The following is a 260,731-nucleotide window of genomic DNA, read 5'->3' on the forward strand; positions in this document are numbered from 1 at the left end:
CCATTAGAACAGAGAAAAGGCAAAAAGGGTTGAATTTGGATGGTAAGACAAATAAACATAATTGAATAACCCCAGTGTGAATCTGATCATTGTTGGTCAAACCAGCAGACTTCTATTTGCTTTTGACGAGGGTAACAAAGATTCCCAATTCCAGGCATGAGATGTAGTGCCTATAAAGAGGGAGGGAATATCCAGTAGAGTTGCCATTAGCTTAAATAGAATGAGAGTTCTATGCACCCTAATAAGATGAATAGAGCAGCAGGAGGCTTGCAGCTGATCAGCTTTTCTAATACCACCAAGTGCCATTGAAATAAATGAGCATTAGTCGCAGCAAATGATTCTGGTGTAAATACATTAACTTGCTCTGAAATACAATAAATCCAACTACTGTATATCTGACTAGGGTTTTTCCTTATTCCTTAACTCAAGGCTAACCTGATTAGCACTTCATGCATGCCTCTTCATCTTTCTCGATACTGCTGTTCTGGTAATTACTCACACTACTCACTCACTGTTTCTATCAAGGGGCTGTTCTTTGGGGTTTTACTGAATAGGCTACACATTAATCAATTGCACTTTACAATGATTGCACTTTACAAGTTCACCACAGGGATGAAAGCTGGCAAAACACCAGAGCTTCCTGCCTGCATCTAATGTACAGAGTGAAGACAGAGATTAACTTCATAAGAAAAGATGGTCTGTACTGGGACTTGAAGAGCTGGGATTTTTTAAGCCAAAGAAGTTAATAGATTTCATTAAAGAAATATACTTAATTACTCCCATTATAACCAAGGACAGTAGCAGACATTCATGGGAAGCCACAACAATTATGCTCAGAACTATATGCTCAAGACCTCCTGTATTCTGTGATTCAGAGGTTTCAGCATCTGCCATAGAATTCACTCCTTGCTGCAGATGTGAACCGGTATCTAAATGTTCACTTTAAAAAGAATAAGTTTCCAGCCCTTATGTCACGCTGATAACCTTCCAAATGTGATTGAGCGTAAACAATGCAGTACTGTCTTCCTGAGTCTGCAAACAGCTTGAAACAATAGCCGTAGAACTGCCCCTTCATCTAAGTGGGATGTCAACTCTGAACCCTAAAGAGGTCAGTTTAATTGTTCACAATTAAGTATCAGCATTTCACTGCTGATCATTGTAAAAGAAACATCCAGCTAACTCATTTGTGTTGGATGCAATGGCAAATAATGGGGCAGAGGCTGCAAAATGTTGCTGGTAAGAATTCAACTTCTGCTTCAGAACCTAAAGTCATCTCTGAGGTTTGGTTGACATCTAAAAGTTAGGTCACCCTAGCTACGTCACACGGTGTCACATCCCCTGAGAGATGTAGTTAAGCCAACCTAAGCCCCAGTGTTGACAGCGCTGCAGCATTTATAGCATAGACATACGGTGACTCAAAGAGGGAGGGAAAGAAGAGATGCATCCATACGTCACGAAAGCTAAAATGCTTCCAGAGTGCCAAAACTCAGTGTCCCCTTCGCTGTCCCACATTCTGAAAGCTCCAACTGTCCCCTCCTCAACTGTGGAAACCTCTAATTTCCCCCTCTGCCAACATCAGCTTACACAATTAGGTTTTTGCCATACAAATATCTGCAGCACGTTGAAAATTTAGGGGCAGTATAAACTAAAACAACAATACACTACACACTGTATTAGTTAGTCAGAAGCCTCCATTTCTATACTTACCAAAAGGTGCCACAGAAGCTTGAGTTTGCTACACTAGAGAACCCTAGAAACCAGGGACACTTGCAACATAATTTAGATCTAGTTGCCAGAGAATACATGGGCTTTTCACATGCTACTGCAATATGGTTCTTTTCAAAAATAGAATTATTTAAGCAGTCAGCCTGCGCATTTTGAAGTTAACCCTTTGGAAACAATGGATAGATTATATCAACACTCCTCAATGACTTTCTCTTTCTCTTTTCCTTTTTATTCTGGTCACCACTCTTGTTTCTCTCTCTCCCTTCTGATCTTGGTTTCCCTTTAACACTTCCATATTCACTACATAAGATTTGCACAGCACTTTAACCACATAAAAACTCTATAATTCCTAAGTATTGGTGATATAGATATATATATATATATATTTATATTTTTAAGAGACAGAGATACGTCATCCTACCTTCAATCTTGTGTTCCCATCATAACTCTTTCCTTCTGCTTCTAGGCTCCATAACCACCTCACCCTCCAAACCCTTTGGTCATCTCCACATCTTGTAGTGTTTTTTGAAACTTCAAGGCTCTATACCCTTTTCTCCAGTTCTCTACCCCATAGGTGCATTCAGTGTTTGTTGTGACAATCCAAAAGTCCTGTGAAACTCCCCTCCTGGCTTCCTAGAGAAAAACATGCCATTTTAATCACTCCCTTTATCTTGCCATAAACTAATCTTTCTTCGCTGATGACTGCACTTTACATGACAGTTCTTTCCCCTCCACTGGCTTTTTTCCATAACATACTTCCATGTCAGAGGCACTTCCAAGTCTAAAATAAACCACATTGCCCACCACATTATTTGATTCTCAACCTTTGGTCCATGGACCATTGGTATTGTATGGAGAGTTGGTTGGTCACATAGTGCTGGCCTTTCCTAGTCTCTGAGGCTGACCAGACAACACGTGTGAAAAATCGGGACGGGGGTGAGGGGTATTAGGAGCCTATATAAGAAAAAGACCCAAAAATCTAGACTGTCCCTATAAAATCGGGACATCTGTTCACCCTGTAGTCTCTAGTTATTAGATCAAATTAGTAACAGCTAAACATTCAGCCAAATACTTTCTTAATATTACACTTCCACGTTACACAGGGATGTCAGGCAGTTATGAACGGGAAGTGGAGGTGGTCCACATGACGGTGAATGGGAACAGTGGAGTGCTTGAGGCACTCTCTCTCTGTCAAGTTGTGGTCCACACAAAGACATCGATTGAGAATCCCTGACTCGTAGGGTGTCACTAACGTAATATATTGTACCCAACAGTTCCCAGGATCTGTTAGGAAAATATTCTCTTCATCAGCATGCTCAGAATGCCCTAGCTCAAATCAATACCAAAGCTAGTAAATTTCATTTTCCTTTGTTAATGTTTGTAAGCTCTCTGAAGATATAAAGCACTTTATAAATGCTAAAGTGTTATTTTATTGCAGGCAGACACACAAAACATTGGCATTTGAGTCTTCCGGGGCTTTTCTCTACAGCTGGAAATTCGTAGTAGATTGAATGGTAAGAAATAAAGCTTTTAGTATGAAATAAGACTTACGTGTCTCTCACATCAGTAGCGCCTCCCTCTTCTGAATCCATTCTAGAAGAACTGACAGAATAGGCACTCAGCTACATTTTTGCCCCAGTATCTTCCTGATAATCAGGGATTATAATGTACTTATTTGCCCTACAAAAGTGAGCCATCACTAGAGTTTAGGGCCTGATTCTCTATTGCTCTGTGCCTTGTACAGTCATTTACACCAGTGAAAAGCAGATGTAAAACTCAACCACTCTGATCTGGTAGCATCTTAAACCCACTTGCACTGGTATAAATGACTACACTAGGTACAGAGCAATGGCAAACCAGGCACTTAGTTATTAGTCAGTGTTCACAGTAAGCTGACTGAGACATCACTAGGTCATGTAGTGACTCACCAGCACAGACAGGGTCCTCCTAACTCCCATACCTTCGTTCTAAGCAATAGGGACAAAATTTTCCCTCGGTGGTTTATAAAATTTACACCTAAATACACATTTAAGTAGCTAAACAGAGGTGGGTTTTCAGGGATCTTCAACCAGATCACTTATTTAGGTGCCTGACTGAAGAGACTTGCATTTGAAAATTTTGTTGCAGAGGACTGCAGTTTCATTGTACTGTGTTGGAATCTGCAGTGGTGCCCTATTCCCACCATCATCAAGGCTGTAATTCAAAATCAAGAACCAAATGGCAGAGACTCAAATGCTGTTCACTACATAACTCTCATTTGCTCAAAGCCCACTGAAGTCTTCTGTTGGATGAGGGCCATAGGGAAGGTACTTATGGCACTGGGACGGCCCCCAGTCTGAGCCAAAGAAGTTACATTACAAATACCATGCTGATTAGTTTGGAACCATTTGTCATAGTCATTAAGTTCTAATTGTTCTGCAATCAGCTGAAAATGCTGACTAATGGCGGTTACTACACATCAGCCCAAAGGGACCTACTACATTATTCACTGTATCACCTCACTTCCCCCCCTTTCTTACTTACCGAAGTTCATGCATATGGTATCAACTAACAGAGCTAATCAGCAGAGATTCATCTTCTCTGACAGGGTAGTGTAATTAAAACATCTGTTATATTAAGTGTATAAGAGTAAAAACTTAAGGGTAAGGTAATAGATTTGTTAGTCTCTAAGGTGCCACAAGTACTCCTTTTCTTTTTGCGAATACAGACTAACACGGCTGCTACTCTATAACCTTTTAATATTCAGTTGATTCTCCAATGCTCTAGTAAGTGCAATATTTCAAGTTGTTAGCCTTACCACTCAGGCTGCCATTCTGTCATATCTCAAAAGCTGAGCAGGCCTGAGCCTGAGCAATGCTAAGGATGAGAGATATTCAGGGGCAAATAGAAGTGGGATTTTCTAATGTGCTCTGCACACTAGCCTCAACTCTGTTCCCATTGAAGTCAATATTAAAACTCCCACTGGCTTCAGTGCTGAATGCTTCCGAAATCCCACCTCAGAATGCAGCAGGAAGTGGTAATGGTGATTTCAGGAAGTGGTGTTCTTCTCTCCCCACCTATTCTGAACCAACACCTTTGAGTAGCGTTAGGAGGCACTGTGTTGCTGGAGATGCTCTCTTTCTGAAGGGACAAATATCCTTCAACACTTGTGGTCACTAAAAATCCTGCTACACTTTTCACCAGAGCAAGATGATTGGCACCAGCATCCTGGCTAAATTCCAATTAGGTGAAACTCCCCTGTAGTTTGTACTGAATAGGGGATTCTTCACTTTGTATCCTGAACGGTTGCAATGTGTTGTGTAAAGGTTCCCACCTTCAACAGCAGAAGTGGAAATGTTGCAATGAGTACAGAACTTATCACTGTTTGTAAATGGGTTTAAGAATGTCACGACACTTGGGAACTTTTGATAAAATGTGCTCTATAAATATCTGTTACCAACTTATCTGGTATCACTTTAATCAGGGTCACACAGTTTAACCCCTCCTATACCAATCAATCCATAAGTTTGTTTGCTATTCCACTATTTTAAGTGCCAGAATCATTCATAGCTGATAACCCTTTAATTGGTTTAATGTTTGACAATAAAGCTACATCTTTTAAACTGCCACAGATGGTGGTTTAATTCACAACTCCATCTGCTGTTTTCCTGTTGCCAATGCTCAATAATTTCCCGCTTTATTACTATTTCAATGTTTTCTTTTAACTACAGAACCACATTTCATCCAGGTCTGTCTTTTAAATCCAGAACAAGGTTAATGTATTGCTGTATATAATGATACTTTGTTTTGTATACCAGTAGAAGGAAAAGCAAGGTCGCAGTCTATGGTAAATCTAGCTATTGCTCTCAAATTACACACATCACAGGACACTAAAAAATAAACAGCCTGACAGAGAAGCCAATTCCGTCTTTGCCTCAGAAATGACAGGAAAAACCTTAAGGAAATGGCCAGTGGAACATGACACAGGAGTGCCACAAGTATAGCTCCACAGGAAACCTGACAACTCTCAGTCCTCAGTCTCTTTTCCATCCTCTCTTGATTCTCATTTCACTGAAACTTTGCTAAGTAACTACCAACAGGCTAAAATAACACGAAACCAAAAAAAACCCCACATTACATTTTCATAGCGGTTTAGCATACATAAGCTGAAGAAAACCTTCACTTCATCCATTCAAACATACTGATCAAGGCAATAGGGAGGAGTAGTCTGAACATAAACCTCCAGTTATGGGGCAAGAACTACTGAAAACTAAATAGGGTTAGCCATTCCAAGAGAAATATTTGTTTTAAATGCGAAATAAGGCATCAGTAAACAACACACAAAACCAAAACTAAATACTGCAGCCCTGAAAGCTACATAGGCAGAGACCTTTAGTGTGCTGTTCTAGAGTAAGTGCCCTAAAGTCACTTTTCTGTCCGTTGGCCTTCAACAGAACTCTCAATTGAGCTTCTGTTCTGGGGAGTGACTCTTTAAAAAGGCATTGTTGGGTTCCATGTTTCCTGTTCTTCAGTCAATTCCACATACCTGTAAACTCACCCTGGGATCTGAAAGTCAGACTGGATGTTCTCTGGCTAGCACATCATGTGCCAGCAATGTACATTGCCATGTACATTGGTCAAACTGGACAGTCTCTACGTAAAAGAATAAATGGACACAAATCAGACGTCAAGAATTATAACATTCAAAAACCAGTTGGAGAACACTTCAATCTTAGGTCGATTACAGACCTAAAAGTTGCAATTCTTCAATAAAAAAACTTCAAAAAAAGACTCCAACGAGAGACTGCTGAATTGGAATTAATTTGCAAACTGGATACAATTAACTTAGGCTTGAATAAAGACTGGGAGTGGATGTGTCATTACACAAACTAAAACTATTTCCCCATGTTTATTTCCCCCCCCTCCCCACACTGTTCCTCAGACGTTCTTGTCAACTGCTGGAAATGGCCCACCTTGATTATCACTACAAAAGGTCCCTCCCCCACCCCCCCGCTCTCCTGCTGGTAATAGCTCACCTTAAGTGATCACTCTCGTTACAGTATGTATGGTAATACCCATTGTTTCATGTTCTCTATGTATATAAATCTCCCCACTGTATTTTCCACTGCATGCATCCGATGAAGTGAGCTGTAGCTCACGAAAGCTTATGCTCAAATAAATTGGTTAGTCTCTAAGGTGCCACAAGTCCTCCTTTTCTTTTTGCGAATACAGACTAACACGGCTGCTACTCTGAAACAAAAGATCTTTGGGCCAAATTTAGCCCTCATTCACATCTCTGCAACACAATGGTTTTCAGAGGAGTTGCACTGGTGTACGGGGGTAGAAAAATGGATCAACTACTGGAACTCAAGCCTGATCTACACTTAACAATTAGATCAACCTAGCTATGTCGCTACGGGCTCTGGAAAATGTTGTGCCCTATGCAATGCAGTTAGGTCACCCGAACTCCCGGTGTAGATGGAGTTCTTCTGTTGACCTGGATACTGCCTCTTAGAGAAGCAGATTAAATACATCGATTGAAAAACCTTTTCTGTTTGTAGCATAGCTATACTCAATGATTCTGTTGACATGTGAGCAGCAGCAGAATCCAGTTCACTCTACCAGAGCTTACCACTCTACGGAGTTACAAGGAGTAAAAAGACAGGTTTCAGAGTAACAGCCGTGTTAGTCTGTATTCGCAAAAAGAAAAGGAGTACTTGTGGCACCTTAGAGACTAACCAATTTATTAGAGCATAAGCTTTCGTGAGCTATGAGCTGTAGCTCACGAAAGCTTATGCTCTAATAAATTGGTTAGTCTCTAAGGTGCCACAAGTACTCCTTTTCTTTTTAAGGAGTAAAAAGTAACACAAAAATAAAACACACCCTTACTTCTGACACTAGAGCAAGATCTGACTGAATGTACATGAGGAGCAGATTTGCTGAGCATGAATTTTTACAGTCTTTTTTCTGACATGAACTGCACTTCAAAGAATGTTGTGCATGCACAGGGGAGACCAGGCACCCAGCAGCCAAGTCCTCTCCATGCTTCCGAACCATAGAACGGCTTTGAAAACTGTCCTTTCTAAATTTAGGTTTCCCCTTTCTTCCTTAAGCTTTAATCTCTAGCCACATTGGAACATGTGAATATCAAGAGGCTGGTGATCGTGATGTACAGAATTTCCTTTTCCTCTTTACATTTTGTATAAAAAGTACCAGAAATAGGCAAAAGATGCCCAAGACACAGAGGTGGCAAGACTTTCAAAAATGGGAGCCTAAATTTATGCTCCTCTGTCCATACTTAGACACCTAAATAAGTGTGGACATAGGAGCACAACTTCTGGGGCTTAATTTCAGAAGTCTTGGTCTGAATGTAGAAGTAAAAAGTGAGCACCTTGGGTGAAGCTGCCACACTCCAAACACTGGATATGAATCCTTGCTGCGAACTGTCCTGACACTGGAGCAAGAGGACTGGTCTTTGAAATATCTCCTCTCCCCTGAAGTCCAGATTTTGAACACTTTCTGCTATGAAGCCTATCTGTCCACCAACGTTCCCTTTTCTGAATCACACGCTCACAGAAGCTATGCAGTGTTTCCTAAGCAAAACTATCCTTGAAACTATCACTGGACTATTAGTATAATCTCCTTGTGAATTATGTTGTATCATAGGGAGGCATGGGAAACGCATGACAACCTCCATGCGATCAATTACGGAAAGCGTAGGTCTAAAATATTCTGGTTAGTTCCAACAACTAAGTATCAAACAGGCTAGAGGTCAGCACTTTTGACAAAAAAAAAATCTAGCTTTCATTTTGCCAGTTTTTCTTTCTTTCACCTGTATATTCCAAATTGACCACTGACTATACACATAATAATTCTTGGAAAATTGTGAAGGGTTATGAGAGCATGTAGGCTTCTACAAAATAGAACAGTGTAAGCATGGAATTAAAATGTAAGTATTCGTAACACTGCTTCTTCTGCATGTACATACTAGCCACGTGATCAATGGGATTGATGAGATTCATTAACATATGCTTTATATTTTACCCTTTGTTCGTCCACAAAGCTGTAACACAACAGTACAATAAAAAGGACAATTGACAAAACCAGACACCTAGTTGGCCTAGGTAACCAATCTCCCTCATCTTGAAACTCACTCTGTTTTCCTTCTCAGGTTTCCTTTTTAAAGGTGACTAAAAACATTACAATTGGTTGGTAAACGTGTACGTGATTAGTACTGGATCATTTGCCTAGATTCTAAAGAGGAAATACACATCTTGGCCCATCTGTTTCAGACAGTGCTCTTTTCTTGCACCACATGAGCCACCTAAATCTTCAATAATTCAGCAGTTGCAGGAAGTCTGTACACAACCCCTTTGTGTTACGGCCATTCTTTTGAGTGAAGCATTGGACATCTTCCATGGAGGGTTTTAAATGGCATTGGGAGACAGAGGACCATATATAGATGGTGAATAGCAAATAAGGTCTCTAGCAGGTCTGAGAGCGGTACTCGGGCACAAACCTGTTACATGTGTTTTCCATTGTACTTCTCTATGAACACTTCAGGTCTTAAAGAGGGACTTTCATACTAGAGAAAGCTTAACAGACTAACTTAAATCTTTCACCTTTCTCAAGTTGTTCACAGTGTTTAAACTGGGAAGAAAAAGTGCTTGTTCCCCCATCCCTACAAGTGATGATTTACTCCAACGTTCTCTCCACATGCTGCAGTGAGGGTATGGCATAAATCACCTATCCTCCCATCCATTTCAGAGCTATTCTTCCATAATTCTTACTTATGTTTGCTAGTTACAGTATTTGCATTTAATAAAGATTTTACACCCAACAGCCCATTTTCTCCTGGAGTGAACTCAGAACACTATATTAATGATTGCACAATGTACCAATGATCATGTATTAATAGCACAATGTATTAATGATACCATAAGCAGAGTGATGTCGAAAGCACAGTAATCAGACTTCACTTCAGGTTCTAGAAGGAGAATCTGGGCTGTGAAGGACGGAATTTTTAATGAAACACCCAATAAACAGTTTTCAGTAATGTCAAAACATACAAATACTGACCCAAGTACATTTCTCACCCTGCTAATGCTCTTGTTTTTCAAATTTGCTTCAGTGTGAAAGTCTCTCTTTAAAGCATCCTTAGGGTTTGCTTTTACAAACCATTGTATGAAACCAGTGTTTCATCCATTATGTTTGTACCAGGGATGACATGTTATACACTAAGTCAATAGGTAAATCTTGAAGAATGTCATATTAAAATATTTAAAAAAATATAAAAATTCAGTGACCTGATGGCTCCGCTGGTCATAACCATACAGGCATCAGGATTAAATTCAATCTGGGCTCATGAAGGCTTGGAGCACTGGCTGGGGGATTGATTATAAACCTCAGAATTTCACTTAGACTGCATGTGCATAGCCTCATAGTTACCCTACCATACCAATGCTATCTATGCATACTATACCAATGCTGATTCAAGTATCAACCAAGTAAGGTACCTATATGAGGCAGATTCAGACATACCCCAAAGCCACCTGCTTGATGACCCCTTTTGTGGACCATAGTTCAGACCATTCATTACTACCCTTTGGTTCTGTTTGAAAATCCCAACTCCTAGTATCAAATAGTCAAGAACATCACTGTCTCAGTGAGAGACTCCTAAGCCTCCTGACCAATATTAACTTACACTTTCTCTATGCCACCATTTTAGATTTAATTTGATGTAAGTTAAAAATAAAAATACTCCAACAAACCAAAATTTACTCAGAATTTTCACTTGTATTATGCAGGTTACAATTGTGCAATGGCCAAATATTAGTAAACTCATAGCTAATTGTAAATTAAACTCTGGAAAAATAATGACAGACACTCCAAGACATGTACCATCATTACTGTGCCCCTTCATCCATGGGGACAGTAGGAACAGATAGAAATAAAATAACGGTCTCAAACAACAAATCTAAGCTTATGTTAATATTCTAAATGTCTTTGCCCCAAGTTTTATCTTTTGTAAGATTCAGTTTCACTAGATATGACTGAGATCCCAACGTAAGCTGTGGTTTATGGTAAATGTATACCTAGTGCTGGTGATCCTGCCCAGGCTGGCTTGCTTTCTGGCCACACAGCAAACTACAGATTAGTATATTTTATCCCTCGTCTTGTGAAAGCATATAGTATGAGAGTATTTATGTTTAGAAAACAAACGTACATACTTATGCTCCAAAATTCAACTGTGACTAAGAATTCTCAACTAGATTTCAATGTATTTTTAACAAAATAAATATCCAGCCTTTTCTTTTTGGACATTTTGCTTTTCCACTCTGAATGAGTTTCCGGATATATTCTTGGATTTAAAAAGGCCATGGTTTTACTTTGCAAACATGAAGATGAAGGGACACTTGAAGCTTCAGCACCAGAAAAAAACGAGGAGGAGTGCAGAGAGTAGCTCCATTTGAAAACACAGAGCTCTAACAATTATTGTTCTGGTTTGTTACAAGTAGCTCAGAAATCCTTTTTCCCCCCCCTAAGTAGTCTTACTGTTATTGTCATTAAGGTGATTTCCCGTTCTGGATCACACCTTCAATGTCTCCGATCCTATATAGTTTGTAATCCCGCAAAGCAGCAACACGAGCCACTTCACTAAAAACACTGGAGAGGTTAGAATTCTTGTAATCTCTCATCAAATGTTAATTCAGTCCATCTTGCTGGTAACAGGAAAGCTTTGCCTTCTTCTTTAAGCAAGGTGTCTCACCGTCTACTATTCTTGGTGGGGGTTTTGTGTGCGCGTGTGTGTTTTTTTAGGGTTAGCTTTTGACCTAAAGTTTTATTTTGTTCATTAGATCAAACCAAAGAGGGGCACAGTAATGCTAACAGATTAAGCAGGACAGCCAGCTCTGACAATACCACTTTGGCCTCCCTCTCCTTGCCTCCACACAAATCTCTCTCTTTCTCCTTCTGTTGCTGCTCTTTTCTGAAGTGTAATCTCTGGCGCTGTGGAAGTTTACTCTGATGACAGAAGAAAAACGTTGCTGATTTCCTTTGAGTCTTGCTTCCATAGGAAGCAGATACCTGGCAGATTTGCAAGAGCATGACAAATCAGCTGTGAAAGTTCTGAACTGTTGTCTGTTTCTGTGAGAGTCGCAGGAGCTCCTCTCTAATTGCTTTTATGAGAGATGCCGAGGAGTGACCAGTTTGGAGGTCCTCATTGGAACTGGTGGTGTAGCAGAGCCCCTGTCCCTGAAGGCTGCTGTGTGGAAGATGAGCAGGTGGTGCTGAAGGCTGTCTGGCCGAAGTCCTCTGCATCTGGAATACTGGTGAGGAAGAATATTCTTGATGTCCATACATGTGTGTCTGCAAAATGAAAAAAAAAAAAAGTGATTGTTCCTCCTATTCAAAATAAGATGAGCTTGAGAAAGGAGAAGAAAGAAGAAAGACAAAAGGCAGAGGAGAGAGAGAAAAAGCAGCATGGAGATATGTCTAACCCCTGCTAGTTCCCTACTGCGTGAAAGGGTGATTGTGCTTGTGAGGCACAAAACAAATAAGTTGCTGGCTTGTCCTAAGTTCAGGAATTCTCATTTTCTCTTCTAAGGTTTACAAAAATTTGGCCATTCTCTAATGTCTGATGTATAAATACAGAAAAAGATGGGAGAAAGTCACGAAGGACTGTCTTGTGGATAAGGCACTGGACTGGACTTGGTTTAATTCCTCACTCTGCTATCAACTTCCTGTTGGCCCTTGGGCAAGTCACTTAATCTCTCTGTGCTTCAGTTCCCCATATCTGTAAAACGGGGATACTAGTACTTCCCTTTTCCTACTCATTTCTGTCTTGTCTATTCAGACTGTGCAATCTCCAGGGCAGGAACTGTCACTATGTGTTTGGACTGTGCTGAGACCAACAGGGTCCCATTTAGTAAAAGTAGAACTAGAAGAAAGACTCAGCAAGAAAAATTTCATTTTTCCACTCTCTAGAGTTGTTTGAGCTACACAGTTTCAGAAACATTGCCTTGGTGTAGGCCCAATTGTCCCAAATTAACAAGGAATACACCCAGTTTTTGTTCTCTAGTGCTATTTGCTTAAGAAACAAAAGAGGGTCTTAGTTTAAGTGGGGAAGGAAAAGAGGGGACCCTAGTGAAGAAAACCGTATTCATTAAGCAAAACAATAAATTCTCTGTAGTCTCTTTTAATGGCTCTCAAACTGTGAATGGAGAAATCTGGCAAAGCAGTTGAAACTAGTAATGGACGACAGACAACTAAAGAATAGGCTTGGGATTTTTGTTAAAATGACAATCTTGAAATCACAGTCATCCTCATAATATGTAGGATGCTATCTTGCACAGCTCATGTATAGTGCAGCTGGGTTTTTTTGGGGAAAGGAGCTTTGATAGGAAAATGAAAGGATTTATGCTGGATAAAGTAGGACTTTTTTCTGTTATAAGTGGTATCCCATCTTGCTTGTGAGAAAGAAACAATTCCAGTTATTGGAAATAAATTAATTGCTGCTTTGATTTTTCAAAATAGAGGCATCCCGGCCAAATGCACTAAAATAATTCTTACCTGCAGTCTTTGGTTAGCAGACTTGACAGGTAGTCTAATTCTATATTAAAGAGGGACAGGTTCTATGGTCCCAATTGAAAAAAGCAAACAAACTCCATTTGACACTGAGGTTTTACCAGCAAATTAAGCTATTTTCAGAGTACATTAACATTAGAAGTCACTGTACGATTCAGCTTCTTATCTAGTAAAAAACAGTCAGTCAATAGTATACTGCAAGAATGGTTTCTTGGTGGAAGTAAAAGAGAATGTTTGCTGACTGTGGTTGTTGATTATTTTGGTTTTAAAGTTGCCTAGATGTTTTTTAATATCTTATTAAAAGCACAAGTGGCTACTGTTGGGCTCTAAACAAGTCTGAGGCTATAAAAACGGAGACACACTAGCTCACAATGCCACCAATAAAATGGATTATGACAACCAGTTGAAGATGATCTACCAGTAAAAAGGCACAAGGATTTGTACAAGTAGTTTTAGTCTATTATTTTTTCCTTTTCTTATCAAAACAAAGATGTTTTCTACCGTGCAGATAAGTATCAAAGTAACATGTACTGCTGTTAAGTGTTTACCCTACTTCACTGATGCTTTCTCAGGAGAATTCTTTCCTCCTTCATAATGCGCTCTATTTTGACACAGAAAGAGTACCAGTGATGGCTGTATTTTACTATTTCCTAAAAGAAATATAACAACCTGTTCTGGCTATCCAAATCCCTCTGAAACCAATGGAAAGCTTCCCACTGACTTCAAAGGAGTCTGTATCAAGCCTTCTTGGATTAGCTTAGTGGAAAAGTAGGATGAAGTGTAGTGACCTGCTTGCTGATTTTCTGTCAGGAAGCAAGACTGAAGACTCATATCTTAGCATATTCCAGAGAATATCTTCGAGAGTAAAGACTGTGGAAAGCAGAGGTACGAATACTGTAAGGTAACAGAATCCATCACAGGAACACGAAAGAATCAGAACCCACCTGTGTCAACCAGGGAAGAAAATATTCTAGTTCTAACCTTCCTAACTGTGGAGGATAATGTCAGAAATGTGTGTTCATATGAGAGAGACAGAGTGAGCGAGCGAGAGAGCAGGAAGAATGTTGGTGAAAAGGTCCCAAGCATCCAGGAAACATGACACCTGAGGAACGTAATTGTAACAAAGAAAACTTTTAAAGATGTCATCTTTCCAAAGAGGAGAATTGCAAAGATCTGAACTAGCGAAAGAAATCAGTCTGTGAAGATACAATAGAAAAAAACTTCCTTTCTGTTACAGGAAACTGTCAGATTAGGGCACGGATTTAGCATTTTTTTCTCTTTTTCCATTTAATTACACTTAGTAAGAAGGCGGGAAAGAACAACTGCCCCACTGGAGAGGCACACTAGGCATTCACGTGGGCTCTGTGACAAGCAACAGAACCGATGTTCTGTAGGGTGTGACAAAGTTCCTCCTCTGCCTTGGTGGATCCTGCGCTTATTGGCAGATTTTCTCGCCTCAGAGGTTCACGTCAGCCCTCAGTTTGACCACTTTCATGGCTCAAATCTGCCGTTCACTCAGTTAGCCTCATCACTGGCCAGCGTGGGGAAAGGAAGAAGAACAATCCCTGCAGTCTCTGATGATTCACCTAGTGGATCGGGGAACAGGCCAGAGACCTTCCCCTCTGGTGGAACCCACAGTCCAGTTCAACTCCTCCAGTATCGAGTAGGGAGTTGGAGGGATGAGGAGAACCCAGGCCCGCCCTCTACTCTGGGTTCCAGCCCAGGGCCCTGTGGATTACAGCTGTCTACAGTGGCTCCTGTAACACCTGTGTGACAGCTACAACTCCCTGGGCTACTTCCCCATGGCCTGTTCCCAACACCTTCTTTATTCTCATCACAGGACCTTCCTCCTAATGCCAGATAGTGTTATCCTCCGTCCTCCAGCAGCACGCCCTCTCACTCTCAGGTCCTTGTGCCTCTTGCTCCCAACTCCTTGCACACACCACAAACTGAAGTGAGCTTCTTTTTAAAACCCAGGTGCCTTGATTAGCCTGCCTTAATTGATTCTAGCAGCTTCTTGATTGGCTGCAGGTGTTCTGATCATCCTGTCTGCCTTAATTGTTTCCAGAAAGTTCCTGATTGTTCTGGAACCTTCCCTGTTACCTTACCCAGGCAAAAGGGACCTACTTAACCTGGGGCTAATATATCTGCCTTCTATCACTCTCCTGTAGCCATCTGGCCCAATCCTGTCACAAGGGTTTTAGTCAATGTTTTAATCTGCACAATTTTTTTTTTTTAGCAAACTGAGAAAACCTCATAAGCATCTGCATACAAACTGTAGCAGTCAGAAAGGAAAAAGAGCAGGGAACATAATTAAAATGTTACCACAGTTGACTAAAGAAAAGGATGTTTGCTGAAACCACATTAGAGCGACACGTGCCTATTTGAAATGGTAACAAGAGCTGCTAACTGAAAATAAGGGCAATAAAATCCTTTTAAATGGGTCCAGAAGCTTTGAAATGCTCGCTAACCACTCAGACAACTGATGGGAGAAAATCAAGAGACTGTCTATCAAGGAAAAAATTATTTAATGAAATGTCTGACAATATAGAGATAACATTGGAAGAGTGTATATGACAGGTATGGATGTCTGAAACAAACAACTGTTTACTTAGCATCTTGCAAAATGGGGCTCTGATCCTGACTGGAGTCTGAGCAATTCTGTAATACAAGTAATAAAATAATAAAGATATAATGGTCCATAAGCACTTGAGAAAAAAGCCCTGAAGACCGATAAAACTAAAGTCACTTGAGCTGCCTGGGGAAAGGGCTGAAGGACAAATTATGAGAGCTGTCAAACCAACATGGACCCTGAGATACCACTGGAAGAGGCATGGAACAGAGCCTGTAAGATCTCTCCGCTGAGTGCCGGTCCAGGTGTAAACGAGCATTCGGATGCTTACCTTGACCAGAATGGAATGAGTTACTTGGATACCACATTCCTAAGCATGGAAAAGGGGTACAGATATCTAGCTACATTAGACAAAAAGACCATTTTGGCCTTGTTAGCTATGTTTTGCATAGCATGAAGAGAGTCATATTTACATCCTGTCTGATTTTCAGAGGTGTTGAGCGCTCACAATTCCAACTGAAGTTAATAGGAAGTGCTCTGCATCTTTGAGAATCAGACCCCAATCCTGCTTAATTTTGTTTTTGTTGAGCCTCTCAATATTTTTATTAAATACATCTATTTTAAGACAACATGGAATATGGATCGTGGTGATTGCTAGTGGGGACAAATGCTGGTGGAAGTACACAAAGGGAGGAAATTCTCTTCCTCAGGGAGGGGACGAATTTGAACAGAGGTGACAACTTGAGAGTGGGGCGGACAGCCAGAGCATAAAGGGGTTATCTCCAAAAGGGTACCTCGAGAAAGCTGGCATAGGTCAGTATGGGTAGAGGAATGGTTTAAAGACCAAGTGCATGAAATGCTGGTGACAGATATCCACATCTTTCCTGAGAAAGACAATAGAGTAGCTGAAACATCACAACGCTTATAGTTTAATCAGAAATTTCATCTTCTGGAAGCAGTATTCTGTCAAAGCATGGTGCCTGTCCGGTAGTATAGGTAAACTAACAGATATGTTGTTGACAGGTGAAAGGAAAACACCTTGTCCAGAAATCTCTACTGCTGTACACGACACATCTAATTCTACATTCAGTACCCAGATTCTCTGCCCTTATGAACTGGTGCAGCTCCATAGAAGTAATGGAGCTGTGCCAATGCATGCCAGCAGAGAACCTGGGCCATTTACTTCAGTACTTTCGACCTGCAATTATCTCAAATTAAAGAAGTGCATGGAAAGCAGACTCGACCTCTGCTGGAGCTCTGGGGTAGAAGTGGTGAACTGTAACCAGAACACAGTGGTTAAAGGCCTTGAGTGAGGAAGCGGTTAGGGAAGAGTGAGTGAAAGAGGTTAGAGAAGCGGAGGTGAAAGAATAGCAAGCAAGAGAGGTTAGAAGAGCTAGTGAAGGTTGGAAGAGCAAGCGGAGGTTGTCAGAAAAGCAAGTGAAAGAATCATCGGAAGAAATTCCAAACAGCAACGAAGGCAAAACCTGAACATATCACTGCTTTAGAAACTATATAAATGTGAAACAGTACTCACTGCATCTCTCCTAGCACATTCATCCTCTCCACGATAGTGGGGCCACCCTGGTCCCCCCGGCTGGCCATGCCCTGCTCTGACTGAGGGAATCTCCACTTGTTGGGCTCCGATTCTGCTAGCAATTCCCACCTGAGTGAGGTGCTGTATCTGAGAACCTTAAAAGCAAATATTGGTTTTTCATCTTTATACACAGTAAGTTCGCAGGGCAGATAAATGACAAAAAGCTAACATATAATTTTTTGGGGGAGGCAGGAAGAAAAAGAAGCTTAGTTTTTGTTTAACACACAAATCGGGATCAGCAGACAGAAGAATATCAATGCAGATTAGAGAAGGGAAATGCATTTACTCTGGTGCAGCTCACTCAAAATTTGGTATTTTTCATTACCTTTCATTGATAACAAACATTACACACACATGCACATCAGACACTGAATGTACATCTCAGGTATATGCCAGTCATTAAAACAAAAATTACAGAAAGCCCTTACAATTTTAAATGCTAGTGATCTGGCAGCAAAGAGGAGACATTTGCTATTGCACCAACAGACCAGGAAGACCCTAAGTCTGCACACTGTTCTCTGTTCCATCCCTCACAGCCACAACATGAATGGCTATCCCTATATACGTTTTTTCCTGCTTTCGTTTGTGCTTAAAGATTAAACAGTACTGACATTAACCAACGGGAAGGTCAGTACACAGCTTACTTCCTTTATTAACTCAGCCTGGAACCTAAATCCACTCCCTTCCCACTGCTTTCTGCTGAATGCCAGGACAGCTATCATCATTAATTGCAAGAGAGACATTTAGCAACATGCCAAGTTTACTTTTCCCCAAATTTTCTCTTATGATGGGCCAAAATTTTTCTGTAAATACATTAGAAGCGAAATAACTTTAAAGATCTGCAGATACCTCAGGGTATGTCTACACTACGGAATAAGGTCGAATTTATAGAAGTCGTTTTTTTAGAAATCGGTTTTATATATTCGAGTGTGTGTGTCCCCACAGAAAATGCTCTAAGTGCATTAAGTGCATTAACTCAGCGGAGTGCTTCCACAGTACCGAGGCTAGAGTCGACTTCTGGAGCGTTGCACTGTGGGTAGCTATCCCACAGTTCCTGCAGTCTCCGCTGCCCATTGGAATTCTGGGTTGAGATCCCAATGCCTGATGGGGCTAAAACATTGTCGCAGGTGGTTCTGGGTACATATCGTCAGGCCCCCGTTCCCTCCCTCCCTCCGTGAAAGCAAGGGCAGACAATCGTTTCGCGCCTTTTTTCCTGAGTTACCTGTGCAGACGCCATACCACGGCAAGCATGGAGCCCGCTCAGGTAACCATCTCCCTATGTCTCCTGGGTGCTGGCAGATGCGGTACGGCTTTGCTACACAGTAGCAGCAACCCCTTGCCTTGTGGCAGCAGACGGTACAGTACGACTGGTAGCCATCATCGTCATGTCCGAGGTGCTCCTGGCCACGTCGGCTGGGAGCGCCTGGACAGACATGGGTGCAGGGACTTAATTTAGAGTGACTTGACCAGGTCATTCTCTTTACTCCTGCAGTCAGTCCTATTGAACCGTCTTATGGTGAGCAGGCAGGCGATACGGATTGCTAGCAGTCGTGCTGTACCATCTTCTGCCAGGCAGGCAAGAGATGAGGATGGCTAGCAGTTGTACTGTACCATCTTCTGCCGAGCAGCCATGAGATGTGGATGGCATGCAGTCCTTCTGCACCGTCTGCTGCCAGCCAAAGATGTAAAAGATAGATGGAGTGGATCAAAACAAGAAATAGACCAGATTTGTTTTGTACTCATTTGCTTCCCCCCCTCCCCTGTCTAGGGGACTCATTCCTCTAGGTCACACTGCAGTCACTCACAGAGAAGGTGCAGCGAGGTAAATCTAGCCATGTATCAATCAGAGGCCAGGCTAACCTCCTTGTTCCAATAAGAACGATAACTTAGCTGCACCATTTCTTATTGGAACCCTCCGTGAAGTCCTGCCTGAAATACTCCTTGATGTAAAGACACCCCCTTTGTTGATTTTAGCTCTCTGAAGCCAACCCTGTAAGCTGTGTCGTCAGTCGCCCCTCCCTCCGTCAGAGCAACGGCAGACAATCGTTCCGCGCCTTTTTTCTGTGCGGACGCCATACCAAGGCAAGCATGGAGGCCGCTCAGCTCACTTTGGCAATTAGAAGCACATTAAACACCACACGCATTATCCAGCAGTATATGCAGCACCAGAACCTGGCAAAGCGATACCGGGCGAGGAGGCGACGTCAGCGCGGTCACGTGAGTGATCAGGGCATGGACACAAATTTCTCTGAAAGCATGGGCCCTGCCAATGCATGCATCATGGTGCTAATGGGGCAGGTTCATGCTGTGGAACGCCGATTCTGGGCTCGGGAAACAAGCACAGACTGGTGGGACCGCATAGTGTTCCAGGTCTGGGACGATTCCCAGTGGCTGCGAAACTTTCGCATGCGTAAGGGCACTTTCATGGAACTTTGTGACTTGCTTTCCCCTGCCCTGAGGCGCATGAATACCAAGATGAAAGCAGCCCTCACAGTTGAGAAGCAAGTGGCGATAGCCCTGTGGAAGCTTGCAACGCCAGACAGCTACTGGTCAGTTGGGAATCAATTTGGAGTGGGCAAATCTACTGTGGGGGCTGCTGTGATGCAAGTAGCTCACGCAATCAAAGATCTGCTGATATCAAGGGTAGTGACCCTGGGAAATGTGCAGGCCATAGTGGATGGCTTTGCTGCAATGGGATTCCCTAATTGTGGTGGGGCCATAGACGGAACCCATATCCCTATCTTGGCACCGGAGCACCAAGCCGCCGAGTACATAAACCACAAGGGGTACTTTTCGATAGTGCTGCAAGCTCTGGTGGATCACAAGGGACGTTTCACCAACATCAACGTGGGATGGCCGGGAAAGGTGCATGACGCTCGCATCTTCAGGAACTCTGGTCTGTTTCAAAAGCTGCAGGAAGGGACTTTATTCCCAGACCAGAAAATAACTGTTGGGGATGTTGAAATGCCTATATGTATCCTTGGGGACCCAGCCTACCCCTTAATGCCATGGCTCATGAAGCCGTACACAGGCAGCCTGGACAGTAGTCAGGAGCTGTTCAACTACAGGCTTAGCAAGTGCAGAATGGTGGTAGAATGTGCATTTGGACGTTTAAAGGCGCGCTGGCGCAGTTTACTGACTCGCTTAGACCTCAGCGAAACCAATATTCCCACTGTTATTACTGCTTGCTGTGTGCTCCACAATATCTGTGAGAGTAAGGGGTAGACGTTTATGGCGGGGTGGGAGGTTGAGGCAAATCGCCTGGCTGCTGGTTACGCGCAGCCAGACACCAGGGCAGTTAGAAGAGCACAGGAGGGCGCGGTACGCATCAGAGAAGCTTTGAAAACCAGTTTCATGACTGGCCAGGCTACGGTGTGAAAGTTCTGTTTGTTTCTCCTTGATGAAACCCCCCACCCCTTGGTTCACTCTACTTCCCTGTAAGCTAACCACCCGCCCCTCCTCCCTTCAATCGCCGCTTGCAGAGGCAATAAAGTCATTGTTGCTTCACATTCATGCATTCATTATTCATTCATCACACAAATAGGGGGATGACTACCAAGGTAGCCCAGGAGGGGTGGTGGAGGAGGGAAGGAAAATGCCACACAGCACTTTAAGCACAGCACTTTAAAAGTTTACAACTTTAAAATTTATTGAATGACAGCCTTCTTTTTTTTTGGGCAATCCTCTGTGGTGGAGTGGCTGGTTGGCCGGAGGCCCCCCCACCGCGTTCTTGGGCGTCTGGGTGTAGAGGCTATGGAACTTGGGGAGGAGGGCGGTTGGTTACAGAGGGGCTGCAGTCTGTGCTCCAGCTGCCTTTGCTGTAGCTCAACCATACACTGGAGCATACTGGTTTGGTCCTCCAGCAGCCTCAGCATTGAATCCTGCCTCCTCTCATCACGCTGCCGCCACATTTGAGCTTCAGCCCTCTCTTCAGCCCACCACTTACTCTCTTCAGCCCGCCACCTCTCCTCCCGGTCATTTTGTGCTTTCCTGCACTCTGACATTATTTGCCTCCACGCATTCGTCTGTGCTCTGTCAGTGTGGGAGGACAGCATGAGCTCGGAGAACATTTCATCGCGAGTGCGTTTTTTTTTCTTTCTAAGCTTCACTAGCCTCTGGGAAGGAGAAGATCCTGTGATCATTGAAACACATGCAGCTGGTGGAGAAAAAAAAAGGGACAGCGGTATTTAAAAAGACACATTTTATAAAACAGTGGCTACACTTTTTCAGGGTAATCCTTGCTGTTAACATTACATACATAGCACATGTGCTTTCGTTACAAGGTTGCATTTTGCCTCCCCCCACCGCGTGGCTACCCCCTCAACCCTCCCCCCTCCCTGTGGCTAACAGCGGGGAACATTTCTGTTTAGCCACAGGCAAACAGCCCAGCAGGAATGGGCTCCTCTGAGTGTCCCCTGAAGAAAAGCACTCTATTTCAACCAGGTGACCATGAATTATATCTCACTCTCCTGAGGATAACACAGAGAGATAAAGAACGGATGTTGTTTGAATGCCAGCAAACATACACTGCAATGCTTTGTTCTACAATGATTCCCGAGTACGTGTTACTGGCCTGGAGTGGTAAAGTGTCCTACCATGAAGGACGCAATAAGGCTGCCCTCCCCAGAAACCTTTTGCAAAGGCTTTAGGAGTACATCTAGGAGAACCGCAAATGCCAGGGCAAAGTAATCCTTTCACATGCTTGGTTTTAAACCATGTATAGTATTTTAAAAGGTACACTCACCAGAGGTCCCTTCTCCGCCTGCTGGGTTCAGGAGGCAGCCTTGGGTGGGTTCGGGGGGTACTGGCTCCAGGTCCAGGGTGAGAAACAGTTCCTGGCTGTCAGGAAAACTGGTTTCTCCGCTTGCTTGCTGTGAGCTATCTACAACCTCATCATCATCATCATCTTCTTCGTCCCCAAAACCTGCTTCCATATTGCCTCCATCTCCATTGAAGGAGTCAAACAACACGGCTGGGGTAGTGGTGGCTGAACCCCCTAAAATGGCATGCAGCTCATCATAGAAGCGGCATGTTTGGGGCTCTGACCCGGAGTGGTCGTTCACCTCTCTGGTTTTCTGGTAGGCTTGCCTCAGCTCCTTCAGTTTCACGCGGCACTGCTTCGGGTCCCTGTTATGGCCTCTGTCCTTCATGCCCTGGGAGATTTTGACAAAGGTTTTGGCATTTCGAAAACTGGAACGGAGTTCTGATAGCATGGATTCCTCTCCCCAAACAGCGATCAGATCCCGTACCTCCCGTTCGGTCCATGCTGGAGCTCTTTTGCGATTCTGGGACTCCATCATGGTCACCTGTGCTGATGAGCTCTGCATGGTCACCTGCAGCTTGCCACGCTGGCCAAACAGGAAATGAGATTTAAAAGTTCGCGGTTCTTTTCCTGTCTACCTGGCCAGTGCATCTGAGTTGAGAGTGCTGTCCAGAGCGGTCACAATGGAGCACTCTGGGATAGCTCCCGGAGGCCAATACCATCGAATTGTGTCCACAGTACCCCAAATTCGAGCCGGCAAGGTCGATCTAAGCTCTAATCCACTTGTCAGGGGTGGAGTAAGGAAATCGATTTTAAGAGCCCTTTAAGTCAAAATAAAGGGCTTAATTGTGTGGACGGGTGCAGGTTTACATCGATTTAACGCTGCTAAATTCGACCTAAAGTCCTAGTGTAGACCAGGGCTCATTGAAAACTTTGAAAAACAGGAGCTGTTGATACTTTGTGACTGTTTGTTTTGTGCGGGGGTGGGCACATAGACAAGTTGCCTAACTTGCATGTAATATTTACTTTACTCCTCTTTCCTTAAAATAAATTTTTAAAAAATTATAAAACTGATATTTGGTTGTTCTTGTATCTTAATTGAAGGATAAAAACTGGTTAGAGTTCACCAGAAACAAAAACTCGCAGCTGATCAACCACAGAAACTTAAGGAACAGTTTACATAATATATTAAATCATCTATGAAATAATGAACCCCCTCACCACCATCACTTTGCACAATTATAGGGAGAGGAGAGCTGCAGGTCAAAGTTAATTCTCTGGACTACAACACTGACATGTCTAATTTAGAAATTCTTGAGCACTCCTATATTTTCAGTATTTTAATTCCCTCTCTTTTGGAAGAAAGTTAATAGAGACATTTACATGAGAACAGAATCTTTGTTTCTTAAGAGTTCATCAGCTCCTGCCGCTTAAACCCAATATGAAGTTAGAACCTTGTTTGCTATGGAAATTGTCTCACAGTCAGGAAGATGATTTCATGTGGTACAGATAGACTCTTCAGATACTGTTTTTATGCAAATGTCCCTAGTAAGAAAAAAGAAAAAAAAGATGCAGGATAAATAGGCAAAATTTTGCTGAACAGAATATTTTCTCCAGAAGGCATCAGTTACCGTTTAACTTACCACAAAGGAAATACTGCGGTCACCTGTCAAAAGTCAACATTCACTGAACTCTTTTTGAAATGCTGAAGTTATTTCCTATTCTAAGGCTATCTTTTCACTACAAAAAAAAAGGGTTTTTTTAACCATAGGATAACTAATATACATTAGCTATCCCACTGAAAAATCCTAGTGGCACTGTAGTTTTTACCACGAGGCAGCGAGGCTCAGGTCTGGGTATGATGATGATCTTGCCTTGCAAGCTAGCAGTAAAAACTACAGTGCCCTGTCTCCACTAGGGGATAGCTAGCAATAGTTAGTTGGCAGTGAAAACAAAGCCTAAGTTTGGAGTATACCATCTACGGTGACCAGATGTCCCGATTTTATAGGGCCTGTCCTGATATCAGAGGCTCTCTCTCCCACCCCTATTTTTCACACGTGCTATCAGGTCACCATAGTACCACCTGATGGCAAATGATGACTTTTAGTAGGGACAACTATATATGGAACATATTGGAAAAAGGTGTAATATTCCAGTGCACGTTCAGTATAAACCCAAAGTACCTGCAGTGCTTCCTACTGGTCGTGGCCGTGCCACCGATGGCATTTCTTCTGGGTATAGCCCTCTGGAGGAATACTGAACATCAGATTGTTGCTGGTCTGGGTGCATTAACTCTGCAGGCTGAAGGAAACCCGGGCCAAAACTTTGCCTGTTGGCAGAGCAACATAAGATCACACTGACTGATCTTTCCACAGTGAAAATATTTACACTTGTCCCTTATACTTAACCCTATTATGATCACTCATGCGTATTTTTACCGTAGCTGCTACAAAAAGAATTAAACTTCATTACCATAATCCTCTTTCGTAACATGCACTTCATAAGAATAGGCTTGTACAAAGAATAACACAGGAGTTGGAACACAAGCATTTTCATGGATTGGGGTGGCTTCAATCCACTGAGAAGGGTTTGAAAAAAAAGAAAGATTTACTTTTTCGCTGAGGAAAACCATCATCACTACTACCTCAAAGCAACCACAGAACAGGACAGAGTCAAATTCACTTCTAATGTAAGCAAGTTCATCTAACTTCACTGACTTCAGTCGAAACGCACCTGCGTAATTTAGGGACCCAAAAACCCTACTAACTAATGTTGCTGAGTCAGGGGCTTGGATCTAAATCAACAGGAAGAAAGTGCAAAATGTAACATGTATTTGGCAAACAGAGATACCATTTGGTTTATGGGTACTTCCCTAAGTGTTATCAATATTTGTTGTGTTGAGCTCTAGAAATTTTCAAACATCCTCTGATTATATATGATACATCGCACCATGTCACGTTGTGTCGTGACACAGGTCAAGAGAAGGTATGTTAACATCCCTACTTCCTGCAGTGCGATTATTCAAAGGCAGTCTCCACCAATGGTGATAATCATAACTCCACAATTGTTTGCTTACCAAGGGTAGTCTAAGGTGACTTAGCATTAATAAAATGTGTCAGATTGACAGCACTGGAGAGGAAAGCCTATTCATTGAACTGTTATACCAGTGTGATTCACCCTGAGCTGGAGACATCACATTTAAGGATTAGCTTGATCTCCACTGTCTATCGAATTCTCAATTTCTCTGCTGAGTGTGTCAACATGGTGCCAATCAGTGCTCATTGTGAGAGTGCTCTCTGTGACATGGACTCCCATTTAGCTACACCCTCAATCCTGCAATGAGCTCTGCAGGAACTCATGTGCCCAGATTGAGCATTTTACAGGACTGGGACCCAAGTTTCTATACTATGCTCATCACCCTGGTGTCTGAGTAGCTTTTTCCTAGGAATTGGGCTATTTATTCTCCCCAGATTTTTATTCCACTCATTAACATGACCACCAAACAGTCATCTGATTGTATCTCACTCAAGCCATTGCTGACCTGGGGAGCATTTGAACCAGTGACCTACATAAGAAAGGCTCAGAGGACTGCATGACTCAGAAAGTTGGTAATGGGATGTGGAACCTAATAGAGAGAAACCAGTAATTTAAAATACAATACATTAGTCATTTAGGATACAGCCTAACAAAGAGTTCTGAAGGGTTCAAGAGAAACATTTTTAGTTTGGAACAGCCACTCTCCCCCTATATCCCATGGACTTGTTCCTAATTATCTACTCAGCAACTCCAGAGAAGTGATTTGGAACCAGCTTTCCAAGCATCATGGGACATTAAAATGCATGTCTGAAAGGGGTTTAACGATGCCTATTTGGGGTTGTTATCTGGGGACCAGTAAGAGTGCAACAGTGAGAGAAGCGCCCATATGGTATTTCATGCCTACACCACCAAGCTGGAACCTTATAATCAATAATCTATTAGAATCATTTTAGATGTTTCCTTTCAAAGGAAATATCCTCCCAAGATTACAGCTGAGGGTATTATTTTTGTGCAAAATTATTTTTTGAGGGGGGTATTTCCATTACTGTTGCTCTTTCTGTAGATGAAAGAAGTTCATGTTTAACAGCTCTCCTCAAGCCTCCCATTATAATAAATGATGGTTTTAACTACCCTTTACCACTAGTTAGACATCCATGACAGGTGATGCAAAATGGATACCTGTATCATTACCTAGCTATTGCTGGTCCTAATTTGGATCTGACAGACTTTCCAGTCCTGGTTTCTATTTTCCAGACCAGCCTTCCATCTGGCTTCTCTAGTTTCAATGGAAAGGTTTCACTTCTAGCCAATTTAATTGGAAAAAACCCTTTGCAAATCAATTTTTAGATTTAGACATTCTCAGCATGCTCAAGATCAGTGTATGTCTATTGCATGATGCAACATTCATACCATGATAATGGCTGCCAAGCCCCAGTATCAGCACAGTAAGTAAGTGACCTAACTTAATACGTTTTGCCTTTCTGCCCAGGTTGGTTCCAGCCCATTAAATATGTTGATTGCATTAGTATAGAGAAAAGGGAACAATCTGGTTTCCCGATCACTGTTCCGTGCATTGGCTATTTAAGCCATTGGACTGTGACGTTAATAATGTCGACCTGTAGTGATTTCAAAACACTCCCCTTCCTATTTCTATAGGTTTCTGCATTGTTTCTACCAGTTTCATTATCTTTGTCTTCAGGAAATGAGTGTAACCTTCTTTACTAGAATACAATACATTTCTTCCCTGCTCCGTCACGATGTAAAATGAAGAAGCTGTGGTATTTTATACGGTCTTTAAAGAAACCTTCCTGTGCAGGTCAATGAAGTTGCCGGTTGTTACTTTAACCCTATGGCACTAGCAGGTCCTGGGTTTCCACCACCACCACCACCTGTGGTATTAATGTTTAACTTAAGGAAATTCAACCTGCGGGTACCAAGGGGCTCAGAGCCTTTTGAAAAAGTAATACACAGTGAAGGTACTGCCTTGTTCAAGGATTTGATAACTGGCTACGGAGCCTTTCACTATTAGCCCGCCTCTCTAAATCTGAGACAGGTTGAGAGTGAATGAAAATTGTTAATCATTGATGCCTAGTGGTGATCTACATACAGTGAGTTGGTGATCTCAGTACAGTTTCTAATGTGCTAGTGTCTCAATCACAAAATCATCTTCTCACGTCATGATTGGCCATATCAGCCAAGACCTCAAAGAGCAAATGTGCATGGGGACTAAATTCCCCTCTCCCCTTCTAGAGGTGATCCTTTCAGTCTCAGTCCCATGGGCAGGGAAAAACTGTCCATCCCCATTCTGCAGATAGAGGTTTTCAGTGCCTAGGACTGTCAGCACAGCCCTTCTCCAAGAACTACATTCATTTTAAAATAAATAAAATAAGGAAGTAATACACTATGTATAAATCAGACCCCGACTTTCTCTTGGAGCTTTGTCCTGAGGAGAATTTGTGCTCTGACACATCTGTCTCCAAGGTTAGCAGGTGATCTTCCCTTTACTGGGGTAAGCTTTTGGGACTGTAACTTGCTCCCACTTGATAATGTATATTGAACATTCGTGATTATATGGGAATTAAAGGGAAAGCCAAATAGTAAATTTGGAGTTGGGAGGGAAGGGAGGTATTTATCAGTTGTAAACCTACGAGGAATAATGTTTCCCTTATATAGCTATATAGATTGGGATTTTCTCACCTCCATCTTCATATGAGACTACCACAGCAGGGCCAGGAGAGCCTACGAGATAGATCCCCACTGATTTTATACAGGTGGGCTTGCTACCAGGCCTTCTCTGAGAGGCCCCCTTTGCTCTGGAATTTATTCCCCACTTGGCCCAAAATAAATTGAATCTCTTAATCTATAATGCATGCAGGGAAGACCATTTATTTACAGGGCTTTTCAAGAGGGCAGAGGGAATGGACAAGAGGGAGTCTTTGTGTGGAGTGAAGTACATTTGGTTGCTCTGATTTACTGTTGGTTAATTTAATTTTTTTTATTATTAACATCTGACATTTGAGCATGGGCAGTGTTCCACTATTCATTCAGCATCTGGCACAAACCTTAATCTCCCCTAACTACCACAGTGCTTTTCCATCTAGCTGAGACTGCAAAGTATGAGCTTCCTATAGCCTGCTGCTGCACCATGAGCAGAGCACTGAGAAATACGGAAGGGATCATACAGTTCCTTCCAAACTTCTCTTCAAGCACATGTCCTCAGAATATGGCTAACTTCCCATCTCTGGCATGAGAACTGCAGGGGTGTATCCATCTACTCAGATGAGAGAGTTTAATTACTTGTTTAATTATGGCCCATGGCCAGGATATAAATTCAGAACTTCATATTCTCCTCAATCCACAGTGCATCTCTCACTGACATCAGTGAGAGAGGTTTGCGCAGAGATTAAGTGAAAGATACAGACAGCCTCTATGTAGTAACTAAACTTTTATTTATTAGCTATTTATTCAGCAACTTTTTGACATATTCAGCATCGTTCATTGAGATAATCAGCTCCCCTTTGGGCTGATGCTACTCCTGCCCTGTGTTTTTCTTCCTTCCCCTCCCCCCGGCTTCTCTTAAGTCTTTCGTTCTTCCTTCTGCTCTTCCCTCCCAGGAACTCCCAGCTCCCACCCTCTTTTCTGTTCCATCTATTAAAATGATCAGCAATGGAACAGTTAAGGTTGACAATGACATTTCTTCATCACTGGGCTTTAGAAATGCCACTCCAATGAAATTAACATGTTACACATGTTGATGTCATTGTTTCAGGCTCTCTGCAGACTCTGGCACTCAATGGTATGCTCCATTCACATTTGGAAGGTTATCTTCGCAGCCATGAAGGCTTGAAATTTATTGTTTTTTAATTAAAGCTTGGAATCTACATAATCCAAGTGTGTCATGTTGGCCACATAAATACTTTATGCAGGCTGCATCTGGCCTGTGGGCCATCTGTTTGACACCCTGAGTTTGCACAGTACCTAACAGAGTAGGGTCTCAATCTCAGTAGGGCCTCTTGGAGCTAATGTAATATAAATAATAATTATAATTCCATGAACAGAAAGGTACCTCTGCAGCAGACCCGGCGCTGTTGGAGGAGTCATTCCAAATTCCACGTATCTCTATTGGAAATAAATTAATAAAAATAAAATCAATAAATTGGGAATTTCAGTCAGTGTTTTACAGGTTGAATGAGACCCAATTGCCGGGCCTACATGTGAGCTGACTGCAAGTTTACTGACAGAGATTTACAAACATTTTTTGTTAAGTGGCACAAGAAGACCTGGGAAGTGCAGCTCCAACAGGACAACCAGCTCTTCTATGTTTGCCCATGCTCCTTATGTGGCTTATCCACCTTTTGAAAATGTGTTCTCTGACTTGCAGCTTAAGGCCCCCTACAATGTGTATTTAATATAAATTTTACGAAAAGCTAAGCTATTATTTTACCTTGTGAAGGTGGGGGGAGCCAATGGCACACAGGTAGTGCTAGATCTTAATTTATCCTGCCTAAAATGATTTATTTTGTACAACAGACTTCCAACTCTATTTACAATTTCATACAGGAGCATCAGCTAATGGTTAGAGCAGGGGAGGTGGAATCAGGATGTCATGGTCTCAAATGTCCTGGTGGAAAACTCTGCCTAAATACTTAGAACTTTATCTTTGTGGGCTCTAAATAAGTGCTAAGCTAAAACAGACTTTAGAAAAGAAATGTTATTCATTTAAATACCAAGACTGATCTGTGAAAGATCACAACTGAGTGGACCAGGACAGTGTTCTCTTAAAAGAGAACTCCTATCTGCCTCCAACTGAGAAAAAAAGTTCACAGGATGGTTTAAACAGTGAATCCCCCATTTGGTAACTGTTCACATCACAGATATCCCTGGTTCCAGTAATTGCTCAATATCCGTGATGAACCCTGATCTAAAAGGTGTAACAATAGTGACCATGGCTCAACTGGTCCTAACACCCTGCCCTGAAAAGCCTTTCAAGATGTATCACTCACACTAAATGGGTTGTTTACTGCCTGGGCTGGACCATATGGTGATCCCCAGTGGGGGCATGTGGTTCCCCTCCCTGCTCGAGCAGGAGTGTTGTTTACCGGCTGTCCCGCAGAGACCCCAGGTGATGTGATGGCAGTGGAACTGGCTGCTTGGCTACTGGGAGCCACCAGGGCAAAGGCATCATCCAAGAGAGAGTGCATGGTCTGCCGGGCCTCTTCAATGGATGGCTGTGGAGGGATGTACTGAGAGGCTGGGTGGGGAGGCAAGCCTGGGTACTTCCCGAGATCAAGAGAAGAAGGTGTCTGTGGTTCTGCAGGCAGGTCAGGATCAGACTACAGAGAAGACAGAGAATGGAACCAGGAGTCAGAGAGACTTTTACATACGCAGTTTCAAGTCAGTGACATTTAACTTCTGAATAAGGATTAGAACAAGCTGGAAGCAACAGAGGAGAGAGACCTGGGTGTGTGGATTGACCACAGGATGACTATTAGCCACCAGTGGGACGCAGTTGTGAAAAAGGCAAGGCATTTTCAGTAGAGACAGAGAAGTGTTAATGCCACTGTACGAGACCTCATCTGGAATACTGTGTACAATTTTGGTCACCCATGTTCAAGAAAGATGAACTCAAACCGGAGCAGATGCAGAGAAGGGCTACTAGGATGATCAGGAGAGAACGGACAGCCTATTTTATGAGAGGAGACCAGAAGAGCTTGGATTGTTTATCCTAGCAAAAAAAAAAAGGCTGATCGGGGATATGATTGCTTTCTATAAATACATTGGGGGAGGGGTAAATATCCGGGAGGGGGATGAGCTATTTAAGCTACAGGACAGTGTTGGCAGAACAACAAATGGGTTGAACTGACTCCAAACAAATTCAGGCTGGAAATCAGAAGAAGGCTTCTAACCACCAGAGGGGTGAGGTTCTAGAACTGCCTCCTAATAGGAGTTGTGCCGGCAAACATGAGGAACAGCACAAATTGATCAATGCGACTCTACGACAGCACTGCTGGTGATGGTAGGTGCCAGGGCTCATTTCCGGTTTTTGTCTTATAAAAGCTCATGCTTCAGAGCTTCAGCCAGCCATCTGCAGGAATCAAGAAGGGATTTCCTCCCGCCGCCCCCCATGAGAATTTGGTCGGGGGTTGGTCTCCTTCCTCCAAAGCATCATCCGGGGTGGACACAGCTGTAGATGAGACCCTGGATGGAGTGGGCCAGTGCTCTAAGGTGGCATCAAGCATTCTGTCTCTCAGGTGCTTGCTGGCTGGTTCTTGCTCACCTGTTCAGGGTCTAACTGATTGCCATGTATGGGGTCAGGAAGGAATTTCCCCCAAGGTCAGATTGCAGTGATCTTGGGGGTTTTTCACCTTACTTTGCAGCATGTGGGGGTGGGTCACTTGCCAGGATTATCTGGGTACATCTCACTTAATCATTTCCCTGCCACTGCGGGGGTCTCAGGCACTGGTGCACCTCAGTCCCTCCTATTCTCTCCCCGCAGCATAACAATCTAATCTGGGTGCTGTAACACTTTGGTCTCAATTCGGCTGTTGGGTTTAGTATGTGGGGTGGTGTTGGTGGCCTGTGACATACAGGAGGTCAGACTAGATGATCTGGTGGTGCCTTCTAACCTTAAATCCTATGACCATCGAAACCAAGTTGAGATTTAAGGCATCTGTGTGCATGTCAGCCAAACCGGTCCAGTTCTTCTACCAGAGAGTCATTTTAGTTCAACTGTTTCAGCCAATTTAAGCTTCCTCACTACATTACTAGGTGGGGAACAGCATACCACCTGATAGAGACTGAGCTGCACTAGAATGATGTGGTTTGTAAATGTATATGTATCTGAAATCACATAGTGAATGCTGACTCTTATCTAGAAGATGACAGTCTGAGCTAGCTCTCTCTAAATCACGGGTGGGCAAACTTTTTGGCCGGAGGACCACACCTGGGTATGGAAATTGTATGGCGGGCCATGAATGCTCATGGTTCCCGGCCAATGGGAGCTGTGGGGGTGGCGCTTGGGGCAGGGGCAGCGTGTGGAGCCCTCTGGTGCCCCTATGCATAGGAGCTGGAGCGGGGACATGCCGCTGCTTCTGGGAGCCACGCAGAGCCCCAGCACATGCGGAGCAGGGCAAGCCCCGGACCCTGCTCCCCATCAGGAGCTCGAGGGCCGATTAAAAACGTCTGAAGGGCTGGATGAGGCCCTCGGGCCGTAGTTTGCCCACCCCTGCTCTAAATGAAGTCTTTCTGAACCTTTGCAGCTCTACGGAGCGAGTTGAGTCTTTGTGTAACAACTGACCACGTTAGCTGAAATGTGAAACAATTATGGCTATCCTGAGCAACACAGGACAGGAGCTATTCAACAGCTAAGCGGTTAGCTGTGAGGAAGCTGAACTGAAGTGCATCGTCCTAAAGGGATTCACAACAGTGCCTGATGTAGCCAGCACAATTACTACATACGGTCTTACCTCAGGAGCATATTGCTCCTCAGTAACAGGAAGTTACGCAGCCTTGCAGTAGCAGACTTATTGTGTCAGCTCCTTCTTGCCACTGCATGCCGGCTGCAGTGTCACCTATCAAGCCACACCCCTCTATGTCACTGGGAGTTTAAAACGCTGAGGGCCAACTCTCCACAGGTGCCAAAAGGGCTGAGCTTGCTTTGTGACAAGTCTCAATTAAATAGCTGCGGACTAGAATTCATTCCAATATGGGTGACATTAAAATGATCATGGCGCATGTTTGAACGCCGATGAAGACCACAGAAAGAAACATTATGGTCCTTCACTACATTTTAAAAAATGGAAACTGTTTGAAACTGTCCAGAGGTTTTGAATGTTAGCAGCGTCTGAGTGAAGACTGATTAGTGGCCAGAGTGCGGGTGCACCAGTCCAGAAAGCACAATAAGTGCAGTTTACTACATGATATTATTAAACTTAAAAGTTCTTAGTTACTATTTTTAACATGGAAAGAAAGCTAATTTGCTAGATACTGTATGAAAATTATTTCAGTTATTTCTGCACTGATATCTAAGTTTAAAGAAAAGAAAATCTATCATTGAGGGACCTCAGTTTTTCACTACCTGAAAAACTAGAATAAAATTTCCTATAACATTTGGGATTATTTAATCACTGGTAATGTGGACTAGAATGTACTGAACTGACTGTGCTCAAAGGATCATGTAGCATGCACACGTTTTCATGTGATGGGTCTTTTCCAGGATTTATATTTTAGTTTCTAACGTTGCTCACTGGAGAATCCTTTTCTCATTTCATTTCCTATGATTACTGTTCCTAATGGCCCCATTTTCAATTCTCATTATATAGTTTATTGGGACTGATAAAAATGCTTTTCAGTGCTTCTGTTTTGAAGACCAAGCAACACCAGCATGAGTGGAAAATGACAGGTTTTACTATTTTACCCAAACATTCTGCATAGGAAGTTCTTGACTCACTCAGTTTCATTCAAATGGAATTAGCATATAAAGTAGCCACTCAGAGCATACCAGGAAAATAGGAGATTCACCTAAGTCACAGTTATCGTAAGAACTATCAGTGTATTCCTGTCATCTAAAAGACAAACATACAATATATGCAGAATTATTGACTCCTGGTGGTCTTTTGTATGTCCCATCACTGTCGGTGGTGATTAGCCTGTCCTTCTCAGCATCAATAGGGCTTCCATTTATCTGATGTCTCCGACGCTGCTTGGGAGAACGTTTTGCACGTGAACTAAAAAAAAAAGAGAGAGAAATAAAGACCAAGAGAAAGTTCAGCACCTTTTGTCTTACTAGAAATACAACTAGTTTTTATGGCTGGTTATGGATTGTCCTCAGTTCTTACTGTGGGAGACCGTGTCAAAAGCTTTGCTAAAGTCAAGAAACAATACATCCACTGCTTTCCCTTCATCCACAGAACCAGTAATCTCATCATAAAAGGCGATTAGATTAGTCAGGCATGACCTTCCCTTGGTGAATCCATGCTGGCTGTTCCTGATCACTTTCCTCTCATGCAAGTGCTTCAGGATTGATTCTTTGAGGACCTGCTCCATGATTTTTCCAGGGACTGAGGTGAGGCTGACTGGCCTGTAGTTCCCAGGATCCTCCTTCTTCTCTTTTTTAAAGATTGGCACTACATTAGCCTTTTTCCAGTCATCCGGGACTTCCCCGGTTCGCCACGAGTTTTCAAAGATAATGGCCAATGGCTCTGCAATCACAGCCGCCAATTCCTTCAGCACTCTTGGATGCAACTCGTCCGGCCCCATGGACTTGTGCACGTCCAGCTTTTCTAAATAGTCCCTAACCACCTCTATCTCCACAGAGGGCTGGCCATCTCTTCCCCATTTTGTGATGCCCAGCGCAGCAGTCTGGGAGCTGACCTTGTTAGTGAAAACAGAGGCAAAAAAAGCATTTAGTACATTAGCTTTTTCCACATCCTTTAGCAAAGCTTTTGACACGGTCTCCCACAGTATTCTTGTCAGCAAGTTAAGGAAGTATGGGCTGGATGAATGCACTATAAGGTGGGTAGAAAGCTGGCTAGATTGTCGGGCTCAACGGGTAGTGATCAATGGCTCCATGTCTAGTTGGCAGCCGGTATCAAGTGGAGTGCCCCAAGGGTCGGTCCTGGGGCCGGTTTTGTTCAATATCTTCATAAATGATCTGGAGGATGGTGTGGATTGCACTCTCAGCAAATTTGCGGATGATACTAAACTGGGAGGAGTGGTAGATACGCTGGAGGGGAGGGATAGGATACAGAAGGACCTAGACAAATTGGAGGATTGGGCCAAAAGAAATCTGATGAGGTTTAATAAGGATAAGTGCAGGGTCCTGCACTTAGGACGGAAGAACCCAATGCACAGCTACAGACTAGGGACCGAATGGCTAGGCAGCAGTTCTGCGGAAAAGGACCTAGAGGTGACAGTGGACGAGAAGCTGGATATGAGTCAGCAGTGTGCCCTTGTTGCCAAGAAGGCCAATGGCATTTTGGGATGTATAAGTAGGGGCATAGCGAGCAGATCGAGGGACGTGATCGTTCCCCTCTATTCGACATTGGTGAGGCCTCATCTGGAGTACTGTGTCCAGTTTTGGGCCCCACACTTCAAGAAGGATGTGGATAAATTGGAGAGAGTCCAGCGAAGGGCAACAAAAATGATTAGGGGTCTGGAACACATGAGTTATGAGGAGAGGCTGAGGGAGCTGGGATTGTTTAGCCTGCAGAAGAGAAGAATGAGGGGGGATTTGATAGCTGCTTTCAACTACCTGAAAGGGGGTTCCAAAGAGGATGGCTCTAGACTGTTCTCAATGGTAGCAGATGACAGAACGAGGAGTAATGGTCTCAAGTTGCAGTGGGGGAGGTTTAGATTGGATATTAGGAAAAACTTTTTCACTAAGAGGGTGGTGAAACACTGGAATGCGTTACCTAGGGAGGTGGTAGAATCTCCTTCCTTAGAGGTTTTTAAGGTCAGGCTTGACAAAGCCCTGGCTGGGATGATTTAACTGGGAATTGGTCCTGCTTCAAGCAGGGGGTTGGACTAGATGACCATCTGGGGTCCCTTCCAACCCTGATATTCTATGATTCTATGATTCTTCTGTGCATCCTTTCAGGTATGACCCCCTGCTGCACATGAACATTTTGGAGAGTCCTCAGGCAAGGGACATCTCCTATGAAATATAGTGAAATATCTCAGTCATATGTAATTCTACATGAAAAATGCCAAAAATTATGTCATAAAGGAGGGATTTAAAACAAAAAGAAACGTACATTTGGTCATCCTTTGGCAAAGCATCAACATACTTCTGAGAGTGACCTTGGTGACAAGGATGCTATCGCTACACACAGCCTGTGCGTGAGTGAATGAGTGTACAATTTTGCTTTGGAAGACAATTTTTCTACCTTGGCTGGCACCTAGAATATTTAATAAGTTCATATATTCTTCCAGTCTCCTTCAATCACAGTAGAGAGTATTGATTTACAATTCATATTTTTAGGATTTTTAAGAAATAAAACTACATAAAAAGTAAATCAATACTCCCTAATACAATTGAATGACAGAATCTGATAAGCAGTCAATCCTATTATAGTGCCTGTATGATGGAATGGAATTTTGAGTGCCCAGTTTGAGACACCTAGGATCTGATTTTTCAGTGTTCCTAGCATTATATAGCATTCTGTATGTTCAGAGCAGTCTCACCACTGACTTCAGTTGAAGCTGCAAGTGCTCTGGAATTCTGCAAATCAGACCCCAGGGTCTTAAGTTAGTCACCCAGAAAATGAGGAACTGACCACCAGTGAAAAGTTTGGTTTAACTGACTCATCCATCACCATATAGGAACTCTGTGCTCTACTGGACACAGACTCTACTGCCATTTCCCCCCAGGTCTTGAGACCTTTTGTCCTGTCACCATCCCAGTCTTGTATCTTCCCACCCTAGCTCCTCATTCCTGTCTTGTTTTCCTCAACCAGCAGTCTCCAGTGAGGCTCCACTCAGGCTTCTTATCCCAGTCCCAGTCTCCTTGCTTCACAAATACTAAGTCTCCCTTGTCCCAGTCTCACCCAGTCCATTCCCATTCTTCTTGCCAAGCCAGTCCCAGCTCAGTTTCCCTAACACCCGATATTCCTCATTCCAGACTTGCAGCATTCTAAATGATGGCATTATGGAGCTAACAAAGTAACTGTCAGACTGCAGAACAGAGATTACGCTGAGCTTTAAATTGATGTATGTAAGGGCAGGTCTTCACTACCCGCCGGATCTATTGGGGATCCATTTATCGTGTCTCACCCATCGACTCCGGAACTCCAGCTCGCGAGAGGTGGAAGCGGAGTAGACAGGGGAGCAGCAGCGGTAGACTCGCCGCCGTCCTCATGGCCAGGTAAGTCGACCTAAGATACGCCGACTTCAGCTACACTATTCCCGTAGCTGAAGTTGCGTATCTTAGGTCGACCCCCTACAGTGTAGACCAGGGCTAAGTCAGCTGAAGGAAAGACACAGTGGAGGAAAAGTTTTGTTCGTTCTCCGTGTGAACGTGGTCCAGGCAGGACTGCATTTAGGGAACCTGGAACTCAAGAGAAAGAGCCCCCTGTGTCCATATACCCCACAGAAGACACAGAACAGACACTGTCTTGACATATAAGACCAGGAGGGAAGATCTGTGAGATGGGTTAAGTGCTGTGTGCATCTGGTTACCATGAAGGAATAAGGAAGAAGGGATTTTATTGTCTGGTATTTGCCGAGTTTTAAAGATAAATTTGAACTTTTGTATATTTTATCATTAGTTTTCATGGTCTCTTGACTGCATGTTTTTCTCTGTTTTGATACGAAAATAGTATTCTTTGCCATTTACTTTTTTTTTCTTATTCCTTAGTCTCTGTTAGTGCTCTTAAGTAAATTCAAACGTTGTTTCACCCTGGGTTTACCACCTGTGATACTTAGTACGAATTGTGGTGGTGGTGTGGGGATAGTGTGTGATTAAGTAGTTCTGCTTCAGCCTGCTCCCAAAATTACGTTGCATTTAACAATTACACTAGAGGAATTAGACAGTTTCCATGTGATCTTATGCAGCTACTAAATGAAAAAGAGTGTGCAAAAGTAGCGGCACAAATAATAAACATCTCCTTAAAAATGGCTTTGGTATGTTTGGTTCCGCTATTGAGAAATGTCCATGAGAACCTGTAAAAAAAAAAACGCATGGCCCTCTGAATGCTGTTAAAAAAACCCAACCACCACCCAAAAAACCTCTGGCATGTACTGACTAGACCAAAACACCCAGAATAACCCCAACCCTTTCATCTCTCCAACCCAAAAGTTCTTTAGGGAACAAAATGATTCTAAGCTCTCCAAGTGCAGAAATACAGGCCTAATGCAGTTTGCAAGTCTTGACACTGATTCTAAAGGAGACTGAATCTTCCCCTTGTTCTCAGTCTGTACCTCTTCCTGGGTTCTATAAAAACAGTAGGCACGTTGCCTCCAGGGTCCAAGATCTTGTCAATCTGCATCTGCGCTTTGCGGTATATTCTATGCTGCTCTTTGGAGTCAACAACAATCACATCATCCACAACTGGAAATTCATAGTGGCCTTTGCGCTTGGCTCGAAGACGGATCTTATTGCGGTGATGCTCGATCTCAGACTTATGCCTCAGAGCTGTTTGTATCTTAAAGGAAGAAAAAGAGAAAACCATGAGATACACTTTTGCAAATAGAGCCTATTACTGCTGTGCAATAAAAAGGAGAGCCAGAGCTAAAGCAAGCAATTTGAAATTGGCACACAGGTCCTCCCTCAGTTATCTCGTCCTTTTGCGGGTAATAGACCCATAATCTCCCCAAGTAGATGTGCTATCAGACATGGTATAATCACTAACACAGCAGGTGAAATTAAAGACAAGTGGCAGAGTGTTTATAAAAGGCGTGATGGATAACAAAAAGTCCTGCCAGTTGCCATGAGAAACATTGCTCCATTAAAATTAGATTGCAACCAAGGGTGTACCTGGCATATGTCTGCCTGCACCCATCATAGGAGAGATTTGATAATTATAGCCAAAGTCTGTCTCTGATTCCCTTTTTAAAAAAAACCTCATAATACAAGGGGCAAGAACTTAAGGAGCTGCTTGAGGAGCACAGTTGGAAGAGGGAAGGAGGAGTGGAATGGTCCAGGGCATGGCAATAGGTTCTTCAGGTCACTAGTTTAAACGTAGACCAGTGCTTTTAGAGCTGGTCCAACACCTACTGAAGTCAATGGGACTCTTTCCATTGATTACAGTAGATATTGGATCAGGCACTTAATGGCCACTGTGCTTGTGCTGGAACTGTGTTGAGGTGCACAAAAAGCACGAAAAATAAAACCCACTATAATCTTTTACAAAAGTATAAAAAAGCCATTAGACAAATGTACATAGCAGGATTTTTCCTAGTAGTTAAATTTACATTTCCTGGACTTCCTTGTCTACAGGTATTAGATGTATTAATTTACTTTCCAACATATTATGTAAGGTACTCAACACAAAAGGCGAATTGAGCTTTTAACCTAGAAGCAAGGGGAGGAGACGATCTTCAACCAAGTACAAAATGAGTTACTGAGCAGCAGCTGGGAGAGGCATGCAGAACTAGACCCAGATAGCTGAGTCATCTAGGTGTCACACAAATGTACAGAGCCACCACGCACTACACTATCTTAAAAATACCTCTTTGTTAATTTTGTTGGACTCTGCTACTCGGTCAGACAGTGCTGGGTTCTGAGCGGGAGGGGCTGCGATTGGCTGCATGGCAATCAACTGAATCTTGCTGGGGACCCGTCTACTTGCGTCTGAGGAACGAGACATCCTGTCCACATGCTCAAAGATAGAGGCTGAGGAGTGCTGCTCGTTTCCACTACTGGTCTGTGGAGGGCCTGAATTACCAGAACAAATAAAATAAAAGACAGTGTCATAGCTAGGATCAACTCAGTGAAATGTCTGGCCATACAAGATAACATGAAATGGTGTGCTACAACATTATGCCTTCTTTGCAGCTGCATTTAATTTGCCCTGGAGGTCTTCCATCCGCTGCAGATTTATTGCAGGCAGTTTACTCAGTAGTCTGCAGATTACTAAACTTTTTCATTTTTTCTCCTGACAGTGAACAATCATTCTTTATTTTTTTAAATCAAGTATTTGATATTTTACAAAGATAAAAATCTCAAAGTAGTTTTATCCCACCAAAAGCTATTCAGAATGCTCTAGTACGTACTACAAATTGCTATTGATAACATTACATAAGAAGGCTCAGATTCCACAAATGGAGTTTTACAAGCCAATAAAAGACTTCGAACTACGAAATGCCATACTTTAACAGATAAGTGATAGCGAGTGCAATTTTTCAACTAAACAAAGATTTAAAAATCTGTCCAAAATCTAGTTTTAGAGGTAATTTTTACAAATTTAAGTTTTTTAATAGTCTGTTTTTTCTTACCAACAGAAAGTAAACAGTCTAGCATTAGGTGTTTAGCTGTACAAACAATGCTTTGCTCTGATACGTTGGGAAAATTAATTTCTACAACTACAATCCAAATATACTTAAGAGAGTCATTCTAGGGAACCAATGGACATTTGCTTGATAACAAGCTCATCAAATATCTTGTTACATTTTTGTACTAATTGGTAACATATGCAACTATACCACTTAGTCAGAACCTTTATAATTTTATCCATAACTTTCTTCACGGTGCCTATTCTATAAATGAAAATTTCAGAGAAAATGTCAATCTGAAATATGGTCAATTTAACAAAATTAATTAAAAGTAGTTTCAAGTACTACACCTGCCCCTATGTCCTCCTGCCAGTTTTTGTGGTTCTACAATAACATTTTTCTTTTTGAAAAAAATATGTTCCTCTCCCCACTGCTGCTGCATGAAAGACTCACAAACAAAGGAAGAAACTCACTAAAACTCACTATTCCTACAACAAATTCCATATGAAGGCACTGCTGTGCTTGTGGAAGCCCTAAGAAGTGAGTCAGGAGAACTCCGCATAGGTCCTGGGGGCTGCTCATGTGGAACAATTTGCAGGACTGAGGCCTAAATGACTGATTGTACAAATGAACTAGAGAAATAGACTATACAAAAAAGTTCTGTCAAATGCATTAATGGAACACATGGAAAAAACAAGAGAATTTTATTTTGCCTAATTTTTTTCAGCACCAATAATCATAAGTATTATTTTTAATACAAATACAGAAAGTAGCATATTTTAAGACGATTGTGTCCTTTTAAGCAGAAAAATAAAAGACAAAAATTAATTCCTTCTGTAAATACTAAATGGGGAAAAAAGTCTCTGAAATGATTATATTATTTCAATTGATCCATCACATCTGTAACTTGCTAACCTACAATTAAGAGAGTTAAACATTTTATTTAAATAATATTAAATATTAGAATGAATAGCAAATCTCCAATGGATATCTCATTGAGTTTATCTATGCTATTGACAACAACTTAGATGATTAAAAATAAATAATTTTTATCACCTAATTTACTTTTTACTATCTACGGTGTTTGTTTCCTTTCCTCTTGAACAATTTAAACACACTAATTAGTTTTTCCTGTTCACTGTCCATTCTAGTTACTTTCACTTTCAGCTTCTCACGTATTAAAACAATGCAGTGGCTTGGGTTCCAAGTGCAGCTGAGGAATGCTACTTTGTTAAAACAATTATTTCCCCTAGAACGTAACAAAAGACATTGAGCATTTGTATTGGTTTTAAGAATTTTGCAAAAGCTTGTCTTTTCAAAACCTAAGTTTCTTGTACAAATGTGATCTAAGCTCTCTAATTTTGTCCCCCTAATTTAACACAAAGCAAGTCCAAGTGCAGCTATTCCCTTCAATGGGCATCGTCCAAAGTCCACTGTAGTCAATGGGCAGTAGTAGGTACACTAATGAAGCCACCAACCTATTTTCACATATGACACTGAATAGCCAACTGGTAATTTTTAGTCCCAACAGACCTGGGCTGAATAATAACTGTGAACACGTGAAGGCTCATTATTCAATTATCAACCCCTTTGAGCCATCCAGTCCCATGGAAGTAAAGACTTAAATTTACGAGTCACAATGATATCACTTAGGGCTAGGAGCTATCTAAAAATATATACTACATTAAACTGAACAGCTGACAGAGTTCAAAGCAGCATAAATATTGGCCATTTAAAAGATATTAACTATTCACATTCTGTTCAGGGAAGGAAGCCAAAAGGCAAAGAATAACAGAGATCACTTTAGCATACAATACTTCAGTCAAAATATCACAAATCACATAATTAAACAAAAAGCCTCAATTAGAAAAAATGCACTTGCTACCGGATAAACAAATTATCCTTTAATATAATTTGTGTTGTTGAGAATTCTTTCTGACAGTAAATTGCTCAAAACCAATCTTGGTTTTTAGACTCTGAGGACAAATCGGCTCAAACTTCAGATACAATTAGTTAAGCTTTCTAAGACCTTTCTTCGCATTTGTACCACAAAACTGCCAGTTAAACAAAGGCTGTCAAACACTAGGATACTTACCCACTCTGTTTGCTCCTGACAGCATAAAGGAGAAAGCACAAAAAGATGACACCATAGTTACGAATAATTCAGCAGAAATGGCATTTAGAAAAACATATGATAAAAAGGCCGCTCTGGTGCTGAGTGAGATACATGATTGCCAAGCCTTAGCTGTAGGAAAAGGAGGCTCAGACTGGAGTTTAGCAGCAGTAGACTACACCATTACAGTGGGGTCTGGTCTTGAACATTAAAAATAGTCCCCTTTATCCCTTGACCAGGAGGACCAATTACTGAGGAACGGCTTCTTCAGCCCCAGAATGGCAAAAAGGAAAAAGAGGACACATTTTGCACAGCTGTCCAGCAAATCCTTCCAGATAATTAAGATACAGTTAAAATTAGCTCTCGCTGTAACAACTTATAACACTCCCTAAAGCCTAACATGGAAACTCTGAGGAAGATGCGAAACAAGGTAACAAATAGGGAGTTTCCTAGCAGGAGGAAATGGGATAGTATTGAATGAGATGCAATAGGGTTGGATTCACATAGACTGGAACAAGTAGTAGTCCAACAGTCTTTCATAATATTAACTCCTCATAAAACACTAATATTATACTCATTTATTCAGGCATTAATTCTGGTCCTTACAGCAAACATAAGACATTACAACATACACCCTAGGCCACTAGGATGACATCTTACAAAATAAGAAGGGCACCTCGTGAAAGGTGTATGCAAGGGATCTGTATTGCATTCTAGTTTACTAGGAAGCACACTTTATTTTCTGGCAGCATTTGCCTACTTTGTGTTTTGTTTGCTTACATGTTACAACAGAATGTTCATCCAGGAGGTAAACCAGCCTCATCAAACCAGCCCTTTCAGAATCATTCAGTGTGCTGAGCACTGCGTAGGTAGAAGCATACACTGGGGAAAAACAGGTGCTTTGGAAGGGAACTAGTGATTGATATTATCATAAAGACCTCTTGCATCTTACTCATTATCACCTCTTCTCTGACACAATGGTAAACTGGGAAATGTTTGCTATTAGCTCAAGTATATTGGCATTGCATTCCTCAATAGCCACCTCATGAAAAACTCTGAACACCATTCAACTTTTAGAGAGATCTGCCTGTGGTACTTCCAGTATTCCCTTCTCTCTTGTTTTACTACTACTAAGGACATTTGTACAAAACAGGATTGTAATGTATCTGGACCTCCACACTGGAGCTACTCTGATTGATGAGCTGAGGATCTGGTCCTAAAATCTCCAGTGAGAAGTAAGCAATATGAATAGAAGTGTTAGCTCTTAATCAAAATCCTGTTTTCATGCAAACATTTTAAATACTTTAAAATGCGGGTAAAATGGAATAAAAATATGACAGGGGTGAGGTAAATAACGTGAAGTATTTTCCATGAGATGCCAACAGTCTTTACCAAAACTCGTGCTAATAATAAGGCATCTTGACTTCCTAAATTATACCATGCACAAGCACCACACTGATTTTTAAACTCTTAACTTGCCACCCTATTTTTAAATCTCACTTTTTCAAAGGCACAGTTAAAGGCATATGCCCCCACGGTGTCAAGTCCTGTTGTGATCTCCTTACTCCTGTAATTTCCTGCAAGATTCTACCAACAGAGTCATAATGACGTGATTAGAAACATATTTGCTGGATGAGAGAACAGAGGGTGATTGGTGTTATATCACTTGGATCAGATGCATGCCTGAATGAAAGAAACATGTAGATCTCCAACTGCAACATATGAAAAGAGAAAATAAAGAGAGGGAAAAAATGGAGGAGAACCAAAACAAGAAGATCCAATAGACAAAAATTACTTTTTAGAAAATAGCAGCACTGAAATGTATCTCAGTTGTGCCCTACCAAAACACTGCAGCAAGAGACTGAAGAAAAAAATGTAACAAACCACTCTTTGGAGCTCTGCGTGGTTTGCCCTCATTGGCAGTGGTTGATGGTCTTGCGGTTTCTTCCCCTGTCTCTCTCCCACTGGACTGTTCACTCGCTGTGGAGTCAGCATCTGAAGGGGAAACTCTGCAGCCATAAAAAAAGAAGATATAAAAAAAGATGAATGAAATGTTAGACGGGTTTATAAAGGGCTATAGCCAGCAGGTACAAGGAGATCCCATAAGAACGTATGTTGGTAGGACTTTTAAAGTTCTTTTGAGAAAGAACTTTGACTTATAATACATAACTGATTACCTCTGTCATGAATGTGGGAATTGCAAAATTGTGGCAATGCTGTGCCCCGTGACTTCACTCATACACATGACAGGATTGTTAAGTAACCTGTTTTTACTTTTAAAAAGGTAATCTTAATTGTAACAGAAAGCCCTTCACATTAGCAACTAGCAGGATTACTTTTCAGGCAGAAAAGTCATCTGTTACTTCAAAAGTAATATGACTAAATGTGTAGTTAGTATCACAGTATGAAGTTACCAAGTCCAGCTACTAAAGTAACTCTGAAAGTAAGTCCACACTGATAGTTTTCTAACTATTTACGCCTACACTCAGCCAGGACTATTAATATTTTATTTACTCAATACAGTACAAAACAAAAGAAAGATACAATCCCTTGGTTTCTACACATCGTAGACATAGCTTGTCTATGCAGAAACACATTAGCATTATTGTTATCCCATCCTTCCTCCTCAGCACCTCTGTTTACTTGTTTGTCTTTGATTTAGATTGTAAACTAACTGGGGCAAAGATTGTGTCATCTACATGGCTGTTCAGTATCTAGTAAAATGGGGCCTCCATCTATTTGGGCATTCAGGAGCTGCAGGAATACGAATAACCTACAATTTCTTATATCACTCAATTTAATTAGCTCATGGTAGGTATATATAGAACAATTAAAGGCAATCTTGTGGTTTTCCCCACCAGCCTCTGAATTGCATGCGTATTTCAGCTGACAGCTATTCAAAAAACAGAATACAAAACAATAACGGGACAAAATACACTAGATGCAACTGATTCTAAATTCAGCACTTCAGCAGAGGATTAGCTGATGCGATAGTATGCATATTGGATATATAATCTTGTAAACATTCATAGTCTGTCTGTGCACTAATGCAATGGTTTCATGAAGCGGACTAGTTGGTCCACCAACCTTGCTAAGTGCCAGATTTGGCAGATATTTGATCCAGTTACTAAAGCCTTCAACTAAAGGTCAGCCTTCCCTAGAGAGTGCACACTAAGATAAGTGCTGCTCAGGCAGATGAGTTCATCAAAAGTTCAACCCACCACATGCACTTGTTAGCGTTCCTAACTCAACTTCCCTCACCCTATGCATACTGCCAGTCTATCTATAGAACTCTATACAAATTCTCTTCCTGCAAAAGTAGTATATTGGTTATTCAAATCCCAATACAAAATACTCCTGGAAAAAAGAGAATCACTATAGTATGTACAAATCTTCCTCACTACATAATCTTTTTTATAGACAGAAGAGCCCCACAAACAGGAAAGTGAGAGCTGAGCTCTCTCTGTTTGAGCACCTCTTTGTCAGAACATAAGAATGCCCTTGCTAAGTCAATACCAATGGTCCATTTAGTCCAGCATCCTATCTTCCGACAGTGGCTGGGGGCAGATGGTAGGGAGGGAATGAACAGAACAGGGTATTTATTGAGTGATCCATTCCCTGTTGTCCACTACTCCCAGCTTGGGGCAGGCAGAGGCTTAGGTACACCCAGATCATAGGGTTGCATCCCTGACCATCTTGGTTAAGAACTAATCTAATTCTTTTTTGAACCCAGTTATACTTTTGACCTTCACAACATCCCCTGGCAACAAATTCCACAAGTTGACCATGTGTTGTGTGAAGAACTACTTCCTTATATTTGTTTTAAATCTGCTGCCTATTAATTTCATTGGGAGACCTCTGGTTCTTGTGTTATGTGAAAGGGTAAATAACACTTCCTTATTTACTTTCTCCACCACCATTTATGATTTTATAGACATCTATCATATCCCCCTTGTCTCTTTTCTAAGATGAACAGTCTCACACTTTAATCTCTCCTCTTATGGAAGCTGTTCCAGACCCTTAATCATTTTTGTTGACCTTCTCTGTAGTTTTTCCAATTCTAATAAATCTTTTTTGAGATGGGGTGACTAGAACTGCATGCAGTATTCAAAGATGGATTTATAGGGTGGCATTATGATATTTTTCTGTCTTATTATGTATCCCAGGGATCGGCAACCTTTGGCACGTGGCCCATCAGGGAAATCCGCTGGCGGGCCGGGACGGTTTGTTTACCTGCAGTATCCGCAGGTTCGTCCGATCGCAGTTCCCACTGGCCGCAGTTCGCCGTTCCAGGCCAATGGGGGCTCTAGGAAGCAGCGTGGGCCGAGGGATATGCTGGCCGCTGCTTTCCGCAGCCCCTATTGGCCTGGAACGGTGAACTGTGGCCAGTGGGAGCTGCAATTGGCCGAACCTGCAGACGCTGCAGGTAAACAAACCGTCCCATACCGCCAGCAGATTTCCCTGATAGGCCGCGTGCCAAAGGTTGCTGATCCCTGATCTCTCTCTTTCCTAATGGTTCCTTACATTCTGTTAGCTTTTTTGACTGTCTTTGCACCAGAGAACTATCGCTGGTGACTCCACGATCTCTTTCTTGAGTGGAAACAGCTAATTTAGACCCCATCACTTTGTCTGTATAGTTGGGATTATGTTTTCCAATGTGTATTACTTTTCATTTATCAACACTGAATTTCATCAGCCATTTTGTTGCCCAGTCACCCAGTTTTGTGAGATCCCTTTGTAACTCTTTGCAGTCGCTTTGGACTTACCTGTCTTGAGTAATTTCATATTGTATGCAAACTTTGCCACCTCACTGTTTCCCCGTTTTTCCAAGATCATTTATGTATACGTTGAACAGAACTGGTCCCAGTAAAGATCCTTGGGGGACCCTGCTATTTGCTACTCGACACTACGAAAACTGACTATTTATTCCTACTCTTTGTTTCCCATCTTTTAACTAGTTACTGATTTATGAGAGGACCTTCCCTCTTATTCCATGACTACTTAGTTTCCTTAAGAGCTTTTGATAAGGGACTTTGTTAAATGCATTCTGAATGTCCAAGTACAACATATCCACTGGATCACCCTTTTCCACATTTGTTGATACTTTAAAATAATTCTAATAGATTGGTGAGGCATGATTTCCATTTGCAAAAGCCATGTTGACTCTTCCTTCACATATTGTTTTCATCTATATAGCTAATAATTCTGTTCTTTGCTATAGTTTCAACCAATTTGTCTGATACTGAAATTAGGTTTACTGGTCTGTAATTGCCATGATGGCTTCTGAAGCATTTTTAAAAAGTCAGCATTACATTAACTATCCTCCAAGCATCTGGCACAGAGGCTGATTTAAACCACCAGTTACACACCTCAGTTAGTAATTCTAAAATTTCATATTTGAGTTCCTTCAGAACTCTTGGGTGAATACCATCTAGTACAGGTGACTTACTACTATTTAAGCTATCAATTTGTTCCAAAACCTCCTCTACTGACACTTCAATCTGGGACAGTTCCTTAGATCTGACACCTAAACAGAATGGCTCAGGTGTGGGAATCTCCCTCATATCTTCTGCAGTGAAGACTGATGAAAAGAATTCATTTAGCTTCCCCACAATGGCCCTTCCTTGAGTACTGCATTAGCACTTTGATGGTCGAGTAGCTCCACTGGATTTTTTGGCAGGCTTCCTGCTTCTGATGTACTTAAAAATGCTTTTTGCTGGTAGTTTTCATGTCATCTGTTAGCTGCTCTTCAAATTCTTTCTTGGCTCACCTATTTATACTTTTATACTAGACTTGCCAAAGTTTATGCTCCTTACTATTTTCCTCAATAGGATTTGATTTCCAAATTTTGAAGGATGTCTTTTTGTCTCTAAGCACCTCTCCTATTCTGTTGTTTAGCCAGGGGGGCATTTTTTTGGTCCTCTTGCTGTATTTTTTATTTGGGGGGTTACGTTTAGTTTGAGCCTCTATCATGGTGTTTTTAAAAGTTTCCATGCAGCTTGCAGGCATTTCACTCTTATGACAGTTCCTTTTCATTCCTGTTTACTAATTTCCTCATTTTCCTCATTCTATGCCTTTGTTCTACCTCCCACTCTTCGTCTTTTCTATTTAGATTTTTAGTAAATATGTATTTTATGGTAGCATACAAATGCCTTATTAGGGATTGGGGCTCCATTTTGCTGGGTGCTATTGTAAGATGTTCAGGGCAGGGAATGTCCCTTATTATGCATTTGTACCTTGCATAGCACAAAAGGACCCTGATTTCAGTTGGGGCCTCTAGGTGCTACTTGAATAAATAAATAGTTTATATATCATAAGTCTCTTCCATTTGATCAGCCCATGATGTCAGCCTCCTCTGCCCACTAATTAAATTTTCAAACAAGCACCTTTGTGCTTTCTCCCATGTTGCCCCTCACACTTATAGTAGCTCCCCGTAAACATCAACAAAACTACTTTATTATCCTCCTTCAAAACCCTCCTCTGCCATGATGCCTACAAAAAAACCCTTGACAACAGTCAGGCTCGTGGCGTGCTGAGACCACAGACCTATCATGTTGACCAACACTGGTTTATTGTTCTCTTCTAGCTTCCCACCTGTCTGTATCCATTTGCTATCTCTTTTTTTATGCATAGATTGTAAACTCTTTGGGGCCCAAACCATCTTTTTGTTGTGTCTGTACAGTACCTAGTACAATAGGGTCCTAGTCCATGACTCAGTATTTCAGTAAATACAAATAACAAATATGAATATTCACCATACTGTTTTGTACAGCATTATATTGAATCAGATTCTGTTTTATTCTGTACATACCCACAAAACCAAAGAACTGAAGGAATGATCCATAAAATATAAATCTGTAATGTGTCCGTCTTTCCCTCCCGCAGGGAGAAAATGTTTTAAACGTCTCACTGGCAGCTGCACATCAACATATTATGAAGTGACTCCACAGCTGAGCCTACATGGAGATTGCACTTAAAGCAGGAGGGGAAATGCCCACATTTCAAATTTGGCATAATGATTTTTTAAGTAAAATATTTACTAACTTATCCAGAGGAAACATTTAAAAAAGCTTCTTTTTGAAAATTTACCATGTTTTCCTTTGAGTCCTGCTAAAACCCTCAGACACCACAGAGCTCTCAAACTCCAAACTACTCTCTCTCTTTTCACACACTTACACATTCTGATAATCTCTCTGACACAGGCCACTTTTGAAATTTTAAAATGAAACACATGAACTCATCTCTCTCATTTAGAATAATCTAATTGATCTGAGCCAATATTAGCTGACAGAAGTGACAAATTCCTTCAACTGCTTCTGTTTTCTGGGATGCTGCTAGCCTCGGTCCCTGACTCACTAGCTCTACTCCTTACAAAGCCCATGGGGAGGCAGGGAATATGAGGAATGGGCTCTGGAGAAGCCCATGTGTGGCAGCAAGGGTGTCAGGAGGCCAGAAGAGTGAATGAAGCTCTGAGGTGCATGAGGGATTGAGTGGAGAGGTGTGGCGATTTATAGGGGTGAGTTGGGGTGCAGCGATCTGACACTGAGCAGGGAGACTTAGGTGGGAAGGAAAAGGGGATGCCCATCCTCTGCTTTCTGGCACACCATGCTGCGGAGAACCAGAGGAGTCAAGTGCTTCTGTGCAGAGGCAATGATATACCAGGGGTTCCCCACAGTTCTGCCAGTGCAATGCACTAGGGAGTCCAGGCAGCAGCAGATGAAGAGCCCTTCAAGTGCTGACAAGTCAGTGCAGAGGCAGCGTGCTGCTTAGACCCCCAAAGCACCATCTGTATGCCCCTCATTCTTCCCAGCAAGCCTCTCCACCCAAAATATTCTCTCCACACACACCTCACACTCCCTCTCCACATCCTCACCCACCATCTCTCTTGGTTTCCCCCTGTCATAATGCAGCAGCACTGTGGGCAGCCAAGGTGGGATCAGCAACCATGCTGGGGGACACAGCAAGGGACAAATGGCTGTGTGTGTTGGGGGGCATCAGGGTTGCAAACAGGGATGGTGAAGAAGGGGTGGGAGTGAGCAGAGATGTGAAGGGGAGAGGAGGAAGAACTGGTGGAAAGTGCAGCGGAGAGGAGCTCTGTTCTGCTGAGCCACTTGTGGTTCATCATACCATGGCTCCTCATCTCTGCTTCATTTCTTCCCATCAGGCCCCACCCAGCTCTGGCCCATTTGTCCCACATTTCCCTCTCACAGTCCAAATTTCTGTATGCCCCCACAGCCCAATCAACTGTCATGTCCGGCTACACCCCTGCACACCACTCAGTACTCTCCCGGCAATGCCACACTCCTTTCCCTCACAGACTTCCTCAATGCCCCCCACCCCACCCCCTGCACTCTTCCTAGGCACCCACTTACAGTAATGATACAATCCTACGCCCCACGTCCTCACACAGCCCCGCTCCTCCATATGCACCTCCTACCCATCATCTTCATCCATCACACACCCTGCTAATTCTCAACCACATTCAGCTTTTAAATGCTGATATGCATCAACACTGATAAATGTGGTAAGGGAGTAGGGTATCATCAGCCCAGGGACTTGGGTGTGGAAGCACGGTGAGGAGTGAGGCTGTAGAAGTTATGGGTGCCAAAATTGCGAACACTTGATATAGGTGGTTTCATAAAGCACCAGTGATTTTCATTCAATCAGCACATTTGTGAGCGAGGAAGCCACCCGTCTTCCACAAACTAATATCCAGTCTCTTCTGCAAAGCTGCAACATATCTCAGTGTCCTGCTTTGGTGAGAACGATTCCGACAGCAGCTCTAGTGAAGTTTAGTTATGTGACATACACATATTCAGGAGAATATCAGAGTACCGCATTCCTTCCTCAGTATGCTGCACAAGACAGAGAGAACTGGGCTGGTAGGAGACCTTCCTCATCACAATACTCAAGATAATTAATAGCTCTATGAGAGAGGAAGATGGATGGCTTCAGTCATCACAAATGCCACAGCACTAATATCTCTAACTCACTGTCTCAGCTACACACCCTTTCTCCCCACAGGCCTGATTCTCTCTGGCTCTGGCAATGCAATGAGTAGTGGATGAATGATGATGTCATTCAGCCCTTGCTGACGGTCAGGAAATTCTAAGTGAAAGGTGATATGTTGTTCTCAACTTGCTTAGCTGTGGACCTTTTTGCCTGACATCAGTTTGAGGAGAGTGTTGGACATTTAGCAGATAGGTAACACAGTGATGGGCACAGAAAAGAGTGTTGTCTTTGAGTTTTGGAAGCTTTTGTTGATTTGTGGGAATTTTAGTCTGACTTACATATAATAATTGCAACTAGTATCACTAATAGGATTTCTTAATCACCCATTCCCCTACTAACCACAAGCAATTACAAAATTCAATGCATTAAAAGCAATACACTTAACATTACCCAATAATAGGTAATGCTCTGATTCTGTCCAACCTAAACCCTGCCCAAGATATCCCATTTAACTGAAAATGCTGCAATTAAAAGCCAAAAAAAAAAAAAAAAAAAAAAAAGCAGCCTTGCAATGGCGCCTATAAAGTAGCTAGACATAAGCTCTGATGAACTGCTAGAAAAAGCAGTTCCAAAGTCGAGGATCCTTCACTGAAAATGCTTTGCAGTTTACAATACCACTTTGCATTTAATTAACCATAATCTAGCCAACACTAGTTCTCTTCAGCTGAACTAACCTCCCTCTGTGTCGAACATTCTTTGAAGGCTTTGAAGCGGTCTTTGATTTGGGGCTTGGCACATCTCCATTTTCAGAAGGGGTAGTGTCCTTAATAGGTCCTGGAAGAGGAGCTGACTCATGAATGATCAGGATGTCATCTTTGTTGTGCTGGCCCAGATGCTGCTTAGCAAAATCAAACCCCTTCACACTGGGGGCTTGTAGCTGTAATGAAAGAATAAAGACCAAACAAAAAATATTAGAAGACACAGTGTGAAAGCTTAATGTCAGACTGTTGTTCAGAGTTGTAACCAATGATCTTTAGGATGCTGACCAGAAAACAGGTTCCCAGGGTGAGTGGGAAAGCGCTGTAAAAAGAAAAACTATATCTGCAAACATGTTTTCAGTTTATATATATTTTAAGATACAAAGGCAACAGCTCCAGGGGAGAGAAGGCATTATGTTGCTACCACACAGACAACTAATTCCTTAGATTTAATAATTACAATAATACCCGTCATTTTCATTGGGTTTTCCATCTGAGGATCTCAAAACACTGCACAAACTTTACAGGTGTCTCTCAGTACCTAAGAGATACGGAAGGATTATTGTTCCCATTTTACAGATGAGGAGACTGAGGCATAGAGATACAGAGGACTGTAGAAACTGCCATACCAGATCAGATCCAAGACTATCCTTCCTTACCCATTTGTATAGTATTACTAAATTACAACAGATGACTGTTTTGACTGGGAAGCGGTGCTCTGAAGGACCAATCCTCACCAGGACCACAAAGCCAAAGTGCAGGTGCAATCAGATCACTGTTACTGATGGGATAGTACTGTGCTTTAAGCAACAGCAATCCCGGTGGGAAAGCAGGAAAGGAGTTACAGGGCCTCAGGAAACCACAAGATTAAAAATTCTTTAACTACCTATACTAGGCTTCACTCTGGATGCGGGGAAAAAAGTTTGTCAAGTTCTGCTAATCTAAAGACGTTATGGCCCTCACATCATTATTTAGGTAACACTCCTACAGGATTTAATAGGAATTTTATCTGAATAAGGAGTTCAAAATTGGGCCTTAATAGTCTAAACAACATTTATAAAATAACTAACTTACTTTAATAATATTTGTTTTTGGCTCTTTCAACTTAATCAAATTATGAGAATGAGAAGTTCACCTGCTAATTTTCCAGACCTTGAAATAATCAGAAACTGTTCCATTCTAATTTTGTACACATTTTTTTTTAAAAATTGCTTTTCTTTAGGTCACATTTAATTAAAAAGTCTGGAAGCTGAAAGTAAGAAAAACCTTTGACAATTCCAGTTTGCACAGCAAACACACACATATGATGGCTGCATAACAAACACACCCACCACTCTGTTTGTTCCCAAAATAGGTTTGAAGAGAAACCGAAAGGTGTGTCTGAGTATGCTGACGGGTGCATCTAGTTCTAAATGTTTAAATGAGCCCCCTTTCATTAAGCCTAGCATGTAGTTTCCAACTACAAAAAGGCTGATAAAATGCCAAAACAAGTCTGCCTATGGAACATTTTGAGATGGTCAAAATATTTTCCAAAGGTTCTAGAAGAGCATGTTGAAGAAGTGTGCACTGTCTGCTTGATCCAGCAGATGGTGATAGAAGCCCTACTGTTGAAAAGATTCCTTGACAAGGGCATATATAACACATGCCCAATCATGTCTTTTTGGGTACATTTTGCATAAGAGGAGAAAACTTACTAGTTTACTAGATATTTTGGATTTCCTCAATTTACCCCTCCCACACACACTTCTCCCCTGCAAGGTGAAAGAGGGCAGCATTCAGCATTATGGGCCAGATCCAGAAATGAATAAATCACAGATCTATTGACTTCAACTGAGCTATGTTGATTTATACCAGCTGAGGATCTAGTGCTGTTTCTCCACCTTTGTTGACTTCCGTGCCCACAATCCCAGCCACGTATCTGAACCTCTCCCCCACAACACATCCCCCTCTTCTGCACACAATCTTATTGACTTTAAAATATATATATATAAAAAAGACCAATGTCTGACATGATCTTCCTCTTTTCCCTTTCTCCTCCACTTCCCCACCCCCTTTCATCTTCTTCAACACCCTTTCCTCCAACCCACTCACTTGCTCACTAGACCCCATATACTCCTGGCAACTATCTGCCCTCCCCCCAATCCCTATTCTCACCCACTCCCTACCACTCCTCCACAAGGTCTGACTCTTTTTCTGGTCTGTTCCCCCACGAGCAGAACACCCGCCCTAACCCCAAAAATATGGCTCCATCTTCCTTCTGCCCTTTTTCTTTACATTTATGCAGTGTGCCATTTATAATTGCTATCTCAAGTTTTTCCCCTCCAACTCCATCCTTCCTCCTTCATTCCACCAAAAACACACTCACCTGAGGTCTTTTGCAGCCTCTTCCTAAATCTCAGATCGTCTACTCCATCCCCATCCTCCTTGGCTTCAGTAGTAACAAAAACAGCAGAGACCACACCATCCTTCTTAAACTCTTCTCCTCCCTTGGTTTTCACAACCCCATCCTTTTCTAGTTCTCTTCAATCCTTTCTGATCATTCTTTCAGTGTTTCTTTTGGTATTGGGTGGGGTGGAGTGGAGGAGGAGGAGAGAGAATCTTCTCCCTTTACACTCTGGATGATCTTATCCACTCACGTGGCTTCAACTAGCAATGGCCAATTACTTAAAAATTACCAGTGACTTAGGAAATGTCAGAATTAAGGTTGCCCCTGAAGAGTTAATTCAGACCCTTTGTACATATACAATTTTTAATTATATGATCACATATTATTTTCCCCCAGAACCCCTGCCTCATTCAGTACACAGGATGGACTGTTCTCCAAGGATGAATCAGAACTGTGTAGTGCAAGAGGCTGCTATCTGCCTCCTCTGTTGCAGAAGATAGAAGGTGTCTAGTGAATGAGCCAGGAATGCAGAGAAAGGGAGGCTGTTATCTTCCATGTGGATCTGCCACTAAAGGAGAATGAGATATGCACTTTGCCGGTGGTTTCAGAGTCACTTGCTGACAGCAGAGGAATGGTGACTCAGGAATATCTAGTTCCATTCCTGAGGTTTTGGAGGGGCATGTGGTCTCCTGCCACACACCACTCTGCCCTGTTTCTCCCACGTCTGACCACTCTGGTTCCTCATCAAACATCAGTCCCAATCTTCCTGTTCCCAGTCTCAATCTTCTTGCCCAGTCACTCCCTGTCTCCCCTCCCTAGGGTTCCCATTTCCAGTCTATTCCCTCTGCTGCCCTCCCAGGTCCATCTTTTATCCCTTCTGCATTCCCAGGCAGCAGGTTTCTCTTCCTCGCTGCCTGGGTGCCAGCAGAGGGAGCACTGAGAGCACAGGAGAGATGGGATATCCCTGGTCTCACTTCTGGTGCCTGACCCCATAGCCCTATCCATTGCAAGGAGAGTTGTGCTCAGCCTCTGCAACCTTGGGATAGAGCATGTTCAGTACAGATGGAATCTTCTGATAATTTTGCCCCCAAACTCGTCTAAAAAGCCTAATGTGCAAACTGCAATTTTTCTAAGGTTTACAACTTGGTTGCATTTTTCAACAGAAGACATATCCCTGTCAGAAATTCCACCCTCCTGCCAAATTTTGAGCCCTTGCTCCAAAGCACAGAGGCTCTAGATCTCCTCAACAAAACAGTTCTGACACGGTTTTAGTAATATGTGCAGAACAATGTATTTTTCCTTAATCTCATTCTTTTAAAATAGCAGAACCCTTTTTGTTGAAACTTCCCAAAATGATTCAGCCTGAAACAGACACCAAACATAGGAAATTTCAGCCAAAAGTTTAGCAAAGTTATAAGCACTGAAAACAGGAAGTGTCAGGCAACTTTTACTACAGCTGGCTAGGAGCTACCGGCTCTGCCTACTATATATCTGTATCTATCTATAAAATCTGAAGTTAGTCTGGCTTTACTAAAGGTGGTCCTTCATGCAACTCCTACCATTTGACCTAAGCTGTTCCCAAAACATACTCGCTGCTCAATATTTTTATTAAAAATAGAAAAACTAGTGTATTTTTGGATACAGACACAATGCCCATAGACTCCAATTTTGTAAAAAAAACAAAAACAAAAATCCCCCAAACAAACAAAAAAACCACTTCTACATTTCTATGATCTTCATTCTTTTGACGTCATGATTCTTCTTAAAAATGATACTGGCCAAAATCACATTCTTGGTGACAAGTGTCAAAAGGACATTGCAACACAAGTCCATATTCAGCAAAGCAAGATGGTCATAACACTGAGATGCAGTGGAATAAATAACATCAGCGTAGTTCAAGACTGAAAAGGCCTTGAGGCCTTCCTGTATTTGTTTTCATGTGCGACACAGACTACTTTCATCTTTTTTTTTTTGGTAATAAAAAGTGATAAGCTGTAGCAGGCTTACCTGATTATGCCATCTGTGTTCATCTCTGAATAGAGGTAACCAGAATCCCACGGGTAGATCAGTCATTTTATTCCTCACACACCAGTGATGGAAATTGTGGGGGTAGGAATGGAAGAGACCAAACTATTACACCTCTTTGAAGAAAACACGTTTGTTCTGGTATATCTGTCTGTCCTGGCACTGAAATAAAACCTTTCAGCTTTATTTTATTGCCCTCTCAGCCTGTGCCTAAGACTGCACAAAATCAGTACTTTGAAAATCTCAGGTTAGGTTCTCTTAGGGGGATGCTTAATTTTACGTTGTAAAAAACTCAATTTTTAAAGCCAAGTTTCTAAATGGCAAAACAAAAAGCAGTTACAAAATTCAGTGAACAGTACTGTCACACCTTCAATAAAGAGAATGAGCTAACCCATTGTTAAGGCAGCTGTTGTTCAGTACAAGGTAATATCTATTGAAATTGAGAGTCAAGATGTTTAAAAAACTGGTGCCTCAGGTTAGCCTCTGAAGTCTATATTTAGACACCAAATTCAATGGGAGCTCTTAGGTGACTGACACTTTTGAAAAATTAGACCATTTATTCAGATTATTATTTAATTCATAAATATGGATTTAAAGAGACTAGCATGAGGATTCCATTTTTGAAAATCTTGGCTGAGACATTCAAAAATGTTCATCCAATCAAGGGGGAGAAGACTGGCTGAAAATCATTTGACCCTTTAACATAGACCATGTGTTTGCCAATATACTGTATCCCTAGGTAAAGGCACAACATGAATGAGACCAATTTGTTTTCCAATAATAATGTTTGGACACACATCTGTGAATGGTTAGAATGGAAAACAATATGGAGGAAATTGGTTCTCTCTAAAATAACGTACTCATTTCATAAAGCATCAATCACACATCTCCTACACTTACAGCTACTACTGATGTACTAGTCTACATATTACATTTGAGACATTGTTTTTTCTATTTATTTTTATATGAACAGTATTGCCTTGTTCTTTGAAGAGACATATGCACTGAAGAGAGGTTGCCAAAACATATTGCTAATGAAACAAAGGAACTAAATTTGATCCCAAGAATAATATTTCAGTTCTGGCAGCTAATCTGTGAACAGCACTGGAAACCCTGTAAAAATGTCTTGCTGAATTATGATATAACTAAAATACTAGTGCACACAGTTCTGGAAAACCAACAGAACAAAATAGTGAACATTTACTTTAAAAAAAATTCCCAGTAAAGATATTTTGATATCTATTCATTTAAATCTAGGGAGGAAAAAAAAGCCAACAAACATAGCAATAGCAGACGCTGAAGATCTATTTCAGTGGTCTGACAGCTAAAAGTTATACAACGGTCACAGACTTCCACAATTTCAGATTTACAGCATTAAGCTGTTCTATGTATTCCGAGGATAACACAGCATGGTCAAGTGTGAATTCATTGTATTACTCTCAGAATGCACCAGTAATGCAAACTATTTCTAGCAACTGCTGTGCATACAAAGGTGTACATTTAATTGCACCTTATTTGGTTTTACCATTTCTCTATCCAATTATCCAAATTATTTCTAAAATTACATTTTTTCCAAGTGACCTATTAGCCCATCCTCTCAGCACAGTATTAAGAGACATTTGGAAACATTTACCACTAACTAAAGTTTTGGAACTCCCAAGACACATATTACATTTTAGCATTTAATTCCACTGTGTTTGTATCAGAGTAGCAACCGTGTTACTCTGTATTCGCAAAAAGAAAAGGTGGACTTGTGGCACCTTAGAGACTAACAAATTTATTTGAGCATAAGCTTTCGTGAGCTACAGCTCACTTCATCAGATGCATGCAGTGGAAAATACAGTGGGGAGATTTTATGTGCACAGAGAACATGAAACAATGGGTGTTACCATACACACTGTAACAAGAGTGATCAGGTAAGGTGAGCTATTACCAGCAGGAGAGAAAAAAAACCCTTTTGTAGTGATAATCAAGGTGGGCCATTTCCAGCAGTTGACAAGAACGTCTGAGGAACAGTATGGGGGGAAAGGGAGAAATAAACCTGGGGAAATAGTTTTACTTTGTGTAATGACACATCCACTCCCAGTCTCTATTCAAGCCTAAGTTAATTGTATCCAGTTTGCAAATTAATTCCAATTCAGCAGTCTCTCGTTGGAGTCTGTTTTTGAAGTTTTTTTGTTGAAGAATTGCCACTTTTTGGTCTGTAATCGAGTGACCAGAGAGACTGAAGTGACTGGTTTTTGAATGTTATAATTCTTTACATTTGATTTGTGTCCATTTATTCTTTTACGTAGAGTCTGTCCAGTTTGGCCAATGTACATGGCAGAGGGGCATTGCTGGCACATGATGGCATATATCACATTGGTAGATGTGCAGGTGAATGAGCCTCTGATAGTGTGGCTGATGTGATTAGGCCCTATGATGGTGTCCCCTGAATAGATATGTGCACACAGCTGGCAACAGGCTTTGTTGCAACGACAGGTTCCTGGGTGAGTGGTTCTGTTGTGTGATGTGTGGTTGCTGGTGCGTATTTGCTTCAGTTTTGGGGGCTGTCTGTAAGCAAGGACTGGCCTATCTCCCAGGATCTGTGAGAGTGATGGGTCATCCTTCAGGATAGGTTGTAGATCCCTGATGATGTATTGGAGAGGTTTTAGTTGGGGGCTGAATGTGATGGCTAGTGGCATTCTGTTATTTTCTTTGTTGGGCCTGTCCTGTAGTAGGTAACTTCTGGCTACTCTTCTGGCTCTGTCAATCTGTTTCTTCACTTCAGCAGGTGAGTATTGTAGTTGTAAGAACGCTTGATAGAGATCTTGTAGGTGTTTGTCTCTGTCTGAGGGGTTGGAGCAAATGCGGTTGTATCGTAGAGCTTGGCTGTAGACAATGGATCGTGTGGTGTGGTCTGGATGAAAGCTGGAGACATATAGGTAAGTATGGTGGTCAGTAGGTTTCCGGTATAGGGTGGTGTTTATGTGACCATCGCTTATTAGCACCGTAGTGTCCAGAAAGTGGATCTCTTGTATGGACTGGTCCAGGCTGAGGTGGGATGGAAATTGTTGAAATCATGGTGGAATTCCTCAAGGGCTTCTTTTCCATGGGTCCAGATGATGAAGATGTCATCAGTGTAGCACAAGTAGAGTAGGGACATTAGGGGACAAGAGCTGAGGAACCATTGTTCTAAGTCCACCATAAAAATGTTGGTATATTGTGGGGCCATGCGGGTTCCCATAGCAGTGCCGCTGATTTGAAGGGATACATTGTCCCTAAATGTGAAATAGATATGGGTGAGGACAAAGGCACAAAGTTCAGCCACCAGGTTTGCCGTGACATTATCGGGGATTCTGTTCCTGATGGCTTGTAGTCCATCGTTGTGTGGAATGTTGGTGTAGAGGGCTTCTACATCCATAGTGGCTAGGATGGTGTTTTCTGGAAGATCACCGATGGATTGTAGTTTCCTCAGGAAGTCAGTGGTGTCTCGAAGATAGCAAGGAGTGGTGGTAACGTAGGGCCTGAGGAGGGAGTCTACATAGCCAGACAATCCTGCTGTCAGGGTGCCAATGCCTGAGATGATGGGGCATCCAGGATTTCCAGGTTTATGGATCTTGGGTAGCAGATAGAATACCCCTGGTCGCGGTTCCAGGGGTGTGTCTGTGCGGATTTCTTCTTGTGTTTTTTCAGGGAGTTTCTTAAGCAGATGGTGTAGTTTCTTTTGGTAACCCCGCACTGGGATCAGAGGGTAATGGTTTGTAGAATGTGGTGTTGGAGAGCTGCCGAGCAGCCTCTTGTTCATATTTCGACCTATTCATGACGACAACAGAACCTCCTTTGTCAGACTTTTTGATTATGATGTCAGAGTTGTTTCTGAGGCTGTGGATGGTGTTGTGTTCTGACGGCTGAGGTTATGAGGCAAGTGATGCTGCTTTTCCACAATTTCAGCCTGTGCACGTCGGCGGATGCACTCTATGTAGAAGTCCAGTCTGTTGTTTCGACCTTCAGGAGGAGTCCACTCAGAATCCTTCTTTTTGTAGTGTTGGTAGGAAGGTCTCTGTGGGTGAGTATGTTGTTCAGTGGTGTGTTGGAAATATTCCTTGAGTTGGAAACGTCGAAAATAGGATTCTAGGTCACCACAGAACCGTATCATGTAGGAGGGGTTTATGTTTTTGGAGCAAAAAGTCCTGATGGGTACAATCAACTGCACACACAAATAATAGAATGTAAATGTTTCAACATCTTGGTTGTGTCTACAAATCAGGTAATTAGAAGTCTAAATTGTATCATCTGCAATTTACCACAGGCACATAATTAGCTCCCTTTGAAAAATTTGACCCTGGAATGTCTAATTCACATAGGTGCCAAGATAGGCGCCTATATAAGACAAAGCCCCGAATATCGGGGTATCTGGCCACCCTAAATCCATACTGTGCAAAAACTTACTGAAGGGGGAATCTCTCAAAAAGTTCCACTTCAGGGCTGTACCTCAAGGTTTTTATTATCCTTGAAACTCTCAAACATCCATTCCGAAGTACCTTCTTTATGAAAGCTTCTTTTCAGTGATTCATGTCACCCTCCCCAATCTTTCTGTATTTCCTCTCCAGTTTTAATGTGAACCTCAGTAAACTTCACAAAAACCAAGAACAACTGTATTTTTCTTCCATTGAAGGCATTAATTATGAGTGAGGCTTGATACTGAGCATGGATAAGCTCCTGCAATATCTCGAAGTGGAAAAAAGAGACTTGGAAAACCCATAGCAGCTGCAACAGCATCTACAAAACAGCAGCAATTGCCTAAGTTATAGAACAATTTCACAGGCAACCATCAGTCAGCAACACTCATGAATATTGCCCCCCTCACAGAAGACACAAGTAGAGCAGGTTGAAAGTTTTCAGATGGAACAGATTTTTTCACTTTTTATTGCCATTTCCACACTGTACAAAACAAAACAAAAAACTTTTCATAATGTGGGCACTGGGGGCAGAACACAGCACATTTCATTACATCCCTGAAGTGCCGATAGTCTCTACAAGCAATATGAAAATGTGCTGAAGACCCTTTGAGAGAGTGTAAAGGAGAAGTTCCATTTTAAAATTTTTTATTTTCTTGCTTTTTCGTCTTGCTGTTGAGGTTTTATTGAGCCCAATAAACAAAGGCAGCCCTGAGTTCATAGAAGTAGAAAGTTTATCTTTTATACTTAAACATACTAAAATTGCCCGTGATAAAGCTCTATGCACTCAATACACAATAATTCAAAAATAGAACTCATACCTGGACCAGCCCACAACTATGAAATATGTATATCTACCAATCATCTGATCTGCTACCTTGTCAGGGCCTGTCCAGATGAACCGTTAGTGCGTGGTAAGCTGGGGTTTAAATCTACAGTGCTCCAGTGTGCCTGGCACTAAATGTCCATGTGGACCCTGCCACTGCACACTAAAGGTCCCCAAAAAGAAAAGGAGGACTTGTGGCACCTTAGAAACTAACAAATTTATTTGAGCATAAGCTTTCGTGAGCTACAGCTCACTTCATCGGATGCATGCAGTGGAAAATACAGTGGGGAGATTTTATATACACAAAGAACATGAAACAATGGGTGTTACCATACACACTGTAACCAGAGTGATCAGGTAAGGTGAGCTATTACCAGCAGGAGAGAAAAAAAAACAAAACCCTTTTGTAGTGATAATCAAGGTGGGCCATTTCCAGCAGTTGACAAGAACGTGTGAGAAACAGTGTGTGTGTGTGTGTGTATGTGGGGGGGAAATAAACAGGGGGAAATAGTTTTACTTTGTGTAAAGTTCCCCAGTGTGCTTTGACTTAATAGGTGTCCCTGCTTGAAAAAGTACTCTTTGCAGATATATACAGACACAGTCAGATTCCTGGCAAAGCAGGGAGCATAAGGAATACTCGTCCAGCTGTAGGTGCTGGAGCTAGGGGTGCTCGGGGTGTTGCTGCATCCCTGGGCTTGAAATGGGTTCCATCATATCCAGGGTTTAAAGTTTGCTTCAATGGCTCTCAGCACCCCCACTATACAAATTGTTCAAGTGCCCCTGGTCCCAGCTATCAGCCTTGGTGCACATTAAAGAAGCACCTCTGCCAGCTGGCAACAGTTCCCCCAAGGGACTGCACATTAGCTAGGAACAGCAGAAACACAGTGTGCTCTGGCCATGTCTCCTTCCCCAACCTGACATATCCCATGTTGCGAACTGCAGGCAGGGTTGGGTATGTTCTATGCCCTCTGGCAAAATCCATATCAAGGGAGATGTGGCCCTTCTCTGCTGCCTTTGAGGCACCTGAGGGCACAAATGGAGCAGAGCAAGGCACAGAATTGGTTCTGGTGCCTTGAAAGGTGGAAAGTCACCTCTGGACTTTTAGATGTGGTCTTCTGGTGAAGGTGGAGGAATTGCACATGCCGTTCAGTCAAAGCCATAGCTGTAAAGCCAGTGGATACAAAGTGCCAAATAGCTGTAAGAGAACTTACAAGATCTTGTAAATAAATCAATATACTTATCCAGGACGCCTCTATGGGTGATACTGATTACCTTCAGTCAGAGAAGAACTTTTTCCTGAATAATTGGCAACAGCTGAAATCACCTTGGAACCATAGTGTAGAATTTGGTTTTATCAGCTGGAAGCTTGAACAGCTTAGGCAAATTGACAAGCAAAGTAAAATGGGCATCCAGAGCAGATCAGGTTTCATTAATCAATTTTTGGATGATCAGAAGGAGAGAAATAGTGCTTAACCTAGTGGCTTTACCGGTAATAAACAGAACTGCTCTGATTACTTCATAATCTACCAATTTAAGGAGGGTCCAAACAATTCTAGTTTTGATACTGGTTTCTCATCTAAACCCTTGCACCAAATGTAATGTAATATAGCTTTGTAAAGCCTAATTTTAGTGCTATGGGGCTGGGAAGAATCAGATTTGTTGTTCACGATCAGCACAGGGGCAGGATCGTTTCCTTTGTCCATGGCTCAGCACTGGGGGGAAAGGAGCAAAACGCTACTGGGAAGCTCTTCTGGGAACAAATTCTGTAAGTAGTTAAAGACCGATCATGTGCAACATTTAATATAGGCTCAGCAAAGCATTAGAAAATGTATTATCGGGGTAATCTTGCAGGCTTTCTAGACAAGTCTGAAGCAAGACTTGAACAAAAAATTCAAGATTTTTGACTTTCTAGTGACTAAAATGGAAAGTACAATGGAAACAGCGAAGGAAAGGACAAACTGAGTATAGAGTCCAGATATTTCCAAAACAAAGTAGATACTACCTAAGCTGTTTCTGGTCTGTGGGTCAAAGAGACTGCTTCTCTTATCTCTGCTTGAGACAAAAGAAAACGGAGGATTTGGAGGATTCAAGAGTGCACTGAGGTTACAGATTCCTCTCTTGGGACACAGATTTAATAGACACTTTTCATACATGCTAGTGGTGAAAGTCACCTCACTGCAGAGATGCCTTGCACAAAGACATCAACATTGGGGTTAATTTAACCTAAATTATCAACCACCCTTTAAGTCCCTCCAGTGCCTTCATAGCTGATCATTGCCTACCTACTTCAATTTTAATCCTCTTGAGGAAGGGACTGTGTCTTCCTTCATTTATTATATAGCACAGACCTTCGCATATTATCAGTGCTTAACAAATAAATAATAATACTATTTATCACTGTTAAGTTTATTTTTAAACACTTCCTCCAAACAAAACAACCCCCCGCAACCCTATCAAAAGTATTATCCTTCACTACATGCCAAATCTCAAATTAATTTTCAACTCCTATTCAGGATTAAGTATTATTCCAATCAAACGCTGAATTAAATATTACCACAGCCAGGGTAAAATGAAAGTTCATGTAAGGTTTCACTTGTTGACCTTGATTCTGCAACTGAATCTACAATGGCAAGATAAGTGGGAGCTGCTATTGATTTATTCTTGCTGCTTTACAAAGTGCAGCCACTTTCTACTTCTCTCACCTTTTCCAAGACTTTTAGAGAGGAAACTGTTTGACTGAACATGAGGTGACAGTACGCTGAACATAACTGTAGTAATACTGTACTAATGTCCCTGGCAAGAGAAAGCAGGAGTTTAGCCCGAACAAGTATTTCAGACACACTGCCATGTCCTCCTCAGTTTTGTTCAGTAAGTACAAAGAAAAAGGAGGATGCCATACTAGTTTTGTCTTTGTACTAATGTGTTTTTTATGAAAATACAGCTTTAGGCAGTTTAGCATAAAAAATACACTATCAAATTCCTCACCATAAGAACGGCCATACTGGGTCAGACCAAAGGTCCATCCAGCCCAGTATTCTGTCTACCGACAGTGGCCAATGCCAGGTGCCCCAGAGGGAGTGAACCTAACAGGTAATGATCTAGTGATCTCTCTCCTGCCATCCATCTCCACTCTCTGACGAACAGAGGCTAGGGACACCATTCCTTACCCATCCTGGCTAATAGCCATTAATGGACTTAACCTCCATGAATTTATCCAGTTCTCTTTTAAACCCTGTTATAGTCCTAGCCTTCAAAACCTCCTCAGGTAAGGAGTTCCACAGGTTGACTGTGCGCTGAGTGAAGAAGAACTTCCTTTTATTTGTTTTAAACCTGCTACCCATTAATTTTATTTGGTGGCCCCTAGTTCTTATATTATGAGAACATAACTTTTCCTTATTCACTTTCTCCACACCACTCATGATTTTATGTACCTCTATCATATCCCCTCTTAGTCTCCTCTTTTCCATGCTGAAAAGTCCTAGCCTCTTTAATCTCTCCCCATATGGGACCCGTTCCAAACCCCGAATCATTTTAGTTGCCCTTTTCTGAACCTTTTCTAATACCATATATATCTTTTCTGAGATGAGGGGACCACATCTGTACACAGGATTCAAGATGTGGGCGTACCATGGCTTTATAAAAGGGCAATAAGATATTCTCCATCTTATTCTCTATCCCTTTTTTAATGATTCCGAACATCCCATTTCCTTTTTTGACCGCCACCGCACAGTATGTGGACGTCTTCAGAGAACTATCCACAATGACTCCAAGATCTTTCTCCTGATTAGTTGTAGTTAAATTAACCCACATCATAATATATGTATAGTTGGGGTTATTTTTTTCCAATGTGCATTGCTTTACATTTATGCACGTGAAATTTCATTTGCCATTTTGTTGCCCAATCACTTAGTTTTGTGAGATCTTTCTGAAGTTCTTCACAGTCTGCTTTGCTCTTAACTATCTTGAGCAGTTTAGTACCATCTGCAAACTTTGCCACCTTGCTGTTTATCCCTTTCTCCAGATCATTTATGGATAAGTTGAATAGGATTGGTCCTAGGACTGACCCTTGGGGAACACCACTAGTTACCGCCTCCATTCTGAAAATTTACCATTTATTCCTACCCTTTGTTTCCTGTCTTTTAACCAGTTCTCAATCCATGAAAGGATCTTCCCTCTTACCCATGACAACTTAATTTACGTAAGAGCCTTTGGTGAGCCATCCATGGCCTAGCCCTCCATGACTTTAGCTATAATACCCGAAGCTCTGATCTTGTTCAATCTCAAGCCCCAGGCCTGCATCAGGACCTACTAAGCAGGGACCCCAGAGCCCATGTTGAGACCTGCTCACTTGCAGGGGGCAGCACACAGATGCAAGGGTTTGCTCTAGAAGATCCCAGTGCAGGACTGGGGTTGACATATGGTTTGCTTTGCTTAATGCTTGGGTGGAATACCTCCAAAAACCACTTTGGGCTTCCAGAGAAAGTGAGGTTTGCGATTCACCAGGCAGCATGCTTCCCTGTGAATCAGTACTGAGTCAAAGCAAAGTGGTTGTTTTGGGTGGGGGTTTTTGCTTTTTTGTTTTTTTTACATTTCCAAACCTTTCCCCACTTCTGGGAAACACAGCAAGGCCAGACAATGCCTTGCCCCACATAAACTTGTGGAGGGAAATGTTGCACATACCACATAAAAATTTGTGGCTGAATACTCAGGCTACATCTATGCTGCAAGTAGGGGTGTAATCTTCAGCTCATGTAGACACACCCATGCTATCTTTAATTTAGGTAGTTCACTAAAAATAGCGATGAGAACACTGCAGCACAGGCTACCTCATGCCTACCAATGCCTGTATCTACCCGGGGGACCAGGTGGGATTATACAACCTGCACTGAAGCTTGTGGCACCAGGGCATCACTGTTATTTGTAGTTAACTAGCTAGATTAAAGATAGTGCAGGTACATCTACAAAAGCTACACATTAAACCTCTGGTTGCAATGTAGACAGAGCTTTAAGTTGTTAACCAACTGCATATTTCTATCAATATTGAGTGAGCTCAGTATATCAGCTCCAAAAAACAAAAGATTCTCTCTCCAGGAAGTTAAAGGAAGAGTTCTGTCAGCACAGAGAACTGAAATGACCAAAGTCTGATATATTCCACTCAGTAGAGCACACACACATCTCTGTATACATACACACACACAGCCATACAGAACTGCACAGCAACGAAAATGTCCAAGAACAGACCCATTACACAGCCCAGGTTATAAGATTTCATTATATGCATGTACTATGTTATTTGTGATAAGACAAATTGTACACGATTGGTGGGAGGGATAAAAGGTTTTAGCTGCCATTTCCGGAAGCTAAATCTACTTGTAAAGGCAAGTTAGAAAGTTAAGAGGACAAAATACATGCTTTTTGCAATATACTTGCAAAACACTTAGTAAATTTGTAATAGCCTATGTCGAAGGAGCCTTAAGATAAGTCTTGACTTCCAGGAATTAATGGGACAATTGGGCAGTGGAACAGTTTGGCTTATGAGGTATTCAAAAGACACAGAGACGATCCAGACAAAGTTAGAGAATTTCTTGCATCTAGAAGGAATAATACAGCATCTTTCTCACAAGGAATAAAGGTAAGAAGATGGATTAAAATGATGCAGGCAAGTTTCTTTCAACCTCGTCACCTAGGTTTCCCCAACGGGAAGACAGATCCTAGGGGTGTGACACAGCATTAGATAATACAACAAGCAAAGGAAAAGCAATGGGAACCACTGAGTTTTTGGGATTTATATTATTGTGTAATTCATAGCAGTTCCACTTTTTTTTTTCCAGATTGCAGGAAGCCTCTGCCATGGTGCGTCTCACCTTCTCCTCTAACGACACCATATATTTCCTAGACTGTTGCATTCACAAGTGCTCAGGTTACCTTAACTACTCCCAACACATCTTCCCATCCCCTTTTACCTTCTGTCGCTGCTGGATATTGCTCACGGTGTCTGGCTGAAACTCCAACTTGTCTGTTCGGCAGAGCTTCCAGTATAAAATAATAATGATAAGCAGCACCACAGCCACTGGGACTGCCACACCAACAATAATCCACAGATTGTTATTCTGAGACTCGGACGATGACTCTTTCACTTTATCCACAGCTGCGGAGTTAGAAGGGGGTAGTGGGGAGACAAGAATTTTATACAGTTATATTTTTTTTTTTATCTGTTGACACTTTAGGGGATATTCATTTCTATACTCTCATAATTGTTAGCAAAGAGCTACATTTATAGGAAACAGACTGCCGTATAGGCAAGGTGATAAACGTATTACTTAATGTACATCTTGGCCAGGAAACACAAGTGTGGAGCAAATGATCAATTGTCTTAAAGCCTACTTTCAATTCTGGAGACCTGTGCTTAAGTTGCAAGTGAAAATGGGTTTCCATCACAGCCTTTGACATGATTAGTCCTCTCTGTTCAGGAGGAGCCATAAATTGAGTTGACATGGAACAGTGTGGGAGAACTTTTAGCATTCTTGCTTGTACACTGACTTTGTAAAAGGGACACAGTCAATTTGAAATCCAGTCACCTACAAAAAACAGGTTAAACAGTATTTTCACATACAGTATTACACCTAGCCCTGAGTTCTGCAATCATATTTTCCCAGTTTATTTACTAAATGTTTTTCTTTCCCGTTATTATGTGCAAATCCCTACTAACAAAGGAGGAAACTAATTATACAAGGGGACACAAGGAAACTGACTATGCACAAAGTAAACAAACTGGAAATAGAGAAAATTAATTCTAGTCAATTTCATTTACAGTAATTATAGATACTACTTGAAACAATAGCAGGTAAAATATTTTCAGTCAGAATTGTAATTTTTAAAGGGGCACTTTCAAACTAAAATTAATATTTCTGTGTGAATTTATTTTTGTGTATTATTCTTACAAGTAACTCTAGTTGGTACAACTGGACGAGATTAGAGGAAAATAATTATCAGATTTTTTCCCTTTTGTTTACTTTGCACATTTGATACCACTTGGAGTATAGTCGGTTTCACTGTTTTTATCAGTTTATTAAGTTTTCCTTTGGTTTCTGTGGGCTTTTGACAGCAACAGGAGAGACAAAAACATAAAAATAACATATATGCTTTTTATTTGTGATTTATGATCTTCAAACTTTTTAAAATTAATTATTTGGAAATGAAATTTCATTTAAAATGATAAAAGAGAACACACTTAAAAACACACTTGGATGTACACAGCCATTAGCATCTTCCCTGTAGCGGGAAAACACCATAGCAGCCCAACACCATCGCATTTTACTTCAGAAATGGGGACTACACAAAAATGAGGAAGATAGTGAAGCATAAATTAAAAGGTACAGTGTCAAAAGTGAAATCCCTGCAAGCTGCATAGAAACTTTTTAAAGACACCATAATAGAGGCTCAACTTAAATGTATACCCCAAATTAGAAAACATAGTAAGAAAATCAAAAAAATGCCCCCATGGCTAAAAAACAAAGTAAAAGAAGCAGTGAGAGACAAAACGGCATGCTTTAAAAAGTGGAAGTTAAATGCTAGTGAGGAAAATAGGAAGGAGCATAAAAGCCAAAAAAGAATTTGAAGAACAGCCTAGCCAAAGAATCAAAAAGTAATAGCAATTTTTTTTTAAGTACATCAGAAGCAGGAAGCCTGCTAAACAACCAGTGGGGCCACTGGATGACTGAGATGCTAAAGGACTCACTCAGGACGATAAGGCCATTGCAGAGGAACTACATTAATTAATTCTTTGCATCGGTCTTCACTGTTGAGGATGTGAGGGAGTTTCCCAAACCTGAGCCATTCTTTTTTAGGTGACAAATCTGAGGAACTGTCCCAGATTGAGGTGACATTAGAGCAAGTTTTGGAACAAACTGATAAACAGTAATAAGTCACCAGGACCAGATGGTATTCATCCAAGAGTTCTGAAGGAACTCATATGTGAAATTCCAGAACTACTAACTGTAGTTTGTAACCGATTGTTTAAAACTGCTTCTGTACCAAATGACTGGACGATAGCTAATGTGACACCAATTTTTAAAAAGGGCTCCAGAATCCTGGCAATTACAGGCCAGTAAACCTGACTTCAGTACTGGGCAAACTGGTTGGAACTATAGTAAAGAACAAATTTATTGGGGAAGAGTCAACATGTTTTTTGTAAACGAAAATCGTGGTTCGCCAATCTACTAGAATTCTTCGAGGGGGGCAACAAGCATGCAGACAAGGGGGATCCAGTAGATATAGTGTACTCAGACTTTCAGAAAGCCTTTGACAAGGTCCCTCACCAAAGGCTCTTAAGCAAAGTAAGCTGCCATGGGATAAGAGGAAAGATCCTCTCATGGATCGGTAACTGGTTAAAAGATAGGAAACAAAGGGTAGGAATAAATGGTCAGTTTTCAGACTGGAGAGGGTAAGTAATGGTGTTCCCCAGTGGTCTGTACAGGGCCCAGTCCTATTCAACATATTCATAAATGATCTGGAAAAAAAGGTAAACAGAGAGGTGGGCAAATTTGCAGATGATACAAAACTACTCAAGATAGTTAAATCCCAAGCAGACAGAGAAGAGCTACAAAAGGATCTCACAAAAACTGGCTGACTGGGCAAGAAAATGGCAGATTAAATACAATGTTGATAAATGCAAAGTAATGCACATTGGAAAACATAATCCCAACTATACATATAAAACGATGGGGTCTAAATTAGCAGTTACCACTCAAGGAAGAGATCTTGGAGTCCTTGTGGATAGTTCTTTAAAAACATCCACTCAATGTACAGCAGCAGTCAAAAAAGTGAACCAAATGTTGAGAATAATTAAGAAAGGAATAGATAATAGGATAGAACATATCATATTGCCTCTATATAAATCCATGGTACCCCCACATCTTGAATACTGCGTGCAGATGTGGTTGCCTCATCTCAAAAAACATATATTAGAATTGGAAAAGGTTCAGAAAATGGCAACAAAAATGATGAGGGCTGTGGAACGGCTTCCATATGAGGAGAGATTAATAAAACTGGGACTTTTCAGCTTGTAAGAGAGACTACTAAGGGGGGGATATGATAGAGGTCTATAAAATCATGACCGATGTGGAGAAAGTAAATAAGGAAGTGTTATTTACTCCGTCTCATAACACAAGAGCTTGGGGTCATCAAATGAAATGAATAGGCAGCAGGTTTAAAAGAAACAAAAGAAAGTATTTTTTCACATAACACACAGTCAATCTGTAGAACTCCTTGCCAGAAGATGTTGTGAAGGCCAAGACTATAACAGGGTTAAAAAAAGAACTAGATAAGTTCACAGAGGATAGGTCCATCAATGGTTATTAGCCAGGATGGACAGGGATGATATCCCTAGTCTCTTTGCCAGAAACTGGGAATGGGTGACAGGGAATGGATCACTTGATGATTACCTGTTCTCTTCATTCCCTCTGGGGCACCTGGCATTGGCCACTGTCAGAAGACAGCATACGGGGCTAGACGGACCTTTGGTTTGACCCCGTATGGCCGTTCTTATGTTCTTAAATAACATCCCAAAACTGGTTTATCCTTACAACTTCGTGAATATTTCCCAAACAAATATTACACTACATTAGTAAATATAGAGCATAAGCTTAAAAGGTAACTGAGCTACCTAAACTACTAAACTAGAGGGAAAATAATATTTTAAAATCATGCGTGAACCAATCATTAATATTTTCATAATAACTACCTCACTGGGCATATACATTTTTTCCATAAAAATCTTTCTGCAAGTGACTTTGTAGATCAGACATATGCTGTATTATATCTGACTATTCTAGCTATTGCTACCAAAGCAAAAAGACTTTGTGCTTTCGTGTCACTCACTTCTCATCTACATACAGCAAAGTCTTGTGTACCAGTAGGAGTACTCAGGGCAAACAACCTAACTAGTTTTAAATGGAGTTTGCTAAATTTATGAACTGGATTATGAGACGTGGTTGCTTGAGATAGGAGGTGACTGGACTGCATGATCCAGGAGACCTCTTCCAGTCCTGTGTCCTATGTTTCTATGTGTTGCCTACACTGAAAAAAAAATGAAGTTAATTATGGATTTAAATCTAGTCAGAGATATTATATTGTTTATATTACAAATGTTATAGATTTTAAACCTTCCCCCCACACCAGGGTGCACAGTTTAGAGTAATTCTTATATGGCACCTTAGCTTCACTTGGCTGTAAATATTTTCCATTTCACATTCCCGCCTCACAACTCTCATTGAGTTGGCATGCTAGGGATCTCCTATACTAATGTTCATGCACATCTAGTTAATGAAATCTTATTAACAGGTAATGACAAGATCAAACTACAGACACATCACTAATAGATCAGTAAATAAAGATGAGATCTATGACATTCAATCAAGGAAAAGAAGCCACAAGTTATGCCTCCCAGCTGTTATGATCCAAACAACCCCTTCCCCACAGTAACTGCATCTTTCACTCACAAGGAAAAAGTGGCTCTCTTTTTTTGCTTTTTTGGGGGGTAGGGAGTTGTAAAAAGAGTAATATTTAAATTGTGTAGACTTGCATATTTCACATAGATGGAATATTCCATCCCACAAGTATACTTTTTCCCCATTACCCTCCATTTTTTGTAAATTCACGGGTGAGAGCCTCACCCCTGCTCCAGCTCCTTCACGGTGCTTAAAGGGGCTGGAGCAGCACAAAGGGCCTCAAAAGTCCCGTTTCTGGCTGGTGGACACAGAACAGGCATCGCACAGACAGTTCTAATGCATTACAGACATGATATAATACGTATTACAGTTTGCTTTGGGCAAGTCTCCAGATTTCCATAACTAGGGTCATGTTTCTCCTTTCTTTTCAGTGGTACAGTGATGCAGAGTTGGTGGGACTTACGTTGTGCAACTGCGCCTTGAATGCGGTATCCAAGAATGATAGCGGCTCTCTGGATGTCAACTCTGTTAATCAGATCTGAAGACTTTACAGCGCTGAGCCTCTCTCCAGTTTGATCTTCCACAAAATAGATCAGTTCTACAGGGTTATCAGCACCCACTAGCCGTGACACATTGACAATCTGAAGAGATACAGGAATGTTTTAAACTTCAAATAAAATTTTTTTTTCCTCCAAGGTTCTCCCATATTTCATCTTTTAACCCTTTCCTCACACACTTCTATGCTTATGGGTTTGCACTCAAAAAGAAAGGCAATGAGAACAGCTTTACCTAGGGAGAATCAGTGCTTCTCTTTGAATTGCCACTGTCACTAACCCCTGATGATGCAAGAGCAAAAGGCCCCAAATTAGATCACGGTGAGAAAACATGTTGCCGCTAAGGTGAAATCTTAATATCCATCAGACCAGGCACGCCAGAACACATGGTACCCCACTAAATGCTCACTGCGAAACCTGGAAATGGACAGTATACAGAGAAACCCAGCAGAAAGACATGTTGTGTAAACAACTCCAAGACTGTGAGAGTACTAAAGAGACAATATAAGACCTAATTCTACACTACTTCTAAGCATGCAAATATCCCTGATTTTAGCAGCACTCTAGTTAATACTGAGGAAGTGAGGACATCAAAAACTGACTGTTAGGTGTTTATCATTAATCCATAATAATTTGCTCCCAAAGTAAAACTCAAGACATCACCTCATAAGTAATAATAACGGAATAATAATCACAATTCATTATTAAGAGAAAACTCCATCTATTCCAGTGGATGATTACATCAATGCAGTGTTAAATCAGTGCCCTTAATTACACAGGCCAACATTCAAGTGCTGCAGGAAAGGGAAAAATCTATAGACATGACTGCCTGGTGGCTGAGGAGGCAATTATTTACGGTGAACTAACCCTTTGCAAAACACAACCGCTCAAGCACAAAGCTGAAGTTCTTGGCTTGAACAACTTTGGTATCGCTGTAACACAGATTTCTGGGTGTGGGATGGGAGTAGGAGTGACTTCTAGCGATTCAGATTTGTGCCAAATAAAGAAGTTAATTCCCAGCTAAATTTTACCATGCAGTTGGAAAGTGATGTCAGGAATTTGTAATACTTTATGAGTTCGTGGGTTTGATTTCCCTTATGGTTTGATTTCACTTGCCCTTCCCAAAGCACCTATTTTGGCTTCACTTTATTGTTTTTGACTTCATTTACTTGACTTAGACCCAAACTGTGTTGATGTTACCCATATGTATAGGAAGGCTTTCTATTTGCTCCAAATGAATCATTTTGCTTGTTCACAACTAGAGCACCGAACCTTCCTACAAGAAGCCAAGAATTTACAAGACACACTAAGAAGCCATTCCTTCAGTGCAACTTTAATGCCATTAATCAAAAATATGTGTTCTCTGAGGCAGCCCTGTAGACACCTTCTCATGAATGAACATTTAAATTGTAGATGAGAACCCTCAATACTCTGTTCTTGTAAAATTAAATCTAATACACTTTAACCGTTTTTAGATTAACCATTTATATGGTGCATTCAGTTTAAAAGTAGGTGAAATAAATGCTGGGAATGATTCTATGGAAGGCTGAACCAAGGTAATGCGATATGGAAAGAATCATAACAGTAGGGCAATGGTATTGTTCTCTCACAGAATTATCTTCTAATAAGGAATTCATTCAACTGATGATTTCGAGTCCCATTCCTCCAACCATTTGTGCACATGTTTAAAGTTAAGCACATGCATCAGTGTTTGCAGGATCAGGGCTTATGAAAGCAAAGCCAACTACTCTCCCCTCCCCAGTTTCCAACACTCAAATTGTTATTAGGGAGTGCAGTGCAATATTCCAGTTCACACCAGTTGTATTAGCTGTAACATTCCATCTCAGAACATCAAGTTTATGATGAAATAATTGACAGATCCTTTATCGTAACAGTGTTATTGGACTCTGATGCAATTATATCATGAATATACACTTTAGATTTCACACACTGACACACAAACAAGACAAATTTCTTTTCAGTACAAAGATTGGAAAAAGATGGGAGGATCTCACCCTCCCACTCTCCTTCAACCCTTCTGCCAGCTGAGGAGCTGTCTATAACTCAGTGGTTCTCAACCTATTTACCACTGTGAGCTGCATATGCAGTTCTCTATGTGTTACGTGGGCTGCAACCACACAATATAAAATGTCATTGCCCATGATATATAACACTGGAAGGGTGAGGGGGGGGGGATTAACCTGGAAAAAGAATGTATGGTGGGGGTGGCTCTTTGATAATTCCAGCTGAAATAAATGTTCATGCAGTTGGTAGGGCAGCACTTAAAAGTGCACCCCTTTGTGACCCGATTCCACTTTTAATTCTTTTTTGCCAGGACTGTGACCCCGTGCGACTCTGCCTACTTTAAGCCTTGCCTGAGCTGGGCCAACGAAACAGCTCATGGTCAGCAGTATATCCTCCTCCGGGCCACTGCGCTGCAGTCCAGGGGGCAGCGAGCCTGGCGTGTGGCACACAGCAGCTCTGTGCCCTGGGCGCCTCTCACCTGGAGCTCATCTGAGGTGGAAGCAGAGCAGGCTGCCCAGCTGCTGTCTCTGTGCATGGGTGAGCGGGCACTGACCTCCAGCTGGCGGTAGTGACTATGGCGGGTTGCTCCAAGCCCAGCTCAGTGCAGTAGGAGTCCCATGTGGGGCTCAACACCAGGATGCTGTCCAGGCCAGAGAGGATCACTGCTGTGGAAGGCACTAGAGCCCTGTAGCAGAGATTGCACAGGAGGGGGAGAGGGCTCCTCCCCACCTGGCCTGTTGCAGCTGCCCAGTCAGGAACATGTCCCTCCACGGCTGCTCCCAGACAGTCAGCGGCAGGGGTAATCCCATCCACTGAGCCAAGGGACACCCTAGCTGGGAAGTCACCCACAGGACAAATTTCCACCCTGCACCAGCTGTTGCTTGCAAATAATGGTGCAAAATTTTAATATAATGACTTACAGGGCTGTGTGCTAAAGGCCCCGGGCGCCGGGTTCCCCTGTGGGCTCTGGGCTGCCAGCGGCTGCAGGCTGCCACCGGGGTCTGGGCCGCCGCCTGATCCCACATGATGGGGTCCGGGCCGCCGCCTGATCCCACATGATGGGGTCCAGGGTCAGAGTCCCTGCCCAGCTCTCTGCTTCTGGCCCCACTCTGTGGAGGGGGCTCTGGGCAGAGGGCACTGGGTATAGGGGTTTGTGGGGGGAGGTGGCACTGTGGTTCTCAACCTGTGGCCCAGGTAACACTTTGTGGGCTGCATATGTGGCCCACAATGATAAATAGGTTGAGAACCACTGCACTAGGAGCTCATGTTCAGCTAGATTATCCACCATAACCCCAAATCTTCCCAGGATAGAGATGCCCATCCCTCAGTATGGCCTACATACTTTGTTTCCAGATGTATACACTTAAATTTAGCCATAAACACATATTGGTGCTTATGCCCAGTTTAGAAAGTAATCTAGTTTGCTCTGAATCAGTGACCCATCCTCTTCATTATATACCACACCCTCAATTTTTGGGTCATCCGCACACTTTATCAAGTCAACATCTGTAAAATGGGGTAATTAACACCCACTTTTGCAAAACTCTGGATTTCTCTACACTTACATAGCAGTTTACATCTAAAGTATTATTTTAGATATATTTCATAGTACAAGACATAGACCACAGTGTGTATTATATATATATAAAGTTTACGTGTAGTAGGTCTCATACTATTTTCCCAGTGAGGTCTTCTGTACAATTTCATATTATTTTTGTTTTATAATTTATAAAGTGCTTTAAGGTGCTAAAGACAGCACAAATGCACAGAAATCCAGTTTTCCCATCAAATGGAGATGCCTTCCATGTGTTAAGAAGCAAGAGCCAGTATTTTATATCTGTGCTTTGAGGGTGGAGGAGAAGGAAGAGGAAGCATATGAAAAAAGCAAGAATTTCAATCCTTAAAAAACAAAACCAAAAAAACCCCTCGTCAGTGCAATTCACTCCGTTTCTGCTTGCATAAATCACATCTTTTCTGTTAATATTAGACATGTGCTTTAACCTCTACAGACTAAAAGCTTAACTATGTTGCAGTGTCAGTAAAAATTAATTTAAAAAAATGTTTCCAAAGGAGTACCATAGGTCAGTGAATAGTGTTGCCTTGGTAACCAATTCCAGTCCATAAATTACAGTAGGAAAATCTACGTAGTGGAGCAACTCAGAAAGCATTTGCACTGTGTCAGTAAGCCAAAAGATCCTATAATCAGTTGCCAATTTATTAGTAAACAGCAGGATTACTTCTTTTTGAGAAATATGTACATCCCACAGGAAAAAAGAACAAAAAGAGATTCTGCTCTATCAAAAATAGGATTTAAACATTAATGCAATTAAGTCAAGCTATGCCAGGGTCTGGATTACTTAGCAGACATTACAGCATGAACCATATGTTCAATGAGCAACACACACACACACACACACACAAAGTCTACCTTAGGTTTGAGTAAGATGTTGCATAAACCTGCAAAACCAGGAAATACACTGGTGCAGCTTTAATGATGGCAGCTGTGTCCTTAAGCAATCTTGCTGGGTCTACATGTCACAGTATTTGTGACTAATATCAAGGATTCATCCAATGTGGCATTTAGGCTCTGATTCTGCAATTGTCATGTTGGGAGGGACTAGTAACTAAATCTATATGAGGCGCCAGCTACAAGGTCTGTCCCTGTAGCAGCTATCCCAGCCAGCAAACCACCTCTATTTTGCTAGCTGGAAATCTGGTTTGCCACAACAAAACGGGTTTGTCCAACAGCCATAGGCAGAGGGGAGCCTGAGGACTTAATCTCTATCTGAGGACATTACTGGAAGCCTAAGGTACATGGAAACACTACAGTTCCCTTCAGAGATCCACCCCAAACACCACTGCCAGGAACACCCTCATGTGCTGGATGGGTCCCTCAAGCTCTCTGCTGCCAGTACAGGTCTGGTGAACTACCTCTGGTTCATCAAACCAGGCCTTGTCTACACTACGGGGGTAATTTGACAGAAGTTATGCAACTCCAGCTTTGTGAATAATGTAGCTGGAGACAAGGTAGCTTAGGTCGACTTACTGCGGGGTCTACACTGTGCTGCATCGACAGGAGATGCTCTCCCGTCGACTTACCTTACACTTCTCATTCTGGCGGAGTACCGGAGTCGATAGGAGAGCGATCTGTGGTCGATTTAGCGGATCTTCACTAGACTGGCTAAATCGACCTCTGGCGCATCGATCGCAGCATCGTCAATCCCCAGTAAGTTTAGACGTGCCCCCAGCAAACTAACAGGTGGTTCACCAGCTAGGGCAGCTGCTGGAGTAGCAAAAGTTAACAAAAGAATTCCAACAAAAAGGTCAGACAGTGGAAATTCTTAAAGTTTCCATTTAAAAATAATAAAAATCCCAAATAACCTCAATCTTTACTAACAGATTATGTGCTGTCAATTTGGGAAGGGTACACTGATCATACAAAAGAAGACACTGCTCTCAGTGAAAAGCTGAACCCCCCTTTGATATCAAGGTTGTTACCACACTTATATAATAATTATTTTCTCATATAGATTCTTAGATAACTAAATATTAGCCATATGAGTTATTTAATTTCTGTAGTTTTCCTTTAACTGAGAACTTCACTGCTTCACTGCTTTCGTCACGTTGTGCCACAACCTTAATTGCCATTCTTTTCTAGGATTCACCTTTTTGTTCTCTACACCATTCAAAAGGAATATAGATAATTTCCATCTAACATAAATTAAGTATTATTTTAATATGAGCTTCTGGTGGTGTTTTTTTAAAACAGTACTTAACAGCCTCATTCCTCATAAAAGTGCATAAGAGCTGACATGACAGACTACTCATAAAAATGTCAAGTGCCTTTAAGTCTGCATGATGTAATGTAACCTACAGAGTATGCCTTGCATTTGCAAGAAGAAGCTATAAAAGGTGAAATTCTCTGTGAAACATTTGAACGAACACACAAACATAGATGGGATTGTGTTGTGTATAATAAGCAACTGTAAGGCTGTAAATCCTGTGTGTAGCTATGGCTTTAGGTGTTTATCTAACAGAGCGTGCCACCCTATGAGCAATGCAGATGAGAGAATGGGAAAAGAAAAGATGAGCCCTTTGGGTACCGTCAGTCCAAACCTCTTATTTTTATGAAAGGTTCAAAAGCGTTTAGATTTAAAGAAGTGATTTTACCCAGTTATGATTTTCAATAAACATATTTATTAAGGAAAAAAATGTGCCCCCCACCACGGTGCCAGTTCTACTTTCACAGCATAGGAAAGGAAAACAATTACTGTGATAGCATTTATCAACAATTGCCTCCTTTTCAATTGTTTTCAATTGAACAAGCTCTTCAATTTTCACAGCGCTCAGTGGTGTCGTGATTTAATACAAAGTACCTTTCACTTCAGGAAACCTTAGTTCTAAACTGGCTTGTCACAAGTGACATGAATGTGTGGTCTCAGTTTAGTCTCCAGTGGACAAATGTCCTTTTAACTAAAACAACACACAGTTTGGTACAACTGGCAGTCTGCGCCCTTATTTCACTTCATTGTGGGTTGGTATTAGAACAGAGCTATCAGAAAAGACATTACATCATGCACCACATGCTGCTAGCCTGCAGTATAAGAGAAAGGTTGAAAATAACATGCATAGACTGGAAATTTTGTTATTTGTGTCATGGTGTCCTCTGGATGCACGCGCGCACACACACACACACTTCTCCAAACCAGTTCACAATCTTGTTCAGAGAAACCTGCAGAATCTGCTGCAGCAAAATTAAAAGGTTTATTGCGGTTGAGAATTGATTTCTATGCCTCCTATCCCCTGCTGAGGTGGGAGAGGTGATGTTCTATGTTACAACAATTTGTAACAGGCTCCAAGGAGCTATTGTGCAGCCAATGGACCACTGAAATGCCACAACACTCCAGCCACCCACCCTGGTCTCAGACATGTGTCACACTATGCCAGGGCTGGGCATGATGGCACAGGACTAGCTCTGCACCACCTGGAGTCCCTTACACCAAAAGAATCCTCATATAATGGTGCAGAGTAGCTTTATTGGGGTCAGGAATCTGGGCTCAAACCTACACTTCTGCTACCTCACCCTCAATAATTACAGGCCAAACCCATAGAATCATAGAATATCAGGGTTGGAAGGGACCTCAGGAGGTCATCTAGTCCAACCCCCTGCTCAAAGCAGGACCAAGCCCCAACTAAATCATCCCAGCCAGGGCTTTGTCAAGCCTGACCTTAAAAACTTCTAAGGAAGGAGATTCCACCACCTCCCTAGGTAACCCAGTGCTTCACCACCCTCCTAGTGAAAAAGTTTTTCCTGATATCCAGCCTAAACCTCCCCCAAATAGCACCACTGTACACACTAAAACTCTGCTGCTCTAGCAGATCCTGTTAGCGAGTGGCTGCAAGAGGCAGGACAAGGAGCATGTGCAGTAGTTCTATGTCCCGAACACTGAGAGAATAACAGTTCTTATGAAAAGATGGTTACCCCCTTAATAAAACAGCTGCTGATCCCCCAAAAGTCAAGGTTACCCTATTACTACATTAACTACCTATCTGCAAAGGGCAGCCCAACTGAAAAGAACTTCATCACTTTTGGTGGGAACACTGCAAAGTTTCACAGTCTAACATGTGGTTCTGAGGGCTGGGGAGGGAAGAACACAAGTCCTGTTTAGGCGACGAGTTGCAGATTGTAAATAGTGCACTGTACTAGTTACTCTTTTGCCTATAGAAGAAAAAATACTGCAGGTAGGGAGAGAAACGTTTATGTTCACGTTTACACTCAGTTACATGCAAGCTAAAAGTAAGTGCTCCAGAATTTTCAGTCACGTAGTACAGACACTGTAACTCCATGCTCACCCTAGGATTGTAAATTCAAACGTGGGTGAAGACACATGAAGGGTTGTGTTTGTGGGGGCACAAGATTCTTCCCTGTTGTCTTCTAAGTGGGCACTGGCAAACAATGGAGCGTAAAAAAGAAAAATTGCAAACGTGTGGTCACTTTCTGATAGCTAATAACTTGATCCCGGAGATAAAGTAGGTAATTGTCAGCCAACACAAGCACAAGGGACTCCATGTACCAGATCACAGGAGTCACTTATGCGCCAAAAGGACTGTTGGTAGTATTATACATAAAGCACACAAAACTTCACTGTGAAGAGGATAGGGTTGCTACATACACTGCATACCTGACATTAGCCCACAAAAGCAAGGATATGAGAAGTTAAGCCACTTGGCAATATATACCCTCTCCTCCTTTATCTACAGGCATGTGTCTTAACATTATCACAACTACCATACACCACAACCTGAACTCTTCCCCCTTCAACCGTCTCTTCTCCATACACCCATTCACCAAATTACCCTCACCTAACACAATTAGCTATGGCGGTTTGGTGTAGTGCTGTGTTGTGCTGGGAGAGTATGGTATAGTTTGGTAAAAAGGAGTGATGAAAGGCTGGTATCCCTAGGGAATTAAGCAAAGGTTATGGGGTGCAGTACTAGGTTGTACTGCCTCACCACTGGGGGAATCCTCAGCTGCTGCCCAGTTAAGGAAGCTTGATAGCTCCTTTGTACCAATGAAGCAGTAAAAAGGAACAGTTATTGGTGACTAAGGCCATGTCTGCAATAGGGCCTTAGGGCAGATGCTTCCTACATCAGTGGAGGGGTTTTTCCATCAGTGTAGATAATCCACCTCTCCGAGAGGTGGTAGCTAGGTCAACCAAAGAATTCTTCCATTGGCCTAGCTATATCTACACCAGGGTTAGGTCAACCTAACTTACAACACTCAGGACACAAAATTTTTCACAGCCCTAAGCACAGGTGCTGGAACTATGGGTGCTGCTGCTGCACCCTGTGGACTGAAGTGGTTTCCATGATCTACAGGGTTTACAGCTTGATTCAATTGCCCTCAGCACCCCCACTAGACAAATTACTCCAGGGCCGCTGGCCCTAAGCAACGTAGCTAGGTTGATCTAATTTTTAAGTGTAGACCAGGCCTAAGACCTGGCCCATAGAATACAGCACAAGTACAGCCACTTCTGAGAGTAAAGCTCTGTGTTCTCTCCCAGTGAAATACAATGCTATCGCTAGAAAGAAAAGGAGGACTTGTGGCACCTCAGAGACTAACCAATTTATTTGAGCATAAGCTTTCGTGAGCTACAGCCGATGAAGTGAGCTGTAGCTCACCAAAGCTTATGCACAAATAAATTGGTTAGTCTCTAAGGTGCCACAAGTACTCCTTTTCTTTTTGCGAATACAGACTAACACGGCTGTTACTCTGAAACCATCGCTAGAAAGGGATCTCTCTTAAAACCTGTGCATGTAAAAACGCAGAACTGGCGGTTTATTACCTAAAGGATAAAACAGTAACTTTTTCCATGCAGCCTAACTGTATGTATTTTCAATATGATCGCATCTTTGTGGGTAAGACATAAGGTTTATTTTATTTCAAGAGGCAGAGGGATAAACATGTGCAATGGGGAGAATAAAAAATCTGAAACAGGGCTCTGTATTCACAGTGAATCATAGCGGCGCAAAAGAAATAAAATACAAACTACTCATAGAACAGATGCTTCTTTGAGCCCCAAACCCCTCAAACATCTGGAAATTAAAACAGGAGGGGACACTGCAGGGTTATACTGAAGGAAGATGACAGGTCTGAACTGCCTGGATGGCAACTCTTAGGTCAACTGTTGATGGATTAGCTGGCAAAGTTATTTTTAAACAACTTTCCCATTAAAAAGGTAGACTGGGTTTCAGTTTGTTGATCTGGCTGATAAAGGACCATCTGTGACAGCCAGAAATCTAAGGAAAGGTTAAGTTTTCAAACCTTTGCAGCCAAAAGGTGGCTTTCACCCACATGAACACCACCAGCCACAATGAAGGTACAGTCTGAGAACCACCAACACCCAGACATCACAGCATGGGAGGGGCTGTTATGGATGCCAAACATGGTGCTGGTGCAGTTAATTCTTCTTTCACTACAACTTCTATGACTGAGAATATCAGACCAAACAGGCAGTTAAAAAGTGTAATATGTTATTTTGTTTGACAAGATCCCTTAGCTGCATAGCATAAGTGCCAGCCAGCACTCAGACGCATTATCCTATTTCATATTTATATACTGTTACAAAACACAACAGAGTACCTAGAAGCGTTTTAAGAGCTGTATGGCCCCCCCCAAAGGAGGGGGCAGCCTTTGATCCATAAAAGCTTTGTCCCTCTCTTTGCAAGACACCTCAACTAAATCAGGAACTCAGTCAGTTCTTAAAATAGGCTGCTTTTAAGAGCTGTTTCTGAGGATTGTTTTTAAAATCACAATACTTACTTTATAACCATTTAACACTCCCATTGTTTTCACTGTTATCACAGTCATTAGTTCAAAAGGCAGCAGGGCAGCTAAAAGAATGTTAGTTGCACAACATGATTTATGCATCAGTCACATATGGCAGCTGGACTAGAGGCTTTCATTTCATCTCTTCTTCCTTCAAGTGCTAGGTATTATTTACTGTTTGAACAGTTTATTCCCCTTTACACATACACACACACAAGCACAGGTCCAGCCTCTGACCTATTAGTACCTGCACAACGTTGCTGCCGGCAAACGTGGCTCGTTTCCATATTCGCCCTCCGGTCAAAGCCTCATTTAACAGCTGAGCCAATTTCCGCTCCATCCCAGCCTGAAACACTTCCTCCTGAATTCGCTGGTTGACAACACCCAAGAGAACTACATTAAAAAAAAAATCAACCCAAGAACAAACAAATTAGTAAGAAGCATTAGTGTCTTTTATGCAACTTCAATTGCAGGCCTTGAATCATTCTCTAGAGCCCTCTGCTGGCATAGCATTGAAATATTCATACAGGAATCCCTCCCAGCTCAGCGGGAGATTGCAAGTTGCAATGCAAGACCTTGGAAGAAGGGGTATTAAAAGAAAAAACCGCTGAGGTGATTCCTGGAACTTCACAGGGGCTAGACTGGTCCAGAACAAATGCAGTCATGGGACAGCCCTGCCTCCAAAAAAGCTAAATATATGAAAAATATATATAATGATATATATCAAAACACAAGCAGCAGAGAGTAAAGAATTCAAAAAGTTATAACCAATTCCGATTTACCTGCTTTCAATGTTAACCATACTTTGAGTTCACCAGTCACAGAGTCAGGGGTAGGCAGGGATAGGGGATATAAACAGGAAGATAAAAATAGGACAGAAATAGCAGAACAGGTAGGAAACAGAAAGGAGAAGAGTGTATCGTCACCTGTTTCAGACAGCCCCGAGCCTAAGCCTATGAGAGCAGTGGTGCACAGAAACTGGTTAGCACGAGTGGCTTGGACAACCCAGGAGGCAAGTGCTGTAGACACTCCAACCATTAGAGCCACCACGGCAGTTCAGTTAAAGGGGTTACACTAATCATCGTCATTAATGCATACCACATTTAGCAATTCCATCAGTAGTTACTGGGCACAGAAGCCCTTTTTTGGTTCAGACAGGTTCTAACCTCTATGGGGCCATGCACTCCCCTGAAAGGAACCCACAGGTTCTAAAGTCTTTAGGGCTTGTCCATGCTGGGCAGCTGCCTTTCTACTTTGGACCTCACCCTTTTGAATCTGGTCTCCAGCAGGCTGGAATTCCAAGCCCGCACCTGCTACAGTCCTTTAGCTGAGACTTCCTTCCCCAGGCCCCGAACCGCCACTGTGGCAGCCTCTAGCCATAACTGTGTTCCCCAGAGACTTCCTCGCAGCATTCCCATTTCAGGCTGCTTTTCCTTGGCCTTTTCTTACTGAACACCCCCATCCCCTGATCTCACATACACAAAGATGCGAGGTTCCTTAACTCAGCCTCCCCTCCGCCCCCTCCTCCTGCTCTTTTCTCAGCATCTCCTCTCTTTCTGCCTCTCTACAGGAAAGCTCCTTTCTTGGTGTGGGCCACATTCCAGGAGCATCTCTTGCTCCCTTCAGGGTCAGAGGAACCACTGCTTCACTCTCCCACTTTCTAAGATGGCTTCCATCACTTGTTCCACCCCCATGATTTGACTGACTAATGGAAACTGACTCAGCCACATAAAAGAGTGTTAGTTTTTGATCAGTCCCAAAGCTGGAGCAGCTCTTTCACTGGCTGGTGAAACAGTAATAGCCTGGCCCTTTAGCGGTCCATGAATGTATAGAAAAGCAGCTGACTCTGTGACTAGCACTACCCTAGTGTACTTCTCAATCACAGGTGCATGGAAAAGAATTTACCTGCTTGTGAAATTTCTATCATAGGAGGATGCTGGACTGACACTCTCAGCAACAAATTAATTTATCAAAAATATCCTTCACAACAGAGCTGGTTGAAACATTTTTTGGATGAAAATTTTCATACAAAATTTTCATTTTGGTCAAATTTTAGTTTTTTCTTGGTTGAAAAAATGGATCAAAAGCTCAGAAGAGTCTGACCAAAAAATTCAGTTTTCAGAAAAGTTTATATATTTTTGGCTAAAATTCTCATTTTTTAATTTGGTTTTCAGTACAAATGTTTGTGTTTCAGTTTTGAATTCTTTTTAAGCCTAAATGATTTTCAAATGCTTTTTTTTTTTTTTAAGCTTTTTGTTCTAGTTTCTCCATTGGGGGAAAAAAAAAGTCATAGGAAGTTTTAGATACTCTCTCCCCCTCGCCCGCCAAAAAGAAATTTTCCACACAAAATAAGTGGTATCTTTCAACTGGCTCTAATCACAAATGAAGTATCTCAGAATTAAACAGCAATATAAATGATCAGTGATCAAGAACAATTAAATGCAGGAAACTTGACAATATAATTTTTTCACCTTCTTTTAAATTCATATAGATTGAGAATTACAAATAATAGCAGCAAGTGTATTCCACACCAGAAGGACATAGTTACAGAAAGCACTAACTTTCACTGTTTTATGATTATATTCAGGGCAAATTAGGTCAGCTGACTTGGATGAGAGCAATTTGCAGGAAATTAATTTGGGGGGAAAAACAAAATAGGATGGAGCTGCATCATTACAGTCCCTAAAACGGTTTAAATTGTATGGCATCTATTTGTATTCTGTTGCATAGCCGTGTGTGCTTTGGTGAAAGGTGCCATGAATAAATCAAGTGTTAAAAGTTTAAAAAAAAAACATAGCTTAAAAAAAATAAAATAAAGCAATGTCCAACTTAAATGGCAGTTAGTGTATACAGCACCCTCTGCACACCGGAGCTGTGTTACTGCACTTTGAATAAACTGCATTCTAAATATAAAACAATTTTTGAGCCAATAAACAAGGAATTGCAATAGTTCATTCTACACAAGTGCATTTCCCAGCAGTTCCAGGTTATTCATTCTTTTGCTTTGGAGTTTATTCAGACCTAAATATAGTTATTACCTCAAACCGTAAGCAATCTCAAAAGTTATTAATGTGTTATCTAGGACCCGGCTAACAAAAATGGTCTCACAGCTATCTACCCTTATATAGTCTACATACCTGTTCTCACCCAAGAAGATTTCATCAATTGAGACACATTGAGTTGAGGGTAATGAAAGGCTGGGGGGAAAAAACATCTGTAAGAACTGTATACTCAACAGCACAAAAACAAGAAAAGAGGCTGTTTCATAATTCACATTAAGTCAGTGAACATCTTATTTGCTGATATAACTCTTAGTGCTATACATAAGTGACAGAAAGACATTGCTCTTGATATATATTTTCTGGTTCATACGTCTGAACGTAAAGCATCTGACTAAAGTGGTCAGATTAATTACCTGAAATGTTTAACATACCACCCCGACAGCTTTGCTTCTAGAAATATTAAGCAAAGCCTGTTTGGCTAATTTGTCTTTAATGTAAGATGAGATTTTTGTTTGCTAAGATCAGGCTGTACACTGGATGACCCTAGGTCAGGGTTTCTCAAACTTCATTGCACTGCAACCCCCTTCTGACAACAAAAACTATTACATGACCCTGGGAAGAGGGCCTGAAGCCTGAGCCCCACCACCCTGTACGGTGGGGGGGTCAAAGCCAAGGCCCTGCCACCCTGGGGAGGGGCCAAAGCTTGAGGGCTTCGCTCTGGGCTGGGAGGTTGTAACCTGAGCCCTGCCGCCTGGGGCTGAAGCCAAAGCCTGACCCCTGCCACCCAAGGATGAAGAAGCCCTTGGGCTTCAGCTTCAGCCCTTGGTGGTGGGGCTTGGACTTTGGCTTCAGCCCTGGCCTCAAGAAGTCTAACACCAGCCCTGGCAACCCCATTAAAATGGGGTCGGGACCCACTGTTTGAGAACCGCCACTCTAGGTGAGTCATTCATGGCTTTTTGAGGAAGAAAGCATCTAATTCTTTGTGACTGCAACTAGGTAGAAAAGTTAAGACTTAAGTATAAAAGAGAAAATTGAATGTACCTATTTTGTATTCTAAGCCATAATAAAATAAAATATGCATTAACCATTGTGAAGCTCAAACTGGATTTATGAAAATCATAAATGAATTCCATGACAAATCCCATGGCATTATGGTTTTATTTTGTTCAATAGCCCAAGTTTTGTCAAAATGACCAGCCTCCTGGAAACGCTAAGCTTCAGAGGTAAAATCCAGGCCTCACTGAAGTTAATGAAAAAACTCCCATCAATGCCTGTGGGACCAGGATTTCACCCCAGATTCCCACTGGAGCAAAGTAAAGAGGCACTGATGAATAGATAAAGACAGAGGCTGGGACTAGTTTTCCTGAAAAGAGATTGAAACTTCATGAAAGGAATGGGGGTGGGGGTGGGGGGAGAAGGCATAGTTTTGTCAAAGTTTTCCCTGAATCATCCAAAGTTCTTAAAGTGCTTAACAAAGATAACTTGTTTAAAACACATTTTAAGGATGGGGAGAGTGAGGCACACAAAATTAAACTGACTTGGCCTAAGGTCACAAGGCGAGTCAAAACCAAAAATCAAGGTACCCTGACTTCCAGTTCTGTGTTTTAACCACTACACTATAATTAGTTCAACTGCTGCTATTGTAGGCACTCAAAGAAACAAAAAAATTATTAACGTTCTAATTTACTCAGTGTGTCTTATTGGCAAGCTACCTAGCTAAGGCCTCTCCCTCTGTGTATAAGGTTGTTCACATAAATATGTTATCTTCCAGAATCTGCTGATTTTTACTATTAAAACCCTGATCACTCTTTTCTCCCCTAATGCAAAAGCAGAAGGGCCTCCAGATATATAGAACCTTTTCTTTAAAGCTCGGGTTTTTGACACCGCACTTTCCTTCTGTACAGTGAAGGAATTTACTCTTTATTCTCTTCTTGTTTAAATTAAATGCCACTGTGCCCAAAAACTGACTTCCAATTCAACATTTTCTGATACCCTTATTCCAGTTTAGTAGCACCCTGCTTCACGGATCGTGCTATTGAGACTTCAATAGGGCCACTACTGTGAAATACAGGAGTGGCCCATGTGCATAAGGGTATCAGAATATGGCCATTTATGTATTTGAATTAAGTATTACATAACAAATGTCGAAAAATGCCACTTACAATGTACAAACAGCAAGCACCCCGCTTTTTACATTTCTGTATTATATAACAATATATATTGCTGCAGGGTTCTTCTAAACCAAAGGATGAGAGGGTCTGGCTCAGTATAGCTAGAAGGCTGGAGATTGAGGTAAATAAGTGCCTTACCATAGGAAACCAATCTAAAAATATCATCCCGCAAAAAAAATATGTGTAAACTGCAGCTGCACTGGTGTTTTCCAAAGCCCAGGAAAAGCAAGATCACAAGATAATTAACCATCTGCCAATGGCAATAAAATTTCGAACTGTTAAGAGTGTTTAATTACTTTCTTTTTTTTAAACAAGGTAACAGTTGTGCTTTGACACTCAATATGATATACCCTTTTTTTCTAATTAGTGCTTGAAAATGATTTAATGTATGCAAATTCCTGTATGCCTAACAAACCTCATACAGAACTAGAAACTTAAAAAAAAAATCCTTGAGCATCTGATCTTGATGGTACAATGGGAGAAGTGCTCTAATCTTTCAGCCATGCAGTCCTGGGCTGAAAACCTGGTAAAGAGTGCAGGAAAGTATTGGGAATATGTACACGGTACAGCTGAGCTCTGTCCAACTCGCCGCTATGTTTCATGCTCAGAAGGAGTTCCACGTTGATAATGTTCCCATTGCTACGAAGCCTTTGTAGATGCCACTTGGTTTTTTTTGGCATGATCTAGGTAATGAATTGTAAAATGCAAAACCAGAATATAGTACACTTAAGTGCAATGAAATATGGGCTGGTATTTAAATGCACCTGACACCCATAAGGAGTACTGAATAACCCAAATGTAATTTCTGTTCTTTGTACACACTCCCTCCCTCATACCAGAGGCTCTGTGTGCAACCTTTTCTCCATACTATGGTCTCCCAATCTCCCCCTCTCAGGGCTTTGTGTGCACCTCCATTCACCCTTTCCCCTCTCTAGTCAGCACTGGATTCTACTATTCTAATTAAAAATTGTATTTCTTTTAGAATCCAATAACCATCATGATTTTAATGGTTTCCTACAGGAGATTTGTTTAAGAGCTCCAGAAAAACTTTGTTCCATTGCCTTTTCACTTTCCTTCAGTTTTTAATGATACTTTGTATTGATTAGCAACATGTTACTGAACAAGAAATGTCTCAGGTTAGAAACCATGATTTGGGGAACATTTACATAGAAAGAACTGAAGTCATAAACCACACGTTATATAGACTATTTTTAAACTATTCCTAAAACGATTCTTCACTCTTTAACCGCTCCCTTAAGCCATCCAATAGAGTGATCTGTCTCCAAACAAAATAAATCGCCCAATATATGGGGTTCTGGAAGTTATCAGCCATGCTCTTTATGAAAATAGTTAGGCAGAGAAACCAATAGTCTTATGAAAACGTCCACCGTTCTGCAGAAATGTGGAGGATTCAATAATCAAAAATGGACGAAATGTGGAGAATTCAAAGAAGTGACCTGACACATCTCATTGATTCATATTACTGCACCACTGGGCTATTTATCAGGAGTCCAGTAAGTTTATAAACCAGAACTGAACTGGAAAGGGGAAATTAAAAACAGTTCTTTAATCAAAACAGGCTTTTCTTGAACTTTTTTGTACCGGGGAGGAGGGGTTGGAATAATCGACTCACTTGAATTCAAAAGCCAATCTGTTCACTGAAACCTACCAGCCATGAAGACCACATGTTGTTTCATCTGGTACTGTATTGTATCATATTGTCCTGTACCTTTTCATGCAGCTAAGCCTGCACTCTCTTTGGAACACGAAGCCTTTCATTTGACACAGTGTATCTTTTACAGAACATACAGCACTATCAGTGTTGCCCACTTTCATGATTTTATGGCAAATCCTGTGATATTTGTTGTTCAGAGTCCCAGCTGCTGGAATCATGCGAATGCATAAGAATCTCAGTGCTCGCACTCAAAACAGGAAGTATATTTCTGCAGAATAAAGCGATCCCTAAAGGTTCAGAAGCCACAAAGCAAAGAAAAAGAGCCCAGAGTTTATTATTTTAAAAAGAAACTCATGATTTTTGGAGGGGGTGGGGTGGGGGGTTGATTCATGATTTTTGGATGCCTTGGGACTGGCAACAGAGCACTATGATAATGATAACACTATAATTGTCTTCGTAGCAGTCCACCATGCTCAAGATCCTTGTCAGTCCAGATTATAAAACATACTCTTATTAATTATTTGTATTGCAGTAGCACCCTAGAAAGCCTTGATTAGGTTGTAGTAAAATCTCTGCCTGAATCAGCTTCTAATCTGAGAAACTAAATGTAAACACATGAGCAAGGGAAAAACAAATGGACAGATGGGAGGGGAGATGAAATAACAGACAGGATATTTTAGTAGAGATAAGATGTTAAAATTGCCTAGCACTCTTTAGTACCTTGAAAGAAAAGAGAAAAAAAGAAAAAAGCTGGCAGCTCCCACCCTTGGCCATTCCCACTGCCATTATTCTTGCACAGACCCCTCCACTGTGCAACAGGTACCTTTATTAAAAATAAGAAAGTTACAAAATATCCCGAAGTACCTTACAACCAAACCATGTACTGCATTAGGACTATCCCGCAAGCGTTCGGATTCTGTTTAAGCTTTATGAACAGTCTCCAGTAAAAGGTTTTTATACAGAAGATGATCTAAAATAGACAAAGACTGGGCATAACAAATTTCTTTTTCCAGACACAGTTACTAATATTCAGGCTGTCAAAAGTTTCATTTAATCACGCCCAACAGTTTGAGTTATAATATAAGATTAGCTTTTCCTTAGTTTGAACCAACATCAACTTGCTTGTAACTAAACTCACCTGGAATTTGCAAATCAATCCTTTACTTGCACACTATTTTAAACACATTTATACATAAAAAAAAACATATACACAGACAAGACTGATTGAAAAAAAAACACTGGGAAAAATCTTTGGAATGCATTAAACCACTCTTCATAGTGTAATACTGAAAGTGGTGGGCCAAATAACTAAGAAGCAAATGGCACAGAAAAGTATGCTAGGCAATATGAGAAACTGAGATGTAAATGCACTTTCCAGAATTAATGAAAAGCTAAATACCCATCAATTTTGCAGCAAAGATGAAGGATTTTGTATAATTTGCCGAATGCATAAGCCGTTTTCTGACAAGGGCGGACCTCTTACAAGAAGGGATATCCCGGGTCAGACCAATAGTCCATCTAGCCCAGTATCCCGTCTTCTGACAGTGGCCATTAGTAGGTGTTTCAGAAGGAATGAACAGAAGAGGCAATCATCAAGGGATCCATCCCCTGTCACTCATTCCCAGCTTCTGGCAAACAGAGGCTAGGGACACTTCAAAGCTGGGTTTTGCTTCCCTGCCCATCCTGGCTAATAGCCATTGATGGACCTATCCTCCATGAACGTATCTAGTTCTTTTTTGAACCCTGTTATAGTCCTGGCCTTCACAACATCCTCCAGCAAAGAGTTCCAGTGTGAAGAAATATTTTCTTTTAAACCTGCTGCCTATTCATTTCATTTGGTGACCCCTAGTTCTTGTGTTATGCGAAGGAGTAAATAACACTTCCTTATTTACTTTCCCCACATCAGTTATGATTTTATAGACCTCTATCATATCCCCCCCCTTAGCCATCTCCTTTCCAAGCTGGAAACTCCTGTATAAGGAGAGATTAATAAGACTAGAAGCTGTTCCATACCCCTAATCATTTTTCTTGCCCTTTTCTGTACCTTTTCCAGTTCCTATACATTTTTTTGGAGACGGGGCAACCACATCTGCACGCAGTATTCAAGATGCGGACGTACCATGGATTTATCTAGAGGCAATATGACATTTTCTATCCTATTATCTATCCCTTTCTCAATTATTCCCAACATTTGGTTCACTGTTTTGACTGCTGCTGTACATTGAGTGGACGTTTTCAAAGAACTATCCACAATGACTCCAAGATCTCTTTCTTGAGTGGTAACTGCTAATTTAGACCCCATCATTTTATATGTATAGTTGGGATTATGTTTTCCAATGTGCATTACTTTGCATTTATCAACATTGTATTTCATCTGCCATTTTGTTGCCCAGTCACCCAGTGTTGTGAGATCCCTTTGTAACTCTTCACAGTCTGCTTTGGACTTAACTATCTTGAGCAGTTTTGTTTCATCTGCAGATTTTGCCACCTCATTATTTCCCATTCTTCCAAATAATTTATGAATATCTTGAACAGTACTGCTCCCAGTGCAGACCCCTGGGGGACACCACTGTTTACCTCTCTCCATTCTGAAAATGGACTATTGACTTCTACCCTTTGTTTCCTGTCTTTCAATCAGTAACTGATCCATGAGAGGACCTTCCCTCTTATCCCATGACAGCTTACTTTGCTTAAGAGCCTGTGGTGAAGGACCTTGTCAAAGGCTTTCTGAAAGTCCAAGTACACTACGTGCACTGGATCACCCTTGTCCACATGCTTGTTGACTCCCTCTAAGAATTCTAGTAGATTGGTGAGGCACAATTTCTCTTTACAAAAACTATGTTGACGCTTCCCTGATATACCATGTTCATCTATGTGTCTGATAATTCTGTTCTTTGCTATAGTTTCAACCAATTTGCCTGGTATTGGAGTTAGACTTACTGGCCTGAAATTGCCAGGTTTGACTCTAGAGACTTTTTAAAAAAATTTCTATCCACCAGTCATCTGATACAGAGGCAGATTTAAGCAATACATTACATACCACAGTTAGCAGTTCTGCAATTTCATATTTGAGTTCCTTCAGAACTCTTGGGTGAATACCATCTGGTCCTGGTGACTTACTACTGTTTAATTTATCAGTGTGTTGTTTCAAAAACTCCTCTAATGACACCTCAATCCAGGACAATTCCCTCAGGTATGTCACCTAAACAGAACGGCTCAGGTTTGGGAAGCTCCCTCAAATCCTCAGCCGTGAAGACCAATGCAAAGAATTAACTTAGTTTCTATGCAACGGCCTTATCATCCTTGAATTATCCTTTAGCATCTCCATTACCTAGTGGCCCCACTGGTTGTTTAGCAGGCTTCCTGCTTCTGAAGTATTTAAAAATTTTTTTGCTGTTACTTTTTGAGCCTTTGGCTAGCTATTCTTTAACTTTTTTTTGGCCTTCCAAATTATATTTTTACACTTCACTGGCCAGAGTTCATTCTCCTTTCTAACTTCCACTTTTTAAAGGATGCCTTTTTGTCTCTCACTGCTTCGTTTACTTTGTTGTTTAGCCACAGTGGCACTTTTTTGATCCTCTTACTATGTTTTTTTAATTCAGGGTAAACATTTAAATTGAGCCTCTATTATGGTGTCGTTAAAAAGTTTCCATGCCGCTTGCAGGGATTTCACTTTTGGCACTGTACCTTTTAATTTCTGTTTAACTAACTTCCTCATTTTAGTGTAGTCTCCTTTTCTGAAATTAAATGTTACTGTGGTAGGCTGCTTTGGTTTCCCCCCTGACAGGGATGTTAAATTTTATTGTGTTATGGTCACTAATATCAAGCAGTTCAGCTATATTCACCTCTTGGATTAGATCCTGTGCTCCACTCAGGACTAAATCAAGAATTGCCTCTCCTCTTTTGGGTTCCAGGACTAGCTGCTGTAAGTAGCAGTCATTTAAGGTGTCAGGAAACTATCTCTGCATCCCATCCTGAGGTGACATGTACCTAGTCAATATGGGGATAGCTGAAATCCCCCAATATTATTGAATTTTTTATTTTTAAAACCTCTCTAATCTCCCTGAGCATTTCACAGTCACTATCACCATCCCTGTCAGGTGGTTGGTAATAGATCCCTACTGCTATATTCTTATTATTCAAGCATGGAATTACTATCCATCAAGATTCTATGGTACTGTTTAGTTCATTTAAGATTTTTACTTCATTTGACTCTACGCTTACTTTCACATATAGTGCCACTCCCCGACCAGGACAGCCTGTTCTGTCCTTCTGATATATTTTGTACTCTGGTATTAGCGTGTCCCATTGATTATTCTCATTCCACCAAGTTTCTGTGTAGCCTATTATATCAACATCCTCATTTATCAAGGCACTCCAGTTCACCCATCTTCATGTTTACACTTCTAGCATTTGTATATAAGTACTTTAAAAACTGTCACTTTTTAACTGTCTGCCATTACATGATGTAATTGAATGGGACTCTTTTTCATTTAACTGTTTCTCATCAGATCCTACCTGTATTTTATCATCTTCCATCCTCTCCTCCTTACTAGGGTATAGAGAATCTCCATTAATAGATCCTCCCCTAAGGGATATCTCTGTCCACACCACGTGCTCTTCTGCACCTGTCAGCTTTCCCCCTTAGTTTAAAAACTGCTCTACGACCTTTTTAATTTTATGTGCCAGCAATCCGGTTCCATTTTGGTTTAGGTGGAGCCCATCCTTCCTGTATAGGCTCCCCCTTTCCCAAAAGGTTTCTCAGTTCCTAATAAATCTAAACCCCTCCTCCCGGCCCCATCATCTCATCCAAGCACTGAGACCCTGCAGTTCTGCCTGACTGGCCCTGCATGTGGAACTGGAAGCATTTCAGAGAATGTTACCATCGAGATCCTGGACTACAATCTCTTACCTAGCAGCCAAATTTGGCCTCCAGGACATCTCTCCTATCCTTCCCTATGCCACTGGTACCCACATGTAGCACGACCACCGGCTCCTCCCCTGCACTACACAAAAGTCTATCTTGAGAGATCCGCAACCTTCGCACCAGGCAGGCAAGTCACCATGCAGGTGTCTCAGTCATCGTAAACCCAGCTATCCGTTTCTAATGATCAAATCCCCCAATACTATTACCTGTCTCTTCCTAATAACTGGAGTTCCCTCCCCCAAAGAGGTATCCTTAGTGCGAGAGGATACCATGACATCATCTGGAAGGAGAGTCCCAACTATGGGATAGTTTCCCTCTGCTCCAGTTTGATGTTTTCCTTCCCTGAGACTTTCATCCTCCACAACAGTACAGAGGCTGTCTGACCAGGGATAGGACCATTCTACTGTGTCCCAGAAAGTCTCATTTATGTACCTCTCTATCTCCCTTATCTCCTCCAGTTCAGCCACTCTAATCTCCAAAGCCCGTACAAGGTCTCTGAGGGCCAGGAGCTCCTTGCACCGAATGCACACAAATGACACCCACCCATAAGGCAGGTAATCCTCCATGGCAGATATACAGGTCAGATATAGAGCAATCACTTTGTGAAAAGTGTTCACCCACAGGTGATACGGTGTTTTTGTCTTATCATTTTTCTGAGAGAGTTCATTCAAGAGTATAGCGACTGCCTTGTTTAGTGGGTTTAAGATCTTTAGATCTGACTTCCTGCAAGTATATGACTGCTCTGCTGATCAAGTGAAATGCATGAAAGCAGAAAGACTTGGTCCCCATTACCAGAATGCAGTGTAAAAGGCAACAGGAGTAGTTTTCCATCTTAACACCGCTTACAAACTCTTTAAGCATGATCTCAGTTTTAACAATTTAGAAATACTCTGCAAGTTTCATAGATTCATAGATTCATAGATATTTAGGTCAGAAGGGACCATTATGATCATCTAGTCTGACCTCCTGCACAATGCAGGCCACAGAATTTCACCCACCACTCCTAAAAAAGACCTCACACCTATATCTGTGCTATTGAAGTCCTCAAATTGTAGTTTGAAGACCTCAAGGAGCAGAGAATCCTCCAGCAAGTGACCCGTGCCCCATGCTACAGAGGAAGGCGAAAAACCTCCAGGGCCTTCCAATCTGCCCTGGAGGAAAATTCCTTCCCGACCCCAAATATGGCGATCAGCTAAACCCTGAGCATATGGGCAAGATTCATCAGCCAGATACTACAGAAAATTCTTTCCCGGGTAACTTGGATCTTACCCCATCTAAAAACCCATCACAGGCCATTGGGCCTATTTACCATGAATATTTAATTACCAAAACCATGTTATCCCATCATACCATCTCCTCCATAAACTTATCGAGTTTAATCTTAAAGCAAGATAGATCTTTTGCCCCCACTACTTCCCTCGGAAGGCTATTCCAAAACTTCACTCCTCTGATGGTTAGAAACCTTCGTCTAATTTCTAATCTAAATTTCCTAGTGGCCAGTTTATATCCATTTGTTCTTGTGTCCACATTGGTATTGAGTTTAAATAATTCCTCTCCCTCTCTGGTATTTATCCCTCTGATATATTTATAGAGAGCAATCATATCTCCCCTCAACCTTCTTTTAGTTAGGCTAAACAAGCCAAGCTCCCTGAGTCTCCTTTCATAAGACAAGTTTTCCATTCCTCGGATCATCCTAGTAGCCCTTCTCTGTACCTGTTCCAGTTTGAATTCATCCTTCTTAAACATGGGAGACCAGAACTGCACACAGTATTCCAGGTGAGGTCTCACCAGTGCCTTATATAACGGTACTAAAACCTCCTTATCCCTACTGGAAATACCTCTCCTGATGCATCCCAAGACGACATTAGCTTTTTTCACAGCCATATCACATTGGCAGCTCATAGTCAACCTATGATCAACCAATACTCCAAGGTCCTTTTCCTCCTCCGTTACTTCTAGTTGATGCGTCCCTAGCTTATAACTAAAATTCTTGTTATTAATCCCTAAATGCATGACCTTACACTTCTCACTATTAAATTTCATCCTATTCCTATTACTCCAGTTTACAAGGTCATCCAGATCCTCCTGTAGGGTATCCCTGTCCTTCTCTAAATTAGCAATACCTCCCAGCTTTGTATCATCTGCAAACTTTATTAGCACACTCCCACTTTTTGTGCCCAGGTCAGTAATAAAAAGATTAAATAAGATTGGTCCCAAAACTGATCCTTGAGGAACTCCACTGGTAACCTCCCTCCAACTTGACAGTTCACCTTTCAGTAGGACCCGTTGTAGTCTCCCCTTTAACCAATTCCCTATCCACCTTTCAATTTTCCTATTGATGCCCATCTTATCCAATTTAACTAATAATTCCCCATGTGGCACAGTATCAAACGCCTTACTAAAATCTAAATAAATTAGATCCACTGCGTTTCCTTTATCTAAAAAATCTGTTACTCTCTCAAAGAAGGAAATCAGGTTGGTTTGGCACGATCTACCTTTTGTAAAACCATGTTGTATTTTGTCCCATTTACCATTGACTTCAATGTCCTTAACTACCTTCTCCTTCAAAATTTTTTCCAAGACCTTGCATACTACAGATGTCAAACTAACAGGCCTATAATTACTTGGATCACTTTTTTTCCCTTTCTTAAAAATAGGAACTATGTTAGCAATTCTCCAATCATATGGTACAACCCCTGAATTTACAGATTCATTAAAAATTCTTGCTAATGGGCTTGCAATTTCTTGTGCCAATTCTTTTAATATTCTTGGATGAAGATTATCTGGGCCCCCCGATTTAGCCCCATTAAGCTGTTTGAGTTTCGCTTCTACCTCAGATATGGTGATGTCTACCTCCATATCCTCATTCCCATTTATCATGCTACCATTATCCCTAAGATCCTCTTTAGTCTTATTAAAGACTGAGGCAAAGTATTTGTTTAGATATTGGGCCATGCCTAGATTATCCTTGACCTCCACTCCATCCTCAGTTTTTAGCGGTCCCACTTCTTCTTTCTTTGTTTTTTTCCTATTTATATGACTATAGAACCTTTTACTATTGGTTTTAATTCCCTTTGCAAGGTCCAACTCTACTTGACTTTTAGCCTGTCTCACTTTATCCCTACATATTCTGACCTCAATAAGGTAGCTTTCCTTACTGATCCCTCCCTTCTTCCACTCCCTATATGCTTTCTGCTTTTTCTTAATTACCTCTCTAAGATGCTTGCTCATCCAGCTTGGTCTACAACTCCTGCCTATGAATTTTTTCCCCTTTCTTGGGATGCAGGCTTCCGATAGCTTCTGCAGCTTTAATTTAAAATAATCCCAGGCCTCCTCTACCTTTAAACCCATAAATTCTTCAGTCCAATCCACTTCCCTAACTAATTTCCTTAATTTTTGAAAGTCAGCCCTTTTGAAATCAAAAACCCTAGTTGCAGATTTATTTTTGTTAATCCTTCCATTCAATTTGAACTGAATTAGCTCATGATCACTTGAGCCAAGATTATCCCCTACAACCATTTCCTCTATGAGATCCTCATTACTCGCCAAGACCAGATCTAAAATGGCATCCCCTCTAGTCGGTTCAGCAACTACTTGTTGAAGGAATCCATCAGCTATCGCATCTAGGAAAATCTGAGCCCTATTATTATTACTAGCACTCATCCTCCAGTCTATATCTGGGAAGTTAAAGTCTCCCATGATCACACAGTTTCCATTAGTATTTACTTTATTAAAAACATTAAAAAGGGCTCTATCCATATCCAAATTAGATCCCGGTGGTCTATAGCACACCCCAAGCACTATCCTAGGGGAGGCTCTAATAGTTTTCTTCCCCAATTTAATTATTGCCCAGACAGACTCAGTCATATCCATTTCATCGCTTCTTATTTCTTTACATTCTATCTCATCATTGATATACAGTGCTACTCCACCACCTTTACCTTTATTTCGGTCTTTCCTAAACAGCACATACCCTTCAATACCTGTAGCCCAATCATGACTACTATTCCACCAGGTCTCTGTTATACCTATAATATCTGGTTTCACTTCCTGCACCAGTAACTCTAGTTCCTCCATTTTGTTACCTAGGCTCCTTGCATTAGTGTACAAACATCTTAATTTTTGCTGTTTGGCCTCACTCACATTCTGTACCCTATTAGGCACGGTTATTTTACTACCAGTATAACCTATTAGACTTGTATCTACACTGCCCTTCCTCCTACCTACAGCTGTATCCACTCTTACTTCATTTTCTTTCCACTCTATGCTAAATTCTGGCGTGGAGATTACCTGGACATCTCCCAACCATCTCCCCCAAATTCCTAGTTTAAAGCTCTCTTAATCAGTTGTGCCAGCCTCCATCCTAGAAGTCTATTTCCTTCCCTACTCAGATGAAGTCCATCCCGAGAGAACTGTCCTCTATCCATGAATGCCTCCCAATGGCCATACATCCCAAAGCCCTCCTTATAGCACCACTGCCTAAGCCATCTATTGATAGTCATAATCTTGTCACACCTTTGTTGCCCTTCTCTAGGAACAGGCAAAATCCCACTAAAGATCACCTGAGCCTCAATTTCCTTAAGCGTCCTCCCCAGCCTAACATAGTCTCCCTTAATACTTTCCAGTGAGAATCTAGCCGTATCATTTGTTCCCACATGAAGGATAATTAGGGGATTCTTTCCCGCTCCCTTTAGAATCCTTTTTAACCTCAGGTCTACATCCCGTATCTTAGCACCTGGAAGACAGCACACCCTCCTATTTTCTGGATCAGCTCTGGTTACAGGCCTATCTATTCTTCTCAATAAAGAGTCCCCAATCACATAGACCTGCCTTTTCCTAGTGACGGTGCTATTCTCCAGTCTATCCCCTGTTCCCTCTGGCTGCAAGTTTTTTCCATTCCCATTCTCCCTTGTAATCCTTTTTAACCCATCCTGTATCCTCCTGGGGCTCATATTTGGTGTAATCTCCATTAACTCTTCCCCTTTTCCTATAGGACTAACCGCTCTTCTCTTCTTCCTTGCCCTGTCACCTTCAGTGACTACCTGCTGAGCCCCTTCTTCATTTTCCAACTCTGCAAACCTATTCTGAAGCTCTATTTCTCCTTCACTAGCCCGTCTTTTCCTCTGCCTAGTTCTTTTAGTCACATGCTTCCACTGACCACTTTCCTCACCCAGTCTCCCCTCAAAATTCCCTAGTCCTGCTTCCATCTGCAAGTCTGAGCTTTTCCCTTCAGATACCTCATGTCTTTGCTCCATAATCTGCTCAAACCCCTTCCTAAACTCTACCAGACTTTCCACCTGCATCTCCAAACCTCTGATCTTTTCCTCCATCAGCTCTATCAGACGGCATTTCATGCAGACAAAACTCTTACCAGGTGCCCCCTCCAGGATCATGTACATACCACAGCTTCCACATCCAGTCATCTTCATTGTGTCATCTGCTGCATGGGTCACTCCCACTGCCACCTCTGAATCTGTCATAGCCTTCCCACCTAAATCCTGTTAATCTGGGAAACACAAACCACACCAAAACACCACCACCCACAGCAAAACCAAACCCCACACAAGCACCACAAGACAAACTCCGCTTTCAAACTCCCACTCAAACTCCCCTGTTTACAGCTCTGTTTGCTAGCTCCTGTGCTGCTGCAGCTGTCTGTGCTGCTGCCTGACTGGCTGCTACCTTTATAGGACCCCTAGTCAGTGAAGCCCCGCCCCCTAATCAGGGCTCAGCTTCTCTTCCAGCACAAAGCCCCTACAAGCCTCTACACATACAAATACTACCAATACAAAGCCAAACAATCACAAATACCTTCTCCTCCAACAGAACTCCCACTCAAACTCCCCTGTTTACAGCTCTGTTTGCTAGCTCCTGTGCTGCTGCAGCTGTCTGTGCTGCTGCCTGACTGGCTGCTACCTTTATAGGACCCCTAGTCAGTGAAGCCCCGCCCCCTAATCAGGGCTCAGCTTCTCTTCCAGCACAAAGCCCCTACAAGCCTCTACACATACAAATACTACCAATACAAAGCCAAACAATCACAAATACCTTCTCCTCCAACAGAACTCCCACTCAAACTCCCCTGTTTACAGCTCTGTTTGCTAGCTCCTGTGCTGCTGCAGCTGTCTGTGCTGCTGCCTGACTGGCTGCTACCTTTATAGGACCCCTAGTCAGTGAAGCCCCGCCCCCTAATCAGGGCTCAGCTTCTCTTCCAGCACAAAGCCCCTACAAGCCTCTACACATACAAATACTACCAATACAAAGCCAAACAATCACAAATACCTTCTCCTCCAACAGAACTCCCACTCAAACTCCCCTGTTTACAGCTCTGTTTGCTAGCTCCTGTGCTGCTGCAGCTGTCTGTGCTGCTGCCTGACTGGCTGCTACCTTTATAGGACCCCTAGTCAGTGAAGCCCCGCCCCCTAATCAGGGCTCAGCTTCTCTTCCAGCACAAAGCCCCTACAAGCCTCTACACATACAAATACTACCAATACAAAGCCAAACAATCACAAATACCTTCTCCTCCAACAGAACTCCCACTCAAACTCCCCTGTTTACAGCTCTGTTTGCTAGCTCCTGTGCTGCTGCAGCTGTCTGTGCTGCTGCCTGACTGGCTGCTACCTTTATAGGACCCCTAGTCAGTGAAGCCCCGCCCCCTAATCAGGGCTCAGCTTCTCTTCCAGCACAAAGCCCCTACAAGCCTCTACACATACAAATACTACCAATACAAAGCCAAACAATCACAAATACCTTCTCCTCCAACAGAACTCCCACTCAAACTCCCCTGTTTACAGCTCTGTTTGCTAGCTCCTGTGCTGCTGCAGCTGTCTGTGCTGCTGCCTGACTGGCTGCTACCTTTATAGGACCCCTAGTCAGTGAAGCCCCGCCCCCTAATCAGGGCTCAGCTTCTCTTCCAGCACAAAGCCCCTACAAGCCTCTACACATACAAATACTACCAATACAAAGCCAAACAATCACAAATACCTTCTCCTCCAACAGAACTCCCACTCAAACTCCCCTGTTTACAGCTCTGTTTGCTAGCTCCTGTGCTGCTGCAGCTGTCTGTGCTGCTGCCTGACTGGCTGCTACCTTTATAGGACCCCTAGTCAGTGAAGCCCCGCCCCCTAATCAGGGCTCAGCTTCTCTTCCAGCACAAAGCCCCTACAAGCCTCTACACATACAAATACTACCAATACAAAGCCAAACAATCACAAATACCTTCTCCTCCAACAGAACTCCCACTCAAACTCCCCTGTTTACAGCTCTGTTTGCTAGCTCCTGTGCTGCTGCAGCTGTCTGTGCTGCTGCCTGACTGGCTGCTACCTTTATAGGACCCCTAGTCAGTGAAGCCCCGCCCCCTAATCAGGGCTCAGCTTCTCTTCCAGCACAAAGCCCCTACAAGCCTCTACACATACAAATACTACCAATACAAAGCCAAACAATCACAAATACCTTCTCCTCCAACAGAACTCCCACTCAAACTCCCCTGTTTACAGCTCTGTTTGCTAGCTCCTGTGCTGCTGCAGCTGTCTGTGCTGCTGCCTGACTGGCTGCTACCTTTATAGGACCCCTAGTCAGTGAAGCCCCGCCCCCTAATCAGGGCTCAGCTTCTCTTCCAGCACAAAGCCCCTACAAGCCTCTACACATACAAATACTACCAATACAAAGCCAAACAATCACAAATACCTTCTCCTCCAACAGAACTCCCACTCAAACTCCCCTGTTTACAGCTCTGTTTGCTAGCTCCTGTGCTGCTGCAGCTGTCTGTGCTGCTGCCTGACTGGCTGCTACCTTTATAGGACCCCTAGTCAGTGAAGCCCCGCCCCCTAATCAGGGCTCAGCTTCTCTTCCAGCACAAAGCCCCTACAAGCCTCTACACATACAAATACTACCAATACAAAGCCAAACAATCACAAATACCTTCTCCTCCAACAGAACTCCCACTCAAACTCCCCTGTTTACAGCTCTGTTTGCTAGCTCCTGTGCTGCTGCAGCTGTCTGTGCTGCTGCCTGACTGGCTGCTACCTTTATAGGACCCCTAGTCAGTGAAGCCCCGCCCCCTAATCAGGGCTCAGCTTCTCTTCCAGCACAAAGCCCCTACAAGCCTCTACACATACAAATACTACCAATACAAAGCCAAACAATCACAAATACCTTCTCCTCCAACAGAACTCCCACTCAAACTCCCCTGTTTACAGCTCTGTTTGCTAGCTCCTGTGCTGCTGCAGCTGTCTGTGCTGCTGCCTGACTGGCTGCTACCTTTATAGGACCCCTAGTCAGTGAAGCCCCGCCCCCTAATCAGGGCTCAGCTTCTCTTCCAGCACAAAGCCCCTACAAGCCTCTACACATACAAATACTACCAATACAAAGCCAAACAATCACAAATACCTTCTCCTCCAACAGAACTCCCACTCAAACTCCCCTGTTTACAGCTCTGTTTGCTAGCTCCTGTGCTGCTGCAGCTGTCTGTGCTGCTGCCTGACTGGCTGCTACCTTTATAGGACCCCTAGTCAGTGAAGCCCCGCCCCCTAATCAGGGCTCAGCTTCTCTTCCAGCACAAAGCCCCTACAAGCCTCTACACATACAAATACTACCAATACAAAGCCAAACAATCACAAATACCTTCTCCTCCAACAGAACTCCCACTCAAACTCCCCTGTTTACAGCTCTGTTTGCTAGCTCCTGTGCTGCTGCAGCTGTCTGTGCTGCTGCCTGACTGGCTGCTACCTTTATAGGACCCCTAGTCAGTGAAGCCCCGCCCCCTAATCAGGGCTCAGCTTCTCTTCCAGCACAAAGCCCCTACAAGCCTCTACACATACAAATACTACCAATACAAAGCCAAACAATCACAAATACCTTCTCCTCCAACAGAACTCCCACTCAAACTCCCCTGTTTACAGCTCTGTTTGCTAGCTCCTGTGCTGCTGCAGCTGTCTGTGCTGCTGCCTGACTGGCTGCTACCTTTATAGGACCCCTAGTCAGTGAAGCCCCGCCCCCTAATCAGGGCTCAGCTTCTCTTCCAGCACAAAGCCCCTACAAGCCTCTACACATACAAATACTACCAATACAAAGCCAAACAATCACAAATACCTTCTCCTCCAACAGAACTCCCACTCAAACTCCCCTGTTTACAGCTCTGTTTGCTAGCTCCTGTGCTGCTGCAGCTGTCTGTGCTGCTGCCTGACTGGCTGCTACCTTTATAGGACCCCTAGTCAGTGAAGCCCCGCCCCCTAATCAGGGCTCAGCTTCTCTTCCAGCACAAAGCCCCTACAAGCCTCTACACATACAAATACTACCAATACAAAGCCAAACAATCACAAATACCTTCTCCTCCAACAGAACTCCCACTCAAACTCCCCTGTTTACAGCTCTGTTTGCTAGCTCCTGTGCTGCTGCAGCTGTCTGGGACAGTTATAGGACAAAAATTGGTCTTAACCTTTGATCAAACTATATTAACACTTCCAATTTGAAAACTTTATACAGGCAACTGGAAAGTCTCTTAGGTATGTCTACACTGAAGTTAGACACCCACGGCTGACCAGAGCTAGCTGACTCAGGCTCGTGGGGCTCGGGCAAATGGGTTGTTTAATTGTGGTGTAGACACCTGAGCTCTGGGACCCTCCCCACCTAGTAGGGTCCTAGAGGCCAGGCTCCAGCCCAATCCCGAGCATCTACACCACAATTAAACAGCCCCTTATCCTGTATCAGCTGACGTGAGCCAGCTGCAGATTTTTAACTGCAGTGTAGGCATACGGCTGAGGGAAATTGCTCAGAAATGCACGCAAGCTAGGTTTATTGTTGTACTTGCTAAGGGATCCACTGTAAGGCCCATAGCTGAGAAAGAATCAGAGGGCATCAGATTTGTGCAGGGTGAAAAGCCTTGGAGTCTCTTTGCTGACACAGCAGACTTGGAACATGGGACAGTTAATGATATCACCCAAAGAATAAAAACAGCTTTAGGAGACATGAGGATCAAATCAAAACCAGTTGCCCTGTTTGGATAGAACTGCGGTGAATATGAGCTGTTCAAATCCTGGACCGGCCAAGTTTAGACAAGATATTCCTCATGTTGCTGTGCACAGCATCACCCACATCCTTGATCCTCTTATATTCTGGACTCAAAGCTGATTATTTTAAAAAGTCTGAATTTATTTTTAAAGACATCTTCAAATTTGACTACTCCAGTCCCCAAAAGACACTGACAAATGCAACCCCTTATTGCGGCCTTTGAAGCAAATGTGCTATTCAGCAGTATACATCAAACACAGTGAATTGCTAGTTAGGTCAGATCACTAGTGATATAAAAATATCAATTGGCTGTCCCCTACTTGGAACACACTCCAGAAATGGAGTCAGGGGCTGATGCAGCTCAAGTTAGAGCCACTCTTAAAGAGCTCAAGATAGGCAAATTTGTGATCACATTGAATTTTATGATTTACTTAACACCGTGACTAAGTCTCTCTTCCTGTGCAAGAGGGGAAAAATCTCGATGTCTGAGCCTTTGCACAGGCTACAGAACTCAATGCTGGAATTCACAGCAATGGAAGGTATCTTGGCCCTTGTGTCACAAATCCTTAGGAACGGCAAATGTGCAGGGGTAAATTCTTCTGTGCTTGAGACAAAGCTGCAGAAAAATCTGATCTGAATGCTTGAATCTGCCATTGTATGTAGGGATACCAGATTTAACAGGTTAAAGCAATGATCATGCACATGGTTTTATTGTTCTGACTCTACACAGTGACCAAGTGAAAAAAAGAGAACAATCTTCTGGACCACTTTACACAGGTACTCAGTGAGGAAGAAATGGAGAATGTCCTATATCAATATTTCTCAACATTTCTGCTTTGGACTTAAAAAAATAAAATTGTGCACCTTAAGCACGGGGCTCAGAGCTTCAGCAGTCCTACCTGGGGCTCGGGGCTTCATCCCAAGCGGGGCTGAAACATGTAAATTAGCTTTGTGGGGCCCCAGGCAATTGCCCTGCTTCCTACCCCCTAATGCTGGCCCTGCTTGCGACCCACCCTAAAATTCTCCCACAACCCCCAGGTTCCCAGGTCAAGAAACACTGCCCTGCATCATTTGCATTATTATTTTTTATTTGAATTACAGTAGCACCTAGCAGCCCCAATCAGGAAGCAGTCCCATTGTGCTAGGCATTGTACACACACACGTACACACACAAAAGGTACATCTATACAGCAAAAAAGACTCGCAACAGGGAGTCTCAGAGCCCAGGGCAACTGACTTGGGTTCTGAAACTCTCTGTCACAGGGTATGTTTCTTGGGTAGACATACCCTATCAGACAGTCCCTGCCCCACAGAGCTGACAAGGTGGTCTTTAAAATTACACGTACATACCATAAAATCCAAAACAAAGGATAGCACACTTGGATGTTTTATAAGGTTTTTAACCACAAGGCACCGTGCCTTTCAGGATGTATTGCTCTAGGTAAAAAGAAAAGGAGTACTTGTGGCACCTTAGAGACTAACCAATTTATCTGAGCATAAGCTTTTGTGAGCTACAGCTCACTTCATCGGATGCATACTATGGAAAGTTTAGAAGATCTTATTATATACACACAAAGCATGAAAAAATACTTCCTCCCACCCCACTCTCCTGCTGGTAATAGCTTATCTAAAGTGATCACTCTCCTTACCATGTGTATGATAATCAAGTTGGGCCATTTCCAGCACAAATCCAGGTTCTCTCACCCCCTCCCCACCCCCCACAAACTCACTCTCCTGCTGGTAATAGCTTATCCAAAGTGACCACTCTCCTTACATTGTGTATGATAATCAAGGTGGGCCATTTCCAGCACAAATCCAGGGTTTAACAAGAACGTCTGGAGGGGGGGGGGGGGTGTAGGAAAAAACAAGGGGAAATAGGCTACCTCGCATAATGACTTTGTGGCTTAGTCATTATGCAAGGTAGCCTATTTCCCCTTGTTTTTTCCTCCCCCCCCCGACGTTCTTGTTAAACCCTGGATTTGTGCTGGAAATGGCCCACCTTGATTATCATACACAATGTAAGGAGAGTGGTCACTTTGGATAAGCTATTACCAGCAGGAGAGTGAGTTTGTGGGGGGGGAGGGGGTGAGAAAACCTGGATTTGTGCTGGAAATGGCCCAACTTGATTATCATACACATGGTAAGGAGAGTGATCACTTTAGATAAGCTATTACCAGCAGGAGAGTGGGGTGGGAGGAAGTATTTTTTCATGCTTTGTGTGTATATAATAAGATCTTCTAAACTTTCCATAGTATGCATCCGATGAAGTGAGCTGTAGCTCACGAAAGCTTATGCTCAGATAAATTGGTTAGTCTCTAAGGTGCCACAAGTACTCCTTTTCTTTTTGCGAATACAGACTAACACGGCTGTTACTCTGAAATCTGCTCTAGGTAGAAATTCTGTTCTCATTTCATTGTTCTGTAGCACTGAAGCAGCAGGACATGGGTTTTCAATAAAGAAATTAATCAAAACAAACCAGCCCACTAATATATTGTGAAGGATTTGATGCAAATACAAATGAATGGCCCAAGTACAGAAGCTTACCAGCCCCTATTCGCTACAAGCTTGACGCAGGGCCAGAAACAAAACATATTCATGGACACAGTGACAATGAGTATGTAACAGCAGACCGGACTGATGGAGAACTAATCTAGGATTATTCTGTATGATCAGATATAGTTTTCAAGCTAGAAAGACATAGTCCATAACATTACGTAGCTCAATTTGAAATAAATTATGACATTCTCTCTGTCCTTCCTGACAATCACAGACTTGTTGGGGTACTAGCATTTCAAAATTTGGGTTAAAAGGCATACAAAACTAAGAGCTATAGGACTAAGTGAGAGTAAATCATACTAAAACCAAGCAAATGAGTGAGGAGAAATGCCTTCAGACAATTAAGGAAGCAACAATTATTCACTTTAATTTATTTGAGAGATTGTCTCCTATTCTGGGCTGTGGTCTCAATCTCATTTTATTCTCTCACAAACAAAACAGAAGTCTTAGCTGCCTGTGGACAAGTGTTCTGATTCTGCCGCCTCCTCCTCCCCTCCCATTGCAAATTACAGATTGAACCAATACTAGAGTCAGTGATTAAGTTCAGCTACTGTTGCACAGGGACAGCTTATGTGATCAGAGGCACTGTTATACAGATTTGCATAGAAAGACCAAATTAGAAGCTATGGAAATTAACTAATGTTAACACTTACATAGAACATTACTATGAAACTGCAGAGAACACCACACAAAACCAATTTTCTGCCGCCTTAGTGATATGACGTACTCACGTTCAGCAATTTGCTGCACAGGAAAGCCCAAGTAGAAACTGAACTCCACCACAGACAGGTTCCTCAGCAGCTCACTGATTTCAGATCCATTCAAGAATCCATATGTATCCTGAATGGCAAAGACAATGTTCACAGGGCCCTGCCGAAATGCCACACGAGGCTTGCTCAGAGTTATATTCAGTATCTGAAAAGACAAAACTGGACAAGTCAGAAACAGCAAAAACACCAGCACTTCTGTTCCCTCCTTACCCCATTTTTTTTAATAATAATAATAATATAAAGTGGGATGCTTTACAAGAGAGCTGAGTAACATCCATTTCAGACTCATTCTGCCACACTGTCTCAGCAAGGACACTGTTTCCCTTCCAAGATTTATTCTTTAAACTGGGTTACAGTCCATGCTGATGAGAAAGGTGCTATCCAGAAAACGACTGAAGAAAACATCCAGAGAAAAGTCAAATGCAGAGTCAGCAAAACAAAAGCTATCAACAAAAGAAGCCTGTGTGGATACCTTACCTATCTGGAACAGATAGGAAAAGACCCCCAACATAAGGTAAATGAACACTGTGCAAAGAGAGCTGTCCTGTCAAAATCCACTATGCCCTGCACTTCCAGAGCCAAAGATGGGTGAAAAAAAAGTGCAATCAGATCTCAAAATGTGCTTCCATAGGTCTTTCCCTGGAACTTCACCTAGCAGCTACGTTCACAAACAGATCACATGCATCAAAAGCAGACAGGCTAGTGTGTTTAAAGTTAATTTTGGTACGGGAAAAGTACAGGTATTACAAGCTGTTTCATAAAAGTTTTATTATGACATCTTATATTGCCATTTTTATTAACCCAAGTATTTCTATTTACTTAATATCTATATTGTATAATATTTTGCATATATTCTTCACTTTAAAGACATATACTTAAACACAAAGAAGTTATTTTATTTTTATGGTGATTAGATACTATTTACATTGTTTATGAGTTTATACAGCACAATTTTTATTGATTTTAGTTTTAGAACAAAGTTAGAATAAATAAACTTTCAGGAAAAAAAAGCAGCATGTCTTATTAATTAGATTTAGAGTTTATATCCAATGAGTTTTAAGCCCCTTTATTGAGTACAATATCGAATAAAGACTTCTCAATTTCCAAATCTAAAGCTCAGGTAATCGCTACTAAGGGCACATGGCACTGGTGGAAACACTAATGAACCGTGGAACCCAAAAACCTTAAAATCTATTAGTTATCCTCAGTATAAACCCACCATTAGATTACCCACTCAAAATGTGTGATGCAGAGTACGGTGAACTTCCTTTTTCTCAGTGCATGCTAGCATTCTTACCTTCACTGTGAAGTTGAAGATATCCTGGTGATGTTTTCTCACCTCCATGAATGCCATTGTCAGCCCTTTTTCAATGCGCTGGCTGAAGTTACAGAAGCCAGTATCAACGTTTTGAGGCACAAACTGAAGCACTGGAGGTAAAGGGTATGTGTTAGTCCCACTGAGTGCAGTGCAGTTATTTGCACTGAAGGGAGAGAGTGGGGAAGCAGTGAACCCTCTCCCTCCATAAATGAATCCGTTTTCCATTAAATCCCGACTGCACTCTTGGCAGCTGAAAGTCCAAACAGTGTAGCTCAAGAAATTAATTACGGCAGAAACTGTTCTGCATTGATGCAGAAGGTTTTCTTGTCAGTAAAATCTGATGTGACAATAAGGCTCACTTGCTGTCAAGAGATTCTGCAGCCAAAAAATAAAATAAAATCCACCTCCTATTACAGGCGACTGAAAGATTCCCAGCTATACACAAATTGTCTCTAATACTGAGTCAGTCGTCTGAAGCTCTGGAATCCCTGAATTATCCAAGGTTTTTTTTATGAAAATCTTTAAAAAGAAGACGACCAGAAGCATCCTTCTTTGTAGGCTGATGGTGAAATCTAGTATTCAGTTTGGTTGAAAGACTCCAACTTTGGTATACCAGGCAGACACCTTTCACCAGCACTTAATAAGCATACATACATTATATATAATGTGTGCATACATGCGCACACCAATTAAGCACTGGTGAAAGGTGCCAGAGCGACAGCACTCGAAAGTGAAATTCTTAAATATATAATAAGAAGTTCACTCTCTAGTGCTGTCATTCTGGCACCCTTCACCAGTGCTTAATTAGCATGCACGTGGCTAGTGAAAGCTGTCAGACTGACAGCACCAGTCTCCTACATCATGAATATAAATCAATCTGAATATGAAAAGGTCTTTTTAAAATTAAATTATAAGCAAAATAAAACTAAACATTTTAAACAAAATAAACTTTAAATTCAAAAATAATTTTCAGATATACATGAATAAATAATTAAATATGCCTTACTATTAAAAGCAAAATACTGGAGAACAGAATACCTTTCTCTTTTATGTATCTGCCAAGACCCTTATTCAGGGTTCTGTATTTCCCCTGCAACAGTCTGCAAATGGTAAGTGGCCAGTGAGGATGAAGAAACATCTGGAGTTTTGCAGCATGATAAAATTGTTAACTCTTAAAACTTGGTAAAAAAATGCAAACTCCCTACACTGACTGTCAGAGACATCATCAGCTATAACAAAAAGTAGGGAGTAGAATAGAACATTGCATTCACCTCTTGCCAATTAAAAGTTTTTCAACTAATTAAATAAACAACAGTAATAGCAATGTTTTGAATGTATGTAGCATTTTCCATCCAAAGATCTCAAAGCACTTTGTTAATATTCATGAATTAAGCCTCACAAAAATAAAGCCTAGATCTTTTGATTCCCAATCTTGTATATTAAATCACAAGACCATCCTTCTTCCCAGATCAAAGTCTGTATCAATACTACATTATTTCTCCCCCTCTCTACAGTGTGAAGCACAGAAACAAGAACTCACCTGTGTGAACTTGGAACCTGGGATCTGGCATGGTGAAAGAAGGCTGCAGTGACAGGATGACAGGGGCCTGACCACGTAGAAGGCTGCTGTTCATAAGGACATTTATGACAGCTATTGCTGTGTAAACAAAAGGACCCGATGTCACCAAGAACGAGAATTTTGGGGAAATTTTATAAACCTATGGAAAAGAAATTAAATAAAATTATCAGCATCAATATTGGCAACAATACCGCACATCTCTATTTCTCTGTCCATCTAATGATCTTGAAACACTTGGATAAATTAAGCAACGTATCCCTGACAGGTAGAAAAATAATTATCTTAATTTTACAGCTGAGGAAAGAGAAGCACACAAAGTCAGAGAGCTGGGAATAGAGTCTTTATCTGGAGACTCCAACTCCAGTGGAGTGACCACAAGAGCATCTTCCCTTTGCTAAGTTTACCCAATTAGAAGTTGTACAGTACAGTGGTTCTCAATCAGGCTTATGTGTATCCCTGGAGGTATGAAAAGGTCTTCCAGGGGGTACATCAACTCATCTAGATATTCACCTAGTTTTATAACAGGCTACATACTAACGAAGTCAGTACAAACTAAAATTTCATACAATGACTTGTTCATACTGCTCTATATGCTGTACACTGAAATGGAAGTACAATATTTCTATTCCAATCAATTTATTTTACAATTATATGGTAAAAATGAGAAAGTCAGCAATTTGTCAGTAATAGTGCGCTGTGACACTTTTGTATTTTTAGGTCCGATCTTGTAAGCAAGCAGTTTTTAAGTGAGGTGAAACTTGGGGGCACACAAGACAAATCATGCTCCTGAAAGGGGTACAAGTAGTCCAGAAAGGTTGAGAGCCACTGGTTCAGAACATTCACCTTTGCTTTTGCAAAAAGTACTGCAGGAATTTAAATGGCCACAAAGTGGTCAGGACTTCGGTTTTATGGATCATCTCTAGCAGCACAGTATCTCATCCTCTACACGATATTGGAGGGCACTACAGATTCCATACCAATAACTGGTGACTTACTGAATCACCAGCATGGCTTCTTGCATACTGGACACACATATGGTAGTGTATACATCCCATTGACTCTGTGTGTGTGTTATGCAGGAAGCAATATACACACAATATAGTTTATAGATATAATACAATTTTGTATGTATACCTATACATACACTTTTTTTTTCAGAAGACACTCCTCCCCCTTATTTCAGCACAGCTACCAACAGAAGCTTCCCACAATTCATATATCCCCTGCTATTCCTTTCAGAAGATAATTCTAGAGTTGAGCAGTCTATTCTGAAGATCTCTAGCCATCACATAACAGATGAGGATCTAAATAGAGGATTTACTATAAAACCAAGTGAAGGTTTCAAAGCAGGCGCTTTTGTATATCCTTACAATATTATATAAAACAAAAACAAGGTGAAGGATTTGAGTATTTTACAGTATTTCTTTCTCTAACAGGAAGTCTCCCCTAACCCAGTCAACACACCTACTTCCTGGCTGTTTCTTCACACTCCAGTTCCCTCCATCTACCACACATGCTCACATTGTGACACACTTTCTACACAAAAAGCCAAGACCAGAGCCCTAAGACTTCAGATACACTTCCACATCTTTACAGAGGGAGACACCAGCTCTCTCCAGACCTTGCCCGAATGATGGGATACCCTGAAGAATTTGCAGCTGAGGATCAGCCTTGTGGAAGAGCACAAAGTGCTACCAAATCCTAGCTTACATGTCTCTTATTGACATCTCTATGGCAGCACAAATTAATAGAAATTAATTTTCAGAGGACACAACAGAAAGCCTTTTCTTTTTTGAAAAACAAAATGAGCAAGATGTATTAAAAAAAAATTAAAAAAAACTGCAAGAAACAACCTCAAGTATCAAGGAAAAAAATACGGTCTCAAGAAAAATATATACAGATTTCCCTATATTCCTTGTAATTAGACGCCAAAAGCGTGCTACTGTCAGATTTTATTATAAATGGATCCAGACCTGTAGCATTCAAATTAGTTCAATATAAACAGTTCAATATAAACAGATATTTCAAGCCTTTTTGCCTGAAGTTTACCCTTTTATCTCAAGAAGAAATGTTTTCAGCAGCTTCAGTTTGTGAAATGGGGAAGAAATGCCAGAGAAATGTTGTCTAGTACCCACAAAAGACAACAAGCAAGAAAAAAAGAGGAAACAGTGTTTCAATCCTTCAGCTGCAATTATTTGGTGTTTGCTAAAGTAAAACATGCAGAAGGAGAACAGCCCAGCATAGCACGAACTGATATTGATGTACTCTAATCGGACACTTCAGTGGTAAGAGAAGAAAAAAACTGTTATCCCCTAAACTCCCTCAAATTTTGCATAAAGTATTTAGCCTGAACAGTCAATACACACCAAATGAGTCCATTTTTGTGCTTCATCATGACAGGAGGTGGACAGTAAATCCAAAAGAAACTTAATTTGAAAGATTTTGAGAAGTGTGAGCTGGAGAAAGGTAGTGAGAGGAGAACTATTACAGGCCCAAGACAAAAGTCTAAGTAGTATGCTTCACCACCACCACCGTACCAAGTGTCTGATAATAAGAAGTATCCCTAGAAAGCACTTTATTTCCCAAAGGTTTACCAAGGCCGGTAGGTGTTAAAAGTGAAATTCAGAGCGTTTTATTTTTTGAATTATTGTGTGCGCGAGGATGTGCAGCTTAAGATCCTAAAGGCAACATTTTCAAACCATATTTTGGCACCTAAACAAAAACAGCCTAAATTTCAGAAATGACAAGCACCCACAGATCTCACTGAAATTAATGGGAGCCACAAGAGCACCTCCAAAAAACAAGGCCACTTTTATTTAGATGCCTATCATTTAAGAGCCTAGCTTTAGATAGGCAGGTTTGAAAATCTTGGTCTAAATCACTAACAGGATTAGGAGAAGTCTTAAAACATAAATAAATACTATAATGACCTGACTAATGTGTATTTGTATACTGCCTTCCATAGGATAGAATCAGAACTGATCAACTAGTCTCATAAGCCCCATGCAGCACAGAGTTGACAGATTCTCCTGAATTCAGACTGCAAAAGTTGAAAGAAAGCATTTTCAATTCCTGTTTAACATTAATATTTGTTCATATTTCAGCGGAGCAGCAGTTACATCAAATTGCAAATATTTTATTTTTGTAAAGGATACCTTGCTACTATGCTAAATTTAACAGAACTGCCTCCTATTTTACTGTGCTGTAAAAATGAAACATCTGTAAGCTATAATAGGAGATGTAAAAAAAGAAAAATTAAAAACAAAATGTACTAATTTACCTCAAGTTGTACTTTACGTAAACCAGTTCATGACACTGTTGCCAAAAAAAAAAAAAAGCTAAGCACCAAGGAAGAATCTGTTTAGAGAGCTGCATGATTGCAGTCATTAATACATTTTACTATATTGGACAGCTGTTAATTTTAAAGCCTAACAACCTTGGCAGTATTCCATTACTGACATGAAATTATATTCTGGTAGGGTAGGGAAGCAAGAATACTTCAGCTTTCTGGAGTACGAAACAGCTACCCCCAGTGCATCACTAAGAGAAAACACATACGATAGTACTCTTCTAGTTCAACATAAGCATGAGTTATTTTACAGAGCTGTTCTCTGCCTTTGATGAGAAAGAATTTGCAAACGATGAACCAAGGCTCAGAAGACTAGCTGCATTATTTATAAGAAGAGCGGACTCCCAGCAGCCTTAGGGTCAATATATCCTGTCAAGAGGCCTGCATGGCAATAGTGGACATAAAAGGAATGAGTTTGAAAGAGAAAAATTTCATAAAGGGACAGGATATCAGATGTTTGCTCCAGTCACTTTACAAATATTTAGTAATATGTCTGGTTTTATTGCAGTTGACATCACCACGTCAGCAGAAGTTTCTCATATTACTGAAACATACAGGGCTAGTTCTCAGCTGGTGTAAATCAGTGTACGTCCACGGAAGTGAACCTTTGACTTCAATACAGCCATGCAGACTTGCACCAAATGAGGATATGGCCCATAGTTTGGAATCACTGGATTTGTCTAAATGGAGAAGAGAAAGGACATTTCATTTCAAAATGGTTTATTCTGAAGATCTACTGTAGAAGCACCTATTCTAAGCTACACAGACTATTCATATACATAAAATGTAAAGGATATAAATAAATAATAGTACTTGCCAGTCATAACAATTCACAATTTGCAAAAATAAATAATACAATTAAAGAGCTTACCGGAAGCCTAGATAGCCACCCTTAACAAACCATCCCATATCCCTTTAATCCACATCACTATCCTCCTTCAAAAAGCCCAGGAAGGTAGAGGAGCCTTGTAAAACCAATTGCTTAGGCGAACAGAGGGATTTGAATCCAGGACCCTGACAGTTAAAATGATGAACTTCTGCCACTTAAACCAGAGGACTAAATAATGTAGCAGAAACTCATAAACCACTTATGTGGACCAGCTACAAGATGTGGACAAAGATCCACAGTCTTAGGATAGGTCTTCACTTCAGAGTTAATTCAAGTTACAACATTTGAGTTTCTCCACTTGAGCTAGCCTAGCTTGGGTGACAGCAACCACACTGTAAAGGTACCTCTAGCTATACTAGAAGTATTGCATGCACACAGGTGCTGTAATGAACCAAGTGAGGTGTTAGGTCTTCCAGGGAGCACATCGCTTAGTTCTTAGTGCTACACTGGTGTCTCTCTTTTGTGGTGTACTATGGGAAAAGTTGTCTGTCCTTCCTGGGCGCATGGACAGAAGTAGTCTTAGACTGTCAACTCGCTACAGGACACAACTTCTGGTTGTGTGTACCTAGCCTATGTTTCCGTGAAGACCTGGGTCACACTCAGAATGATGACATGTACCAAATGTTGGCATTCATGTGGACAAATAAAGGACAGGAGACGTGAAGCCCAGAGTCTTTTGGCAGCAGTTTGTTGCTCTCGGAAGGTGGAAACATGCTTTACTAAGGAGAACACACAGGCTGCATGCAGGCAGGATGAAGGGACAAAGGCAGCTCATGCAGACTGTCATAGCTGAGAACTCGCTCTGTGCTGACCAGCTGTTCCAAAGCACCAAGTGGCAGGACTGCAATGTAACACAGACCTGGGATGAACAGCAGCAGAAACAGAACTTTCACCACTTTCCTGGAGTTGTGTGAAGAGCTTTCCCCAGCACTTTAAAGACAGGATACGCAGATGAGACAGACCGTACTAGTACAGAAGTGTATTGTTATTGCTATCTGGAAGCTGGCTACCCCAGACTGATGCAGGTCAGTGGCTAATCAGTTTGGCATCAGGATGTCAACCATCAGTGCTGTGGTGATGGAGATCTGCAAAGCAATTATAGCTTTAATGAATTATAGTTTGGTGAAGATTGGAAATGTTCATGAAATAACAGCAGTCTTCGAACAAACTGACAACCTGAACTGTGCTGGCACCATTGGTGGTAGAAATGTGCCCATTACCTGCATGCTCCACAAGAACCGCATGACTACATAAACCAGAAAGGATACTGCTCCATTGTTCAGCAGTCACTGGCTGACCACAGAGGGAGGTTCACAGGCAACTTCATGGGATGCACTGTCAGGGAGCATGATGCCAGTGCATTCTGGAGATTCTGCCTATCTGAAATTTGACAAGCGGGGACTTTATTCCCATCCAGTGGGATATCAATAGGATGTCTGTCTCCTCTGTTACTTTGGGAAACCAGCTTATCCTGTATTGCCCTGGCTCATGAAGCCCTGCCCGGATAAGAGGACATCTGGCAGAAGGTTCAATTATACCATGTGCGGCTGCAGGATGGTGGTGCATTTGGCTGACTGAAGGTTAGATAATGTTGCCTACAAAACCATTTAGACTGCAGCTTCTAAAATGCCATTCATGTCATTGGGGCATGCTGTGTTCTGCACAACAGATGTAAGGTTAAGAGGGAATACTGTGGACAAGACTTGGGCAATGATTGTGCTGCTTTACAAATCCGATACAGGCAGCCAGAAAGTGCATCAGCTAAGGTTGGGCCTGGAAGAGCTAGGGAAGTAACGGACTCCTTGGCTTGGAAGGGGAAAATAAGATAATGAAAGCATTTACTGTAATGGACTGCACCTATATGAGAATGATGTGCTTGTATATATATTGTCAAGCTGTGAGAGTATTAAAGTCATAGAAGTGTAGGACTGGACAGGACCTCACGAGGTCATCTAGTCCAGTCCCCTGCACTCAAGGCAGTTTAATAGAGTTCCTCTCAGTCTTGTTCTCAAAGTACTTACACACCAAGTGACTATACAACAAAAGATTTTATTGAAAGAGAGTAACACTGTCACTGCAGCTGTCAGAAGGTCGTCAAGTGCACAGGGGGTGCAATACCACGTCACCTGTAATGAAAACGCACATCGTCAGAGTTCTTGCCATCACTCTACTGTGCCTGCACAGGGCGGAGTGCACAGGGTACAGCTGACCATGTGCCCTCCCTCCCATCCATGGACTGGGTTACCCCTTCTGTAGAGGGCACTGGCTGCAGGATATGTTAGTGTGGAGGGGAGGCAACAGCAGGAGGCTGACCTGGACAGGGTCCAGACCCAAGTTGTACTGAAACCTGCTGCCATCAGTCCCAGCATGTGCTCAGACAGATCCCTCTACTCCTCATGGTGCAGTCATGGGTGATGTAATCTGCAGTCATCTTCTTCCTCTCTAGCATCCCCTCAGCTGCAGCCTGGTTCTGCCTGTCGTGTTCTATCATCTCCCTTGGAGCTCAAGGAGGCAGTCTCATCTACAGACAAAGTCCCTGTGCATCTCTATCAGCTGGTTATCCTTTATCCTTTTCCTTCAGAGGTTCTGGACCCTCATGCTGACTGCCAGTGGTCTCCTAGGTGGATGTCTCACCTGCACTGGGGCAGATGGCCCTGAAAAACAATGCATTATTCTTCTGCCCAGAACGGGAAAAAAGAAAAGTTTCTTCCCTTTAACTTCACAGCGAGGGAAAAGTCACAACTTTTATCTCCTTGGCATTCATTGTCCTCCGTTTTTAAATTTCTCTACTCTGAAACTGCCCAGCTCCAGCATTCCCTCCCCTGCCCCCAACAATGGCAAATGCTTTATACAGTCACACAATTTTTTTTTATAATTTCATTTTTAAAAAGGGGGTTGGGGACTTGGGTGTGCAAGGGACAGGCCTGGGACGACAGAACATTAATACCATGACAGTACTGTTATTTCAAGTTGTGCTGGCAATGGAAGAGGTGAACCTGCCTGATATCCCTGTACAGGTGTTCCAGGATGCTGGGAGATAACCACCCATCTATGCTAGGAAGCTATTTCATCATCTGGTGAGTGATGGGCAAACAGATGACTGGGGACTAGTGAACTAATCTGGGACAGTATAAACAGGATGCTAAAATAGAGGCAGTAACACAGAACCATCACAGATGTGCCTTTGCAACCTGGCAGCCAAACCACAGACCAGTATTTCCAAGAGACTTCGGAAGTGTTCTGGATTTAATACTACCAAAGACCATGCAATGGATTTATTTCCTAGGCTAGTGGGTTTTTTTTTTTTGTTTTTTTTATATAAAGTTTTGGCTGCTCCAAAAACATAATGCTAGTGTGAGAAAACACACGTTGCTGTACACGCATTCTGCAGCCATGCTTGTCTCACCCCCATTGCTGCGTTTGCTACCATTGCTCGGCTTGTATTAATAGCCATGGCTTTGCACACCTGGAGGGGTGTGCACCACAAAAAAAAAAAATCACTGCTTGCATGTTTAAAATTTTGTTCCCCCATGCAGAATTCATCTTGGACTGTATGTGCCCAGTAGGATGGCATTTCTCCTCTTATCCCTCAAGTGTACCTGAAACCAGTATAGTATAAAAGCCTGCCCTCCAGCACCCAACACCCCCCACTACAGTAATAGAGATTGGTACTAAACAGGCAACAACAGCCCCCTTATGTTGTCATATCCCCCCTAGCCAAAACAAGGGCAAGTCACTCACTCCCTTACCCAACTGAGGTGATGCTGGTTCCTCTGCTGCATTCCCCCCAGTCTGTTTCTCCATCTCCTCCCCAAACAGGTCCTGGGAGTACTGAATGAGGTCAGACTGGCTGTGCGTGGACGTGGCAAACATCTGCTCTGCCTCTGCTGAGACTGCTGTGGCTAGTGCTGACCCTGGCTTCAGTTCCTCCCCTGAGTCCACACACAGGCCCTTGAGGTGTCCGGGGTGTACGCGGGCTCCATGTTTGGGACACTACTGAGCACCCAGTGCAGCTCCTCAGAGGATGGGGACATTCTAGGGGAGTCATCAGACTAGGACTTGTGGTTCTTTGCCTGGCAGTACAAGTTCTTCATGAATTTTATCTTCTCTAGTCCAGTGAATCCCGTCCTCAATGAGCTTACTGGAGGTAGCATTGTAAGACTTTTGATTTCTGGTCCTGGACCTGAAGCCATTCTGACTGGCCTCACACCACAGGTCCACAAGAACATTGGTGTCAGACTCAGGCCAGCTAGATGCATGCTGGGAGGATGCTCTACCAGATGCCATCTGATCTGAAAAGTGCAACAGGTGCAGAAAGCTGCGTGCTAAGGCAGTGTCTGAAAACCAAGGCAGGCTATTTATACTGACTGGAGATAACTTTCAGTCCTGAACTAAGGACCAGGTAGGTAAACACAACAAAAGTCCCAAGGTGAATTCTGGGACAGCATTAGAGACCTTTCAGTACTCATGCAGCCTCTAGCTGCAACCAAGCTGCATGCATTAGCTTGAGCATCAGCAGCACTCATTCTTCAACCAATACCCCAACAGGCCATCTAGCTTGAGTTTAAAACACCACTGTGCTTGAGCTCGAGATTTGTGAGAGTAGACAGGAACAACACTTAAGTTATAACTCAAGATGACTTTGCAGGAAAGACAAATCTTTCAGATGGGTCGCACTTGCAATACGCCTTGACGGTCAACACATCTGAGCTTTGTTCAATCAAGGGAGGCTTCGCTAGATTGTATAAATCTATACAGTTGTAGGGCTAGTAACTCTTTAAACAATGTTTATAAGGAAAGCATGAAGGCTTGGGGAGTTAATATTATCCCAGATTCAAATAATAACTAACTCCCTTTGTGACCCTGGGGCAACCTGCTGGATCTTCTTGTGCCTCAAACTATGTCTTCATTGCAGTTAAATTGATATCTACACTCAGATTAGCCTAGCTCAAGTGAGACACAGAGTTGTGTTAACTTGAGCTTTAGCTTACCCCTCCTCCTCCCGAACAGGGCAGACACCTCAAGTTACAAGCACCACTACATTCAAGTTAAGGATTTGTGTATGTGGACAGGAATCGAGTTAGGGGCAATATATGAGTTATAACTCAAGTTACTTAGGCAGTTAAGACAAGCCATCAGCCACCCAGGAAAGCTGGGAAAATTAAAAAAGGAATCTTGCACAGAATGAGATGTTGCATCTGTGCTGAGCTATTATGGTCAAATTAACAGAAAGCTGGAGAAAAGCTCTTTGTTTATAAAACTTGGTTTGTTGAATGGACAACACTGAGTATAAACAGAAGATGTTTTGAATATTCTTCAAAATATTCACTAGAGTCAACAATAATAGTTAAGAATGAAAGAAAGCTAAGCCTGTAATTCTTAAGGTAGACAGAAATACACCCAAAATGCTAAACTGAACTGGCCCCAAAGAATTACTATTAGCATTACTATGTTAGTTACCCTTAGTCTCAAAATACAACATCCCAGAACAAAGATACTATTAAACCCTATGCTACTGTTGACAATCAAATTACGGAAATTAACCCTCACCTGAAAACCTATGTAAAAAATAGCATGACATTTACAAACTATTGTTTATTTATCCATATTTTATTTTACTTGGGGTGAATTAGCTTTCATCTTATCCAAGCCTCTTGCGTTCTTAAAATTGAGATGGAAATCTCATGAGAACACAGTATCAGCACTGTTCTATTTAGAACCCAGAGGGTTAACAGGAAGCGTAAGTGAAAAATCACTGGACAGGGAGAAAAAGTTAACTAAACTTTTTGAAGCCTTAAAGCACATTCAACTTAAATCTGGTGCAAAGTTTAGGGGTAATTTTCTTGTTTTCACCCATCCTAAATAGCACTAAGTTGCATGACACTGCTAAGCAATTCCCAGCCCATTCAGACACAGCACAGACTTTAGACTGTTATTGACCAGCTGGATTACTCCGTGACATTTATTGAACTGCCTTATTTGCAATAATGCATCAATAATTTTTGACAGTGGCACTTCCCATAATATAGCTTGTTTTTTGCAAAAGGCCTTGCATTTTATGTGCAACATCTTCAAACTAAAAGAATGAACTTCCAAAGAATGTAAAGGATCTCTTTTTGAAGAAGAAAGTTACACAGTATATACTAAAATTCTGAAAACCTTACGCACAGTACATTTCATCCTTTTGTAATATGAAGTTGATTCATGCTTCCTAATTTTAATTCAGATCATTCCACACAGCTACATGTAATAAACTGTAAATTAAACTTTGCTTAGTCTTTAAGGGCCAGATTCTTCCACCATTACATAACAACGGTAATTATTTCAAATTTTAGAGTATCTGATTATTCAGAGACTAAAGTCAGCATTTTGTTTGCCACCCAAAAAACTACTTCTAGGGTCTGTCAAAAAAAATTTTTTTAAAAGGGGTACTTTTAACTGAATGCGCCTTTAATGTAAGTTCCAACTTACACTGATTTTTTTAAGACTTGGGAACCATGTTGAAACATTATATAAAGATGACAAGAAGTAATTCTTCTGTTCTACTCCATGCTGACTAGACCTCAACTGGAGCATTGTGTCCAGTTCTGGGCAACACACATTTCAGGAAAAATGTGAAAAATTGGAGAAAGTCCAGACAAGAGCAACAAAAATGATTAAACGTCTAGAAAATATGAACTATGAGGCAAGACTGAAAAAATTGGGTTTGTTTAGTCTGGAAAAGAGAAGACTGAGAGGGGACATGATAACAGTTTTCAAGTACATAAAAGATTGTTACAAGAAAGAGAGAGAAGAATTGTTCTTTTTAACCTCTGAGGATAGGACAAGAAGCAATGAGCTTAAATTACAGCAAGGGATGGACTTTAGGAAAAACTTCCTAACTATGAGGGTAGTTAAGCACTAGAATAAATTGCCAAGGGATGTTATGGAATCTCCATCATTGTTTAACCTGCTCTTAAAAATCTCCAAACACCTGTCAGGGATGGTCTAAATATCACTTAATCCTGCCATGAGTGCAGGGGACTACTGGACGAGATGACTTTTCGAGGTTCTATGATTCCCAGACTTGATTTGCACCCCAACCTGGAGGGTGGTCTAAGCCTTTAAAACAAACAAAAAACAAAAACACAAAACTTCAACATCACAGAGGAAGGAAGGGAAAACACTACTGAATATCCCAGACGTACCTATCTATAGACTTAAAAATGACATTTAACAACTGAAAATTATTTCCTCGGTTCTTCAATCTACCAAGTCTTGAGTTCAGGATTCCATATTTCCCCCGCAAGCACTGATATCACTAAAACCTAAATGAGCACAAGCTATGGAAAAGGCTCCCTGCTTTGTTTTAAATGCTTGGGATGTCATCAGCTGGCACTGGAGAAAGACAGAGCCCTGAACTGATATTTTAGACGGTATAAGCTTTTCAATTCACCTTTCGATATTAATCTATGCAGGGGTTAAAGTGGGGGAGCTCTCAACACAGCAGCCAATAAAGAGGGTGAGCTGTGGGGGAGCACTGCTAAACCAAGCCAGAGAGGAAGGCATGCTACCCTAAATCTGTCACATTATAAAAATATAAGTAACAATTCATGTTACACTTGCACTAAAAATGCAAGAAAAGATGTTTTATGTATACAGTATTCCTGTTCAACCGCAAACAAAATTCCGTTGTGCTTTAGAAGCACCAGGTTTTTGTGTTTTTAATCATTATTTTATATAGGAAAATTAAAAACGAAAACAAACATCCCACGCTATAGCATTACACTAAGCAAAGAAAGCACACATTTGGTACCACTTACCTCCAGTTCTACTGATCGCCTGAACTGAACTCTCAGCACTTCTTTGATGGAATTACTGACATTTTCTAGCACAGCTTTGCGGGCCAGCACTGGAAATTAACGAGAGTCAGTAAGTATATTTTAGCTTCATCTATGGTGCTTTGGTTCTTTGTTGCGTTTTCAATTGTGTGACGCATGACAAAGCAGATAATGAGGTCAAGTGTGTTGAAGGCGTAAGACACAGGGATAAGGTGCAGATAGAAGTATAATTATACCCTGAAAAGGTAACTCTGTAAATAGCTTCATGGATTCTGTGGTTATTTTCTCTCAACTTTTTCCATATCAAATTAGTTCATTTGCTAGTAAAAACAATTTACTCTTACTTTGTAAGAGACGGACTAGAAATTCAAACTGGCTCTGAAAGTCAAACTGCGTTCTTTTTTACTTGAGCACTTGTAATAAAGATTCTGCTGTTGTAATACAGTTAACAATTCTGTAGATGATGCATAAGCCAGAACAGAATGCAAATCACTGTCCAATAACTGTGTTGGCTATACACTACTAATAGGCATTTAAAAAAACCAGTTATTTTTATTAAAAAAAAAAGTAAGCAAACACTGCCCTGATTACACTTGGAGGCAAGACTGTTGAATAAGAAACTACCTTAAAAACACTCACAGGTGCATTGCTAACCATAACCACACTTTAAATTATAACAGTGATTATTGAAAGCAACTGTAAAATGGCATCTCGGTGTTTTGTACTTATTCTCCATCAAATATTTGCATAGTAAAACTGCTCTGTTTACAAGTCCCCTCCACATCCCAAAAAAGGCTCTTTCTTAACACTAGAACAGCCAACTCACCCTCGTAGCTGGGAAAAATTAAACTCTGTTCTTTCTGTTTTATACATCAAACGCACACATTCTGACCATAAAACTTAAATGGAAAATTTTTGTTGATTGACATTAAATATGGCTCCTTCACAACTGTAGTATATTAGCTCGGCAGGAACAAGGCAACTTTCTTTTTAAGCGTACAAAGTCATGTTTCTGATCATAACCACACCACGTCCAACTAAAATAATCCAAATACAGGAACATAGCTCATTTTCACATGGTAAAATAAAATGTTAAAGATATTTAGAAAAACTGACTTTAGTTTCACATGTTCTAAAGTTTATTTTAAATTATGGCATTTATAAACACTCCCAATACCTTCAAAGGGAAACTTATTCCACCATGCTATTAAAAGATTCTGCATAACAGTGCTATAAGAATACTATAAATTTAACACCAAAATTATAAAGGAGCTGCAATTAAGCCTACATGTATGCATGGTCAATTTTAAAGCACCATTTGCACTCCACTTGTCCACAAGGAATAGGTTTTCTGCAGCTAAATTTTATAATTTGTATGAGCAAGGGATAGAAACCAGGCTATATGCATGGAAATATAGGCTGAGTTTTGAAAATCTGGCCCTTCATAACAACTACAAGTAATCTACATTCGTGCTGTGTTTCTTTCAAATGTTTATTGAGCACCCATACATGTGTAATGTAAATGATAAGATTTGCATTAGAAGGTGACGTTCATTAGTGATTTGGGGAGGGGGTGGGCGGGACGAGAAGAACGGGGAATATTTTTGAAACAATTTTAAAGAAAAAAATTGAAATAAAGTTAGCAATATCTTACCAGCCATGACTAAGTAAGTATCGGGAACCGTGATGTCACAAACATATGGTTGTCGGGTTGTGGTCATGGCAGAGGTCATAATTATAGCTTCAGATGGAGTTGTGGCCACTACAGCAGTAGAAGGGGATGAGGAAGTACTTGAGTTGCTCTCAGTAGTTGTACGATGGCCAACTATACTACTAATGGTGGTAGTAGTGGAACTAGTAGCACTTGTTCTCTTGGTAAGTTCAGTTACACTAGTTTTTGTTTGTGTGCCAAATTCAGTGGAAGTGTTTATGGAGGGAGGCAGCTGTGTAGGTACAAATGATGCGACCACAGAAATGGACTCTGTAGGTGAAGCTGTAATGCTGTTCACATCTGTGTGCAACAACAGTGTATATGGATTTGTTATAACATGTGCTGTACTAGCAGTTGCCTTGGAAAGAGATGTTAAAAGTAACGTGTGGTTAGCAGTAGCACCAGTATCCTCATCTGAAGCTGTTAAAGTTGAGAGAAGGGACGAAGATACACTTAAGACAGGAGTTGTCTGAAATGTGGTAAACCATGAGGTCAAGTGTGTTTCATCAACCAAGATATTGCTGGTGAGAATAGATTCTGAGTCAGAAATGGACAGCACCAGTGTAGGAACTGCTGATTCAAGGGAGAAGAGTGAAGACTCTAACTGAGAGGTAGCTTCTGCGAAAATTGAGGTAAATGAAACTTCAGAACCCATTAGCAAGACTGATGTTCCTTCTAGTAACATGGAAGAGTAAGAGTAAAAACTTGATGATATCACTTCAGGATTGTGTGTGTTTGGAACAGAAAATGTATTTGAATAAAGGTATGAAGTCTGCCAGGGAGAAACGTCTATGCTTGTGCTGTCAATGGCAGGAAACTCAGTTGAATCCCAACTAGAGGAATCATCAAAAACTACTGATGTCCCCAGCAGTGTAGGGAAGACCTGAGGTAATAGTGTTGATAAATCACTTGGCATTCTTGAATAAAAGGTCGATACAGCAGATGATAAAGATGACCAGCTACTAGTTTCAGAGAGAAATGGTGTTGATAAAAGGTTGGATGAAAAATCTGAAATATTTACAGATGATCTGTCTGTTGAAACACTTGCAGGTGTTTTGTCAAGCAAAAGTACAGATTCTGAGGGCATAAATTCAGGTGATTCCAGCAGGCCTGTATGTTTGATTGTAACTGATGGTACATTCTCACTTGTGGTAAACATGGATTCAAGGAGAACGCTGGTGATAATAGAAGGTCTTGCTTTAACACCAGATGTTAAAGTAACAGTTTCAGTAATAGGGAAGGAGAATTGAACAGAAGTGATATCCAATGATATTCCCTCAGAGGGCTGTCTGTAGGAAGGAAATATTGTTGTACTCGTTATGTTAAGACCAACGTCCACACTGTTTGAAAAAGACAAGTTTGACTCAGAGACTTCTATAAGTCTTGAAGAAAATGAAACAATAGGTCTTGATGGAAAAGTAGTATCAAAGATTTCAGGAGTTGACTCCTCCAGTTCATACAAGTCAGTAACTACAGTTGTACGTGGAGTAATGCCTTTTTCCTCAGAGGCTGTGAATGACAATGTTTCAATATAATCACCCGAACCCACATCATGTTCTGTGTGTCCTGCTGAAAAGCCTTGTTCTGGTGGAACTGAGGCAAAGCCACAGTTCGAACATGAAGCATATGGTCTAGTGAAAGGCACTGGGCTTATGAACTCACTGAAGAGCTCAACTTGACTTGGTATTTCTAAATTGCCAGGCAAATTTGGTGTTGTACTGGAGGATTTATGGGAAAATACATGTGTAAACAAGTCATCAGTAACAAAAGTATTAGAGTCAGTGGATCCAGCAGCTAAGTGAACTGGGAAAGACACATATGGAAGACTAACTGAAAACAAAGCAGGCTCCATGCCAGTTACCAAAACAGGTGCTGCCGTAGAAATGTTTGCAACAGAATAGGTCCTTAGATCCAAAGTTTCTGTTGCATCGCTATTCACATCAGGGTAAGCTTCAGTGTATTGATCAGCACTTTTTGCCAAAGCATCTGGTGTAATTTGGCTATCCTCATTCAGTTGTCTCATAAGAACAGAGGATCCTTTTGAAGTAGTATCAAAAGGCAAAAACAGTGAGGAGTCTGAACTAGATGCATAGCTTCCATCTACATTTTCCACCAGTCCAACCACCACCTCTGATGTAGTGGAACTTAAATAAATATCTGTATTTGCAGGGTCCAATAGCAAGTCTCTGCTTGTAGTCGGAATTATACCATCTGGAGCAAAAGGCTTCAATTGTGTGAAAGCACGACTGTGGCCAGAGGCAGCACGTGATGTTGTCATTTGTTGTGCTTTCATTTCATCATATGGCAACAAAAGGAGAGATAATGAAGGTGTTAGCAACACAGTTTCTAAGGTTTCTCTTGGTGGCTCTACTGAACTATACTCCACTGTAATAGACTTTAGTGAAGGAGTCCACTGTTCATTCAGAAAGGAGCTCATCAATCCATGGTCACTTAAAAATGCTTCATTGCTAGTTACTGTGGCATCTCCTACTGGCATAGTTCTTCCTTCTTCACTTCTCCTCATTCTATCTTGGTCAAATAAAGTCATATCAAAGGGAGTGGTAAGTGATGACAAAACCACATGAAGAAAATTATTTTCCTGGGGTTCTACTGTGCTTTGAGTTAAGGCCTTGTGTGTCATGCTGCTCACTGTACTTTGATGTAGTTCAGATCCCACTGAGACTAAGGAAAGATTTTGCTGCTCCAAGGATAAACCATCTGAAAAATAAAAGAAAAAATTTGATCAGTTTTAATGTAATCAAATGCACAAACACTAAGACTGCAATCAGGAAACCCTAAAAATGGTGGTTAATAGGCAACATACTCAGAATTCTGAGATAATAATCGTAAAAAGTGACAACCAAGACAGACAAAACTTCTGAATGACAGTATAGACTGTCAACACAAATGTTAAATTTTATTACAGTAATAAATTCCATGGGGGCAAGTAGCTTAACGTTAAAGTCTTCCCAATCCACACCTGACTCAGCATAGCAATGGTCTAGCTAAACCCACCAAACTGATAGGATCTTTAAAGAGACAGGGTGGGTGAGATATCTGTTATTGGACAAACTTCTGTCGGTGAAAGAGACAAGCTTTTGAGCTACACGTAGCTCTTCTTCAGGTCTGTGTAGCTCGAAAGCTTGTTTCTCTCATGGACAGAAGTTGGTTCAATAAAAGATATTACCTCACCCACCTTGCCTCTCTAATAACCTGGGACCAGCAGGGCTAAAAAAACACTGCAAACAGGAACTTTAAAGGCAGTAGCTTTGTTTTCAACTGTCTTTTTCATATACTATAATACGCTCCAGCTAACATCCTAAGTATATAAAAATGAGTAAAAAGGCATAATACAGAGTAAAATTCTTCTGCTTTTTAAAATTAGTACTACTGAATTTCCATGAGTTCTTATTACGCTCACCAGTAAAGTGAAGACACAGTGCACAGTGAAATAGTTATGTAGTCCATGCAGGATTCTAACACCACACCAATCAAGATATAACGGGCCAAGTTCTCAAAAACAGACTCTAAAGTTATGCCTACTGCCACCTGGACATGCATACTTGGGCAGACATCCAAGCACAGTACTAAATTTACAAACACATTGCTGTTTATGCATGGAAATATGAGGCTCAATAGTCCAATGTAGGGGTGTACTATTATGTTTGTTGACTAGCAAATTGACACATGCAAAAATTGCACTTTTCACTCACAGGGAGTTCTTTGGTCATAGGATCATAGAAAAGAAGGGCTGAAAGGGACCTCGAGAGGTCATCTAGTCCCCGGATATAACTTTTTTCAGTCAGTTCTCCCCACCCATCCACCCATGAACAGTAGGTGGCAATCCCACTCCCTCTGCCTGCTACAGGCACCATCCACAGAAAATTATTATAGCTGTCCTATGCAGAGCACTTCATTTGGTCATTGAGGCCAGTTGTGTCTGGCAGAGAGCAGCCAAGTTTTCTCATCTCTTCACACTCAGGCTGCTGGAGCAATCTTGTAAAATGGAATCTCTCAGAAGGATCTGAAATCTCTCAAAAGGATCCACTTTTAGTCACAAAATTTTTTACAGAATTACTAAATTAGCCACAGGTTCTTTAAAAACATTTTTCTGCCTGTGGAGCCTGGATTTACAGCAATGAATGGTCCACGAGACCTTTATGTGATGAGGCAATTTCCTATATCAGTAAGTGTTGATATATATATATAGCCCAATACTGGTTTTATTCATTATTGTACGTCTCCCTGTTATATTATAGGAACTTGATGCAGTGTTAAGTGTCAGCAGTCAGCACAGACACAGATATTACAGCCCCTGAGTAGAAAATCCTGTAGTTCCCTTTACAGCGTAGCACAATGTAGCAAACACACCAACGTTTTTGGTGCACTATTGTACAAAACCTAATATACTTTCGCATTGTCCTCATTTTAGGGACCAAGGGATGATGCTGGAGATCTTGCCCAAAGCACAGAGAACCAAAAAGACTTGGTAAAGTTGCTGTCAAGGTTAACATTCATTTGAATGCCAATGGGACAGTAGGCACCGCTAAGAGATGCCCTGCTCATGGCTCCTTGGCATGACTTTAACTGAGAGTCCTTTCTCTGGGAATAGAGCTGCTTCATGAGGTCATGTGTAAAGCTGATGTGTGGTATTCTGCTATTTAAACAACTGACAATATTTTAAAGGACTTACATTCATGTTAATTATGCTGGACCAAGGGGTATGTCTGCACTCAATGTCACTAGAGTTTATTAATTGCAAAATTACGTCATTTGCTTCTAGCAAGATATGAACCTATATTAATGCTGCCATGTGGTCCTCTCCTAGTCTCTGAGCAGTATACTGTGACCATTTCATTTGATCATTACTCTGCACTTGCAAGCCATTGATAGAGTAATTATTACTCTATTATTTCATTTGGAATACAATTTTACTGTTCCCATCTACCAGAATCCAAGTGGCAATGGCTGGATTTGAGCACCTATGAGAAAAGCTAAAAGCCAACTGTCAGAATACCCTCATTACTTGCTTTCTCTTAGCATGTCACTTTCCCGTTTCATGGTGGTGTTCTTGGGGTGTGATGGAGCCCTATGTGACAGCTGTTTCAGAAACTGTGTGCTTGTGTGAATCAGGAAGGAAGATTGTGGCTTGAAGACTCCATGTGGGTTTCAGGATCCAAATACTGACCCTGCAGCCAAATGTAAGAGAGCTACCTCCGGACACGTCACATATAAAATCTGCTGTCTGATCACCCTGCTGTCCCATCCAACCCCACTGCTGTCATGGTAGTGTTCGTGGGATGCTACTGGCACACCACTGCAGTGGTGCATGTGACAAGAGAAAATATACACAGGGCAGTTTAGTCACAGAAAAGAAACTAAACAGTTAAGAAATATAATTAGATATCATCATATACAATGCAGTGATATAAAACAAAAAGTGCTCTTTAGAAGTACAGTAAGTTGTCCAACTGGAGCTGTGTCCTGCTAGAAGATCCCTTTCATTCAATAACCTGTGGCAAGTCTTTGCAAAGGTGGTTCATACGTCTGTTACACTGTCAGACTGCCAACACCACCTCCTTCCAAAAATGATGCTGTGACAAGCTGCTCCTTTTTGATCAGTCTGGCAAATGCCCCAATATAATTTTTCAACTGGTGGCACATTAATGTGATTAGTTTCATATCTGGTGATCTGAAAAACGCCAACAGATTAGAATTAGTATGCAGGACACTACCAGTAAAGGATGTGTGCTATAGTAAAATTTTATTTTATGGAACTCATGCACAGTATCTTGCAGCATATGCACTACTCACTCAGGAAAAATCTGAACAGAGTTTATCTCCTGAGCCTCAATACAGGCAGAAGCAGTTACGTGGCCTTGGGTCACTACAGGAACAGAAAACAGAGTGACCATAAAGCATGGACAAAGTATAAAATCACTGTATTACAGTAAACAATCTTTTGATCGTACCTTCCTTGGAAAAAAATATGTGCAAGACTAATACCCATACATAATCACAATTGTATCCCTGATAATTTTCTGCTCAAATAATTTTCATTCCATTATCCCTGTGAACCCAGTGTATAGTGCAGCGTACCATATCATTATGAATTTTACAAAAGATTTTCATTCACTTGCATAGTGATTGGAATGATTGTGAAAAAAGTGCCTTCCAATATGAAGGCCAACACCTTGTCTGCTAATTGCTCCCCAGACACAAAGCTTCAGCAGGTGCTTTGGGTACAGTTCAGGGTCACAAACTCCAGGGTGCATTGCTCCATCATCAGAAGCCTCCCTGACATTGATCCATCTTTTGACCTGGTTTTTGTGCTTCTTCTTAATCACCTCGAGTGTGCAGACAGTGACTAGAGAATAAAGTGACAGACGAATGACTGAACATTGTAAACATATATAACTTCTAAATGTAGTACACACACAGGCACACAATAAGATTTACTGAGTGTTTCCATAACACTGTCCTCCTTTCTCACTTTGTTCTCTGTGCACTTGCTTACGGCAATGCCAAACTTTTCTCGAACACTCAAAGACTTTAGGGGATGCAGTTCTTTGTTTGTGACTTATAATTTCATCTGCATCAGCAAGACAGATGTATTAGGCTTCTTTACCACAACAACCACAGTAACTATAAAAATGTATACACTATTTATATCTATTATGACATGCAAGTGTTACTACAATCTACTTACTGTGTGCAATTATGAGCTGATCTCTTCACATGTCCTGGGAACACTGGTCCAAATCTATATCGGCTGATATTTATGGCCATTCCAGGGACAATGGAATCACTTTCAGTGGTGCTTGCACTACCTCTGGGCATCATCCAGAGATTCATAGTGAGAACTTTGTGGATTTTTAGCATTATGATAGTGATAGAAGAATGAATACTAAGCAAATTCTGCTGGAAGCAATTGACAGTTGTTGCATGACATTGTGTTGTAAAAACAGTTGCAGTACTGCAAGACATCTAATGAGCACGCAGGCTGGCAATACACGCTTATATGTACAAATATAAGAAGGTGGGTAATGTTGCTCTGAATCCAGGCTGTGACTTTGCAACAGACATTTCTTGAGAGGAGATTTCCATTAGTTCTTATTCAAACCACACAAAGGGTTAACAATAAAAGCAAGCAAGACCTTTGCCATGCTCTGGTGTCCTTTACTGGCCTAAAAGAAAAGGAGGACTTGTGGCACCTTAGAGACTAACCAATTTATTAGAGCACAAGTCCTCCTTTTCTTTTTGCGAATACAGACTAACACGGCTGTTACTCTGAAACCTGTTTACTGGCCTAGAGAGCCACCTGACGGAGGTCATGAAAGCTCCTGTAAGATGCTGGGAAGGATACTGAAGTTTTACTGAGATACAAATGCTTTGGAGAAGTTACTAACAGAGAAAGGATAAAAGTGTAGGGCGATTAGACAAATAGAATGTCTAATAGTCTCACTTCAATAGCTTGCAAACCTTTAGAACAAATCTTGCAGGAAAGAATAACTACATCCATGGAGGTAAACAGAAAATGGGATGTAATGCAACATGGGTTTACCAAAGGTAGATTGTACCAGACTAACCTGATTTTCTTTTTTGCGAAGATAACGGATTTTTTAAATAAGGGAAATTCAGTAGATCTAATATACCTGGAGTACACGAAAGCATTTGACACAGCACTATATGGGAAATCATTAGTTAAATTAGAAAATATGGGAATTAGTTCAATAATTGTAAGGTGGGTAACTAACTAGCCAAAGGGAAGAACGCAATGGGTGGTGCTGAAAGGTGAGTTATCGGACTAAAAGGATGTTAGAAGTGGAGTTCCTCAAGGATCAGATTTGAGACCAATCTTATTCAATATTTTAACAACGTTGGTACAAAAAGCAGCAGGTTAATGAAATCTGCTGACGATAAAAAGTGGGGAGGCACAATCAATACAGAAGATGATCATATTATTATATAGGAAGTGACCTTGTAGAGACTGGAGTAACAGAAATGGGATGTTTTAGAGTAGGAGCTGTGTTAGTCTGTATCTGCAAAAAGAAAAGGAGTACTTGTGGCACCTTAGAAACTAGCAAATTTATTAGAGCATAAGCTTTCGTGGGCTACAGCCCACTTCATCAGATGCATAGAATGGAACATATAGTAAGATTATATATATAATAACAAACTTATCTGTTTATGTGTGTGTGTGTGTATATATACACACACACACACAAACAAACAAGTTGGAAGTTACCATACAAACTGTGAGACGCTAATTAGTTAAGATGAGCTATTATTAGCAGGAGAAAAAACTTTTGTAGTGATAATCAAGATGGCCCATTTAGACAGTTGACAAGAAGGTGTGAGGATACTTAACTTAAGAAAATAGATTCAATATGTGTAATGACCCAGCCACTCCCAGTCCCTATTCAAACCCAAGTTAATAGGATGAAATTCAACAGAATAAAGGCAGTAGCTAGTGCTGGTGGCCTGTGATGTATATAAGGTCACACCAGATGATCTGGTAGTCCCTTCTGGCTGTAAACTCTATGACTATTTGTTCATTATTGATTTTGAAACAACCGGATAGCAAGTTTGCGAGCCAAAGTTCTACATACTGTATACATTGCTGGGCTCTTAAGAAACAAGGGAGTATCAATGGCATGTCATTAATAATACAAATTATTGTTTTCTGTCATCTCAAGGACAACACTGCATTATTAGACTGCTACATTTCAGAACAATGTGCGCAACTCATCAAGAATAGATAGGACTTGTAGCAGGGGCTCCAAAAAGCAGACAGACAGAAGAGAAAGCATAAAAATAAAGTGAAATTCATGGAAGGAGGTAAGCCTCAGGTAAAGCATACTGCACAACAGACAAACCCCTCATTACTGCAAAGCAGCCAATCCAGCTATTCTCTGGGATAAAAACATACAGACCACCTGTGCTCTGATATATTTTAATGTTGTGAACTGCACAAAGTTATTGACTAATATCAGTACTGGCTTGTTTGCCAGCACAGCTGTTATCTTTGGACAACTATACTGTTACTGAGCCAGGCAATGACGACAGGGCAACAAGCCAACAAGACAAAATCTACAAAGCTGACAACATTAAAACAGAGATTAGATGGCTCAGGAAACAGAATTATGACTCTCAGCTACAGCTTGAAAAAGTAAAAGGAGAAAACCACTCACTTGTGGTTCTGAGTAGATGAGTCAGGGATGGCACAAGTGCAATGGCTTAGGTTGCAGACTACTCTTTAGTCGGTGCAGACATAAGGATTTGCCAGCGAAACCATGGTGATAAACTATCTTTAACATTAACTTCCAAACTACCCAAAGTAATGAGTGGAGTTAGAACATAACCCACCAGTAATTCAAGTACATCACTGAGGACTTCTGAGCACGAGAACATGACGTTCATTCAAACTGGTTGATCTACCTTTGGAGATTTCAAGTACGAACAGGATTATGGCCATACACCATGGTGGATACACCAACACAACCTCTGGTAGGCAAGAAACATCAGTGCTGTATTTTCCTATAACCAAATCAGAGTATTGTTCCATAATATAGACTCCTTCTGTGACAAGCTGCACAATGTCATCCGGCCAAGTGTGTGTCATAAGCAAGCAGCGGGACAGCCAACTTTTCATGGAAGTCATAGGAGAGATATATTCCTATGGTCTTGTGGCACTCCAGCATCATATGCCCAACGTCATCTATAAACTGTCCTCCAAGGGAAGGAAGAATGATCTTGTGGTAAAAAGCACTGGACTGGGCCTCCAGAGATACTACTTCTAGTCCCATCTCTGCCACAAACATCCTCTGTGACCTTAGGAGAGTCATTTCACTCATCTGTTTCCCAGTTCTCCATGTGTAATATGGGCTATTAATTTCCTGCCTTAGAGGAATGTTGCAAAGCTGAACTCATTAATAGATGTGAGGTGCTCAGACATTACAGTGATGAATGCAATAGAAGAGACTATACATTTTTTGAAAACTACGTTTTGAGGGTAGAAATAAAAATGCTCTTAGAGAAACCAAAGCAACACTTGCAAGTTGGTAAGTAGAGGTCTGTAAGCCTCAACCAGGACCAGCAAACTACTCAAAACAAAAGTTACTTCATGAATGATCTTTTCAATGCGCATGTACACAGAGACCTACGCATAATAAAGGTTTATTTGTAACAGTACATTCCTATTTTAATGCTCTTATTCTGTAGATAAGGAACAAAGCTCCCTCCTGTTACCATGTTCAATAACATTAAAGAGAGACCACCACATGATAGTACTTAGACCAATACAGGAAACTATTATGATTAATGCATTACATAACAATGGATCCTAAATTATGACATGCTAAAGCACTCTGCAATGCAATGTACAAGTCACACAATTACTTAAATGTCGGTGTGTTTGAGGGATAGCATGCCTCCCATTTCAAAGAAACATTTGCCAACATTTTCCCCACTTGCCACAGGGAGCAAAAGGAGATGGAAATACCCGAATGCAGCTCAGGAGGGGACCATCAGTGTGCCTGGTGCAGAGAAATCCTCAACACAATGGATAGTGGCAAATGCATTTGAAAAATCAGAAAATCTTCCTCAAAGGGTCAAAAACTCAAAGACTCTACGACTGTTTAATCATTTAACATTTTTCTTTCTGGATTAGCTGTGGTCAAGCAAGTCTGTGTATGCTGTGTCCTCACAAACCATTTACACAGTTATCCTGTCAAGTCTGTGGGCAAATTTACTTGGATGCCTGGTTCATGAGAAAATACCAAGTCAAAATAGCATTTGCACTTGAAAAGCAGGATGTCTGGGACTTTTTGTAGAGAGGTACACAAAAGCAGTAAAAGAATGACTGAGAAGGGAGCTTGTTTTGCTTCTCTCCCCTATAAATCATAAAATACTATTAAGACAGTTATATTAAGACAGAATATGGAACAACTTTTTAAGTGCACCCACTAATTTAGAGAGCATGTACTAACCTAGAGAGTGGACCCAGGCCTTTCTGAAGCTTTTGATCTCTATATAGTGGCATGCATACTGATAGATTATTACCACCTTGCTTGGGGATATATATAACTGAACCACAAGTATGGCAAAATTTTAAAAATGTCACAGAAAGTCATACTAGACCAATATAATACACAGGTATGACAGGGCCAGAAAGGGTTACACAACTAGCAGGCTAACTGATCCAGATTCAACCTTTAGAGACATGTTAGAAAAGTATGTAAATGGTAATTAGGGCCATTTCATGTTAGATAGACTAGAGCTTTGAAATGTAAACTTGTATTTTTAGAAAATTAGAGGTACTACTAATTGAATGAGTTTACTTATATCTTGTTAGATGCTAACCACGTAAACAAATGGTTCCTGGCTATTACTATAGCTATTGATTCAGAGAGCAAAAGGAAATATTAACATTTAGATGAAACTTGGGTGTAATAATGTCACTATCTATATTTCTCTTTGAAGTCTGTAGTAAACTCTCTATGAACTGCTTACTGGATAATTACCTTATGCTGATGAATGCAACAAGTTACTTGTGTGTACATAGGAAACAGGTAGTTCTACTTCAAAGCCGCTATTCTTCACCAAAGGAATACCTGCTGTCAAGAGGCCATTGTAGCTGCCAGAGACCTATATAAAGAAATCTTGGGTCCTGATCCTTTTTATCTCAGATGTGCTTAAGCTTCATGCAGGGGAAGTTTAAGTTGCAAGACTGAAGTCTCCAGTCCCTTCTGGACTGTCCTGATATTGAATATTTGGACATTGGACTATAACCTGATGAACTGATTCTGAAAAGGGCTCTTTGCAACTCTAGAGCTCACCATCTCTACTGTGAAACTGAGAACTCTATTGCTACATGTATAATGATCTTTTAACCAAGACTCACTCTCTTCTAACACATTTTAGTTTAGTTAATAAGAACTGGCTGTAAGCATGTATTTGGGTAAGATGTGAAATATTCATTAACATTAATCCGGAGGGTAATGTGTCCGATACTTTGAGATTGGTAGAACTTTTTATATGATTAATAAGATTTTCAGTAATCCTCATCATATTTGACTTGGCTGTCTGGGTGGAAGCCCAAGGCTGGGTTGCTTTAAGGGAACTGTATTTCTGGCTTCTGGGTAACAAGTAAGGTATTGTAGAAGCTGTTTTGTTGCTGGTTTGGTGAATCTAAGTATTAGAATAACCACCAGTTTGGGGGACTGTTTGCTCAGTTAGGGCAAACTGCAAAGAATGGGGCAATCTCAGAGTGACCCCCCGGGAACCCCCGTCACAAAAGGTTACTATATTTACAACACCAGTGTACACTTTTGGAAAGCACACAGGCCACGCTCAATAGTTATTTCTCTGAGAAATTTTTTTATTCTAAAAGATCCAAAATGCCTACATTATTTGACATGTGCGCTTGTGAAATTTAATTGCAATGAATTAAGTTGCTTAGTCCACCTTCAAGAAGGCAAAAGTCCAGAAGCCTATGCTAAGTTTCAGCATTATACAAAGCTGGAGATAAGATACCAGGCCAAGTATAAGTGGTTATATTTCAAAACTTTTGTGCAAGTATAAAGTGTACAGTGAGAAGGTATATAACATTCACACACTTTCAGTGCCCTTTATGTTTCTATAGCTTTCCAAAAGAAGGATATCTTGAAGTCTCTCTTTATCCACGTAGGGTTAGACTGTGCCCAGCTGCTCCACAGGTGCACACAGAACAAGAAGCTACCCATTTGGTAGTCCGCACTCCTGCGCAGCAACTAGACACTACTGCAGGCTTTCTGGGAGAAAGCTCCTTACAACAAAGGAGACAGAGGTGGCAAGGCTCTCTCTTCATATTTGTCAGCAGAGATGGCCAGGCTCACACAAGAGGTATAGCAGCAGATGCATTCTCACTGCTGGAGAGCCTAGGCAGAAATCCTGTCTTCCCTGAGCGCAGTCTTTCATGCAGGGGTTGCCAACCTGTGACTCCAGAGTCACATGGAGCTCTTCGGAAGTTAATATGCGGCTCCTTGTATAGGCACCGACTCCGGGGCTGGAGCTACAGACACCAACTTTCCAAAGTGCCAGAGGGTTCTCACTGCTCAACCCCTGGCTTTGCCCCCACTCCACCCCTTTCCACCCCCTCCTCTGAGCCTGCTATGCCCTAGCTCCTCCCCCTCCCGCTCCAAGCCTCCTGCATACCACGAAATAGCTGATCGGGAGGTGCAGGGAGGGATCAGGAGGAGCTGACTGGCGGGGCTGCTGGTGGGTGGGAAGCACTGGGAGCCCACCAGCAGCCCCGCTCCACTCCTGCAAACACTTAGGCTTAACTTTAAATAAAGTAGTCACACTGATTTCAATGGAGCGACTTGTGTAGAAAGTTAAGCAAATACATAAATGTTATCCAGAGCAAATCCACAAAGAGGTAAAATCTAAAGAAATTTATTTCAAATCTTTCGCTACGTTGTTTATGATCTATATGATCTGAATATACTACTTTATTTTAAACATCAAAATGTTTCCACAATATTAATTTCTAGATATTGAATTACTGTGGTTCTTTCGCAACATACATTGGTAAATTCTGGCTCCTTCTCAGGCTCAGGTTGGCCACCCTGTTTCACGGTGATACTTAGGGGGTACTGCACCTGCACACTGCCCTCAACATGGGCCAAAATCCTGCAAGACACGATCAGGCCCATAAAAGCTCTACTTTTACGACTTATCACTGCAAAATGATTAAATTCTCCATTTTTCTCCTCCTCCAGCATGAAAATAGTTTCCCATAGCAACTGACAAAAAGGGTCCCACTTATTTTAAGGGAGAAAAGCTTTTGACTTGGTTCAGGCTTCTGTATTTCCTCTGCAGTAGCAAATAGAAATAGCTGCAGTCGTTACTCTGATTCAGGAATTTGTTGTAATGACATCCTTTGCTGGAGTGGAACTAAGACCCTCTGCTAAGTCCTTGGCAGATAAAGAAAAATGCAGCTTTTATTTATTTAGCACCATTGCTGTACATGCTGCTTTATAAACACATTAAAAAGCCCAAGAAACAAAACAAAACAAAAATAGTCCTTGCTTTGAGACACTTGTGATCTCAGTAAAATTTTTCATACATCAAAAATAATGACAGACCAATGAGTCAGGAAGTAGGGAAAGAGGGCAGGGAAGGGATTTAAAAAACAGTAAACATATGTAGAACCGTACTGTGCAACACTATTGCCTTTGGACATTTTGCATATTATGGAGCCTTGTGTGAACATGATAGGTGCACAATATACAGGGTTGTTCTTTTTTGGGGGAGGGGGGGAAGGAAGGGGGAAGGTTTGAACCATGAAGACAGAGCACCCATGGATCTGGTTATAAGAGAAATCCTCCTTTAAGGCAGTCCACAAAACAGTCACACCAATGGACGCCCCAAGTGGATATTCACATTCTGTAACTCCTCCTAACAAACTTGCTATGATCCAGATGTGAAAACAAGATAACAGTGATTATTCAAAACCAGGGTATTTTGGAGCATTTGCGGGAGAAGTCAGGAGAGAAGACTGAATTAAGGAACTAATCACATTCTCCTGAGAATACATCAGATACATAAAAAGAAAACCCAGAGCGCTAAGAAAAAAAAAGGCAATTACACTGTACAAGCCCAAAAGCTTTGCTTCAGCTTATGCGCACACACACAGAACTGCAAATCGCAGTTCAAAGTCTAGTTTTTGCTGGGAGCATTCACACTTTTTTGGCATTTAGCTGTACATGACATCGTGTGGGAAGCCTTATATCGGGGAAAAAGTGCACGCAACTTGAACTGGACTTACAAAAGTTAATTCTAAGAAAAACTCTAGTTACATTTGCTCATCATGATAACTAGGTCACGCTTTTAAAGAAAAATATAAAATGCTCCCCCCCCCCTTAAATTAAAGACAGCCTGCATTGTGATTTGAGTTCTATTCTCGAAAGACCTTGTGTTAGTTTATACCCAACCAAAATACAATTGACACGCTTTCCACATTCTGGCCTCCTCGAACATGCAGACTCTAGAAGCACTGAAAATTGCAACTAAATTTACATTAACCTCCTCTTTGACAGAGATTACCTAGACCATATAGAAGTGTTTTAGATCCCTTTGTTCAGATTTAACACATCCTTTTTAAAAATAAAGATGCACTTTGTAAAAACTATGTTACAGTTGTAAAAAAAACTCTAGTGGTGAGGTAACAGGCAGCCCAAAAGACAAGCGTAACTGCCTAATTAAATTGAAGCTTATTCTGTATCTTAGTAACCCCATTATCCACAGGGACACCTCTCACTGACATAGTTCCTTAACTATGCTGACAAAGAAGAAAATAAATGAACTTCACTGAGCTTTAAACTGTTTGGCCAACATACTTTTCTGCTTCTAAGCAGCACTGTCTCTAGGATTTAATTTTAGTACTCATAAGAATATACAAGTTTCAGAGTAACAGCCGTGTTAGTCTGTATTCGCAAAAAGAAAAGGAGTACTTGTGGCACCTTAGAGACTAACCAATTTATTTGAGCATGAGCTTTCGTGAGCTACAGCTCACTTCATCGGATGCATGCTGTGGAAACTGCAGCAGACTTTATTTATACACAGAGAATATGAAAAAATACCTCCTCCCACCCCACTGTCCTGCTGGTAATAGCTTATCTAAAGTGATCATCAGGTGGGCCATTTCCAGCACAAATCCAGGTTTTCTCACCCTCCACCCCCCACAAATTCACTCTCCTGCTGGTGATAGCCCATCCAAAGTGACAACTCTTTACACAATGTGCATGATAATAAAGTTGGGCCATTTCCTGCACAAATCCAGGTTCTCTCACCCCCTCACCCCCCTCCCAAAAACCACACACACAAACTCACTATCCTGCTGGTAATAGCTCATCCAAAGTGACCATTCTCCCTACAATGTGCATAATTAAGGTGGGCCATTTCCAGCACAAATCCAGGTTTTCTCACATCCCCCCACCCCCATACACACACAAACTCACTCTCCTGCTGGTAATAGCTCATCCAAACTGACCACTCTCCAAGTTTAAATCCAAGTTAAACCAGAACATCTGGGGGGGGGTAGGAAAAAACAAGAGGAAACAGGCTACCTTGCATAATGACTTAGCCACTCCCAGTCTCTATTGGCTTAATTTAATATACATCTTGCGGGGGGGGGGGGGTAGGAAAAAACAAGGGGAAATAGGCTACCTTGCATAATGACTTAGCCACTCCCAGTCTCTATTGGCTTAATTTAATTTAGGCTTAAATAGAGACTGGGAGTGGCTAAGTCATTATGCAAGGTAGCCTATTTCCCCTTGTTTTTTCCTACCCCCCCCCCCGCAAGATGTTCTGGTTTAACTTGGATTTAAACTTGGAGAGTGGTCAGTTTGGATGAGCTATTACCAGCAGGAGAGTGAGTTTGTGTGTGTATGGGGGGGGGGGATGTGAGAAAACCTGGATTTGTGCTGGAAATGGCCCACCTTAATTATGCACATTGTAGGGAGAATGGTCACTTTGGATGAGCTATTACCAGCAGGATAGTGAGTTTGTGTGTGTGGTTTTTGGGAGGGGGGTGAGAGAACCTGGATTTGTGCAGGAAATGGCCCAACTTTATTATCATGCACATTGTGTAAAGAGTTGTCACTTTGGATGGGCTATCACCAGCAGGAGAGTGAATTTGTGTGGGGGGGTGGAGGGTGAGAAAACCTGGATTTGTGCTGGAAATGGCCTACCTGATGATCACTTTAGATAAGCTATTACCAGCAGGACAGTGGGGTGGGAGGAGGTATTTTTTCATATTCTCTGTGTATAAATAAAGTCTGCTGCAGTTTCCACGGCATGCATCCGATGAAGTGAGCTGTAGCTCATGAAAGCTCATGCTCAAATAAATTGGTTAGTCTCTAAGGTGCCACAAGTACTCCTTTTCTTTTTAAGAATATACAAGTGACCCAAACATTCAGGGCCTCAATCATCCTCTTTGTGAGCTTAATTTAAAAGACAAGGCAAGGCATGATTAAAGTTTTAGAAGACAGAACTTTTAAGGAGTATCTTTTGATCCTGCTAAATACTATTAGGCCTTGTCTACACTACCAAATTTTGTCGACAAAAAACTGCCTTTTGTCGACAAAACAGTGAATGCGTACACACTGCGATGTGACTTTTGTCAGGAAAAATGCCCGGTTTTGGTGACAAAATACAACCACCCCGACTAGAGAAATATACCTTTTTCCTCTAAATTTTTCTCAACAAAGTGCCAGCATAGACAACATGCTTGATTTTATTGCTTTAATTGGTGTCCCACAATGCTCAACCTGACTCCTCTAGTCAGCAGTTTGAACTCCACTGCCCTGCAGCCAGATAAACAACCATCTACAACTCCCCCTTCAGAAGCCCCTGGAATTTTTGAAATTCCATTTCCTGCTGGCTCAGCATGGAGAGGTCTCATCACGTCTTCCCAGGTGACCATGATGGGTTATCACAGCAAACACTCTCCCGCTTGGACCACTGCAGAGCTGTTGAATCTGATCAGTATATGGAAAGAGGAGGCTGCGTGCTTGAGTCATAGGAATTGGGATACCTACGGGCACATTTCTCGAGGTTTGTGCAAAAAGGACTGGGATTGGGACATTTTGCAGTGCAGAGCGAAGATAAAGGAGCTGAGGTAGGCGTGCCATAAGGCGAGGGAGGCAAACCGTCACTCTGATGCTGCACCGAAGACCTACTGGTTCTAGAAAGAGCTAGACGCTATCCTTGGTGATGACCCCACCTCCATCGCCAAGAGTCCCATGGATACTTCGGAGGGCCTCGAGGAGGCAGAAAGAGTACCTGGAGGACAAAATTACTGAAGAAGAGGTGGAGTTAGACGACGATGTGGAGCTCCCAGCAGGGTCGCCCAGTGGGGCAGGGAGCCAGGAACTGTTCTCCACTCCAGAGGTGTCTAGCCAGTCTCAGCAGTTGCTCTCCGGCGAGCAAGAAGTAGGAAAGGAGATGCCTCGTAAGTGGCTGTGGTTTGCGTAGTGCAGAGGTGGGTTCAGGGTATAGAAATGTAGAAGGCCGGCTGTGTTTCTGTGAGGTGGCTATGTCCCTGTGTAGCTAGTCTTTACGGCAGAACAGGGTGTTGTTGCATCCCAAGTTCTCACAGAAATCCTCCAGAGAGATCTCCTGAAAAGTTTATTGGAGGTACTCAGTAATCCTCTGCCAAAGGTTCCATAGCAGAACAGCTTTGTTCCTTCCCTCATTCTAGGAAACTTCCCGCGCCATTGGGCAATCACTTATGCAATGACCAAAGCGGCACACAGGCGAGCAGCATAGGGAGCAGGGCGGAAACCACAAGCATGGAGTAGATGTACCCTCGTTTCTCTGCTTACCCTTAGCAGTGAGATGTCTGCTAGAATGACCCCCACCTGTGGAAAAGTAGGAGAGAATTTTTTTCCTAGTCAGCTGCACCACAACCCTTGCAGAGAGTGTGCTCTTTTCCCCATGTGGAGCATCTCCCTGCTCCCCCTCCAACACTCACCATGCTTTGGGTGTTCGCAGAGATGTGTGCCTGTCAAGGGTCAGTGAGAAAGTGATTATTATGTTGCCAAAGGTGCATTTAACTGAAATGTTTCAATGCTGTGTGTGAATTTAACAATCCTGCTTCTGTGCATTGTCCCTTGTGCTTTGGCACATGTGGCCTTCAGGAACACCCCACACACCCCGGCCGAGCATCTCTGCCAGATAAGAAAGTGCCCAAGATGGAGCAAAGACGACATGTTCCGAGAAGTACTGCACTGCTCTAATGCAGAAAAAAGGGAACTTAAGGAGTGCTGGGAAGCCAAACAGCAGGATAGGAAAGAGAATCAAGAGTTTGTCAAGGACGCAACTAAGTGGATGATTAAAATAATGGAGAAGCAAACGCAGATGCTGCAGTCCTTAGTACTGTGGCAGACTGAGAGGATCCATGCTCGCCCGCCCCTGCAGCACATTCAGAAATCTTTTCTGTGCCCCCAAAACTCCACCCACACAGTCCTTTCTGCTTTCCGGGACTTCTCAGTTTCCCCTTCACTCCACCCCGTGGGACAACTTTCACAGTGATAGCTGGACCTACATACAGCTGTGAAAGTCTGCCCTTTCCTGGTACCTCCTTTCCCACCAAGCATCTTTGTGTGTTTGTTTGTGTGTACTGTTTCTTGTGCAATAAAAGCAAAGTTTTTGAAGGGTAACTCATCTTTATTTGTTTCCTACAAATTGAGATAGCGGGCACCACCAATACATACATAGGCAGTTTTATCATTTGCTTACTGGAATGTAAGGCCCCCAATGTCACCATTGCTTCCTAGCAATGTTACATTATATGTAGTTTTCCAGCACCAATCACAGCGATATACATTACTGGTTCTCATTTTCAAAGTGTTGCCTCAAAGCCTCCCTGATTTGAATCCCCCCCCCCCCCCCCGGGCTCCTCTGATAGCCCTGATATCTGGTTGCAGAAAATCAGCAGCCAAGCAGTCTGCTTCAACACTCCACCCCTGAGCAAACCTTTCACCCTTAGCTTCACAGAGATTATGCAATGTACAGCACGCAGCTATCACCATGGGAATATTATCCTCATTGAGGTCTAACCTGTCATAAAGGCATTGCCAGCGCACCTTTAATCTGCCAAAGGCACATTCCACTGTCATCCAGCATCTACTCAGCCTGTTCTTAACCACTCCTTACTGATGTCCAGGTGTCCAGTGTAAGGTTTCATTAGCCATGGCTGTAAGGGTTACGCCAGGTCTCCCAGGATCACTATGGGCATTTCAACATCCCACAGTGTAATCTTCTTGTAGCTTTCTGTACAGGCCAGCATTCCTGAAGATGCATGGCTCACGCACCGTCCCGGACCACCTCGTGTTGATGTCAGTGATATGTCCATGGCGATCCACAAGCGCCTGCAACACCACAGAGAAGTATCCCTTCCTATTGATATACTCCGTCGCAAGGTGGTCTGGTGCCAAAATTGGAATATATACGCCATCTATCACCCCTCCACAGTTAGGGAAACCCCTTTCTGCAAACCTGTTCACCATTTCACACACATTTCCCAGACGCACAGTCCTTTGTAGCAGGGTGCGATTTATTGCCCTGCATACTTGCATTAACGCCGCCACAGCAGTTGACTTCCCCACTCCAAACTGACTCACGACCAACCGGTAGCAGTCTGGAGTCACCAGCTCCCACACAGCGATTGCCACGTGTTTCTCTGCCGATAGGGCAGCTCTCACTCTGATGTCCTTGTGCCGCAGAGCAGGGGCAAGTTCTACACACAGTTCCAGGAAGGTGACTTTCCACGTCCGCAAGTTCTGCCGCCACCGCTCATCATCCCACACCTGCATGACGATACGATCCCACCATTCAGTGCTTGTCTCCCGAGCCCAAAAGTGATGGTCTACCCTATGCAGCTGTTCTGTGAATGCCAAAAGCAATCTAAAATTGCTCCTATTCATATCACGCAGCATGTCAGGTGCCAGGGAGTCTTCTTCAGTTTAGAACTTAACTGCACCGCCCCCCGTGGTGTCTTCATGACAGTTAACACAGCACAGGAGAGCAGTGCAGGATCCAACCCTTCTCACAAAGATGCCAGGGTGCACAGCAAAGAAGGGCCATTGAAAAATGCTGCAAAAGAAAGCCAGAAGCCCATGGAATGCTGGGACAGAAAGCAATGCATCACAGGACATTGAGCCATGTCCCAATCTGCACCCCAATCTGCTCCGCCTTCCTACAACACCTAGTGATAGAAGGTGTTGATCTGGACTGTGGGAACACCTTGGAAATACCTGAGGTACAAGGTCTGACCCAGGCTAGAGGGATTTCTAGCCTGTGAAAGGAATACCCAGGGTTTTTAAGATGCAAGCAAGGGCAGCTGGCCCCTTAAGGAATCTCTGCAGTGGTCTTAAATCACCATTTAGGGTGAGAATTTGCTACTTATATCCAATCTCTTTAGTATATTAAGCTTAGATTGCATTTTTGTTTATTTGCTAGGTAACCTGCTTTGATCTGTTTGCTATCCCCTATAATCACTTAAAATCTATCTTTGGTAGTTAATACATTTGCTTTTGCTTTATCACAAACCAGTTTGTGGGAGTTATAACTTGGGGCAAAAAGCTGTTGTATATTCTCTATCTACATTGAGGGAGGGAGCGAATTTCATTAGCTTACGCTATACAGATCTCTGTGCAGTGCAAACGGTATAATTTTGGGTTTACACTCCAGAGAAGGGTGTGTTCTTGAGCAGCTGGGCAGTTTCTTAGCTGAAGCCTCCCCATGAAGAGCTGATCACAGCAACCTGTAAGTACTGCATTTGGGTGCGTCCCTACCTGTACGTACGCTGATGAAAGAGCAAGCTTGGAGAGCTTGGCAACTTATCACAGCAGCACAGTGTGAGAGGGAGCCCAGGCTGGTGGGTCAGGGAGGCTCAGTGGTATCCCGGTTGCAGGTGGCACCCCTTGGGGAACCAGTCACAATGCTTAGCTTCACTCACAAGTATACTGTAACTGATTTCAATAACACTACAAAGCTGAGTTCCTCCCACAGGAAAGAAGGCTGCTTGGCAGCACCTCTAGCAAACAGTACTGCGCAAACTGGTTCAGATGAAATAAAGTCAGCCCAAAAGTGAAATGAAACCCAAATATTTGAGTATCAAATAAGTTTAGCTAAACTGTTTTTTTCTTTTAAATCTGTTTTTTGCATGCCTGGTGTGGACCTTAACTGGAAAGAGAAATACCTCAAAATACTACAGTAGATACTCAAAAAGCTAGTCTTAATACCAAAGAGCAAATTTTTTTTTTACATCAATGCAATCCCACTGTAGTAAACGTAACAAAAAAACAGAGATACAGAAAGGTTTTCCTAACATTTCTTCAATGGGATGTTTGTTTTGTTCCAAAGGATGGCATAACCATCACCTTTGCTAGAGACACTAGAAATGCATTCACTGGAAGGATGGATTGGGCAATCAAATTGTGCACATATTGCAGCAAAGAGTCACAACATTTAGCAATTAATTCTAGTCTTCTTATCAGAATTCTTATTCTCCTTTGATTGCATCCTCAAAGGTGACAAAAAGAATATTTGTTATCTCAGAGCAAATAAACTTGCCCGAAGCCTTCTCTTCTTATTCCTCCTGTATACCTAATGCATTACAACAGGCTTGATCACTTCTGTCAGAGGCTTTGTCGACACTAACCTTGTAAATCAATCTAAGTTACGTTAGTTAAGTTATGTAAGTTACGTAACTTAAGTCGACGTAACTTATATAGACTTAGAGCAGCGTAGGCACCGCTTTATGTCGAGGGGAGACGCTCTCCCATCCATGACAGCGGCGCTGATTTAGCGTGGTAGTGAAAACAAGGTCAGAGTTTTCTCCTGGAAACAGCTTATTCTGGACGATCGTCAGCTGAGCAGAATCCATTGCTTGGCTAAGAAAGTTCAAGTCAGTTGACTTCAATAGACTGTACCCAATTATTCCAGCAGTGAACTTGGTCCTCAGAGTCCAAAAGTTCACCTTCTTCCATAGAGCTACTACTATGTAAGGTACTAACATGTTTTGTGTCCTAATACATCTCTTGGTCTTTTTAATAGCTAAAAGTGAATGCACTTCTCAGAGTTGACCAATAAATTGTAAGTTAAAAAGCAAGAGCATCCCCAGCTCCTGCCTTCATTCTCTTGCCTGGTGGGAACAGGACTGGACAAGACTTCAGCCCAAGATTCCAAGTGACAGCTCTGAATGGTCCACAGTACCTTTGCAAAGGCAATCAGCCTGCTCGTGATGGAAACAAAAGGGAGAGGGATAAACAAGAGGCCAACATCAGTGGTGTGAATAAATTGGGACTCAGTGGATATGAAGTCAGAGGCAAGATGTAATGAGTCCATACTTGAGAAAAAAAAATCAGAAAGGCTGATTTTTAACTTGATTCAGAGATTGAGAAGAAACCAACAAAGGTAACAAAGGATTTGTGTGGGGGATGTGGGAGTAGGACTAGAAAGCATTGCATGGTTCTTTACAGAATATTCTGGCTGCAGAACTCTTGACTGCCTCAAGTTTAAAAGAGTAGGGGTTTATGAATATTACAAAGAGAGATTTTCCAATAGTTTATTATATCAACAGGTACTTCCAAGGCTGAAAAGTAAAAGCGGAAAGGAGCAGATCATTCAGTCTCACCAAAAGTTAATATGTATGAGGACAAAGAGAAGAGGCCTGTTGGGAAATGGATCAGTCTACACAAATTTTCTAAAGGAATGCTAACGTAGCCTGATTGAAAAAGGACAGGAAGTATTAAAGAGTCTGAAGTGCCTCACTTTTGCCTTGTTATCCTTGAGGAAGACGTTCTGTTGTGACAGATGGTTATTGGAAGGGTGAAACAAAATAGCCTCTTCTTCAGGACAATGAGGAGCAAAGAGGGTGGTCAAGGTATCATGTAAATGCTTTTGACAACAGCCACACTGAAGCATTCAGGAATCATCCTTTTTACACTCTTCTCTCGCTGTTGCCTATTCTTCACACTGCACTGCATATGCCATGCCCTGTGTGACCTTGCGTTTAGGGTTTCCTGCAGCAGCATTTTAATTATTTATCTGCCGTGTAGAAGAATTAAGTGATACTGGAAACTATCCTGTCTCTACAAAGCCATAGAGTACCAGCCCCTTTGCCAGGCTGCACTGGTCTAAGCGGAAGGAAAAAAAGAGAGGGGGGTAGATTTCTTTATTCTCTGTTCACAACAGATTAAACTTCAGCTATCAGTCTGGAAAATCTAGAGATGCTATCAAGATATACTTCAATTTGAGGTCATGGGGCCATTCTTGAAGAAGCAACAGTCAGTCTGCCTCTATCCTTACAGAAAGGAATCTTGAAGGGACAAAACGCTAGGTCTCCTCTGGATGAGCAATGCTCACTGATGTGCTAAAGGTACTGGACACATGCCACCCCACAATCTGTTCTTAGGATCTGCATCCCTTCTGGCTGATGGAGACTAGTGGGGGAATACTGGGTCTATTGCTGACAGAAACTGTTAATGCCTACATTAAAGACGGCAGGGTGCTGGCTTCTCTTAAAGAAGCTACTGTGGGTACTTTGCTCAAGAAACCAATATTTGATGCCGACAACCTGGCTATCCCCCACTGTCACATCTTCCATTTCTGGTAAAGATTTTAGAGAAGGTTGTGTCGGGACAACTGAGTGACTAACCACCTCAGATATTCTTGATTTTTGTCCATCTGGGTACAAACTTGGATATGGAACAGAAACAGCACTGGTAAGGCTGCTAGACAACAGCCTCCTGGCCATGAAGATATGTTAAGGATGCTGATGACAGATGTTTCAGTAGCCCGTCAGTACCACAGACCATGAGGTATTGTTGACTATGCTGAGGACTGCTGCTGCTGGCTGGCTCTGTTCTTTCCTGGGTTGAAAGGCTGCTCTCAGGCCGCTATCGTTTGACATTCCACAGGGTTCCAAACGGTCTCTCTCAATATTCAAAGGCTATATGGGGAGAGTCGAAATGTTGGTAAGGGGATATAGGCTACAACCTGTTCAGTATGTCGACAACACCTCACCCAGCTGGAGCTGTTAAACTCCTTCTCTTGTGTCTGGTGAGGTTGGGGCATGTCTAAGAACTAGCTGGGCTGCATCTCAGTCTGGATAAGCCAGTAGGCTGGAGAAAGCAACCAAAAGACATGGCCAGGATGTATCAAAGGTATTTACTCTCCATTTGTAATTACGATACAAGCAGCGTCAGGGAACAGTTCTGCCTTTGAGAATACAACAGTTTCATTTGGATTCAGACCTTGCTACCATGATCCAGGTCTCTGTAATGTCAAAGTTAGAGAACTACAATGAACCTTGTATAGTACTACTGTGACATTACCCAGGGTGCAATCTGGACTGATGAACAGTTGTGTCCTCTCAGTTCTCAAACCTGGGGTGCCTTTTACTCTGCTTAGCTGTGACAGCAAACCACTATTGGTCTGCTCACAGACAGCCTCCAGAATTTAGATTACTCCCAGCTTTACTGTATGAGTGGTAATGCTAGCCGCTCTTGAATTACACTGCAGAGTAACATCAGCAAATTTCCAGTCCCAGACTTTCCCCCAGAAATGTGTGTCTCGTACTTCCCACATTCTCCTGGACAATATAAGCTCATAGAAAGTCTGTCATTTTATTAATAGAAAATTATATGCACAAATCCTGTTATCCCAATGGGAGCTTCCCAAACACTTCAATCCAAACACACAGGGTTAGATAAAACACTAAAACAAATTTATTAACTACAGAAAGACAGATTTTAAGTGATTACAAGTAATGAAGCATAAAAGTGAGAATTGGTTACAAGAAAATAAAAGTAAATTGCAACCAATTCCTAACTTAACAAGCTAAGTAGATTCAAAACAAAAGTCTCTCTCACCACGTCTTAGCAATCTTACTGGCTGAACTCTTTCAATCAGGATTCTTCTTCCAGTCCAATTCTGTTTCCTTTGCTCTTCAAGTGTTGTTGATGCCATGGATAGAGAGGAAGGGGAGAGATAATCTTGGGGGGTTTGCCCTCCTTTCTTATAGCATTTCTCTTCTTTGAGAATCATCTAAAGAAGAGGCTCAGGAATGAGGCTCAGGAGACAATGTTTGTGTTGACGGGAACTGCCAGCTGTTTCTTTTGTTCTTCATGTAGATTTTTGCCCATCTCATCTTTCCTGATAAAGAATGGCCATTTAACCAGGTGACAGTCCATTTGACTTTGCTGACACCTGGCTAAGGCACTGGCTAGCCTTTTGTCTCAGGGGAACTGGTTTGTGGCTGCTTTCACATTTGGAATACATTTTACCAAAACAATAATTATCAACGAAATATGAACAACCATAAACGGCTTAAGACCTTCCTACATGAAAGACAGCTTCTCACTTTGTGCCTTATCACAACTGCAAACAGCAGAAGGCCTTGGGCTGGATCCCCCTCAATTTAAAAGGGGAGGCGGGGGCTAGAAGTAATTCTCTCCATGAGGGATCCTCAGATTTGGAACCATCTCCCTACCCTGTCTGAAATAGCCCATTGTCCTTCAACGCCCTACGCAAGGTGCAATTTGCTTGAGCAGAGAGAATGGTTTGATGGAGGTTATATCTGCCTGGGGGGTAGGGGGAGATTGTGGGTGTGATGTAGGAAGTTGAATTTTAGTGCGTGTTGTGGTATTAGTTACTAATTATCTATTTTATTCTTCTAATTTGTGTGCTTTGGGTACTCACTTTGTGTGTGTGTGTATAAATCCAAGTAACTAAATGGGTACATTTTTCTAAAATAAAGATCAAATTAGTCTTACAACTCTTTCTACCCAAGAAACTTAAAAAAACAAAAACAAACCCACCACCCACCTACCACTTATGCTCAGTAAATCTAAATCTTGAAGTAATCCAGTGCCAGGCTAGATAGTATATTTCTCCTGATGATCTTCCTAAAGAGTAAATTACATAAAAAACACTTTGCATGTCATCGTTATCATGTTCCTATTACGCCTCTGACGTTTAGGGGTGTGACAAAGCTCCTTCCTCTCCTGTCTGTTTCTAGCAAGTCTTTAAATGGTTCCCCAGCTGTGCCCCACGTTTTTCAGCTCGGCTTCCACAGCTCTTCGCCATGTTGTTTTTGGGCAGCCTCGTTTCACTTGCCTTCAGGTGTCCATCTTATTGCTACTCTGGTGATGGAAGCACATGACTGATCCATCTCCAACGCCTCCTGGCAATGATAGTGCTCAGGTCCTCTTGGCTGCACTGTGCATGTATCAATTAGAAATTCATCATTGACAAAATAAATCTTAAAGGCCCCAATATACTCCTTTTAAAGGGAATGACAGTATCTGGATTATCATTTCTCTATTCAGAAATTATATTTTAATCTGTATCACTTGGGATAGATAATAGAATGTAAATAAGTGAAGTATATTACAATTCCACAAAATTACTTCCTTTTTAATGACATTTCTACTTAGAACCCCCCCCCCCCCCCCCGCATCTGAAGTTGAACTGGTACAAAGGTAAGAGAAAGAAAAATGTTTAATTTCTCCATTAGGCTTAAGGACTCTTGAGATGGCAGATTTACATTACCTTTTATACAAGTTGTAAAATTAATTCTTGGCTCCAGATGAAGATATTGTCAGAGGCCTGCCTATTAGGTCTGGCCAGACATGTTCTAGGAGCCCATCTTAGTTCCTGTATGTTGGGATTTTTCCTCTCCGTGATGGAAGAGTTGAACTGAAGAACCAGGTTAAATCTGGATGCAACCTAGACCGCTTTCCTTGCAGAAATCTCCTAATAGCATATTTCCATTGAATAACATCACTTCTGAATCTTGGGGCCTCAATGTATGCATCTCAGATGTCCTCGTCCTCCTTCCACTCACCCTCAACTTGTAAGATGGGCAACTGAATTGGATCACTATAAGGCAATGAGGGTATCGAGGACATTGGCTACAAGTGGCAATTTGACTATAAAAGAAATGTTAAAACTTTTAATAATTTTTAAGAAAAAGCTCAGTATTCTATAAGACCTCAGCTAATAAGTATCTGCTAGAGACCTTGAAAACGCCTGCTCCATCTGCCAGAAATAAAATCATGTTGGGAGGGATGTCCCTGGCTAAGCGCTAAGGCAGTAACAATCAATTTTGGAAGCACAGGGAAGTTTCCAGATTCTGTTTAACATGAATGAATTCATTCCACCATAGAGTTTAACAATATTGTTTTGGTGATCATACAAATGCAGCAGAAAAAACATGACAAAATATTTTAGAGACCTCCCATTTTAGAGATCTCTTACATTTAGTAATCTCTTACAATTGGAATCCTCTCTCTGAATTAGCTTGGATTAAGGTTTCTTAGCCTGGGTTTTTAACATTTAGGAAAAGATTTCAATCTTGATGAGAGAAGCATGAGAAATTTGGAAAGAGCTCCTATTTGGCCTGTTGCAAAAGCAGAAGGAACCACATAGAAAGAGATGCTAATGAATTGCTGAGTCCCCATATGCATCCACATATTGCTGTAGTATTTGCCATCAGGCTAAATGGAGTTTAAAGGCATATGAAAGACATGGCTACCCCCCAAAGGCAATTGAACCTGATCCTCCACTACTTTGAACCTTGTGTAGTTATTTACACCTGTGCAAAGTAAGTCCTAAATGCTAATATTCTGATTTGATAGTATTGTACACCCTTGAATAGGCATAAATGACTGCACAAGATGCAGGGACAGTTGAGAATGCGGCCCAATGAGTACCTGTCACCATAACCACCTTTAAGAAGGGGCATCCTTTGTGATGAAATAGAGAGACTACAACTGGAAGTATTGGTGTTTGGGAAGCTTTCTTTACGCCAAAATGCACTGAGAGTAGAACTGTAATGACTATGGCCTGGTCTACACTATTGTCAACATAGGGCAGTTTATGTCAAATTATGTCTGTGTACCCAATACAGCCTTGTCCCGCTGATGTAAGTGCACTACTATGCCGACATAATAACTCCACCTCCATGACAGATGTAGCGCTTATGTCATTGTAGTTAGAGTGAGGCAGTACACTGCCTTACTTACATTGGCTGTCTTGTCAATTTCACGGCTCCTTGCTGGAGTCCAGCTGCCCCCAGCTCCCCATTCCCAGCCAGGCTGCTGCCCAGAAGCTCCCTGCTCCCAGAACTGAAGAGTCCAGGTGGCTGCACCCCCTCACGTACCTCCAAGTAGGGAGGCAAGAAGCCCGGGTGATTGCCCCCGCCCCAGGCCGGGAGCAGGGGGGGACAAGGGATGGACGACAGCTGGGCTCCTGGCAGGGAGCTGCTCGGAGCTGAGAGTCCTGGCTCTGAGCCCTCTACACTGTCCCTTTTCAGTTGGTGGAAGCACTCTGATGAGGACGCACACCCCTGATAGAAGGAGGGTAGTGTGGACATCAGGCACTGTAGTAATTACTGCAGTGGCTGAAAGTTGACCAAACATAGACCAACTTAGGACTGTAGTGTGAACATGCCCTGAGTGATATGCTAGGGGAGACACAGCTAGGTCAACAGAAACATTCTTTTGTCAATCTAGCCACCGTCACTCAGGGAGGTGGCATTCCTACGGCGATGGAAAAATCCCTTCTGTCACTGTAGTCTGTGTCTACACTATGGGGTTACAGGAGCATAGCTACAGCGATGACTACGCCAGTAGCACAGAGCTGGCTACGTCTGCTCACTCAGGCGGAAGCAGTGAATTGGAGTCTAAGTATGGTGCTCTTAAAAGTCTACCAGGGAGAGACTGAAATTTAAATAAAAAGGGGACAAGGGAAACAGCGGTACACCCTGAGCTGTATGATAGGAACTGGTGTGAGCGGAGTTGGTGTAGAACGGACAGTTCATGTGGCCATGACCAGCGGTTTGAGGGTTGATGGAGCTGTGTTCTAAGCCAGCACATTTGTGGTTTAGCTGGTAATTACGTCGGTCACCTGGAGCAAGTGAATTATTCACAATACCTCTTCACTTATCCAAGGCTGGCTGCATGAGTACAGCTGTCCAGCCAAGCGGTCCGGTGCCTCTAGTGGCACTCTCAGCCGTATGCACATGACGCACAGTACAGAATATTGGCAGGGCCACACAGAGCTCAGGTGTTTGGCAGTGGGGAAAGGCCAGGAAGGCCAACATGGTTGGAGGGGAGAGAAAGAAGAGGGCATTTGCAGGAGCCAGGCCCACAGCAGTAGGAAGAACAAGCAGCATTGGCCACTCCAGGCTGTCATGACAGAGGGGCTCCAGAGACAAACCTGAGCAGTGCTGTGACCCCCATGTACCAGGTCACAACGACACTCACTCAATTTTGGCCCTGCTCCCTCCCTGCCTCCATCGTGATTGGGGGATGGGGGCATGCAGGGCCAAACCTGAGCGTGACGTGCGCTGCTCCTCCTCCCCGTTGTTGCCCCGGGGCCAGCTCCTACACCAGGGCTTGCCTGGCCTTGCCCTTCTTCCAACAGCCAGTGTCTCCCTCTGCTCTGCCTGCAGGACTCATTCAAGACCTGCTACAAGGGACTGAGAGAGCCTGCATGGAAGAGCTGGCCAGGAGAGCAGGGAGCCCTGGTGGAGTAGACTCAAGGGGGTTCAGCTATGCACCATATGGAAAAATTTCTGGGGGAGTCCCACGGTGCCTTTCCAACAGGGACACTGTAACACCCAAAGTCGCCCCCTTGAAACAGTCTCTTTGCATATCTTTTTCTCTTTCCAAGGACTGAAGTGGGGAAAATTATGTGCTATATGACATTTCTTGATGGGTTATTCAATACTCTGTGTTCAAAATGAAATAGTCTCAAACCTTCCAGATGTGTTAGGTGAGCATATCTTAACAGTTCTGCTTATTTTTTTATTGTTTCTTCCCCTCCCGACTGGTATGAGAAGCATTTGTAAGTTCTCAGCCAGCTCATTCTTAGGCCATGTCTACACTACCACTTATGTGGGCATAACTTATGATGCTCAGGGGTGTGAAAAAACATCCCCCTCAGTGACACAGTTATGCCAGTATAAGTGGTGGCGTACAGCACTATGCCAGCAGGAGGGTCTCTCTCGCTGCCATAGCTACCACTATGGTTTAATGATGGCGCTGGGAGAGCTCCCTCTCGTCAGCATAGAGTGGTTAAATGAGAGATCTTACAGCAACACAGCTGTACCTATACAACTGTGCCACTGTAAGGTTTGTAATGTAGACATAGCCTTAATCACAACCGCAATTACACAATATAAAAACATAACAAGCACAGATGCATCAACTAAGCATGGGCAACTGGCCGTCAAATACATGCCAATGTTATTTTATAACAATACACCACCCCTCCGAACAGGGATAGAAATGTTTCAATCACTGCAGGTTCCCGTGGGCTGCTTCAGTCCCTTACAGTTATAGAAAAACTTTCTCAGCAGGTTATGCTAAGGTTATACTCAACTTCACTTCAAGGCCCATTTCAGCTTCCAAAAGTGCAATACTTTTTTATTTGCTGCCTTTAAGTGGCATTAAGAGCAAACTAGTACAGTTCCTGATGCTGCAATATGCTTTAAAACCTTTCATTGCCAGCAATGATTGCCTGTAAAAAAGCTGCAAGCATGTATTATAAAGTGGGATGCAGAATTTCCCCACACTCATACAGTGTCAGGATTCCATCTGAAGAAGGATCATAGACACAGCTGAGAGGAGGCGGTCACGGACAGATACATTTGAATGGTTTAGGGCGAAGGTTGGTGCTTGCAGCACTGTAGCTGGAGCTGAAATATCTCTGAAGTTGAGAGAAGATACCAGTTTTACTTTTAGTGTGCTAAATAAAGAGGAACTAGAAGGAATGACAATTATTGTCCACGCAATGTCTGCCCCCTATAGAGCTGGGCTTATTAAAAGGGAGCTGGCTGTTGTTGAGAAGGGTTGTGCACATGCTTTTTGTATTGTATGCTGATGCCAGGGGAGAGACTCTAGCTGATGCTTCTAGTCACCTTAGTTCAATATTACTTTATTAATCACTGCTTTGTATACAGGCCCCAATCAGGGACCACTGGGCTAGGCACTGTACACACATGAAATGATGAGACAGTCCCTCCCCTGAAACTCTCTGCCTATAAGAAAATACTCCAGGGGAGGGTATATATAGTTTTATGCAAGTCAAAGATTCTGGTTTGCATTTGTCATTTTAAAAAACCTGTCTGTGGTTTCAACAATTTATGTCTACCACCTTATTCTCCATCACCACTTCCTTTTCCCCTCCCCCAAACCCCACCACCAGGCAGTTCTCTTGTCTGCTTTAGTACAGGTATACAATCCTAGGTTACAGTCATTTAAAAAAAGTAAACAAACATAACATTACACGTTACATACCACTTAGGATTTGCAAAAACCTAAGCATCTTGTCATGTAATCTTTTTGCAGCACTGTGAATAATATTGAGTATTAATTTGTTTTGAGATATATTTCATTCTGCTCTGTTAGGAAGTCTCAAATCACACAATCATTTAGCACAGGGGTGGCCAACCTGTGGCTCCAAAGCCACATGTGGCTCTTCAGAAGTTAATGTGCGGTTCCTTGTATCGGCATCGACTCCAGGGCTGGAGCTACAGGCGTCAACTTTCCAATGTGCCGGGGGTGGGGTGCTCAGTGCTCAAGCCCTGGCTCTGCCACAAGCTCTGCCCCCACTCCACCCCTTCCCGCCTTCTCCCCTGACCTGCCACGCCCTCGTTTCCCCCCCTCCCCCCAAGAGCCTCCTGCACGCCATGAAACAGCTGATCGGGAGGTGCAGGGAGGGAGGGAGATGTGCTGACTGGCAGGGCTGCCAGTGGGTGGGAGGTGCTGGGAGCGGCGGGGGGGGGGGAAGGGGAATCTGATGGGGGCTGCTGACGTATTACTGTGGCTCTGACAATGTACATTGGTAAATTCTGGCTCCTTCTCAGACTCAGGTTGGCCACCCCTGATTTAGCATGTCACTAAAGTAAATTTGCTTATTATATTTTCAAATGAAGCACTTAAAAAGTCTGAAATGTATTATTCAGTAGTGAATATTCCTGTCCAGAGGATGTGAGGGTAACTGTATTGATCCAAGATTTTTTTTTAATTTAAAATTTAAAATATTCAGTTCTAGTGTGCACTTAAAGCAGACCACAACCTTCTAGAAATAAAGACATAATAGCATAAGTATTCTCATAACAGCAGGAAACAGTCACCTTTATTAGCAGCTAAATTACCCCAAGTCTCCTTAACATTACATTTCCGCCAACTAATCATCTGTAAATGGCCAGGGAGAGCTCAATGCACATTTTTCCCCATACCATGGAATTTAAATCAGACATGTCTTCTAAAAGAAAGATGCACGCCTCCACCTGCCCAATTTTTTTCTGTGCTGCAATCCAAAAATTCAACCAATGACTGCAGCAGTTCTCTGAAGATGTCCAACTGCTCTGAACGTGGCATGAGTTTCATTAGTCGTCTTCAATCCTGATCTCTACTTTTGACACCCACCCACCCGCCTAGTTTGAAAGTACAAAGCTGTTACAGTGAGCCAATTAATAGTTCCAACACATGCACAGGCTTGACAATTTTTCAGTAGTAGTATGGTAAATATGGACTAAAAATTTACCACACTGGCAAGCTGAGATTTTGGAAAAATGCTACCTAGATAAATTATTGCTTTATCAGGCAAGTAGAGCTGTTAGTCTAACTCAGTGGTTCTCAACCTGTTTATCATTGTGGACCGCAGCACCCAGCACCCTAAAACCACTCACAGTCCCTTATGCCCAGTGCCTCCGCCCAGAGCGTGGCCAGGAGCGGACCCCTGGGTGTGGGATGGCAGGTGGACCCCAAATCCCACTGCGCGGGGCCAGGCAGCAGCCAGGACACACCCCTGGACTCCACTGCCGCGCGGGGCCAGGCAGCAGCCAGGACTCCCAGCACTAGGCCAAGAACAGAGAGGCTGGTGGGCTGGCAGCCAGGACCCAAGAAGGGGGGCCAGGAGCAGAGCCCCTCCTAAAACCTGGGGAAAACCCCTATTTCCCCCACAAACCTACCCACAGACCCACTCTCCCACCCTCTGCCCCACTGTGGTACTCACCAGCCCCCTGCTGGGAGGGGAGCACTGGTGCAGGTTACAGGTCCCCCTTAGCCAGCCCCGCCCCCTGCCAGACCAGAGCGGCAAATTTCGATATTTTTTTTGGTAGCACACAGCTGCGCTGCAGCTGTGTGCTAATTGGGCCATGTGTTGAGAACAGCTGCTCTAACCCCACTTCAGAGTACACAAAACCCTGAAATGTACTGGGGGACTACGGTGATCCTAAAAGAGCGTCTACACTGCAAACCAAGGTGCGATTGCAGCACAGGTAGACACACCTGCACTGGCACAGGTAAAAATAGCAACGAAGACATGGGGGCATGGGCGTCAGCACGAGCTGGCAACACAAGCATGTATCCAGGGTCCCTAGCCTGCTTGCACTGCCCGCACTGAAGCCCAAACTACGACATCTACCCTGCTATTTTTAGCTGTGCTGGCGTGGCTATGGCCATCTGAGCCATAATCACACCTCAAATGACAGTGTATACATACCCTATTATCATCAAGCCTGTTAAACTTTGTTTCAACTATGTGTCCTACACAGAGTTTTACCAAAAAGATGGCAACCTCCTTAACCGTACATATGTAAACTGCAATATTTGAAAGGCAGGTTTCTAATTACAGTTGTCATTCCTGAACCTCACCCGGTAATGACAGCAGTCATCTTGCTGACCACAATGGACACATGCAAAACTGGCAGTGATGCTGGGAACAACAAAACAGTAGGAACAGTAAGAAAATTTTACAGCCAGCACTAAAACCTCACCCTATCTCGCTGCTAAGATTCTAACCCCGTATCTGTGCTGAGGTTCTTTTGATAGACTTCTGTCCCCTTTGCAGGAATCCATTTGTAGACTCCATTGATATTCCTCACCCCCCTCTAAATTCTGCTCTCTGGCTGTAAACATTAAACAAGCTTCCCAGCCAGCAAATAGTTTTCTGCTTTCAATACTTTTACTATTTGTATTATCACTGCATTGTTAACTATGGCGTTAGTTACCTCTGTGTGCCACTTCAAATCCTTTCAGATTGCTTGCCGCCCCTTGTGAGAGCTTCACAAATCACTTTTTCATTGAAATGTGAGACAGTCGGTGACTACCTAGGTACATCTGGCAGCAGCAGAGGTGTATGTTGCTCCCTGTTTCTGGCACGCTGTGTGCAGGTGAAGCTGTTAGTGGTGGGGGAAAGGGAATAGTGTTTACACTGTCAGTGTTTTTAGGAAGGGTACAGAGTTCATTTACAGAGGTATGCAACTGATTATATGGGAATGATGGAATTAAATTTTTGATAATGGGCTGCAAACTGGGGTTAGTGTGCTAGAGCCATCTTACTCTCAATCCTCTGCAGCTCTCTCACTGACAACAATGGATTGTTTGCACAAAGACTGGAGGACAGAACATGTGCCTGGTGAAATAACTCAACTTTTAGCAAAATTCACTGCTGCACTCAGCACCACTCAGTGGAAAAGAAGTGATGTAGGGCACTTTTAAGACCACCACTATTGCTGCCTGTTGTCTATTTGTTTATCCAGTTACCCAATTTATGTACACAACTGCAATAATTGTGTAAGTAAATTAGGCACAAAATTGTTCATTTAAGTTAAAATGTGGCCTATACAGTATCATCATTAGGCTTAATAGTCAAGAACTTACTGAGATGACTGTGGACAGTTCATAGATAGTGTTATCCTTTCAGGGTGCCTAAGACAGTGCTGTATTAATTTACATTTGGAAAGTTATCTTAGTACCCTCTAGGACTAGAAATTTATTTCTATTTGACACTAAACTTTAAATTCTGCAGAACCTGAATTTGTCATGGGAGCCAGATAAACACACCAAGCAGGCCAGAGGTGGCCTGAAAACTGGATATTTGGCACTCCTGCCATAATATGTTTTAGTCCTCTAATTAAGAGCTACACATACTCAGGTCACACAGACTCCGACAGAGGTCCCGTGACAAAAGATTTGGGTGAAAATGTCTTAAATTGTAAGCTTAGTCAAAGTCATTGAGCATGTACAAAGCATTTAGTAGAGAGTTGTTTTTTATTTTTAAAGGAGCCATTCATTTTACCCTTGTAATATCAGAGGCTGAGCTGTCAACACTTTCAGAAGCAAAATTAAACTAATCCCTGCAGAGAATGTGCTATGACAAAGGAGAAAGAAAAAAACAACACACCAAACTTCTGTTAGCCATCTGTTCTAAAAATGATTTAATACAAAACAAGGCCCGTAACAGGAAAAGTGATACTACAGCTTTAATAATTGATAATATATTCAATTAGTCACAAAGCGGGGACTCTGTGTACATATTCTTTCATGACTAAGCAGGACAGTGAATTTTTCTGTCTCCCTAATGCATGATCCAGTAATAACCAATGAAAGTGGCTTTTTATTAGCACTGCATCAATGATGCCAGGGTGGTGACCCTTCAGCCCTACAGTTCTGCTTCAATTCCCAGAGCAGATTATGAAGTCTGTGAGTAACTAAACAGCTGGATACAGTTAATTTCTGGATCCTGAGTGTGTGCATCTCTCTCTCTTTCTCCATTCTTGTGAGGACTTTTTTAGTGGAGCAAGAGGAAGAAAAAAAGTGGAAAGCCACAATGGCTCTATTTGCTATATTCTAGTTTTAGTTTAAACTAGTGAAACTATATGAAGATGGGTTTACATCATATTTTGCATGTCATAGAAATAAAAGAAGGGTCAAACCCAGCACAGAATAAAGAAAGATCTGGGGGTAAAAGCAGGGCAAGACAATATTTATAATTCTACTACATCAGAAAATAAATTTTCACAAGTAAAATTTTGGGCTAGCAAATACATTTGAGTTCTAAAATTCCGTTTTATAGGTGAAATTTAAAAAACCCAGATACACACGGCTGGAAAATGTGAAAAAAGGAGTCCTAGTGAAGATTTTGGGTTGGCATAAAAACTTCAGTTGTTTTATACTAAAATACAATTTACATTACTAAGATGTAAAATCAGCTCCTTTGTTTTTAGATCAAAAGTTACTGACTATAAATCAAACTTGTAGCCAGTTGTGGTCTTACCATTACACTTCCCTAATTTTCCTGCTTGATGCAAGGATGTGGCAATGGTCATGGACTAGTTAAACTTATTTCCAGTCTGATGAGAGAATGTATGAGAACATGGGTATTTTTAAGAAACAGCTTAGGCCTATAATGTATGGTGGTGCCAAGAATGGGCCACAGGGCCATTATCCCTCACTAGAAGGCTGGAAAGGGATTCCTTAGGGTGGGGCCCACACAATTGCTATATTTGTATTTTGAAAGAATACATGGCATGCAGTTGCAACAGCAGAGCTTTCCAGACAGTGGCCTCCTGACCAGGCTTCTCCACAGTGACCTCAAAATGAAGCCTGCCCACCTCAATAAGGACTGGGCCATGCTGATTGTATCCAGAGCACACGGACCACCTAATTGGCCCTGAAGCGACAAAGGTAGTACCTAAAACAAAATGGGAGTTGCCCCATAAGCGTCAAGATCACGAAGAAGGCACTACGTTCTCTCTGTCCCACATCTGAAAGGAATGCCCCTCCTTTGGAAGGCTACCTAAGAGAAGATGTAATAAAGACTTTTCGCTGCCTAGCCAGTCAGAGCTGTCTGCTACTGTTTAAAAGACCCCTACTGGCATCCAGCTCTGTCACCAAGCTACTCCATCACCCATTTCTAGTAACACTAGCTACAACCAAATAATATGTGAGACAAAGACCACAAGACAACGAAGCTGAAAAGTTCCATCTCTTTTTACCTAAATTATCTCTTTTCTATTTTATTATTGGGAGGGGAGGGGAAATGGAGGGGAGACATAGCCCATCATTAAGGCTAAGATTTTGTCACAGATATTTTTAGTAAAAGTCAGGGACAGGTCACGGGCAATAATGAAAAATTCACAGAAGCCTGTGACCTGTCCCTGACTTTTACTAAAAATATCCATGACAAAATGGGGGGCCTGACCAGCTGCAGGCAGGCTGGGAACTCCAGGCCCTCCGCCCACCCATCCACAGGGGCTTGGAGCTTCAGGGTCCCCCTCTGCTGGCAGCCAGGAGTGGCACGAGTCCCCTCTCCCATCCGGGGCAGCCGGGAGGACTGGGAGTCACCCACAGTGGCTGGGAGCTGTGGGGGTCCCCCTTTCCACCCGTGGCGGTCAGGAACTGTGGAGGGTCCGCCTGCTGCCACTGGTGGCCAGGAACTGCAGGGGGCTCCCACCACCTGGGGTGGCTGGGGTACCCCGCAGCTCTCTGCCTCCGCAGCCGGCAGGGGACCCTGCAACACTTAGGCGGTGCTGGATGAAGTCATGGAGGTCTTTGGAAGTCGTGGATTCCGTGACTTCCAAGATCTCCTTGACTAAATCACAACCTTACCCATTATCATTTTTCTCTACCTCTTTTGAGATATGAATGTGAATACGTGAGATTCTCCTTTTTGGGAACCAGCTCCAATAATGATTCCCTAATCCCAAATCCTAATTCTGACACTGAATCATTACACAGTTTTCCTCAGTTGAGGAAGAGTGTTATTCAGAGTTGCTGTACTGCAAACTATAAGTATTAACGATTTTAAGCACTTTGAGATGTACTCATGAAAAGACCTATATACAAGAGATGGGTATTAATATTAATACCTACTTCTGTTCTGAAATAACTTGCAAGCTCTGTGGGCAGGGGAATAAGAGGAGGAGAAGATTAGTTACTATAACAGTGATATTTATGGAGAAAGCATGAAGTAGCATTCAGAGGTGGCTTAAGAAACCACTTTGGCCTGTTTCATTAAGACTAACTGATTTGACCACTGCAGGCAATCTCTTAAAACTGAAATGGACAGCTATGACCTACACCAACTAAAACAGTTTCACAACCATGTGCAGAATCTCTTTGTAGAGGTGGGGTGCATTAGACTGAACCGAAACAGTCATCCCTTTCAGTTTCCTGCTGCAAGAGTAAGAGTAATCATTTATGTCAGCCCATGATCTGGTTACCTGGTATATTTATTTGATGATCTGACCGATTGACAGACTTAAACCAATTGTTAAGCCATTAACCTATTGATTTAATTCCAATTGTCACCTTGATCTGAAAATATATTCATTTAATTTGATCTGTTTGCTTATTTCTTCATAAACCCCATAAAAGAAATGCACAGAGCTGGCTTATTCTTTCAAATAAGCAACTTGGGTCAGAAACCTCAAGAATGATGGAAACTTAGGCAAGGTAGTTAAGAGCCACTTGGCTCTTTCACTAAATTAAACCCTTTGGTCTCAAGATCATTTAACATTGTTTGGTCTGTGTAACGATGCAAACAACTATTGTAAAGCAACACTGGTGACAGCCTGCATTAACACTATCCCTACCTTTATGGTAACAGCTCAAAGGCCTCGTCCCTTGTAATATACTCATCCTTCTCGCCCATAGCAAGTTCAAATTTCACCTTGAGCAAATAGGACCAGGAGCTGCTGACTCTTTCCCAGTATTTATCAGGTAATTCACAACAGCAAATATATTCAAGAGGTTATGTACTATTCATCTAATCCCTTACACACTGAGGAGGACTAGCAAACGTCTGAGATGAGGGGAGAGTCAAGGTTGCCACAAAAATATTTTTTAGGGTGTGTGACGGGGAGTACTCGCCCCGCACTGGACAGGGAAGAGTTAACCCTACATTGTGGGTTGAGGAAACCACATCCCCTTCACTTTACTGGGCATGCTCAAGGTGCACTGGTATAAAAGGGAGCAGCTCAGCTCAGCTGGGGCTGACCACTGGGGAGGAAGGAGGTACTCCACTGGCTCCAGCCAAGGATCAGTCGAAGCCCAAGGTCATGGGGGCTGGAGACACCATAACCCAGGCAGACGCCAAGGTATCTATGAAGACCTCGCTGCATCAGGAATCGCTGGGGACAGCACAGACCTGGGAACCCAGAGATAGCAGAGATGCCCAGACCACAGCAACGGGAACTACAGTAGGAAGCAGCCCAGGGGAATTAAATAATGGTCTGGTTAGTGAACAAGACTTTTGAGTCAGTGTGTTTCAGTTGGAACCCCCAACACTAACACAGTGGCACGCATTCCTGCCACTACCAGGGCCCTGGGCTAGGGTCCAGTGAAGAGGGAAGGCCTGGATCCCCCTATCCGAGCTACCACCCCCTCTTCTTGTGTGTGGCAGCCCCCTTCCTGACTCTGGCCACTAGGCCTTGCTGAGGAGGGTGAATCTATGGACTCTGGCTGCTAGGGCTTACAGCCCTGTTAACTGGAGCAAATCTTACTCCTGAGGGTATTCGGAGCCAAAAAATTAAAAATTCTGCACACAATATTTTTAAATTCTGCAAGTTTTATTCGTCAAATAAATGCAGAGGCTCCAGTATGGCAGTGGGGAGCACAGGCCACTGGCTGCACGAAGGTGAGAGATCACCCTGCAGCCTCCCCACCCCAGGACATGGACTCAGTGATGAGGCTGCACCCAACCCTGATGCAGCACAAGGCCTACACCTGCCCCAGAAATACCCTAGGGCCCTGCCCCTTTGCACCAGGTATGGGGCAGGCAGGCTCAACCAGGCAGGATCTAAGTGTGGGGGGATCCAGATGTGGGTGAGAGGATTCTGTGTGTGACAATCTGGGTGCAGGCAGCTGAGTTGCGGGGGCGGGAGGGGGGGATATCTAGGTGTGGTGAGATCTGGATGCACAGAGGCTTGTGGGGGGGTGTCCAGGTGCAGGGGCAATGGGATTCTGCAAGAGCTTCCAGGTGAAAATGGTTGGGGCTCAGCAGAGGGGTCTGGGTGCGGCTAGTTGGGGTTGATGGGGTGAGGGTCTGGATAGGGGGCTCAGGATGTTGTAGAAGGCAGGGCTCATCAGCATGGGTGTTTGAGTGCAAGGAACTCTGTGGGGGGTGGTCTGGGTCTGGCTGGGAGTCTGGAGGCAGCAGGTCTGGATGCAGAGGCTCCAGATGCAGGAGTTGAAGTTCCGTGGGTGGGGTTCACATATGGAAGGCTACAGAGGTTCTGGGTGTACGGAGTAAGGCTTGGTGAGGGTGTCTGGGTATGGGAGGTCTGGATGCACGGGGATTGGGCAGATAGGAGAGCAGCTCCCTGTCCAGTGACCCCTCCCCCTGCAGCTGAGGAGCAAAGGGGGCAGGATGCTGAGCTTTCTGCAGCTGGGGGCAGTTTTGGGGGGTGGGTCTGACACAGCCACTCTTGCAGGGAAAGAGGAAATCCTGTTCTCTCCTGCCTCCAGCCCAGCCGGGACTAGCAGCTAATCCTGGTGCAGGGTAGAAGCTACTGGCTAGGGTGTCCCCAGCCCTGCGGTGATTTACCTCTCCACCAGCTGCTCCAGGTACCTGAAAACAACGTATCTGCACAGCTAGGGAGTGGTGTTTGACTGCTTTTGCAGCTTCCCTGTCAGAAAGTCATTTTTCTTCAGAGAAGCAAATAAATCGGTGGGGGACACGAATTCTGCACAGGTGCAGAATTCCCCCAGGAGTAAAATCTATTGACACTGACCATTGGATAACACTGCCCTGTTGACCAGGGCAAATTTACTGACTTTGACTGCTACATCTTACTGCCTCGCCGAGAAGGGCGAACATATCGACGCAGGCCCCAAGGCCTTACTGTCCTGTCGTCATGAGGCAGATTTACTGACTATAGCCGCTAGGCCTTACTGCCCCACTAAGAGGGATGACTCTAGCCTGTGGTCACTAGACCACCTTAATGCCCCGCTCAGAGGGGTTAACCTACTGACTTTGGCCATTGGGCCACGCTACCCAGCTATTAGGGGTGAGTATGTTGACTCTAGCCATTAAGCCTCATTACTGTGCTAAGAAGGGTGAGTATATTGACTTGTGTGATGAGATGGATGGGTTTTTTTCCCAACCCTGTCACAGGGTGCCAAAAAGTCAAAATACTGAACCTGACTTGTTGGGAGTGTAATAAATGAAGAATATTGCAACTGCCCAGAGTATTGTACTCTGCAACCTACACAAGAAAGTAGAATCATAATTGCTCTCATTTGGAGGGTGATCAATGATCTACTGGATAAAATCAGCCTTAAATGGCGATACCTTGCAAAACTCCAAGTTCCATGAATCTGCGATTTGATCATAGTACTTTGAAATAGGACTAGATCAGTGGTACTGATCCAGTAGTCCATGGACCCTGGGGGTCCACAGACTATCTTTAAGATTTCCAAAGGGGTATGTGCCTCCATTCAAATTCCTTTTTTAGGTTCGCAAATGAAAAAAAAAGGTTAAACCACTAAACTAAATCAAAGGACACTAAAGAACGGTTAGTGTGCAGCAGCAGGATTCACAGGGACAGTTACTGCATGGCAGACATGGGTGTGACTCTAGCCTATTGCAGGCTATGTTCATGTAGAAATGCCCTAAGGGTCAACTTTTGGGTACTGGTTTTAGTGTGTTAGAGTAAGATGCAATGACTAATGCAGGACAGATAAAAAAAGACAAAGTTGTAATAGAAAAGTAGAAAAAAAGACAATAGTTAAACTGAAGCCTGTATCATTTAATAAAGCAATTAATCAATCAAAATCTATTTGGCTTACACTCAACCTGCAGGGAGATCTCAAGAAAGATATATAATCGCAATACCAATATCATTTTGAATTTATGATGCTGCAAGAAAGCTTTCAAGACAGACTAGTCCCTAAATCTGATCTTTTTTTCTTCTCTCCTATGTTTACAAAGTAAAAACCATCCTGTGAGCTTGTAGGTGTGGTGTTTTCCCCCCTTTAAATAAAAAAGGTTTTGTTTTAAAAAGAATCAATGACGGCAGCTCAGCATTCATTAGCACCCCCTGGATAATAAAACAGTGTCTGTATACCAGAGAGAGAAGAACAGTTAAGGAAACAGATTTCAGCTTTAAAATGTCCATGGGGTAGTAACAGAGTAGGAGAATAAATGTTTGTAAAAAAGGATACTATCATGGTGTTTCTCGTCTAAGAAATTTCACATTCTTCTCTCCCTTCACCTCCATAAAGAATTGATAACGGGTTTGGGTTTCAGACATGCATCTGTTTGGTACAGCTATTGTATACTAGAAGTAATGTTTCTTGAGGAAAAGTGCTACAGAAACAATCTTTGATGCTTAACATCCAGAATAATACCACCTAACTCTTACAGCACTTTTCATCAATTGATCACAAAGTACTTTACAAGTCTTTAATGTATTTATCCTCACAACACATCTGTGAGGTACGGAAGTATATTATCCCCATTATACAGATGGGGAATTGAGGCAGAGAAGCTAAATGACTTGCCCAAGGTCACACAGGAAACATGGGGCAAAGCAGGGAATTGAACCCAGCTCTCCCAAGTTCTAGGCTTGTGCCCTAATCACTGAAACATTCGTCCTCTCTCTTGTAATATTTTCCTACAAGTTAACAAGTAAATTCTTCGATATCTTTGATAGTATTTCTATGATTAAAAACATTACAGTATTTTTCTTGGCAATCACTAACATAGTAAATCTAGTAACAATGAGACACTTCATAAGAGTTATACTATGTTCTTGAGCTAAAAACACATCTGTGAATTTACACTTCATGGGAACTACTGAAGTGTCTCTCTTTCCAGTAGTTAGCATACAGGTTAAAAAAAAAAAACACTTGAACATAAACAAGATTGTATGCCATGCCCATGAACATACTGCAGTTTGACACAGATCTATAGCAGTCTCACGTCCACTGCAATTTCAAAACCTTTATTAGAAAATAACTTATACTACCAGAGAACAGGAATTCTCCACTGCTGTTGTTGCACAAAGGGGGATTTAGTGAGCCTAATAACAGAGCCATTTGGTGCCATTAGCATTGGTTTCAATTTTAAGAAGAAATTTCATTGGCTTTAAATCTAGTAAAGTACGTTTTATGCTTCACTCTGCTTTGTTACACATTAAAAGTCTGAAAAAATGAAGCATGTTTATATTTATTGTACCCTGTGGTCTGTGCTTGGACCTTAAAGGTGAGGTTAACTGAGATGTTCAGGTATTAACACTAATTTGAAAACTGCTTCAAATAAGTTTTTACTTTCCAAATTGGCATATTTAGCCTATTTGACATTGTCTGACCGGGTATTAGAAGGATACTTTCCACAGCCTCAACAAGTAGCTTCGGAAGAAATGCCACTGAACTATGACAATACAGCAAGGCATCTGAACATCATTTTGCACACCAGAGGACATCTGCAAAGAGCTGCTACATGTTATCTTCACTAACTCATCAGGGGACTGTCAGAAATGGCAAGAGATGCATTATAATCACCTGAACATCTTGATACTGCATTTGTTTGACACTTCGGGAAGTTGAAAGAAGAAAATCAACCTAATTTTTCAAACAAAATTGATCATGCATTCAAATGCATAAGCCAGGTGCAAGAAAGAAATATGGAGGCATATTGTGGTATATGGCTCAAAAGGCCTAATTATAAGGAGCAGGGATGGGGAATTGGTGTATGTAGCTGACCCATAGGTGTTGGATGTTGCATTGGAATAGAATTTTGAAAAGGTACAGAAGAGAAGATCGGGGGTATTTTCTTGGTATTTGGCTTGGTAGAAGGGTGATGAAAGGCTGGCATTCATAGGAGGAAGAGTTTCAGAGTAGCAGCCTTGTTCATCTGTATCCGCAAAAAGAAAAGGAGTACTTGTGGCACCTTAAAGACTAACAAATTTATTTGAGCATAAGCTTTCGTGAGCTACAGCTCACTTCATCGGACGCATTAAATACACAGAACAAGAAACAATGGGTGTTACCATACACACTGTAACAAGAGTGATCAGGTAAGGTGAGTTATTACCCGCAGGAGAGCGGGGGGGGGGAGAAATAGTTTTACTTTGTGTAATGACCCATCCACTCCCAGTCTTTATTCAAGCCTAAATTAATTGTATCCAGTTTGCAAATTAATTCCAATTCAGCAGGATAGGCCCAACAAAGAAAATAACAAAACGCCACTAGCCATCACCTTCAGCCCCCAACTAAAACCTCTCCAACGCATCACCAAGGATCTACAACCTATCCTGAAGGACGACCCATCACTCTCACAGATCTTGGTAGAGAGGCAAGTCCTTGCTTACAGACAGCCCCCCAACCTGAAGCAAATACACTCACCAGCAATCACACACCAGAACCACTAACCCAGGAACCGATCCTTGCAACAAAGCCCGTTGCCAACTGTGTCCACATATCTATTCAGGAGACACCATCATAGGGCCTAATCACATCAGCCACACTATCAGAGGCTCGTTCACCTGCACATCCACCAATGTGATATATGCCATCATGTGCCAGCAATGCCCCTCTGCCATGTACATTAGCCAAAACGGACAGTCTCTACATAAAAGAATAAATGGACACAAATCAGATGTCAAGAATTAGACCATTCAAAAACCAGTCGGAGAACACTTCAATCTCTCTGGTCACTCGATTACAGACCTAAAAGTCGCAATATTACAAAAAAAAGACTTCAAAAACAGACTCCAATGAGAGATTGCTGAATTGGAATTAATTAGCAAACTGGATACAATTAACTTAGGCTTGAATAAGGACTGGGAGTGAATGGGTCATTACACAAAGTAAAACTATTTCCCCATGTTTATTCCCCCCCCTCCATCCACCACTGTTCCCCGGACGTTCTTGTCAACTGCTGGAAATGGCCCACCTTGATTATCACTACAAAAGTTTTTTTCCCCTCCCCCGCTCTCCTGCTGGTAATAGCTCACCTTACCTGATCACTCTTGTTACAGTGTGTATGGTAACACCCATTGTTTCATGTTCTCTGTGTATATAAATCTCCCCACTGTATTTTCCACTGAATGCATCCGATGAAGTGAGCTGTAGCCCAAGAAAGCTTATATTTAAATAAATGTGTTAGTCTCTAAGGTGCCACAAGTACTCCTTTTCTTTTTATAGGAGGAAGAGTTAAGGTTATCATGTGGGGTCTGCTTTTTGATAGTTTTAGTAGTGGTAAGTTGTGCGTCAGGTTAGGTCTATGCTTACGGTCATGTATCGAGTACAGCCACCACCCGTTTAGCTACACGCTGCAATGAAAGACAGGCTGCATCCACACTTCTCACAGCTGTGCGTAGCTACACATGGTAGGGAAAGGCAGAGGAGATGTGCTATCCCTTTCATTGGGGCAGGGAAAGGATCCGGCAACAAGCAGCATCAGGACTCTACGTGGCTAAAAACAGCAACGTAGACATAGGAGACACCGCTTGGCCACATAGAAAGCCATGTAGGATATATGCCCTGCGAGTTCAAGGCATATAGGGCACTCTACTCAACTCACCTAAGCGGTGCGTCACTGTCTACACTGCTATTTATATCTGTGCTTGCTGCGTGTGCATTGTCTGTTCTCTACAAATTGCTTAAGCATAGACTTATCTTAGGACAGTGATCTCCAACCTTTTTACGCATAAGATCATAGAATATCAGGGTTGGAAGGGACCTCAGGAGGTCATCTAGTCCAACTCCCTGCTCAAAGCAGGACTGATCCCCAATTAAATCATCCCAGCCAGGGCTTTTCAAGCCTGACCTTAAAAACTTCTAAGGAAGGAGATTCCACCACCTCCCTAGGTAACGCATTCCAGTGTTTCACCACCCTCCTAGTGAAAAAGTTTTTCCTAATATCCAACCTAAATCTCCTGCACTGCAACTTGAGACCATCACTCCTTGTTCTGTCATCTGCTACCACTGAGAACAGTCTAGGAGCCATCCTCTTTGGAATCCCCTTTCAAGTAGATGAAAGCAGCTATCAAATCCCTCCTCATTCTTCTCTTCCGTAGACTGAACATCCACAGTTCCCTCAGCCTCTCCTCATAAGTCATGTGTTCCAGTCCCCTAATCATTTTTGTTGCCCTCCACTGGACTCTTTCCAATTTTTCCACATCCTTCTTGTAGTGGGGGGCCCAAAACTGGACACAGTACTCCAGATGAGGCCTCACCAGTGTTGAACAGAGGGGAACGATCACGTCCCTCGATCTGCTGGCAATGCCCCTACTTATACAGCCCAAAATGCCATTGGCCTTCTTGGCAACAAGGGCACACCGTTGACCCATATCCAGCTTCTCGTCCACTGTAACCCCTAGGTCCTTTTCTGCAGAACTGCTGCCTAGCCATTCGGTCCTTAGTTTGTAGCGGTGCATTGGATTCTTCTGTCCTAAGTGCAGGACTCTGCACTTGTCCTTGTTGAACCTCATCAGATTTCTTTTGGCCCAATCCTCCAATTTGTCTAGGTCCCTCTGTATCCTATCCCTACCCTCCAGCGTATCTACCTCTCCTCCCAGTTTAGTGTCGTCTGCAAACTTGCTAAGGGTGCAATCCACACCATCCTCCAGATCATTTATGAAGATACTGAACAAAACCAGCCCCAGGACCGACCCTTGGGGCACTCCACTTGATACCGACTGCCAACTAGACATGGAGCCATTGATCACTACCCGTTGAGCCTGACAATCTAGCCAGCTTTCTATCCACCTTAGAGTCCATTCATCCAGCCCGTACTACTTTAACTTGCTGGCAATAATACCGTGGGAGACAGCGTCAAAAGCTTTGCTAAAGTCAAGGAACAACACGTCCGCTGCTTTCCCTTCATCCACAGAACCAGTTATCTTGTCATAGAAGGCAATTAGATTAGTCAGGCATGACTTGCCCATGGTGAATCCATGCTGACTGTTCCTGATCACTTTCCTCTCCTCAAAGTGCTTCAGAATTGATTCCTTGAGGACCTGCTCCATGATTTTTCCAGGGACTGAGGTGAGGCTGACTGCCCTGTAGTTCCCAGGATCCTCCTTCTTCCCTTTTTTAAAGATGGCCACTACATTAGCCTTTTTCCAGTCGTCCGGGACTTCCCCTGATCGCCATGAGTTTTCAAAGATAATGGCCAATGGCTCTGCAATCACATCCGCCAACTCCTTTAGCACTCTCGGATACAACGCATCCAGCCCCATGGACTTGTGCACGTCCAGCTTTTCTAAATAGTCCCGAACCACTTTTTTCTCCACAGAGGGCTGGTCACCTCCTCCCCATGCTGTGTGGCCAGTGCAGTAGTCTGGGAGCTGACCTTGTTTGTGAAGACAGAGGCAAAAAAAGCATTGAGTACATTAGCTTTTTCCACATTCTCTGTCACTAGGTTGCCTCCCTCATTCAGTAAGGGGCCCACACTTTCCTTGACTTTCTTCTTGTTGCTCACATACCTGAAGAAACCCTTCTTGTTATTTTTAACATCTCTTGCTGGCTGCAACTCCAGGTGTGATTTGGCCTTCCTGATATCACTCCTGCATGCCCGAGCAATATTTTTATACTCCTCCCTGGTCATTTGTCCAATCTTCCACTTCTTGTAAGCTTCTTTTTTGTGTTTAAGATCAGCAAGGATTTCACTGTTATGCCAAGCTGGTTGCCTGCCATATTTACTATTCTTTCTACACATTGGGATGGTTTGTCCCTGTAACCACAATAAGGATTCTTTAAAATACAGCCAGCTCTCCTGGACTCCTTTCCCCCTCATGTTATTCTCCCAGGGGATCCTGCCCATCAGTTCCCAGAGGGAGTCAAAGACTGCTTTTCTGAAGTCCAGGGTCCGTATTCTGCTGCTCTCCTCTCTTCCCTGTGTCAGGATCCTGAACTCGACCATCTCATGGTCACTGCCTCCCAGGTTCCCATCAACTTTTGCTTCCCCTACTAATTCTTCCCGGTTTGTGAGCAGCAGGTCAAGAAGAGCTCTGCCCCTAGTTGGTTCCTCCAGCACTTGCACGAGGAAATTATCCCCTACACGTTCCAAAAACTTCCTGATTTGTCTGTACACCGCTGTATTGCTCTCCCAGCAGATATCAGGGTGATTGAAGTCTCCCTTGAGAAGCAGGGCCTGGGATCTAGTAACTTCCGTGAGTTGCCAGAAGAAAGTCTCGTCCACCTCATCCCCCTGGTCCGGTGGTCTATAGCAGACTCCCACCATGACATAACCCTTGTTGCTCACACTTCTAAACTTATCCAGAGACTCAGGTTTTTCTGCAGTTTCATACTTGAGCTCTGAGCAGTCACACTGCTCCCTTACACACAATGCAACTCCCCCACCTTTTCTGCCCTACCTGTCCTTCCTGAACAGTTTATATCCATCCATGACAGTACTCCAGTCATGTGAGTTACCCCACCAAGTCTCTGTTATTCCAATCACATCATAATTCCTTGACTGTGCCAGGACTTCCAGTTCTCCCTGCTTATTTCCCAGGCTTCTTGCATTTGTGTATAGGCACTTGAGATAACTTGCTGATCGTCCCTCTTTCTCCGTAGGAGGCAGGAGCCCTCCCCTCTCGCGCGCTCCTGCTTCCTCCTGGTATCCCACTTCCCCACTTACCTCAGGGCTTTGGTCTCCTTCCCCCGGTGAACCTAGTTTAAAGCCCTCCTCACTAGGTTAGCCAGCCTGCTTGCGAAGATGCTCTTCCCTCTCTTTGTTAGGTGGAACCCGTCTCTGCCTAGCACTCCTCCTTCTTGGAACACCATCCCATGATCAAAGAATCCAAAGCCTTCTCTCCGACACCACCTGCGTAGCCATTCGTTGACATCCATGATTCGATGGTCTCTACCCAGGCCTTTTCCTTCCACGGGGAGGATGGACAAGACCACCACTTGCGCCTCAAACTCCTTTATCCTTCTTCCCAGAGCCAGAGTCTGCAGTGATCCGCTCAAGATCACTTTTTGAATTCAAGATCAACCCAGGATCTACCCCACCCCTTCCCTGAGGCCCCGCCCTGCTCACTCCATTCCCCCCTCCCTCTGTTGCTTGCTCTCCCCCACCCTCATTCACATTCACTTTTACTGGGCTAGGGCAGGGGGCAGGAGTGAGGGGTGCAAGCTCTGGGAGGGAGTTTGGGTGCAGGGGTCAGGTGGTCACACTGCACCTAATCTCATAGAATCCACTAGACATTTCATGAGTTTTACTTTTTATTACTGTAATTTGTGATTTATAGATTCAAAATCCTTCAGGGATCGTCACAAATCAGTGTAACATTCTCAACTGTGGGGTGTGCACTGGCTGAGCCTGGGGCAGGGGATTGGGGGGCAGGAGTGTGGGTGCAGGAGAGGGCTCCGGGCTGGGGTGTAGGAGGGGCTATAGGCTGGGGCATTGGTGCAAGGGGGGGTGCAAGGTGCAGGCTCCAGTTTACCACAGGCAGCTCCCGGTCCATGGCATAAAGGGGCTCAGGAAGGCTGCCTGCCTGCCATGGCCCCACACTGCTCCTAGAAGCAGCTGGCTGCTGGCACGTCTCTGCAGCCCCTGGGGGCGGATCTCCGTACATTGCCCATGCCCGCAAGCACTGCCCCTGCAGCTCCCAGCCAATTCCGTAGATTTCTTTTAAACCTGCTGCCTATTAATTTCATTGGGTGACACTGGTTCTTGTGTTATGTGAAGGGGTAAATACATTCTTATTCATTTTCTACACATCATTCCTGATTTCATAGCTCTCTATCACAACTCCTTAGTCCCACTTTTTAAAAATCTCTCATCACACAGAAGCTGTTCCATATCCCTAAACATTTTTGTGGAGCTTCTCTGTGCCTTTTCCAATTCTAATATCTTTTTGAGATGAGGTGACTAAAACTGTATGCAGTATTCAAGGTACGGGTGTACCATGAATTATAGAGTGGCATATTTTCTGTTTTACAATCTATCCCTTTCCTAATGGTTCCTAACATTGTTAGCTTTTTTGATTGCCACTGCATACTGATCAGATGTTTTCAGAGAACTATCCACGATAACTCCAAGAATGTGCATTATTTTGCACTTGACACTGAATTTCATCTGCCATTTTGTTGCCCACTCACCCAGTTTTGAGAGATCTCTTTGTAACTCTTCACAATCTGCTTTGGACTTAGCTATCTTGAGTAGTTTTGTATCATCTGCAAGTTTTTCCACCTCACATGTTTACCCCTTTTGCGAGATCTTTTATGAATAGGTTGAACACCACAAGTCCCAGTACAAATCCTTGGGGGACCTCGCTATTTACTTTTCTCCACCACGCAAATTGACCATTTATTCCTAACCTTTGTTTCCTATCTTTTTAACCAGTTACTGATGTAGGAGGGATCTTCCCTCTTATCCCACGTGACAAAGTTCCTCCCCTACCTTGGTGGGTCTTGCCCTTATTGGCGGATTTGCTCGCCTCAGAGATTCATGGCAGCCCTCAGTTTGGCTATTTTCGTGAACCCACAGTTCAGGTCAACTTCTCCTGTGTCTGACCAGAAGTTGGGAGGTTTGGGGGGAACCCGGACCAGCCCTCTACTCTAGGTTCCAGTCCAGGGCCCTGTGGAATGCAGCTGTCTAGAGTGCCTCCTGAAACAGCTGTGTGACAGCTACAACTACCTGGACTACTTCCCCATGGCCTCCTCCCAACACCTTCTTTATCCTCCCCATAGGACCTTCCTCCTGGTGTCTGATAATGCTTGTACTCCTTAGTCCCCAAACAGCACGCATTCTCACTCTCAGCTCCTAGTGCCTCTTGCTCCCAGCTCCTCACATGCACACCAAAAACTGAAGTGAGCTCCTTTTTAAATACAGGTGCCCTGATTAGCCTGCCTTAATTGATTCTAGCAGCTTCTTGATTGGCTGCAGGTGTTCTAATCAGCCTGTCTTAATTGTTTCCAGAAGGTTCCTGATGGTTCTGGAACCTTCCCTGTTACCTTACCCAGGAAAAAGGGACATACTTAACCTGGGGCTAACATATCTGCCTTCTATCACTCTCCTGTATGCATCTGGCCCAACCCTGTCACATCCATGACAGTTTACTTTGCTTAAGAGCCTTTCATGTAAGACCTTGTCAAAGGCTTTCTGAAAGTCCAAGTACACTGTATGAATTGGATCACCCATGTCCACATATTTGTTGACTCCCTCAAAGAATTCTAATAGATTGGTTAGTCATGATTTCTCTTTACAAAAGCTGTGCTGACTCTTCCCCCAACATATCATGTTTATCTATGTGTCTGATAAATTGTCGTCTTTGCTGTAGTTTCGGCCAACCTGCCTGGTACTGAAGTTGGACTCACTTGCCTGTAATTGCCATTACGATGTCTGGAGCTTTTTTTTTTTTTTTTAAATAAATCAGAATTACATTACCTGTCTGCCAGTCCTCTGGTACACAAACTGATTTAAGCAATAGGTTAAATATCACAGTTGTTAGATCTGCAATTTCATATTTGAGTTCCTTCAGAACTCTTGGGTGAATACCATCTGGTCATGGTGACTTATTGTTTAATTTATCAATTTGTTCCAAAACCTCTTCTGACACCTCAATCTGGGACAGTTGCTCAGATTTGACACCTTAAAAAATGTCTAGTGTGGGAATCGTCCTCATCCTCTACAGCGAAAACCAATGCAAAGAATTCATTTAGCTTCTCCACAACAGCCATCTCTTCCTTGGGTGCTTCCTGCTTCTGATGTACTTGAAAAAAAAAATTGCTGTTAGTTTGTGTGTCTTTTGCTGGTGGTTCTTCAAATTCTTTCTTGGCCTGCCTAATTATCCTTTCACACTTGACTTGCCAGAGTTTATGCTCCTTTCTATTTTCCTCAGTAGGATCTGACTTTCAAATTTTAAAAGAATGCTTTTTTGCCTCTTTTTTGTCCTTTATTTTTATTTGGGAATATACATTTAGTTTGAGCCTCTATTATGGGGTTTTTAAATAGTTCCATGCAGCTTGCAGGCATTTCACTCTTGTGATAGGTCCTTTTAATTTCCATTTAACTAGCTTCCTCATTTTTGTGTAGTTCCTCTTTTCAAAGTTAACTACCATGGTGGGATGTTTTAGTGTTTCCCTTCCCTCTCCCCCCCAAGGATGTAAAATTTAATTACATTATGGACACCACTAACAAGCTGTTCAGCTATATTCACCTCTTGGATGATATCCTGCACACCATTTAGGACTAAAAACAAGAACTTCCTCTCCCCTTGTCAGTTCCTGGACTAGCTGCTCCAAGTAGCTGTCATTAATGGTGTTGAGAGTTTATCTCTGCATCCTGTCATGAGGTGACATATAAATCAATAAATATAGGGTAGTTCAAATCCCCTATTAGATTTTCTGTTTTTTGTAGCCTCTAATCTTCCAGAGCATTTCACAATCACCATCCTCATCAGCTGGTCAACAGTCTATTCCTACGCTATATTCTTATTATTCAAGCATGGAATTTCTATCCACAGAGATTCTATGGTACAGTTTGTTTCATTAAAGATATTACAATATGCTTCCCTTTCGCTGACAGAGTCCATCCAAACAAGCTTTGCAACAAATAAGGATTCTAGCATATTCCATGTGCTTTTAAGTACATTAATGGTAATTCATTTAGGTAACTATGTGTTTCAGGAAATTATTAGTCACATTTAGCTAAAAATCATTCAGTACAATTTTCATAACCTATATATTTCTACTATTAACTGGATATTGTTGAGTAGTCATGCAAATATTGTTGTGAATAAAAGCTTTTTCTAGGGTTTTTAAGTCAGAGAGATTCATACACACACATCAAACCTTGTTACTACACTCAGAAAGTTGTGATAAGCTTAGGTTACCAGGATCCAGTTACTAATAGGTCAGAGACTGACCAAGTACCACTGTGGCTTTGCCTCTTGGGAGACATACAAATTACTGCCCAGAGAATGATATCATTTCCTGATGAGTTAACCAAGAGAAAACTGTCTGCCTTTGTCCACCCACACAACCAGTTTAATGGTTCCACAATAATAATTTGATATTAATATAATCTAAAGGGCTTTGCTTCCACAGATGGTTCGATTTATAGTTTCTGCCATTGCATGTTCACAGGCTCACCAGCCCAGCGTACGCTGCATGCTCCTGTACACACAGGAAGAACTGAAGACTTCAAAGTTGTGGGGTAAGGGCTGGGAGGTGTGCGGAACACAAGGGGAGAACCATTTTACAAGTAGTCTCTCTCTGAAGAGCAAAATACTCAAGACCTGCACAAAGAAAAAAAAGTGTACCTGTTATTAGAATATATGTTTGAGAAAATACATTTGTACAAGGTTAAAGAAATTACAACGGAAGTAATCCATGCTACTTTTAAATACTGCAGACATAAGCTTTTTTAAATCCTCAACTACACTAAGTTTACTTCCCTTACTTTTCCCTTTTTCCACCAGGATTTTAAGCAACCAGATGTTTTTATGAACTACAGTTTAGAGCAGCTCCTTGTGGATTTGCAGCAATAACTACAGAGACCTAAGCAGAGATCAGGAAGAAAACCAAGTTGGAAACTGAGTAACTTTATACCATTGAAGTTTTCCAGTGTATTATTTCCAGCAAATAATACACTTAACATCTTTCTCAAATGAACCTGATTAAGAGGCATGTCAAACTTACTCTGAATCCAAACATTAATCTCTATCCCACCAGGACCTGCAGTTTGCTCACTTCTGATTTAGAGAAATGACTGGTATTCAAATAAGTTAGCCAAGTGCCTCCTTGCAAGGGACAAAATACACTCATCTCTCACTCACATAAATGGGATATCAAATGATGAACCTCAAAATTTAGGTTGTAACAATGTTTTACAGGTTGAAGAAATTAATCCCAGATCATACTAAGCTTCTTTGTTTCTTTAATGTTGTATCTTCCACACATTTGGTGTTTGGGCAACTTGATCATCATCTTGTGTTTGCTTTTTCCACACCATTTCCCCCTTGTTTAGGGAATAAATGACAGGCAGCTGTATTACCAAATCAGGAGCAACACTATAAAAATCAAGCCTCCTGTTGAAAGCCATGAAGGAAATATTTCCATATGTCACCAGATTTTACTATGGGAAGACAAAGCAAAATATGCCCACCTCGTATCTCAAGGATACCCAGTCAGCTATTGGATTTACTATGCCTACAAACTGGTCATTTGGCTTATACCCACAGTGGACCTTACTCACAGAAGACATTTCCTTCCAGATTCACTCCCCCTATTAACAAAAGATAACTACTGTAAATTCATATAAAACCACGTCTCCTGAGATTCAGTTACCAATTATTTGTATTACTGTGGCACTTAGGATAACTACTCATGGACCAGAACTCCATTGTGTGCAAACACAGAACAAAAGACAGTCCCTGCACATCCATCTTATCTCCACAAATGAAAAGGGAACATTTATTTTGTTAAATGAAAACAGACCTTTTCCCCACCAAATCCAGTACATAAGGTTTCTCAAAAGAAAAAACTTCTAAACCTAAGTAATAACTAGCTGAAACCAACAGGTCTTTCCTTATGACGACATCTGATGTAATTATTTCAGTAAAATTTAACCCTACTCTAGTCTGCACTGGACGATACTGAACAGATTTTTACTGAGGTTATTTCATTGTTTTCTCAATGTGGGTAAGCAGCTTTTCATAAGAAAACAAGAAGTTCTTGTGCTTAAGGGGGTTTCATTTTGTTTTCTTCAGTCAAATCAGTTTACATCATTAAAGAATGATCTGAACAAAAAAAGCTTCTTAAAGCTAGGCAGTAAAATAAGATTAATGAGACCCTAGCCAATCTGAATTAAGAACTTAAAACATCCTGGGTTTGTTTCTACAACATTTATGTGAATGGCAGCATGGAGAAGTTTAATTCAAATATTTCATTAAAATGGGGTTGGGTTGTAAGTCATGAATGTTTTATTGACAAGTCTCTGCAACTCAGCCAGACTAGACTGAGCTCCAACACATTTTGGTTGAAAGTGTATTGTTGGGAAGTCTGCATCTGAGCTTTCCTACAACTGTATTTATAAGCTGTATTTTATGTTTAGTAAACAGTGCATTTTTATATCAATTCAATGGTCTAAAAATGTGGAATATACATTTAAAACTGGGCAGCAGGAGAACAGTGTGCTGCTGTATTCTGGGACAGCAAGAGGCAGCCAGCATTTTATGTTTTATGAAAACCTCCTTGGTAATAATGACTGACAGTTGCATTTTTGCCTTCCGCCACCTGTGACAGTCTCTACAGCGAGGTAGGGAAGAAAAATGAAGTAAGTCCACAGGTATCCAAGGCAGTATTTCAAGGATGCCTTCAACCTAAAAGGGAAAAAGTTAAACAGTGCTAGGTATAATCTGTTCAGATATCAGACAATTCTGCAGCCACAAAGATTTGCTCTAGAATCCCCTGTGCTCTATAATTGTATTCCAAAAATCTAAGCCTTCATTTAATAAATAATAAAAAAAAAAGCCAGATTTGTAGCCAGTTTGGTTGGTCAAACATAAACCAAGAGTAAGCCACTGAAGTCCTGTCTTCCTGAATTTGCAAGCTTCCTAAAATAGCTGCAAGAACAGTGTGAATTGCTCTAACTGATATCAATGAGCAGTTAAAATGGTCAGAATTAGGTTTCAGAGTTAACTACTTCTCTGCTGACCACTTACGCCAACCACCAGCTAACAACCGTAACCCCACAACCTTTAACTGAGTCCCGCACATTGCCAAGTGCCAAAAGATCCAACTGGTGTCTACCCAGTTGTCAATGTATGCAGATTCCACCTTCACAACATACTTACAACACTCTGAAAATATCAAATTAAAAACAGATTAGTACAATAATCCTTTTTAATTTTCATATTTAAATGTGATGAAAGATGTAATTTATTTGATGTGCCCAAAAAGATTCCCAGTCTCTACACTGGAGTGCTGCAACACTTCAGAGGTCCGACCACAGAATTGAAGTCTGATTTGCTGTGGAGTACCAGGGGGTCTTGACATAGAACATGCTTCTTTTGATTTACCTCTGCTACCTAGAGATCAGGATGAGATCACTTCACTGGCTGTATGTGGAGCAAATATATGCTCATTTTAAAGAGTGTTTGCTTAGCAATACTCCTCCTTTCGAAAGAGTAGGATGAAGACCTCTAACGTGCCACACGTCAGGTTCTCAGATCTGAAGGGTATGTCTATGGTTGGGGGTGTGATTCCCAGCCAGGGTAAACAGACACATGCTAGTTCTGCTTGAGCTAGTATGCTAGAACTAGCAGTGTTGATGCTGTGACACAGGCTAGCCCCCCTGACTATAAGCCCTCTCAACCCCACTCCTTGGGTCCACACACAGGCTGCTAGCCTGTGCCGCAACATCCACACTACTATTTTCAGCACACTAACTCAAACAGACCTAGCACATATCTTTCTACCAGGGCTAGGAGGCATGCTCCCAGTTGCAGTATAAATATATCCCATATCAACATTCCAACAGAGATCTGCATCAACATCCATTAGTGAAAGAATGCACTGATGATTTATAATCTTCTTATCAAGGAGCAACACATTCTTAAAGCATTAATATATGAGTGAGGAGGAGGGTAAATCAAATCAAGTACATATGGACCTCAAACATCATTTGTTGCACAAATTCAGATCAGTTTTCAGTAGCATCCAGAGCTGAAGGATTTTTAAAAGTTCTCCCTTTTGTGTTAATATTAAGTGGAATTCTAGACCTTTAGAGACATATGTTTGAAGCATTCCCTTAAAACAAACTCAAAAGAAGTATTTTAAAAACCAAAGTACATACAAGTGCTAGATGCACTTATGGCAGAAGAATGCAAAATACCACTAATGCATATCCCATTGTTGCTTCCAAAACACAACAGTTTTTCTATAAATTTCTGCAATTATTGGTCTAGAGCCAAAAGCAGGTCAAGGTACATTCTACTCCAGCCTAATATCCTGCTCCCTAATTTGTAAGTTACCTCAATAAAAAGTATTACAGAACAGGCAGGGTGCTGAGAGCCATTGAACCAAACTGTAAACCCTATATATGATGGAAACCACTTCAAGCTAGGGGGTGCTGCAGCACCCCCAGCACCTATGCAGAACAGTGAAACTATACTATAATAAATCAGTACCTCAATACCACAGTATCTGCACTACATACTTATACTTACAACAGAAATCTGGCTGGTTGCATTTTTCCTGGAATTGATCAAGAAATAGTCTTTCAGAAATTCTAATTTTTTTTTTTCCAGGCAGGAAAGAGACAGTTGTCCCAGATAGTGAATTTTTGAGCTCACTCCCCAGGCAGTGAGGAATCCTGGGAGACTGGCATCCTACAAGGCAAGCTGCCAAGAAGCCCAGGAAACTCTTGTCTCCGAGCACGTGACCAGCAGGCTGTTGGTAATCTGGGGAAAAGGCTCAGAAACCTGCCTGCTTTCCACCAAACATGTGGTCAAAATCGACACATACCCGCAGAACATTTTCATTTTGATGAATTGGCATTTTTGAAGGCGTTCCATCAAAAAAAAATTTACAATTAGCTCTAATTTTCCCCCAGCTCTAATTTTGTTATCAGATCTACCAGCTTGGGGATACAAAGAGATAACTTCTGGTGATTTTAGCACAGCAGAATGCAGTTACCAAACTGCAATTTGTTTTAAAGTATACCCAGGAAAAACAAGATTTCACATCTATTCCTGTTTAAAAAAAGAGGAGAAAAAAAAAAAAGGACAACTGCCATGTTGTTAACTACATAGTACCAACTCTTAAGAACATGGCTTAAGTAGCCATGAACAAACATAGCACTGCACACCTTTTTCAAACAAAAGCTATTTGCAAGTAACATTACTATTATCCGACCCATATTTCTGCAACATTTCCCTTCCTCAGCGTTCATTCTTGCAAGATGCTGAACATCTCCTCCAACATGGGAGTGGAGGCCATTCAGCACATTACAGTAAGTGCTCATCACCTTGCAAGAATTTAATCAGTGAAAACATTATCCCACATCACTAGATTCCTTTGGAGGTTTAAGCCATCCAGTTACTTTCTATGGCTGCCTAGTTGAAATATGAAATTAATAAAAAGGTAGGTGGGAAATCCCACACTGATTTCATAAGTGATCACAAGGCAGCTCTTTAGCATTTTTTTTAAAGCACTGTCTGTAGAACTACAAAGGATTAAAAAAGCTAAGACCCTACATTTTTTCCTTGAAGATTCAGACAACACATACAGAAACAGGTAGTCAGAGGGTATGTCTACACTGCAGCGTAAATCTGTAACTGAGCCTGGGGTTAAGCCTAACCCCCACTTGCGTCTACACTGCAATTGCGCTGAACCAGGGTTCCAGGACTCTGCAGGGCTGGAGGGTCTGAGCTTGAATTAAGCTGGGTTCCAAGGTCAGAGCCTATTGCTTTGCAATGTAGACGCAGCCCCACTTGACTTGGGACCCAGGAGTAAGCTGGAAATATCCCACAATTCTATGGGACAACTTCCTTAGTCCTCTCTATCCTAACAATCAGCAATCCACTCTATTGAAAACGGAAGCCACCCTCCCTTTGTAAATGCCAGCAACTCAGGTCAGTGTTAACGCATTCTATTCTGATCACTGCTCTGCAAGCAACGCTATCAGAGAGCCTCCTGGGTTTGCAACGGAGAAGAAACCAATCAAGCCTTTTGCAAAGCAAGCTGCTTCCAGGGTGCAGGGCGGGTAGTAAAGTTTTCCCACAGTGCACCATGGTCCTAGGGTTAAAAGTTTTAACCTAGGATTGAAATACAATGTAGACGGTCAAGCCCAGGGTTCCCTATCATGGGTCAGCTGACTCAAGTCCCACTAACCCTGGGCTTATATTGCAGTGTAGACAAACTATTCATACTTCAGCATAAAAAAAAAATGCTTCTAGTCAGTATTTTCTGAATTTCTTTAATCCCAAAGGCAACTGCAGAAAATTGAGGACTTCGAGTCCGTTTGTTTCTACTGCTTCTGACAGACTATTTCACCATCACAACCCTCTGCTTGCAACACCAAAACTGCTTCAGGTGGAAAAGATTCTGGTATCACATATCAGGAGGAGAATAAGCAACAGAAGCAACAGGGGGGAAAAGGTTACACTTCCAGAATCTCTACTCAAGGACCTTTAGTAGAGAATAATACAGAAATCAAGATTACCATTTCTGAGACCAAATCCTTCAAAGTTCTGCACAATCTACTAATTAAACAGTTGCATTGCTCCAATTTTTCTAGCCATGTTAGATCCCTGGTTTCATATTAAGTCACCATTGACAGTATAAGAACAATGCTTTCTTCTGTATCAAGTCAATCTTTGCGTCATTTTTATACAGGACTTGCCATTGTACTGTGGTGGTACCCTCCAAACATAAACGTCTCTAATGGAAGGAGGTTTTGTAGCCATTACGTCCAATGGACTACATCTGTTTGCAATACTCATGCTAATTTCTCATTAATATCTAGGGCATGCTGCTGACCTACTGTTGCCCTGATTCACTTCCCACTGGGCGTCTGCCACAGACAGAACACAGAACAAACAGGACAGCTATATAAAGATTAACTCGCCAAGTGTGAATTTTCAGTTTTTATGAATAAAACAAGAAAATATAACTAAGTCATTCTGATTTTCAGACTCCAGAGATCTGCATTCAAATTCTTGCATTACTCACAAGTGAAATGATTTCAAAAATCTTTTTAAATCACCAGGACCAAAGTTACTTGCTCACTCACTTGTGATAAGTGGAAAGATTCTTTTCTAGAGCATTCAGGTCTAAGCCATAAGCTTCAAATTTAAGAGCCTTTAAAAAAATCAGTTTCCGTTTTTATATCCCTTATGGCTGCAAAGATAACCATCTCATTATAAGCTAGTGAAGTGACATCTTCCTAGCCTGCCTGAAGCTTCAGGGCCTTTGCTGCTGCCTATGCATTTGCAAAGCAGCAGCCAAAGTGAAATTAAAAAGACCCTCCATTTTTGGGATGCAATTCAAAGACTTTCAACAGTTAAACTGTATCAGCTTCCCAAGTGACAGAGTGTAAATACTCAGGTCTCAGAGTAGCAGCCATTTTAGTCTGTAATCGCAAAAAGAAAAGGAGTACTTGTGGCACCTTAGACACTAAAATTTATTTGAGCATAAGCTTTTGTGAGCTACAGCTCGCTTCATCCGATGTAGCTCACGAAAGCTTATGGTCAAATAAATTTGTTAGTCTCTATGGTGCCACAAGTACTCCTTTTTTTGGTAAATACTCAGTAGCCCAAGGCAGACAGGAGAGTCATTCCCAAGAGAGTAAGAACCAGACAACACATGTAAGAGTGTACAATTGAAGAGACCTCTTTCCCCTTTGACCTCATGCCCTATCTTCACAGCAGCCAGGAACACAGTAACTTGGTAAAGTAGCAGAGATCTGGACATACGCTCCAACTTCCTCTCTATCCAGAGAGTGCTCAACCCTGCCTTTTCCCGCTCCTACTTCACCCCCAGCCCTGCCCCACTCCACCCTTCCCCCCAAGCCACACCCTCTTCCCGCACCCACCCACTCCCCCAAGCATGCCCAGTCCCCACTCCTTCCTCTTCCCTTCTCCCCCACCCCCCCCCACGCCTCCTGCACACCACAGAACAGCTGTGAGGGAGGGGGAGGAGTTGATCAGTGGGGCTGCCAGCGGGCAGGAGGCACTGGGGGGGGAGGGTGGAACTGGCTGGTGGTGGGGGCTAAGTACACGTTAATTTTAGCGCCCACGGAATTGGCACCTATGGCTCTGGAAGGGATAAAAGAGTCAGAAAGTTTCTTATTCCAGAAACTACAGGATCACACTAGGTGGCATTCCACCACAAGCACACACCAGCTACAAGTCAGCACTGCGGGTACATCAGACAGAGCTGAAGTGGTTTAAGACCTGTAGGAAAGCAGAATGCATTCACTGAGGACTAAGGGTTTGAGTTTAATATATCCTCTTTCTGTAGCTGCAGTGGAGCAGTGTCATTGTTAATAATTAAATTCTCCATAACCGCTCTTCTGTGTCCTCTTTTTCTGCTAGGAAGAAATATTTGTTTAAAAAAAATTCAGCAGTGTTTGTATTCTTACTACATTGAAAACAAGCTCAAGCTCTAAGCTCTTTGAGTATTTCAAGTGTCACAAAAACTACTTTACATAAAAACAGCCATAAATATAATTACAATAGTACAGTAAACATTTCTATATAAATCACTACTTTCCATTATAGTTGACTTGGCTACAGACCAAGCTGAGTCTAGTTAAAACTTCACCGGTTTAAAATGTTTAACAGCTCTGAAAGGCTGTCGCTCCAAGTGAACATTTCCAGTCCTGCCAGCTGAAAAAAGTGAGAGACTTAGAGAGAACGGAAAAAATCCTCAGGTGACATGGAACAGGGCAACAGCATTTCTTAAAAGGGTGAATGCTAGTTACATAAATCAAAAATAAGGAAATGAATGAGATTGCTAGTGGAATACAAGTAATAACTTTCAATACAACCACCTAATTTACTCTTCCATATGAATGAACTCAAACCATTGAGTGTTTTGTGTTAACAAGGCTACATCTACACTACAGCTGGGATCAATGCTCTAAGATCGATCCACCAGCGGTCAATTTAGCGGGTCTAGTGAAAACCGGCCAAATCGACAGCAGATCGCTCTCCAGTAAACCCCTGTACTCTACCCCCAACGAGAAGAATAAGGTAAGTCGACGGGAGAGAGTTTCTCTCATCGACCCCGCACGGTGCAGACCCCATGGTAACTCGACCTAAGGTACGTCGACTCCAGCTACGTTATTCATGTTGCTGGAGTCGTGTAGCATAGGTCGACTTATCACAGTAGTGTAGACATAGCCCAAGATTACTGCAGCATAATGAAAGCAGCAGTCCTCTTTACTTGGGCTGCCTATCAATAGTTTTAGGGATTTTTTTCTTCTTTTGACCTTGAGTACTCAGTGAAGTGACAGGCTTTTTATTTGCAGTAGGAAAAACCTTATCCCATTTTTTTTTTCTATTCCATTTCAGAATTGGGTCTCTGCTGACTATTGCACCTTAACTGTTGTATGCAGTGTAGCTGTAGCCTTATCAGTCCCAGAAGGTGGATGAGGTAATATCTTTTATTGGACCAACTTCTGTTGATGAGAGAGACAAGCTTTCGAGCCTCTTCTTCAGGTCTGGGTCAGGAATTCCCAGTGTCACAGCAAAACGCAAAGTAGAACAAATTGTTGAGCATAAGCAGAATCTGAGCATAAACCAGTCTGTTTTGGACATTCATGAAGGGATGACCAAGTTGCTCCATTTAGCTCAGAATCTGCACTGGACCCACTATAATGCACTGCTTCATACATCCAGCTAAAGTACCTTAGGAACTATACAACCTTCTTATGGATCTTAAGACTTGTTTTCTGAAAATCTTGAATCTTCTTAGTTGGATATGATATTAGAGATCTGAATATATCAAAGGAACACCCAAATCTTTGTTTAGTATTGGCTCAAAGGTCAGACAGAAGTGAAACCTCTTGATTAATATGAAAGGCAGGGATGGTCAACTGTGAGTCATTCCCATGACAACTTTATATGCCTCAGTGTCCCTTTACTGACGAGCCATGATGTGGATACCCTATGCCCTGTCTTTCCTGGACAAGTACTGATTCAGTAGTCCAGTTTCAGCACACTGTTCCTTCCCCAAGCCGAAGAAGTTCATCACTGGGTGCACCACCTTGTTTAGGTGTCTGTCTTGTGATGACAGACCCACTCTTTGGGACTTGTCAGCAGGATAGTTATAGCAGTACTAGCTCCGTCTCCTTCTTAGTGTGGTTTGAGAGATTCTGCTTGTCGCATGCATTCCTAGAGAGCTGTTGCCTTCCCAAAGGGGATTTTACCTTTACTAGATCACGACACAATCCACTCTAGGAAAAAGCCCTTCAAGGGGGGCTGCTATTTCTGGGGATGTTGTAGAGATTGTAACACTTGTCAGGAGCAGAAAGTTTTCCATCAGGACTCTCCCACAAGACGACAGCGAGGAACTAACCACAGAATGGTCAGGCAATGTTTCCTCACTTGGACCATCTGCCAGGACAATGGACATGACTTCATGTGCCTTGGGCTCACTGATTAGGGAGGAAGAGGAGGGTAAGGAGTGTATGTTTTCTGGCAGCTCAAGAAAAGGAGAGCTTCCTCAGAATCATCATCAGTTCACATCTGGAGACAACTGTCTTATTGCCTCTGCCTGGCCTGACAGAACCAAACAAGTCAATCTGACCCCATTTCCATCCTCCATGATGTCCTCACATTGCAGGATGAAAGAGCACACAGTCTTGCAGGGTCTCAAATGGGATTAGCCGACCCCCAACTGCCATCCTTCTTCCCTTAAATTATAATTACGTCTTCTACTAGAGGAATTCTAGCTCTCAGGGAGTTTGCAACCATCTGATGAATCTCTGAGCCAGGAAACTGGATGGCCTAGTTCTGCCAAAATGGATCTAAAGCCCACTCTACGGGGAAAAAAAACAAACAAAAAAACCCTACACACCACACCATCTTCTGAGAGAAGCAGGGAGGCTACACGAACAGATGGTCAACATGCCTAAAAGTACTGTAGATGTGTTTCTGAGAGTCCAAAGCCTTCTTTCAAAAGGACATGGGAAAAGGTAAAGCGTGCCTTCAGCCTACCTCCATTTTAAACTTTGATGATACATTGTTTCTGAGTTGCACTGTTGGTACTCCAGGCACCAGGCAATTCTAAATGCATTTAAGCACTTTGTTTAACATTAGAGAACATTTCGATGCGGCAATGAATAAAGGAATAATGTTTCTATCTTTGAGCAGAAATGCTCTGACTTCTGCACCTTGACCTTGAAATAGATCAGACTCCTACGACCTCGAGCGTAAAGCCCGAGATCTAAGAAGAGTTACCTGGTGAGCGGAGTTTACAAGAGATCGTTATAAATTTTCATCTTAAATTTCAACCACCATTTTATAATGTAGCAATTTTAAGCATGAAACTTGCTGAGAATAAAGTATTAAGAGCTTGCTGCAATTTGGAATAGAGCAAGACTGTATTTGTGGTGGTACCGTATCATATGCATTCTTAGTTCATTCCACCATCCTATACTATACAAACTGGAGTCTTACTCAATAGCATCCTGCTACATGGGCTTAGGAGCCTCACCCATTTGGGTCACTGCTGTGATGCATGATTTTTTTTTTTTTTATGTATCACCTTAATTAGAATTCTCAGTTGGCAGCCTGAGCAGAAAAGCAGAAGAAGACATGGGCATACATTTGAACTTCCCCCTCTCACCTTCAGGGGAGGTCAAACCCAGGTTAACAGTGCATTGAGAAGAAAGTGTGTTTTGTAATGGTTGTTTGGACAGTGGACTTTAGTCTCCAGAGTTAAGACCAATGATTAAGACATAGAATTTTTATTAATTATTTGAGGATTTGGGATGCTACTAAAATGCAATCACAATCACAGCTCCACTGTGCTGGGCAATTTAGTCCCTGACTCAAAGAGCTTACAATCTAAAAAACCACCAATAAATTTTTTTAAAAAATACCAGGTAATCTGCAAGAACATATCACACATGAAATACATATCATGAGAAAGCAGCATACTGAATGAGACAGAAATGAATGGAATAGAAAGAAAAGGGAACAAAAGAAATTTAAGAAGCACCACCACCAGAACATCAATTCAGGGCTGAAAGGAGTAAAAGTTCAGAGGTAGAGGTGACTGCATTTCTGAAAGCTTTGCACACCACTTTGATTCACAGAAGAATTCTAAACCTAGACTGGGGATTGGGGAGGGGAAGGGAAGGGCCAGCAATTATTCTGTGATGTAGATATTTGATGCAGGCTGCCCAGGAAAGAAGCTAAGGTTACCCGAGTCACATAACTAAGGCAATACAAGCAACGGGAATATCTACACCAGCACAAAATGAAGACTGACACTAACAAGTTATTTTGATAAATTCACAACTGCATATCCCTTATTCTGAACATTGAAAAAGATACAGAGCAGATTGTAAAGCTGATTAACTGAAACCAAACATCATAAAAAAATATTTTGCAATGCTCTTCAGTGTTTACAAAATGAACTGCTGGGACACATGCGTCATCGAAGCCTTACTCATTCAACAACAGCATTCTTCTTCCGTGCTATTTAAGTTAGCCGTAAACTATGACCATGTAATGGAATTATTATGAGAAGAGGGGAAAACTGTATCATTCCATTAAAAAACAAATCCAGAAGGCACATGTCTCAAAACAACCTGATAAATTTACTGCACCAGAGTTACCTTTACTATAACATACATTTATAAAGAAAAGAAACTACATGCTCTGTGTAGATGAAGTTTGATCCTAAATTAAACTGGGATAGCCACAAAAATATGAAGTAATAGAATTATAATTAGACATTAGAGAGGCCAATAAATTCCTGTGTTTTGGTATAAAGTATTTCAAGGGGTATCAGACGTATAGTGAATTACAGGTCTAAATTTTTGGCTTCCACATGAAGTAGCAAGATAATTTACATCCCTTCTCCCGACACGTTAAGAGATCAGATAGACACAGTAGGGTTAACGCTAAAGTATGGTCATGAGTGAATCTTGGAATAGCTACAGGTTACTAGGCTTCATACACTCTTACGTATATTTTAAGGGACGTCTCTTTCAGTCTATAGCATGGGATTCTCAGTCTGGGCATTGTGACCTCCAGAGAGGTATTGAACAGGTCTCACAGGGTCACAACTACCCTGCCCTTCCCATACTGCTAAAGGAGAGGAGGGGCACGGGGTGGGGGGGAAGAGAGAGAGAGAAAAAATCACTGGTCTTCAGGCAAATGATACACAGCTCTAGGTCACCTCCAAAGACGGGGGGGAAATCACTATATCAAAATGTCTAACATTTGTCAGAGGAAATGCAGGCTCCATTGCCTCACACAGAGGAGATACGACCCTGTCAGATGTCACCCTGAGAGCACCTCCTGGTGGTAGAGCTCAGGGGGCTCCCTTAAATCTCAGCAGTGTTTGTATTTCTTTACTCAAACCACAAACACTAGATGGGGATCAGCCCCCACCTCAAATCAAGATATTGTTCTAGACTGTCATGGGAAAGTAATTTTCTCTAAGTACCCTCCTACTTTATTCATCTCACAATCTGTGAAAGTCTCTCTTCCTTTAGCCCTCATATTATATAAAGAGGTAAGACAAAGTTACTAACACAATAAGTCTTTCTATTCCTCACAAAGAACCACAAAACCGAGCAACAAATTAAAAAGATACGGTGGGTAAGGTAATATCTTTTATTGGACTAACTTCTGTCTGTGAAAGAGACAACCTTTTGAGCTACACAGAGCTCCTCTTCAGGTATCGGAAAAAGAGAAAAGCAGTAGCTCAAAAGCTGGTCTCTGTCACCAACAGAAGTCAGTCCAATAAATTGTATTACCTCACCCACCTAGTCTCTCTCATATCCTGGGACCAATACAGCTACAACAACCCTGCAACAAATGAAACACGAACTCACTTTCCCATTCTGCTCCCAAAGAGGGCTGTTCAAATGAGACTCTGGGCTGTCAGCCCCCAACAGTAATAATCCCTTACCCAGGAGCACCTGAAAGGACAGCTTTCCTTTAAATCTGTCCCTCACAAAGGTCAATAGTCACAAAAACAAGGGTTGCAAAAAATATTACAATTTCAGAAAAAAAAATATTACCTAAACAAAATCACTCTCCCAGAAGTCTCAGTACCCGAGACCCTCTCCCACTGACAGGGTACAGAGCGTGCACATTGTATATGTTTGAAGTTTATACTTCTAGTTTTATTTTGTTCTTATCTTCAATCATTCAGTTTTCAGTCTGTTGTAGCCCTCGCTTCGGAGGCTGATCTACTTCTCCATAGTGAAGTCCCACTGTGAAGGAAAGACTACCATTAAAAACAAAAACATTTGGGACCCCCTTTGGTCATATTTCACGTTGGCACAGGCCAGGTTTGACCATGTGCCCGTAAAGCTTTCACGGGTTAAAGTGAGAGGAGAAGGAGGCTGAGAGGGAAGGACTGTTCACTCTGCCCTCCTTGGCTCAGGGCAGTGCTACTTCCCACAAAGTTTGCATTAAACAAATTGGTTTATTGTAACAAATGGGACTGCATTACTCACCTCACAAGTCACTTTTCTCTGCTCCTACCTCAGTTTGACCTATGCATAAGGGTGAAAAACCCATTACTTCTAGTTTAAGCTATTTGGCACAATGGGCTGTATTTGCACAGCACCTAACGCAATGGGGTCCTAGCTCATAACCTGGCTCTTCTTTGTTTCAGTTTTCACCAAAAAAGTTAGTAGCAGTTGGACGTATTGAAAATGAGGTAAGATCAGAGACTAAAATAGGGAAAGAACAAGTTAAAAATTACTTAGACAAGTTAGAGGTCTTCAAGTTACCAGGGCCTGATGAAATACATCCTAGAATACTCAATGATCTGACTGCGAAGGTATCTGAGCCATTGGCAATTTATCTTCAGAAAGTCATGAAAAACAGGAGAGATTCCAGGGGACTGGAAAAAGACACACATACTGCCAATCTATAAAAAGGAAAATAAGGACAACCTGGGGAATTACAGACCAGTCAGCTTAACTTCAGTACCCAGAAAGATAATGGAGCAAATAATTAAGCAATCAATTTGGAAACACCCAGAAGATAAGGTGATAAGAACAAATCCTGTCAAACCAACTTAGTAGCTTTCTTTGACAGGGTAACAAGCCTTGTGAATGGGGGGGAGGGGGAGTGGTAGATGTGGTATGTCTTGATTTTAGTAAGGCTTTTGATACGGTCTCATATGACCCTCTCATAAAACAAACTAGGGAAATAGAACCTAGATGGAGCTACTATAAGGTGGGTGCATAACTGGTTGGAAAACCATTCCCAGAGAGTAGTTATCAGTTTTCTATAGTCAGGCTGGAAGGGCATATCGAGTGGGGTCCCAAAAAGATCAATTCTGTGTCTGGTTCTGTTCAATATCTTCATCAATGGTTTAGATAATGGCAGAGAGAGTACACTTATAAAGTTTGCAGACAATACCAAGCTGGGAGGGGTTGCAAGGATTAAAATTGAAAATGATCTGGACAAACTGAAGAAATGGTCTGAAGTAAATAGGATACAATTCAATAAGGACAAATGCAAATTCCTCCACTTATGAAGGAAAAATCAGTTGCCCACATACAAAATGGGAAATGACTGTCTAGGAAGGAGTACTGCAGAAAGGGATCTGGGGGTCATTGTGGACCACAAGCTAAATATGAGTGAACAGTGTAAACCTTCTGTGGGAAAAAAAAAAACAAACAAAAAAACAGCAAACATCATTCTGGGAAAAATGCATCACGGACTGTGAAATCTGGTTTCCTCCTGTGAAATCTGGTCTTTTGTGTGCTTTTACCTTACACTACACAGATTTAATGGGGGAGACCAGTATTTCTCAAATTGGGGGTCCTGACCCAAAGGGGTCACAAGGTTATTGTAAGGGTGTTACGGTATGGCCACCCTTACCTCTGCGCTGCCTTCAGAGCTGGGTGACCAGAGACTGGCCACTGCTGACTGAGGGCTCAGCTCTGCAGGCAGCAGCGCAGAAGTAAGGGTGGCAACACCACACCAGGTCATCCTTACTTCTGACAGCAGATCTGCCTTCAGAGCTGGGATCCTGGCCAGAAGCTACCGCTCTCCAGCGGCCCAGCTCTGAAGGCAGTGCTGCCGCCAGCAGCATCAGAAAACTAAAGGTAGCAGTACCATAACCCCCCCTACAATAACCTTGTGACCCTCCCACGACTCCTTTTTGGGTCAGGACCCCTACAATTACAACTCTGTGAAATTTCAGATTTAAATAGCTGAAATCATGAAATTTAAGATTTTTAGAATCCTATGACCCTGAAATTGACCAAAATGAACCATAAATTTCGTAGGGCCTTATCTATGAAGGAAGATTGAAATAAATGGGTTTGTTCAGTCTGCAAAAGAAAAGACATGATGACAGTGTTCAAGTACATGCAAGGCTGTTACAAGGAGGAGGGAGAAAAATTATTCTCCTTAATCTCTAACGATAGGACAAGCAGCAATGGGCTTAAATTGCAGGAAGGGTGGTTTAGGTTGGACATTAGGAAAAACTTCCTGTCAGGGTGGTTAAGCACTGGAATAAATTGCCTGGGGAGGTTGTGGAATCTCCATCATTGGAGATTTTTAAGAGCAAGTTAGACAAACACCTGTCAGGGATGGTCTAGATCAGGGGTGGGCAAACTTTTTGGCCCAAGGGCCACGCTGGGGTTCCAAAACTGTATGGAGGGCCGGGTAGGGAAGGCTGTGCCCCCCAAACAGCCTGGCCCCTGCCCCCATCCGCCTTCTCCCACTTCCCGCCCCGACTGCCCCCCTTAGAACTCCCGACTCATCCAACCCCCCCTACTCCTTGTCCCCTGACTGACCCCTCCCGGCACCCCAGAATGCTGGTGGCACAGTGAGCTGAGGCTGTGGGGGAGGGGGAACAGCACGGGAGGGGCTGGGGGCTAGCCTCCCCAGCTGGGAGCTCAAGGGCCGGGCAGGACGGTCCTGTGGGATGAATGTGGCCTGCAAACGGTAGTTTGCCCACCTCTGGTCTAGATAATACTTAGTCCTGCCATGAGTGCAGGGGACTGGACTAGATGACCTCTTCCAGTCCTATGGTTCTATGATAACTAGGCATCCTGGGTGCTCCATATACAAACAGTAGTAATTATGAAGACAGAATAAATAACGTTTGCTGACAGAATACCAAGATACAGTTTCCTTCTTTAAGGATGCCTTGTATTAAATTACATAATACCAAGATACCATAAATGACTGGCACCTTATAAATGCCTACATAGAATATTATGGCAGTGTTTAAAGTTATACAAGGAATTAGATTTTTTTAAAAACTGATCTACCAAAAGTATGCCAGAAGCACCCAGACAGAACTAATGTATAATGGATGCCCCGACAGTTACCTCTGAGCTGTCACATTACTGTAGATCTTTATAAAAATGTACATAACAAATAGCACAGTGTTTACCCCTCAAGTCATATTTTTCTATTTTTTTAAAAAATGAACAAAGAAGAGAGCGAGCACCATTTAACAATCCTTCATAAAAATCAAGTTATTCCATCTGTCACCCACATTCAAGAACTTCCATCTATACCACAGTAAATTTTTCCCTTCTTTCATAAGATTGATTAAATGAAGCTGTAAAAGAGGTCTTAAGCCCAATGTATTTCTGTAGTGACATCTATTCCATTACTCCATGGGTCAGTGTATTGCTCTGATCCCTATAGAAAGTCTTCTACTCGTTTATTTGAGCATGAGCTCACGAAAGCTCATGCTCAAATAAATTGGTTAGTCTCTAAGGTGCCACAAGTACTCCTTTTCTTTTTGCGAAGACAGACTAACACGGCTGTTACTCTGAAACCTGTCATTCTACTTGTTTGTTCATTCTGATTTTAAAATAAGTCAGACAATGGTGTTGTGACTAATTCACTTAGGCTACTCTACAGCTTAATACATCTCATTGTTGGAATGTATTTCCTGCTATTCATCCAGGGTTCTGTCCCCGCCACTCATCACTTTGACTCAGTCTACATAATCAATTTATGTCGATGTAACTACTTTGGTCAGGGGTGTGGAAAATCCTACTCCTGGAGGAATTCTGCACCAAAACATTAAAAATTCTGTGCACAATATTTTAAAATTCTGCAAAATTCTGAGAATTTTATTTGTCAAAATAACACTATATAATCACACCAGTTTCAATTATTTTGGTAATTTATTTCAAAATATCTGTCAGCAAGTATGTGTGTAACAATACAGACAAAAATTCCCGCAGGAGTACAGAGTTAAAGAAACCCCTACGCCAGCACAGTTCCTGTTTCTCTGCTCCTTCCACCCCCACAAGACACCAGTTAGGGAGCCAGACACTCTCATCCCCTTCCCCCCGAGAGCCCAGCCCAGACACACACACCCTCCCCCTCCTCCCTCTCAGACGCCTGCTGCGGGCCCCTCCCCTCCAGAGCCCAGCCACACCCCCCCACCCCAGCCCAACACTCTCACCCCTCCCCTCCAGAGCCCAGCTGTGTCTCCCTCCCCATCCCTACCACCCAGAGTCCAGCTCGAAGCCCCCCCGGCCCAGACGCTCAAATCCTCTACCCCTCAGACACTCATAGACCCTACTGGCCTAGAGCCCAGGGATCCAGAGGGAGAAACAGCCTGATACTGGGTCCCGGGCTTGCACGGAGTTTCCTCAGGGTGTGCAGGAAACTGCAGCTGCTGAGAACCTTCCAGCTCCCTCTGGCAGTGTTTTCTATTTGTGAGCTGGGCTCTGCCAGGTCCAGTGGCCCTTAGTGGTGCCCAACATTTCTGCAGCCCATTTCTGGGCGGGGGGGGGGGGAATTCTGCATGCACAACATTTCAGCAAAATTTTGCATTGTGAAGTGGAGCAGAATTCCCCCAGGTGTAAAATCTACACCTCAGAGGGATGTAGTTATTCCAAATTAACCCCTGCTGTAGGGGCTTATCCACACTTACAGTACTGCACTGGTGCAGCTGCACCACTAGTTGCACTTAGTGAAGACACCGCCTATGCCAACAGGAGAGCTTCTCCCATCAGCGTAGTTAATCCACCTTCTTGAGAGGCGGTACCTTTGCCAATGGGAGAAGCCTTCCTGTCAACGTAGCACGGTCTACACCAGGGGTTAGGTCAGAATAACTAGGTCACCCAGGGGCGTGGATTTTCCATACCCGAGCAATGTAGTTATATCAACATAAATTGGTAGTATAGGCCAAGCCTAGACAGCACTATAGCAACATAACTACCAGTTCTCAGGGAAGTGGCATACCCACACCAATGAGAGAAGCTCTCCTGTCAGCATAGATAGCTTCTTCACTCAGCGCTACAGAAGCGCCCCCAACCAGTGCGCCACTGCAGTGCTGTAAGTGTAGACAAACCCTTTGTCTCAACCAATTATTCCTACTTACACACACAAGTAGTATGCCTAAGGCATTCTGCTCCATCCTTGGAGTTTAAACCCTTCCAATTCTTGCAGACTATTAACATCCCTTCCTTAGCTGCTGCGTAGCTAAGCTATTTATCTCCATGTTTCTTCATAAACTAATCCCTACAACCCCTTGCGCTAGAATTAATAATTCCATACAGTATATTTTGATTCTGGAAAGAAAACATTATAGCCAAGGTGGCATCACGAGGAAGATAAAAAAATGACTTTCAAAAGCAAAACCAGACTCAGAAGCAACCTCAAGAGTTAATGCGCCTTTGCAGTAGAAGACAAACTGCAATGGGCAAGTACCTGCTTTCACAAGATTACCATTGTAGCCAAGGTACCAAAGAGGGGAAGAACTGGATTTCAGTGGCTTCTTAGAGGGGTCTCCATATAGCCTTATCGTGCTCCATAGTGCTCCTCCACATCCACAATACTTTTATTTCAGGAGTAGGAGCGTAAAGGGGAAGAAACAAAGAAAATGAAGTGCCAGAATTGCCTCCGATTTGTGTAACAGATAAACCTTGTATTTTTAAACCACTGGAACTATTGTGTATACAATTTGCCTATAACTGACATATTTAATACCTTACAGAATTACTTGTTATGTAACATGTCGTTCAGTCAAATCTTCCAAAAGACGCATAATTATCTTGTTGCAAACCGCCAAATAATTGCTTTTTTTTTGGTACCTCTCCTGTCTCATTTAGTAAGTCTGCTTGAGTTTTCTCCCCACGCAACAGGAAATTGACTTAACTGACGCATTCCATTAACGCAGACAGCCAGCACTCAGTTTTGAATTGCTCCTTTGTAAAAACTCCATGAAATGCTAAAATGAAAGCCCCTGCAGTATCAACACTCCGCAGACTAGAAACAACAAGTTAGATTTGGGAAGATGACTCATTTAAAATGACATTGTATCAAATCCAAGTTGAATTTTTGCAATTCAAAATTATTACTCTTCGCAGATTTAACTTGGCTGAAGGGCAGGTGCTGCAATCTTTAGAAGCTCTACAATAATCCTAGGCTATGTCTACACTACAGCTTATGTCAGCATAATTTATGTCGCTCAGGGGTGCGAATAAACTAACCCCCCTGAGCGACAGAAATTACACCGACATAAGCGTTGGAGTGGACAGCGCTATGTCGGCAGGAGAGCTTCTCCCACCAACATAGCTACTGCTGCTCGCGGAGACTGGAGTAGTTAAGCCAATAGGAGAGCTCTCTCCCGTCAACTTAGAGCAGCTACATTAGAGAATTTACAGCAGCACAGGTGAACCAATGCAGCTGTGCTGCTATAAGATTCCTAGTCCAGTGGTTCTCAAACTTTTTTTTTCCACGGACCACTTGAAAATTGCTGAGGGTCTCGGCGGACCACTTAATGATCTTTCCAAATGTTCTTTGTACCATTAGCTAACTATCGTAAAGTGCTTTGGATAAAAGCGCTATGGAAAAAAACCTTAATAATAAACATTTTTTGTTCTACAAATAAAAGCACACAACTCATATTTTAAAATCAGTAGTCTTACCTTTCTAATGTGATGGATGTGCCCTCTCTCCCCTGCTGCAGCAGCCCCTGAGCTGGGGCTGGGAAGGAGGGGGGGGGGTCTCCCCCCAGCAGCCACAGCCCTGGAGCTGGGGAAAGTCGCCTCTTTCTCTGGCCGCCACAGCCCTACATGTCCCAAATTCCCCCACCCCCTCTTCTCTTCCCACTGCCCCCTCCCACTTACCCCCTATTCCCCTCAAGGGCACCACCTCACCTTACATGTGTGTCTTCTCCAGGGTCCGGGCACCTAATTAGTGGAACCATGCCTGTGTGGCTCCACTAATTAAGTGGGTGGCTCTTCATTCTCTCATTTGCAACCACCTAGGTGCACACCTTAGAGGGAACTATTGTGGACCACCTGAATGGAGCTCGCGGACCACTGGTGGTCCACGGACCAGAGTTTGAGAACCTCTGCTCTAGTCAGTGTAGCAATAGTCCTACTCTTTCCCTAGACAACCACCTATTTTACTGATCAAGAATCTCCAAGAACCCAGGACGTTATTTTTTATAACAGTACAAAACAAAGAAAAAGGTTTCTCCCCATACATGCACACTTGTTTATATGCAATATACTATCATCTTCAGTCCACTTCCTCCTCAGTAGGGAGACCTGCAGAGCAGAATTAAAATCTGATTCTCTTCATGAGCAAGAGATGTGGTACTTTTACCAGGCCAGGGAAATGAAAGCAAGAATTCTGGTGTGCTATTCCTGGTTCACAACCCCCTTCTGTCCTAGCTTCCCCAGGTATAAAACACTAACACTCAACTACCTCTAAAGATGGGTGCTAAGCTCATTTAACCATCTATTTTAACAAAAGTAAGATCAGAAGGAGGAACCATGAAATATTTCAGAATTTTATAAGCAAAGTTGCTCCCAAAAGGCAAAGTCCTTATTAAACAGTACATGTACGTTTGATCTTTAGGCACTTATAGATCACAAAACTGTAGCACTTTAATGCTGCAAGGTCAAGCGTGTCGTCAACAAGCAGGCAAGCAAACTCAGCAAAATAAAGGCAGCAAACAATATCTGCCAGCTCCTTTTTTCTCATTTTTCAAGACTAAACCTAAAAGTGAGTAATTTTTTAGAACAGAGAAATTGTCTTCCTGACTCAAACAGACTCAGGATCCATCCAGTTTGATGCCCTGTCTCCGACAGCTCAGAGCTTTGGAGGGAGGTGCAAGAAACTGTGCAGCAGGCAGTTCTGTCCCACAAGGTAAGTTTGAGTCTCTATTAGGTAGAATTTGTCTTATTCCATTAAGACTTGCATCTCCTCCCAGACTTTTGGGGTTTTGGATCTACTATTGTAACTCTGGATGTTCTGGTTTTCATATTAATGCTTACCTACACAACTGGCTTACTCGTGCCTTCCACTTTCATCAACATGGAGGATTTTCCCTCCATCTACAAAATAGCACGTATCTCAGTCTGATAAGACTAGTAGCACACACTAGCACCAACCACTTGTCTTCTCCAAGCAGAAGATCACAATATCCACACAAAGAAAAGGAGGACTTGTGGCACCTTAGAGACTAACCAATTTATTTGAGCATGAGCTTTCGTGAGCTACAGCTCACTTCATCAGATGCATCCGATGAAGCGAGCTGTAGCTCACGAAAGCTTATGCTCAAATAAATTGGTTAGTCTCTATGGTGCCACAAGTCCTCCTTTTCTTTTTGCGAATACAGACTAACACGGCTGTTACTCTAATATGCATACAAACTGAATACATACATGCAATTGCCATTTCCAGGAGCAGGTAATGGAGAAAGTGTGCAACCAAACTGATGGACAGATGCATGTTGGAGGAGACATTTATAAGCAAATGTGTAACAGTAGAGGCTATGGGGGCCTCCTTTCCACCATGGGCACCAGCGCCAGGTAGGTAGGGCTGGGGCCAGTCTGTGCTCCCAAGCTTCAGCTATTCTGCCCTGTAGCACTGTACGGGGGGGTGGGAGGGTGGGAAGGGAATATCCCTGTTCTGCACTGGTTAAGCAGGGCTGGTGAGTGTGGCAACGTGGGAGGTTTGTGTGTTTTGGAGTGCTAGGTAGTGGGGGTGAGGCCTGTGTGTGTTGGGGCGCTGGACAGTGGAGGGGTCTATGTGGAGCTCTATATAGTTGTGGTGGTGGGGATGTGAAGAAGAGCTGGGTAGTTCAGAGTGGGGAGGGGGAGATGTGTGTGTGTTGGGGCACTGGGGGGGGGTCTGTGTGGGGTGCTGGGCACTTGTGGTGGGGCTGTGGGTGCAGGGGCATTGGGCAGGGACAGTGGTGTGCAGGGTGCTGTGCATTTGTGGTGGGGGGGGCACTGGGCATAGTGGGTCTGGGTGGGCTGGACATAGGGAGAGTTGGGCAGAGGGGCTGTGTGGCGTGGCATGGCATGGTCCTGTCCCAGAGGGGAAGTGGCATGCTGGCAGCACAGGGCTGGGAGGGCCAGTGTGCATCTGGCGACTGCCGGTGTGTAAACAGTGCCCTTGCACTGGGCTGGGTGGAGCCCCATTGCCCCTGGCCGGCTCCTCATTCCGGGTACCAACCTTCCCACACCATGCTCCACTGCCCACATGGAGGTCCACAAAAGGTTAATCCAGCCCTGGCTGCAAGGCACCCGCCCAGCCCAGACCCTCGCATCTTCTACCCCCCTGCCCAGAGTCCAACTGCGGCCCCCCACCAGCCCAGAAACTCGCATTCCTCTACTCCCCCAGAGCCCAGCTGTTGGGCACCCCCCAAGCCCAGACACTTTTACCCCTTGCCCCCCCAGAGTCCAGCCACAGGGCATACCTGCACCCCTTCCCCTCCAGGACCCAGGGATCCAGAAGGAAAAACAACAGCCTGATGCTAGGTCCGGGGCTTACGTGGCATTCCCTGCATGTGTGGCATTTCCTGCAGGTTGAGCTGAGAACTCCCTTCCCCCTCCCACCGGCAGTGTCCTCTATTTGCAAGCTGGGCTCTGCCAGCCAGCAGCTCTGCAGCTCATATATGTGGGAGAAAGAGGAAATTCTGTGCAGAACATTAATTTCTGCGCAAATTCCACACTGCACAGTGGCACAGAATTCCCCCAGGAGTAAATAATCTTCTATCCACTTAAACAAGGAAACCTCACTCTATGGATACACTATATGCACAGTGTAACAGATACTGAGTCATTGCTTCAGTTCGTGTCTGTGTGCATTTTTAAAACTAGAATACTTCTGACACAATAAGTCCTTAACTACAGTTTAATTTAGGCACAATACATTTCAATGGAGGACTTACCTAAATCCTTGATAGATGATATGCTTTTTTTTGTTTTTTTACACACACAAAAAGGACATTTCCCAGTTGGCACTGCTGTCTACAAATCTCATAAGATTCTACGTGCAGCATACAAATCATGAAATAAAGCATGTCCCACATAGTCAACTGTGGCCACGAATGGGTTCCTTACTCAAAAGGGCCATTGATTTCAAGCGAAAACTTTCCATTTGTTACATGCTTTGAATGTGTAATGCAATGATTCAAAAGAAGGTTGCCCAAAATTTTCAGAAGTCTGTACACTGACATCCGAAATGATAGAATTCACAAGAACTATAACACAAGACCAAGGCCTGACCTTTTCAAAAGTGACTAGGGCACCCAAAATCACAACTTGGGACAACTTAAATGGGCCGGATTTTCAGAGGGCAGATGTTTAGAAAACTAGCACCTTGCAGGAAAAACAACATTTACCTTTATTCAAAAACACACGTCCCCTTTGCTATTCATACATTTCAAAAGTAGCTCTTTTCCTCTTGATACGGTTGCTCCTTGACTCTGACTGGCAATTACAGTCTTGAACTCTTTGGTAATAGTGTCACCTCTCAACACTATGAGTGAAGTTCAGGAAATCAAGAGGAAGGGAATATGGCCTAGTTAGGGAGAACCACTGATTGACACCACTAAAAGAAGTCAGTCAATTAAACACAGCAAGAGATAGCTTTCCAGTTTGAAAAGTCCCTCTAAAGAAGACAACAGACACCCATTTTTAGCTCACTATGCAGTATCAACCCACAAACCACATGGTCAGACATAATTTAAGAGCTCTGACTAAAATACAAGCCTTCTGTGAGCCAGCTGCATGGCTTATCAGCCTACTGCTGGAGTGCCATCTGTAAATCTTGGCGACTTTGGTAGGGATGTTTTGTGTGTGTCAAAAGGAAATGTGAGACAGAGTGGTGGAGGCATAAGGGATGGGATTACTACGACTTTTACTGCCTGTTAGCGAATAAGAACAGATGAAAGTGACCACTAAATAAGAGCCGTGATAAGTCAACAAGTCTGTTCACCCCCTTCATCAACAAGCCTTCTGGTTTCTTCAGAGAATTAAGTAATTTCAGATAAATAAAATATTAGCACTTTTAGAAATGGTAAACAAACTATTTAATCTTTGGTACTTCTGTCCCTCCACCCCCTCAGCTTTTGCTAGACCTTACTTCACCCTATGCATTAATAAGGTGCCATAAGACATTCCTGTATAGCACAAAATTTATGCTACAGTATGTTGCAAAATTGTTGCAAAAATGAAACAAAATCCTGTAATATGCATAGAATCATGATTTAACTCCTTCAAGACACTTTCCATTAAAAAACTGTCCATCCACACACCTTCACTTGGTGAGTTTTTTTTGTGTTATGTATGCATTGTACATGCCATAATTAAACAATTTCTTCCATCCAGGGTTCCACTTGGCAACTGCAGAAAATTTTCAAAAATTATCTTCAGAGAAATGATCCTAGTCCAATATCCAACAATTTTAGAAAGGTGATCATCAGCACTGGGTTAGGAGGGCATAGAGGAAGATGGGAACTATTAACCAGATCAAGCTATGAGTTTCATTTAAAGCTGTGAAGTCAGGATATATCTAAAATTATTGAGTTTTCAGTAGACACAGCTTTTCATTCGGTGGAATTTTGCGTTCACAGGTCTCAAAACATGGTTCTAATTGATGGATTTCTTACCCTCTCCCATGTCTTCAATGTCACACACTAGGACACCAACAATTTCCAAGCAATATTCAGCTTAAGAACAGTATGAGAAAAATGCACTGTGCTTCTATTTATTTCTGTGCAATTCACAAATCTTGTAATACATATATTTATATTATAATTGAGCAACACAAAAAACAATTAAAGAACATACTGTTTTCAGGAATGGAAAGAGAATGCATCTGAAATTAGGCCATGTCTACACTCATATTGCTTCAGCTCTGCCGCTGCACTGCATGTAGTAAAGATGCTCTATGCTGACAAGAGAGATTTCTCCCATCAGCATACAGAAAACCACCCTGTCAAGGTTCCTCCCCCACTCTGAACTCTAGGGTACAGATGTGGGGACCTGCATGAAAACCTCCTAAGCTTACTTTTACCAGCTTAGGTTAAAACTTCCCCAAGGTACAAATTAATTTTATCCTTTGTCCTTGGAATAACCACTGCCACCACCAAACTCTAACTGGGTTTACTGGGAAATGTAGTTTGGACACGTCTTTCCCCCCAAAATCCTCCCAACCCTTGCACCCCACTTCCTGGGAAAGGTTTGGTAAAAATCCTCACCAATTTGCATAGGTGACCACAGACCCAAACCCTTGGATCTGAGAACAATGAAAAAGCATTCAGTTTTCTTACAAGAAGACTTTTAATAGAAACAGAAGTAAATAGGAGTAAAGGAATCACCCCTGTAAAATCAGGATGGTAGGTACCTTACAGGGTAATTAGATTCAAAACAAAGAGAATCCCTCCAGGCAAAAGACACACAGACAGAAATAGTCATTCTATTCAGCACAATTCTTTTCTCAGCCATTTAAAGAAATCATAATCTAACACATACCTAGCTAGATTACTTACTAAAAGTTCTAAGACTCCATTCCTGTTCTATCCCCGGCAAAGCAGCATACCAACAGACACAGACCCTTTGTTTCTCTCCCTCCTCTCAGCTTTTGAAAGTATCTTGTCTCCTCATTGGTCATTTTGGTCAGGTGCCAGCGAGGTTACCTTTAGCTTCTTAACCCTTTACAGGTGAGAGGATTTTTCCTCTGGCCAGGAGGGATTTTTAAGGGGTTTACCCTTCCCTTTACATTTATGACACACCCCCACAAGTAGCAGAAGCTAAATCAGTAGGAGAACTTCTCCCACCAACATAGCATTGTGCACACTAGCTCTTATATTGGAGTAGTTTATGTCACTCAGGGGGGTGGAATATTCACACCCCTGAGCAACATAAGTTTTGCCAACATAGGCAGGAGTGTAGACATGGCCTTAGTGTTACCTTAGGGTATGTCTACACTACGAAATTAAGTCAAATTTATAGAAGTCGGTTTTTTAGAAATCGGTTTTATATATTCGAGTGTGGGTGTCCCCACAGAAAATGCTCTAAGTGCATTAACTCAGCGGAGCGCTTCCACAGTACCGAGGCAAGCGTCGACTTCCGGAGCGTTGCACTGTGGGTAGCTATCCCACAGTTCCCGCAGTCTCCGCTGCCCATTGGAATGCTGGGTTGAGATCCCAATGCCTGATGGGGCTAAAACATTGTTGCGGGTGGTCCTGGGTACATATCGTCAGGCCCCCATTCCCTCCCTCCCTCCATGAAAGCAAGGGCAGACAATCGTTTTGCACCTTTTTTCCCGAGTTACCTGTGCAGACGCCATACCACGGCAAGCATGGAGCCCGCTCAGCTCACTGTCACCGTATGTCTCCTGGGTGCTGGCAGACATGGTACTGCATTGCTACACAGCAGCAGCAACCCATTGCCTTGTGGCAGCAGACGGTGCAATAGGACTGGTAGCTGTCATCGTCATGTCCGAGGTGCCTGTATGAGGTCGATCAGGAGCGCCTGGGCAGACATGGGCGCAGGGACTAAATTTGGAGTGACTTGATCAAGTCATTCTCTTTAATCCTGCAGTCAGTCCTATTGTACCATCTTCTGCCGAGCAGCCATGAGATGTGGATGGCATGCAGTCCTTCTGCACCGTCTGCTGCCAGCCAAAGATGTAAAAGATAGACCAGATTTGTTTTGTACTCATTTGCAAAACCCCCCCACACCCCCCGTCTAGGGGACTCATTCCTCTAGGTCACACTGCAGTCACTCACAGAGAAGGTGCAGCGAGGTAAATCTAGCCATGTATCAATCAGAGGCCAGACTAACCTCCCTGTTCCAATAAGAGCAATAACTTAGGTGCACCATTTCTTATTGGAACCCTCCGTGAAGTCCTGCCTGAAATACTCATTGATGTAAAGCCACCCCCTTTGTTGATTTTAGCTCCCTGTAAGCCAACCCTGTAAGCCGTGTCATCAGTCGCCCCTCCCTGCGTCAGAGCAACGGCAAACAATCATGCATCTGAGTTGAGAGTGCTGTCCAGAGCAGTCACAATGGAGCACTCTGGGATAGCTCCCGGAGGCCAGTACTGTCGAATTGTGTCCACAGTACCCCAAATTCGACCCGGCAAGGCCGATTTAAGCTCTAATCCACTTGTCAGGGGTGGAGTAAGGAAATCGATTTTAAGAGCCCTTTAAGTCGAAATAAAGGGCTTCATCATGTGGACAGGTGCAGGTTTACATTGATTTAACGCTGCTAAATTCGACCTAAAGTCCTAGTGTAGACCAGGGCTTAATAAGATTCAATTAATTTTTTCTTTTAAGTTTTCAGCTGCTTTCTAAATTCCTTAATATGCCACTCTCCCCACTGGGAACAGGAATCTTAAATGTGATGGCTTCCTTACTTTTTCCATGTAGTGCAGGGAATAAAAACAATGCCTTTCAGCCACGCATAATATAGTGGTGCAATTGATTCCAGATTGCTGACAAAACCAACAGTTTGTTGCATGAACTTGTTGAGAATCCACCAAGCCACACTTGGATCCTGTACATGGCTGCCAGTCCTAAACAAAGCTGAAGTAGCAACTAAGGCTGAATACCACTTCCTCCCTGCCTCCGAATGAAAGCAGACATTTTTCAAGGATCAAAATGGCAAATATCACGGGGCAACACTTCATAAACATCTGCACACACTAGGTTTAGTTCAAACATATACCCTTCCTGGGGTTTAGCTTTACTGAGAACTCAAAACAAAAATGTGAACTTCAGCCTGAGCTCTCTCTGCTGTTCCTAGGGTTTCCCTGCAGAGGCTTCTGCCCCAGACACATTTCCTTCTGACCAAAAAGCTACTCACATGTCCCTTAAAGTAAACCATGGATGGAGTTACTAATCTACACTTGTTTACTGATTACTGTTAAATTACTGCTACATCTCCATGAAGTGTTTCAACACCTGCTAGCAGAAGGACCCTGCCACCTAGCTAAGGAGAGGATCAGCCAAATAACGCTTTTTTAAAAGTGCTATAAATTTTCAATACACACCTAAATAAAACAAAAAGTTTTTAAATCCCTTTTTAAGATACTTGTCTTTACTTTTAAAAGCTCAAAGAATCAAATGATAGTTTGTACATAACTGATAAAATAACTTAGAAGTTATAAAATTTCTATTGTGCAAAAAATGTTGTTCAGTTGAGTAAATTCTCAGTCGCAGTATTTAGTTGAGATACAAGATCTCCGGGTATATGCTCTCAGGTTCTGACTTAGCAGTTCTGACTTAAAAGTGTGAAAGACCTTTTAATACTTGAACTATGGTCTGGCACTCAAAACAATAATTGCCAAATCTGGAAGAAAGTATCTAGTTTAGCTGAGACTATTTTCATTCAGTCTACATAAGCCACTTTCTTTTCTATCGAGATAGAATTAAAGTTGTGCTTTCACAGAGATCTTTTCCTCCAAGACTAGTATGCTGGAACTGATCTGATCCTATAACACCAGGATAGCAAATCTCTGAAGGATTGACATCCTGCACGGCTTTAAGGACACTGCAGCTGGTTAATAAAAATGACCATTCTTCATGGTAGTCATGCACACTTGGGCACAAACAACCCAGTAGTTTTTGTAGATCTTTACCTAGAAACTTTCCCTGAGAGACTTCTAGCGAAAAGACAACATTCGCTATTACAGCAAGGTAAACTTGAAGTTAGTCTACTATGTAACTATTTCATAGCACACTGTTCTACCTGTAATTTTATCTCCTTGTTATAAAATGTCAGCTTTCCCAAAAAAATAAAAATGGAACTTTAATGAAGATAATCAAGAAACCAAATGTTACACAACATCGGTAGATAGGCGACTAAAGATATACTTTTTAAACTGACTGGTGCCTTTAACAATATCGCCCAATGTAAGCCATCTCCCTATGTTGCATATCTAAGGAATAGAATTGTGAAGAAATGAGTGCTTCCCCCCACCCCCCGCCATCTGCATCATACCTACCATCTGCAGGTAGGTAGAAAAATAGGCTCTTGGGCCACTGCACTAAAAATCTTTGTCTGGGTACCAGCAAAACTTATTTGTGCCCAAAAGCCAATGGTCAAAAACTTAATTATTCAAAACAAAATTTAGTTGGACAAGTCAAGCGCATTAACTGGAACACAACATTACCTTCATTCAAGCTGTTGTAGATGTTCGATTCCATTCCTAATTCACTATGGTTTTGAGTGATTAGGTTTCCAAAACCTAGGATTTTGCCCAATCCATCGTTTTTATAATGTTTGGTGAGAAATCCTCACTTTCCCTGAGAGTCAACGTTACCAAATACAACTCGTTGGTCATATGTCAGTAGCGAGGAAGATTCAATGACTAAACCATAAAGGCATCCTATATGTTGTGAGCACCTCAGAAAATACTCATGGATCTTTTCATCATCTACATTTAACCACCTGTACAGGTGTTCCCTACCATCCGTCTTCACTGCATTGTCAGCTGGAGCATTGAAAATGGAGAGTAAAACGGTCCCAGATACTGCCAACTTATGAGGATGCTGGGACAAAACTTGCACCTGGTGTCAGGGGTGGAACCTTGGTCATTCAAGGCCCCAGAAATAGGGCATCCCTCCCTCCCCTCTTTGAATTGTTCCACAGGCGCAGATTCAAGTTTGTCTTCACCTTCAAGTTTTTCCTCAGTTCTTCCCATTGCTATGTGACCTCTCACTTCTTATGTCACAATCCACTTTGCGCTGCCACTACTGCTGGCCTTCTCTACCTACTCATCAGGTTCTTTCACAATCATCCCAGCACCTCCTGGCAAACTGCCCATCCTGCAGGGGACACCCTTTGAATAAATCCATAAAGTCACCACCCTCTCCTCAAGACCCACTTCAATAATGATGCCTTTAAAAAAAAAAAAGTCAGCTACAGCTATATTTTAATTTGGTATTAAATACTGTAGTAGCTGTTCAGCTATGTAACTGCGTGATCTTATTTCCATTAAGCTCATCCCCACTTCCTCATTCCCTGCTTTTGTCATTATTTCAGATTTTACACAATGATTAATAAAGTGGTAAATTCTTTGGACTTGGGACTCTCTCCAATGGCTTTATATGGCACTTACCAGGGAACCTAGACACTAGTGAAATAAAATATGAAAAAAAGAAAACCAAGGCATGAACTGGTTTTGCTTTGTTCTTCAGCAGTGAAGAAAATTAGGTGTAATTTAGTTGATGCAACCATAGAAAGGACATCAGTATGAGCCTCTTCTTGTGATGATGCCAACATCATTTTGCTTGACAGAATACAGAAACCAAAATATTATATTTCAGAATAGGGTTAACAGAACTACTGAGAGATTTGTTCCCTCCCAGCTCATCTCAGAGATTTAGAACATAAATGGCTTCGGTAAATGGCAAACATGGCGGGGAAATTTATTAAACATGTTAGGATTAAATCTCTAATATATTAATATTTATACCAGAATACATTAATTGACTAGAAAGTTTTCACCACTGCAGAAGTCTATGTTTTAACCTAACCTACACCTAGCTGCCACTTCAGACAGGCTGCCGGTATGCAAGTGAGAATGCCTTCCCCTCCCACCCACAGAAATCTACACAGTCAGAGGTCCCAAAACAACATTACAAGCGTGTGAGATGCCAACCAAAAGCTTGATTTATTAGAATGGATGTTACTCTTCCAGTTGTTATACTCCACATGGTGGTTTTTGCAGAGACAGAGAAACAACTATCTTGATTTATTTTTCCACAAGTTATCTCCAAGCCAGCTATCACACAGACCAACACTCTCCATCACTAAAACTCTTTATTTATATCTAATCTCCCAAGCCCAGGGAGAGACAGAGGGCTCAATCCTGCTTCCATCTGTGGGGGTTTTGCCATTTATTTCAAGAGAAGCATAACAGCTGTTCCAAAAAAAGCATTATTATTAGGTTCTGGGTCATCATTTTTCCTACAGCCTCCAGGCAGGAGTTCCATAGGCTGCTATATATTAACATATTTTTTAAATGATTTTTCTATAAGAGTCAGGGAGATAGCTGTATCTTACCCAGTTCATGTATTTCAGTTTGGGTAACTTCAGACACAAATGTGGATCAAATGATTGATTGTTTTTTAATTGGTGCTTCCTAACAAGCAACTGTTATTGATAACCATCCAGAAGTTACGTAACCTGATGTTTGGCTTCTTTGTTTATACATATTAATGAATAAAGGAAGAGCAGACATGCTGTACTAGTGGCTACACTGAAATACCATTTTTTAATTGAGTCTAATTAGGGTTTGTTTGTGGGGTTTTTTTTTTTAAATCTAAAGTGAATGCTTAATCACAGCATGCGCCTTGTTAGAGTATTCTTCCAATGACTTGGCTCCCATAAAAACACACTGTAACCAACTCCCAGTGATGTCCCTGCAGCTGAGAAAGTCAATTCAAGTCTCACTTGAAAGGCCAGGCAAAACATCATCCGTGACACGCTTAGTACATATTAAATTTCAGAAGCACATTTCAATTCCCTGAATTGCATCCTGCAATATACTATGTGATCATCTGAAAATATTTTATGACAAAAGTCATTGCGTCATCTAATATGGCAAACAGTTGCCGAGTGTATGTTGCAAAATATGAAATACTAAATACCTGTGAAATACTAAACTAGTAGAGGAACATATATAGTATTGCTAAAGTATCAAAAAAACATAGTTTGCTTCATTCTAGGATATTTACATATCTTAATGCTACATTTTAGGATTAAAAATAGTTTACCTCAAGTATTAAATAGCTGGTTCCTAGAAACTGGTCAAAAATACAGTTTTATGAAATAACTTGAAGTTGTTTTCACTTTTAAGAGTTCAAAGCAGAACCAGGGTTTGGTTTTTTGCCCCCCCCCACCCCTTTTTTTTTTTTTTTTAAATTCAAGCTTTTTCTCTACCAAAAGCTTGGGTTTTAGTAAACGAGAAAATTTCTCAACAGCTTTTATAACAATTGTCACCATTTAAAATGTCACCATTTTTCATTAAAACAAAAAGTTTTGATAATGTTAACAATTTGTCAAGAAAAATTTTTAAAAAGATCATTTTTCAACAAAAAATTGTGTTTGAAAAAAGTTTATCAAGCAAATCATTTAATGGCTTGCTTTTTTGAATTTTGGTTGTAGCTATCAAAAATACTATTTAACAGATTAACATTTAAATTCCCCAAAAGTGAAGCATTACTGATGTTTAGTGCTGATCACACCACAAGTAGTTTTGCTCTATCAACTCATGTAAATTTATCACTGTTTCTATCCTTCCTCCAGAAGCATTTTTACAAAACAACAACTCCTTTGTCTAGCTATTATAGACCTAAAATCTCAATATCCACCACTAAATATGCTTGCAATTCTTTATCCAGCTGCAATGACAAGATTCAAACCATGGTCCACTAACTGTCTAGTATGTTAAGACAGTCTAGTACGTTAAGGCTGACTTTTTTTCCCCTCCTGATTTAACCAGTTCTATTACAAGTTGATAAAAAATTCTCTTGTTCTGTTCCTCATTAGTCAAATTACATTTGCAATTCTAAAAAATAACAGAAACAATAAGAAAACAGATTTTTTTTTTAAATTCACTCTGTCTTTACACCTTAGGGAGAACATGACAAAATTCTTGCACACCTTGCAAGGTGTTCTAAAGCAAAAAATTCAAGTCTGCATGATTTTAAACACCCAAGTAGTACATTGTTTTGCTGGAATATTAATATAATGAACTGAAATTTAATTTTAAAGAAGAGTAAGATCCATGCATTTAACAAGATATCATTCATATCCCTTGTACATTAAGTGTCTACAAGCAGTCATGAGATACCTCAAGTTCAAATCCCACCAAAATGACAACATTTAGCCTTAAATGTGATAAGCAGATGCAGTTATCATACAGATATCACTCTACCTGAAAGACCGGCACCTAGATACAACATACACGGCTCAGGCTTAATTCAGGAGGGAAGTGATGGTATCAGGAAGGAGCAAACATTTCAAGTAGCCAGCCCTGGTACTGGCCCCAACCTTCATCAAGGGCATCTGCCTGCCAGCTATCAAGACAATGCTGTCATCTTGCACAGCGGTTCTCAACCAGGGATCCGCAGCCCCCTGCGAGCTCGCAAGTCCTTTCAAGTGGGCTGCGGGGCTGAAGCCCCAAGTCCCGGTGCCCCCCAAGGGGCTGAAGCCAGGAGGCGCAGGGCTGAGTCTTGGAGCCTTGATGTTCCCTGTGGGGCAGAAGCCTTGAGCCCATGGGCAGAGTTGGGGACATGGGGGGTACTGCCCTCCTAAACTGCAACGCAAGATCATGGCAGTCCCAGGGACATCTCCACTCCTCTCCCGAGTCCCCTCCCCATCTCCTCTCGCCGCCCCCTGATCAGGCCGGAGGCGGGAAGCCAGAGCCACGCAGTGCGGGGCAGCTGCTTTTCTGGTTGATGCTATGGAGCAGGCAGTGTTCCTTCCTCTCCTGCTGGTGCTCCAGGTGGAAGCTACTCCTCAGCTCCCAGCCCCCTTTGCTCCCACAGAGGCAGCCAGTAAGAGCCACCCGGGTTGAGAGACCCAGCTCCATGGCTGGCAGACCCTCCACAAACAGGGATTGCAGGGGAGTCCTCCCAGCACACAGCCCCTAATACCCCTCTCCCTATACCCTGAGCTATGCCCTTCCTGCACCCTGGGCTACTCCCCTGCCCGCACACAGCCCCTAGCTATACCCTCCCTGCATCCTAAGCTGTTTTCAAACTTTTTGAGTTAAGACCCCTACATTTGAGTTATAATTTTTGGTACCCCCCCAACCCCAGACAGGCTGGGTGGCCTGCTGAGATGAGTCAGGGAGTGGAGGTGGCACTCCCTCCCTGGACCCCACAATGCAGAGGTGGCTCAAGCCCCACAGGCCCCTACCCCCCAAACAGAAGTCAAACTATGCCTATGCCCAAGGCCCCTGCCCTGAGGGCCCCCCCACTGTGCCCTGGAGTTTTTAAATAGCCTATCGAGAGGGGCCTCAGAAGAAAAAAGATTGAGAACCCCTGGTCTGGTATCACTTCAGGTTCACAGAACAACAGAAGTGTAGGGCTGCAAGGGACCTCAAAGGATCACCTAGTCTTGCCCCCTGCACTAGGCAGGACCAAGTATACCTAGACCAGCCATAATAGATGTTTGTAATTCATTCCTGTTCCTTACATCTCAGGGAGCAGCAGTAGCAAGGAAAGTCTTTTACCACTGTGACACTCTGTGCTGCAAAGCAACACCCTGGCACCCCCATATTCACCGCTGCCATATAATTATAATATAGTTTGTACAAAGTTAGAATGATACCTCACAAGGCATAAAGTCTTGATCTGCTGAACATTAATATCTCATTGGATTGTAGGTGCTATAATTGTATGTGAAGTTACGAAGTTTTTCTATGTATGCATTACCGAAAAATGTTGAAGTTGGAAAAACCCACAACTAGCCTTTCAGGTACAACAATGAAGAAGCTAGACAGTACTAATGGTCCATCAGCAAAGACAACGGACCACCATGCAATAGGTAGGTCCTCATCTAGGAATGCTTCAGACAGCCTATGAATAATGGCTGCTATGACTCAGCAAGTCATGCAAGGGCACGTGACCAGACCACATGACACTCAACTCCATTTTGGCACCCATATTTTTCTACAAACTAGGCTGGGACCTTAGCTCGGAACAAAGGGTTCCCACCATACTGAGAAACTATGTAAGCTGGGGGATGACATCATGCTTTGTCTTCACTCCCCCACAACTCAACACCCGAAAGGACCTCTGGAAAACAAAGGACTTGGAACAGGGGAGTGGGACACCCAGGCTGCAAAGCAGATGAAGCTTCTGCCTCAGGAATCTGTAAGCCTGCTTGTATCATCAGTCAGGGTGAGATATTGCTAATTCAGATCCTATCTATCTAGTATATTAGGCTTAGTTTCCGTTTTTGTTTATTTGCTAGGTAATCTGCTTTGATCCATTTGCTATCACTTAAAATCCATATTTCTGTAGTTCATAAACTTGTTTTAGGTTTTATCTTAACCAGTGTGTTTTTGTGTGAAGTGTTTGGGAAAATCTCAGCTTGGTTAACACAGGCTTGTTGTGCATATTCCTCTCCACATTGAGGGAGGGGCGAACTGGGTAATGATTCATACTGGCCAGGTTATTGACCTGAACAGGACAGTACAGCTCTGGGGTCCTAGGTATTTTGGCTATAGCCTCTCCATTGGTGGTTCATGTGTCCCTGCCTGGGTGAATGCTGGTGGAAGTGTAGGACCAGAAGCGGTCTGGAGTTTGTCACAGTAGCACAGAGAGAGAGAGAAAACCCAGGCTGGTGAGTCAGAGGGCTCAGTGGTACCTCAGTTCCAGGCTGCACGTGGGGGGGGGGGGAAACTCATCACAACCACCTCAAGCATGCCAGCTGATTATGCCCTTTCCTCTCAGACAAGGACCTTGCTACCATGATCTACATATGTGCCCCCCACCCATGGCTGACTTCCATAATTTTCAGGTTAATGGAGTTGAGTTTCAAACCCTTTACATAATTCATACCTGATAAAAATTAAGTAACTCCCCATATCACATGTCTAGACAATTATATGAAATTTAAGGGATTTCAGAGAAAAACCAAATAGTAAGATATGAACTTCTTAGCATTCACTACAGTGTCACTTCACAGAGACCAATTTACTCCTGCCAGTAGTGACACTGATAAGATCACCAAAATACACATATGATGAAAATCTACCAAAAACTGCTGCTTTCTCACACTTACAGATTTTCTGTACATCAGCAAGTTTAGATTTATATGCTACTGTATTTAAATAAAAGTCTTGAGCCAATCTTTTTAAACAAGATTCTGCATTTGAAGTGACAGATACAAGAACATTAAAAACCTTACCAGTCAGCTCCAAAAGTACTTTACATAAACCAGCCATAATTAGCGCTAAAGTCAGAGTCTGGCAAGATCACTGCATGATCACTTATCACAGTACCTCATTGAGACCACTACATTAGCACCTCTGCCTGACTAAACAGCAGCCTAGAGAGAAAAGTAACAAATATTAACCTTCAACTTAATATCAAATAGAAAATAGATTCTCTCTCACATCAGTGTGGATAAAAACCCAAACCTGAATGGAACATATGATTAAGGTTATATACTGAAGCACACACTTGCTGGAGATTTTCCTGTTTATATCGTTAATGACAGTACAAATCCTCAGTAATCAAAGTTAATGATCCAAAACACAAAGCAGTGGCCTGAGTCTTTTAAACCAGAGTAAAGAAACATGACAGAAAGACCATGCATTTCAGCAAAAGCCTATTTTGGCAAGGTCTCTTCTTTCCTTGCAAGTATTCTACTGCTGAATCTGGCAATACTGACAGTGTCTTCACTGTTTTTGTACTGACTCCCAGAGTTGCTTTGGAATTGGTAACGTTACTTGCGCAGGTCTTAAACTCATGTGATAGTCCAATCATAATTAGAGCCATCACAAAGGAGGCTGTTCCACCTCAACAGATGCTAGGAACTGTAGTGGAATAATTTTCCCCCAGTTTACTATGCAGTTTTAAACAAGACTCGACTGTAGTATGATTTTGGTAGAACAATGCCCTATATGACAACATTTTCATAAAATTCATTGCTGTTTGACAATCTTTGCTGAAGAGAAAATTATGGCCTGACCCCAGAGACTGAATTATTTCTCAGAGTGGGTAGCTTTGCTTGTCAAATTTGAGGTCTAATTAGAGTCATATTAGGGTGATCAAACAAAATGGGAAGTCTTACCTGTTGAATTATTTTTGTATCTTAGTATAGTATCAATATATAATAACTGGAAGAGTTCATGGTCTCAAACTTGAGGCAGAATGCATAACCTGCCACAGCTCAGGATTTCTGGCATGCTTTCCTCCAGTTTCTCTTTTTTTTTTTTCCTTCTCCTCTCCCCATCTGATTCTTCCAAAGCTAAAATTAATGGGGTAAGAAGATTTACCTAATTCCCAGCACTCCTGTGAGGTAAGTGCCATTCTATTCAGAGAAGTTACTACATAAGAATAGTACCTGCTTACTTCACAGATCTGTGCCTTCTATGTACAGAGACATATCTGTTCACTTTCCCCCCCCTACTAAAATACTACTCTTTACTGCAAGCAGCCGTACAGACAGGAATCAACTCAGAAAAAAACCTATATTTTCTCCCTGGTGAGTAAGTCCATTGCCTGCTTCAGTTCAGCTTTCCTAATCACAGGTGAGTTCACCTCAGCTGTTTATAGTTTGTCAGTTTCACTGCTGCCTACTGGGTTTGGAATCACAACAAAATAGACCACAGCATTGTTAGTTTCACTCTATGGCTGATGGGGAAAATGCCAGCAGCTGTAAAGACCAACTCCACTTTCAGGTTTATTTCAGTGTCATAAAAGGTTACCAAAAGTTTGGTGGTAGTGGTTGTTCTTTTTAAATGAAACCTTACATGTTGCAGAAGTTGATAGCTTAGGAGCTTTGCTCACTAGAGAAAATTTCATCCCCAGTACTGACAAATAGATTTTTCAACTGGTCATATATTGTAGGTCTTGATCATACAAGGTACTGAGTGCTTTCAATTTCCTTTTAGTGCTCCTCCCAACCCCCCCCAAAAAAAACAACAAAACAAACAAAAAACCCTTAGTTTGGATGGCAACATCTTTTGGAGGTCACAGAAAACTACTCAAAATATAATTTCATACTACCTGATACGGGCTACTTTACAACCCAATTTAGTTAATTGGATGCCACAAAACTGTCATTTCATACAGTGTCAGTTTAAATTTTGTCTCGATTAAAAAAAAAATCCACTAGTAGTTGACTTGATTTTAAAAAAAGAAAAGAAAAAAAAGGAGTTCCAGAGAATTGGGGTGAGCTATTGCTTGTATAACATTTACCAATAGCAAAGATTATTTCGACAAATTTATATGCAGTTTTTCCCCTTAACAAACTGACTTGCAGTTAATGATGAGAAGGGGAAAAGTTTAAGTTTGGCAAGGAACTGCAGATAACCTAGATTTGCTCTTCCTCTCCTTTCCAAAATTCCCCTGTGGGACCACAGTATTCCCAAAGAAACTGACCCAAGCCTAGACAGTTTCATTCTTATCATGTAGGGCCCGGAAAAGCTGTGACTAGTGTAAAACTGACAAGACTGGAATCCTATCCTTCTGTGTACATAGCATTTCTGTGATCCAGGAAGAGGAAGCATGAAATTGACCAGGCTCCTGTCAGTTTCACTCCACTATAGCAGCTGAAGCATGACAGAGGGGAGGACAGCATACACTAAAGGAAAAGGGAGCAGAGGACACACACAAAAGAAGGAAGAGAAATGAAAGTGTAAAAAAAAAAAAATCCCACAAGATAGAAGGGAAGAAAATAGATAGAGAGGAAAAACAAAGCAGAAATTTTACTACTACATTTTAGGTCACAGACTGACAGCTGAGAAACAATATATTTGTGGAGGTTGTGTTTGTTAGATCTTCCCCTATGTTTGAATATTCACACACGTAGAGATGTTTTAATATTCCACACACTCCAGAGAAACAGAAGTGCGTGAAGCACCAATTTGAGGAAGGGAGACTGAGCTTAATATCTCAACTTTAAATACCATGCATTTCTGAAGTCAGAAAACAATACATTCTATAATATGTACACACACAAAACTCTAGTATTTAATTGTTTGAAGTAACCACCTGGTTTGCCTTTAAGAGCCAGTTATACAGAGACCTGAATTTTACTTAAAATATATTATTCAGAATATAAATCAATAAGGAATACTGTGCAAAGAGTTTGTTTAAAAAAAATGATGCAAGTTATATGAAGAGCCTGTTTTCTATCAAGTAACACTATTTGAGCTTACATCATTACAAGGGGGGTTACGCTAGGCCAACTAAAATTACCACTGAACCTAAAACAATTACTGAAAACACTTTATGAAAAATCTGGTAACTACTGTTTCATTTGCTCTACTTGCACATAAATAATGCTAAAAAAATCTCTGCATGCTTATCTAACAAAAATGTTTCTTTCCCAAAATAAAACTTGTGAACAGGAACTCTGAATCACACAATGCACACAAAATAAAATATATGAAATTACTCAGACACACCCAGACTGGTTGGATTTACTGGTACTGGATATTCCTTTGCCAGAAACAACTAGCATCAATAAGTGCTAAAACCTGAACTGATATTTCTGTTCTAGTTTTAATAAACTTTCCAGTGTTTTGAGTAGAAGATGGAGGATGGTGAACATCAACTATAAACTCTCTTGCACAGCCCCATTAAAGATAATGAGGGTTTTGCCATAGACTTCAATAAGGCCAGGATTCCACCCTTACAGCTTTAAAAAACAAACACAGCCATGTTATTCCTTTAAGTTTTCTGGGCTGATTCAGATGTTTTCAAACCTACAGTTGTAGGAGATGCCAGGTCACAGAGGCTCCACCAAAGTTACCTTGATGTTTACTAGGACTGAGAAATAGGCAGGAATACCTACATTTTTCTGAATAATTGAGAGGTCTCTTCCTTTAATCATGGCTCTGACTGAAAGGTTTCCCACCCCACACCTTACCTTAGACCAGGGGTCTCAAACTCTTATCACCAGGAGGGCCACATGAGGATTCGTACGTTGGCCCGAGGGCTACATTTCCCCCCCACACTCCCCTCCTGCCCCTGCCCACGGGGTGCAGCAGGGGGCTCAGGGCAGGGGGTTGGGATGCAGGAGGGGTGCAGGGTATGGCGGGGGCTCAGGGCAGGGGGCTGCAGTGCAAGAGGGAGTGGAGGGTGTGGCAGGGGGTTGGGGTGCAGGCAGGGGGCTCAGGGCAGGGAGTTGGGGTGCAGGGTACAGGAGGGGTTCAAGTTCCGGCCCGGCGCCACTTACCTAGAGGGGCTCCAGGGTGGCAGGGGCACGCACCAGGGCCAGGGTAGGCTCCATGCCTGCCCTGGCCCCATGCCAGGCCACTCTGCTCTGGGAAGCAGCGGGCACGGCTTCCCTGCGGCCCCAGCAAGAAGGGGAGCAAAGAACTCCATGAGCTGTTCTTGTCTGTGGGTACCTCTCCCGAAGCTCCCATTGTCCGGGAACGGGGAAGCGTGGCCAATGGGAGTTTCGGGGGAGGTAACCACAGGCAAGAACAACTCACAGAGTTCTCTACTTCCCCTCCCCCGGGGCCGCAGGGAAGTGGTGCCTGCCGCTTCCCGGAGTGGCGCGGGGCCCTCAGCACCACGGGGTTGGTAAATCCATGGGCCGGATCCAAAGCCCTGAGGGGCTGGATCTGGCCCGGGGCCGTAGTTTGCCCACCCCTGGCCTGGAGGTAGGCTGGGGACACGACGTGCTGAGGAGGGGACGAGGGGAGAGGGGGACTGCGGGGAGCTTGGTGGGCTGCAGGGAAGAACCCCGTTGCGTGTTTGAGACCCCTGCCTTAGACTTTAGTTCTGCCTGTGCTGACGATGCATTGATCGGTCCAGTTCCCCCATTGATTATGGTTGTTCCTACTAACCCAGGAACCTATCCTTGCAACAAAGCCCGTTGCCAGCTGTGTCCACATATCTATTCAGGAGACACCATCATAGGGCCTAATCACATCAGCCACACTATCAGAGGCTCATTCACCTGCACATCTATCAATGTGATATATGCCATCACGTGCCAGCAATGCCCCTCTGCCATGTACATTGGCCAAACCGGACAGTCTCTACGTAAAAGAATAAATGGACACAAATCAGACGTCAAGAATTAGAACATTCAAAAACCAGTCGGAGAACACTTCAACCTCTCTGGTCACTCGATTACAGACCTAAAACAAAAAGACTTCAAAAACAGACTCCAACGAGAGACTGGAATTAATTTGCAAACTGGACACCACTAAATTAGGCTTGAATAAAGACTGGGAGTGGATGTGTCATTACACAAAATAAAACTATTTCCCCATGTGTATTTTTCCCCCTACTGTTCCTCACACGTTCTTGTCAAATGCTGGAAATGGCCCACCTTGATTATCACTATAGAAGGGTTTTTTTTTTCTCTCCTGCTGGTAATAGCTCACCTTACCTGATCACTCTCGTTACAGTGTGTATGGTAACACCCATTGTTTCATGTTCTCTGTGTATATAAAATCCCCCTACTGTATTTTCCACTGTATGCATCCGATGAAGTGAGCTATAGCTCACGAAAGCTTAGAGACCAATTTATTTGAGCATAAGGTGCCACAAGTCCTCCTTTTCTTTTCACTAGTTGTAGTTCTTCTTTCCCGCTGATGGCAGCACATTCAATATCTGTCACTGTCATCTGGAAGTTCTTCCCTGGCCTCTCTCATTTTCACTTTCCTCCCACAATGCTTACTTAACATGGCTCCCATCTTCCATTTGGTGTACACGTCCCAGCAACCGGAGCCTTCTTACTTGGATCATATTTTCTGACTCTCCCATTTGTTATTTTGTCTTTCCATTCAACGTACGTCATCCTCAGCCATCTGTGATGGGAAGCCTCCAACCTCTTCGTTAGCCATTGTCATCGGCCAAGTCTCTTCTCCCTACAGTAGTGTGCTCAGTACAATCACATGGAATAACCTGACCTTTTGTTTGGTGGGGAGACCTGTTTGACCAAATATTATTCAGCATTCCAAAAGTGGTGTTTGCTCTTCCTAATCTCGTAAGAATATCTTTAAAACTCCCCAGATAGCAAAACTTATCAGAAGTATCCCATCCACTATCCACATACCTCCCTTGTATGTCATCTTCTCCCTCACCACATAACATTTTGTGCCCCTTTAAAGCCCAAGAAAGGCCTCCACCTGAGGCAACCTGGAATTACACCACCATATGGGAGGGAAGGATCCAAATCCTGGTCTGAGCACCACGCACAAGAATTTTGGGCCTTGCAGCAGAGGACCAACTGCATGACTCTGCAGATGGCCCCATGCATACCTGAACAAGAAAAAAGTTAGGGCTGGTCTACAACAAAAACTTACATTGGCATAGCTACGTCTCTCAGAGGGTGCAGGGGAAAAAAAAAAACTACACCCCTGAGAGACGTAGTCATGCCAACTAATCCCCAATGTACATAGCGTTAGGTTGATGGAAGAATTCTTCCGTTGACCTACCTACTGCCTCTTTGAGAGGTGGATTAACTACAGTGATGGGAGAACTCCTTCCATTGCTGTAGCACCTACACTGTAGCTCTATAGCAGTGCAGCTGCACTGCTGCCATTGAAGCATTTTAAGTGTAGAAATTACCCATAAGAACATAAGTAGGGCCATACTGGGTCAGACCAAAGGTCTATCTAGCCCAGTATCCTGTCTTCCAACCGTGGCAAAGGCCAGGTGTCCCCAGAAGGAATGAAGAGATCATCAAGTGATCCATTCCCTGTCACCCACTCCCAGCTTCTGGCAAACAGAGGCTAGGGACACCATCCCTGCCCATGCTGGCTAATGGGGCCATCAGTGGATGGCTATCCTCCATGAACTTATCTAATTCTTTTTTGAACCCTGTTATGGTCTTGGCCTTCACAACATCCTCTGGCAGGGAGTTCCACAGGCTGACTGTGCGTTGTGTGAAGAAATACTTCCTTTTGTTTTAAGTCTGCTGCCTATAAATTTCATTTGGTGACCCCCTAGTTCGTGTGTTATGAGGAGTAAACAACAGTCCCTTATTTACTTTCTCCACACCAATCATGATTTTATAGACCTCTGTCATATCCCCCCCCCCCCTTCGTCGTCTCTTTTCCAAGCTGAAAAGTCCCCGGCTAATTAATCTCTCCTTATATGGAAACCATTCCCTACCCCTCATCATTTTTGTTGCCTCTTTTCTGAGCCTTTTCCAATTCACCATGGTACCTCTACCCAGCCCCTTCTCACTCCATTCCCCCTCTCTCGGCCGCTCACTCTTCCCACCCTCACTCACTCATTTTCACCAGGCTGGCTCAGGGGGTTGGAGTGTAGGAGGAGGGTGAGGGCTCCAGCTTGGGGGTGTGGGCTCTGGGGTAGGGCCAGGGATGAGGGGTTTGGGGTGTAGGAGGGTGCTACAGGCTGGGACTGAGGGGTTTGGAGGGTAGAAAGGGAAATCAGGCCTGGGGCCGGTGGTTGGGGCACTGGAGGAGGTGAGGGCTCTGGATGAGGGATTTGGGGTGCAGGAGGGGGCGTTGGGCTGTGGCAGAGGGTTTGGGTGCAGGGTGTGAGTTCTCCGGCTGGGGTGCGGGCTCTATGGTGGGTATGAGGGGATTGGGGTGTAGGAGGGTGCTCTGGGCTGGAGCTGTGGGATTCAGAGTGCGGGAGGAGGATCAGAGCTGGGGAAGGGGGTTGGGGCATGGGAAGGGGTCAGGGGTGCAGGCCTCTGGCAGCTTCTGGAAGCAACAGCATGTCCCCCCTCCGGCTCCTACAGGGAGGAGCAGCCAGGCAGTTCCGTGCGCTGTCCCGTCCGCAGGCACCACCACTGCAGCTCCCACTGGCTGTGGTTCCCAGTCAATGAGAGCTGCAGAGCTGATGCTTGGGACAGGGGCAGTGCGAGTGCATGGAGCCCCCTGGCTGCCCACTCCAGCTCCTAGGTGGAGGGGGACATGTCGCTGCTTCTGGGAGCCACACGGAGCCACGGCAGGCAGGGAGCCTGCCTTAGCCCCGCTGCGCCGCCAACCAGTCTTTTAATGGCCCGGTCACCAGTGCTGACTGGAGCCACCAGGGTCCCTTTTCAACTGGGCATTCTGGTCAAAAACCAGACACCTGGCAACCCTATACTGAAGTTAGGCTTAATGATCTTTAATTACCAGGATCAGCTCTGGAGCCTTTCTAAAAAGAATGTCGTCACATTAGGTATCATCCAGTCATCAGGTACAGTAACTGATTTAAATGATAGGTTACATACCACAGTTAGTAGTTCAGCAATTTCACATTTGAGTTCCTTCAAAACTCTTGGGGTTTTTAGCCATTTATAATCTCTTGAAAGCTAGAAGGTGAAGCTCCTTACCTTAATTTTACTTCCTCCCATCAGACAAATGTAGCAGTTCATAACTACAGGATTGCTAAAAACCATTTTAAAATATATGTACAGCACTTTTTGGCGGTTGGTGATTGTGTGTGGTAAACTGTATTTAACAGGCACTTCTGATTTTCTTTCACCTGCCCTCTGTCCACTAATCCAGTTTCACCAGGATTTAGTCCAAACCCACAGAAGACTTCAAACAACTGCCATTTTTAAAAGAAATCCTGGTATGTTTTCCTTCTTTCATTCCATATGAGTTTCTCCACTCTCCACCTCCCTCATCCCAAAAGCCACATTGCCTGTGACCCAGGACTGAATATTACCTCTCTATGACCAGTGACAGCTTTAAACAAAATATTCTCTAGCCTCTTTCAGTTATAATAATCTTAGGTCAAACATTTTCTGATAGAAATGCAATTAAGTTGATATGCCTTTAAATAACTTTTTACTGTGTTACTATAAAAAGCACATGCATGCTGGAAAGACAAAGAAAACTTTTTTTTTGTTCTTTAAGAATGGAAGATATTACGTCTTTGCAGAATTGGAAGTCCATGGCTGACAGCCCAAATCTGTTTCCATCTTCCAGCATAAGGACAGGATATAAGGTCACTGTCAGCTTTTAATTGAAAACATTTTCAAACCAGACTTCTGACAGGGAACAGGATTTTTATGTCTTCTTGTGCCGCATGACTTCTATCCCAGCTATAACACATGAGCTTCCCTGATGCAACATTAATTCCAGATTTAAAATGAGTACCGGGTATGTGCACTTGGGAAAGTTAAGTAACTGGAAGCAAGGGCAGCTGACATGCAAGCTTCCCTTTTTGCCCCACCAGTATTCTTATCTCAAGCCTACAGGGACCGCCTCAATAAATGCTCCATTTTGGTCTCCAGACACGGCCAAGTTGTGCCAAACCACGTGCGATGGTTGTGAGATTTAGAGTGCTGCCCATGGGAAGCTGCACACACAAAACTCATTTCATTTACAATAAAAGTTTAAGCCATAGTCAGAAACACAAAAGGAGAGAGTGTTTCAACCACTCAGCCACCCCGTTCTCCTTAGAAACATTTACATCCCAGTAAACAGAGGCCAAAGATATCATCTTGCTATACTGTAAGATCAGAACTTACTATACTGTAAGTTAAGTCTGCTGTTCTACAAAATCTTTTGTTTTGAAATTCTCAAACTATCTTCAGGCTTTTTTGGGGGGGACGGGACCACCCCTTTTTCTGCTACAAAACACACACACACACCCTCAACAGCTTACCTTTTTAATTTAGCAAGCATCTAGTCCTCAATCAAGAGCACCATCCATGAAAGTCTGATTTCTAAAACAGCTGTAAGCATTGAAAATTGCAGCATACTGAGCACAAGCAATAGAAAGTGTCACTATTTCTAAATTATGCCCTTCTATGAGATGATCTGCACGTTTATATTATTTTCAGATGTACATTAATAGGCACCTAACAGCTTTAAACTTGGGCCCTCTTGACCCCTCATTTCTCTTTTTTTAAAAAAAAGTGGGCATTCGAACATGTTTCATTCAAGTGTCCCAATTTCTGCTGTTTAGCACCTCAAATATACTGGAGCCTCCAGAGAAAGGGAACTCTGAAATACAGATGACTAAAGTTTGGGTCTAAGTTTGCTTCTTTGCTAATCTGCTACCTGAATGCACAGGATCCATTAGGACTTCTCCCCACTTCATGGAGAAAAGTTAATCCCTAACTTTTGTAATAATTAAATGGCCAAAAAACCTCCCTAAACACAGAATTAAGGGTTCTTACTGATAGCTCGTGCCCTTCCAGAACACTGAGTTCAGCAAAACTCAAACGTCTGAAAACCTGGAAATGCAGAGTTATGGTACACGTAACCACATTAACTCTGCCCCCTGGACCTGGCAATAGCCACCGGGAATTATCTGCATGCACTCCAGCTGCATTCAGGGTGTTAAATGTAGCTGAACTGAATGGTGGAAGCAATAGTTGGGGCAGGTTAATGGAAGTGCATTTGTGATATGAGGAAATCTGGGGATTAGTCTGAGGAGGATTACCAAACTGTGACATGAAGAGATCTGGGCCTGAGGACCCCAATGTGTGGGAATCAAAGAAAAGAGGTGCATGTGTATTTTGAGGTTCCAGACATGATGCAGACAACACAGAATTGTGCAGTCTGGGTCAATAGCAGGGTCCTGGGATCTTCTTGCCATGGATATTGTCATTAGTTAGGTGGGATATTAAACCACAGACTGCTTTAATGATAGCTAGAGAATGATATAGGTTTAAGTGGTATCCTATGTGCAGTTGTGATGGGGCTGTAAAAGAGCGTGAAGTGGCTGTTAAATTTTACAAGTGTGGTATTTTGTCAGGGGGAATAGGCTCAGTGTTTGAGTGTAAATCAGATAGGTAGCATCTGTGTGTTGTACTGAAAAGGAGAGCGAGTATGTGTGGTATAGGGTATTGCTCAAAGAGGGCAGAGTTAAGGTTGGGTGAGCATTTACCATAACTCTCTATTTCCTGGTTTTCAGAAGTCAGAATTTTACAGAAAGTAAATTAAGAAAAAGTAATCTACACTTTGATACTTCAACTGTAAGCAAGTTGCTTTAAAGAACAGTTATTTCATTATCTTGTAATAAGCTTCTTGTACAGTTTATGTGGTACATTTGCTTTAGTAGCTCTTCAACTATTAAAGAATGAATGTCACTGACCATCAGAAGACTTTGTACCCAATAAGAGATGCTGAAGCAGTGTTACATGTCAGGCAATTCTAAGAGAATACTCAAAGTTTACTGCATATTAATAGGGGCATATGACCACCTCTCTTGTTTTCATGCACTCTTTAGTGAAACCAAAACCAAAGATTAGGATAGTGAACAAGGATAAGATACCATTGACAGATTCCTGTATTGGTCTTTTATAAAGCACTTCAGACTAACTTTATTTTTGTTATTGCAGTGTTCTTAGAACACTCCCAACCCTTTTAACATTAAAATCATCACAGTGAATGAGCCATATTTCCCTGAGTATTAGCTTCCACTGGCTAGACACTGGTTTAATTATAAAAACAGCACCACAAATATTATGTCCAGAGGCCCTGAGACATTGCAATTAAAGGCTGCTAATTAAAACAGAAGTCACACTCCACTTACTGTCTAAAGTCATAAAGAGCTAAAAATATTTTTACTATCCTCCAGAAAAAGACAGCTTTGACACCTCCCTAAAGACATCATACCTAAACTCTATTCTACATATAGCATCTCTGAAATTTACTGGAGATTTTCAACCTTCATAGGAGTCCAACCAACTGTTTAAAATAAGTTGAAAATCCCCCACCAGCTGCAAAAGGAGTTGGATCAGACCTTAAAAATGCAATACCACAGTATGAACTAATGTCAAAGATGAAGTATTAATAAATGAAGATATACACTGTACAAATGCACAGAGAATCACCAAAAAACAGGTAACCCTCCCATCTGTAAAGGTTTTTTTAAATATATCCAACACTTACAAATACATCAGTCATTGCCACTTCAATTTTGCTAACCCTTCATTAAAAGAAAGTCAGCCTTTCCTAAATGTCAAACTTTGGCTGGTCCATTGCATGGTTGGTTAAGGCAAGTCTTACTGTTTATTATGCTATCATTATCATCTAAGAAGGTGTTGAAATCAAAGTTAAGATTTATATTTAAACAAAAGTATACATCAACACAAGGTGTCTGTTTTATGAAATGTCATCTGTTGAGCAGGCACAAGTGTCTACTGATAAAAGTGATACAATAAGAAGTTTGTGTGTATGACACGTCTTCGTAATATAATTTAACAACTACATGAGTTTCATTTAAACCGCATTTAAGCATTGACAAAATAATAACTTTCCAAATAAAGTATGAACAGTAATCAGCTTCAGACAGTTGTCATCTCACTGCTAGGTTTGCATTTTTTGTTTTAAATTAGTTGCATACTAGACAATGTTTTCTAATTTCAGCACTTTGTGGTTCCACACAGAAAACAAAACAATACATCTAGAATCCTGCAAATGCTATTACAAATTGATGTTGTGACATTTCCAAGTGTCAATACTATTCAGGATATCCAAGTATCTTTTGTTAAAAAACACAACCAAAACAACAACACGCATGTACAGACTGCCCAACAATCCCTCCAGAAGCATGCAAGTTGTGGGAAATGTATTCACTGCATGGACTCCAAGAGCACATCAGCGTTCAGATGACATCATAGAAGACGGAAACACCTGATTACCAGACAGATTTAGAAGGATGGGGGGAAACTGACACCACTCCATATGAATTACATCCTCAATTCTATGCTGATAGCCTTATTTAAAGCAAGGTAGCTGAGTGACCGCCTGTCTGCTCATTTTAAGAAATTATGCCTTAACATTAAAAAAAAAAATGTTTTCCAAAAAACCTTTTGGGGAGCACATTCTCTTTTTAAATCTCCAAAAAATATTTTGAAATTCCCTGTACGGAGCTTTTTTTACAATGACTTGCTTTCAGTCTTCCCAGTACACAAAGCACGAGGGTTTTGGCACAGAAGAACAAGGAATGACCATATTCAAGTGTAGTTAGATACTGTTTCTCCCCCTCTTACACCTTTAACGTAAGCACTGTCATCTCCGGGAGAGGGGAACAAACCTTTATCCCAAAAGTGCTTGCAGTAATGCTATAAAATGTTTTTTTTTAAAGTGAAGTATCCGTCACAAAACAGCCTAGAACAAACAACCTCACACAGGCCTTTGGTACATAGCACAGAACAAATTAGAGCCCTGGCAAATTTCGCCACGAGTCCTCAGTACAAAGAAGCCTCCGCACAGCACTACCCGTAGGGACCACACCTGCAACCACGGGCAAGGCAGCCCGGCACAGCATTGCTCTGTGCAAGGCAGAGGAGCCCACGGATGGGGCCTCTGCTCCCTTTTGTTTCCTTACCGGCCATCGGAAGGAAGCCCGGCACGGACAGCAGCAGAGACAGCAGCACCGGGAGACCCGTTCGCAGGGCCGGGCGGCGGGCGGTGCACCCAGGCTGACCCGGGCACCAGCACACCAGCGTCACCAAAGCAACCATGAAGCAGGTCATCCCATCCATGGCAAAGCGGAGCCTCAAGTCATCGCTGCCCCGCTGGGCATCCCCCGAAAGCCAGGGCTGGGCTGACCCGGCGGCTCCTCCTCGGCACATCCACCCCGCAGGGCTCACGTGCATGGGGCGGGGGCTGCAGCGCCCCCCGCCCCCCAAGATAACCGGGGCAGCTGCCCGGCGCAGGGGCGGGGAGGGCGAGTCTCACAAGGGGAAGGAGAAGGGGGGAGCACGACAGCCCCGGGCGCAGGCGGCGAGCGCTGGGAGCAGCGGGGCAGCAATCGCCCCGAGAGCAGAGGGGCTCCTCCTGCCGGCCGGAGCTCCCGGTGCCAGCCGCGGCAGGGAGGCTCCCTGGCTCCTGCTGCTGATGGCCCGTCTCGGCTCCTCACGTGGGTCGGGGCGGCGGCGGCTCCTCTGTCCCAGCCGCCGCGGCGGGCCCCAGCTCCTCCCGCAGACGCGCCGAGATCCCGCCGAGGGCCGGCCCGGAGGCGGGGCGGGCAGCGGAGCGGAGCGGGGCGGCCCGGCACCTGCGTGCCCGCGTGCAAGGGAGAAGGCGGAGGAGCGCGCGCGCGTGCCCGCCCGCGCGCGTGCCCGCCCGCCCGCGTTCTGCGCCGGGCCCGGCTCGCGCCCCAGCTCCCCGCGCGCGGGGCACCACGCAGAGGCAGCCAGGGACCTCGCGCACCACCGGCCCGGGCAGCCTGGCGCGCGCAGGGGGCGGGTCAAGGCCCACATTGGGGGGTGTTGCAGGGGCGGGGCCGGAGGAGGAGGCCTCTGACGTCGCCAAGCTTCGTCTCCTGTTGCTGTCGCCTTTGGAATCGTTCGGGCGCCGCGCGGGGAGCGCTGCCCCTTCACAGCGAGGGTCGGTGGGGAGGGAGGGAGGCAGGTGGCCCCCGTGGAGCTCCCACTCGGCTCTAAGGGGTGGGAGGTGAGAAGCAGCTGTCTGGCCCTCCTGGCTGGGCTAGGGTGTTAGGCTGCCACCCTGTCCTCGAAAGAAGAAGTTAACTTCCAGAAACATGAAGGGGGGAGCCGGGCTCTGCCAGAAACGGAGGTTGCTCTGGCTACTACAAAAAACAATGAGTCGTCCGGTGGCACCTTAAAAACTAACAGATTTATTTGGGCATAAGCTTCCATGGGTAAAAACCCACTTCAGCTGCAACTGCTTCTGGCTACGGCGTTACTCGGGGGTGGTTCTGTTGACCTAAAGCCCTGGTGTAGGCAGGGCTAGGTCAGCGGAGGAGTTCTTCCATCAGTCTAGCCCCTGACTCTCAGGAGAGGTGGATCAGCTACTGTGATGGAAGAATAGGGGAGGGATAGCTCAGTGGTTTGAGCATTGCCCTGCTAAACCCAGGGTTATGAGTACAATCCTTGAGGGGGCCATTTAGGGAACTGGGCCAAAAATTAGGGATTGGGCAGTGGATTGGACTAGATGACCTTCTGAGCGCCCTTCCAACCCTGCTATTCTGTGATGTCTTTGAATCGTGATTGGCGAACTAGAGGTTAGAGAGTGGATGGGTGAGGTTCTGTGGCCTGTAGGCGGTCAGATTAGGTGATCATGAAAGTGTCTGTACTAGAGCAGCACACAGCTGCCGTGCCAGTATTATGGCTGCAGTATAGATGTGGCCGTAGTCGTTCCAACAAACAGTGGGATTGACAGGGATGGCGAAGCCTTGTTGGTCCCTTAAATGGTGTCTTGACCGCACCAGAAGGATTCATATTCAGAAAACACAAAATACTTTGTGGTGGAGTTAGTAGTCGCAGTCCCACAACCATGCCTTGTGGGCATCATACTCTTCCCAAAAGTAAGAGCTTAAATCCCTCAACCCAAATGTCAAAAAGCAAGGAATGTTGAGTGAAAGTCATTCTACTGTCCTGTACAGCCATATCTACATCCCATACAGAAGTTTAGAATTGAAATTATAAACATCAAACATGGGGGAAAACCATCATAAGAATGGCCATACTGGGTCAGACCAAAGGTACATCTAGCCCAATATCCTGTTTTCCAACAGTGGCCAATGCCAGGTGCCCCAGAGGGAATGAACAGAACAGGTAATCATCAAGTGATCCATCCCCTGTTGCTCATTCCCAGCTTCTGGCAAACAGAGGCTAGGGACACCATCCCAGCCCATCCTAGCTAATAGCCATTGATGGACCTATCCTCCTTGAATTTATCTAGTTCTTTTTTGAACCCGGTTATAGTCTTGGCCTTCACAACATCCTCGGGCAAGGAGTTCTACAGGTTGACTGCATTGACTATGCATCTTTAAAGGTTACATTTATCTGACAGGACACCCACACAACCTTAACTCTGCTCTTGTAAGGGGAGTTCCTCACGGTTTTCAAGAACACAGTACCTTACCCTCGCTAACAAAATTAAAAAGGCCATTTCACCACAGCTTCTGATAACAGGAGTCCAACAATAATCTCAGTATAGTCACAGAGCAAATACAGCTGTCTAAAAGAGACCATGTTGGAACACTGAGCTGCCTCACTTTATTTCAGCTGCACAACCACAATTAAAACAGGTTAACAACGTATCAGGGGATTTCCTAATGTTATTTTCCAATAGTTGACACTGTATGGGTAGAAGTTTCCCAAGTGGTACTGTTGCAAAGACACTTGAAGCCTGGAAGCTGAGAATTTTGAGTAAACACCCAGAATTCAGTGATAGAGAAATGTTGCTCCCCCAGGAAACCTGCCACACTCATTTATTACGTTGAACATGGTTTGGTGGAAGGGGTGGGGAAATCCTGCTAGAAAATAAAAGAAAGAATTTTGGTCCTCTAATTGTCTTGCTTACTGTACCCAATAGCTAATGTAACGCCAATATTTAAGAAGGGCTCTAGAGGTGATCCTGGCAATTGCAGACCAGTAAGTCGAACGTCAGTACTGGGCAAATTAGTTGAAACAATAGTCAGACACATAGAACATAAATTGTTGCGCAGAAGTCAACATCGTTTCTGTAAAGGAAGATCATGTCTTCCTGATCTATTAGAGTTTTTTGAGGGGGTCAAACAAACATGTGGGCAAGGGGGATCCCGTGGATATAGTGTACTTAGATTTCCAGAAAGCTTTTGACAAGGTCCCTCACCAAAGGCTCTTACGTAAATTAAGTTGTCATGGGATAAGAGGGAAGATCCTTTCATGGATTGAGAACTGGTTAAAAGACAGGGAACAAAGGGTAGGAATAAATGTAAATTTTCACAATGGAGAGGGGTAACTAGTGGTGTTCCTTAAAGGTCAGTCCTAGAGCCAATCCTATTCAAACGATCTGGAGAAAGGGGTAAACAGCGAGGTGGCAAAGTTTGCAGAGGATACTAAACTGCTCAAGATAGTTAAGAGCAAAGCAGACTGTGAAGAACTCTCTGGTAGTTTGATCTCTATTCTCTTCCATATAATAGTTGGTGACTTTGCTAAACATGTATAGAATTATTTTCAGTTTCTCAGTATACATGGATGATAGGGCAACTTGGTGTCCTGTAATAATGTATGAATATTATATGTTCTGTCTGACTTTTGTCAAGGAGGTACTCTATGGATACGAGTTATTAATTCAAGCAGGGGTTGGCTGTATATTGGAAAAAAAGACAGTAGCGTCAGATTGCCCCTCAGGTGTAGGTAAATGGGTGGCTATGCTAGCATTCATTTTGATGTCCTGCTTCTGACCCCCATTGAGCTCGGTGGACAGTTTGTAAACAAAGAAGAACCAGAGAGCTGGAAACCTAAGACAAAGGGCTGGGGGTTAGGGGGAGTCAAGTGACATTCTTGAAGGAGAGGGGTTGTGTGGAGTTGCTGGTAAGAAGTGGTTCTTACAGACACACATCCCGGAGGTCTGGGTTCTGGACTAATGAGGGACCTGTCTAGGGTCTCTGCCAAGGGATGGCATGGCAAGCCTGTAGGTAAGATAAACATGCATACAGGCCTTTAGTGTTTTAAAATCCTCTCTCTTATTCTATGCTTTGTTCCTAGTGCAGAAAAACAATATTTTATTTGGAGAAAGCTACCTGGGTCACAGTACTTACCACTGGTCACAGCTCCTGAAGGGAAGATCCATTCAGATGAGAGCAAGGTACAGTAGCCCAAGTCCTAGTCTAAGAGTAGAAACCTATGAACATCATTTATGACATCATAGAAGAGATTCAAACTCAGAGCCTAGTTCTGATTTGACTTGTAGTAAACAAGTATAACATTAATTTCAGCACAGGTATTCCAGATTTACAATAGTGCGAGATCAAAATTAGGACCACGAGGTTGAAAGCTTAGTAATGGAAGCTGAGGATGAGGGTGGCTTATTGGGAAACTAGTCTGGGGAATATATGGACTTATTTTGTAAAGAGAAAAGGGTTTTTTGGCTAATTCTGCTGGGTCACTTCCATAACATGTCTATTTTCCCCCTGGTTTAGTAACTTGGAATGAAATGACACTTTCTAACGAACTTAGATCCCCTTTGCCCAGAGAAAAGCTGAGTTATTATATTAACCTGCTATTTTGAACAGGGTTTTTCTTTTGTAGCAACAGCAGCTGTTACCACAGCATCTGACTTCCCGATTGGAAGAAGCAGGAGAGACAAGTAGCCCAGAACCCACCTAAGTGTTGCTTCTGGAGTTAGCAAACCAAGATGCTACAGGAACAAAAAGTAATTACTCAATATTGATTGTGGTTGATGTGGGTCTTGCTTTTGCACATACCCCACCCCCAGCATACAACAAATTCTGTAGTGAATAGCTTCATAGGGAGTATCTGGGAGCTTAGGGCTCATAAAAGGATGGTCTCCCAACATACACTTCTCCCTCCCACCAAAATAAATGTTAATGAAGGAACTGGATGGGTGAAAGGATTGGTAATAGCTTAAAGAACTCTCTATCTTCAAGGTCACCAATAAAACTGAATGAAAAAACTTTTCATCAAAATGTCTTTACAACAGAAAATGGTTTTTCAATAAAATGGAAACGGTCATGAACTTTCAGTTTTCAGCAAAAGAAACTTCAGGTTTTCATTGAAAATGTCAAAAAAATGAGAGATTCAATTTTTCAATAAATTTTTTTTCCACTGCGTGGAGGGAATTATAATTTCCCAAACAGCCAGTGCCCAAGTTGAATCCCAGATCTCCCCAGCTCCTCTTACCCAGCATTGCTCTACTTCAGGTACCTTGCTCTCAGGCAGATAACCCTTCCCACTCCAGGCCTAGAATAAGACTTCTACAGCTTCTGGCCCACAGCCCTCTTATCAGGGCCAGCTAGACCCTGACTGAGCTGTCCACACCTGTGGTCAGCTAAAAAATCAGGGTCTCACTGCTTTTCCCAGCCACAGCCCTCTCCAGGACTGCTTTTAGCAGCTGCCCCACTCCAGGCCCCAAAACAGAACATTAGCACTGAGTTCCCATCCCAAACCATCCGTGCTCCCATTGCCCATGGTAACTCGCTTCCCCCTCCCCAGAATCCTTCCATCCTGCTTATCTCTAGGTCTCCTTACAAGCTCTCCCTCACAGGTTCTCCCTGGGTTGTTTCCCCAGTATTCTGGATGGAGAGCCCTACTCCAGGTCTTACATTATCCCCAGTCTCTCTAGACTAGTGGTTCTCAAACTTTTGTACTAGTGACCCTTTTCATATAGCAAGCCTCTGAGTGCAATGAAAGCATGACAAAGTGCATCTATTCTCAGTCCTGCTTGTTTGGGACAACACAAGTAGGCATTTGCAGGATCAGGGCCTAAGCATGTTAATAGTTAACGTAAGTGGATCTAAGAGCTTGAGACTTACCTGTTTTAAAAGTTAGAATGGTGTGCACACAGGCCAGCTCTAAAACTCTCATCCAGTAGGGATCTATATTTTCAACTGCTGTTTCTGAGTTGCCTGGAGTAGTCTGGCTGAGCTACATTTGCAACTGCGAGGTAATAAGGGAGGGGCTGATACAGTCCCTTATTACAGAGATTTTTCAGCTGGGCCATGGGGGAGTCACAAAAGAGAATAAGCCTGTCCCATGTGAATAGTTAAGAAGGCACCAGGTGCAACTTCTGCTGACATTCAAAGTCATAGCTAGAAAGTTTACTGAAATGAGCAGCTGCATTCTCTGAACAAAAAGGCTTTTCTCCTCTGATTCTTTTCAGTGATATTTTACATAACATACAATTAAGGTCAGGTAAAGGACATGTTAATTAATGTCCCTCTCAGTGAAAACTACATTTTAGGCACTAAATTCTATATGGTTATTGTTTCTGAAAAAGTTTCACTTTTAAATTCCATTTGAGTCACCAATTGAGGGTCAGAATTTCTCAAAATAGTATATGGACACGGTTCCATATTTTTCATAAATGTTCTCCATGCAACTAGTGTTTAGAGGTCTCAAAGCTTAGACCAACTCTGCATCCTTTTAAAAACATTCATTGTATTTTATTCACTGGAAATATTTTACTTCATTTTGTGGTGTTACGATTTGCAAAAATTACACTAATAGCCCAATTTTATGTAATTATACTAATGCAAAACATTGTTAAATTGAATCCCCATTACCTACATACTAATTCTCTGGGCTGCCTCACTTTCAGATTATAATCTAAAGTCTGCACATGAGAGAAAATGCTGTTATTGTAACATGAAACCCTTTCCCCAGTTATTTTTCCACCATCTTTCACCACACAAGCTGTTTTTATTGTCTGCAGCCAGAGGCACACTGAAGAAATCCAATTTAGCATCATAGGCCTGCAGTGCATGTATTTTAGATAAGTTTTCTGTTGAATTATTGTGGTAACGACCCAAATCCACTTGCACCATAATTGCATCTATAAATGTCTCTTGTGCTGCATATCTAAGACCAGAGTGTGGCTGGCCCTGCTTGGGTACATAAGGGGAGGGAGGAGAAAAGGCAGAGGGAGCATTTTCCCACTTTTATGCACCTGTGTAGAGGCCAGCCACAGTGGCTATAGCTATGCTCCAGCACAGAACTGGTACAGTCTCAGGCTAACTGCCCGAACTTGGACCCAGGATGTCAGGCAGGCTTGTACTCGGATGGCTAGCCTTAGCCCCTGCCCACGCTGCAGCATACACCCTGCGATTTTTAGCATGCTAAATTAAGCTGAGCTAGCGCAAGTCTGTTTACCGTGCTGGGAATCACACCTCCCAGTTGCAGTGTAGACATACCCAGTGTGGCTTTGGAGTGCAGGCAATGCACAAGGCTAGCACTGTGGTGATGCCAGCAGTATTGCCAATCCCAAGTCTTAAAAAATATTGAGAAGTGCTTAAAAATAATAAATGTGGGCTCTTTTTTATTTAACATCTGGTTCTTGAGCCTTTAGGGTTCATGTTTTCCAGCTTTTCTCCAAGTTCATGAGGGCTAGAAACTTAATTTTTCTTAAATGAAAGCTCAGATTCTCTCAGAGTCACATGATTCTAGGATCTGGGACTTTCAGAAAAAACAGCAAATATCACAAAACTCATGAGAGATGGCAGCACTGTGCTAGTTTCCCCCCAAATAAAGTTAGGAAGCAGTCCTAACCTGGCACATGTGCTGCCTTTTGAAAGGGTAGGGGGACTTCCACTCCAATATGCACTTTCCTGATGCCGTAGGAGGATTCCTGGCTGACTCCCGCCGCAGTACGTTTATGTCTGCACCCCTTCCCCAGTGCATGGCTGGGCTTTAAAGGGACAGTCCAGCCACAATGTGCACAATCCTTTAGTTACAACTGTTTGTCATAGCCTACATACCTATTATTTGACTTCACACGTGTGCCATTTGAATGATGTTTTGGTCTTCTATCTAGCCCATATATGCTACAGGCATCCATGCAGGATTCTTTGCAGTGTCTGACTTTTCACTCTGGGTGGGGCAAGATCCTCCAAGAGCTATAAGAATCCCTCCCTCCTGCCACCTGTACATTACTGAGCTCTTGCTAGCTCATAAAGTGAGAGAAAACCCGGGCACCTGCATGTCAGAGGTAAGTAACAGACAAGTTTACCAAGCTTGACCTCAACCTAGTATTTTTCCCATTAGTTTTATATTTAATGACTGAAAGCCTCCACTCTTCATCTGTATGGTCATGGTGCAAACACAAGTGCACCATGCATACAGGTTGTTAATTCTTGAACCTATACGTTAAACTAATGCAGGAGTCATCATGCAGAATTAGAGATGACCCTGAACCAGAATCCTGGATCTGTACACTCAAACACTGTCTGGGGGCAAAATGGGAATTATAATCCAAACCTGGATTCAAGTTTTAGAATAGGGATAATGGGCACACTAGAACCCAAGGCATGAACAAGCCCAAACTTTGCAGAAGGAGGGAGTTGAAATCCAGATCTAAATTTTTCAGATTCAGCCCATCTCTAATCAGAATGCTGTTCCAAACCAATCACTTGTCTAGGAGTCAGTCTCCCAAACACATCCTGTGATGAATTCTTCTGCATCTGGGATTTCAGATGCCCAAGGACGTGAGCCAGGTCCTGTTGAAGTTAATGGGAATCTTTCTGTTGACTTCTGTCTGAGCCTGATAAAGTACTTAACCTATTGTGGAGTTTCAGTTAAGAACTGTACATATCTCATGATCTGTACAAACAATGGGACTGTTCGTTTTATTATGCTGAAAGGAATGTATTATCTATCTCTGAAGAAGACCTCAGAAGAACTAAAATTAACCCCTAGAGCTGGTAAGAAAATGAGGGTTTTTTCTGTAGAAAATTTCAATTTTGGGGGTAAAAATTTGAGTACCAAAATAGTTTGGCCAAAAATTGAAATAGTTTGTTTCAGAAATGCTGCCAAGGTTCCTCACAGGAGTTGTAGTTTGGGTCCTCATGTATAGGCTGAGCTTCTTAGTCAGACCATATGTCCTATGATGCACCATGGTCTCCCCTCTTGGAGAGGAGAGACAGTGTGGCATGGGAGTCCCTTGCCAAGGCACATCATGGAGTCTGGCTGGGCAGCCCAGAAATGAGAATGAGGATGTGAGACACCTGAACTACAACTCCTATGAGGCACCTCAGAAGTATTTCTGACTCTAAATATTTCAGTTTGAGGCCAAAATATTTCAGTACTGGAATTTTTGCTAAAAAAAGAAATGTTCTGTGGAAAAAAAGAGAGCTCACTTCTGTGTGTTTGCTTTACGTTTCACCTTCAACATGGTAATAATATATCTGATTCATGTTTGCTCTACATCATCAGCAACTGGTGACTTTGAAGGCTGACTTTAGCCAACAAGGTAGAATTCTTCTATCTCAGTTTGTCGAGTGTGCTCCTATTATGGTTCTCTCTTACACCATTGGAGATCCCGCTAAATTTTCTTCTCTTTACTACCCTCCTTTATCCATAGGACCTTATACTACTGCCACAAACCTCTCTTTCTGAGGACCAGAAACAAACTTTTACATACTTCCCTTTAGTCATTCAGGGGATCACTTGTGGTGCTGGTTGTCATAAAACTGCTCGGAGACTCTGACTGATTGTGACACCAGCCCCAGCAATTATTTAACACCAAGATCAGACAGAAATAAACAGACTGGCTGTCCTGATGCAGCAGCACCTCTTTCTCACATTACAGTCTGGGAGTTCTGTTAAACTGAATCTCTGGTTTCCACTGTATTAATAGGACTGCAAAGCATCTTGTTTTGGGATCCCTTTCAGGCCACCTGACTAACTTACTACACAACAAAAAGCAGTAAGCTCTAATCAAATGCCATTTACTTAATCTATTTCCACACAAAGTTATAGTGAAGTTTAAATGATTGTTAGTCCCAATTCTTATCTCACCTTTGCCAAGTTCATGTTATGTGTGTGTGCACACACATCATGCACATGTATCCACAAATACTTCAGTATTTTATTTTTAGAATAGAAATCGATACCAACAGCTTCTTAAGACTAGCCCTGTGACAACAAACCAGAATTCTCAACCTAGCAGTCCTTCAGTAACAAATCAGGGTACATGGTGGGAAAAAAACAAAGGAAAGAAAAACTTTAGAATGTAAGCAGATTTCAGTTTCATGCTTCCAAGGAATTATATAAACACTAAACAGTGAATTAAAAATGAAGAAAAACACATTCTTAATGCCCTTAAAAATCATAGACAATATATCACATTTAATTATGTGCATTTGAAAGAGCTACAACCTATGCTTTGTCACTAGAAATTTTTTTTACAATATGAAAAATTATATATATGATCATGATACTGCATTTAAATCCACTAGAGAGAACCCCTGGGCTCATACATGCAGATAAATTGCATTCATTAAACTTTGAATTCTTCAGCTACCCTCGGCTCACTAATCCATGTATCCAAACCCCTGAACAGCTTCAGAGAGCCTCAGGTTTTTTTAAACAATCTGCAAGAAAAATGTTCCTTCTGGGGAGAAAAGATGGCCCAGAGGTTAGAGCATTAGCTTGAGATGTGAGAGATCTGGGTCCAGTCCCCTATTCTGCAACAGACTTCCTGTATAACCTTGTGCAAGACCTTCAGCTGGTGCTCAGTTCCCATTGCCACAATAATACTACTTTCCTACCTTACAAGGGTAAAGACTGTGAATCACTCAGATAATATAGTAATGGAGACTGTTATAAGTATCTTAGATAGACTGATTATGGCCTGGCATAGTGGGGGGAAAGGGGCATGGCTATAGAAAAGGGGGTGTCATTGGTGAATCATTTATGTTACATCTAATATTGCATTTTCAGCCCCCTGTAGCCATTAAATCAGTGGTTCTCAAACTTTTGTACTGGTGACCGCTTTCACATAGCAAGCCTCTGAGTGCGACCCCCCTTATAAATTAAAACCACATTTTTATATATTTAACACCATTATAAATGCTGGAGGCAAAGTGGGGTTTGGGGTGGAGGCTGACAATTTGTGACCCCCCATGTAATAACCTCACAACCACCTGAGGGGTCCGACCCCCAGTTTGAGAACCGCTGCATTAAATGCTGCCCTAACACTGAACAGGGGAAACAGTATGCAAAAAGCAGTCCTAGGATTGGGGCAACATAAATGAAAATTTTAAGATACCTTTGCACGTCAGTCTCTGACTTGTGCTCTGTGCATTTTGGCTGTACCTGAGGATTTGGCCCATAATCTTTTAACATCATAGATTGTAAGGTCAGAAGGGATTGTTATGATCATCTAGTCTGACTTCTTGCATAACACTGGCCATAGAACCTCACCCAGTGATTCTTGATTCAAGCCCAATAATTTGTGTTTGAGTTAGAGCCATGGCTATCAACCTTTTCCATACAGCAAGCCCCTTTTCCAAATAGCAGCCCCATGTCAGAACACACGAACTCCCCTCTTATAGATTAATGAGACCCTCATATTGAGCCAAAAAAGCAAAGGATCGTTGTTAAGACACCCTGAGCCTGTTCATAAACTCCTTGTTGAGAAAATGTAAATTAGAGCATATCTCTTAGATACATCAAAGCTTGATTTCCTGCCGCAAGTGTCTGAGTGTTTTTAAGAGTTCTCGTCAACTTTAGTTCTCTTGTAAAAGAAGATGCACTCTTTGGATAGAGCTCGGTACAATAGCTTTCTAAGTACTCTCTCACCAGTGCTGTTGCTCTTGATTTATTTTCTGGAATGGTCAGTTAGCATGTTTCCTTTAGTCCAAGTCTTAAACCCACTAGAGCGCATAGGTCCATTGCAATAGTGTACCTTAGTAAGAACGTACAGCTGAAGAGTAAAAGCATGAATGAAAAAGAGGAGACGAAAATGCAGAGAAGAAAAAAATAAGTCGAGAGGGAGAAGGCAAAAATAGGATGAGAGAGAGAATATGTGAGATGGGGGCTTGTGTGCTGAGGGGATGCAAGCGACCTCTCACTTACTTCGATATAAATCAACAGTAACTCTATTAAAGTCAACGGAGTTATTGGTGTAAAATGGTTATATGAGAGAGGAAAATGAGTCCCAGGATCATACGGTGGGGGGAGGTGAAGAAGGGCCAACCACCAACCAAAACTATTACAGATACATGTTTCAGAGTAGCAGCCGTGTTAAGTCTGTATCCGCAAAAAGAACAGGAGGACTTGTGACACCTTAGAGACTAACAAATTTATTAGAGCATAAGCTTTCGTGGGCTACAGCTCACTTCATCAGATGCATAGAATGGAACATATAGTAAGAAGATATATATATATCTATATATACAGAGAAGGTGGAAGTTGCCTTACAAACTGTAAGAGGCTAATTAATTAAGATGAGCTATTATCAGCAGGAGAAAAAAACTTTTGTAGTGATAATCAAGATGGCCCATTTAGACAGTTGACAAGAAGATGTGAGGATACTTAACATGGGGAAATAGATTCAATATGTGTAATGACCCAATCCATCAACTTCCACCTTCTCTGTATATATGTGTATATATATACATATATATCTTCTTACTATATGTTCCATTCTATGCATCCGATAAGTGGGCTGTAGCCCATGAAAACTTATGCTCAAATAAATTTGTTAGTCTCTAAGGTGCCACAAGTACTCCTCGTTCTTTTTACAGATGTTAGTAACAGGCTGGCTTAGGGTACTTATCCCCTTCTATATGCAACACAACAACAAGATAATTTAAAAGAAAAGAGGGTTTAATTTTCAAACAATATAAATAACATCAGATGAACAGAGAAATCCTTGGTGCAGAGGCAGATAACTAAAGCATTCTTCTGGACACAGCTATCCTGGGGAGAGAAATAAGGTGGAGGATAATTAATGGTGCAAACCCTGTTTCCCAGTTATGGAGTACTACCTCAGATCCAGTTCCTTCTTCATCTCCTGACCAGTGACTGACCTCCCCAGACTCACCGTAGAACTCTCTGGGTTTTTTGGTTGAGAGAGTGACGCCGTCCACTTTGAGCTTTGTTTGGAAAATCTGACCATTTCACCTGTTAGCTCTTAGTCTCTCTCTCTTTACTGTGTCACACCTAAGTGTAGTCCTGCAGGCTTTAGGTATCCTTAGATCCTCACTACTCCTATTGAGGTCATTTAGCTGAGGGTTTGCAATGGTCCAGGTGCGTATAATCAGAAGTAATGCAATGAGACTATGTGTGGAGAATGAGGGAGATATCTGTGTTCTTTTTAATAACATATGTACCTCAATTTACCTGTTCAAGTCATCCTGCCTGACCGCATGGAATTAAATCACATAGGGGGAAACAAAACCACAACAGAGATAAGGTACCATCAGGAAGAACACCAAGGATTCTTAAGGAAACAACGGGGCAGCTATTAATTGGGGAATGTCCACCTACCTGGCTTGTATCAGGCCAACAGGTTAATTTTTCCCAGACCTGAGCCTAGGAACAAAAGCGGCATTAACCTGTTAAAGACCCCAGCTTCAAGAGGAAGAGGATGAGTGGGCAGCGGTGGCTGGAGATGACTCTCTGCCAGGGCTACACTGAGAGAATGCAGCAGGGTCTGTCCATCTGTCCCAGGCCAGAGTAGGGATGACTGGGCTGAGTGGAACGTACCCAAAACTTGCAAGGTAAAAATAAAGCTTAGGTAAGCCCTAGGTGTGTAGGCCTTTTGTTGTTTTATCCCTTTGCTCTGTGTGCTGTGTACGTTTAGGTGAATAAATAATGGTTTGTTTTGAAGAAGCTGTTTTGAGTCACTTTAATCAGCCACTGTCTCAGGCTTCCAAATGAAAAGGGCTTACAGGTGTCAAACACAGTTGGGCCTGTCAGGTTAACACAGTTGGTAAACAGTGGGGCTGTACAGAGACCCATCCTAAGAGTGGTAGGACCACATGATTCCACCCAGAGAGTGGTGAAGATAGTGAAACCTGTCACCAGAGGGGTGCACTCAAGAGGAACTAAAAGGGGTCTAATTTGAAGATAATCCTGTACATGTGAAACTGGGCAAAGGAAAACTTAGTTTGGATACCAAGAAAGAATTCCTAGTAGTGAGATCTATAGGACTTTTGAATTGTCTCCCATTTTGTGATGGACTACATAGCCCTGCAGAATACACTCTAGGAAGAAATCCTTCTTTGGCAGGGATGTGAACAAGATGGCCTACCAGCTCACGAGAGCTTATGCTCTAATAAATGTGTTAGTCTCTGAGGTGCCACAAGTTCTCCTTTTCTTTTTGCGAATACAGACTACGGCTGCTACTCTGAAATCCATCACTAATATCTATGATTACCAGCATCAAAAGTGCTACATAAATGTGAGAGCTGATTACTTTCTGTAGAAGAAAAGCAACCCCCCAGAAAAGATCAGGTAAACCTGAAAGTGATACTGACACTTGACCCCTGTATTTCTTCATTCATCTGGTTGCTCAGAGTGGTTGCCTGGCAACTGCTACACTGCTTCTGCCCATGCGCACAAAGCTTATTGTAAGGAACTGCATTTTGGTTTGCAGTGGCAGAGTAATCCCACTCAGTGCAGAAATGATGCAGTCTTTACTTACAGCAGGTGTAAGCATATTAATCCAGCAAACAACACTGGAAGACAGAATCAAAAGAGCCATATATTCAATGCTTTGCCCGGGGCTTTCATTACAGTCCCACCCCACTCCTATTCATAGCATGGAATTGATGTCAATGGCTGTTGCGCAGCAAAACCCCTGTCACACACTATTCTGAAAATGTCACAGTTATAGAGAGACAGATGCTCTTTCGTCTGTGGGACCTGAGGACAAAAAGTGGTTTTATCCTGCAGTTGCTACTAAGTTTTTGTAGCTCATATGCTAATTATTCCTCGTTCTGAGGCCCCATTGAAATAGGACTATGAATAAATCCCAGTGATCTGAAATTCATTTATGTCCCCCAAATAAAAACCAAATTTCACTTAGCCAAAATTCTGATTCTCTGAAGATTTTGGATACCCCTCCAAGTCATTCAGTTACTCAGAGTTCACCTGCTCTTGACACTGAATCCCCTATTTTCAGGGGGGGTGTTTATATATAACATTTTAACTAAGCCTTTTTCTTTTTAGAATAACTCATTTGTATTGGCCTTCAGCCAGAGAGCTACAAGGAGCTATGTAAAGCAACACGGAGACAATGCATTTCACAGCAGGGCCATGGTGAGGTAGTGAAATTGGGGCATCAGCAAGCTTATATACAGGGAATGCTGCAGCCGCCGAGAAATAGCTAACAATAGAGTAATGGTGACTGTGCCTGTATTTAAAGTTTAAACCGAAATTAGCTTTATGACAGCATAAGTAAAATAATCCTGTAAATGGCTGAAATCTCATTAGCTATGGGATCTCAACAGTAAATAAGGAGCTGGGGAGAAATGTGGAGCCCATTGTAAAGGGGTTCTGTCAGATCAGTGCAAGGGTGACGTTGTAAAGAACCCAGGATTTTACAAATAGTGTTTAATATAATGTGTGTGTACACTGGGCAAAACGAAGATTGGCTTTACTCAAATCCCAAATTCCTAGTGGGAATACTAGAGTAGTATATAGGTTTACAATAAACTTTTTGCCAACAAAAGAAGTGGTATTCTGGATGAATAGCTTTTTTTTTTTTTAAGTCTGGTTCAGCTTGTAGCTGGGTTTAGGCTGGAGTTCAGTCAGTTTGTTGCTTATTCAGTGGTGTATGGATGACTACAGCCTGGAATTGTGTCTTCAGTCTCAAATGTGATATGTCACAGAAGCTGAGCTGTGGCCACATTTAAGGCAACACACATTTATTATAGGTGGATTTTATTTAAAATAGCTGGAGAATAATACAGCCTGTGCACTGTGTAGTGCTACATTTATTTATATGTGTGACAGATCAAGACTGAAAAGGAATATTTGAGAGATTCTTGACAGCCAATAGGAGCTAATGTAATACTAAGATCCCAGGTGCAATGTTCACCGCGGGAGTGGTGATCTGAGAGAGTTTGGTAAGAAGTATGTTATATAATGTGGATGAGAAATGCTTAGATTCTGGCCATTGCTGCAAGGACTTTTCCAAGTGGTATGATCCCAAGAAAAGTATGTCAATTGCTTATAGGAAATAGCAAAGCTCTAGTCTGGAGAAACATCTCGAAGTCTCTGATGAAGAAACTTATTTCAGTTGAGCCTAACATGTCAGTATGTCATTTATCTTTTGCATACTCCAGTCCAGCTACACACACACTGTCATCAGATGAGGATCTTCTTGCTCCAAGGAGAATTCTGGGTTGTTCTGAAGCAATGAGCAGTAAGTGTACTGCCAAGGATGTGCTGGGAAATTTAGTAGCCTTTATAATACAATAGTATCCAACAACCTTGCATGTGGTTGCAATATCGGTTACAGTGGTTGGATGTAGAATAAATTCTCACATTAGATCCCAAACAATTCAATGGTTATTTTGGTGTCATAACAATCTTGTCTCTCTCAGAAAGGGCCTTGCTGAACTTTAGAACAGAAAGTCCTTCTAGGGGCACAGAAGCCTCCAGGTCACCACCAGCTTGTGGTCTTTCTCCGTTTTCGACAGCATGGATATGAAATTGTTGTGTACAGAGGTTGGGGCATATGTCAAACAGGAAGTCAGACACTATATTAAAATCCCCACACAACTTTAAAAAATCATGCTCTGTCAAGTGGGGATATTTCTCAGGCCAAAACTGCATATCTCATTCAGCAAAACTTATATCCGAGTTATAGACTCATAGAGTTTAAGCACAGAAAGGATTATTAGATTATCTAGACTGACCTCTTGTATACAACAAGTCCTTAAATTTCACCCATTTGCGCCCATATTGACCCAATAACTTGTATTTCTCTAAAGCTTCTCTTCCTGAAAGGCACCCGTTCTTGATTTGAAAAGTTCAAGAGATGAAGAATCCACCACTTCCCTTGGTAGTTTTTCCAATGGTTAGTCACCCTTATTGTTAAAAATTTTTGCCTAATTTCTCATTTGAATTTGTCTGGCTTCAGCTTCCGGCCATTTGGTGCTCCTTATGGCTTTCTCTGCTAGATCAAAGAGCCCTTTAGCACTTGGTGTTTTTCCCCATGAAAATACTTGCACTGTAATCATGTCACCTTTCAGTCTTCTTTTTGATAAACTAAACAGATGGAGCTCTTAAAGTTTCTCACTGAGGCATTTTCTTCAGCCTTTGCATGATTTATGTGGCTATTGTCAACACCCGCTCCAATTTTTCAACATCCTTTTTAAACTGTGGGCATCAGAACTGGATGCAGTATTCCAGTATCAGTCTCACGAATGCCATAAACAGAGGTAAATGTACTCACTGCTATCCTGTTTCTACATCAAAAATTGCATTAGCCCTTTAAGGCAGAGCATTGCAGTGGGTGCTCATCTTCAGTTGCTTGTCCACTAAGACCCCGAAATCCTTTTCAGAGTGACTGCTTTCCAGGATACAGTCCCCCATTCTGTAGGCATGGCCTGCCTTGTTCCTAGAGGTATAACTCTGCATTTGGCTGTATTAAAAAGCATTTTGTTTGAATGGGCCCACCTTACCAAGTGATTGAGATCATTGTGTATGACTGCCCAGCCTTCATAATTATTTAGCCACTCTGCCAATCTTTCTGTCCGTCCATCCACAAAGTTTATCTACCATGATTTTTATATTTACTTCCAGATCATTGATGAAAATGTCGAGCAGCGTCAGGGCTAGTACCGATCTTTGCAGAACCTCACTGGAAACACCCTTATACAAATGATGATTCCCCACGGACAACTACTTTTTGAGAACTGTCAGCCAGTTCTTTATCCATTTAACATGTGCCCTTTTGATATTGTATAATGCTAATTTTTTTAATCCAAATGCTGTGCAGTACTAAGTCAAACACCTTACAAAAGCCTAAGTTTGCACAGTTACCTTTATCAACCAGACTTGTCATCTCACTAAAGAATGAAATCCGGCTTGTTTGACGAGGCCTATGTTGACTGTCATTTAAATTATATTCCTATCTTTAATTATTTATCAATTGAATCTTGTATCAGCTTTTCCATTATTTCGAGCTGGACTGATGTCAGGCTAACTAGCTTATAGGTCCTCATGCTATCCCACTTGCCCTGTCTAAATATTGGCACAACATTAGCACTCCTCCAGTATTCTGGAATTTCCCCAGTATTCCAAGATGTATTAAAAATGAACATTAGAGGACCATAAATCTCCTCCGTCAGCTCTTTTAGGATCTTTGGGTGCAAGTACATGCACAGTCTCTGAGAAGAGCACATAATGGACATCCAGGTCAGTTACTGATGTCTCCACTAGGACGGATAGGTTTTGTGCACTATGGGCCTGATCCAAAGTGCACTGGAGTCAATGGGAATCTTTCCACTGACTTCAATGGGCTTCAGAGCAGACCCTAAGATTGCACTTCTCAGGAGGTGTAAAGAAGTGCACATTCAGTCTCTTGGTAATTTGGGGTACTCAGTGTGATCAAACTGTCTCCCCTATAGGAGAGTTGTATCAGGAAGTCCTTTTGTTCAGATGGGTTACATTTTCTTTTACATTTAATAGAACCTCTTGACATTGCATGTGTAGAATTTCACAGTGACTGGTGGTGCTGCTCAGCAGCATGCTGGAGACTATTTATGCAGTAGTGCCCAGGGAATTAAAAGAGATTCTCCTTCGGGTCATGAAAGAAACCAGTGTTAATTCACCAGGAAAACAAGCAAATCAAAACTGTGATGTTTTAGTGCTAGGGTGTCCACCACAGATGGTAGCCTACTGTATGAGTCTGTGCAGTGAGCATACACCAGGCCACAGTGAGTAGAGAGAAACACAAGTTGCACTGTGTTACAGCACGGCTAGTTTAAAATGCTCTCTGTTGTATTCAACAACGTACTTCAAGTGCCCTTTGCTGAGGAGTCCTATTTATAAAAGGAGACAGAGGCTGCAATAAGCTAAAGAGAAGGAAACAACTGTTTCACAGTAGAGAAAGTAAATATAGGCTAGCAAATTGTGTAGCTCAAGTAACACAGAGGTCATCACAGACCAATTAAGCCCATTACTATCCTTGCTCAGATATAAGCTGGAAGACTATGATGGTGGAAAAAAGAAAGAAAGATCAAGAAAAGAGGAGGAGGAGGTGGAAGAAGGGAAATCATGGAAAGCAGAGCTAATATGGGTGTTGCCAAATGGAAGAATATGACCCTGCCTGGATCTTATTAGACTGCAAGAAAAGACATGCCCAACTAAAGAGTTAGTTTTTAAACCCTTCAGCTAGAACCTTGCCAGGAGAGCAAGGTCATAAAAGACAACACTGATGACAGGAAAGTGCCTTCAGAGCTTGCATTAACTATAAGTAGTAACACAGCATTATGAAAAGGCTCAAGCATCATGAAGTTATGTAAACCAGAAGTGGGAAAGCACAGAGTTAGTTAGCAGTTACTCTAGTCCTGCAGCAGCTCCTGATTAGATCGTCCACTCTCAAGACTCTGGGCATATTTCATCACTTCTGAGTCTTTAAAAGTGAAGGCCTTGCTGCCTTTGAAAACTTTGAGGATGACAGAGTGGAGAGTCAAAATGGAGGTCTTTTTTTCTTCCTTTCGGGGTGTAATCTGTGTGCTGCCTTGAAAAGTCTTGAAAGAAAAACAGTTTCTCTCCCCCGATAGGTGATAGTCTTCAGATTTAGGCCACAGCCAAGATGCTCTGGAAGTCGATGGATTTATGAAACCTATTGATTATAGGTTTAGGTCCAGAGCCATTGCCAGTGCTGGTACTAGGGGCCTTGTGAGCCTTCTTGATTTTTCCCTTTCTTGAGTTCAAGGTTGAATATTTGGGGAATCCAGGTAGAAGAAAATGCCAGAGGACCACAACTTCAGGAAACCCAACCAGTCTGAGTCTACATCTATGCTTGGAGCTGGAAGTGTGAGTCCCATCTCGCATAGACATACTCGGACTAGCTTTCATCAACCCAGCACCCTAAAAACAGTAGTGTAGACCAGTTCGCATAGCATGGGCAGCGGCGAGCAGCGGCACAGGCTAGCTGCCTCAGATATGTATGGAGGGGACCCCAGAAGGTTTGTACTTGGGGTGGCTAGCCTGTGCTGCCCCTTGCTGCTGCCTATGCTGCACTTCTATTTTTAGCGCGCTAGTTGAGTGAGAGCTAGCGCAGGTATGTCTACTTGAGCTGGGAGTCACACCCCCAGCTCCACCCGTAGCCCATCGCCTGAGCTTCAGACTTCTGCTTCCTGCACCCTCTTCCCTGCTCTCTCTCTAAAAAGGGCACCTTATGTTAGGAGGCTGCGGAAGCAACTGAGCTGCAGCATGTGCAGTTTCAGTGGACGCAAACAGCTCCGCAGCTCTGATCTCACTGTGAAACTCGTTCACGTGGGAGATGAGTCGATCTAATGAAGATGATCACAGGAAGAACTTAACTGCACAGAATTTGGCATGTCAGGCTAATTGTGGTCTGATTGGAAATAATGTCATGAATCACTTCAGGTGTCAGGTCTCCTGAGCTGCAGCAGTGCACCATCCAGGCCTCCTCTGGCTCAGGACTAACTTTGCTGGTGCACTCTGAGTCTTGACATCCTATTTGAGTGTAATTTTCTTTTTAGCACTCAGAAATTATTCCTTTGTTCTCAGTGGGAGAAGAAATTGGTAGGATAGAACTTGCTAGGGTTAGGAATTAGGCAGGAAGTCTCTGACAGCTCTCAAAAAACCAAAACCCAGTACCAACCATAATACTAACTCATTCCTCTTAACATAGCTCATTGGGGACAGATTGTTGATTTCTTTAGGTATAAATTAGCAAGGACAGGAATCCTCTCTCTCTCTCTCACACACACACACACCCCACTGAAAAAAGCTTTCCAAAGTTTTGGACCACATATGTTCTTTTTTTAAAGGTTCTTTTGTTGGGATTGTTGCCGAGAGATAACTGAACATCCTTCCAGCCTTAACTATTCTTTAACTATTTTTTTCCTTGGAAATATTTGTAAAAACCCTTCTTATTTCCCTTCAAACATTTTGGATGGTAAAAAGAAAAGGAGTACTTGTGGCACCTTACTTTTGGCTCAGATCCTTAACTGACTGTTGAGTAATTCTAGTTAGGTTTCGTTCTCTCTTCTAGTACCTAATATTTCTTCACCTCAAATCTTTCAATGCTCCCATGCAGTTGGCCATCTTTTTATGGTCCCAGAATTCTTCTTTGTCTTTCTGAGCAATTAGGCTGAAGTGCTTTAGTTATGGTGTCTCAACAGATTCTCCAGCTTTCTTCCACACTGATGAGCTTTTAATACTTCGCCTACTACCCTACTGAAGCTCACTGGCCTCTGCACTTAGATTGTAAGCTCTCTGGGGCAGAGGCTGTCTTTTTATTTTGTGTTTGTCTGGCATACTGGGCTCCTGGTCCACGACTCGGGCTCCTAGGTGCTATCATAAGACAAATAATAGATTTTGTGATGCCTCAAATTTTCTGTTCTGAAATCTAATGCTCATGTATTCTGTGAATTCATTCTTTCATATGCTAAATTCAAGTAACTCAAGATCTCTGGTTTTAATTTTTCATAGTATGTCCTTTCAAATTTTCAAGCACAGTATGTAGGATGAGGAAAGATGGCTTTTCCTCTGGTAGAAGTCTCTGCTTTCTGTCTCCTACCAAATGCAGGAACCTCTTTAGTGATGTATGTTTGAGAGGTGTTGCATAACAAATATAATTTGGATTGTTAAAATCCTTCTTGATTACCATGTCACGCAGTTTAGGGCAGTTTAGTTGGTCTGGGAACTTCTTATTCTTGCTCTCCGCCAGTCCTGGTGATCTGCAGCGTATGTCCTTGGTAAGTTTCCACTTCATTCTTTTTGTCCACCTCATGCAAAGAATTTCACTAATATACTCTTCATTTGTTGTAACTGTTCAGGGTCCAGATGCTCAGCTTCTCCTTTACAGATCTACACGCAATGCCTGGGAAAGTCTATTGTATGCTGTCTCCTGCCCTCCGGTCACATTGCTCATTTATACCTGCCTCTGCTGCATTTGCTTCCGATAATCATTGGCTCACACTCCCAGCTACAATATCACAACCAAGAGACAGGCTTAGGATGGTGAGACTGTTAACCATTCCATCAGTAATAGGGTACCTGGAAGGGACCTCAAGAGGTCATCTAGTTCAGCCTCCCCACACAGACAGGACAGTGTTTACCTAGATCATCCCTAAAAAGTGTTTGTCTAACTTGTACTTAAAAACTGCCAGTGCTGGGGGGTTCCACAGTTTTCGTTGGTAACTTATTCCAGTGCTTAACTATCCTTATAGTTAGAAAGTTTTTCCTAATATCTAACCTCAACCTCCCTTATTGTGGATTAAGCCAATACATTGTGGCTTGAGTTTCAAAAACTGCATTGTACATGACAATGAAGGGATGTGGTATTTCACTGTCATTCTTCTGCCTTATCTGTGTGATGTAAAAGATAACAAATCAATCTTAGTCTATTGCTATGATAGTCAAACTTATCTCAGATATTTAGATTGTAAGCTCTTTGCAGAGGGGGGAAGATTGTATTCTCTTCGGTGTGTTCTTTACTTACCATCCCAAACCCGAGTTGCAGTCTTTAGGTGCTATTGGGATACAGATAATAAATAAAATACAATGAAGGCAATTATTTTTTTATTGTATGAGAAAAATAAAGATAATTGGCTAGCTCATTAACCTCCCATCACCTATTCACTCCCTCTTGAAGTCTGACTCACTTCCAGTCTCGGAGCTTTCCCTCACCACTCATAGACACTAATATAAAGTTTATATTTACTGTCGTCCCTTTAAATCCTTTTCTAAAAAAAAATCTGAGCTCACGTTTTGATGTGCTCATCTTTTTAAGAAGCAGGGATTTTGTTATGGTTCTGTGATATTGCACTTTTTATACAGCATCCTGAAGTGTATTGGAGGAAGTAGGGGAGGGAGGTGATATTTAAATAAAAATACCACCATCAGTAAAGGATTGATGAATAAAAGCGAGCATGTGTATGAATAATAAATTGAATAATAAATTGCCTCAGTATAGCAATCGTTCATCATTGCTTCAACATGTAGAAGTTGGGAGCCCTCTGCTGGCCATAGGAGGAGATTGCAGAGCAAAGAATGAACATACATGTTACACAACTGCTTCAGGATTTTGATCCCACAATAAATCTTTGTCTGTTTTTCCAGCCTGATAGTAGATCTTTTGTAGTGTTGTTTGGTAACAACCCTTTAAATGTTTACTTTAAAATATATAGAACCAGAGGGCAGACGCACCATGATGTATTTTACAATCAAGCAGCATAAGCTTCTTTGTACCAACTGTGTCCACAATAAGGGGTTCTTCTGGTACAGCTATTTTGGGGGTGGGTGGGAGGGGAAATCACACACACATTCCCAGAATAGTTACACTGGTACAAAGTCTGTGTGGAGTTCAGGCCTAAGAATGTTTCAACACAACATCCATAGGAGCTCAAAAACTGCAGTGCTGAGGGCCAAGTAAGTTCCTAGCGAGAGCTCCCCAGTACAGGGGTTGTCCCACTTTGGTTATACTGGTATAGTTAAAGAGGCACAATTTGTGGGTGTAGACAAGGTCTTCATTCCCCAGCAGCCTGAATCAAGGAATCCTTTGTGCCTGTAGGCTTTAGTCTGAGCGTGTGCAGCATTCATCGATGACACCATTACCTGAAATATGCTTGTGCATGACAGTGGAAATAGGGGCAGAATGTACTCTTACAATTTACCCTATGCAAAATCAACATTCTCCATCAGAAGATATTTTGCTTTTATTTTTTTAACTGAGCAATGGAAAAAACAAAGACGTGTCCTCCTGGAACAGGCCACTGGCCCTTCTAGAGTAGATCAGGGTGCTGTTAGACAGTTGCCTTTACAAATACAGTACTACTGATGAAGACAAAAAAAACCTGCATATAGTGAATGCACCTGGCCAATTGTGCAATAAAAATACAACGGTTGTGCATGCAAGTTATTTCTTCTTTACTGTCCGATGGTGATTATCTTGTACTCTGAATCATGCAGATTAGTAGCCCTTGCAATTTTATCCTAGCTGGTGCAACTACAGATACTATTCTCATTCAAATAAGTGTCTAAGCCTCTTTTTTTTAACCTAATTAAAGTTACCAGCCACAATGAACAATAAGAACCGTAAGGAGCTCATTCCCAAAGGCCATGGTGTCAGGGTCACTGTTCCTCCAAATGTTAGCATCAGTGTAAGATATAAAAACAAAAACCTCAACCTGCCTCCCCTCCCCCCAACATCCATTGGTAGAAGTGAAGCTAGAGGCTGGTTGGAAAAATTTGGCCCACCCAGCACCTAGTTTTCTGAGGTGCTGCACTGTCACCGCTCCCAATCCACTTCAGCTGAAGTTGTGGGTGCTCAGCCCCTTGGAAAATCTGCCTTTCTGTTCTGTCTTCCTTCGCTGCACCATTTTCTTCTGTGTCTACTTGTCATTTACTCAGTGTCTGTTTCCCAAGCAGTCCTCTTTCCTTTTCGCCTGCTTCCTCTGTCTCAAGTGTCCCCCCTCTATTCTTTTTGGCCCCTTGTGTTCTCTCTCTGTGCTATTCTGACCTCTGCGTATATTTTAGCAGGCAGCGGTAGGGCTGGGTGGATGGTGCAGCTTGGGTGAGATGCCAGTGAGTGATGAATGGTTATGCAATAGTGGGCAGCCAAGTCTCAGGATCCCTGGAATCTTCATTTCTAGGCTTCCTGACATTAGGGTATTTAAAATGGGGTCAAACTTTTGTAATTTTTTTACATAAGAAAGGCCATACTGGGTCAGATCAAAGGTCCATCTATCCCAGAATCCTGTCCTCTGACAGTGGCCAATGCCCGGTGCCCCAGAGGGAATGAACAGAACAGGTAACCGTCAAGTGATCAATCTCCTGTCGCCCATTCCCAGTTTCTGGCAAACAGAGGTAGGGACACCATCCCTGCCCATAGCCATTGATGGACTTTCCTCCATGAACTTATCGAGTTCTTTTTTAAACCCTGTTATAGTCTTGGCCTTCACAACATCCTCTGGCAAAGAGTTCCATAGGTCGACTGTGCGTTGTGTGAAAAAATACTACCTTTTGTTTGTTTTAAACCTGCTGCCCATTAATTTAATTTAGTGACCCCTAGTTCTTGTGTTATGAGAAGGAGTAAACAGCACTTCCTTATTTACTTTCTTCACACCGGTCACGATTTTATAGACCTCTATCATATCCACCCTAGTAGTCTCTTTTCCAAGCTGAAAAGTCCCAGTCTTATTAATTGCTCCTCATATGGAAGCTGTTCCATACCCCTAATCATTTTTTTTGCCCTTTTCTGAACCTTTTATACCAATTCCAGTATATCTTTTTTGAGATGCAGCGGCCATATCTCCATGCAGTATTCAAGATTTATATAGAGGCAATATGATATTTTCTGTCTTATTATCTATCCCTTTCTTAATGATTCCCGACATTCTGTTCACCTTTGTGACTGCTGCTGCACACTGAGTGGATGTTTTCAGAGAACTATCCACAATGACTCCAAGATCTCTTTCTTGAGCGGTAACAGCTAATTTAGATGTGTAGTTGAGATTATGTTTTCCAATGTGCATTACTTCGCATTTATCCACACTGAATTTCATCTGCCATTTTGTTGCCCAGTCACCCAGTTTTGTGAGATCCTTTTGTAACTCTTCACAGTCTGCTTTAGACTTAACTGTCTTGTGTAGTTTTGGATCATCTGCAAATTCTGCCACCTCACTGTTTACCCCTTTTTCCAGATCATTTATGAATATGTTGAACAGGACTAGGCCCAGTACAGACCCCTGAGGATACCACTATTTACCTCGCTCCAGTCTGAAAATGGACCATTTATTTCTATCCTTTGTTTCCTATCTTTTAACCAGTTACTAATCCATGAGAGGACCTTCCCTCTTATCCCATGACTGCTTACTTTGCTTAAGAGCTTGTGGTGAGGGACCTTGTCAAAGGCTTTCTGAAAGTCTATGTACACTATATTCACTGAATCCCCCTTGTCCTCATGCTATTGACCCCCTCAAAGAATTCTAGTGGATTGGTGAGGCATGATTTCCCTTTACAAAAACCATGTTGACTCTTCCCAAACAAATTATGTTCATCTATGTGTCTGACAATTTTGTTCTTTACTATAGTTTCTACCTGTTTGTCCAGTACTGAAGTCAGGTTTACTGGCCTGTAATTGCCAGGATCACCTCTGGACCCCTTTTTAAAAATTGGCATCACATTAGCTATCCTCTATTCATTTGGTACAGAAGTGGATTTAAATGATAGATTACAGACTACAGTTATTAGTTCTGCAATTTCACATTTGAGTTCCTTCAGAACTCTTGGGTGAATGCCATCTGGTCCTGGTGACTTATTACTGTTTAGTTTATCAATTTGTTCCAAAACCTCCTCTAATGACAAATCAATCTTCTACAGTTCCTTAGATCTGTCACCTAAAAAGAATAGCTCAGGTTTGGGAACTTCCCTCACATCCTCACCTGTGAAGACTGATGCAAAGAATTCATTTAGTTTCTCTGCCATGGCCTTGTTGTCCTTGAGTGCTCCTTTAACATCTTTATTGCCCAGTGGCCGCACTGGTTGTTTAGCAGGCTTCCTGCTTCTGAGGTACTTAATTTTTTTTTGCTATTACTTTTTGAATCTTAGGCTAGCTGTTCTTCAAATTGTTTTTTGGCGTTTCTAATTACATTTTTACACTTCATTTGCCAGAGTTTATGTTCCTTTCTATTTTCCTCACTAGGCTTTAACTTTCACTTTTTAAAGGATGCCTTTTTGTCTCTCACTGCTTCTTGTACTTCGTTGTTTAGCCAGGGTGACACTTTTTTGGTTCGCTTACTATATTTTTTAATTTGGGGTATACATTTAAGCTGAGCCTCTATTATGGTGTCTTTTAAAAGTTTCCATGCAGCTTGCAGGGATTTCACTCTAGTCACTGTACCTTTTAATTTCTGTTAACTCACTTCCTCATTTTTGTTTTGACCCCCTTTCTGAAATTAAATGCTACAGTGTTGGGCTGCTGTGGTGTTTTCCCTGCCAAAGGGATGTTAAATTTAATTATATGACGGTCACTATTACCAAGCAGTCCAGCTGTATTCACCTCATGTATCAGATCCTGTGCTGCCCTTAGGACTAAATCAAGAATTGCCCTCTCCTCTTGTGGGTTCCAGGACCAGCTGTTCCAAGCAGCAGTAATTTAAGGTGTCAAGAAATGTTATTTCTGCATCCCAGCCTGAGGTGACATGTACCCAGTCAATATGGGGATAGTTGAAATCCCGTATTAATATTGATTTTTTTATTTTTATAGCTTCTCTAATCTCCCTGAGCATTTCACAGTCACTATCACCATCCTGGTCAGGTGGTCGGTAATATATCCCTACTTCTATATTCTTATTATTCAAGCATGGCATTACTATCCATAGAGATTCTATGGTACAGTTTGGTTCATTTAAGATTTTTACTTCATTTGACTCTATGCTTACTTTCATATATAGTGCCACTCCCCACCAGGACAAACTGTTCTGTCCTTCCAATATATTTTGTACCCTGGTTTACTGTGTCCCACTGAGTATCCTCATTCCACCAAGTTTCAGTGATGGCTGTTATATCAATATCCTCATTTAATACGAGGCATTCTAGTTCACCCATCTTATTATTTAGACTTCTAGCATTTGTATTATAAGCTCTTTAAAAACTTGTCACTTTTTAGCTGTCTGCCATTACATGATGTAACTGAATGGGACTTTTTTTCATTTAACTGTTTCTCATCAGATCCTACCTGTATTTTATCATCTTCCATCCTCTCCTCCTTACTAGGACATAGAGAATCTCCATTAATAGATCCTCCCCTAAGGGTTGGCTCTGTCCGAACCAGGTGCTCCTCCACACGTGTTGGCTTCCCCCAGCCCTTAGTTTAAAAACTGCTCTACGACCTTTTTAATTTTATGTGCCAGCAATCCGGTTCCATTTTGGTTTAGGTGGAGCCCATCCTTCCTGTATAGGCTCCCCCTTTCCCAAAAGTTTCCCCAGTTCCTCATAAATCTAAACCCCTCCTCCCTGCCCCATCATCTCATCCACAGATTGAGACCCTGCAGTTCTGCCTGACTGGCCCTGCATAGGGAACTGGAAGCATTTCAGAGCATTTGTATTATGGTAGTGACTACAGGTCACCACCAAGATGACAGGTTCTGTCAGGGGCGCTGGAACAATTTGTACAGTGGGGGTGCTGAGAGCCATTGAACCAAACTGTAAATCCTGTATATAATGGAAACCACTTCAAGCCAGGGAGTGTGGCAGCACCCCAGTGTCCCTAGATCCAGAACCTATGGGGTCTGTACACACACAGACCCTGTCCTGAAGCGTTTATAACCAAAATAGATAGTCCAGTCAAAGGGCAGAAGGGGACACACAGACACAGAGCAGTGAAGTGACATGCGCTGGGTCACCCAGAAGGTCAGGGACAGATCTGGGAATAGAATCCGGGTTTCCTTAGGCCCAGTCGAGAGCCCCTAAAGAGACAGGGATGTTGTTCCTGGTGTCAGCTTGGCTATTTCCAGTTTTAACTCTTTCTAACTGAAGTTTTATTTTCTGCTTGTTTATGAATTCTTTCCCCGTGTTTTTAAATTGCCCCATGTGTCTAAAGGGGATTTGCGTTTTATAACAAGGCTCCATCAGTGTGTTTTTGAAATACACAGTGCTGGGGTGGTTCTCTTTTTACAACTTTTTTCTGTGACATTACACTTCGTAATTTCTGCAAATTTGTAAATAAAAGGGGAAGAAAACGACCCTTTTGTGTTTAACAAGCTCACAAAGCAGTGCAATTGTGCTTGTTTTAATGGAACTGAAGGGTATAGTCCCTGCATGACTGTCTGCTAGACCTGGATTGCATCAGAGATGTATGTGTCTGAGTAAGTTCCAAATGTCTGTTTTCAAAACACGCTGATGTTAAGCATGTTTAAAACAGCTGGCATTTGTTATTACTAGGCCTTGTTACTGGACTAATATGCAACACGCAGTCAGGCTAATAATTCACACTGTTAAAGAATATGGTGTCCAGGGTCTGTCGTGGTCCTCATGAGTCAGCTTGACGTTTGCAGGCAATGTGGTGACACTGCTTTGGAACAGTCTTCCACTCCTGAACTGGACTGACGCCAGGAGGTTTCAGGCACTGATAGCACAGACCCTGATGTACAGTGCCGTCAGGGAGCTCTTAAATTCTAGAGTTATTGCACACTATTTACACAACAACCTCACAGCAGAAAACAGAAAAGCAAGCTGCATGACAGAAAAACGCTGACCTAGGCATACTGGCCCTGGGCTGACTAGAATAATAAGCTGGATCTAGCTGCACAATCAGAAAGCAAAGGATTAGAGTTTAAAAGCTTTGTAAGTGGGTGTCCAGAGTGATGTTCCTAACCCCATAATTGGAAACCAAAAGGGAAGGAGCCTGATTTTCAAAGGTGTTGAGCACCTAGAATGTCACTTGAAGCCCATAGGAGCTCAGCACTTACGAAAATCAGGCCACTTCTGTTGAAATGAATTTAGGAGCGGAACTTTAGACACCCAGCTTTAAAAATATTGGCCTCTGTCTTTAAAGCATCATTTCATGCTAATCTTTCTGTCACTTCCATGTGCATGCGTGAGTGCACATGGCCTAGGGTTGCCAAATTTCTAATCGCACAAAATGGAACACCCTCGCCCTGCCCCCATTCCCTCCCCTGCCCCTTCTCTGAGGACCTGCTCACTCCATCCCCCTCTTCCCTCTGTTGCTTGCTCGCTCTCCCACACCCTCTCTCACATGCTCATTTTCACCAGGCTAAGGCAGGGGGTTGAGGTGCAGGAGGGGTGAGGGCTCCAGCTGGGGGTGTGGGCTCCAGGGTGGAGCCAGAAATGAGGGGTTCAAGGTGTGGTAGGGGGTTCCGAGCTGGGGGTTGTGATGCAAGGGGGGGTGAGGGCTCTGGCTAGGGGTGGGTATGAGGGGCTTGGGGTTCAGGAAAGGGTTCCAGGCTAGGGCTGAGGAGTTTGGAGTGCAGAAAGGGGTATGGGGTGCAGGATCTGGGTGGCACTTACCTCGAGTGGCTCTCTAAAAGTGACCAGCATGTCTCTCCAGCTCCTAGGTGGAGGGGCACCCAGGGGGCTCTTCACACTGCCTCTGTCCACAGGTGCTGCCCCTGCAGCTCTCACTGGCTGAAGTTTTCCTGGTTGCCCCTATGCTTTGCAGTCAAGGAACTAGTCCAGTGTTACCTCTAATTTTTTCCATCCATGTGTGGAATGAATTTTGTTATGTGCACCATATTGAGGTAATGTGCGGATGTGCATTATCAGTAGAAACAAAAAAACCAAGATATAATATATATTTTTTTTAAATTACCATAGGGATAATTACTCCAGCTAGGGTAGGTTAGGCATTTTAGAACTCACTACTCAAAGAATTAAATTTAAGCGTAAGAGAGAAATAAAAATTATGAAATGCATAGACCAGTTAAAAAACTAAAATAACACACTTTGAAAGAAGTATCAAGAAGTAACAACAACAACAATACAAGTATGTGTTGGGAGGCGAGTATGAATGTGTGTGTGTGCGCGTGTGAGACAGAGATGCGTGTTGCCCCTTTAAGTACGCTGCCCCACTTTATGTACACTGCCCTTTTAAGTAGATCAGCACGTTCAGACACAACAGCAGCTGCCAGGAAGCTCCCTCCATCTAGGTCTGTCATGTACTCTCCCCCCACCACCTCCCCGCTCTGTGGAGATGGGGTACAGAGGTGGAGAGAGAGGTATACCCTGACATCAGCGCCTCTCTTGTCCTTCCCCTTTCTCCCCCCCTCCCCCCCGCACAGCAAGCAGGAGGCTTCCAGGAGCAGCTCCACAGCAGAGGGCAGGAGCAATGCAGAAGTGGGGGGAGGGACACCTGAACTACGTGGCACTTGATAGCCTGCTGGGAGGCCACCCAGCCATGCAGCTTAGAGGGAACTGAGGACTTGTCGCCACTTCTGGGGAGCTGCACGGAGCCAGGAAGAGAGCATGCCAGCCCTGCACTAACCAGACTTTTAACAGCCCGGTCGGTGGTGCTGACTGGAACTGCTAGGGTCCCTTTTCAACCAGGCGCTCCGGTCGAAAACTGGACACCTTGCAACCCTAGCACGTGCATGTGTGTACACGCACCTCCTTCTGTCTTTGGAGAAAACCTTTCCCACCCTGAATAAACCAGCTTTGCATGGGAGTAGAGGGATAGACTCTTCCCAGTCTGAAAAGCACCTGACCAGCACAGTACTACAGTCCCTGGGTTATACAGCAACAGCTTCACAGCTTGTCACTCCCTCACAGCATTGGTTGCAGTGGATCCAGGTAGTTTATGGACCCAAGCTCCACATCTCTGGCTCACCCATACATCACCCCCTCTATGGTGCCATAGAGGGAGCCATTGCTGAACACTACTCAGTAGTGTGTTGGGGATATCTCCAAGCTCCTGCATGGCCTTCCCTTTGCACAGTACAAACATGGTGGTCCCTATGCATTCTGGGCTTTCCACATCCCTGACCCAGCACAGCACACACACTGAGAGGAGGGAGATCAAGTCAGGATCAATTCCTGATAGAAATAGTGGGTGAAATCCTGTCTCCTTGGAAGTGAATGGCAAAACTCCCATTGACTTCAACAGGGTCAGAATTTCAGCCAGTGAACATTAAATAAACCTAGGCACATACAAATTGAGATGAGAGCAAGTTACTGATCAGAACACAAGCCTGGGAATTAAACCCAAGGTATCCTTATGCCCTGGTGCTAGGAAGTCTACAGACCAAATTTGGGTCTTTGTTCTTTGTCCTTTAAGGACACTTTCAGCCTTTTGTCTGTAAGTTATAAACTCATTGGTCTTTTCCTCCCTGCCATCCCAAGAGTCATGAAAAGGTGCATTCGAGGTATTCCTGCTGAGCTATGGAAATTAGTTTCCCTCTGGGAACAACTGATCAAAAAAAAAATCACACTCCTAGACTCCAATGCATTTTAATCCTATTTATGTCTCCAACAATGAAATTAAATTTTTTTAAAATTACACAAGTATGTTTTATTAAAACAAATATTAAAGTTACAATGTAAATAGGGAGCAACTCTATGTTTGTTAATGGAGTTACTCTGGATTTACATCCATGTAACTGAGATCAGAATCTGCCCCGGTAGGTCTCTTCTTTAAGACCCCAGTCCAGTAAACCATCCCCGTTCACAAAGCATTTAGGTACATGCTTAACTTTAAGTACATGCTTTTAAATCCCATGCACAAATTTCAAGGTAAGGGGGTAGGGATAGACTTGCTTTAATTGCTTTGCTGCAACAGAATCTACCCCAGTAAAAGGCAGCTGGTAGACTGATGCTGTGAGCTCCTGTTGCTCACCTGCTCCAACAGCTACCGATAAGATGACAAAAGCTATACCACTCATTTGATGCTCTAGACAGAAAATCTCTGAGATAGAATGTTGTCCTAGGGTCAGCCGGGAAAATGAGAGTCTTGGCTTTGCCCCAAAACATTTATTGTGGATAAACACCTTTTGTGTCACCTCAGGATTTATTTAGGAGCTCAAGACCACTGACCTTTGGTGTTGTACAATTCCAGGGACATTATTTGTTAAACCCGTTGATCAGATGTATATGGCAAGGCAGATAAGCACCCCCCAGGAGAGGCCAGAGTATACAACACTAAAATTTACTTGAAGAAGCCACTAGCTAGAATATGTAGCCTGACAAAACTAAACAAATTTGGAGGCAA

At 42.5% G+C, this 260,731-nt stretch overlaps 1 protein-coding gene across 7 annotated transcripts; it reads right to left on the reverse strand.

The window, feature by feature from the left end:
- Positions 1 to 7,525: 7,525 nt before the first annotated feature.
- KIAA1549 (KIAA1549 ortholog) lies at positions 7,526 to 228,672 on the reverse strand. Of its 7 annotated transcripts, none has more exons than XM_073322886.2 (20): positions 227,985 to 228,669; positions 124,756 to 127,530; positions 123,084 to 123,172; positions 111,005 to 111,182; positions 109,444 to 109,574; positions 108,108 to 108,291; positions 86,178 to 86,237; positions 83,288 to 83,433; positions 72,596 to 72,773; positions 67,648 to 67,832; positions 51,985 to 52,187; positions 44,183 to 44,307; positions 39,423 to 39,628; positions 38,173 to 38,396; positions 33,836 to 33,980; positions 30,354 to 30,587; positions 29,321 to 29,373; positions 24,402 to 24,547; positions 17,397 to 17,551; positions 7,526 to 12,072 (listed from the first exon to the last, which is right to left on the reverse strand). In XM_073322886.2, exons 1-20 carry the CDS (start codon positions 228,253 to 228,255, stop codon positions 11,818 to 11,820), a joined length of 5,943 nt encoding a protein of 1,980 aa, XP_073178987.2. In that variant the 5' UTR covers positions 228,256 to 228,669; the 3' UTR covers positions 7,526 to 11,817. The 7 variants fall into 7 exon arrangements, 5 of the variants coding, with proteins under 5 accessions (XP_073178987.2, XP_073178967.2, XP_073178976.2 ...); XM_073322866.2 differs by having other exon boundaries at positions 30,258 to 30,587; XR_012156097.2 differs by lacking the exon at positions 7,526 to 12,072 and adding an exon at positions 23,602 to 23,763 and having other exon boundaries at positions 17,465 to 17,551; positions 30,258 to 30,587; positions 227,985 to 228,671.
- Between the last annotated feature and the right edge of the window lie 32,059 nt (positions 228,673 to 260,731).

The sequence above is a fragment of the Lepidochelys kempii genome, chromosome 1 (genome assembly GCF_965140285.1).
Source record: "Lepidochelys kempii isolate rLepKem1 chromosome 1, rLepKem1.hap1, whole genome shotgun sequence".
Taxonomy (NCBI): domain Eukaryota; kingdom Metazoa; phylum Chordata; order Testudines; family Cheloniidae; genus Lepidochelys; species Lepidochelys kempii.

Coding starts and splice junctions, on each gene's coding strand:
- KIAA1549 (XM_073322866.2), bottom strand. CDS start 228,255: ATGCACGTGAGCCCTGCGGGGTGGATGTGCCGAGGAGGAGCCGCCGGG. Junction 52,188..67,647: donor ATATCCAGCAGCGACAGAAG/GTAAAAGGGGAT, acceptor CTTTCATTACAG/CTACAAGCCCCCAGTGTGAA. Junction 12,073..17,396: donor AATGTGCTAGGAGAGATGCA/GTGAGTACTGTT, acceptor TTCATTTTGCAG/ACACACATGTATGGACATCA.